Below are 254819 nucleotides of genomic sequence, written 5' to 3'. Positions count from 1 at the left end.
GGGCTACTAGGATCATCCAAGAAATGGAAAACCTACCTTATGAGAGGAGATTCAAAGAGCTTGGCATGTTTAGCCTAGCCACAAGAAGGCTGAGGAGAGATATGATTGGTCTCTCTAAATACATCAGAGGGATAAATGCCAGGGAGGGAGAGGAGTTATTTAAGTTTAGCTCCAATGCGGACACAAGAACAAATGGATATAAACTGGCCATCAACAAGTTTAGGCTTGAAATTAGGCAAAGGTTTCTAGCCATCAGAGCAGTGAAGTTCTGAAACAGCCTTCGAAGGGGAGCAGTGGGGGCAAAAAACCTAACTGGCTTCAAGGCTGATCTTGATGATAACATAAGTGTATGGAGGGGATGGTATATTGAGACTGCCTGCAATGGCATGTAGCCAATCTGCAACTGCTACCAGCAAATATCTCCAATCGTCAGTGATGGGACACTAGATGGGGAGGGCTCTGAGTGACTACAGAGAATTCTTTCCCAGGTGTTTGGCTGGTGGCTGTTGCCCACATGCTCAGGGTCCAACTGATCACCATATTTGGGCTTGGGAAGCAATTTTCCCCAGGATCAGATTGGCAGAGACTCTGGGGGGGTTTCACCTTCTTCTGCAGCATGAGACAGGTGTTACTTGCAGATTTAAACTAGTGTAAATGGTGGATTCTCTGTAACTTTAAGTTTTTAGATAAGCTATTACCAGCAGGAGAGTGGGGTGGGAGAAGGTATTGTTTCATGGTCTCTGTGTATATAATGTCTTCTGCAGTTTCCACAGTATGCATCTGATGAAGTGAGCTGTAGCTCACGAAAGCATGCTCAAATAAATTGGTTAGTCTCTAAGGTGCCACAAGTACTCCTTTTCTTTTTGAAGTTTTTAAATCATGATTTGTGGACTTCAGTAACTCAGCCAGAGGTGAGGGGTCTATTACAGGAGTGGGTGGGTGAGGGTCTATGGCCTGCAATGTGCAGGAAGTAAGACTAGATGATCATGATGGTCCCTTCTGACCTTAAAGTCTATGGGTCTGAGTCCTGACCTAGTGCTGCTCTGGAGCAGTATATGCTGAACTTCTTGTTCATCTGGGAGTCAAACGGGTCCCAAGATGGCATTCCCCACTGAGTGAAGATTTCATTTAACACAATTCAGTGCATCTCCCACTCATGGTCATGGAGAAGTGCCTCCTGAGATTTGTCCACTGGTGAGTTTTGTGCACTTGGGAAGTATGTTGCTGAGAGAGTGATGTCGTCCGGGTTACACCGGTTCCACAAGTGCACCACTTCTACACAGAGAGGAAGAGATTTCATTCCGCCTTATTTGCTTAAACAGAAGACGGTCGTTATGTCGTCCAACATTATCCGGATATGTCAGGGCCTTTTAAGTAGGAGGTGTGCATTGCAGGCCCATCTGACTGCTCTTAGTACCAGGAAATTGATATTCATCCATGTAGCTTGTATCGTGTGGTTGCCTACGTGTGCACCTCAGCCTATGAGGGGTGTGTCTGTGATTATGGTTGTGTCAGGCATGGGAGGAAGGGAAAGGACTCCTGTGCACACTTGCTCCAGTTTCATCCTCCAGGCAAGGGAAGCCCTGATGTTGGTGGGGACTGTCACTTTTTGGTATTCATGCTGTCCCTGTGAGTATACAGGGTGGAAAACAGCATTACACAAGTACAAGAAGCCATCTGGCCTAGTAGGGAAAGACAGACCTTGACTGTAGTTCAAGGTCTGTGAGTGACTTGTCTTATCAGGCTGCTCATGGTCTAGAATCTATCCATAGGCAGGTTTGCCCTTGCTGAGGTTGAGTGTAGGGTTGCTCCCATAAAGTCTATTATCTGTGTGAGAGCCAGAGTAGACTTCTCCATGTTTACACAGATTATCATAGGTGACAGGAGGCAGAGCGAAGATAAGACTGTCACCTGAACTTCCTGGCTAGATCTGCCTATTAGAAGCCATTTGTCCAAGTACAGGAAAATGGGGTTGCTGTTTTGTCTTATCTGTGCTACTACCACTGAGAAGACCTTTCTGAAGACTCCGGGTGCTGTTGCCAGACAGAACAGGAGTGCTCAGAAACGGAAGTGTCCCTGTGCTATCAGAAACCTGAGGAATCTCCTGTGGGAATGGAAACCAACACATTTCCTGAATCATATTTCTTTTTCCAGGGAGGGAATTACTGATACCAATTTAGCCATGGGGAATTTTAATTTGCAAATAAAAGTATTTAGCTGATGCAAGTCAAGAATGGGCAGCCATCCTCCCTTTTTCTTGGGAACTGAGAAATATTGGGAACAGAATCTTTACCTTGATGCTGCGATGGCACTCGCTCGATAGCCCCTCATTCAAGCAGGGAGTACCCCTCTTATTGGAGGATCTCCTCGTGAAAGTGGTTGCTGAAGAGAGGCTGGGAGGAGTGGTTGTGGGGAGGTGGGAAAGAAACTTGATGGTACAGCCCAAGTGGATAATATCTAGTACCTACTTGTCCATTGTTGTAGCCCTCCAGCTGTGCGTGAAGTATGCTAGGTGGCCACCAAAGGTTTGGGAAATAGGTGGGGAGTGATTTGGTTTGCAACTCTCAAATGTCCTTTCAGAAGTAAACTTTAGCTGGTGGATGAGGTTGGATGGCTGACATCGAGATTGATGGGTTTGCATACGTTGGTCTTTGCAACTTCTGATGCTTGCATAGCGCTTCGTATGGTCATTGGCTGCAAAAAAAACTGTGGAAGAAGCCTGGGTTTATATATCTGTTTATGATGTTTCCTCTTTGGGGCTACGGTATAAATGCCCAGGGAACAGAGGATTGTCCTTGAGTCTTTTAATGAGTGCAAGCCCTCAATGGTGTTCTGAATCTCTCAGAGGAATCCTCAAGAGAGAAGCCACAATTCATGCCACATTACCATTGCAATTGCTATGGTTCTAGATATGGGATCAGCCATGTCAACTGCAGCTTGGAGTGAAGTTTGTGGCATGAGTATACCCTGTCCTCCTGAGTAAGTTTATCTGTATAGTCCAAGAACTTGGAATCATTCATAAAATCATACTTCACTAACAGGGCCTGGTAGTTAGCAACTCTAAACTGGAGGCTGATGGATGCGAACACCTTCCGCCTCAGAATGTCAAAACATTTAGCACCCTTCTCTGCAAGGGTAGTCTTGGGGTGTTGTTGCCTAGATCCTTCCATGGCTGCTCGTACAACTAGAGAGTTAGAGGCAGGACGGGTGAAGGAAAAATTCTGACCCTTTCACAGGGACAAAGTATCATCACTCAGCTCTTTTGGGGGTAAAAGAGCATGATGTAGGTGTGTGCCATCCCAACCTGGTAGGTTCCATGATAGCCTCATTTACTGGGAGACCTACCCGATTGGGTCCCCTGGGCTGTACGATGAACAAGAGCTTATGCTGTGTGTCATGAACTTCCTCAAGTGGGATCTGAAGTTCAGTTGGCACCCTCTGCAAGAGTTCTGGGTAGTGCTTGTGGTTATCCGGCAGGGATAATGAAGATGGGGCAATTGCCTCATTGGGCAAGGAGGATGATTCACCTGTCTGTACCAGTAGATCCAGCTCAACGTCTTCCTCCTCTGTTTACTTCAGAGGCGCCAACTGCTATTGCCTAAGGGAAGAGGACTGGTGAGACTCTCACACGGATCCAGGATACCACATATAGGGATCCCATGGACCCCAATAAGGCCAGTTCAAAGGCTGGTGGGGGGAGGATCCCCAAGGCATTGGGCCAGGGCCAATCACAGGGAGGGCCAGGAGGGCCATTTGGCCTGGGCCTCAAGCTCAAAGGGGGCCTCAAATTTAGACATTTCTTTTTTTTTTTTGGCATTTGATAAATTTCGCAACTTGTTTTTATGCGCATCCCTATCGGACCAAAATGTGACACACTCTCTCGGCTTAGAGCTTCAAATTTAAGCAAATAAGAGATGTGATTTGGTAAAAAACCATTGTTTTGCACAGAAAAAGGCTAGAAAAGCATTTGTTAAATAAAAAAATATTCAAATTATTTCTCACTCTTTTTTTGGTGCCTTATTTTGTTTTCATGTCGTCATTTTTTATTTTTATTATGGCTAGGGGCCTCTAAAGCTGGAAGGTGGCACAGGCCTCTCTGGACCTCTGAAAGGGCCTGCATTGGGCACCAGTGGTCTCTGGGAGGGTAATCTTGTCTGGTTGGAGGATGGCTCCAGGACAGTCTAGAAGCTCTGTCTGGGCTAACCTCCCTTTGTGGAGGTGATGGTTCCCCCTGGACATCAACTTCAACCCATGTAAAGGTCAGATCCAGTTCCATCACTAGTACTCTGTGCTGATAGATGGAGCAGGGGAGTAGCTCTTTCTCCTTGAAGTGGATTCATTCCTCTTCTGATGTCAGAACAGTCCCACCTGGAGCTTTTGATCAGTGCCAGAAAATGCCAGTTCTTCAGCTTACTAGCAGGTACCTGAGTCGGTACCACTGGATCCTTGTCCTTGGCCCCTTGCTCTCATGATCAGGAGGCTTAAGCAGCCCTTAAGTCTGAAGCACCTGAACATAAGGACTCACCTGAGTTGGAAGGAGTCGGGGAGGGATCCTTTCTTTTTGGAGCAGATGTGGAAGGAGATATGTTCTTGTGCCCATGAGGCTGCCCTTACTCCTGTGAGAAGCCTAAGACAACCAGTCTTTGGCTATATCAGATCTGGCCTCCGCTCCAGTGCTCATGGTTGGAGGGGCACTACTCAAGGGCTGAGGCTGATGTGCAGGGAGGTGTGAAACTGCACCCCATAGTCTTCAGAGTGATATGACATAATTAAAATGAATTTTATGCAAGATAAGTCATGTGAAATGTCACTGGAAAGGTTATGATTTGCTGAATATGATTATCCTATTTGTATGCATGTATCATTTTTGTATCTGAAGTTATGAATATTGACTGTCTCTGAATTTCAAATGTAGTTACACCTGGGGAACGCCTGCTAGGCAAGATGATTTCATTCTAGACAGTGGGTGGGGAATGGGTCATTAGGAAAACAATAGGCCTTAGGAGAAGCTTATCTCCCACCTGGGGAGCCTTCTTGAGAATGCTACAGACAGCCTCAGAGTAATGGCTGCTAGGACTTTGCAAGGACATGTGATGAGACCACGTGTCTCTAGACTCTATCTTGGGATGTCAGTGTTTTTCCACAGTCCAGTCTGGGAACCAAGAGTTGAAACAAACTGTTCCCACCATATGCAAAAGCTATATAAGGCAGGGAGTGACATCATCTGTTGTTCTTTGTGCCCCACTCAAGAAGACTCCTGGAAACACCTGAGGAACAAGGACTGAACTGTGGGAACTGCTGGACCCAGGCCAAAGGGATTTCTAGCTTGTGAATGGAACACTTGGGGATTCCAAGCTGTAAGCAAGTGCAGCTTGCCTCTTAAGAATCTGGAGCTTGCTTGTATCATCTCTTAGGGTGAAAATCTGCTATGCATATCCAATCTATATTAAGTTTAGTTTGTGTTTTTATTTGCTAAGTAATCTGCTTTGATTTGTCTGCTATCACTTATAATCACTTTACCTCTATCTTTTGTGGTTAATAAACTTATTTTTGCTTTATCTAAACCAGTGTATGGTAATCATAATTCAAGGGCAAAAGGCTGTTGCATATTCCTCTTCACATTGATGGAGGGGGCAAATTTTATGAGCTTAAGCTGTACGGTTCTCTGTGCAGCGCAAAGATGGCATAATTTTGGGTTTATACTCCAGAGGGGGTGCTTGCCTGAGAACCTGGTAGTTGCCCTAGCTGTAGCCTTCCCATGCAGGGGCTGGTAAAAAAGCCTGCATGTACTGCAGCTGGGTGTGTCCCTACCTGTATGTATGCTGGTGAAAGTACAAGCTGGAGAGGGCTTTGCAGCTTGTCACAGCAGTACAGTGTAAAAGGGAGCCCAGGCTGGTGGGTATGTATGCTGGTGGGTCGGGGGGGTTCAGTGGTACCCCAGTTCCAGGTGGCACCCTAGAAAGAACCATCATAGGAGGAATCTCCCTAGCCTGGATCTGATTGGGGTCTCATGGCTTTCTCCATGAGGTACTTCTTTAGCTGAAGTGCTCATCCCTCTCAGGAGAGGGAAGGAGGAGCAGATCCTGCACCTGCAGAGATATATGCCTCCCTAAGGCAGTAAAGACAGTGGTTGTTGTCATTGCTGACCGAGGAGCAAGGACAGGAGATATGATTCTTAAACCTCAGAAATCTCTGCAAAGCCCTTCTCCCAAGGGTGCGGAAAACTAATCTACACTAACTCTAAAGAGACTATTAAAAACACTAAGAACCATCTACAGTTATAGTTACAGATAAGAAATCTGGTGCTAAGACAGCTTCAGGCTCAGAGGATTTCAACTCAGGCCATGAGGCATTAAGGATGAACTTGGAGAGGTGAACAGTCCGCACTTCCCCTTATACTCTTCGTGTTGACCTAAAGGATCTTCAGGGAGCAGTTGTGGACCAATGGACCCTACTTGCAAGGTTTTCCAGTCTCAGGCACATGGGTACCCATGTGTGGAATACACATACTGACCAGCACTCAAAGAAATAATAGCTACAGCACTGCTCCTTCACAGATGTTATAGATTCATAGATACTAAGGTCAGAAGGGACCATTATGATCATCTAGTCTGACCTCCTGCACAACGCAGGCCACAGAATCTCACCCACCCACTCCTGCGAAAAACCTCACCTATGTCTGAGCTACTGAAGTCCTCAAATCATGGTTTAAAGACTTCAAGGAGCAGAGAATCCCCCAGCAAGTGACCCATGCCCCATGCTACAGAGGAAGACGAAAAACCTCCAGGGCCTCTTCCAATCTGCCCTGGAGGAAAATTCCTTCCCGACCCCAAATATGGTATCTCACAAAGGAGGATAAGTTCCTATGCCCCTTTTGCAGACTTGACAGAGAGTTTGTGCCCTGGTCTATACTAGGACTTTAGGTTGAATTTAGCAGCGTTAAATCAATGTAAACCTGCACCCGTCCACACGATGAAGCCCTTTATTTCGACTTAAAGGGCTCTTAAAATCGATTTCCTTACTCCACCCAACAAGTGGATTAGCGCTTAAATCGGCCTTGCCGGGTCGAATTTGGGGTACTGTGGACACAATTCGACGGTATTGGCCTCCGGGAGCTATCCCAGAGTGCTCCATTGTGACCGCTCTGGACAGCACTCTCAACTCAGATGCACTGGCCAGGTAGACAGGAAAAGAACCGCGAACTTTTGAATCTCATTTCCTGTTTGGCCAGCGTGGCAAGCTGCAGGTGACCATGCAGAGCTCAGCAGCAGAGGTGACCATGCAGAGCTCAGCAGCAGAGGTGACCATGATGGAGTCCCAGAATCGCAAAAGAGCTCCAGCATGGACTGAACGGGAGGTACGGGATCTGATCGCTGTATGGGGAGAGGAATCTGTGCTATCAGAACTCCGTTCCAGTTTTCGAAATTCCAAAACCTTTGTCAAAATCTCCCAGGGCATGAAGGACAGAGGCCATAACAGGGACCCGAAGCAGTGCCGCGTGAAACTTAAGGAGCTGAGGCAAGCCTACCAGAAAACCAGAGAGGCAAACGGCCGCTCCGGGTCAGAGCCCCAAACATGCCGCTTCTATGGTGAGCTGCATGCCATTTTAGGGGGTTCAGCCACCACTACCCCAGCCGTGTTGTTTGACTCCTTCAATGGAGATGGAGGCAACACGGAAGCAGGTTTTGGGGACAAAGAAGATGATAGCTCACAGCAAGCAAGCGGAGAAACTGGTTTTCCCGACAGCCAGGAACTGTTTCTCACCTGGACCTGGAGCCAGTACCCCCCGAACCCACCCAAGGCTGCCGCCTAGACCCGGCAGGCGGAGAAGGGACCTCCGGTGAGTGTACCTTTTAAAATACTATACATAATTTAAAAGCAAGCATGTGAAAGATTAATTTGCCCTGGCATTCGCGGCTCTCCTGGATGTACTCCCAAAGCCTTTGCAAAAGGTTTCTGGGGAGGGCAGCCTTATTGCGTGCTCCGTGGTAGGACACTTTACCACTCCAGGCCAGTAACACGTACTCGGGAATCATTGTACAACAAAGCATTGCAGTGTATGTTTGCTGGCGTTTAAACAACATCCGTTCTTTATCTCTCTGTGTTATCCTCAGGAGAGTGAGATATCATTCATGGTCACCTGGTTGAAATAGGGTGCTTTTCTTCAGAGGACACTCAGAGGAGCCCGTTCCTGCTGGGCTGTTTGCCTGTTCCCCGCTGTTAGCCACGGGGAGGGGGGAGGGTTGAGGGGATAGCCACGCCGTGGGGGGAGGCAAAATGCAACCTTGTAACGAAAGCACATGTGCTATGTATGTAATGTTAACAGCAAGGTTTACCCTGAAAGAGTGTAGCCACTGTTTTATAAAATGTGTCTTTTTAAATACCGCTGTCCCTTTTTTTTTCTCCACCAGCTGCATGTGTTTCAATGATCACAGGATCTTCTCCTTCCCAGAGGCTAGTGAAGATTAGAAAGAAAAAAAAACGCACTCCTGATGAAATGTTCTCTGAGCTCATGCTGTCCTCCCACACTGACAGAGCACAGACAAATGCATGGAGGCAAATAATGTCAGACTGCAGGAAAGCACAAAATGACCGGGAGGAGAGGTGGCAGGCTGAAGAGAGTAAGTGGCGGGCTGAAGACAGGGCTGAAGCTCAAATGTGGCGGCAGCGTGATGAGAGGAGGCAGGATTCAATGCTGAGGCTGCTGGAGGATCAAACCAGTATGCTCCAGTGTATGGTTGAGCTGCAGCAAAGGCAGCTAGAGCACAGACTGCTGCTACAGCCCCGTGTAACCTCCTCCCCAAGTTCCATAGCCTCCACACCCAGACGCCCAAGAACACAGTGGGGGGGCCTCCGGCCAACCAGCCACTCAACCACGGAGGATTGCCCAAAAAACAGAAGGCTGGCATTCAATAAATTTTAAAGTTGTAAACTTTTAAAGTGCTTTGTGGCATTTTCCTTCCCTCCTCCACCACCCCTCCTGGGCTACCTTGGTAGTCATCCCCCTATTTGTGTGATGAATGAATAAAGAATGCATGAATGTGAAGCAACAATGACTTTATTGCCTCTGCAAGCGGTGATCGAAGGGAGGAGGGGAGGGTGGTGAGCTTACAGGGAAGAAGAGTGAACCAAGGGGCGGGGGGTTTCATCAAGGAGAAACAAAGAAAACTTTCACACCGTAGCCTGGCCAGTCATGAAACTGGTTTTCAAAGCTTCTCTGATGCGTACCGCACCCTCCTGTGCTCTTCTAACCGCCCTGGTGTCTGGCTGCGCGTAACCAGCAGCCAGGCGATTTGCCTCAACCTCCCACCCCGCCATAAACGTCTCCCCCTTACTCTCACAGATATTGTGGAGCGCACAGCAAGCAGTAATAACAGTGGGAATATTGGTTTCGCTGAGGTCTAAGCGAGTCAGTAAACTGCGCCAGCGCACCTTTAAACGTCCAAATGCACATTCTACCACCATTCTGCACTTGCTCAGCCTGTAGTTGAACAGCTCCTGAGTACTGTCCAGGCTGCCTGTGTATGGCTTCATAAGCCATGGCATTAAGGGGTAGGCTGGGTCCCCAAGGATAACTATAGACATTTCAACATCCCCAACAGTTATTTTCTGGTCTGGGAATAAAGTCCCTTCCTGCAGCTTTTGAAACAGACCAGAGTTCCTGAAGATGCGAGCGTCATTACCTTTCCCGGCCATCCCACGTTGATGTTGGTGAAACGTCCCTTGTGATCCACCAGAGCTTGCAGCACTATTGAAAAGTATCCCTTGCGGTTTATGTAGTCGCCGGCTTGGTGCTCTGGTGCCAAGATAGGGATATGGGTTCTGTCTATGGCCCCTCCACAGTTAGGGAATCCCATTGCAGCAAAGCCATCCACTATGACCTGCACATTTCCCAGGGTCACTACCCTTGATATCAGCAGATCTTTGATTGCGTGGGCTACTTGCATCACAGCAGCCCCCACAGTAGATTTGTCCACTCCAAATTCACTTCAGGGCAGGGGAAAGCAAGTCACAAAGTTCCATGAAAGTGCCCTTACGCATGCGTAAGTTTCGCAGCCACTGGGAATCATCCCAGACCTGCAACACTATGCGGTCCCACCAGTCTGTGCTTGTTTCCCGAGCCCAGAATCGGCGTTCCACAGCATAAACCTGCCCCATTAGCACCATGATGCATGCATTGCCAGGGCCCATGCTTTCAGAGAAATCTGTGTCCATGTCCTGATCACTCACACGACCGCACTGATGTCGCCTCCTCGCCCGGTATCGCTCTGCCAGGTTCTGGTGCTGCATATACTGCTGGATAATGCGTGTGGTGTTTAATGCGCTCCTAATTGCCAAAGTGAGCTGAGCGGCCTCCATGCTTGCCTTGGTATGGCGTCCGCACAGAAAAAAGGCGCGGAACGATTGTCTGCCGTTGCTCTGACGGAGAGAGGGGCGACTGACGACATGGCTTACAGGGTTGGCTTACAGGGAATTAAAATCAACAAAGGGGGTGGCTTTACATCAAGGAGTATTTCAGGCAGGACTTCACGGAGGGTTCCAATAAGAAATGGTGCACCTAAGTTATTGTTCTTATTGGAACAAGCAGGTTGGTCTGGCCTCTGATTGATACATGGCTAGATTTACCTCGCTGCACCTTCTCTGTGAGTGACTGCAGTGTGACCTAGAGGAATGAGTCCCCTAGACGGGGGGAAGAGGGGAAGCAAATGAGTACAAAACAAATCTGGTCTATTTCTTGTTTTGATCCACTCCGTCTATCTTTTACATCTTTGGCTGGCAGCAGACGGTGCAGAAGGACTGCAAGCCATCCACATCTCATGGCTGCTTGGCAGAAGATGGTTCAGTAGGACAGCTACCCATCCTCATCTCTTGTCTGCCTGGCAGAAGATGGTACAGTAGGACTGCTAGCAATCCATATCGCCTGCCTGCTCACCATAAGATGGTATAATAGGACTGACTGCAGGACTAAAGAGAATGACCTGGTCAAGTCACTCCAAATTTAGTCCCTGCACCCATGTCTGCCCAGGCGCTCCTGATTCAGAGGCGACCAGGAGCACCTCGGACATGACTATGACGGCTAGCAGTCCTACTATACTGTCTGCTGCCACAAGGCAATGGGTTGCTGCTGCTGTGTAGCAATGCAGTACCACGTCTGCCAGTACCCAGGAGACATACGGTGACGGTTACCTGAGCAGGCTCCATGCTTGCCGTGGTATGGCGTCTGCACAGGTAACTCAAGAAAAAAGGCATGAAACGATTGTCTGCTGCTGCTTTCACAGAGGGAGGGAAGGAATGGGGGCCTGACGATATGTACCCAGAACCACCCGCGACAATGTTTTAGCCCCATCAGGCATTGGGATCTCAACCCAAAATTCCAATGGGCAGCGGAGACTGCGGGAACTGTGGGATAGCTACCCACAGTGCAACACGCCGGAAGTCGACGCTTGCCTCGGTATTGTGGAAGCACTCCGCCGAGTTAATGCACTTAATGCACTTAGAGCATTGGGGGGACACACACTCGAATATATAAAAACGATTTCTAAAAAACCAACTTCTATAAATTCGACCTAATTTCGTAGTGTAGACATACCCTGTGACTCATACAAGGCCACTGAACAATTCAGTAGATAAGCTAGTAACAAATTCCATGTCTCTGGCTGCCCAGTCACATGCCTGTATGTAGAGAGGAAAATACCTCGCTTTCCACTAAACTATTCCTCACAGCTATTGACTGGCGCCAATCTAGCCACAAAACAGCCTGTTTGAGTCCAAAGATTTCTACAAAGCCTCCCTTCTGCATATGACTGCCTCTGAGGTTCCAGGGCTGGATTTTTAATGGCATTTAGGCATCTGGTGGGAAAATCACACCAGGTGCCTTTCTGCATCGTTAGCTTTAACACAAACTACTGAAAAGAATGCACTGTAGACAGGACAGTTTCCACCCAGCCCCAGGGAGCAGCGCTATCGGAGCCTCATTGTGAAGTGGACCTGTTCTGCCTCTAATTTCTAATAATAATATTTAACTCTTGTTTAGACTTTTCACCCATGGCTCTCAGATGTACCTTACAAAGGGAAGGCAAGCATCATCCAAATTTTACAGATGGAGAAATTCAGGCACAAAGAAGTGAAGTGACTTGCCCAAGGAGCCTCCTCATTCATTGCTGGTTTGTGTCATTGTTCTCATTCTTTGACTGCAGTTTGTGAATAACTCATGGAAGATACTATGTTCTTACAGGACTGATTAGATGGTGCCTCCCCAAGCCCATTGCCTCATAGAACAAAGCTCTGGAAGCTAGGTAAGCAGAGGGCAGTTAAGGCACAAGCACAGGGACTTAAAGAATGTTTTATTTTGTGGGAGAATGAAAATTTTCAGAAAAAGGAAAAATATTTTTTCCATCAACGCTGATACCAGTTTCACAGGATTGGCCTCATGGTGACGAAGTCAAAGTTGTAGAATTCTGGCAGACCCTGATGCTTGGTCCCATTGAATTGTTTCCAGCTGAAAACAGGAAGCCCATCCTCTACAGGTGGGCCACTGACAGCATAGGCTGCAAACACTGAAGCCATATGGAAATCTGCCACCTGTGAAGGACAGGGCAGGATTTTATAGCTAGAGGATACGTTGTTCTATTGCATTTGAAGAGTTTAAACACTATGGAGAGGGAGGGCATTGCTCAGGTTGGTCCAAGCGGGTATATGCAGGAGTAAGGGAAAGAAACTGAGTAGAGGAAAACTTATGCTAGTTCAAGCAACATCCCCCCAAACAGAAAGGTTTATTAAACCAAGCATTGCCCACACCTTAAGACACCAAGGACCCAAGTGGCTTATGGCCCCAATGATGTAAAGGTAGCCCCCTGGGGAATACCCCCAGCATAAGGGTCTCCCCAGCTGGTGGGGAGGGGACATGGCCAAAACAGTGCTGTGCTCCAGCTGTTCTTGGCTACTGCAACAGCCACTTGGGAGATTTATTGAGAAAATACAGGGAGGTATAAAGCCACTTTAGCCACCTTCCCATTCACATTTCTGCACCCAGTGTAACTGCCAGAACGAGGCCCCTGGGTCCCTGCTGACCCCTCCTATCTGACACAAGTCAGGCAAGCCAGGGAAGAGCGGAAATCCTCAGAACTGGGTCTGCCAAAAATTTCTGATGCTGCCTATCCTTGCAGCCTCACACACAATCCCTGAAACAGGCTAGCCCTGACAGGGTAAAACACCTTAGACCTTGCCAGTGTTTTAAGGGTTATTATTAATTTGCCTAGCATTTGTACTAGGAACAAAGCTGCCATAAATTCTGTCTGTAAAAATCATTCCTTTTTATTGAATCATGGGTTAAAACTAAAAGTTACTTGACCTTTGCCAACTTTGTGCTGAGAATAATTATACAGGTTAAGTCTAGAGCAAAATGACTCACTGAAGAGTAAGGCATTAGCAAACACAGAGGTCACTGGAGGTCAGGAGGAAGAAACATTCCTGCATGGTCCCCGTTAATGAGAGCAGACAGCTGCGTGGCAAATTCCCATTCCCTCTGTGCCACCCTGAAAATAAGATAACTTTGAGGGCCTTTGAGTCACTAGTACACTCCTGAGCCCTACTTACTGCCAGGCTTTAATAGAATTTGGGTATTAACCCTTAGACCCCTAAGGGTAAGCAGTCTCACCCCAGCATTCTGCACCTGGATACGCAGGACAAGTATGTACCCACGTACCTTGGGTCCAGCATCCATCCATCCATCCCACAAAATGTACAGCTCAACTCCGAATGCCATCTGGTTCCAGCCCTCTTGCTCCCTGTGTTTAAGTGAGACTGACCTCACCCCAGCTAGTCGTGACCCTGGCTCTCCCAGTGCCACCTTGAGGAGAAGGACCAGAATGCAGCTGCAGGGAGGAGATGGGGCCAAGCAAGACTCACGGCAGGCAGAAGCCCTATCCTGTGTGGCCCAGGTGCTTCCCCTCCACCCCACAGCACTCCCTTGTGGCCTCAGGAAACCCTGGCAATTAGCTAATCCTTTGGAAAGCAGCTAATTCCCAGATGGTGCAGAGGATCAGCGATCCTAGAAATCACATAACACTGTACAGAGCGGTCAGTTAGGCTGGCAGGGCCCTGGCTAAGTAGGCAAATACAGCAGCCAGTCGCCCCTAACCCTGCCCTACAGATGCTTTTCTTTAATCGCTGGTAAGAAGTGTTGGCCAGGATAGTGTTTTATTCCTGACTCTCCCACACTGTCGCAGTTTGGGGGACAGAAGGGGCAGACAGGGAACCTCCTTCTGCAGAGTACAAAGACTTGGTTGGCAGGTCCAGAGCAGGCGCCCTACTTTCACTCAGACAGTATGTAAGGCAGGCCATGGGCTTTAGGGGTCTTTACCTTTGAGTCATAGCAGCCTGCTGGCACTGGGAGAGAAGGGTTCAGGTCTTCGCGGCAGCAGATAGTGTTGCACGGATTGTGCCTGGCATAGGGCTCCTTCAGATAGTCTGGGAAATAAATGGGGAAGAGAAAAGAAATAAAGCCAGTCTACTCACACGACCATCCCCAGCAGGGGCTAAGGGCTCCTCCTATACAGTCCCAAATGGAATACTCTGCAAGCTGATGCAACACTACCTGGGAGGTTGTAATGAGAGAAAGTCAACTCGTACAAGAGAATGGGGGAGGGATCAGGAGAGAGAAGGTAGTGAGCAGCTCTGGCCTTAATATTTTAGTCTAGAACAGAAGAAAAAAGATTACAAAAACAAGAAACTAAAAATGAAGATGGCAAGGAGCAAGGTCTATCAATGCCCCCTGCAATAGTAGGAAATTGGGGAGTGGGGGACAACTATGCCCGTCTGATTGCAGTAGTGTATTGCTACTCAGTGAATCAAAGAAAGGCAGTCCCCAGGCCCTTTCCCTCAGATTACTGCCAGTTCACCATGGGGGAAAGCCCTTCCAAACTTCACATGTGGCAAACAAATGTTATATGCAAAAGAGAATACAAATAAAGCAGCTATGGTCATCTGTACCTAGAGATGGTGTTTATTCAGACCACTTTTTTCCCATTAATCCCAGTAAGGCGGATCCTGACAGCACCAAGACAGAGGATTGTGCATTGAAGGACATTCCTTCTGAGAGGGGAAAGTTAAAGGAGTCTTTTAAAATGATTTTATGCTAAATCCTCTATATTAGTTTTATAGACACATTGCCTAGTACTTAAGGCTTTGCAAGACCCTTTCCTTGCTCCAGCTGTGCTCAAGAACAGTTCTCCCCAGAGAGCCCTAACAAGTCTCCTAATTCTGTTGGTGTTTCAGATGTTCTCTGGAACGGTTAGCTAGAATAGACCTCAATGGCATGTGCACTCAGAAATGAAAACCTCCCTTGTTCCTGCATGGGGTTTAAAAAACAAAAAGATTTTCAAGTCTTATTTCAGACATCGATTGTAAGCGCCTCAGGGCAGGGACTGTCTCTTTGTCCTGTGTTTGTACAGCGCTGAGCACAATGTGGTCCTGAGCCATGACTGGGGCTGCTAGGCAACAACATAATACAAAAAATAAATAAGTAATAAAAAAATCAGATCAATGGAAAACAAATGAGCTTCTTACTGTTATATCTCATTATATACTTCATGGTCTCCAAGTCAGTCACTTTCCCCTGGTCCCGTCGGAAGATTTTTGCTCTGGGGGCCAGTTCATAAGAAAACTCCAAGCCATATTTCTCAACGTACTTTGCATACCCACTGAGGTTGTAGATTGTTTCATGGAAAGGGATGTTGTATGAAGGCCAGTATCCTGCAAGGGAGATAACCCATTCTGTTGTTTAATTATTTAAACAAACTATGCACTCATTTAAAAAAATGTTTAATTGCTGTGTTGCCTTAACAGTGCCAGCTAGGGAACAGGATCTAGACCCAGTCTGACAGCAGCAGAACATATCAGTCGCCATTGGAAGCAGATGAGTTAATTCATAAGTAATTCCACTGGAGAGACGGTGCTAACAGAGTCTCAGGCCTCCGGTTTCCACTTTGAAGGCTTATTCCACAAAGCAAGTTTGAGCCAGTTCCAAGTTAGACTTACAGGAGTATCTTGTGGTGCTTTGAAGGGAGGTCTGAGAGGTTCAGGTCTAGATAGTGCCCACAGGAAGAGCTGACCACCTGTGCGCCCTCATGATTTGATGAAGCAGAGGATGCAGCAATAGTGCTCATCCACAGTAACACATGCCTCCTGCAAGCACATCTGGAAGCCACTGAGCTTCTTTCTTGAAAGAAAAAATGATTCCTAAAATGAAAAGCACATCAACCTCACACACCAAATATATGCATCAAAGCAGCTTGCTGAAAAGTTGAGAAATGTGCCAAAGCACCAAACAAATGCAGAAGTGAGGAAAAAATTGTGTGCCAAGGCACTGAACAAACAGGCACCCAAGACATCAGGGATACAATTAAGGCCCTGAAACAACAAGCAGAAAGAGAGGTCACAGCAAAACAAACCATGAAACCAAAGAGGCCAGCAGCCTTCAACTCAAGTAACCCAGAAAGGAGCCACAGTGAAGTAAGCTTATGCTCAAATAAATTTGTTAGTCTCCAAGGTGCCACAAGTACTCCTTTTCTTTTTGCAAATACAGACTAACACGGCTGCTACTCTGAAACAGAACTAACTGTTATTATAGACCTGATCGGAAAGCAGATCAACACAAAAGAATCCCCAGAGAAACAGGCGACAGGCTAGTGAGAGCCAGAGTGGAGAAGGCTGGAAGGTTGTGGTAGCTGATGGCACATATTGACCAATAAGGGAGAGAAAGAGAATCTTGTGCTTGCCACCGCCATCACTGCCTCAGCAAGCCCAAAGACTTCGAACTAGGAGAGTTTTGTCCTATCTCACATAAGACAACGGTCAAGACAATCCTGTCATGAAAGTACCTGTAAAGAATACTGTATCCAACTGAAATTACAGGGAGATTATTCGGAAGGCAGAATGCAATTGTTTATAGTACAAATAAGTTAGGAAGCTCCTAAGTTTGCAAAAAATACAAAAATGACATGGGATCATTCAGGACCATAAATAGGACCTGGCTCTGAAGTGAAATCCTAGAAGAATTAAAATGTGATCCTTTTCTGCCAATTAAAAATGTACAGTAATGTAGTCTTTTCCCCCGTGGGGGAATGAGGTGGTAATGGGATGGCATATATTGAAACATGGCACCTAGAGCTACACAGCCATCTTCATCCCCAGCCTAGGGCATTGGTTTGCTACTGACAAAGGGAGATTGCCACCTACTGAGTCTCAACACCAGGGTTTTGCTAGGTCTCCCACCTCAATACCGACTGATGTAACACCCCTTGTTCTGAGGAGTTGGAGTGGGGGAATCTGATTGGTTGATGCTCAAATAATAAGTTGGGGCTCATTAGGCAACTGTTACAAAAATACAAACCAAGCGTTTAGACATATAAAGTTTTGAACTAGTAGCCAATACGTGGGAGCCATGCACTTCTCTGAGTAGGTGGCTTGCAGTCTTATGTCTCAATACATACGTGGCACAGAAGTGGGTGTCCTGTATAACTGCACAGCCTGCATTGTCTGACATGACACACAACCTAGTTGAAGGGAACATCCAGTGTCACATGTTTCTCTGAACAGTAAAAGAGAGGTCCTCCATAGATTAATGCACTTGAGCCATCCTCCAAAGAAGTAGCTGGCAAGGTGTGGGCAGGACAGCTTTCAGGAACATTCATTTCCAAACAGAAGGGGGTTAATTATTATTTAGCAATAAGTTCTACAGTTGTACTGTCTCAAAGGAAGGCAAAGAATGCAGATGCCTCCCTACCCCCACCTGGAAAGCAATATATTTAAAAACTACAGCAAAGTAACCCACGTTAAGTTCTCCTCAAGTAAAGCCTCTCCCTCACCGTTCCCTGCTTCTGCAAGGCTGTAAATCCCACCTACATAGTGCAGTGCCCTCATGTAACAACTCCTGGGTGAGTTTCTGCTCCAGATAGAGGCATGCCGTTGCTGCAGGTTAGGCCATGCAGAGTGCACAATGAGCAGTACGTAAAGCTGGGAGTATGGGGGGCGGCTGGCCCATGCATACAGCAGGGACTCTCCTGGGTCTCTAGGAGGAACTTTCTTTTTTACTCTTCCTGATTGTGAAGCAGCAAGGGACTGTACTGAGTGCTGTGTGGGGAATCAAGGACTGTCTTGTGGTTAATGCACAAGACTTAAGAGTCCAGAAATCTTGACTCTATTCCTGGCTCTAATATAGGCATGTTTTCTGACTGTAGGCAAACAACCTCTTGGGACTCTGTTTTCCCATCTATAAAATGGGGATAATACTTGCCAACCTCGCACAGGGGCTGGAAGGCTTAATTCATTACTATTTGCAAAGTGCTGTGAGATCTTTGGACGGAAGGGGCTATGTAGATGCAAAGTAAGAGGTTCACAATCTCGGTGTCTTACCTGACTCACCTCTGCTCCAGAGGCCAAAGACAGATGCAGTGGCCAGCAAGTCTTCTGCATTTAAGGCTGGCTAAGAAATTGCATCCTTTTCTCTCAGATATGGACCTCGCCTCAACAATCCATGTCTTTGTCACCTTAAGGTCTCCATTGCTGCTACCTGCTGTACCTAGGGCTCCCCATGAAGGCCACCTAGACGCTTAAGCCAGTACAAATGCAGGTGCCTGACTTTTCAGTAGAACAGGGAGGTTAGAGCATATTGCTCCTGCTCTGAGCTCTGCACTGGCTGCCAGTTCACTTACAACTAAAACTCAAGGTGCTTGTCTCTATCTGGATCCTGGCTTTCAGAGACCTCCTCTCCACCTTTACTCTGCAGCATCACCTGTGTTTTGCGGGAGCACATCGGCTGCCTGTCTCATACGTGAAGCTCAAAGGAGACAAAGATATATCCTTGGTTGCAGTGGAGAAACACACTTAGAAATGTTACCTAAGCCCAAGCCTGGACAACTTTAATGAACACTGCAAGATTCTCCTCTTTGCTCCAGCTTTCCCTTAAAGTAAGTCTTGAGTCCCTTGTCATTCAGCTCACTTGCTCCGCAAGAATGCTTTAAGGGCTATTATTTTGATGCTGCAGCGTATATATTCTTCTCTTGACACCATCTTTAGTTGCTGAGACTCTTCTTTCCAGAACTTTTGCTTGTGCAATCTTTGTGATTTCGTCACTGCTTTGGGCAACTGCAGCACTTTTATTTCTTCCACTTTCCCAGCAGTCTTGGCTTGTTTACACTTTTCCTGTAATGTTCTTGTTTCATTGCATGTCCAGCTTTCCCTTGTTTGCTTACACCTTCCAATAACTTCCTCCACTGTATTTTGTCACTTCCTTGAATATTTCCCATCCAGTCTGTAGTGAGATTTCTTCATCAAACACAAATTAATGAAACACCTTTCAAGCATCAACTTGTACACCTCCCTCACATAGCTAGCCTTATCAAGATCAAATTTGGCTCCAGTTACACCCCTCTGTTTCTTGGACTTTAACTTAATATTAATTTTTCCCATTCGTCATTCATGATCACTGCCACAGCCTCTATAGCTAACATCCAAAAGTGCCCTTCTATGCTTTTCACTAATAATAATGTGGTCAATCTGTTTTTTAGTTTGACTGTCTGCTGAACTGCACATAATCTTGTGCATATCTTCATGAAGAAACCAAGCTCCACCAATAATCAGATTGTGTATCTCACAGCAAGTTCATTTGCCATCCTGATACCATGTTGTCCCAACTTCATTCATTTGCTTACCATATCCGCTACCAACCTTTGCATTCATATTTCCCATTATAAAAATCATATCATGATCAGGAATCTCATCTACAATGCTATCCACCTGTTGTTACAATCCACCCTTCTCTTCCACTTCTGCTACTTCTGGTGGTCCATAACAACGGGTCACAGTCATGCACAGTTTACTGCAGGCAGTAGTAAACCTTGCTATGACAATCTGCTCAGACACTGGTTTCCAGCAGTTATTTGAAGTAACTATTCTCTTGTCCATTGCTATAGCAACCCCATCCCTATGCTTCGCTTGTCCACCTGAGTGTCCTGAGTAAAAGAAAGTATAATGTCCAATTGTGAACTCTCCTGTACTCAGCCAATGTGTCTTCTGTTTGGCAGCAAAGGTAATGTGTAACTTCCTTAACTCCCCCACTACTAGCTCAGTCTGGCCTGACACAAACAGTTCTAACATTCCGCTTGCAATATGTGTAATATGTTTAGCTGTTAATCAAAATCCATGACCATTTCCATTTGTTAGGCCATATAAATCAGTCTGGCTTGCTGTATTGTTTCTATAACAAATCAATTTCAGATGTAATGGCTTGTTAGCACATTCTACCCTATCCAGCTCATGGGAACGCGATGTCATAGCCTGCTGGCCTGCTAGGAACAGGCACGATCAGCAGTTCCACCTTACTTGCCCTTCAAGGCTAACAAGCTTGGACTGCTTGGATTTGAAATCAGTTTTCCTTCTCCTAGACAGACTTGCCTAAAGAGGTGAAACAAGCCCTATCTGCCCTGGTTTGAAATCAGAGTTCCCATCTATATACAAAAAGGTTAAATTGTACAGAAACACAATCAAGTCAACAATGCAAGTGGTAAGAAATGCTACCAGTGAACCAACAACAAATATCGAAGAGTTCCTGGAAGTATGGAAGGAGCATTTTGACAAAGAGCTGAACTGTGTAATTTTTCCAGATGCAAGCATTCTAGACATGCCAGATGAACAGGGCAGAATGGATATAAGCACTGAACCACCATCTGAAAAAGAAACAGAAAGAGCAATGAAGCAGTTAAAAAATGGGAAAGCTGTAGGAATGGATAATATAACAGCTGAGCTGCTAAAAGCTGGTGGAATAAGTGCTATCAAAGCATTAGAAAAATATATAAGGTCTGGGAGCAAGAGAAAGTACCTGATGACTGGGTAAAGGCAATAGTTGTACCAATCCTGAAGAAAGGAGATCCTGCCAATTTGAATGATTGAAGAGGTAAAAGCTTATTATCAGTACTGGAAAAATCATGATGAAAGTAATTGTCAACTGATTATGGCCAGTTTTAGAAGTAGCAGTAGGCAAGGGACAGTGCAGCTTCATACCAGGCCAAAGTTGAACTGATCTGACACACACTCCAACATCTGATGGAAAAAAAGCGAGAATGGGGATTAAAGATGTTTGCTCTTTTCGTCGACTTCATGAAGAAATTTGATTTGGTTTGGAGAAAAGCATTATGGAAAGTAGTAAAATCATATGCAGTTCCAGACAGAATAACTGCAATTATAAAAGTTATGTACAAAGATTCCTGTGGTGCCGTAAGAACTGGTGGAAAATTAAGCAACTGGTTCAAGTCAAAGTTTGGTGTAAGACAAGGGGGCATGGAATCACCATCACTTTTCATCATGTTCTTAAATTGGACATTAAAAATGGTATATGAGTTGGAGGGCGTGACGCTGGGTGATCTAACGTTAAGCTCTTTGGCTCATACAAACGACACTGTACAACTAACAGACATGTTTGAATTGATGATGACGCTCTTCACTACCTTGGAAAATTGGTGTAGTCGACTTGGACTTACAATAAATGCCAAGATGATGAAGTGGTTGCATCTTGGAAAAGGGACAATATATAAAGTGTTGAAATGCAGCAGTGGTGAAGTCATAGAACAAGTAAAACCTTACACGTACCTAGGAAGATTGATCAGAACCAACAGTTCCACCAAGGATGAGGTTAAAAGGACATGTGCTTTAGCTACAACAGCTACACAGAAGTTGATGAAATTATGGACTGACAAAAACATTGTCTGGCATCAAAATGAAAATGAATCAAACCAATGTACCAGCAGTATTATTCTGTGGTCTGGAAGCAGCTGCGTTAAATGAAACAGACATCAGAAAGCAGCTGGAGATAACAGAGATGAGAGTTCTTTGGAAGATGGAAGTGTACACACTGTGGAATGACATTATGACAACTGACGAAGTTAGAAGGAGCAGGATGTGAAGTGACGGTATAGGACTGGCTGAAATCAAAAAGATTATAATAATTACAACACCTTAGAAGGCAAACAGGATGCAGAGGAAAATAATGCAAACACAACCACGGTCAGTCAGACCTGAAGGCTGACCACCAACTACATGGCAGGAGATTGTATGCAGGGACTTGACCAGGCTGGGCTTAATGGAGGGACAAGCCACAGACAGGAATGAGTGCCGGTGCTGTAGTGCTCCTCATGCTTTGGGATGAGAAGAAGAAGTGTATGTATTTCAGACTTTGGGGAAATGGTTGATTTGTACTGTGCTTGATCCAACATATGCAAAACATGTCCAGAAACTTGGGAAATGGCCATGTTATCAAAGCACGTAATGTAAAATGTTATTTTTTTCTAACATTTAACACACACAAAGATTTTCCCAAAGCAGTAAGTTGTTTAAGCCTCACAATTCATTTCATTTTCCACTCCTGCATATTCTCTTCTCTAAAGCCTCCAATCCTTTAAAACTTAGCCATACACAACAGCTAAAAAACTTCTTTTAAAAAATTACATGCTTTTAGTTTTCCCAGGTGCTTCTGAATTGCACCTTTTGGCTCTGCCTTTACCCTTCCCTAAAATCTTCTATATGTGGTACAAGAAACATTCAAATACAGAGTTGATCTTTCTGGTTTTTGCCAAAATTTCAGTTTGTGGGTTGTTTTTGTAAATGCCCCAGCCGTGACTTGTTCCTCTTCCTGCTCTGATTTCCTTTAACTCTTTAGTCCTCACTGCACATTTTCTATCTTCCTCTCTCACACCTGCTGGGTGGCCACTCATGGACCACCAGCTTGGAAGACACCAGGACTTCCCCAATGACTTCTGATGTTACCCCCATCACTTTTCAGGCCCTTAATTGACCAGAGCCATTGCTAGCCCTGACAACCTGAGGGAAGGAGCCAACTGGCAGCACCGGACCCACCGTCTCTCAGTTGCTCTTTCTGGTGGGCAGGAAGATAGCCACTGAGATCAGCTGCCTGAAGTTGCTGAACAGAGGGATTCCGGGTTCTGCTCATCTGGAGACAAGGGACAGACCGTGAGTCTATTTGCTTGGCTCTCAGGCAAACGTTTAGGCCTTAAAAAGGAGCTCCTGGCTTAGGGCAGAACATTCTATACAAACTATGGGGAGGAGTGACTGCAGATCCTGGGGTGAGGGGTAGGTCAGGGCCAAATACAGCCTGACTATAGACAGGCTCTAGGAAGTAGCTATAGCTGGGGGACGAGGCCAGCAGCTTCCCTGACTGTAGCCCAAATGCATAAGTCAGGAAGACTTAGGGTTTGGAAACACATAGAATAGCTTAAACCACACCCAGCCAGCAGACGACCTGAATCAGACTTCCCCATGTTCTCTTGAACTGAACACATGGTGCAAGTGAATGGCCAGGCCAGGGGGCCTGGAGACAGAAGCATAGTCAGAGAACACACCTTAATCTGGTCCAGAGACAGAGGGACTTGACTAGGAAAAACACAGATCATCAACAAAATGGGTTAGAAGGATAATACTAGGCAGGAAACTGGCCTCACAAATGAGGACTTGGCAGAAGCAGGCAAAAATGACCGTGCCAAGCACAAGACCAAAATGAAACTGCACAACAGCAGTTCCAGCTCAGTCTAAGAAAGGCTTGGCCCAATCACGCAGGGCAGATGGTCTGGTCCCAGTCACTGATGCATCCTCTGCCATCACCAGCTGGCACTGCACTCAGGTATCTGTCACAATCCCAGAGCAATGGGAAGGAGGAACCACCTCTCTAAAGACCTCTCTCCTGCTACCCCACTTGAGATCAGCTATTAGGCTCCTTCATTTCTAGCCCCTCGGAAGAGCCACCAGAGTAGCGATGCTAAGCCCACCCACTCAGCAGCAGGAACAACCAACTGCCATATAAGTAGCCATGTTTCAGATCCTCAGTGAGAATCTGGGAGAAGCATGTGTCCACAATGGCCAACATCAGATTCTCTAGGTTTGCAGGTAGTGAAGTGTGCCATGAGCTCCCCCAGTCAGAGGGGATTAATGAGGCCTCAATTTGTTAGTCTGTCCCCAATTAAGCCATTTCAAAAAGTGAGAAACAGAAGGAGAAAAACCACTTATTTCTGCATCTTCAGCAGATTAGAGGTACACAAAACATAAAGCGGATGAAGAAAATTTATAGATTATTCATGATAAGCACCCCCCCCCAAAAGCGTTATTTATATTGCGATAGCACCAAAAATCTTCTAGACGCTTCCACGGAATTAGAGAGGGCAGAAAGCCAAAACAAACCCACCACAGTTATGACTGATGCATCTTCCTGAATGTTAGTGTATGTGGGTCAATTCTGAAACTCATCACATCTTCTGCTGTGCAACTGCACAATAGAACAGTGGAAACAAAACAATGAAGTCTGTGGACAGAGCTCAGACACAAGTGCCTGGAAAATGCTTGTGAATGTGCCCTGATTGCTGATGCTGGCTGCTAGCATGATTTCTTACAATGCCTTTGGGTTATATTTTCAGTCAACCTGTCACTAGCTTTGCTGTGGGCTTAAGACATCTTCTGGAGAGCAAATATTTGCTAGATAACATAGCCCCATGAAAGCTCAGCTCAGAGACTGAGTCTATCGGAGTCCTTTTTTTTCTTTTAAACCCATTTCCCTCTGGGGTGACAATCACAAAAAGGTTCAAGTGACTCTCAATGTCAAAATAATTCAGCACTAATTAAAAATGCTTCTTCCTGCCTCTGAGAAAAAATAAAGGCACTCCAGTATAGAGGAAAACCATGCAGGAGAAAGCCAAGTCAGCGAAAGAAGAACAAGTCACCAATTCTTACCTTCAGCACATCCAAAAAAGATGTTCATGGTGGCCATTTGCATTCAGATGCAGCAGGTGGGAGCCAGTTTCATATGGAACACCAAGGTGCACACAAGAAATTACTGCCATTGGATCTCGGTGACATTTACACAAAAAGCTTCCCAACTTGGAGTCCCAGAAGTAAAATAACACTCCCATCAGCTTGCACAAATGGTTGAATTTTCCTAACCCTAAAGCTATCAAAGCAGTGATTACCTTTACGGAGAACACTTGTCTGATCAGAATACTCCACGAGTGTTGGGATCTGCTCAACGATATAGAGTGCTCCGTCCTCCAGGCTTCCTTCCAGCTTAACCTTCTTCATATCCAGGACCATGTACTGATTGTTATAGGTTCCTAGGGGGCAAGTAGGAGGAGGTTAGATCTTTCACTACTGCCTGGAGAAGCTGGGTGGGGAAAAAAAGTAGGGAGTGCTTTCTTTATTCAGAAGTTCATATAAACTTACTTACCGGAGTTGCATCTTAAAAAAGTTTGTGCCCAGGTTTTGCCACTGTCTGCCATCATGTTGGCAATACGGACTCTCTGCCAGGCAAAGAGAGATTCGGGCACCACTTGTTTAAGTAAAGTTTGGTTAAACACACTGTTTGTGGTCTGCAACATTACCAAGCCACTGCCAAGTAAGTAAAAGTCATCCAGAGACATCAAAAAACCTTAAACAAAACAGAAGAGTTCCTGTTATCTTTGTGGGCTCTTAACATGGAATAGACTCCAGCTCTGCCTCACAGTCCTATGCTTTAACCAAAAGATGTTCCTTTCTCAAACAAAAAAGGCATATAACTTGTATCAGGCATATGTGCTACAATAGAGCCAGAGCGACTTTGAAGGCTCAAGCCATTATCCTCTCTCATAAATCAGGATTCCATGGCTTTTCTCAGATTGGAGTACACCTAGAAGAGAATTACTCTACAAATAATTGTTCTCTGAACATACAGCAGTAACAGGTTTCTGCAAGCACAAAACAGGCAGGGAACACTCATAGCTTGAAGTTCTGAGTAGTTAGTTCCAAAAAACAAAATGCAGCAACAAATAAAACCTATCCCAAGCACAGCTTTAGAATCATAGACTATCAGGGTTGGAAGGGACCTCAGGAGGTCATCTAGTCCAACCCCCTGCTCAAAGCAGGACCAATCCCCAACTAAATCATCCCAGCCAGGGCTTTGTCAAGCCTGACCTTAAAAACTTCTAAGGAAGGAGATTCCACCACCTCGCTAGGTAACGCATTCCAGTGTTCCACCACCCTCCTAGTGAAAAAGTTTTTCCTAATATCCAACCTAAACCTCCCCCACTGCAATTTGAGACCATTACTCCTTGTTCTGTCATCTGCTACCACTGAGGACAGTCTAGATCCATCCTCTTGGGAACCCCCTTTCAGGTAGTTGAAAGCAGCTATCAAATCCCCCCCTTATTTTTCTCTTCCGCAGACTAAACAATCCCAGTTCCCTCAGCCTCTCCTTGTAAGTCATGTGTTCCTGTCCCCTAATCATTTTTGTTGCCCTCCCCTGGACGCTTTCCAATTTTTCCACATCCTTCTTGTAGTGTGGGGCCCAAAACTGGACACAGTACTCCAGATGAGGCCTCACCAATGTTGAATAGAGGGGAACGATCACGTCCCTCGATCTGCTGGCAATGCCCCTACTTATACATCCCAAAATGCCATTGGCCTTCTTGGCAACAAGGGCACACTGTTGACTTATATCCAGCTTCTCGTCCATGGTAACCCCTAGGTCCTTTTCTGCAGAACTGCTGCCGAGCCATTCGGTCCCTAGTCCACAGCGGTGCATGGGATTCTTCCGTCCTAAGTGCAGGACTCTGCACTTGTCCTTATTGAACCTCTCAGATTTCTTTTGGCCCAATCCTCTAATTTGTCTAGGGCCCTCTGTATCCTATCCCTACCCTCCAGCATATCTACCTCTCCTCCCAGTATAGTGTCATCTGCAAACTTGCTGAGGGTGCAATCCACACCATCCTCCAGATCATTTATGAAGATATTGAACAAAACCGGCCCCAGGACCGACCCTTGGGGCACTCCACTTGATACCGGCTGCCAGCTAGACATGGAGCCATTGATCACTACCCGTTGAGCCCGACAATCTAGCCAACTTTCTATCCACCTTATAGTCCATTCATCCAGCCCATACTTCTTTAACTTGCTGGCAAGAATACTGTGGGAGACCGTGTCAAAAACTTTGCTAAAGTCAAGGAACAACACGTCCACTGCTTTCCCCTCATCCACAGAGCCAGTTATCTCGTCATAGAAGGCAATTAGATTAGTCAGGCATGACTTGCCCTTGGTGAATCCATGCTGACTGTTCCTGATCACTTTCCTCTCCTCTAAGTGCTACAGAATTGATTCCTTGAGGACCTGCTCCATGTTTTTTCCAGGGACTGAGGTGAGGCTGACTGGCCTGTAGTTCCCAGGATCCTCCTCCTTCCCTTTTTTAAAGATGGGCACTACATTAGCCTTTTTCCAGTCGTCCGGGACATCCCCCAATCGCCATGAGTTTTCAAAGATAATGGCCAATGGCTCTGCAATCACATCCGCCAACTCCTTTAGCACTCTCCTTTAGTTTTCTATCATCAGATATGGGAGAAGAGCTAGAGATGCCAAGAAGGTCAGAAGACTCTTCTCTATTGCTAGTCTATTTTACACACTCGGATACTCCAGTGATGAGTGGCAGTACAAAATGCTTAGGACTTGTCTGTAGTTGTAGTTAACACCTTGAGTTATTTGGGAGCAAACCTGTGTGTGGACGCTCATTCGGAATAAAAGTAGATTTTACCAATTTAAATTATATTGGAATAGGCCATTCTTACTCTGAAATAAGTGTCCACACACAGGCTTGCACCAAAATAACTCAAGCTGTTAATTACAAACCAGTTTAGTTATATTGGTTTCAATTTCCATGTAGACAAGCCTTAGATATCCATATACAGGCCCTGTAATGGAGTAATAGCCCCTACCATGTGACTGCAAAGGCCAATTCCTGTTCCTCCTTGAAGATATAGTGGTCTGATGGACCTGACTCAAACAAGCCATCTTTTAGAATACCATGTCTTTCAAGGATCTTAAGAGTAGACATTTCCAGGAGATTGTGTGTGGTTGTTTGTAGTGTGTGGTCTAGCTGGCTGGGTCCCCCCTCCCGGGCAGGTCACATCTTCTGTTGTTTGTGATTTTTTTCTTAATTTATACAATAAATTGTTATTTAAAAGTGGAATTTTTAATTACAAAAACATCAAAATCCAGGTAAGCTAGAAAGGATTATTTCTTCCTGGGTTTTCATATTCACTGATTTTTATCCTCAATTCTTTTTCAATAAAATATCACCTGTCATCCTTTCCCAGCCTAATAACATACGTGCAAATATGCCAGTGTGGCCTGGAATATATCAATATTCGGAGAAAGGAAAAAGTTAAATGCATGCTACAAGTTCAACAAGGGGAAAAATCCCTCAGAAATAAGCACAAGTGGAAACTAGAGATATCAGCAGATGGCTGGAGTTCCATTCATTCATCTTTGTCTTTTGTGCTATGTTTAAGGATGCATGAGAGCTTGATGTAACTGAAATTGCCTTTTTTTGGTCAATTGTTGCCTCTCTGTACAATTCATCTAACCTATCTGTAAACCAGTCTCCCATCGTTATCAGCATCTCTCAAACAAACTTCTCAAATGAACCCTGTCACTCCTGTATCAAAGCCAACACAAGCAATCTGACTACATCTTCTGGATCAGAGCCATTTACCTTATCTCCAAACAATGTAGGAAACTGAAGTTTCCAGGACCTGGAGCCTCATTCATCATGGCACTATTAACTGCTGAGTAAAGTGGGCCCTACACTTAACTTGATGGCATTTCTCGGTTTGTCTGCATGTAACGCAATAACTTTTGACCACTGCATCCATAAATTCCAAAATTACAGGAATGTTCTAGACATCACTTAGAATACAAAAGTGAGGCAGTGACCTTTAAAAAAAAGCCTGTAACAGGGCAGCAGAGTCACTCTGGATACAGGGGTGAGGAAGAGATCTCAAGGTTAGGGAAAGGGTAAGAATTGGGTATGAGTTAGTGGCCCCCTCACTCTATTCCAGCCAGACTCTTCACCCCAACTCCAGCCTGCCCCCCAACCGGCACGCTTGTTCCCACTTCAGCCAGAACCCTCCACCCCCAGCAGGGCCACTCACATCCCTGCTCCTTCCAGGCCCCTCACCCTTCATGTTCCAGGCAGAACCTATTGGTTTTGGTGATGTGACTAATGCTTCTCTGCTCCATGTCCTGGCAGAAGCCTGACCAGGAAGCGTCCAGGATTATTGTCGGTAGACAGGTGTAGTTGGAGGTGGCTCTCAATTAGTTTGCTTAAATGGAAGGTTAGATATCAATAAGTAACTCGCTCAATCCACAGGGTCCAGAGATGGCTACTCGACAGCTGGCTAATGTATTGTGTTCTTTAGTTTGGAGGTACATTTTCTTCTTCAAAAATGGCTATAATTATCTCTTTCAGGAGGGGGGCCCAAGTGATTCTGAGTGGGGATCCCATTAGTGGGAGTCTTTCCAAAGGAAGCAGGCATATTATGCAAGTCTTCTTCATCAAGAAAGCAATCTCTGTTTTGCTCCTTCACACTGAAGGCCTTCTCTGAATTCTTGAACAGAGCTGCACACAGCAAACACATTGGAGAGTCCATGATGAAGCCACTTCTTGCCTGGCTTTCTTTGCTCTTTTGCTAGACATGCTGGGAACCACACCCAATGGAACATCATAGTGCTAGGGCCAGGGCTGGCTCCAGCATTTTTGCCACCCCAAGAGGCAAAAAAAAAAACCCAAAAACTTGCCACCGAACGGGGAGGCAGAATCCTTCCCGCCGAACATGGAGGCGGAGTGATGGTGCGGCTGCCAAATTGCCGCTGGTGACTGAAGAAGAGTCATGTCCCCGCCGCCGAATTGCCACCAAGCGCGAAACGTGCTGTGACAGAGCGTCCACCGAATTCCCGCCGCCACTGCGGGCAAATTGCCGCCCCAGAGCGCGACGTCCTGCCGCCCCTTTACATTTGCCGCCCCAGGCACCTGCTTGGTTCGCTGGTGCCTGGAGCCGGCCCTGGCTAGGAGCATCAGGCTCTGGTTCCTGCCTGAGGCTTGGCTCCATGGTCCATGCAGCATGGCTTCCCACAGCAGCTGCAGAAATCAGGTCCTGACCTGTGCAATTTTGTATTTTATCTGCTGTATTTAGATTCATGTGGTATTCTCTATAGGGGTAACCCAGTGGCTAAAGCATCATTTATTTCAGCCTGGTTTTGAAATCTTAATTGGCTGAGCAAAGCCAGGCCTTACACTCAACTCAATGGCATTTCTCTTTGTGTCTGTTGTCACAATGCTCCTCTGTGTGCAGCATCACATGGGCAATGTCCAGGGGAGAGATGACCAATGCAGGCAGCAAGGTTAGGGTTAAGGTCGCTGAAGGGAGTGAGTGATAACTGTCTGAGTTACCTCTGTTGTCACAATGCTACTGCTCAGGCTCCTCTGCCTGCAGCACCAAATGGGCACCATCAAGGAGAACTTGTTGTTGATAGGAAACAGATAAACCAACAAAGAGACGAAGAGGAGCGGCTGAGACAAACTGACAATAAAATGTAGGTTTTGTGGCAGTATCCTGTAAAATTGCTGCAGTTTCAGAGATGGAGAGTGCATTGCTACCTCCCTCCACCCCTATTTGTCAGCTCGACCGACATAAGCAATGAAGTGTATGACCCTCTAGTTGTATCTATTAACTACAAAATAAAGGATGCTTAATCAAAAACATAATATGTGCTGTGACCCAATGTTAACTAACTAACAACCTATTTACCAGACTGCAAAAGATAGGGTGCTATAATAAAAAAACAGTATTTATTGCGACACAATGTGGAGGATCTGCTATCTGGGGCAACGTGACTCGTGTTGGGGTAACACAGTACACTGACTGGAGAGGAGGTATATTTTTTTTCTGGGAGGACATGTCACTTCTTACAGGGGATGTGAAGCAGCTTTGGAAAGTAGAAGAGCCAAGACTTTTCTGTCATGAGGTAGGCCAGATATAATTTAGAATTACTTTTTGTAAACTAATTATCAGGGATGGCTTGGAGGGATGGCTGTCTCTGTTTTATGCCTTTCATACCGTCTCTATCTGTGAAATGTCAATTAATACTTATATTTACACTAAGCTGATTTGCGTTTCCAATTACAGTAGATTCCGCTTATTGCTATTATCCAGCATTTGCTAATAAGTGGAAGTGAAGCAACAGCCAGAGAAGGAAGCGCTGGGACGTGCCTTCCATGGATGCAGCCCTGCAAACTTGTCTGGGGGCAGGGCAGCAGCAGGGAGGGGAGCTGCAGCCTGGATGCTGGGGCTTTCTGTGGGGAGTGGGAGCACTGGGGCCCACGGAGCTACATGGCACCTTTCCCTGCACTTTCCAGGGGTCAGAGCTCAGCATGTCCAAGCGCTTCCTTCTGTATGTGCAGTCCCCCAGAGAGCACAGAGAGGTACCGTGCAGGTCCGGGATCTGGGCTGCAGTCCCCCGGCCTGCAGCCCTTTATCTCCTGTGGTCCCTGTGTGCAGGCCAGTTTGCTGGGATATAGCCCCAGAAGGAAGTGGCTGGGACATGCGAAGCACTGGCCTCAGGCAGGTTTGCACATCCCAGTGCTTCCTTCCGGGGCTGCAGCCTTGCAAACATGCCTGCAGGTGGCCCTTTCTTCCAAAAAAAAAAGCTGTTAATAAGAAGCATGCTGTTGCTAATATCCAAATCCCATTAACACTGAAGTTAATGAGATGGGACTGGTTCCCAACAATATGTTGCCATTAACCAGAAGTTGCTAATAGCACGATTGCAACCAGGCAGAATATAGCGTATTTTATCAAGACAGTTTGCTGGCTGGCTCTGTCAGATCAAACTTCTCTTGGCTCAGGGGAAAAAGTGATAGCCTGGTGTGGGTCATGTACATGGAAAAGGCTGCAGTCTTCATTTGGAGCTGTGACATGGGACCTGTGGGTTCCACTGTAGACCCCAGAGGGCTAAATGACCGAAAGGTACAAGACTCCATCACATTACTGCAACTTACAGCAGAAGAATTTGGAAGTTTTCCTTATTGCAGGATGTCCCTAGACTGACACCAAGCTTGCGTCTCAGTTGTTGTCCATCATTTGGAAAAGTGCAAGAGTCTGTGAGCCATACTGTCAGCTAGTGCCAACTGATGAGGTCACTGGATCTGGCTCTCCTAATGGCATGTGATACTACACCATAATTCAGAGTCTGCTGAATTTCTCTCATGTAGACACATACCCTGGGTGCCAGGAACCTCACTGTGGCCATGACACCTAACTTTTGTAGCATGGTCTTTGCTGAAATTTGCAGGTAATGGCAAATTCTACCATATCATTGTATCAGAGTCTGTCCTGGCACAAGAAAGCTTTAAGATGAGCCACGTCTACATTTCTGGGCTATTCTGACTGTCTCTGGGGAACAAGTTGAGACTTTGGGTCTTCTAGAATGAACCCTAGTTATACCAGCACCTCAGTGGCTGATTCTTTGATATCTTCCAAGGTGAAGTGCTTGACAAGCCAATTGGTCAAATCAGGGAAGACTCAGATTTTTGTCTTGTGTGACGAGGCCACAAAGATTGCAAAGCATTTTGTAACACTTGGCACATATGCCAGCCCAAATGGCAACACTTTAAATTGGTAGTTCTGGTTCCATATCTGAAGCACAGAGAGTATGTCTGTACACATGTAAGCTCCATCTCCCTTTCTAAAGGGTGCAATGGTTCTCAACAGCATCTTTTCAGAGAGATCTCAGATCCAGGTTGGCCCTTAGCCTTCTGTCTGTTTAGGTACCTAGACAGTACCTTTCCTTCTCAACAGGTGACAGAGACTGAGTGGCATTCCTTGCCAGTGGGGATTGGAATTACTATAGAGACTTTCTTCCTAATACTGCTAGAGTGCACTACTGAAAGGAGATAATTTGGTGGAAATTTTCTAATCTGACTTCAGTAGCCTCTCAAAGATGAGAGCCCAAATCTCTAAGAGAAGGTGGTGCCTAAGGACCATTGCGGAGAGAGAGGATGCACAAGACAAGCAGTCCCTCAACCTCAATTTCATTCAAATGTCATTCAAAAAAACACTACCACCCTGGGGTTATTGCTGTTTGTAGGTAGAGACACTGAGGACCCTTCAGCTTCTGTTGCAAGGGAAACACACCAACTAACTGGAGTACTGAAATCCTCAGCTAAACAAATTGATGACCACAGTTCTATCAGAATTAGCCTCTGCCTGCATACCCATCTCAACTATTTTTTTAAAAAAATGATTTTAAGTTTTGAATTTCAGCTTCAAACGTGTGTGATGCAAACACAAACAGCTTTTCATTTTGCTTACTTTTTCAAGTCCTGAAGTTTAGAATAATTTCCGCCACCCATCCATCTGAACTCCCACCCATTTTTTTAAAACCAAGAGTCCACATTTTAACATTAACTACTGGCACTTTCTAACATTGCTCTAGGATGAGGAGAATGAGATGTGCTGCCAAGTCTGTCTGTGGCAGTTTATAAGTAGTTTTGGCTACATAACTAAAACATGAAGCATACATAAAGAACAAGAAAAAAAGACCATCCTCTGAAGGGAGAGTAAGTCTAAAGTTCACTGGTCAGGTAGAATCACCCTCCCCCAACACGTACCCCCACCTTCACAAATCAAAAAGGAGATTGAAAAATCAATTTGAGGACTGGCAACCAAATGTCAAAGATGATGTAAATTTGATACTCCCTAGTAATCCCATTAGTATCAGTCACACCACTAAAGTGAAGTGTTCAGAACTGTATTATCACCAGAGACACGCTAGCACTGTAGGGCTACTCTTGGGCAGGGTGGGGAAAAGATCAGCAACGCAGGCGAACATGTACCAAGCAAGCAGAATTCAAACTCTTTCAAAAGGAACGACATTTGCGCCAGGGGGTTGCAGAATATTTAACAAGTACTCTTCAGAACACAATTTCAGACAATTTTTTAAAAAAAGGACACATTCAAAACAATAAATCTGGAAGAAATTTTCCTCTATTGGCTTCTAAGGGTATTAAGGTAGGTCAGCCTTGGTGCCTACAGTAACAGTGTCCTGTCTATAAGGCTTTTATAGAAGACTCCACAAGAGTCAGTGAGCTGTGGAGAAGGCACATACAGACATGGATGCATTTATGAAAGCTGAGTATGAGGTTTCCTATTCTCACCCCAGTTACCTGGGTAACTGCTGAATGAGATCCGACCAGTAACAGTCTTTGGATCAGTGATGTTGAAGTCCCAATGTTTATATATTCTCAGCGTAGCTGCATATGTAAACCAACTGGAATGAGCAAAATAGATGTTCTCATATCCGGGGAGAACCTAGAAAACAGAAGCAGAACAGTGAGTAATCCTGATCATTGTAACACTCTACTCTACACCAGTAGACCTGGAAGAACAATTTGTTGCAAAAAACCCATCTGATGGATTTTGCCTTTGTTCAAGAATTATCAGACTATCAAGTCTGAATCTCTTGTTATAATGGGAGATTATAATCTTTATAAGATTTAATAATCTTTAAAGCCAGAGAGGGGATGCCTGGGAGACCAGGAATTCTGGAGCAGATATAAGGGCCTAAGAAATGACAGCTGCAGGTGCTGGGAGAGAAGAAGTGGTCTGAAGGTGACAGTGTCTGGGGAAACCCAGGGTACTGTTTCTTTAAGGGCCTGGGATTAGGAGCTTTGCAGTGTGGTGTGGGACAAGGCTCCTCTCTCTGTCTGCCATCCAGAATAAGTTCTGGGAAAAAGCATGGCATACAACCTGACTCTTGCCTTACTCTGAGAGAGATGTGAGCAGGGGAAGCACTGGTTGCCTGCTGACCTCTCCCAGCCCACAGGAGAAAAGACTGAGGTGGTGTGACCTGGCCTCCAAGTTGGGGAGGAAGGCTAACGCCTTCACCCCAGACAAGGCACCTGGGAGGAAAGGATTTTTGTTATGAAGGTTTGTTTTGTGTTCTGTTTGCTTTTTTTAAAAAAAGAACATGTTGCCAACCTGGGTGGAACCGGTTAAGGGAAATTTACAGAGGTCAGCTTGGAGAAGCTGCCCTATGGTGGCAGCTGGCTATAGCTGTTAAAAATTAGTCACTGACATTTCTGGGAATAATCCTTGGTCAGTTCACTGTTTACAAGCAATTAGTAGTAATTATTTGAAATTAGTTAGTTTAGTTTTTATTGGACACATGTATTATGATATGTTTCAGTTCCCTGAGTGCTACTTAGAATCAAGTTTCCTGCTTAAATACTCATATTTACAAATGCAAAATTTGCTTTCTACAATATTCTTCAATATGAGCTGAAAATATGCTGGTTTTGTGTATGTTCCTCTTGGTGACCTGGTTAAACAGAAAGTACAGAAGGCAAAGACAAGGGACCTTGTCAGTAAAAGCAAATTTGTTTAAAATTTTAAATGTATATTGACAGAACATTTTTAAGTATTCACTCAGCTCTAATATCCAGGAGCCAGTTACAGTACATAAATATCGGACTCTTTTCAAGGTTAAGCTAAGGTTCCTGAGATGCGACATTCCCCACACCAAAAGGGAGTGTCCCAGAAGTCTTCAGATCCCATCTGGAACCCTGAGAATTCCCCATTTTGTCACCTTCATCTTTGAAGCACCATGTTGCGGCCACCATCTGCAGTGAGATTCTTTCCGAAGCCCAATAACAAAACCTCTCTCAAAAAAAATTTTTTAAATCAAACCAAGACTGCCTGTTGATCTAGGTGGCACTCCCTCCTCAGAGCACTGTGCCCACACCTGCAGTGTTCCAACCCTGTACCAGCACAGGGAAGGAGACCACCCCTAGAAATGAAAAACCAATTTCTAACCATTTTTATATCACATCGATTGCCATAGGACCATAGTGCTTCTCCTGGATGATCGTGAAAATCACCAGTTGCACAGCCTCCTATAGCATCTTTAACTCCCCAAATTTACACAAAGAGGTTACCTCTAAATCAGATACAGGTATCTCCCATTCCTCCCCCCAGAAAGCTAAAATGCTGCCTCAACAGTCTTCCTGATCACTGCCAGACCAAGGGACAGAGACTGGCTCTGGAAAATCAGATGCTGACCTTTTCAAAGGTAGCACGCTGCAGAGTCACATGATCGGCCATTCTGAGATGTTTTGTACCCCTTAAAAAATGCATGGGAACTTCTTATCTATCTCTCCAACATGGCTTTTAGCCATCTTCAGATCTTAAACAACTTCAATTTAGAGACAAATGAAAGACCAAATACAAGAGTAACATGATACAAAAGCAAGAACTAGAATGATTTGTTAGAAAAATTATCTATGTACAGTATCAGTTAAAACAAAATGGAATCAAGATTGATGGGGCCCTGACGCCTGATTGAGGCTCCTATGTGCTCCTGAAATATAAATAATAACGAGGGTTACATCAACATGATCATGATACAAGTCTACTCAGGGGTTAGAAGCTATGAGAAATTTTGTTGCCCTCACCTTGATAAGAGCAGAGCAGTGACCCATGTCCCACTGATATCTCCCAAAGCCTGCTGGGTCATCCTTATACCAACCCACTACTGAATACGTGAATAATGCAGGAATAAGGTCCAGTAGATCTCCAACTGCATTCAGGAAGTGGACATCAAAGACACTCAGGGGCTGGGAGGCAAAGAGACCAAAACAAAATTATTTTCAGATGGAGAAGTGACTAAGTGAGCAACTTCAGCTGTTAATACAAGTTGGTTTTTCTTTCACCCCCAAAGGAATCATTAAGTTGTTCCCTTTACATAAAACATTTGTTCATATAATGCCATAATTACACTATATTGATACTGGAATACTGCTACAGAGAAAACAACTAAGGAAGAAAAGGAGAAGTTAACAAGAATTATTAAAACCTGTTGTATCTGTACAGAAAGCCCAGAGTCAGCAGCTACTGTACTGTTAGGATTGAAAACTTAGTCAGTTGTACATTTATCTAAATGTCTTTATTAATGACCAGATGAGCACTAAGGTCTCACAAAGACTTTGGGCTTGTCTACATGAGATAAAAAAGCCCACAATAGCTAATGTGTTTAGCTATTCATACTAACTTCCCTGTGTATGCAAACTCTTTGATTAGACACATCCTGAGGTTGGAGAGATTGGAGATAAATGATGCATGGGGAGCTAGTTAAGCTTAGTGATACTAGCCAAATGTGAAACTACTTACTCAGATTGGTTAATAGAGAAAGCCAATCACCAGGAACTAGACTAAGGACTTTCAAAAATCCCATCCTGGCCTTAGGAGACCAGAGTGATCTAATTCACAGTTCATTTGTAACCTATCATTTGGTAGTCTCTCCCCTGGCCTCTTCCAGATAAACATATAAATAGAATTCTAATCTTAAGCCTTCTTGACACCAGGGTAATTTTTAGAAAATTCTCCATGGTTGTTAACACCATACCCTTTGTGTAGACAAGGCTCAATAGGGTGACAGAGTGCTTGTGGCTGGAAGAATAAGACTGGTTGATCTGCAAGGGGAAACAACCAGGTAGGAAAGAAGTACAGTGCTTCCATGAAGCCTTGTTCCTAACCATGAAGCTGGCCTCTCTTAAGAGAGACTACTGGGGAGAGGTGGAAGAGAAGAGAATGGTGTTCTCTCAATTGCTACCTATTTTAACGTGGAAGTAAAATGGAGAACTGTATTGTCCACGAGCTATTCAAACTATTCTGCTTTTCAAGTGGAAGTAATCAGCAGAAAGAATGTAATACACTGCTTTGTGCACATGTGCACAAAGGGGAAGGGAAAAACCTTCCAAAAATAAAGCATTTGCCAAAAGTTCCAATAATAAGCAAAATTTCCCCACTAAGCTAAGATCTTGTATAGCAGGTGACCCTAATATTGGCTGTGATTTAGAGGCGGAAGGCTGAGACATACATTTAACTTTTATTATATTGCTTTATACTCTCACATTTTTAGTGAAAAGATATGGCAGGGGAGGGGCAGGCAAGGTACCTCAGGTCTATAAACAGCGGGATGACTCAAGTTTTGAGTTTTTTTTAAACAATAGTGTGATGTACCCAGAAGAGGGTCCTGGGAGTCGGTATATAGGACAACTTTAGTTTCTATATTAAATTACACATGAGAAACCACTTTCAAAAATAATCAAGAGTTGGACTGAGAAATTGCAGGGGAGAAGGCCTGACAAGCTGAGTAGGAAGAAGCCCATGGAGGTAGCAGCAAGAAGTGAGATGGAGCAGTCTTTGGCTGCTGGTTATAGGTTCCCTGGGCTAGGAAGCGGTGTAGTGTGTGTGCCTGGGTTCCCATACTAGCCACTGGTATGGTGGCACAAGGCCAGAGAAGGGGAAAGGACCACAGGGCCCAGCATTGGAGCCAGACACCAGATATAAGGACTGGATTTTTATTTTGTTCGACTGTATGTCACCCTGGAATGGGTGGACTTAAATCATGACCTGGCTGTAGGATTATCCCAGGAAGAGGCTGACCTCCAGAGGACCAGAGCATCGGTCGGCAGGGGGTGCCAGACAGGGTGAGAGCTGCCATGCCCGACCACCAGGAGCAACTCCAGAGGTGAGCTGAGCCCTTCACAGTGACCTACTTAAAAGGGCCATGTTTTTTGGCACGGTGTACAAGGTAAGTGATTGTGATGATGCATACACCATTGCTGACTGGATCAGCACAATACTTTGTATACTATCTACATGGGATTTTCAAAAGCGCTCAGTGCTGGTCTAACTCTTTCCCCCACTGAAATCAGTGGTAAAATTCCAAATGACTTCAATGGGAGCAGGACTAGGCCAATGCTGAGTGCTTTTGAACATCCCGCATCTGGCTTTAAGTCGTGACCACCCAGAACCTGGAACAAGCATCCCCCTAGGGAAAAGTGGGAGAGGTGAGATGGAGAAAAGGGGACATCACAAGCATACTCCTACATGTGTAAAGTCTTCCAATGAATCCATTTGCTCAGGAATTAGCATCTCGTTTTCAGGATTCTGGGAGAGCCTCAAGACACTGATCGATTCCTGCAACAAATCCTTTGAAGTCCAAAGGATGCTGTGTAGTCAGGGCCCTACCAAATTCACCATAGGTGCCGACTTCCCCTCTATCCAGGGGGTGCTTGGCCCCCACTCCCCCCCCGGCCCCACCCCCACTCCACCCCTTTCCGCCCCACCCCTTCCCCCAAACCCCTGCCCCATCTCTTCCGTCCCCTGCTCCGCCCCAGGCCCTGCCTGCACTCCACCCCTTCCCCCAAGCTCCCACCCCGCCTCGCCCCACCCCGCTCCGCCTCGCCCCGCTCCCACCCTTACTTCTGCACTGCTGCTGGCAGGGCACTGTCTTCAGAGCTGGGTGCCCGGCTAACAGCTGCTCCTCTCCAGCCACCCAGATCTGAAGGCAGCACAGAAGTAGGGGTGGCAATACTGAGACCCCCCTAAAATAACTTTGTGACCCTCCTGCAACTCCCTTTTGGGTCAGGACCCCCAATTTGAGAAATGCTGGTCTCCCCCGTGAAATCTGTAAAATATAGGATAAAAGCACACAAAAGACCAGATTTCACGGTCCGTGACGTGTTTTTCGTGGCCGTGAATTTGGTAGGGCCCTAGTTATGAAAGCTTGTGCAGTCTTGTCCGAGAGTCAAGCTTTCTTAACAGAATCTCAACAATTCTGGCCTATAGAGAAGTCTCTCTCCATTATTCTGAACGGACCCTGTCTCTTTCTCTTTCACTGTCCGGCCTCTCCCTGCAATAAAGGCCCAAAGCAAATTCTACAGAAAAAAAAAAAGGGCTTTGCTATTTTAAATATTTCTGCCTTGCAGTTCACCACTCCCAACCTTCCCTCTTCCTTGCAGTCCTAGGCAAAGATTGAAAGGTCAGTTACTGAAGTCCTTACTTTCACTGTGTGAAATGCATTAGACATTTTGGGACAGATCCTTAGCCGTTGTAAATTACTGTAGTTCTATTGAAGTTCATGGAGCTACACTGTTTTACACCAGCTGATGATCTGGATCTTTGAAATGATACTTCCAATACAAATTCTAATATGAATCACAAACAACTCTGCCATAATACTGTCACACACACTCTAAAATGAAAGACTAATTTTTTTAAAAAAATCCAGGGCTTTAAAGTTACCTTTGAAAATAAAGGTGAAAGCTTTAGTGACCTCCCAGTTTTTTATTCACAATATTCTTGCCACTTTGAACACCCAAGAATTATTTGCCCAGAAACCAATTAAGAGTGCAATCTTCCAATCTGAATGTGCATTATAAAATCATTCCCCACCAGCATTCAAGAAGACAGTTGCAAATTAGTTTTAGGGAAAATTTCTCTGATCTGCACTGAAGATTTTTTACATCATCCATACCGAACATCCACTAATGTTAATGAAAGCTTTGTTTGCTGAATAGGTCAGCAGAGACCCTTGTCTTTAAATATCTTCTACATCTTTGACTTTGAATTACCCTATCCTTCCCTCCTCCCCCTAGAATCACTTAGAGAGCTTCATCATTCTTACTCTTTGCTTGTGGTGCTTAGCCCATTCTTGGGCTCCCATGTACAGCCCATCCAGCTGTGCAATAACATAGCCAGCATGCCTCCAGAAGGGGTCATCCTTATTATTTTTGATTTGTTGTCTGGTCCATTGATCCTGTTTCCTGCAAAGGAAAAAATTTGGTTTTACAGAGCACTCTTTATATTCCATGTATCCTACAAAGAACAACACTTTACACCATAATTAACTAAATAATAGAGTGGATTAACCATGGACAAATGTAGTTGTGATAATGCTGCTCAGCCATAGCTGTCTCTCCCCTTCCCTCCCCCCTCCACCTCCCAGACAGAGCTTAGAATATAAAACACCATGTTTTGTTAAAATAGGCCAGACCAAATTCTGGCCCCTGCTCCGGCCCCTTTACCCAAGTCTGGTAAGCATACAGGAGTGTAAAATGACTGCAACCGAATTCCCTTGGTGCTGTCGCAAGGTAGGGCTGACATAAACGGCTCTGTGATGCCCCCATTCCCGCCCTCCACAGGCTCAGGAATAGTGTGCATCCTGGGAACATTTGGGGGCATGGTCATAGCTCTCAGGCCTACAGGTTTTCTGTACTGTATAGCAGCTTATAGGCAGCCCAGCAAAGGTTGCTGTAAAGCAGATCAATCCCCACAGCAATCCATAGTCTGGGCCATGCAATGGTGGGTATAAAGCCACTTTCACCCCCATCCACCTCCCTGAGCTGCACCTGCTGTGCAGCGTCTCTTTGGAGATGCAGCATAGAACTTTGCCTGGAATGTTTACCAGGGCATAGTGATTGCCTGCTATTTTTTTCATTGAGGAAAGGCTGGTGGTTAGAGGGGTATAAGGAAGCATTGGGATCCTTAACTTCTGCTTCAACAGGCCAAAAAAATGCCTTTAATGTAGTACCTTATGAGAGGGATCACTACTTATATGTGCAGCAATAACAGCATGAGCCACAAGCACAAGTCCTAGTGTGGGATCCAGAACTACTGAAAGCATGCTACCCATGGAGCCATCGCTTCCTAGCATAAAGATGGGCAAAAGGCACAGCTTACAGAAATGGCTGAGGTTTTGCAGAAATATTTGTAGTCGAAGAAAGAAAATAGAAATTATATCAACACATGAACCTAAGGAAATAAATAAGGTAGGCCAAATGCTGAGCCACCCAATTTAGAGCCTGGTTCTCTTCTCATGTGCACCAGTTTTAAACTAGTGTAACTCCATTGACTTGAACAAAGTCACTCCTGATTCTCACAGGTGTAAGTGAAAGATTCCAGCACTTAGTAACTAACATACAATGTACTTGACCTTATAGAATATACACTATACAAATGTCTACAGTGGGAATTATATAGGAAAAATTACAGGTGCCAAGAGATAGTCCAATGTGGTATTCAGTACACAAGCTTGTCCATAAAGTAACTGAATACAGTAAGCTTGTGAATTAGTTGGCATCAATTAAACCTGTTTGTGCAAGTTCAAATGCCTCTTTGAAGGAACAGAATAGGGAACAGGGCATATTCCCTTCTTAATATATGTTTGCACTTCTTATTCTTGTTAGGTATATAATAATAACAGAAGGAGCCTCTACTTCCTCTTTAGCACACAAACAAGATCAACAAACTCTGCTGAAAGACCTGAGGATTCCATCATTCTTTTATTTCTAAGCCATGAATGCAAGAATCACATTTCTAGTAACTCAGTACATACCCCATAAACTCCTGAATGCTGCTTAGAATGGTGGGATTCTTAATTAGTTGTGGATACAGGTTTGAAGTATGGTCATACATACGCCTGAAAGAATAAGTGTCAAAAGTTATTTTCTGCCATTTTTCCTTCATTTCTTTCAATTCTGGTTTCATGAATAGTAACAGATAAGCAGCATAGTTTGCAAGTCAGCTGTTTCTTTATCACAGTATTAGCTTTGCATCTCTGGTGCAAGACAAACTATGATGCATGTAATAAGAAGAGACTTTTCAGAGTATAAATGGCATAGCTCACCAACCACTCAAACTGTCTTACAATGGAAAAAGATGAGAGAGTGAGATTAAAGTATCTCTATAATGAAACTTCTGTTTTCCAGCATGCTTTAGGTCAGTAGCATCTTGGATGTCCTCACATGTTAACTGAAAGTATGACACATATGGTTTACTGGAAGATGATCCCATTTGGGATCAAGAAAGCATTCAGGTGGATGCTGATTTGATAGCTTGTGAAAAACTCAACTGATATCTAACAGTGTTTTACTTACCAATTAACCAAGTGTTTCTTCCTCAACGGATTAGCTAAATATCTATGCAAAAAATGTATATTTAAAGAGGGAAAAAGGGGTCCTGCACACTTCCAGAGCACTAAAGACTCTCTCTGGCCTTACTGTTTTGAGGAAGAGAAAGAGGAATGGATGGGAATTGCCAGGAGCTTTGCTGGGATCCAGAGTGAGCAGAACTAAGCCACTCATCTGTGTAGGGAGCTCCCGCCTAGCATTGAGAGCAATACATCAGGACCAACCTGGGTTGCATATGATCATGCTGAGCACTTGTCACAAGGCCAGACTTCTTTCTGTTAAAGTCTGCAACAATCCTAGGTCATTTCACCGTAAGGGCAACCCTCATTGGGACGAATAGGTTTGCAAGATCCGCAGGCCTTATTCCCAGTTCCTATCTGAGGGTGAAATGCATTCCTCTGCAGAGGGCCTATGTACCACTTAAGTCCCATGTAAGCAGAAAACTCTCATCTCTGCTTTGCTCCCACTGTACCACTCAGGCAGCACAAAGGAAGGAGAGACTCACCATGACTCCCCTTCTGGGGATTCCCACAGCAGGCACAGAACCTGCAGAGTGGGCCCCTACATAGTCCTCCCCCTCAGACCCCAGCAGAGGGGGCACGCTGGGGACAGGGAAGGGGAATGGCCAGAGTGCAGTACACTCCATCTGGCAGATGCTCCCTTGGGGATGATAGCCAGATAAGCAAGTTAGAGAAGCTCCCAGGTTGTTCTAATAAGTGCTTGGGCCAAGGCAGGCAATCAAGGAGTTGTAACCAGCCCCCCGACAAACACTTCTATCTGCCACACCCAGTGAATGTCCAGCAACAGAGGGCACACTTTACACCAGTGGCATCTCTAGGCTGCTCACTGACCAAGCCAGTGCAGAATCAGGGACTTGTAGCTTCTTGAGAGGCCCCGCTTCCTTGTACAAATCAGAGATCAGACAGAAGGGAGGAAGGAGTTCAGGGACTCAAGTGATTTTTTTTTTAATTGCCTTGTGATATTAAATGAAACGTTTAAGTCCTTCATGCTTTATAATGGTGTCATACTCAAGCAGTAATCAGCTCATTAGATTAAGTTTAAGCTTTTCTGTTCTACCTAGGACAAAATGTAAGGCAGTTATGAAACCGGACTGAGAATCTCAAGGTACACGCCAAAGGAGAATTTCAGTTTACCTCTTTAAATCAAGAGGAGCATCACTGACAGGATGCAGGCTGGGTGAGATCATACCAGAGTGATGTTTGACCAATGATATTTCAAGTTTAAAGTTAGCTCTCTGGGACCTATCATGTTCCATTGAAGTACATGAGAAACGAAGGGGCTCAGTGTGATGGATTTGGAGTTGCTCTGTAATTGGCTGAGCAAAATGAGGCCTAGTACTCCTTTCAATTTTATTTCTGTCTGCCACTGAAAGGAAGTACGACGAGACCCAAACCCAGTCAGGTCTGCAGGGGTAAGTGCAGCTGATCCACAGATACTGTAACCCAGGGCCCCATCTAAGTGAGCATTGCAGGATTCCACCCTGGAAAAGGTAAGGACATGAGGGCTATTACCTGTGGGGGTGCACTCAGAGACCAGAGAAGGGATCCGAGGTGCAGCCAGCCCTGTAACTGTGACACTCAGTGCCTCTGAAAGTCAGGACATTGATTTAGCTGCCTAAACATGGATTTAGGTGCCTAGCTTCAGGCACCTGCTTTTGAAAATCTGGGCCAATAATTCTCAGTTCATGTATAAAACAAGGGTACTTGAAAGAACTGAGAGCCATTTCTAGTACAAGCAATACAGATTGCATCCCAGTCTGAATACAACTAGTTAGTATTAAGGAATTTAACAGGTAGTGTCTACCAGATTTGAACTGTGAATTTTGAAAATCCAAAAGCAATTATAAAATAAACTATTTTCCCCCTCCCTCCTTATAGTACCAGGCAATGCAGTTTTTGGGAGCAATGCTAAAAAAAAATTGTCCTCATTTTAATCAGTGTCCAGGGTACTAAATGAACACAGGAATAGCCAAATTATTTCCTTTTAAGAGTGGAGGGGTGTGTGGGGGATAGGGGGGATGAAGTGGTGATTTTCCTTTATTTGCAAGTCATTTTGTTTTTACAAGTTAAAAAAAAAAGCACAACAGGACACATACTTTCTTAGTCTATGTGGTAAAGGATAAGATCTAGTAGAAGAGCATCAGCACCTCTTAATTTATTTCATCATACATTTTTTTCATAAGTTTTCTGAAACATAGGGAAGTTCTATGTGCTCCTTAGTGAAATAGAGCATGCCAGTCTATTTAGATAGCTTTGCTGTAGCCTGATGCCTGACAGCTGAGCAGTTGTTGATGCAAGTAAAGCCTTCAGCATCTTGGAACAGACTGTTATGCTTTCCACTTGCTGTTATCAGACGAGGAGAGTCTTTAAAGCGATACTTAAGCTGGATGGTCACAGCTGTGTGCAAAAGGAGAGAACAAGGGCATAAAGAGACTTACTTATCTCTTATGGGAGAAAATTCAGACAATGCTGGCTCTTGGAGAACAGACCTTCCAAATGCACAGAGATGAATGTGGCAGGCAGTTAGATGGGGAAGCTTGAGATGCCCCCATTTGTTTCCAGATTTCAACATGGAAGACTTATGCACGTGTCCCAAGGGAGAACAACTGCCTTATGTTAACTCGGGTTCTTTCAGCATTTGAGCAAGGAAAGGAAGGGAAGATGTACGTATCCCTCCATAAGAGCTATTTTTCAAGAATGACTAATTCATCCATTTGTGATCTACTTGGGGGAAATGTGAGACAGGACTCCGGGCTTGCATTCCAATTGTTGAATTTTAGAAAAGTTACTTAATCTCTGTGGTTCAATTCCTCATCAGTAAAATGGGTTTAATACTCATCTCTCTCTCCAGGCTGTTGTGAGACTCTCTGTTAAAAAACAAACTTTGAAATCTTTGAATGAAAGGTGATAAGTATTATATTGTAACAAATATTTGAACTGCCACACTTATAGTTAACTTATATGCATCAAAATAGAGAGGGAGAAAAGAGACCTGAAGAAATAGCTGGCAGTATCATGCACTGAAATTAGGTACTTACAGAGTAAGCTAACTTGAAAGGTACTTACGGAGCTGTGAGATAGCCCTCCAAAAAGCCAGCTGCATACATGAGGCGTTCATTGCCTATGGACTGACTCCCATAGCCTGCTCTGATCTCCAGAATCCCCCACCCTGTTGATTGTATGGTGTCATTGTAAAAGCCATAGGCATCTCCATTTCTGTCCAATATATCTTTGACCTGGATTGTTTTCTCAGTTTTCATCCAATATACAGTTGCATAGCGGATTTCTGCAAGCAAAAGCCAAGGAGGAGAAAGTTAGAAGGTTGTATTACATATCTCCAGCTATAAGACGTGTGGGGACCTCATTCCACTGCAATATCCTATCCCTCATAGAGAACTAGATGGATGAGACAATTGGTAGTGAAGTTTATGCAGCCAACCAATTCTAGGTCACTAGTTTCAATCTATAATTAATGACCTAGAATAATCATCATCAGATGCCTGTTTGCTCACTTAAGTAACAGACAACTGGACAGACTGGTTGGTTCACCATATCTGATACTTCTGTTCACAATCTTAAAGGGTGAAAAAAATGAAAAGCTACAAAAACCAGACTACCTACTCAGGCCTCGAGATGGCCCCTGAGGAACAGAGCTAAGGTCCAGTTCATTGGCAGGGCAGAGACGTGGAAAAGCACGTAGAGCCACTTCCTGTCTCACATTGGACCTGTGGACATCCTCAGTTTCCAGGACTGAAATTCTGGCACATTTCAAAACAATTATACTGACTTTTTTTTTTTAAACAAAACGCTCCACCCAGTACTCGCTCAATTAAAGTTAACACATTTTACACTACAGCAAACTCTCCTACTGCCTTTCCAAAGATAGAAACATACTACATTAGCTGCACACACTGTGACTGTATTAAGACTAACCTCTAAAAAGCTAGTGACCATGTGCTATATCACTTGCAGGAAACTATGTCCACAATCTTTTCAACACATAGCATCAGCCACAGTTGAGTCCTGATATAGAAAAGAAGATGCTCCCATACCTGACCCAGAAGAAATTCTACAAAGAGAGGTTTCAGAGTAACAGCCATGTTAGTCTGTATTCGCAAAAAGAAAAGGCGTACTTGTGGCACCTTAGAGACTAACCAATTTATCTGAGCATAAGCTTTCATGAGCTACAGCTCACTTCATCGGATGCATACTGTGGAAAGTGTAGAAGATCTTTTATACACACAAAGCATGAAAAAATACCTCCCCCGACCCCACTCTCCTGCTGGCAATAGCTTATCTAAAGTGATCACTCTCCTTACAATGTATATGATAATCAAGTTGGGCCATTTCCAGCACAAATCCAGGGTTTAACAAGAACGTCTGGGGGGTTGGGGGGGGGTAGGAAAAAACAAGGGGAAATATTTCCCCTATTTCCCCTTGTTTTTTCCTAACACCCCCCCCCCCCCCGACGTTCTTGTTAAACCCTGGATTTGTGCTGGAAATGGCCCACCTTGATTATGACACTGGCTCCCTAGAACTTGAGATTTCATCTTGCTTTTCTAGAGAATCCTGACAAAAACACAAGCTTATTTCCTTTAGCATTTTGAAAATCACATTAAGTAAAACAGCAATCTTGCTAAAACAGCAATGCACTTAAGTTAGACTGATGGTCTCCTCAAATTTCAACATCAAGTTCAGTCTTGTCTTGTATACAAATACATGGATGTTTCTCAGTACAATTTCTTCAAGGCACAAGACTGAAAGGAGGATGATGGTTACATCCAGCTTCCCACAAAACTTATATAATCAATGCACTTTCCCACTGATGAAGATGTGCCCCCAGCAATCCATGTATTCGTCACCTAGAGACTGGCCTATTCTAAATCGCTGGATCAGAGGCTGAAGGTGAAGGCAGCACAGAAACTCAACTGTACAGAATACAGGAAAAGATGCCAAGAGCACATCACTCTGCTGTTCCATGACCTGTCCCTATTCACTTATTCTACCAATTCAAAATCCTAGTCCTCAGCTGGCATTTTGAAAAAGTGCTCAGTTAGCCTAACTCTGCTCTGGTAGGAAGTCAATGGCAAAAGACCAATGCTGAATACTTTTGAAAATCCCAACCTTCATCTTTCAGCCCTCAGTGACATGGGACCTGGTAACATCAGGTCTCCATTCACAACCCATCAAGACACCTGCATAGTACTGCAAACACCAAAAGTTAAAAAATCAGGAGTCAGAACCCCCAAAATTATGAGATTGTCTCAAATTGTAAGGTGGTGGTGGTTGTTTTTTTTTTAATTTTAACGATTACTGAGCTGTCTTCTGACTTTAACTTCCCCTGTCTGCCTCCAATACATGTGTCAATTCACATTGCCAATTTACAGTGAGAAATACAATTTTGGCCATCACAAGTAATTTTATGTCCCAGCCCGCACATCAACGTTGCATTCCCAACCCCAAAACAACTTATTTTGTGACAAATCCCCAGCCCTCACACTTATCCCAGTTACACATCAACTCCACACACCCAGCCACACAACAATTCTGCGCACCTCTTGCCTCGCAACCCTATATGTGCCCCTTACTCCCAGCACACCTCTGCTCCTCCTGTGTAGGTTCTTCATCCCCATCTAGACCTAGTCGGAGGAAAAGCTCCAGAGGGAGAGAGAGAGAGGCGCGCAAACACACACACCTGGGAGGAGGGGCAGCTCCATTGGATCTTCACAACACACCGGGCCTAGGCAGCTTCAGAAGATCTTCACAAACACCCCTCTCACAGGCCTTGGGAGAGGGCAGCTCCAAGAGGGCCTTCTCCTCCTCCTCCATCCCAGGCCTGGTATGGCAGCATTATAGAAGAGGAAAGGGGAGGATAGAGGAGCAGAGAGAAGACTGACCCATTTTTCGAAAGAAGGGTGGGACAGGGACACCCTGAGCTGCTGGGTAATTTTTGTTCTCTCCTCCCCTTCCTCTCTTGAGAAAATAGTATTGGCTGCTCTCTTTCCCTCCTCCAAAACCTTCTTGGCTCTTGAGGAGAGAAGAAGTGTTCTGCAAGTCTCCTACCGCAGTTGTGATTGAGTGACTATACAAACAAACAAACTCCCCAGGAGGTGAGGACATGGGGGAAGGCAACCTATCAAACGGGATTTTCTCCAGACAGCCTGAAAAAAATCACTTGAAGGATGAGCCTCTCACGTCATGGGTAAGACTGGCTCCAGCAAGGGCCAAATTTGTGTTTCTTATGATAAATATGTGAGAGTGGGCAACACTGCCTACATTCCTCTAGGACAATACAGCTAATGGTGCCAAGGACAAAACTTGCAAGAGCTAGAGACAAGGCATATTTGGTTAAAGGCTACTGACCATGGAACTTTATTCTAGAAGAGATAAGACTAAGCCCAAGGCTGAATTTTCAGAACAAAATACATGACTCACCTTTGTGCAAAAGGTTTCCTGCAAGAACTGAAGACAAGGAAAAACAGAGGAGAGAAAAATAAAAGAAACACACTAAGGAAACCTGCCAAGCAGAGAGCTGAATGCAGCATGGACAACCATGAGAATCTCACCATATTTAGCTTTCATACTATGACGACTGGCACCATATAAACAGCTAAGATATGAGTATCAGCACAATATCTAATGCTTTGCAAAGGCAGTATGTAATGGCATTCATGATTGGATACCTAGCTTGATTTCAAATAAAATGCACCCATTTTGCTCAGTGCCCTAAAATACCCTGTTAAGAAGTAATTTTTTTCCATCATAAGCTATGAAGTTTTTCAATTAAAAAAAACTATTTTCTGAGTTGCTAAGCTCTTGCTCAAGCACTTCTGATACGGTGGTAACTCAGTTGCTTTAAGGCAGTTTTCATTCTTTTTATTTCAGTGTTTATTACTTTGAAAGGTGGTAACTTTACAGTCAGAAACACTTTATTGGCTAGTCTAGTGTTCAGAGGCAGAGCAGTAACTGTTTCTAATCATGTCAGTGTTCATAATACTCAGCTACATAAGAGGTACAGCTCTCTTGAATCAAAATTTAAAGTCTAGCTCTGGTTATTATTTACCAGTGAACTACATTTCTCTTTTTCCAGACTCAGTGTTATAGGAGTTCTGTGGATATCAGGTACTTTGAGTGTAACACAAACAAAATGCAAACATGTATATTTGGGAAGGGAACCACTCCAGTACTCCCTCCCAAATGGCAGTTGGAGCAGATGTTTTAAAAGGTGTTGCTTGACTAGTGTGGATGGAAGCTAAATAAAGGGTGCTTTGAGACATGAAAGACTTGACATTTCTTCAAGCACATATGGCAGAGAAGAAAGGTTAAACCTCCTTAGTTATCATCCAGTAATGCATAATGTATCTGTACTGCTCTAGGTTTAGGAGAAACTGAAATCCCATTGTCATGTGAGACTCACTCGGGCTGAACGACCAAAAGCTGAACAAATAAGAGCTGGTTTCATCAGGCTGGTAAGCAGGTAGTGCTGAAAAGAGTTACAAACAATCCCTGCAAGCCAGGGTGGATTTGATTTAAATCAAATTGATTTAAATCATTATTTAAATCACTAGTTGGGAAGACTCAATTTAATCATGGATTTCTACATAAAAGTGCTTTCTTGTTGGTTGTTATAACCTTAATACATATTCTTCACAACTCAGAGGTAGATGTAGGTTTCATTTTTAGAAGGTACATTTTTAAAGTGATTTATTTTGAAAACTTTTCATATTCGTTTTACAGCTATATCAGAAAATGAATGATTGGTTATTTCATTTACCAAAGGTAATTGAAGCAGATATTTATGAAATCAGTGGGAGGTGAACTATCTCCAATTCAACAGGTTAATCATTAATATTTGGCAGATTTTCTTGACATGCTGTATTAGGAGGAGAACATCACCAGACAGACATTTAAATTATTTTATTTAACTAAAACAACAACATTATGTATTCTAGATGGTTTTCTTCAACAGCAAACATATAATATTTTAACAAAACAAGCATATGATTTTTTTAATTTAGTTAAACATTCAAGTTTTTTAAAATCAGGTTTGTTTTTGTTAAACTTGTTTTTAACTAAAATAATAAAATGAAATATATTTTTTAAAAAATCAAAAATTAAATTGATTCTGTCAGCCAGGTCAACATGAGAAACTTAAAATATTGGCTTCTGCAGCTAACCCAGTCGTTTTCACCTTCATTTTCCTGTTTGTTCATAATCTGGAAAAGAAAAATAAGCTTTCCTGCTTTTTCAGGTCCCAAACGATTTCTCAATTTGGAATGAATTAGTCCAAAGGAAGAAAATATTCTTTCTACACCAGCAGAAGAAGCTACTGCTGTTAAAAGTGAGATTATCACTTCAACAGTCTCTGAATCCAAGTGCTTCAGTGACTTCCACCAGTTCACTAGTGTGACTTTCTTTAAAATATCAGCAGCAAACATATTTCTTGAGTGGTTCACCCTGAGCTCTGAAGTTTATTATAGTTGGCATTATGTAGGGATGACTGCTGGATGTCCATGTCATAGCCAACTCCTCTTCTTCAGCGGTTAAGGTTTGACCCTGGTACCAAGTACTGAGAATATTTGTAAGAAAATGAGCTGGAAGTAGTGCTTGTCCCATTCATTTTTTAATGCTTGTAATTTAACTTCATCATTGCATATTTCTCTTTTTAAGATCTCACTCAGTTCCTTCCAAATTTCAACAGCGTCTTCAATAAAACAGCTATTGCCCTGCATTTTGTTCAAGGCTACAGAAATAGGCTTCAAGGTATTCAGCATGTGTTCCACATTTCTCTTAAGCCCAATGTTAAGAACTTTGGCTGTGACAGTGCCATCTATTTTTTCATGTTTTTGTTCGCAAACTGTCATCAGATTAGGCCAGTTCTTGATATAGTGCTCAAAACAGTCCACTACTGAGTTCCATCACACATCTTGTGGAAGAGTTAGCTTGGTTCCTCCCACTTTTTTCAGAGCAGCTGCTGAAAAGTGGTTGTTACGGAAATATTTTGCAATTTCAACAACATTAGCCTTTATTTCTGGAACACTGAAGTCTTTGGCTAGGAGGTTCACCAAATGAGCACTGCAACCGTATGTTATTAGCTTGGGACTTTCCTCACTCTCTTCTAAATAATTTCTTCTCATCTTGGATACATTTGCAGCATTGTCTGTGACCAAGCTGCATACTAGACATTTGAATTTTTTTCCACAGTTTATAGCTTTTACTGCTACTTCTTGTAAGTATTCTGTTGTGTGTGCATTTCCTGATGTATCAATTGTTTCTGTAAGGAAGACATTCCCTTCTTCTGTTGTCACACAAGCACATACAACAGGATCATTGTGGACATTGCTCTCCACCCCTCAAGACTCAGGTTAACAATTTCACCCTCTAGACCTTTTGCACACTGCTCACTTCCTTTTTCATACACTTTATCCAGCAATTTGCCTGCGACATCTGCTCTGTTGGGTGGACTGTATCCTGGTCTTAATGACTGAACCATGTTAATAAAGTGTGGGTTGTCAATCATACAGAAAGGAGAGTTGGTTGCATAAACAAACCAGGCAATTTTTTCATCAATTACCTCTTTCTGTAATCTGCTGGTTCTTATCACAAATTTATATGTGGTTGTTTCTGGATGATGGAGATTTTCTTTTCTTTTTGCTGCAGGTGATATACTGTGGCTATGTGACATACATGATGTGACTGAAAGACTATCATTGGCAGATAACTCTGAAACTATAGAAAATGATGGTGATCTTGAAGGTGGACAGTCTTCAGAATCCTGTATGTTGAGGATGGGTTCTCCTAAACAAAATAAGTCAGTGCTGTTATTTAATTATTATTACCATACTGCTCATTTAGTATTACTCATTGCATTCACAGAGACTCAGTACTACTTTAAAGGTGAAATTGTAAAAGGAAGATCTGCCTATTTCAACTATTTATTTTTTATCACAACTGCATCTAAAATGATAATACCATAGAGTAACAACTATATTTTTTGCTCAAACGTGAGAATTCAAGAATAGTCCAGAAGGAAGACAGGCAGTCCTTAAGAAAGAAGTATGAAATAAAAAAGTTTACCAACGTGAAGATCCTGCATGTTCAGACATGTTTCTTTCATCATCTTCAACGCAGCTTCCTCCTGAGAAGGAACACTTCTCATGATGTTGTTTCATTCGGGCAACTGGGCCTTGCATTTCTTTGTTGCACTGTTTGCATTTTGCACGCATGCCTGTCTTACCCACAGGTAGAGGAACTTCATTAAAATATTCCCAAACTGGGTCTCTTTTACGGCCTGCTGCCATTATAGGTTTTCCCTTCTAGTGAGAGAATGGTATGATAGATCTCAAATCAGTGAAGGCTACAGTCAGAAAGACCTCAAGACTTCTGGAATATGCTGCTCAAACAGTTTCACTTTTGTTTCTACTGACTGTCCCTCCCTTCTCACATTTATCTCCAGACTTATTCTCCTTGTCCAGATCTATTCCGCCCCCAATAATCTTCTATTCATTGAACTTTTTGAAACTTTGCACTTTTAGAGAGAGGTAAGGGATTGACTCTGTGTACACAAATTTGCAGAGGGACAGGGTTGAGGTCTGTTATTTCTCATCTCTACATATTATTTATTTAAAAACATTTTAGCTGTTAACAAGCATGTTATCTCTGGAGACACAAATCCAGTTTGAGAACTGCAAAACTAAGCATCTCTGATGGTATCTTCTAGACTGAACACTGAGTCCCATTGAGCAGATAGAAAGATTAACCTAAATCTATACAGAAGCCCCTGGAACCTCATAAAATCGGGTGCCTAATCCATGAACTATTGGAACTCATTTACAAAACTTTTCTTAAACATTACATTAATATATTGTCTCATACTATAGAATTTGAATTTATAATCTTTATTCCATGATGAGATATCTTTGAGCTATAATATATCTTTATCTTTAGATAGGTTTTTTCCTCAAAAATCATTTTATCAAAAAATCCTACTTAAATAAAAATCCGATTTTTAAATTTTTTTTTTAAAAATCATTGATTTTTATCCATCCTGCTGCAAGCTGAGTTCACAAAAACTGACCATGTAGGAGTGAAGGGTAAGGAAGGGGGAGAGAACAAGAGTTAATAAATAGTGGTACAATCCAGATTCCCCTGAAAACAGATGGTGCAACAGGTCCACTACAGAGCAGCACTAGCATCTCCATCACTAAGGTAGAAGCTAGCTTCCAATTATAAGTCTGACTTCCAGCCTGCTCCGCAAAGCTCATCTTACTCAAAGAAGCTAATACCCGGAATGTCACAACCCAGAACCATTTTTACCCAGGGATGAGAAATTTTTCAAAACTGTTTTGACTCATCATATCTCCAAAATGAGTTGGCCAACAAACTCCAAATGTATATATGTATTTTGTTGGCCTTGCTGAAGAGTAGAATCTTTCAGTGTTTGAGTTTGTTTTTTGTTTGTTTTTTCCAGGGATAGAGAGGAAGAGTTAGAGGAGAACTTGTAAAGATTTATAATATAAAGAGCTTATGTGATGGGGTCTGTGCTCTGTGCTTCAGTAGGGAGGACAGGCATTAACGAGGAGCGTATAAGAACAGGGATACAAAGAGGAGGAATTGGAAAACTGGGAGGAGAGGACAGCAAGTACTCTATTCCTCCTTAACCTAGTGAATAAATGGGAAGCAACTAAGAACAAGTAGAGAAGTTAATTATTGTTCTTACACAGAAGGATTAATTTAGTAATATAAGGATTTGCATGTTGCAAGGTGTTCTCTTCCTTGAAGCGAGCCAACTGTTTGCTGTTTTGCCTTTAAAAAAAAAAAAAAAAAAAAAAAAACACGTTGAAGTAAAACCTGATCCTGACTCACGACCAGTTAAACTAAGGTGGAGAAACAGTCTGTGCAGAGGTGCTTCAAAATTGCAAGATGCATTATTTTACTTTACGCCCTCCCTTCTTGTAATCCATGGCTCCATTCTGGGCCACACTGGTACAAAGGTTTCAGAGTAACAGCCGTGTTAGTCTGTATTCGCAAAAAGAAAAGGAGTACTTGTGGCACCTTAGAGACTAACCAATTTATTTGAGCATGAGCTTTCGTGAGCTACAGCTCACTTCATCGGATGCATACTGTGGAAATTGCAGAATACATTATTATATACACAGACACCATGAAACAATACCTCTTCCCACCCCACTCTCCTGCTGGTAATAGCTTATCTAAAGTGATCATCAAGATGGGCCATTTCCAGCACAAATCCAGGTTTTCTCACCCTCCGCCCCCCCACAGACAAACTCACTCTCTTGCTGGTAATAGCCCATCCAAAGTGAGCACTCTCTTCACAATGTGTATGATAATCAAGGTGGGCCATTTCCTGCAGGAATCCAGGTTCTCACCCCCTCACCCCCCTCCAAAAACCACACACACAAACTCTCCTTACAACGTGCATGAAAATCAAGGTGGGCCATTTCCAGCACAAATCCAGGTTTTCTCACCACCCCCCCCCAAAAAACCCACACACACAAACTCACTCTCCTGCTGGTAATAGCCTATCCAAAGTGACCACTCTCCTTACAACGTGCATGAAAATCAAGGTGGGCCATTTCCAGCACAAATCCAGGTTTTCTCACCCCCCCCCCCAAAAAAAAACCCAGTCACTTTGGATAGGCTATTACTAGCAGGAGAGTGAGTTTGTGTGTGGGGGGGGGGTTTGGGGGGGGGGGGGGTGAGAGAACCTGGATTTGTGCTGGAAATGGCCCACCTTGATTTTCATGCACGTTGTAAGGAGAGTGGTCACTTTGGATAGGCTATTACCAGCAGGAGAGTGAGTTTGTGTGTGTGTGTATGGGGGTGGGGGGGTGAGAAAACCTGTATTTGTGCTGGAAATGGCCCACCTTGATTTTCATGCACGTTGTAAGGAGAGTTTGTGTGTGTGGTTTTTGGAGGGGGGTGAGGGGGTGAGAGAACCTGGATTCCTGCAGGAAATGGCCCACCTTGATTATCATACACATTGTGAAGAGAGTGCTCACTTTGGATGGGCTATTACCAGCAAGAGAGTGAGTTTGTCTGTGGGGAGGCGGAGGGTGAGAAAACCTGGATTTGTGCTGGAAATGGCCCATCTTGATGATCACTTTAGATAAGCTATTACCAGCAGGAGAGTGGGGTGGGAGGAGGTATTGTTTCATGGTGTCTGTGTATATAATAATGTATTCTGCAATTTCCACAGTATGCATCCGATGAAGTGAGCTGTAGCTCACGAAAGCTCATGCTCAAATAAATTGGTTAGTCTCTAAGGTGCCACAAGTACTCCTTTTCTTTTTACTGGTACAAAGCTGTCTTTATGAGGCTATTATAGTAGGCTTTCAATTTATTTTTAAATGTTTATAAGTATAATCTGACCTGCTGCTGACTGCATGGTTTCCTGGGCCTAAACTAGGGGATGCTTGGATAGGTTGAGGGCAGGAGACCATGGGAAGCATTAAAGGGTAGGATTTGTGGGAGCCACGGAGAGCTGTACTCCCTGGTCTAAAAATGGGGGCAAGGGGCAATGAGGGAGGCAAGAGGCTTTGTGAAGAACTGCTTTAAAACTACGGATGAAAAGAGCTAATTAACTGTTCAATCTTATTATTAAAGGGAGAAGGTATGCATGTATGTGTGGGCATGTGTGTAGAATCTGGGAGCACAAAAAAGGGACATCAAAAGTAAGTATGGAATGGGGAACGCTGGAGGTTTTTATCCACATTTAAAAACTAGACACTAACATTTTCTAAATATAAAAATCTGTTAAGTGCATAAAGTTTTTGGTGTGAATAGAAGACTCTCCCCCTCTGTCATCCACTATTCTCACATCCCAAGCGGGTATAATTCTCTTCCTCCATCCCCAACTCACTCCTCCCCTTCTATGACTTACTACAATCTGCCGAAGGGGAGACAAGCTTTGATGTGCTCACAAGAACTGCCAGAAAAGTACTCTCCTCTCACAAGCCTTACAAGCCAACCCAATTTAAACTTTTGCTGTTCGTTTTCTTTCTTTGATTTTTTTTTTAAATGAAGGAAATCCCCAACAAAAATATCCATTCAAAACGAAGTTAAGTTTGTTTCAGTAGAGTCCAGCTAACTTCCAAAAACATTTTATACTTTTTTAAAAACTCAAACACTACTACTAGAGTCTGAAAAAGTACATTTAAGGGATCCATCCAGTCCTTCTTAACTCATTCCACCTGGCTTGCAGTCAACCTATTCAGCCTTAGCGCTGCCCTGTAACACTTCTAAACACATGAAACCGCAAACTAGCAAGGTCTGAATGCACTTACATAAATTTACATCACAATATAATCCAAACTTTTTCAACACACAGACCATTTCAGTTTTTCTATTCTACTAGCATTTCACTCTGTAAGCAAACACACAGAACTGACATATGGTGATGGACCTTGCGATTATAGTTCTTCTGAACTTTTGTCACATTAATAAACCTTCTATAAAAATCAATAGCATACACAGGACTTGAGAAAACTTGTCTGGAATCTTTCCCAGGTGAATAATATCAACTTCTGCAGAGTCTAAAGTGTCTTAAAAATAAATAAAAAAATTAAAATTTCTACCCCTGGTATTTGCAAAGATAAAGAGGAACCAAGTGTAAGTGATTCAAACAGTTTCAGTGCCACAGCTGCTCACAGATTTGCTAAACTGCAGCAGAGTGAAAGCTGGCCACTGTCTTATCAGTTTCCACTGCAGTCCACAGGGATTCTGAATAACAGCAGTACCACTGATAATAATTGGGTCAGTTTCTGTTCTGCTGCTGCTTGGGAAGGTCTGAGTAGCAACCAGAGGTGAACATTGGAGCTATTCACTGAGGATGAGTCAAAAAAAAAAAAAAAAAAAACCCTGTGGACAGGGTAGTTTGTGGAGACACCTACTACCACACCCTACAGCAGCCAAGACACCATAGGGGTGGGAAAGCAAATGAAACAAGAATACTCCTCCTCCCTTCCAGTAGTCATTGAGGGTTACGGGGGGAATTCAAATTTAGCAAATACATACTGGCTGGGGGCTGATAGGAAAGATTGACTTCCTCAAGGAAAGATCTAGAGACAGCACTCTAGTATTAATCCTAGCACCCTCCTCTTCCCCAAAAGCTAAGTGGTGTTTGCTTTCAACTAATGATATCCTAGACAGTGGAAGCCACTACCCATCTTTTATCAGTCTGTGTCTGGTAGATGGTGGTCCTCCGTTATCAGGTGCTGGTAAAATTCCCAAGCCCTATGTCTGCATGTGTGGGTAGGTATGGGAGAGAGGGAGAGACTAATGGGATATGCTAAAAATGAGGTGCTCTTTTATTTGGTGGTGTAGAAAAAAGAAGAGATATACAATGCATGGTAGACAGTGGAGCACACAATGAAGAGAAATAAGCAGAGAACAGATTGAGGGAGAATGGAGGAAAAGAGGAGACAGACACTGCTGATGATGTCCAGAAAAAAAATCACAATCTACTATAAGAAATAAGAGAAAGTAGAGAGAAAAGCAAAGAAAGCAGGTTCAACAGTATTCAGTATATGTTATTTGACAAATGTAATTAATATTAATCAAATAAGTTAAAGACTGTTCCCCCCCAGCATTCAACCAGCTCCACAGCTACTCAAATACCATTTGGCACATCTCATAACACCAGTAAAATTCTTCAAGTGTTGCTTAATTACTATTTTTTTCCTTGCTGCTCGGCCAGTCCTAGGTTAGATTTACATATTTTAAAAAGCTTATTAAATGATGGACCTTATCTTAAAATTAGACATCTTAAACAACTGAGGGGGGATAGCTCAGCGGTTTGAGCATTGGTCTTCTAAACCCAGGGTTGTGAGCTCAATCCTTGAGGGAGCCATTTAGGGATTTAGGGCTTGGCCCTGCTTTGACCAGGGGGTTGGACTAGATGAGGTCCCTTCCAACCCTGATATTTTATGACTTATTCCTTAAAACTGCAGGAGTTGCAACTTTGGGGGAGTGATAGCACCAGTATTTTTTGCCCAAGTTTGCAAGCTTAGTCCTCAGTGGTGTTTGGGTGTATTCGTCAAGTGCTTTGAATGTACTAAATAACATATTTTAATTACAAAAAGTATGCACAATTAAGTTTGATGGACAGTATAAATTACGTGGGGTAATGCAAAGGATTAATTGTACAACACCATACCTACCATCTCCGTGAAAGTGATTTCTGCAGAACTTGGCAACCACAAATGCAGAACTTGTACAAATTTGTACCTCTTTCACTTTCAGCCCACAAACACATTGCTCAATAGTTAGATGTCAAACCTCAGTTCAATATTTCAGTTCAACCACAGTGAGGAACTTATGGTGTTTTTCCAGTTTTATTTTTATTTTGATACTGCTTGTACTATCTGCTTAATAAGATTTCAGAAACCCCCGCCCCAAAAATAGGAAGTTTACACTCTTTCAAAGTACATTTAAGACTGAAATATGTATCAAATGTTAAATCTCTAGTACTTGTTCATAGATTTCCTTATACTGCACATATATTAGAGAAGAAACCTAATCCTTTCCAAATTAAGAAACAAATCTAAGGACAATACCTTCTATTTTATTTGGATATACACTACTTGGGTTTTCCTTCTTCCAGTAGGGAGACTTAATTACTGGTCCAAACTCATGTTTATTCCCCCCATACTATCAAGTCAAAGCAAGATATTTCATCTCACCACACTTACCATTATATAAAACTAGTTACTTGATATGCGCAAATGGTGGGAAGGTGTGAGGGGGGAACATTCAAACCCTATGTGAATTATGTATTGCATTTTTAATCTTCCATGCATGATTTTCACAAACATACATACAAGCATAAGCTCCGGAGCCTCACCACTTTTTTAGCCAGGCCAAACCTAAGTGGTACTACAATCCCACGCACCAGGTCTCAAGTCCACTCACTCAAATTTGGAGGGGAGGGCATAGGGGTTCATTGGCCAAGTGAATCAGGCTCTTGGGGGACAGGGGAATGCCTAAGTACAAAGCTGTTGAGGCAGTTAGATACTGGCTATAACACTTTCTCCATATCTCAAGTTTCTTTTTGAGTTTCCTTACCTTTCCACTGACTCCTGAATCACACAAATGATTCATGTTCTTTGAAAAATAGGTCTTTGAGATAAGGTAGAACAGCTTTACGTCTCTTCCTATCACCACCCCTCCCACAAAATTAGACTCTCATCCATTTTATAGCAAAAGTTTCTTGATTTTTTTCACTGTTCTGTGGTAAGAAAAAAGAAAAGGAGTTCTTGTGGCACCTTAGAGACTAACCAGTTTATTTGAGCATAAGCTTTCGTGAGCTACAGCTCACTTCATCGGATGCATACTGTGGAAAATACAGAAGATGTTTTTATACACACAAACCATGAAAAAATGGGTGTTTATCACTACAAAAGGTTTTCTCTCCCCCCCCCCCCCACTCTCCTGCTGCTAATAGCTTATCTAAAGTGATCACTCTCCTTACAATGTGTATGATAATCAAGGTGGGCCATTTCCAGCACAAATCCAGGGTTTAACAAGAACGTCTGAGGAACGGGGGGTGGGGGGGAGAGGAATAAACAAGGGGAAATAGGTTACTTTTTATAATGACTCAACCATTCCCAGTCTCTATTCAAGCCTAAGTTAATTGTATCCAATTTGCAAATTAATTCCAATTCAGCAGTCTCTCGTTGGAGTCTGTTTTTGAAGTTTTTTTGTTGAAGGATAGTCACTTTGAGATCAGAAATCGAGTGACCAGAGAGATTGAAGTGTTCTCCGACTGGTTTTTGAATGTTATAATTCTTGACATCTGATTTGTGTCCATTTATTCTTTTACGTAGAGACTGTCCAGTTTGCCCAATGTACATGGCAGAGGGGCATTGCTGGCACATGATGGCATATATCACATTGGTGGATGTGCAGGTGAGCGAGCCTCTGATAGTGTGGCTGATGTGATTAGGCCCTGTGATGGTGTCCCCTGAATAGATATGTGGGCACAGTTGGCAACGGGCTTTGTTGCAAGGATAGGTTCCTGGGTTAGTGGTTCTGTTGTGTGGTATGTGGTTGCTGGTGAGTATTCGCTTCAGGTTGGGGGGCTGTCTGTAAGCAAGGACTGGCCTCTCTCCCAAGATTTGTGAGAGTGTTGGGTCATCCTTCAGGATAGGTTATAGATCCTTGATAATGCGTTGGAGGGGTTTTAGTTGGGGGCTGAAGGTGACGGCTAGTGGCGTTCTGTTATTTTCTTTGTTAGGCCTGTCCTGTAGTAGGTGACTTCTGGGAACTCTTCTGGCTCTATCAATCTGTTTCTTCACTTCCGCAGGTGGGTATTGTAGTCGTAAGAATGCTTGATAGAGATCTTGTAGGTGTTTGTCTCTGTCTGAGGGGTTGGAGCAAATGCGGTTGTATCGCAGAGCTTGGCTGTAGACAATGGATCGTGTGGTGTGGTCAGGGTGAAAGCTGGAGGCATGTAGGTAGGAATAGCGGTCAGTAGGTTTCCGGTATAGGGTGGTGTTTATGTGACCATCATTTATTAGCACTGTAGTGTCCAGGAAGTGGATCTCTTGTGTGGACTGGACCAGGCTGAGGTTGATGGTGGCATGGAAATTGTTGAAATCATGGTGCAATTCCTCAAGGGCTTCTTTTCCATGGGTCCAGATGATGAAGATGTCATCAATATAGCGCAAGTAGAGTAGGGGCGTTAGGGGACAAGAGCTGAGGAAGAGTTGTTCTAAGTCGGCCATAAAAATGTTGGCATACTGTGGGGCCATGCGGGTACCCATAGCAGTGCCGCTGATTTGAAGGTATACATTGTCCCCAAGTGTAAAATAGTTATGGGTAAGGACAAAGTCACAAAGTTCAGCCACCAGGTTAACCGTGACATTATCGGGGATAGTGTTCTTGACGGCTTGTAGTCCATCTTTGTGTGGAATGTTGGTGTAAAGGGCTTCTGCATCCATAGTGGCCAGGGTGGTGTCATCAGGAAGATCACCGATGGATTGTAGTTTCCTGAGGAAGTCAGTGGTGTCTCGAAGGTAGCTGGGAGTGCTGGTAGCGTAGGGCCTGAGGAGGGAGTCTACATAGCCAGACAATCCTGCTGTCAGGTACCCTATCAAAGGCTCGTTCACCTGCACATCCACCAATGTGATATATGCCATCATGTGCCAGCAATGCCCCTCTGCCATGTACATTGGGCAAACTGGACAGTCTCTACGTAAAAGAATAAATGGACACAAATCAGATGTCAAGAATTATAACATTCAAAAACCAGTCGGAGAACACTTCAATCTCTCTGGTCACTCGATTTCTGATCTCAAAGTGACTATCCTTCAACAAAAAAACTTCAAAAACAGACTCCAACGAGAGACTGCTGAATTGGAATTAATTTGCAAATTGGATACAATTAACTTAGGCTTGAATAGAGACTGGGAATGGTTGAGTCATTATAAAAAGTAACCTATTTCCCCTTGTTTATTCCTCTCCCCCCCACCCCCCGTTCCTCAGACGTTCTTGTTAAACCCTGGATTTGCGCTGGAAATGGCCCACCTTGATTATCATACACATTGTAAGGAGAGTGATCACTTTAGATAAGCTATTAGCAGCAGGAGAGTGGGGGGGGGGAGAGAAAACCTTTTGTAGTGATAAACACCCATTTTTTCATGGTTTGTGTGTATAAAAACATCTTCTGTATTTTCCACAGTATGCATCCGATGAAGTGAGCTGTAGCTCACGAAAGCTTATGCTCAAATAAATTGGTTAGTCTCTAGGGTGCCACAAGTACTCCTTTTCTTTTTGCGAATACAGACTAACATGGCTGTTACTCTGAAACCTGTGGTAAGAAAGAAACTAATTTAGTTCCTGCCTCCTACTCTGATATATTTCTATTGTTCCTGTGCTGGGGGAGATGTCAGACTACTTCTTGCAAATTTGAACTCTGGATAGTATTTTCTATACCATGGGCTATTGCCTTAACTTCCTCCTCCTCCTCTCCTCAAAAAGAACAGGAGTACTTGTGGCACCTTAGAGACTAACAAATTTATTTGAGCATAAGCTTTCGTGGGCTACAGCCCACTTCAGATGCATAGAATGGAACATATAGTAAGAAGATATATATACATACAGAGAACCTGAAAAGGTGGAAGTTGCCATACCAACTCTAAGAGGCTAATTAAGATGAGCTATTAGCAGCAGTAGAAAAAAAACTTTTGTAGTGATAATCAAGATGGCCCATTTCAGACAGCTGACAAGAAGGTGTGAGAATACTTAACATGGGGAAATAGATTCAATTTGTGTAATGACCCAGCCACTCCCAATCTCTATTCAAGCCCAAGTTAATGGTATCGAGTTTGCAAATTAATTCTAGTTCAGCAGTTTCTTGTTGGAGTCTGTTCTTGAAGTTTCTTTGTTGCAAAATTGCCACCTTTAAGTCTGTTACTGAGTGACCAGACTTTTCCTTTTAGTTTCTCTTTCCTCCTTCCTTCCAGTTACTGAATAATCCCTTCTGTTCTCATCACGACGTTTCATATTTCCATTGAGGTTAATAGGACTGTTCACACTTCTCAGGGGCTATTTTTTTCTAGCTGCATACAATTAGACCCATGGCATTCATTCATATCTGCAAGGTTTCTCAAATGAAATAGGTGGGAAATTAATTTTTAAAATAGAAGCTCCAGTTCTACAGAAAATTGCAGGGCTACCAAAAATGTACATCTCAATTAAATCCAACCCTTGGCTTTGAAGTCACCAGGGTGTGGGATAATAGACAGAATAAACAAGAGGCAGAAAAATCAAAGCAATCCATGAAGGAGTTTGAAAGTGCTACAGCAGTTTTACAAAAAGAAAAGGAGTACATGTGGCACCTTAGAGACTAACTAATTTATCTGAGCATAAGCTTTCGTGAGCTATAGCTCACATCAGTTTTAGTTATTAAATTAACCTAATTTTAACCTTACAACTTTGGCTACAAATATCTTATGCAGATATAAAATGAAAAGCAGCTCTGTGCAGGATCCCTTCTCGTCTTTGTAATATAGACAAGAAACTTTTTTTAAATAACCTGATATTTTCCCACTGATCACAGTAAAAGCAACAAATTAATATACAGACACAAAACACCAGATCTTTAATTTATGTAGCACTTCTCGGGCTAAAAGGACAATATTTATTATACACCCACAAATCAGAACATTAAAGTTACAAATTGTAACATTGTATCACAGGGTCCCCACCGCGGTGCCCGCGGGTGCAATGGCATCTGCCAGGGTAGTTGTGTGCACCCGCAGGACACCACGCTGCCGAAATGCCGCCGAGAAGCATTGCCATTTCTCGGTGGCATTTCAGCGCCGGAGTGTCTGGCACCCACCATAGTCTTCTGGGAATAGGAATATGCTATTCCCACAGAAAGGTTGGGGACCACTGTAATGTATCATATTCTTTACTATAATATTTCGTGCCTACAGACACTATTCTCCACTGGGTATGTTAGCTATACACAAGGAAATATGGGCACCTAAATAAACTTTTTTGTACTGACTACCCTCTGGACTGCAGGGCATGATCTGCTCTGGAAGTAGTGCTGCATCTATTCTTGCCTACCAATCGGCTATCGTTAATTCCTATCAGAACTGAAGGACTTGACCGAGGGGACGTTTGCTTTAAATCCCTTTATAATGTGTCCTGGCTGCCTCAAACATCCCTATCATGGCTAGACCCTCGACTTCATGCCAGTTCAGCTACACTGATCCTTCTGGGCAGCAAGGGGCACAGTTATCGGCTCACTAGGGAATGGACCTGGAGGTGCACAACACAATCACTGAATTTGCACCTGCTTCCACTTTGAAGGGTTTATTATAGAAAATAAGATTAAGAAGAGTAACTCCACAAGCAGCAAGAAAGGTTTGTAGCTATGGGCGTCAGTGGCAGACAAAACCAGCTCCAGCTGCCTTTCTGATACAACGTGGGTATCTTTCTGAGAAGACCCAGAGGGACGAGCTCAGGCAGGCAGAGCCATGGAACTGGTCAGCCCTTTGCCCGGCGAGGCCGCGCTGCGCTCAGGGTGTGGAGGGGGAGCCCTGCGGGGGTCTGTCTGTCTGCCACTGCGCTGGGAAGCCACCCTGGGTGCCTGGCACAGACTCTAAGGCAGCCCCCGACAGGCTGTGGGGGCTGCAGTATCTGTCTGGCCCCCAGACGGCCCCCGTGTCTGTCCCTCTCTCTCCATCCCGCTGAAGGGGCTGTGTACTGTCTCTCTCCATCCCCTGCCGGAGGGGGGGGTCAGTCTGTCCGTCCCCCGGGGCAGTGGCGGTGTCTGTCTATCGCCAGGGGGCCGCTCTCACCTGCTCGGGCCGCCGCCCACAGGAGGATGAGCCCCCAGCAGCAGCAGCAGCAGGCTGCGTGGCGGAGTCGGGCCATGCTGCTCCCCGCGTCTCCCGGCTGCGGGACTTGGGGAAGTTCGGAACAGCTCAGGGCAGGTCCCGCCGCTGCCCCCGCCTCCTCCCGGGGCCGGCTCACGCCCCGTCCGCTGAGCCCTGTGCTGGGGGAGAGGCTGCGGCTACACAGGACAGACTCCCCGGGCACTCGCTGCCCGGGGGCCGCCCTCCCGCCCGGGCTGTGCCTTGGCCGGGGGCTTGTCCCGGGGGACACGGCACCGCCGTAGAGGGGGCGGGCGGCAGCGGCACCTGGACGCTCCCGGGCCCGCCTCGCCAGCATTTCCCGCCAAACACGGGGGCGGGGCAGGCCCTGCCGACCCGCCTGGCTCGCTCCACTCATGCTCCACAAAACCCACCCACACAAGCCCCTCAGCGCGGCAGCAGCCCCAGGGCTGTGCCACCTACCAGCCCTTGCTCACACTTGTGTCTCTCTATCTAGGTGCCTGTGTATTCCTCAGCCCTGACGCTCAGCAAGGGACTTATGGGCGGAGGGAGGGGAGAGAACTGCTCCTATTTTACAGGTGTGTTGGGGACACTGGGCACTATACTAGGTAACTGGGGAGGGTGGAAGACTACGAGTGTCGATGAAGCCCTCCTGCTCTAGGCCCGGATAAACCAAGGCCCCTTTGCTTCTTGAACCCTCTGTGATGCTGCATAACACTGAGGAAGCTAGCACACAAACAGACAGGTTTGCACACGGCTCGCCAGCCAAGGCCAGCCTCGGCCTGGGAAACAGAGAGATAAGGCAGAAATGGTTAGCAAAAACTAGTAACAAATAGGACCAAATAAGGCAAGGCTCGGGCAATGCTACTGAGGAAAAACACAACTGGCTGCTTTCGCCGATTGGCTACAGTATTGTACGGGGCAACAGGTAATAGGTTGCATAAGCTTGTGTAGTGAAGTAGAAAAAGGTATAAAATGTATACTGGACTCTGTTACACTGCTGCAGGATTTGAGACAGCTCAGTCTCCCTGCGCCCTATTTGGAGCTCCAAATAAATTTCTCTGCTTCTCCACCCCGTTGTGGTCATTGGCGCAACGCACACCAGGCAACGAACCCAGCTGTTGCTTGCCTCTGGCTCTCTGTGCCAGTGTTGGGGACACTGGGGCATGGCCACTAGGTAACTCGAGGGGATGGAAGACCACGAGTGTCGATGAAGCCCCCTCGCACTAGGCCCAGATGTCCTTGGCGCCCCCCCCCCCCCCGACCTGGAGGCACTCGCAGCAGCTCTGCGTACGAGGCCCAAGTGTCCTTGGCCCCTCCCCGCCCCACCTGCAGGCACTCACAGCAGTTATGCTGAGGATCTGCAACAATATGTTGCAGAGTCAGACTGTCTGAAACTAAGCAAGGCCGAACAGGGCAGATATGGAAGAACAATGCTGAATAAAGCAGCTTTATGTATGGTTTAACAAATGATACAGAGAACAAGGGAACTAGCTGGGAACTGGATTGGCTGGCTATATGGATACTTAGGGCAGCTTGCTATTGGATAAGTATGCTGGGAAAACGGATGTATAAAAGCCTGTGTAACTTCCTGCTCTGGGTGCAGGATTTGAGATTCTATTCTCCCTGTACCTTTTTGCAGCTGCAAATAAACTTTTCTGCTTCTCCACCCCATTGTGATTATTGGGTGTAGCGCACCGGGTAGCGAACCAACCCCAGCTGTTTTTTAACCCCCCCCGCACTGGGTGCCGGCAACACCGGCAACAGGTGGGAGCTCGTTACAGGGTGAATCGACTTGCGCAAGGTCACAGGGGAAGCCTCTGACCTGGGAAATGAACCAAGATCAACTGTCTTTAGTGTCTCATGCCCTATTGTCTACTCAATACCAGTGATTCACCATCTGGGGTCTGATGCCCCTGTGGGGGCCATCAAAATAAACCAGAGAGGAGGACTAGCATTGGAAACGCTGGGGCTTAGGGCAGGAAGCTGAAGCCTGAGCCCCACCGCGCAGGGTTGACGCCACAGTCTGAGCAACAAAACTTCACTGGGCCCCCTATGGTATGGGGCTCCAGGCGGTTGCCCTGCTTGCTATCCCCTAATGCTGACCCTGGCTTTTAAGCTACTAGATATGCAGAAAAACAGTTGTGGCACAGACGGGCCAAGGAATTTTAATAGCATTTGAGGGGGGCCTCAGGAAGAAAAAGGTTGAAAACCCCTTCTCTATACCATTCTTCCCACTGCTGGGATCAGGGCTGGCCTCTCTTCAGCTTCCCCTATGGATGCTTGTCTTCCACTCCTAAATCCTTGCTCTTCCTGCCAGAGGCAGATTCATCACAGCAGCAATTTCCTATATGTTGCGTGGGTCATGCTGTTATGCCTCTGACTTGCTGCTTCATCCAATGGCCCATAGCACCTAGTTCCAATAGGTGCCATTTTAACCCATTGCTTCCAGGTACGTTCAAGAATCACAAAGTGGCTGTCAGAAAAGCACGCAATATAACAATGTATTTATTACAAGAATGAGGCCATGCCCTGTGAGACCACACATTTTCCATCAAAGAAAGACCAGTTCCTTATGCTGCTAAAAAAATATGTCCAACATGGTCATGTCTCAGAAGGCGAGATGATAAAGCAGCAGCATCCCTGCTCTGCCCCCTGCAATCCAGATTACTTGTAGATCCTGTAGACTTTCTTGTCCTATTTTGGGTATTCCTCCTGATGTTCTAAAGCAGCTGTTAATACATGCCCAAACCTTGAATACTGCATGCAAAAAAAGATATATTAGAATTGGAAAAACTACAGAGAAAAGCAACGTAAATTATCAGGGATATGGAGCAGCTTCCATGTGAGGATTAAAGAGACTGGAACTGTTCATCTTAGAAAAGAGATGAGTGAGGGACATATGATACAGGTCTATAAAATCATAAACGGTGTGGAGAATGTGAATAAGGAAGTGTTATTTACTCCTTTGCATAACACACAAACCAGAGGTCACCCCATGAAATTAAGAGGCAGCAGGTTTAAAGTCAACTTGTGGAACTCATTGCCAGGGGATGTTATGACAGTCTAAAGTATAACTGAGTTTAAAAAAGAGAGAAGTTCATGGAGGATAGGTCCATCAACGGCTATTAGTCAAAACGGTCAGGGACTCAACCCCATATTCTGGGAGTCCCTAAACCTCTAACTGCTAGAGGCTGGCACTGGAATGTCAGGAGATGGATCACATCATAAATTGCCCTGTTCTGTTCACTCTGTCTGAAGCATCTGGCACTGACCACTAGATAGTCCATTGGTCTGAACTAGTATTGCCATTCTTACCAGGACTCTTTTAAAGGTTGTCACTGTAGTTTGTGTGGTAGCTCTTTCATATCTGGGTCAGATGAGCTCTCGTTCAAGTCACACACCAAGGCTTGGGCTCATGCCCAAAGCTCATATTGCAGTGCTGTAGCAGTAGCAGGGATGCAGCACTACTAAATATACCATCCTTGTGCAAAACTGTTTTGTCCTTGTTGCTATTCTAGTTGAAAGGTAAAGGTCCCAGAGTACTTCTTAAAAAGAGGTGAGGATAAACCCCCAGTGCGGTGGCTAACTATTCCTCCTTCAATAAAATTAGTTCTAATGTCTAAGGCTGAATGCATAAGTGCTAGGTTTGCCTGAAAACAAATATTTCATGATTTTTCGTTTATGAAACATGCTTCATAAAATGAAAAATTCACTTTTATCACATGCTCTCTCCATTTGACATTACTGGCAAGGAAGGAATATTTAAATGAGTTAAATATATATCTATATTTAGCTCCAATACGTGATTTACAGCTGATTGTCATAGCAGAAAAGTTTTAAAACATGGTTGGAACTATCGTCAGGGTGATAAAGGACGCGCTGCGTCTAACTGCTCTTTCCTTTCAACACCTCTCTCTGCATTCCTCTCAGATCATCATACAGGAGGTTACTGCAATTCTATTAGCAAGGAAAACATTTCAGGTTTTAGTCTTTCCTTTGGTTTCCCTATATTTTCTAGGATCTCCAAGTGAAGGGCCTGTAGTGCTGTGTTGGGTGCAGAATATTCATTTGTTCCTCATTTACTTTAATCAAACCCATAGCAAGGTATTATGTTTAAGAAGCCACTGTGTTCTAATGTTAGTTGTGCTGAGATAGGTTTGGAATCAATTACCTATAGAGCTACATAACACCACCACAGACTATCTTCAATCCGTGAAGATATGCAATAACACAGAATGTATGCAGAGATGAACATGGCCAGCGGGATTGCAGGCGATGCACAAATGGAAAGGGAATACAGACAAGCAATGCTGTTATGAACATGAAGTGCAGATGTACAAACTCATAGAAGGAAATGTAGATGCTCATTAACCAAAACACAAGGCTCTCACGCTGATCAAAGACAGCTGTAGGTGGTATTTGGTGAGATGACTTCAAATGAGCAAGTGAAAGGTGCAACCAAAATCTTCTCCAGTTGTGGAGCAGAAGAATGTCTCACTAAGCCATTTGGAATGCAATGCCTTGCAGTTTGTTTTTAAAACAAGCAGGGAGAAATTTGGGGTTGAAATAGCAGAAGGGGAAAAAATTTCTGATAGTAGAAGGCACTTTGATCTAGCAAACAAAGACATATCAAGATCCAATGGTTGGAAGTTGAAGCTAGACAAATTCAAATTAGAAACAGTGCATATTTTTAAGTGAGGGTAAATGAATATGAATTTGCCTTGATATATGTGGAAAGGAAATGCACAGGACTGGAATATGTGGACAGGAGACACACAATAACACATTCCAACTGATTCATCAGTGGTGTAACTATTTAAATCAAAGGACTTATGCAGGAATTAATGACCCCAACCGTGCATGAGAGGAGAGGTCTAATAAAAACTGCATTTAGGGACTGTAAATGTAATACATTGGTGGCTGCAAATATGGGGTCTGTGTTAACCTGTACATGAAAGGCATCGGGGATGGAACCCATAATATTTATCTCCAAAAACATAGTCCATTGCCACTTGAGTTAAGGGAGAATCTCTGTTTAGTATAATAACATTAGACCTTTTCTGTCCTGAGTGATCTAGTCACCAGAGTGTGATTTGGTTATGCAGACTTAAACAGGTCAGATATTCCACCAAGTAGAGTGGTGTCAGATAGCCAGTATATTATACCAGCTTGCAGAAATTTTTGGCCATTCAGGGAGTGCAGACATGCACATGAAGATTTGTGAATAGGCAGCAAAATTGGGACAGGGGATAGAGGATGTGTTGTAATTATCTTTGTTAATATTTCAAGACTGAAAAAGATCCATCTTAGAAAGACAGGGCATTTAAACTACTACTTTAAAGTAAGGGAGCGTACCCTTTTGCTCACCCACTTAAAACTAATTTAATAAGGAGCCAAACAGAAGTGCAGGGCAACGGTTCTCAATTTTTATTTTTATTATTTTGGAACTATGGACAAGCCATCTTTTGGACCTCCTACCTTCTTCCATTTTCATCCAAGTCCTCCCCATTCCCTGTAGCAACTATAATGCTATAATACAGGGAAGAAAAGTAATTTAAAAATAGTAGTCAGAATACAATATTACAATTTAGTTCAATCTGGTCCATATGTTTGCTTGGTTATATACCCAAGTTGTTTCTGTGGTGTGTATTTCTTCTTCCTGAGTGTAGGATTTTACATTAATATGATCCCTTGATGCCTGCAGCCCTGGCTACTGCTCTCATTTTTCCAGAAAACTTAGCACTTCAATTCTGTCCTGATGTATGTTCGCGCCTCCTTCAATTTTTATGTTTAAAAAAAAATCACTGTTGGATTTAAATCAAAGAAATACATGATCAAGAAAGACACAAAGCAGCTGCTCAAGGAACAAGTTTGGGGTTTGTGTTATTGTTTTATAAAGCATTTCCTTAGTCAAAGAAGTTTCTGGAAACCATAATGTTGCCGGCACCCAGTGCCAGAGGCAAACAACAGCAGGGGTTTGTTGCCCGGTATGTGTCACCCAATGAACACAACGGGGTGGAGAAGCAGAAAGTTTATTTGCAGCTGCAGACAAGGTACAGGGAGAATAGAATCTCAAATCCTGCACATTAGAGCAGGTTATTACACACACTTTTATATTTTTTAATGCTACTGCACTACCCATTAGCCAATTAAAACTTTGCATAAATACTTTGCTTTTTTTATATGGGTTATAATACTGTTTATTTTTTGCAACGTTTAATAAGCATTTTTAGTAACTTAAACAACCAGCACATTTTGTTTGGCTTTGTAGCTGGTTTTTTTTGTTATTTTTAATTTGGCGTTAGCAAACTTTATATTATGAGGCATTATTTGCGGCTGCAACATTATTTTAAGAGCAAAAGAGCTTACTTAAACCAGCTAGGCCTGAGTTTTATTAAGGGGGGTTGAAAAGAAGCCCTTAGGCCTACAGCAGGGAGACGTTTTTGATTTTTATGGCCTTTTATTTTTTTGACTTAACTAGTGGCCATGCCCTGGGGTTTTTAATAAATTTTTTTTTGAGAATACTTATTTTTGTTACTTGAGTTTTTTTATTTTTATTTGCTTACTAGCGGGCTATGCATAAAATTAAAATTTTTAAAGCTATGCAAAATAAGCATTTTTACACAGGATTACATACAACACAGTAAACATAATATGATTAATACAGGAAAAAAAGCTTAAATAATAGGCTAAACATTTACTTAATTACAAGGAAAGGCTTTAACCAGAAAATAAAGAGCCTAGCCAATTTTTTTTAGTTTGTTGATGAATGCTTTTTTATTTATTTTTTTGCTTTCCCGGCGGGCTGCCGTTTGAATAGTAATTTTAGTTTAAGATTTTTAGTGGAGGGGGCTGAATGCACGGTTTACCTTTCAGCCGGGGGGGGTGGGGTTGACACCGCTTTTAGCCGGGTATAATTAATTTAATTTTTGTGTTTTTTGACTTTTGTTGCCATGTGGGAGACTAGTAGGACGGTATAGGGGTTTTTTTACTTTTTTTTGGAGGGGCTTGTTTTTTTAGGTACATACGAGCACTGAATTACCAGGCTGCAGGGAGTGGATGGGTGAGTTTAAGGGTAGAGGCTGGGAATTTTTAGTATACCTGTGAAGAGACAAAAGAACAGCAGACAGGGAATATATATACTGAGACAGAAACCCATTTTTTAATTTTTATTTTGATGCAACCGGTGTATTATTTATAAGCCATGTTTTTTTAAATATAGTTTTAAAGGGACTGAGCCCTAATTTATTTTTTGGGAGAGCACAGATGCGGAGCAGAACTAGGGGCAGGGCATTAGGCCACCGTAGGGAGGCTTTTTGGCATACTTTTGAGAGATGTTGCTTAAGGGTCTGGTTGGTTTGTTTTACTACTTTACTGGCTTGCGGCTTTTAGGGTGTATGGAGTTTTTAGGGAATTTGTAAGGCGTCTGAGATGCTTTGGACGATTTTTGACGTGAAGTGTGTTTTATTGTTAGATTTTATTTACTGGGTAAGTCTAAAGCGAGGAATGATTTTTTTAACAAACTTGAGAGCCACTGTTTTGGCAGTGCAATTGCGACATGGAAAGGTTTTTGGCCATTTGCTGAATTTATTTACTATGACAAGGAGATATTTGAACGCTTGGGTCCGGGGAAACTTAGTAAAGTTTATTTGCTACACCCGTCTGGGGCCTGGAGTGGGTTCCAGGGCCGCTGGTGGCACTGGGAGTTTTGGTCGGGGGTTATTTTTTTGACAGACTAGGCATTTTGCCTGTACCTGGGCAGCCAGGGGTCTGAGTCTGGAGGTTATAAAGTACTTTTTTATTAGTTGGATAAGTGCCTTTTTGCCAGCATGAGTGGTTTAATGTAATTTTTGTAATATTGGCAGGATTAGGCCTTTTGGTAAGAGGACTTTTTTTTCTGGGGAATGAAGCCATTTTTTTTTGGAGATTAAGTTTGTTAGCTAGCAGTTTGTTTGTTTTTTTAGAATACTGAGCGGTTGGGAGCTCCCTTACTGATGGGATAAGGGCATGCATATAGGTGTTTTTCGTTTGAGGGGACATCAGGGTGGCAGCATGCTTTGTCTTTTTATATGCCCTGGCATTACTCCTGGTTATATTTTGATTTTTTTTTTTTTGATGGGCCTTACAGTGTACTACTGCCACTTCCAAGGGGAGTTGCACCGCCTTTAGAAGCTGGAGAATTTGGGGCCCGTACTTTACTGGGGAGCCTTGGGCTGTTAGCATGTTTTTTTGTTTTTACAGGCCAGCATGAGCATGCAGCACACCAAAAGCATATTTGGAATTAGTGAAAATATTGACCCTTTTTTTTTTGGACAGTTTGAGTTCACGGGCCAGGGCCACTAGCTTAGCCAACTGGGCAGAGGTCTTAGCAGGCAAACTTTTAGCTTTTATGGTGTTATTGAGGGTTATAATAGCATAACCCGCTTTTTTTTGCTTATTTATTACTATGCTGCTACTATTAGTGTACCACTTATAATTTGCATTTGGGAGGGGCACATTTTTTAAGTTTGGGGGGCTAGAATATTGGGCATTTATGATTTTTAAATAGTTATGTTTTTGTTTTTTAGTTTTTGGTAAGAGGGTGGCAGGGTTAAGGGATGGACAAGGCTGCAGCGTGACCTCGGGGTTTTTTAAGAGCTTTGCTTGGTATTTTAGCCTGTGGCGCCCATCACAGTGAGGGAGTCTGCTACTGGCAACTGAAAGGGTTGATTTATAGCAGTTTGTGCTGCTTTAGAGTTTACTAGAAAATTAAGTTTTTTATTTTTTACCCGCATTTTTACTTGGGGTTTTGGGGGTAGGATGATTTGGTTTTCTTTGATATTTTTATTTTTGGTTTTTTATTGTTATTATAGAGGTACTGCGTTTTTTCTGAGGCCCCCGATGAACTCACTGGTGCGCGCTGGGCGTCGGTTGTCGCTGCAATCCTTGACCGCCGGAAGGGATTCGGGCAAGGCTAAATTGCAGCCTTACGCCAACCCAGGGAAGCCAAAAGCTGTTGCTGGCACCCAGTGCCAGAGGCAAACAACAGCAGGGGTTTGTTGCCCGGTATGCGTCACCCAATAAACACAACGGGGTGGAGAAGCAGAAAGTTTATTTGCAGCTGCAAACAAGGTACAGGGAGAATAAAATCTCAAATCCTGCACATTAGAGCAGGTTATTACAAACACTTTTATATTTTTTAATGCTACTGCACTACACATTAGCCATTTAAAACTTTGCATAAATACTTTGCCTTTTTTATATGGGTTATAATAATGTTTATTTTTTGCAACCTTTAATAAGCATTTTTAGCAACTTAAACAACCAGCACATTTTGTTTGGCTTTGTAGCTGGTTTTTTTTTTGTTATTTTTAATTTGGCGTTAGCAAACTTTATATTATGAGGCATTATTTGCGGCTGCAACATTATTTTAAGAGCAAAAGAGCTTACTTAAACCAGCCAGGCCTGAGTTTTATCAAGGGGGGTTGAAAAGAAGCCCTTAGGCCTACAGCAGGGAGACTTCCTTGACCCTTATGGCCTTTTATTTTTTTGACTCAACTAGTGGCCATGCCCTGGGGTCTCCAACAATAAGAGTGCTAGACTGAATGACAGCTCAAGCAGTAAGCTTCATTGTGTATGATAATCAAGGTACCAGCAGGAGAGTGAGTTTGTGTGTGTATGGGGGTGGGGGGGTGAGAAAACCTAGCTTTGTGCTGGAACTGGCCCACCTTGATTATCATGCACATTGTAGGGAGAGTGGTCACTTTGGATAAGCTATTACCAGCAGGAGAGTGAGTTTGTGTGTGTGGTTTTTGAAAAAAAAGGGGGGGGGGTGAGAAAACCTGGATTTGTGCTGGAAATGGCCCAACTTGATTATCATACACATTGTAAGGAGAGTGATCACTTTAGATAAGCTATTACCAGCAGGAGAGTGGGGTGGGAGGAGGTATTGTTTCATGGTCTCTGTGTACATAATGTCTTCTGCAGTTTCCACAGTATGCATCCGATGAAGTGAGCTGTAGCGCACGAAAGCTTATGCTCAATTAAATTGGTTAGTCTCTAAGGTGCCACAAGTACTCCTTTTCTTCATTGTTTGAATACTGACTAATGCTTCACCACTGTTACAGAAGCAACCCTGCAGACAACCATTTGCATACAGGTCATTTACAAGTCCATGGACCACAGTTTGAAAGCCACTTATGTAGAGAAAGTCATTTGCCAAAATCTTGCTTGCTAGTGATTATTTCTTCAGTGAAATGCCAGTTGTCTCCTCTGTTACACATCTGTATTTTGTCTCTTTGCTAAAGTGGATAATTAATATCAAGTGTTGATTTTAGCATATGGTTGAGCCAGCTCAGATAAAATCCAAACAAAATGCTCACCCATGAAACTTCACCCAAAAGTTGAAATGAAACTCTTTAACTTATGTTATGTTTCGTTATGTTTTATTTTTAATGTTTGCAGTGGTTTATGTGTTTCTGGTTTTGGGGCCAGAAGCAGAAGTAGTGAAATACTATGACAGAGCCAGTTTTTGCAAGATTTCCAACTTAATTCTGTAGACCCAAGAGATTCAGATATGCTTCAGAAATCATCCAAACTTTGGAATAATCTCCTTAGAGAAACATTTTTTGAGCTAGATTAATTTGACTAAACAAAACACTTGAATAAACAGTGGGGAAATTACAAAAGAAACAAAATTGCAAAATATCCAGGTCCATATCTACATACATTTTAAATATTTTCAAAAATATATACATGCACTTTTTTCCAAATAAAAAATTGACAGTTAAACACAAAGTTTTAAATCATGATAAATTAAGACTCTACAGAGAAGACTTTGGGAAATGGAAAATGGGAAATTGAACAGCCGATCACATTTAAAAAAAATATTAGACAATTATCTTTCAGTCTCAAATGGATATTTTCTCTTTCCCCAGATCAGGGTGGATGTGCATGGGTGAAGCAGTCAGGTGATTGGGAAGATGCAGCAAGCATGGAGGCAACTACATTTTGGCACAACACAAAGAGTCTATCTGATTCGCTGATAAAAAGTCAAGTGGTAGAGACATTTCCCAAAGAGAGAACAGTTTTGTTTTTTCCCCCAGCTCTCCCTGAGAGTGCCAGTCTCCAGCCTCTGTGTAGTATCTTCCATAGCCTGTACATGGTTTTTATGTCACACTAGACATCCAGTTTTACAGATAGGTGCTGGAATTTTCTGTGGTGGCCAACTGCAGGTACTCTAGGGTGCCTTTTCGGTAGCTGCCCACCCGGGAAGGCTCACGGACCAGGACCCCTTCAGATTGCCTTTTCCCCAGAGACTCTGTTATCATCCCTGCTAAGTCATCTTGCAGCCGCTGCTGATTCTCCCTGGAAATAGCAGGAGAGGAAAGATTTCAGTGACCCATGCAATACAGGTACTATGATCCTCAGTTCCCAAGCCATTTTTAGACAATTCTATCCTACCATCTTTCCAGAAGCCCTCAATATACTAATGAGATAGATTGTGGGCAGAATCAATTTCAAGTAGACATAGAAATCCAATTCAGGATCTACTTGTGACTGTTCCTGACAATATGGGTTACTGTCTCTGCCAAGGAAGTTTGCTTTAGCATCACAATCTCCCACCTGTAGAGTCTGTGAAATTACTTGGAATGAAGAGGAGAAAAACCTGAACTGGATTCACAAACCTAGTTGAAATGGACTATGGCTCTGACTCTGTGACCAGACCCAGTTTTAAGTACCTGTAATATTCAGATGCAGGTGTCTAAGAATTGCCACTATGCCAGAAATTCATGGGACACGTATGATTTTCACAGGTATGTCCCATGCAGAACAATTAAAAAATTCCCATATATATCATACTGGTGCCATATCACAGAGTGAAGACATAAACATCACAGATAGCAACGGGTAGGGTCTGAAGGATACCTTCAAACACACCTTCAGAGGGAGTGCTAAAACCCTAAAGACAATCCTCTCTACTGCTCTTTTTAAAATTTCTTTAGGTTAAAAAAGTGCCTAGTTAGAAAATAAATGTACTGAAGAAAGTAGGCCAGGAATATCACTTCCTAAGCCCACAAATGAAGGTGTGTACAACAAATCCCTCAAGAGTGCATGGGATTTTAAACTATCCAGAAAACTTGATGCTCTCTGGTCTGGAAAGACCCTGACAAAAATCACCTCTTATCCTTAGAGAAGGGCAGTCTCTTCTGCTTTAGCTAGATATGAACGAATGGTCAGAGTGTTGAACTTGTGCAATGGGACATGACCTAATTCTCAAAAAACTTTTGCAATAAAAATAATAATTAATAGTATCATATTTATTTAGTGCCTTTCACCCTAAAAGATCCCAATGTGTTTTACAAACTACCGTATACAGTATGTAAAGGAATTACTTCAATCTGTATTGAAACACAGTCACTCCTGAGGTGGATCACAACAGCTGCATAAATAGTACACAGCAACACTACACAATGGGTTAGGATAGGAAGTGAAGAAGAACTCCATATCTCACTGAAACTATTTGGAAAAATGTAATCAGCCAGACTTGAATTTGATCATGTCACTGGAACTAATGCCCTTTGTACTGAGCAAAGTACATCTTAAATTACCACAAGTGGTCAGGAACTCAGTTTTATGTCACTTCTGAAAGGCAGCACTTCAGTGTCACCACACCCCTTTACTTTGGAAACTGAGTGTTAATTCAAAAGGAAGACTGTTACCTACCTGGGTCTGATTAAACCAGGACATCAACCTAGTATTTTTTCCTGGTAACTCATCTCTTATGCTCCAGAAACTGAAGTTTTGTTTAGAAGTTTTTAAAAATTAAGTCTCTAGACCTTATGCCTGTGAAGGTAATCTTCAAAATGAGAACCCAATATCAACAAAGAGGTGCCTGAGTCTGCAGACAACCTAAAATGGTAACTAAGAGGTGTGAACTGCTCTCATTCATCTCATTTTGGTATTGAGTCTGAAGCTTCATGATGACAGTTTAATGTTAATGTTATTAACTGTTTCACTACTGATCAAATCATACAAGAAAAAAGAAGGGAAATTACATAATGAAATCTGCATACATTCTATTGTGATTGGCATCTCATTTTAGTGTTACAAGTGATTGGAGCTTGGACTGGCGGTAAAGCTTGGGAGAGTATCACCACTCTTTTTCCCCAATCTGAACCTGCACCTACTAAGTCAACACCCCTTTCTGGTGAGTTTTCCTTGAATGTCTCCCATCCAAGGCCCTGATCCAGTAAAGCATGTAAGCCTATTAGCAATCCCAGAACTAATGCTATTATGTATACTTGCATGTGTTCATATGCACATACACTGCTGTGTCCTTGACATGAGCCCAAGGAATACCAAAAAGTATAGTAAGTTAAAAATTCTGAGGGGAGAAGTGCACTTCAGCACTTTTGGTGAAGGCTGAAGTGCAAGGCCTGAAAGTTTCGTTTCTCCTTTCCCACAAATAAAGAACATCTTACACAGAAGGAGGTGTTGGGAGATTATACTGCTGGTCCTTCACCCCTGTCAGCCAGTAGGTAATCTCAGTTCCTTTGCCCTAATATGTCAGAGAAGAGAGAAGCACAATTTAGGGATTAGATAGGCACAATATATGATTTATATGCTTTATGTTGCACTGTATTATATGATTGTTCCATTATGTTTGCTTACTGTATTTAACAGGCACCCAGAGCATAGGATGGGCACCTATCATATTTTATAAACTGAAACAAATAAATGTAACAAAGCAAAGGTGAGCAAATTAATAGGCCTCTCCCACCATACCCATTCACCACTGCCTCCTCTCCAAATTTTTATTACCAATGATATGTTTCACCTACAGTACTTCCCAGACATCTGTGTTGCCTTGACTTATGTCTCAGATGCTTTTTCAATGGCTATATTAACTCTAAAGGGGTGTCTCCATCACCCTGTGGCTGTGTTACCAACAGATACATCTCTCTTGCTCTCCTGCTCTGTATCCCTGGTGTAGCCTCTCTCCACTATGCCCTGTGCAATTTTGGCATATATATTACAATTTTTTCTTTTTGATCAGAGTTCTGCCTGCACAGATTCTTCTCCCCATACAGCAATCAGATCCAGTGTCTCCAGTTCGCTCCATGCTGGAGCTCGTTTGCTTTTCTGGGACTGCATAGTCACCTGTGCTGCTGAGCTCGCCATGCTGAACAAACAGGAAATGAAATTCAAAAGTTCCTAGGGCTTTTCCTGTGTACCTGGCTAGTGTATCAGAGTCGAAAGTGCTGTCCAGAGTGGTCGCATTGGAGCACTCTGGGATAGCTCCCAGAGGCCAATTCTATCAAATTGCACAACGCTGCATCTGCACTACCCCAAATTTGACCCAGCAAGATTGATTTTAGCACTACTCCCCTCGTCGGGGAGGAGTACAGCAGTCAATTTTAAGAGCCCTTTAGGTCGATGGAATGGGGTTGGTTGTGTAGCCACATTGCTTATAAAATCGACCTAACGCAGCTAAATTCGACCTAACCTCGTACTGTAGACCAGGGCCAAGATAGGTGAACATCTCAGGTGTGTGATACCTTTAGATAAATTTCATTCCTGTGTGTTTGTAGGCATGGTCTATGTTACCTTCAAGTAAGTCTTTCCTCTCACTTTATACTGGAAATGGCAGTCTGTCCTCTTCAGGATGGCGATAGTAGACGCACTTACATGAATCCGTAAAGCTAAAAATAAACAAACAAGCAACGAATGTTTGATTCAGAAACAACGCATGAACATGTTCATTTTCTGTGAAAACCTGTGCTATGGCAGAGGTGTATCTAATTGTCATTGATGTCCTAGGACTAATTCTGTGCGCAAATGACATTAATGCTACCCATATATTGTTGAACCCAAAAATAACTCCTCCGTCACATAACATTATATACAAAGAAAGACTAAAACCACTAAATAATTATAGCTAGACCAACCAATGCCAGGGGCAGGGTAAATATCAAGAAGGGGAAGGAATGGGAAGAAACTGAGCAAAGGGAAGAAAATTTAGGCTGGCTCTCAGGAAACATTTCTAGTTGCAAAATTATTAGATTGTGGGATATTTATTTATTTATATTTATATAATAAAGATGCCTATCCAAGTCACCAGGTGGCCAAACATAATCAATTAAATTAAATCTCAGCAGCATTAAAATCACCAGTTCCACAGGAACTGAGCCAGCCAGGCACCTACCCCCTTCATCAACTAGGAAGCAAAAGAACTAGGAATAGGCCTGTATTTTCCAGGGTGTAGTGGAGGAATGGAAAATTTGATCTTCTATCTTTAAACGTCTATGCTTTGATGATAAAGTTGTTCTTGGCCGGAGAAGGAACTCTAGATTTGAACGCACAACTAGCCTAGTGTCAGATTACACAGAGAGGTGAGGTTCAATTCTTACGTAAACCTGTGGATTCCATCCTTGAAGCTGTGTTAACCGTGTCTCCAAATAAACAGTAACGAGGCATCTTAATCCCAACCACACCAGCAGCACATGGACCTGAAAGCAGAGGACAGGGCAAGGAAAGAGGAAGACAGAGAGGCTGTTATTCCATGGGGATTCAGAGAAGCCCTTGAGGTCTCAGACATGGCTGAAAGAAATTGAAACTTAGGAATTAGCATGATGCCATCATAACTATGGGAGTTATCTGTTAGTGTCCTGGAGTGGGTGAGTGGTCTCATCTCGAAGATGGCACTTCTAGCAGCAGAGCAGGGGCACTGGGGTCAGCACTGATTGAAAGCACTATCTACATCACCTTGTACAGTGTCTGGAGGTCTCACATCCAACTGTAGACCAGGCCTGTCTCTGTTCAGCTTGTAAAATATATTAAATATATTAAAAGACTATTCATACTATTTGAATATATTTCTAAACAGACAAAAATGCAGAAGTATTAGCATAATTCCTAAGTGTCAGCTCTGGAAGCAGGGGATGGAAAGAATTAACTTAATTATGGAAAAGTTTCTGTTGGTGTCTTTAGGGCCTTCCCGAATAACTGAATTGTTATATTCCTTCTCTTGTGATGGACATAAACAACAGAGTACTGAAACAAGCAAAAATAAAAAGAACGTTTCCCCAAGTACTTGGCTTCTTTGGATTATCCACAATGCCATTCTAATAAAGTAAATCAAAAACTGATTCTCAAGTGGGCCTGGTGAGAACATTTGCCTCAAAAGCATTTAATGTAAGTCTGCTTTTCAGTGCGGGAGGAAAGGTCTCTAAGGACTCAGGTGGGTATAATGTCACCAACTCAATCTCAAAAAGAAAAGGAGTACTTGTGGCACCTTAGAGACTAACAAATTTATTTGAACATAGGTGCCACAAGTACTCCTTTTCTTTTTGCAAATACAGACTAACACAGCTGCTACTCTGAAATAAATCTCATAAGGAACTACAGAGGTTGATTTGCTCAGCTACCAACCTCACAGAGATGGAGTTCTTAAATGGAATGGGAGCCAGCCAATGGTCTATTTAAGTCCACCGCCTTTCCTCTAACAACGGTCTTTTATACCTGACGCTTTTGAGGAAGGCAACTGACAGTGCTTCTGGCCAGTTGTGTCATGCTATACCACAGTCTTCACAGAGAATCAATTTATGAACAATGAGGCATGAGCACTTTTAACCATTGTTTACTTTTTGATCTAGATAGAATAGCTATGCCATTCGTATTTACATGCCATGACCCCATACCAGAGTGAATCCCTATGCGAATCCAAACAGGCAGGCCAGGAAGATGTCGTAATTCAAAGGATCCCATGAAACTAAGGATATCCAGTGCCATCATAGAGATGTCCACTGCGTGGCGGTTGCCATTTCTCTTTGGTAAGCCACTCACCACCATGTACGCATCACCAATGGTCTCCACCTGTGGAAACACGATTAACAGTTACCATTCCTGTTTACTAGAAGATGCATATAAATTGCAGATGGAAATGGCCTGTTAGAGTCATCTTGTTGATCTCTTCTTTGGCAGTGCAGGGTTGCCAAATTCCTTCCAGTTAGATGACATCTTTCTGGTAGTGAAGTGCTTAGTACACAGCATTCTAGGTAATGAACCTGTGACCACTTGGTATCAAATCCATTTACAGAGAGCTATGTGAAGCACATTAGAGAGACGTAATCTTGGCCTGTACTTCTCTCATTTGTCTTTACTTTGTGTACTGGTTTTGAGCCTTTGTTACCACATTCTATTCCCAATTACTCTGACTGCGATGTTTTATGTATCCTGATTATTATTTAAGTGTAAGTGAGGCTCTGTTCACCTTGTAAACATCATGATGGTCGAGAATGTGGTCAAAGTTCTTATAGATGTCATTGAGCATGTCCACCACTTCCATGGGGGTGCTGTATTGGCATAGCGTGGTGAAGCCGACAATGTCGCTGAAATAGATGGTGACTGCTTCGAACAGCTCTGGCTCTACCCGCCCAGTTTCCTTCAAAGATTTTACCACTGGCCTGTGAAGAAAGGTGGAAGGGAAATGGAGATAAATATACCTTCTGCTTTAGAGGACAACTCAACCTCCTAGACCTGACGGCCGTAAGTGTTCCAGAAATAGAAGTAAACAAACCAATATTCTGGCAATGAGTTCAACGGGCACTTGGAAAGTCAGACACGCTAGCATTTCTGGCTACTAGAGCCTTCTAGATTATAAACTCTTATTTAGATTGTAAACTCCTTGGGAAAGAGACTTTTCTTACATTTTTGTAAAACGCTATGCATCCCTATGCTTCCGTATACATAATAACTGAGAAAATCCAGAGACAAGACTGTATCAGGCAGGCAGTCTCCTCCGAAGATTTGCTTTCAAGTTTCTAGCGTGGAATTGTGCATACTAAAGCCAAGGAGACACAGGGCTTGTCTACACAGCCCCAGAGTTTTGACTATGGGCCATAGTCGAATTGCAGCACACACTTGTGTGCTATGCTATAACTCCCCTGTGTGGCTGCTGTGGATGCAATCTAAAAGGTACCTAGTTTGTACTAATTTAGTCCTGTTTAAAGAGGACTATGTTAATGTGAAGTAGTTAGTTCACGCCCGCAGCATCCATATGGAGAAGTTACAGCAGAACACACTAGAGTGTGCTTCAATTCACACCCTCATCGTGCAAACTGCAGGGCTGTGTGGACATAGCCATACTGCTTTCTGCTTAATTCCAATCTGTCTGGTGAGCATCTGACAGCTTTGGAAGTTGAATCCAGTTTTCAATTTCCTTTTGCACACATACACTTTCTCTGTACATCTTGTTCTTGACAAGACTGGGGGTGTTTGGCTTGGTGTCCTGGCCAAATTCCACGTTGGTTAATTACATTCTGCCTCCCTGAAGTCCCACTCCTGTTTCAGTTGTCAGTGGCAGTCTGTCATTCTTCACATCCTAGGGCTTTGGAAGTATATTAAGCTAAAGCACATAAAGACCATTTTAGTGCAAACAAGAGTGTCTACACGGGGAGCAAAATAGATAGTGTGCTTTAAATTCACACCCTAGTTTACTCTACACTAACTTCCCTATGTAAGACAAGACCTTAGCGTTGTTGTTTGCTGTTGAAACTACTGCTGTATGCCACCACAGAGGTGGCTGCATTTCTGCAGAAGGTGAATTGATTCTCATATATATCATTTGTAAGGCTTGTAAAAAAATTCAGGATCCTTGAGTATGAAAGAAGCTAAAGATATGTAAACATTACATTCAAAATTCACTGGTTAGGTCACCTAATTAACTGAAAAGTCATCTTAAAAATAGGTGTTAATTCATTTTGTGAAATGTTTGTTCACTGTACTCCCAAGGACCTCATTCCTTCCTCAAGCTAGTTTTTAAATCAGTCAGTCTGAATGTCCATCATCGTGTATAATGATTACATGAAGTCTGGGAATCCATGATGTTTCAAATTGTCTTCAGACTGTTTAGCCCTCTGTTCGCACATGGCACCTACAGGTCTCCCTCTAGCATCCTCCTGTAAATCTTTCAGATGTGACACCTAGATATACTGAGGAGGACTGGTTTAGCCAGTTCTAGGCAAACAACCCTCTTAAACATCATTAGCATTCAAATAGATCAGTCATTTTATTGGTCATGGTGAGACATGCATAAGATAGAAAGTGCTCATCTATTGCAAGACAAATGTAAATATTTCAGTTACAAATCTTAACTACAAGTGAATCAGAAAGGGCCTGCCATAATACTACCCTTTTTCACTCAACCACACTTTACAGAAAACAAACTGGGGTACGACTACACTACAGAGACTATACTGGCATAGTTAAATAGCCATAGCTATGCTGGCATAACCCTGTAGCGTAGACGCAGCCTCCACCAACTGAAGGGGATTTTCTGTTGGTGTAGGAATACCAGTTCCCTAAACAATGGTATTCTTCCATCAGCATAGCTGTGTCAACACTGAGGATTAGGTCATCACAGCTATGTGTGTGTGGGGGGGGGGGTTGCTTTTTTCACACCCCTGACTGATGTAGCTATGTCAACCTAACTTTTAAGTAGACCTTGGATTTTTTTCTCCCATCTTTTAAATCATTAAATAGTATTTTAATTCTAGATCAGATCTGGGGTTTTTTGAGCATCTGCAGGTACCTCCTCGTTAAGGCTCTGATTTAGCAAATAATTTTAACTTTAAGCACGTGCTTAAGTGATGTGCTGAATTGGAGCCTTAGACAGGGACTTCCTGGGCACTGGCAGGTCAGAGCAGTTCCTAGGTAGCTGACAAACTCTGTTGAAACTTTGAATCTCTGTCTGTGCAAACAATGTCACATTTTCCCTCTCTGCTGTACATTTTCCCCAAAGATCTTGTATGGGGAATCAGAAAGAGTAGAGTGCAGAGGGAACTGGGAGCCCTGCAAATTTACCATCTGCTGAGCTGGGTAGATGAGGGAAATAGAACAGAGGAGAGGTGGAAGCAGCCTTTGATTCTCTGATTCAAAGAAATACAGGATGAGTGTTAGAGAATATCTGTAAATAAACTGCAAGTGAGAACTTTCAAAATGGTAGATGCCTTTTATGATAATAATTTTATGTTTCTCTAGAATCATTCATCTTGGAGGATCCCAAAGCACTTTACACATTGTGGGTATAAGGATTATTTCATCCACTACTGAAATACAATAATTTCTGGGATAGAATACGGCAACTCGTTAGTAGCACATAACAAAAACAATGCTTCCATTTTAGAAAGAACCAAGACTTTCTCCAAATGAAACTTCAGGCTGATTTTAGGTTAGCAGAATATAATTCTCCAAGTTGGAATTTGTTAGGACCAGCAACACTGACCCCCACCCCCATTCATGTAAACAGTGACATTCAGTTATGTTTATGAATTTACTTTGATTTATAACTCTAATACCAACAGACACACATTTAAAGCTCCGAGTGTCCTCACAACAAATAAAAATCGCAATATCAAATACAAGCATAAATTACATTGCTCTCATTTTTTCCATCCACCTCATCTACAAATGGACCCTGTAGCATGTGATGGGGGATACCAGGCCTTTCCTGCCCCCATGCTGGAGATATCCCCACCCTGAAAAATTTGCTCAAAGGCAGAGTGTTGCCTGGGAAAGAGGGGCCATGAGCAGTGGTGAGCTGGAGCCGGTTCGCACCGGTTCACTAGAACCGGTTGTTAAATTTAGAAGCCCTTTTAGAACCGGTTGTTCCGCGAGGGACAACCAGTTCTAAAAGGGCTTCTAAATTTAACCGGCCAAAAGTGGCACCTTAGGCACCGACTCCAGGGGTGCTCCAGGCTGGAGCACCCAAGGGGAAAATTTGTGGGTGCCGCCGGCTTCCCATGAATCAGCTGTTCGCGCGGGAAGCCGGGGGGCTGAGAAGCAAGCCGTGGCTTCCCGCTCAGGTGCAGGGAGGCGGAGGTGAGCTGGGGCGGGGGGGCGCGAGGAGGGCCGCCCGCACTGCAGCAGGTAACCTGGGGGGGGGGGGCGCAGGGGAACCGCTCCCCACCACAGCTCATCTCCGCCACCCTCAGCCTGAGTGGGAAGCCGCGGCCTGCTTCTCAGTCCTCCCCGGCTTCCTGCCGAACAGCTGATTCGCGGGAAGCCGGGGGGGGGGGCGCGCGGAGAAGCAGAGCGGGGCGGTGCGTTCAGGGGAGGAGGCAGAGCGGAGGTGAGCTGGGGACGGGTGTGGGGTGGGGAGCTGCCGGTGGGTGCTCTGCACCCACCAAATTTTCCCCATGGGTGCTCCAGCCCCGGAGCACCCGGGGAGTCGGTGCCTAAGGCGCCACTTTTGATGTGATCAGTGGGGGGAGCGGCCGCTCTCCCTGCTCCCCCCATAGCTACGCTCTCCCACCCCTAGGAGCCAGAGGGACCTGCCGGATGCTTCCTGGGAGCTGCCCCAGGTAAGCACCACAGGGACTCCCCACCTTGCCCCCCAGCAGGTTTCTCTGGCTCTTAGGGGTGGGGTGGGCACCCACTACGGTAGCCCACAAGACCCTCCTGCCCGGTTCTGGGGGCAGTCAGGGGAGGGGGGTGGATGGGGCAGGGGTCCTGGGGGGGGCATCAAGGAACGTGGGGGGGTTGGATGGGGCAGGAGTCCCGGGGGGCGGGGGTGGGCAACGACCCCCTCGTGGGGTGAGGAGGGAACCTGTTAAGATTTCGGCAGCTCGTCACTGGCCATGAGTATAGAAGCCACTCAGGCTTTGGTACTGGCAGAACCAATAAAACTTGGTCCTTCAGCAGCTAGAAGAGCCCTGAGGAGGCAGGAGGCAATCAGCCTCACCTGTCTGCTTCTGCTAAGAGGGGGGGAAGCTGGGGCAGGAGAGCAGCTCCCCAGTGTTAACTCACAGCATCCACACCCAGGTCAGGGGCTCACAATTTGACTTCACCTTCAGTTTAAGCATGCAACAAACTCTTCATTTTTATTGAGAGTTTAAAAGTCCAGATGGCCATTTTTTAGATTAATTTCAACTAACTGTGACTCGTCTAGCAAAGGGCATATGGCACAAGTTGCCTTGCTCCTGACAAGCTGTGATGTAGCTTCTCTGGAAAGCTAGCTAATCTGGCAGACCAGGTGAGAAGCATGATCCAGAGCAGATCAAGCTTCACAGAGAACGACCTGTTGACAGCCCCATTTCTTCTGTATCAAGGTCTTCTGTTGAACACAATTGCAGCAGTATAGTTTGGGGAGAGAGGTGGTCTCATGGGCAACCAAGTCCCAAACTATTTAGTACTTTATAGGTGAAACCCAACCCTTAACTCCACTTGGATACCAACAGGCAGTCAGTGCAGATCCCAGAGCACCAGCATTATAGGCTCTTAGTGTGACATTTCACTCAATAAGCAGGCAGCTGCATTCTGCACCAGCTTCAGTTTCCAAATGATCTCATCTCATTAAAGTAGTCTAGGCTAAAGGTGACAGAAGCATGAACAACAGTGGTGAGGTCTGCCTGCATCTGAAAGAAACTGTCTCATTCATATCACCAGATACAAGACTCTTGGCTATAGCTTCTATCAAAGCACCCTGGAGCAGTCGTCAGTCTAACAAAACACCCATATTACCAACATGTTCCATAAATGGCTATCCCTCCATCTGGGGATCTGATATAATCTTTGCAAGTTCTTTTGATACTTTCCCTCAACCCGCTAACATAACCTCAATCTTATGTCTATGATGCTTCAGCCAGCTAGCTCTCAGCTAGCTTTCCACAAACAAATTTTTCTTTGCCTCCTGCACAGCCATGGCATAAAACTGTAAAAGTTCTTAATGTCCCAGTTAGTCTAATTAGCACAAAACTTCCTCCTCAAGTGCTCTAGCAGTCACTCCCACTTGCCCCCCTCTTGCAAGTCATCTGTAAACCATGGCGTCTTAGGAGATGAAAAAACTGTAAGAAAGAGCATGCTGGAGATACTGTATTAATAGCTGTGGACAAAAAATCATTATAAAGTTCAACCAGGCCATGAATATTATAGTCTGAGGGCAAAACAGTATTTTCAATCAGAGCCCTGCAGAATCAAACCAAATCCATCACCTCAAGAGGAGAGGAGTGTCCTAATGTGCATTAACAGTCAGTAAAGGCTAAATGATAAAAACATGGGATCTTTAATCACCTTACAAGTTCAGGACCTCAGTTCTACAGCTCATTTGAAAGGTGATAATGCCAATCATAGGGAAAAAAAGAAAGAAAATGGGCCAAATTCTGCTTTTAGTCACTTGTTATAACTGACAGAATAATTTAGCCCATTTTGTCTGACCTGGATCTCCGGAGGCAAGCACTGTGAACTGTTACAATTTATTCTGTGGAGCAAGTATTATTCACGCCTTCATGCTCACTGTGATTGGAGCCTCCCACAATGATTCTGATGCATTACACACCAGTGGGCTTCACAGTCAATATTGAACGCTTCCTACTGCATGGAAACCCCTGCTGGTCAACACTCACCGTGGGAGCAGCATGAAGTTAAGCCTGTCCGCTCTGTCCCTTTCTGCCTTGTATAGCTCCGTCCTCTCCTCTACCAGGTGCTCTAGGTTCCGGGAATACAGCTGCAGACGCCGGATCAAGGTATCCATGTAGCTTTCATTGGTCTGACTATGGTAGTTACTGGGAACAGTGGTTGGGAAAAGGATGAAGAAAGCACATTGGCAGGACAAGGGTAAAAGTGAGCTACCAAAGATTATTTTAGTGTGTGGCTTCCTTGCAATTAGAATGGAAATTGCTCAAAGCTCATAATTTCACCTCTTAGCAAAGGGCTTAGTCTTAAGGCATAAAGGCCTGAGGCCCACCCAGGTCACCCTGTCTTGCTAATTTTCTGAGCCCCAGTGCTCCTGGCCCTCCTAATCTCCACAGTTTCAGGTCACTTAAAATAACCTGTTTCAGAGTAGCAGCCGTGTTAGTCTGTATTCGCAAAAAGAAAAGGAGTACTTGTGGCACCTTAGAGACTAACCAATTTATTTGAGCATAAGCTTTCGTGAGCTACAGCTCACTTCATCGGATGCATCCGATGAAGTGAGCTGTAGCTCACGAAAGCTTATGCTCAAATAAATTGGTTAGTCTCTAAGGTGCCACAAGTACTCCTTTTCTTTTTTTAAAATAACCTGAGACACAAATATTCAATGGGAGAGAGTACCGTGGAAAGCGAGAATCCTGAGAAGGAGCAAGAGGTGATAGGAGGCAGCAAATTAGACATGAGTTTGCAGTGGGAAAGAGCACCAAAAAAAGCCATGCAATTTTGTGCTGCCTTTGCAATGGCATCTTATCACCAAAAGGGGAAGTAAACAGGCTGTGGGTCACATTCACGCATTGAGATCTACAGGTTTCCACTGGTGGGACCTGGACTGAAGACTCCCATCAGTGGACCATCTGCCAGAAGCAAAGATGATATAGCACAAGCCAGTCGTAATCTCTGCTTCACTGGAGGTCCTGAGCTATCAGATGCAGCCCATGAAGTGGATGGGGCCAAGATGACTGGAAGATCCAATAATTCGGATTCTGATTTTAAAATCTGGCTGGATTTTAAAACTGCCTTTTCCCCCAAGCAAAACATTCATGTTAAGGTGGCAGTGGAACCAACTGCCCCCTCCCTAAGGTAAGCCTCCCTCTAATGCAACTGCCGCTGCAGTTGTAGGGCGTGAATTGTGTGTTCCTCCATGCCCCTGGAGGCGAATCTAACTATTTTCCTGCACTTCTTTGGTGTGGCCTCATCTGGAATGTTGTGTTCAGTTACAGACACCACATTGTCAGAACAATAATGACAATCTAGAAGAAGTTCAGAGAAGAGCAATAAAAATATAAGCAAGCGGCTGGTGGGACAGACTTATGGGGATAGGTTTAAAAGTTGTGAAATAGGCTCTGAAGGGAAGTGGCTGAAAACCCATTGCTTGGGACTTTTAAATAACTAGATTATAAAAGGTATGGCAGGGAAGTCATTTCACTCAAACCCTATAATTATCTTACTCTGGGTAACCTGATCTTTTCAATCATCTCACTTTGTGGTCACTTTGAATCCATTAATCTCACCAAAACAAGTCACCTAAACTTTCTAATCATCTCATCCCCAGAATGTCCAACTTCATTAAATTTCCTGAAACCTGGATATCTGACCCACTATCGGACACTTGGGTAGTCCCTATTTACAAAATGTAATAATTTGGGCTCTGGGTGATCATCTCTCTCACGCACCCACACCTCCCATTTTGTCAAAGGATGAGGAAAGGCCCAGTCAGTGAGCCCTGTTTTTCCACTGATTGAATCATGTTGCCTCAGACTACACCTATAACTATCAGCTTCCAGGTAGCTGGGAGTTTGGAACACAGTGCTTACCTGAATATTTTAGCCAGAGTGCTCTCAATTTTCTTAAAGTCAGGTCTTTTCTCTGGATCTTCCTCCCAGCAACTTTTTACAAGCATAAACACCTGAGAATGTACAAACCAGTGGAAGTTCAGGTGAGCAGTTACAAAGAATGGTAATAGGGTTAAACAGCAAGACCAGGATCTGTTCACTAGTCAGTATGGAATTCCGCTCCCATCCCTCTTGGCCAGTAACTTATTAAAATGTGACCAGTTGTTATTAATCGGTGACGAGGGAATTCATTATAGGCACCTTACAGCAACGCTCTCTTCACATTAGCCACTGATCAGCAGACAGATGATACTGACATTCAGTAATGACTACCAACCTGAATAGAATTTGAATCAGTGGTCCATAAATGAAAGCCAAGTGAAAGGATCCAATCCCCCAACCTGGTACCAGACTGTAATTATTGACCTAGAAGTGAAAGCCTTAGTAATTCCATCCCCAATTCTCTGAGCTTGGGTTCTGGCTGGAACTGGTGACTCAGAGATAAAAGGTCATGCTATTACCAGTCCCTTGAGATATCCACTCTAGTGTTTAATGATTATTGTGGTTTAATAATATCAACATTTTAAAAGACATGCTACTGTAATATAGAAATTAATACTGTAATACTGTTTGAAAGTGTTGTCAAAAGATAATAGTAGTCCTTTCCCAAATAGTTACATAGACCCCATAAATCACTCCATTTAAGAATATAGGATTTGCCACACTGGATCAGACGATACATTAATGAAGTCCAGTATCTGGGCTCTTGTCATGTGGAATCAGATGACTAATCACTTAGCCCAGTTATCCCACATGCAGAATTGGCTAATAGTTGATGCTTCAGACAAGGTAAAACACCCTCCCCATGATGCATCTGGTCAAGATGAACAGACACTGCGCCATACTAAACATACATGTGTTCCTTAAAATGAAACAGGGGTCTTCTTTGTCCCATATGTCCCATCAAAAAATTAATGCAATTTTAAAAAAATAATTCTAAAAGTGGGGAAAATATCCTCTGATCTGTGTGCTTTTTTTTTCTTTTCCAGTGGATTGGCAAACGCCTCCCACTGGACACCATGTGAATTCAGAAAGAGCCACCCTTAACACATGTAGTTATTAGAAGTCACCAGGTGCAGAATAAGGAAATGCTGCGTTGTGGGCACTGGAGTGAGGAGGAAAGAAGTCCGGTGAATTACATTTCACTGCACTGATGTTAATTATGGGACATTTTTTCTTCCTGAAAGGCCACAGCATTGGAATGTATAGTGTGTATAGCCTTCATCCTCCCACACCAGCCATCTCTGGCCTGGCTAGAAGCATTTCCTCTTTTCCTTTAGAGTAGGCTTACTTCCAGCTCTCTTTCTCCTGCAGTCTCTAGGATCAGGTCTGGGCGGAAGGGTCTCACTCCTTTGCCACTCTCCACTCTGTAAAGTTTCTCTAATGAAAAAAAAAGTGCAATATTTAAACAATAAAGTGGCAGTGCATCTACAAAAAGTTTTTTTCTCCTTCTGATAATAGCTCACCTTAATTGATCACTCTCATTATAGCGTGTATGACAACACCCATTTTTTCATGTTCTCTGTGTGTATATATGTATCTTCCTACTGTATTTTCCACTGCATGCATCCGATGAAGTGGGTTTTAGCCCATGAAAGCTTATGCTCAAATAAATTTGTTAGCCTCTAAGGTGCCACAAGTACTCCTCGTTCTTTTTGCTGATACAGACTAACACGGCTACCACTCTGAAACCTGAGTGAATTCAGTATGCCAAGGTAGTTTTATAAATAGAGAGGGGCCCAAAGCAAAAGCATGGCTCTGGACACCCATGTTTTTTTAATCTGGATCTGAACTTTGGGGGGTTTCTAGTTATAAGGCTGAAGGCCAGAACAGAGTGTCTTGAAGCCACCTGAGAAATGAAAGGAACAGAAATGTATACATGCATGTATTGGGCATGATAGACATGGACACGACAACTTCCCAAGTGGGCAGTAGCCATATTAGTGCCTTTCTCAGGATGGGGTGTAGCCATAGTAAAAGGCAATGTGAGAAGCCCTTTAGGATATTATGGCCTGATTTTCAGAAGTGCAGAGCACAATCTCACAAAGGGAATTGGAGCTGCAGATGCTCAGACCCTTTAAAAATCAGAGCATTAATATATATGAATATAATTTTGAAACACAGCAGTTTGTTGCCTTATTTGTACCCATAAGCAGGAAGACACTGTCCCATCCTAGCAAAACTCTCTGACTCCTGAACACGTCAGAAGCCAGGTCATGTTTTCAAAACTCATTCATACTGTGCCATCAACAAACCATTAGTTTGCTTCCTAACTTGCAGTAATGAATGTTCTGCTAGTCCAACCATGTAAAGGGCTTCTGTAAGAGATATCACAAATGATTCTACACATTCAGCAGGCAAAATAATTTTTGCCTATTATGGTCCTTCTATGTGTCTAGTTTCTATCTACCTACCTACCTACCTAAGGTATTTACAGCATGTCAATCATCATAGTATCTTGGTGCTTCATTTCAGAAGCAGAATATGACTCCAGCATATTCAAAAAATTCTTCATTTGTTACCTGTCCTCTCTCTGATCCTAGCTAACGAATTAGGCCAAACATTTACAAATGAGGAGCTGTTGAGGGCCTTGAAAACCTTCCTAATAGTGAGTCCCAATCCCCACTGATTCTTGGCAATAAAAACTTAACCCCTCAGCTGTCTGAATGTATGCTGAACTTATTTAACCAACTTCTGAAATCAGAATCAATATCAGAACCCATTACATCAACCACTCATATATCCCTAAGACTAAAATAAAGGGAAAAGCTCCGTGGAGTGTGGATGTAATCTCGTTGCTAAAGAGAAATTTTAAAATCTTAACAAAAGATTGGCCCACAGATTTTAAAAAAATTACTCGGTGAATCCAGAGTGGCCAAAGAGGCATCAGGCCCAGTAGATTTAACCACTACTAATATTAGGAGACTATTAAATGTCCTGTCACCTGTGAGCTGGCTCCAGCAAGAGGCATGGATTGCATCCCATCATGCTGACAAAACTGTCAGTAAGTTGGTCTAAGTCTACAGGATGGAAACACTACAGTGATTTGGAATGGACCAAACTTTTCTAAAATGGTGAAGCTTCATGAAAAAACATAGGTCAAAGCCAACACAGAGACAGATTATGACCCTAACACCACTAGCTAAGTGGGGGTGGCAGGCAGTGAGGACCTAGGAACATTGTGCCTGAGCTGGCATAATGCCTCCAGCACAGCAGGGAGAACATGGCCACTGAATCACTTTTTTGAAAGAGTGCAACTTGCTCCCTCACCCTCACATGCAGCAAGCCCTGCTGGCTGAAGTATGGAAGGGAGAATATATCCCTTTCCCCTCTCCGCCCATTTGGGGAGTCTTTTGCCAGTAGTGACACTACACTTATAAAATCCTTGTGTTCACTGGGATTGTGCCTACCCCCTGCAAAAGGAGGAATAAGACCTCTTATACTCTGCTCCCAGTTGTACTCCCACACAGAACCAGGCATCATTTGACACACAGTATGCTCTTGGGCAGACAGGGCTATAAAGATGACGAATATGCCATGAATATAGTATGTTTAGCTAATGATTCCCTATCTTCTAACTAAGTAGAGCACTGTAAACTTTGCTTGTTTGTTTTTTAGACAAATGGAAACCCAAAAGTAAATCTGAAATGTCCCCTCCCCCCAAAACGAGCTCTCTCAAATGTTCATTTGTATTGAGTTAGCAATTTGAAAGGCTGTGTTTCCCAGAGTATAAACATTACGTGTCTGGGCAGGGCGCATGCTGAGGTTACCCCAGAAATTCTTTGAACATGTTTAGAGGGAAAGAGCTAATTGGGAGGCTGAGGTGCTGCTGTACTACCTGTTTAAACAAACACAGGGAGGGTTTGCAGGATGACTCAGAGGTAGAAGAGGCGTCTGAACTCATTATCAATATGCAGTCTGGGGAATTCTAAACTCTTACATTCTTGTGGTTATTCTAATTTATAAAATGATAGATGGATTCTGGTGCTGTGGCATTATTGGATTTACATCATATAAACAAAATTTGTCCATTTCAGGAACAATACACAGTTGGCTTCCCAATAAAAGAAACTTCTTCGATATCTGCAAACAAGAAGCTTCATAGTTAAGTTTGTCCATTGTGGGTCTTTTATTAGCATAGCCTTCTATCTGTGTAAACCTAACACAGTTATCTCACTGGCCTACAAAGCTTTGGGCAAAGTCTTTTGCAAATCAGGCAGATAGAGACCTAAAAGTTATGTTCATAATATGAGGAAGGGTCATGCATTGTCCACAATAGGATGAAAACTAGACTAAAGGTAAAATTTTCAGAACTGCCTAAGTGACTAAGAAACCCACTAGGACTTAAGTTTACGTCACTGAGGCAGTTTTGAAAATGTTGCGTTTAATTCCCACTGAAGATGAAGCCCCAGCTGGCCTCAAACAGAACTTTAATGGAGTTCTGCTTTAATAGTTGTATAGACTTACTGTTTCATCATTTACACAGTGTATACAAAATTCACTCCTAAAACTCCAGCTACCTGACAAAAATATGGGCAGAGAAGACTTAACTGTATCCACATGGTCTGGAACTATCCATCTTCTGGATCAAAGGATTCAAAACCTCCCTGCTTGCTTTTACTAGCCATGAGAGGTATAGGTCCATAACTCAAAAATCACAAACTGATGTTCACCCAGTAATTCCAGAACCTCATGTAGCAAAACTTCCTAGAATGCCCCTCAAGGCATGGATCTGCTCTCTAAAATAGCAGTCAATTTGGCACAAATATAATTAATCTTCTCCCTGAAGTATGTGGAAAATTCCCTGCAGCACAAAAGATCTGATTAGGTTTCTGAGCCAAGGAACCAGAATTTACCAGGCTGTCAACTATTTCGAACAGTACCATGAAATGTGATTTCATGGATGCAGTGGAGAAGAAAATGTTCTTCTCCTGAAGCATTATTGGTGAGATCTGCAAAATGCCATAGTGAATGCCTAACGAGCCCACCCATAAATGCCAAGCACTCTTATTTCATGTCATTGGGTTTCTTTTGCCCTTTTGGTGTCCATGTGGGTTTGTTGTTGATGTTTGGTATTACTGAACTGTAACATGTTGGAATATGTAGTGTTGCAAGGTGGAAGGATGGAAGGAAAAACAATACAAATCTTAAGTTAAAAAAATCACAGCAATTATGTTGCTGTGTCACTACTATTAGACTCTTCATTCATTGCCCAGTGAGAAAAGTAGCAGCTCAAGTACTTAACAGAGACAATGTTTTTCACTAAAATTGTGGAAAATGTGACAGTCACCGCCACAACATCCAAACGTTACGTTTGTAGTGTAAGATAGATGTGGGTTTTTAGTCTCTTACCTTTATGGTCCCGGCAGAAGTTAGTGTAGAAGGTCTCCCTGCGCAAGATGATCTCCTGTGCAACGATTCCATAGCTGTACACATCACCTTTCTGAGACACATCAGCATGACGAAGGTGTTCAGGAGCTGTCCACAGATCTGAGCAGCCAGAAGAGGTAGATATATATATATAGAGAGAGAGAGAGATGAAACTGATTTTTGTGAGCTTCTTCAGAACCTCATCCCCTTCGTGTTGTTTTAATTTTATCTTTTTTACTATTGTTATCCCCATCCCCACTAGAGCTTGGTATTGTTTAGATATTTGTTCAGCTGTTGTGTGGAAGGGCCAACTTCAATACACACTGGATAACTGACTACCAGATATGCTTAGGTTCAAACACAAGATGTTGAGCTGGATGCAGGAATTACTGGGTGAGGTTCTATGGCCTGTGTTTTGCAGAAGGTCAGATTGGATGGTCATAAGGTCTTTGCTGGCCTTAAATTCCATGAACCTATGAAAATAATCCCCAAATGTTTTTGAGGCTGACAACATCATTGTGTCATAACATCTGTGGCTGTATAACAATATACATATGTATTTCCTGTACACCAGTCACCATGATATCTAGACATTGTAGTGTTATTCTGTTGTGGCAACCTACCATGACATGTTGATATTGTATCATAATGTAAAGCAAAATCATTCTATTAGCTGCAACACAGCCGTCAAAATGCAAACACCACCCTGTTGTGATGAAATAACTTTGTTTCAAGGGATGAATTCTAACACCCAGGAATTCTCAGTTTGCTTGTAACAACATTTCCCCCTGAGCTACCAGAGAAAGAAGAGAAACTTGTTACTAATAAAAAAATAAGAACATAAGAACGACCATACTAGGTCAGACCAAAGGTCCATCTAGCCCAGTATCCTGTCTTCCAACAGTGGCCAATGACAGATGCCCCAGAGGGAATGAACAGAACAGGTAATCACCAAGTGATCCATCCCCTGTCGCCCATTCCCAGCTTCTGGCAAACAGAGACTAGGGACACCATCCCTGCCTACCCTGGCTAATAGCCATTGATGGACCTATCCTCCATGAATTTATCTAGTTCTTTTTTAAACCCTCTTATAGTCTTGGCCTTCACAATATCCTCTTGCATGGAGTTCCACAGGTTGACTGTGTGTTGTGTGAAAAAATCCTTCCTTTTTTTGTTTTAAACCAGCTGCCTATTAATTTCATTTGGTGATCCCTAGTTCTTGTGTTATGAGGAGGAGTAAATAACACTTCCTTATTTACATTCTCCACACCAGTCATGATTTTATACACCTCTATCATATCCCCTCTTAAGTCCTCTCTTTTCCAAGCTGAAAAGTCCCAGTCTTATTAATTGCTCTTCATATGGAAGCTGTTCCATATCCCTAATCATTTTTGTTGCCAATAATTTCAATAAAATGAATATAAATATGAAATGTGACAATGAGAAAAACCTGAGCAGGAGGAGTGTAACATTTACATTCAATGCACTTTTCCTAGCCACGAATTTTCCATATTCCTACCTCTATTACTACAAATGTTTGTGTGTGAATCTAAGAACTTTCTCTTGCCATTCCAGCCCCAGGTTCTCTTCTGTCCACATATCACAGAGATGATACAATATGTGTTTATGACATTCCAGCTGGTAATCATACAAAATGATTCCAGAGTCACAATTTCAGGTTTATATCTTCACTCAAAAATCAAGTGGGAGGAGAAGATAGGTGGGGAGAAGAGAGGAATGGTTATTTATACAGAAATACCCCATGATGATTAGCAGAAATAGAAAAAAGGTGATGAAAAAATCAGTGAAAGCTATAATTTACTGGCACTCCATCTAAGGAATATAATATATTAAGAATCTCTTTAGAGAATTATATAAAATTGTAAAAATTATGTAAATTTATGTAAAATGACATGTTAATATTTGAATTACATCATAGTACATCACAAGATATTGTGATATTTCATGCAGACACTGCACTGTTTTGTGATCAATAATATCATGGTGTACCTAGCCTCTTTTCTGCCCTGTCACACAATCTCATTGCTATTGGTATGTCAGAATGACTGTCTCCTTTGAGAGGGAGCAGGGTCCAGTGCACTGTAACTGATCAGCTGCTTCCATATTGGGTTTCAGAGGGGGCAGCAAGGCTCTAGGGAAAGAGAAAAAGGGCAGGTGTGAGCTGCCTGAGAAAGAAAGGAGAGACTAAGAAACAGATAGGAGCAGCAAAGGAGAGTTGTTGGAGACAGAGAGCAGCAGAGGAGAGCTGGCAAGAGTTACTGGGAGAGAGCTACAGGAGACTTGGCGGGTGGGGGGAAAGATGCTGATACCGAGCTGGTACCGAGGGCTGTTGGGAAGACCTGAAGTTGAAGAAAGTTGTTAGTGAGCCTCAGCTAGAGCTAGGGAGCCCTGCCAAGTTGCAGGAGCGCTCTTGCAAAAGCTCCAGGGCAAAAAGGAAAAATCAACTTGGTCAGGGAAAGCTGAGAACGAAACAAAAGGGCTGATGCTAATGTGATGCCAATTTTTAAAAAGGGCTCCAGAGGTGACCCTGACAACTACAGGCCAGTAAGCTTCACTTCAGAACCTGGCACATTGGATGAAACTTTCGTAAAGAACAAAATTGTCAGACACATAGATTAACATAATTTGTTGGGAAATAGTCAACATGTTTTTTGTAAAGGGAAATCATGCCTCACCAATCGACTAGAATTCTTTGAGCGGGTCAACAAGCATGTGGACAAAGGAGATCCAGTGGATATAGTTTATTTAGATTTTCAGAAAGCCTTTGACAAGATCCCTCACCAAAGGCTCTTAAGCAAAATAAGCAGTCATGGGATAAGAGGTAAGGTTGTCTCATGGATAGGTAACTGGTTAAAAGATAGGAAACAAAGGGTAGGAATAAATGGTCAGTTTTCAGAATGGAGAGAGATAAACAGTGGTGTCCCCCAGGGATCTGTACTGGGCCCAGTCCTATTTAACATATTCACAAATGATCTGGAAAAAGGTAAACAGTTAGGTGGCAAAATCTGCAGATGATACAAAACTACTCAAGATAGTTAAGTCCCAGGCAGACTGCAAAGAGCAGCAAAAGGATCTCACAAAACTGGGTGACTGGGGAACAAAATGGCAGATGAAATTTAATGTTGATAAATGCAAAGTAATGCACATTGGAAAACATAATCCTAACTATACATATACAATGATGGGGTCTAAATTAGCTGTTACCACTCAAGAAAGAGATCTTGGAGTCATTGTGGATAGGTCTCTGAAATCATCCACTCAATGTGCAGCGGCAGTCAAAAAAGCGAACAGAATGTTGGGAATCATCAAGAAAGGGATAGATAATAAGACAGAAAATATCTTATTGCCTCTGTATAAATCCATGGTATGCCCACACCTTGAATACTGGGTGCAGATGTGGTTGCCCCATCTCAAAAAGATATATTGGAATGGGAAAAGGTTCAGAAAAGGGCAACCAAAAATGATTTGGCATATAGAACGGCTTCCGTATGAGGAGAAATTAATAAGACTGGGACTTTTCAGTTTGGAAAAGAGGCGACTAAGGGGGGATATGACAGAGGTCTATAAAATCATGAATGGTATAGAGAGAGTAAATAAGGAAGTGTTATTTACTCCTTCTTATAATACAAGAACAAGGGGCCACCAAAAGAAATTAATAGGTAGCAGGTTTAAAACAAACACAAGAAAGTATTTTTTCATGCAACACACTGTCAACCTCTGGAACTCCTTGCCAGAGGGTGTTGTGAAGGCCAGTACTATAACGGGGTTCAAAAGGGAGCTAGATAGATTCATGGAAGATACGTCCATCAATGGCGATTAGCCAGGGTTTGTTTTTTAAATTAACACTGTAGTTAATCTTTCTTTCAATGGCTATTAGTCAGGATGGGCAGGAATAGTGTCCCTAGCCTCTGTTTGCCAGAAGCCGGGATTGGGTGACAAGGCATGGATCACTTGATGATAACCTGTCTGTTCATTCCCTTTGGGGCACCTGCCATTGGACACTGTCAGAGGACAGGATACTGGGCTTGATGGACATTTGGTCTGACCCAGTATGGCCGTTCTTATGTTCTTATGCTGGAGTGTGGATCTCAGGAGCAGAGGTAGGACTCACAAACAAGGAGGCCTGGGGAACTGGAACATTGTGGGGAGCCCTCTTGTACCAGGCCTGAATGGAGGGCTGCAGGAAGCTGAGCCCAGAAACAAGAGGGTTGAACCTGGAGGGAAGTTCCTTAAGCAGGATAGGACTTACAGGCAGGAAGGCCTGGGAAGTAGAACACTGCAGTGAGCTCTCTTGAGGAAGACCTGACTTGGGAAACTCTGGTACCAGAGTTATGGGAGAAAAGCAACTCTGATAACTCTCCAGGATATGGCCTGGAGAGTGGGCCCTGGAACAAGGGCAAAGGAACTGTGAACAGAGTGGTGACTGACTCTTGGGTGGGTGACCTGGAAATGACATCACTGAAGAGCACATGAAAAACTGTTTCGTTTATACCTGCTGTACCTTTGGATTTGGAGAGAATGGTTTTATCAGGAGGGTTATGTAGATTACTGAATGTGTACACGAATACATTATTCCTACACGTGGGCTTTTGAATTGGACATTGAGAGAGACTGTGTTGTTTTTTTTTATGGCTGGACCAGGGAACTAGTGCTGCAGTCTGCCACAGGGGGACACTTTAGCTGGGGCCGCCCTGCACATGCTGTAAGAGAGAGCCCTTTCCCTGCAGTCCCTGCCAACCTTCCTGTCTTTCCCTCTCACAAACTCCCTGTGCTTTTCAAATATCAGTTGAAAATATCTTTTTTCTCTCTCTTCTTTTTACCACTTGCTTCCTCTTTCCTTCTTCCATGACTGCTCTCTATGATTGTATTATTTAACTCAGTAAAATGTTTTCAGACACAGTTTGTATAAAAGATGCTATACAAAATAAAGTTGTTTTGCATGTCATGCATTCATTTCTCTGTGCTCAGTACATCTAATGCATAATAGATCACAGGATATCATGTAGCTTTTTAGAGAGTAAACATTAAAAAGTCTCCATGGACTAAGAAAATCTAACTTTCCTCAACATTATAGTGAATATGTGTTAGACAAACCAGTAAGTGTACTTTTGCATAGAAACATACATATTGCTTTCACTTAAGCCTATTTTCCCACATGCTGTATTTTGGCCTAATAGTCCCACAATCTTATTCCAGGGCTGGGAAGAAGATGAGAAGAGTTGGGATTGTGACTATTTTTGCATACCTTTCCTTGGAGGAAGAATGGAATTGCAGCCAAAATCAGTGATCTTTACCACCATGCGGCTGTCCACTACACAGTTTGTGGACTTGAGGCGGCCATGGACCTCAGTTTTGCTTGAGTGTAGGTAGGACATTCCCTGTGAGAAAAAGAGAGAGAGACTGTATGTGACTTGATTGCTACCAAAATTAGTAAGAATTTGAAGGTTCATCATAAAATATATTTAGGTACTTACATGGCCCTCATCAGCATAGTATGTGAGCATGTCACAATTATTAAAGAATTTTATCCTCACTACACCCCTATGAGGTAGGGAATTATTTTACCAAAGGGGATTTTCCAAGGTCAAATTAGATGTCTGTGGTGGAGCTCAGAAATGAAGCTAGGTCTCTAGAATTCCAGGCCAGTGCCTTAACCAGACTATCCTTCTTTCCAGCTCACACTGTGTGATACTGTGATGTGCTTCTTGACAGTGCTAAATCGCAACAACTGCTTTTACGGTGTTTTCAGTAAAGATTACAGATTTGTATGAGTATTTTACAACCCTAAAAATGTGGCTGGGGAAATGCTCCAGTTTTTTATTTAGTAAAGAATGAGCACCTTAGCTAAATGAAAAATCCCCATTAACTGACAAAAGTATTAGGGTTGTATCCTTTCTGTAAGACATCAATCTACAACTGGGACTCGTAATCAGCCGCACTTGAGCAGGTTTGAGTCTCTGAAGCAGAGGGCAGCTGAAGGATCAATGCAGAGATTGCAGGATGACATTCTGTGGCCTACGTAATGCAGGAGGTGATTTTCAGAAGGTCCTTTCTGATCTTACGATTTATGAATCTACATACACTAGTCAATACATAATACCTGCAGCCTGTGGGCTAACTTCAGAGGTGAATCTTCCAGTTCCCTCAGCATGCAGGTTATGCTAATTCAGATATTTTTAGACTCCGGCTTCCTGAACTCTCTGTCTCTGACACACACACTTGCAGACGTGTAATCTGCACCCCTTTACTCATCACTTCTGAATTTGGCCCACTTAGTCTAGGGGAGTCAAGGATGGCATATCTGATATGTCAAGGAGCTGGAAGAGCGATGTAGCAGGAGAAACAACTGGTAGGTAGGTGTAAGTTTAAGTAGGGGGTGTACAATTTACACCTATTTACAGTCTCCTATTAGTTGTTTTTCCTTCTACACTTCTCTCTTCCAGCCCTTTGATATGTAAAATGCAATCTGTATGCTGAGGAGGCTAGCAGGTCTATATGACACCAGTTTGGAACCCCTCTGAATTTGGCCCCATAACTTTAAACACACATATGCAAATGTTATCGATAATCATGAATCTGGATTATACAAATTGAGTGATCATAATCATAGGGTGTGACATGCCGCTCTTTCACAAGAGAGAACTGTGCTTTGCTTATAGTAGGGGAAGAGTCAGATAGTGTTGTGAGACCGCTGAGACAGGAACAGCAGAGGTATATTTGAACCCCAACCCTAGGGGGATACAAGCATCCCTAAAAATGTGATTGGAAATGGTTATCTTGTGCATACATATATCATGCTGGAACCTGTGGACACTATGTAATAATGTGTGTCCAAAGGAAACACTTCTTAACACTGCTGCTACTCCCATGGAACCCTGCTGCTACCACCTAGTGTAGAGAGCCTACAACAGCAGGCCCTTCTGCAAGCTTCAGGGCTCACTTTCTGCTGCTACATCTCGTGTGCACTCCTGCTGACACCAACCCAGGGAGCAAACCCACTAGAGCAGAAACTCCTCACCAGTTTTGGCCTCCTACGAGATGATTCAATGATACTGTGGTCTACATGTGACAGAATTCCCTCATCTTCAAGTGGAGGAGTTGGTGTGTCTGAGAAGGCTTTCTCCTCCACTGCCATCCTTTTTACTGGGGAAGCGGGGTTTGGAAGCAGAAAGCCTGGTAAGCACCCAGGTGAAAATTTCAAAATTGCCTAAGTGAGTTAGGATCACAAATCCCATTGACTTCCAGTGAGGTTTGTGCTCCTGTATCTCTTAAGGACAAATCAATGGGAGTTAGATGGCTTGGCGCTTTTGAAAATCCCAGTAGGTGCCTCTCTGCATCTTTAGGCAACTAAATAACTTTTAAAATAGAGCCCCAAGGCACTTTTGAAAATCTCATCCTTCAGTTTTAATTCTGACCAAGCCCTTTCAACAGGGCCATTTTTCTGATATGGTACAAAAACATTGTATTCAGATGTACAATTTCCTTCAACTTATTTAACAATGCCCTCTTGTTTAACAAGCAACAGCAACATGGGCCCTTGTGCCCATAAGGCTCAATTACTGTAATTCCTTTGTATCATGGCAGTTGTCAGGTCTTTTCTGTCACTTGCACCTAGTACAGAATACAGATATGCCAGTCCTGGGGTCCTGATATGTGTGCTGAAGAAGGTGCCAGTCCTTGGACGTGTCAGCAGGCACTGGCTCAAAACTACCTCTGCTGCTGGAGCCTGCACTGTCTCCTCCACATTGCCAGGGGCTGCTACAGTGGCAGCAGCTGCTTCCTGCTCTCTTTCTGGCTGCAGCTAGCAGGAAATCGATGAAGATAGCACCAGCTGCCCTGCACAGAAACAATGAGCTGCACCAGCTCTCAGGGTCAGCTGAGGAGCATGGGAAGCAGAAGGCAGAATTCATAGGTTGGGTAGCAGTCAGGGAGGCAGCAATTGGGGTGCAGCGGAACAAGAGGTGGTGATGGAGGGTGCACGGCTGCAAGAACTGGGTGTTGGATTATTGAACTGCAGGAAGTAGCAGTTGGGTCTGAGGGATGCAGGAGCTGGGTATTGAGGGAAATGGGAGCTGGAAGGCAGTGAAGCAGGAGATGGATATAAGCAGAGAAAGAGTTGTTGGGATAAAAGTAGGGAATTGTGTGTGTGCATGAGGGTCAGGTAAGGTGATGACAGCAGAGTGGTGTATGGTAATCACTAGGCCACACCATAGGCCGCCATTACAATACCATTTCCAAATTGCAAATAACCAAGTACTCATGTGTTTAGGAGGACTCCTCAGAGAACTTTTCTGAATCATCTTGACTGGTTCAAATAACATCAGGTGATATGCCACAGAAAGGGCCTCGTACCCCTTTTATTCTTGGCTCCCATATCCATTTACAAATAGTACAGTGGCTAGCAGGTAGTCTGTGAAATCCTGGCCCCATTGAAGTCAACAAGAATTTTGCCAGTGACTTCATTGAAGCCGGTATTCGCCCTCTATCTCAGTGTATGATCTCATCAGATCTAATACTCTCATCAGGGCCAGGCTTGGTCAGTGCCTGGAAGGGAGTCCTATGAAGATTAACTGCAAAGGATTAAGAAAACTTGTTTGTAAGATTCCCGAAGAGAGGGAAGCATGTCCACAGTTGTTATTTAAAAGAACTCTTAATGCTGAAGGTTAACTGAATGTGAAATAGTCATTAACAGGACCAACAAACTGTGACAATTTGGATTAAGGAGATTTTAATAAAGAGTGCGATTTTCATTATCACATTGAAACAGACATAGCAGAATCATTCATCACAGAGACCACATGTGAGCTGAGGCATGTAGGGAAATGGGAGGACTGGCCAGGAATGGTGGTAGGATTTTCTAAATCTGTGTGTGAAATTCTTGGGCCCCATTTCACTAAAAATAAAACAAATACATATTTAATTTAAAAAACCCTTGTTTTACTACCCATCTCAACTCTCCACCTTCCAAAAATGCAAATACAGTAAAAGCTTTGTTATCCGGCATGTTAGGGGAATGGGGGGGTGCTGGTAAGTCAAAAATTCCAGTTAACTAAGAGGGAGGGAGTTTGGGTGCAGGAGGGCGTCCAGGGCTGGGGGTTGGGATGCAGGAGGGGGTGCAGGGCGCAGGCTCTGGGAGGGAGCTTGGGTGTGGGAGGGGGCTCTAGCATAGGTGCCAACTCCATGGGTGCTCAAGGGTTGAAACACCCATGGAGAAAAAATTAGCGGGTGTTTAGCATCCACCAGCAAAGCTCCATCCCTCCCCCCCACTCCTGCTGGCGGCCCCCACCAATCAACTCCTCCCCCATCCTCCCAGCACCTCCTGAATGCTGCGGATCAGCTGTTCAGTGGCAATGGTGTGCAGGAGGCACCAGGAGGGTGGGGGAGGAGCAGGGATGGGGCACGCTCGGGAGCGGGGGGTGGAAAGAGGCAGGATGGGGTGGAGCGGGGCATGAAGGGGTGGAAGTGGGAGCATGGCAGGGGCAGAGCGGGGGCGGGAAGAGGTGGGACAGGGGTGGGCCAATGAGAGCTGTGGAGCCAGTGGGCGGGGCGGGGGCAGCGCACAGAGCCGCCTTGCCGTTCCTCTGCCTAGGAGGAGCAGGGACGTGTCACTGCTTCCAGGGAGCCACACGGAGCCAGGTAGGGAGCCTGCTGGCCCCATACCAACCGGACTATAAACCGGACTTTCAATGAAAATCAGAAATGCCAGTTTATAAAGCTTTCCGGCTGGTAAAGTGCCGGATAACACAGCTTTTACTGTACGTAGTGAAGGTTACTTAAAATCAGCCTTGATTTCACTGCAGGATTAATTTCTTCCCATGCTAATTTGCCCTAACTTCCTGAAATGGTTACACCTAGTACTAGTAGTGAGTTTTACCATGAACATAACATTGGCCATACTGGGTCAGACCCAAGGTCCATATAGCCCAATATCCTGTCTTTCGACAGTGGCCAATGCCAGGTGCCCCAGAGGGATTGAACAGAACAGGTAATCAAGTGACCCATCCCCTGTCGCCCATTCTCAGCTTCTGGCCAACAGAGGCTAGGGACACCATCCCTGCCCATCCTGGCTAATAGCCATTGAAAGATTTACATTTAAAAGATTAACTACAGTGTTCATTTAAAAAACAAACCCTATTCTATTGTTTTTGATACAAGATGGTGCGAGTCTACCATTTTGAACAAACGCTGGAGTTTTCCTTTAAGCAGCTTGCCCAACCCCACACACCGTAAATCAGCAGAAGAGCTAGGAATAGAACCTAGGGCTCCAAGTGCCTAAATCCCTTCTCTAGCTGCTGAACCACACCTTTTCTCGTGGTAGCCTAAAGCATATATTATGTTAGGCCCTGTCACCTATAGCTACCCACTATGTAAGTTTCATAGCATGTGGACAGGTTTATAAATGCTTCAGTGCCACCGATTCACTTACCTTGGCAATATCATACATGACAGAGATTTTAAACTCCCAGTCCATGAAGGTGCCATCTGGGTAGGAGATCTTATCATTTAAGACATCCTGGGAGGACAAGAAGGAGACAAAGGGGCTAACCTATAGCAAGGAAACAGCCAGGGAAGGCAAGGCATCTCTGTGTAATGTTAACAAAGCTCTGAATCACGCAGCCTTTTGGCCAATGACTAAAAAGGGGTTCCTCTCTGTTTTACTTAAGAAGTACATAAATTATGACAGACACTGGGTTACTTGGAGGCTAGGGAATGGAATATAAATTTATCCTACACAGCAACTACAAAAAGGTGAGAACATAACTTCTAGCCACTGTAACAAGGAGTCCGGTGGCACCTTAAAGACTAACAGATTTATTTGGACATAAGCTTTCATGGGTTAAAAACCCACTTCTTCAGATGCATGGAGTGAAAATTACAGATGCAGGCATTGTATGCTGACACATGAAGAGAAGGGAGTTACCTCACAAGTGGAAGATGATGTTTGTCTGTATCTGTGCGAGTTTTTTGTTAAGGTTGATGGATTTCCACTCCATACAGCTAAGTATATAATGCCTGCATCTGTAATTTTCACTCCATGCATCTGAAGTGGGTTTTTTACCCATGAAAGCTTATGCCCAAATAAATCTGTTAGTCTTTAAGGTGCCACCGGACTCCTTGTTGTTTTTGTGGATACAGACTAACATGGCTACCCCCTGATACTTTCTAGTCACTGTGGTTTCCAGAGGCAAAAAATGAGCCTCTATGAATATGTTTGCCTATATGAACACTGCAAAGCCTAGCAAGACATTCTGACTTGTCTGTCACTGCAACCTTTAATTATGAGAGTGATCTAAAGCCCGCTGAAGTCAGTGAGAGTCTTTCCACTGACTCAGGAGCAATGTCAGTTTACACCTGCTGAGGATCGACTCCAAGCAGGAGAAGGGAGAGGAGCAGAAGAGAAGTCAGTGATATTACTTCATAGAAGTACTGAAGTAATATTACTGACTTGACTTCTGCTCCTCTCCCTTCTCCTGCCCTAGGACCCAGCCATCTGGCAGGTTAGCTTTTCCTTTTACAAACTGGTAAGAGGGGCTTGCACAGTTATTTACCCTCAATGATCCTCTCTCACAGTATTCAATCACCCCAAAGATCATCGTGTCCATCTTCACTGTGCCATAGAATTTTGTCAGGTTGTAATAGTCCATCTGGAAGAGCTAGAGCAAAAATAATGTATCCATTAAAAACGTTGTGGGAGCCAAAATTAAGTCTGATAGTGTGAAGGGGCTCTCAATCCCAGACCCTGATATGATGTGTCGGTTCTCTGTGTGCAGGTGTGTGGAGAACCAAAGTGAGTGATCAGAGCCTTCTGATCTAGGAGATAAGGGTGGGGAGTGACTGTTGACTGTATTCCAAACTCCGCTGTCTCCATTATTGCTTCTGCAGTAGAACCTCACAGTTTCACACTCTGGACACGGATACCCATTATAAATGACTGAATGTTGCAAATTAGTTAGTAAATGAACAAATAATAGAAATATGAGGATCCTGCATGATAGTATGTACTTTGTTCATTTACTTAGGCTATTGCAGTTTCATTAAAATTATTTATAATACTTTACAATGTATCTGTCCCTAATGTAAAAATGTACTTACTTAATAATTTTTTACAAAATATACTATTAAAGCCAAATTATGTAGGACATAACTCTGTGGAAGTTAATGGAGATGTATTTGTATACACCAGAGATGCATTTAGCCCTTAATAATAGGAGATTTGACGACAACACTCCGCTATTAAATGATTGGTATGAAGTGAGGAAAGAGAAAGCATCAGTTTTCCCACTAATTACAAAAATGTGGATTAATAAGGTTCTATCAGGTTCATGAGAGATCTCAGTCATCCTCAACGTCCAAGGCTTACAGTCCAGAATCAGAACTGTGCATAAGACCCCCCCATAACACACACAGAGGGACCCTCAGGCTGCAGTAGCCTGTGGGATGGACACACACATGGATTTGGTGGAATGAGTTCACTAATTAGTTTCATTCACTCTGTAGTGTCTAGCTGCTACATGAAACAGTTACCTTGTTCAGTTCTATCTTTTGTTTCTCTGTGAAATTCCCATCATGTCTGAGATCTTTCAGGATCACCACCTGGAAAGAAAAAAACAACTGGGAGGAAACCATAGCAGCAGAACAACAACAATCCGTGCTCCCCTAAACTACTTCTGGTATGTGAGTATATCCTTATCCACTAATAAGTAATGGAGTTATATTATTTTTACAAGATTTACCAAGTTGATAGTTCTGTTGTTCTGGAACAGACTCAGTGGCTGATCTTTCAAACCCTTCATTCACATGAGTGACCTTACTCAGGCAAAAAGTTCAACTGACATTCAGGGGACTTCACACATAAATAAGAGACCTCCTTTGCCCATCTAGTCCACTAATTTACCTCATGCCACATCAAATCAGACCAGTGGTCTATTGTGTCCTGGATCCTGCCTTTTGCCATTCGGGACCAGGCCAGTGGTTCACTGAGTCCAACATTCTGCCTCTGGCAGTTGCTAATAAAAGGGGGCCTCAAAGGAAAATGAACGCCTCACCCCTTCCATTAACTTACCAGTTTAGCAAGGTTGGATGAGAATGGGGGTGGCATTGCTTCCTGATCTCTGAAGAGAATCAACTGCCTTTCACAGAAGCCTCTCACTAAAGAAGGGAAGGGGAGCAGAGATGCTGTGGTCATTTTACCTTCTTGTCATATTTGGCTTGGCGCTGTCTCTGGATTGTGTCACGCCTCTTGTCTTCATCAATCTGGGGAACAAAGAAGACTCATTAGCCAGCAATTATAAAATACCCCACCCTGGCAGGCACCAGACTGCACAGAGAAAAATAATGCCAAACTATGCCACTGTCTTTCTTTTTAGAGCTCAACTAAATCCCAGAGCATTCAATCACCATTCATGCGACTCCCATATGCCGTCAGGGTCTCTTCCTCTGATCAATACTATTGGCCTGTGTTTTACAGACAAATCAAGGATCAACTCCTTCTTGAAAAGGGATGTCATTTGTGATATGAATGGTGTGGGAATCCAATGGAAGAGCCTGGAAAGAAATACCCTGCCTGTTTCACAGTTGTGCAAAGAACTTGTATTTGCTGTATTAAGTGGGGAAGTTACTGGGGATTAATCTCATTCCTCTTCTGCATAGTGCATAGAAGGTGAAAAGACAGTGAACCAGTTTTAACAGATACTTCTACCACTGTCAGAGCCCAAGCAGTAGTCTTGATAGTGCAGAGACTCTGAACCCCCCAACCCTCCCTCCATGGGGATATCTTGTCTCTCCTACCTTCAGACTGACGTGGCTTGTCTCATTGGTCTCCAGAGGCAGGATCTTGTCAGGTGGTATGTGAGACCATTTCTTCTGCCGAAGTGCAATATCTCTCCTGTATTTCCTGTGAAATAAGTGAACCTGTTTAAGATCATCCTATCAAACAACTGGAATCCATACTGCTGAGTGCAGTGGGGAATCTTGGAGTACTAGAGAGAATCCTGCGCACCAGCTCCTGTACTCTCTTCTTCATGCGTTCCTGGAGAGCTTGCTCCTACAGATCCCAGCTTTGAGGCCTGGAAGGGAGAAATACCCTCTCCATCACATACTCCTTTTTCCCCTGACCCTAGGGAAATCTGGGCTCTCTGAGGTTTCAGCACTACAGATTTGAAGGGGTCAATGCAGAAGATGAATTGCTGGCAGGTTGCTGCCTAATTCTTCACATTCACACACAGGGGAACACAATGCAACTTACTGCAGAATGAATCTGCGATAGTTTATACTGTTTACTTTTCTGTGCTATTGACCATGCTCTGAGGGCAATCCCAGAGGCAAATATGGATCAGATGAGCCCCTGGCAGCAAGGCTCTTGCAGAAATAAGTTGTACTATCCAGGAAAAGCAGGAAACCAGTGAGGAGGCAGCAGAATGAAGTAACGTGACTTCTTGTAGAAGGCCTTTGCCTCTGGCAGATTTCCTGATTATATCAGGGAATAATCCTTGGAATTGAGGCATGGAATCCCCTGTCTTTTCTGCAGGAATGTCCTCCCTCAACAGAAGAATGATAAGAAAACTGTGAAACAGGAAAACAATTCATTGGAATTTCTACTCTTCGATGCAGGTTACTCCTGTATAAAAAACATGGGCACCACAGATTGGTTAGTGGAATGCTGGCGAATCCTGGACAGTGATTGACTGCTGGAGAATGCTCTGGAACACTGAAGATCCTAGAATGCTGACTGACATAAATATTTTATGTTTCTAACATATTTTAACTACCATTGCTAAGGGGAAAGGGAGGAAGTGTCCATTTTTAGATGTAAATGTTTTTTCTGATTTTAGTCTGAAATGTTTAGTTGCATTTGAACCATCATAATTTGCCAGTAGGAGCACCAGTTAAAGTGCTAGACAGTTAGGAGATCATGGGGCTCTAGTTATATGGGTCTCCCTGTATCTCTCCTGAATTCCCCACATGAAGCTCTAATAGCATTCAAGAACAGAGAGATATCATAAGGGAGAAATTTCAAGATGGTTAGGAAAACATTAAATTGTGGAAAATTCCCATTTCATAATCTTAACTAGAAAATTCTATAAACTATCAATAAATAAGACAAATAATCCCAATAGAAAAGAAATCAATTTTACTTGTTAGTACCTAAGCACTTATTGGACTGGAATGACATTTCCAATGTCTAATACTGGTTTTGTGTTTTTTGAGGACTCTGGATTGATTTGTTTACTTGGAAGTCAGAACTACCCAGAAAAGTGTGGGATAGTTTAGGAACTCCACACACTGGGTGATATGTAAGGAATGATTTGAGCTCTTGTTCATTTTCTTGCCTAATGGATTCTTAGGAGTATTATTATCATCTATCAAGAGATAAGACTTACTAGAGCAGGAAATCACTGCACAATTGAAACTCGGGTCAGAAGACCTCAGTTTAGGTAAGCTGCTTGTGGAGCTTGGCTATATTGATGGGAAGAGCAAAATTGGTATCAGGTGTAAACAGTTATTAATCAGGTCATTAACTGGCTGACAAAAGAGAATGGCATTGTCAGGTCTCTCTTCTTCCTTGAGAATTATAAGGTGATCCACTGCATCATCTGAATTAGCTAGGACTGTGAAGTTTGGTAACATTTCTACATGCAAAGTGTAAATTTTTTGGAAAAAATAGCAAGAATTGATTCTGAGGAATCCCCAAGAATTTCTTCTGCATTGGAGGCTCTCGGAGACCACAGTGATGGGTGTGGCATAAAACTCTAAATAGAATTCAATGATTAATATCTTTGCCATCAGTAGATTCATTGGAATAGATTCAGGAGGGGTAACAGCACCTTTGGCAGAAGTACAAAGTGTCTGGAAATAGCCTTTTGTCAAATTTCTGCTAGCTCTTCAACAAATAAACAAATACAGATTAACTTTGTCTGTCAGTCTGTTGACATGTTTGTCCTTAGGTTTGGGAACAATGAGCTCTTCTGTTTCTTGGGTACAGCTGGGCATCCAAGTGTGGACTGACTACATCAACTTGGATTCTTACCTCATGGAGAGTAACTAGCAAAGAGAACACATCAGGTCAAAATGACAATGGTTAAAGTGTGTTACAAATCAGGTGTTCAAAGACAACAAGAAAATTGGATTCTATGAAGTCCTTTGATCTGTGGAAAAGGAGTCATCTGAGCTACTAAAGGTGGAAGGTCCAGGTAAAATATACATCTCTGAAACCGCTGAAAACGACGGTTCTGAGTCTTGTGAATATGAGAGATATATAGATGCACTGGAAATGGGTTGAATTTTTTCTCTGAGAGGATCCTAGAGTGGGTTTCAGTTTCTATTTATCTGATTTTTTCCATTATGATAGAAGCTTTACCACGATCTAGTCAGAAAATTTTAGCCATAGAAAAAGCGAGTGAACTAGCTGCAATGAAGCAGGACAAGTCTGGGAAAATAGTAAGAGACAAAGTGGATCTAGACACTGTGGTGCCAAAACTTTCTGGTATTTTTATTTGTGCAGTGACACAAGATTGAGTCATCCTTCCAGAATGAACTGTTGGAAGTCACCAAAAGGGTAAAGAAACATAGTAGAGTAATAGAAAGGACTAAGTGTGAGCAATAAGTGAGAAAAAATCTGAAGGTTGGCCTTGTCCTCACAAAGACACTTGCTAAGTTTGTGTGTGTATGCAAAGCAGTGCTTTCTAGGGGGTGGAATAGGCCTGACCATCTGTCACGTCTACCACCTGAACAACTGGATCATTTCTCAAAGCAGGGAGTACTGAATGCAGGTGCCATGCGTGGTGTCTACAATAGAGTGGCACACACAGAGAGAGAGAAGCCAGCAAGAGCCTTGCCAATGGGCAGGAGATAATTGGACATATTTTCAAGGAGCTATCAAACAACCCATGCCCAGAAGTACCAAATGGAGGAGAAAAGAAACATGAGGCTGATACCTCAACACCAGCAGAGCGATGATCACAACCAACACCACGGTCCCTGTGAGTGTAAAGACAGCGATAGTCAGGATGTGCGGGCCTGCAAAGGAGAGAAATTGGAAAATATACAACCTTAGTGAGAACACTGAACACATTGTATTAAAAAATACATACCCAGGCCTGATGCAAAGCCCCTTGAAATCAGTGGAAGATTGCCTCCAGTTAGGAAGGCAGGACATCAGGTCACCAATAAATAAATCAGTCAAGCAGATATGCATGAGGAGTCATGAGGTGTCTCCCTGCCAACCCCCTGAAACATGTGTCTCACTTGTTGAAGACTGCACGATTCCAAACTCACATTTTAATAATGTGACTGGGTGATGTTTGAAATGGGAGTATTAGAGCACCAGTTCTGTTCTTGAGGCTCTGCTACCCTCTTGTGGCTACTGACACTATAGCATGCTAAACAGTATTCCACCACGAATTAATATTGTGTATTCTTCCTAAAGAACCAGAATAAAATTTATGTTGGAGTGTATAGACCCATCCAGGGATTGGTAGGGTGGGCATTAACACTCTGAGCAATAGAAAAATCAAAGGTAAAAGCCCTAATTTCAAGGAATGTCATGGGAAGAGTAGCAGAATTGGATCAGCAGTTGCAAATTACATGCTATAAAAGGGTTGTGTTCTAGCTATTGAGTTTGGTTAGCTTGCTAGAGGAAAGAGCACATAGCTAGCTAAAACAGTTTTGATAGGAGGTGGATGGTAACAGTGACTTAAACTTTGGCTATCTAAAGCGATTTTCTGTTTGAATATATTTGTTTGGAAACTGGCTGGAGGAAGCCTTTTTAAATTCTTGGCTTTGGAAAGTGTTTTTGTTTGTTTGTTTTGCCTAAGCTGCAAAAAATCTAGTTATATCGGAAGTTGGACTTCTAGATTTGCAAGTATTGGTCCCCTGCTTTACTATAGCCTGCTTGGCTGCTACAAATTGAAAATGGTAGTTCAGGATTAAGCATATACTAAGCTTAATAGCTTTGCATTTGTGTTTTCATAGACTTTTGGATGGTTCAGGCAGCCTATTTATGGGGCTAAAACATATGATCTGGTCTCATTACACTGTTTCTACTATAGAGGAAACTAAACTGTGTAAAAACATCAGGTTTCCTACTTTGGGGCTATAAATGACTCCCTGAGGCATTTTCTTAAGGAGTTTGAGGGTGGTGGAAGAATGTAAATGAAAATACTACACTCCATGTAACATTTTACTGCAAATGGACTCAAGATTGGGGGGAAACAAATGAGTGGTACCTCATCTTAGCTACATTTGCACCATAACACTTGTCAACATAGACAGGTAGGACTTTAGCTTAATGTGCTAAGTAACTCCCATGCTAAATAATCAAAGTGCTCATTTGCTCTCTACTGGGCTTTTGGTGCCACTGTGTTCCACAAAACTCTAAATTCTAGTAGTCTAGATTTAAAATCTGATTGAATACAGAAGGAAATTCTGGTCACCAAGAGAAAGTGATATGTCATGGTTCTGTGGTCCGGACTTGTCTTGGGTCACACAGAGGGTCAGTAGAAAGCTATCAAGAACTGAAACACAGTCTGGGTCAAGCCAGTGGGAGCTAGGTTGAGCTGACTTTTACTGGGAGCCTCCCCTTGCTTGTTTCATTCGCAAAGAGTGAAACTGAATGCAGGTTAAGTTGAACAAGTGGAATTTCATTAAATGCTGTGCACTGCTCTCTCCCTGAGGCTGGAAGCAACTCAGACAAACTCCACCCATTCCCTGTCCCCTCCTGTGCTGTCAATAACAGTCCCCATCCCTTCAGGGAACATGAGCCTCTGGCTCCAGTTCCACTGATCACACTATACTGATGGCTGAGTTAGAGTCTCCATCACAGGCTGATACTATCTCAACAGGACAAGGGAGAAGGGGTTAAAGTGGTTAGCTGGGCCAATTAACTGCCCAGGCTGCACCTGGAGGAGGAGCCAGAAAGCACGGATTAATTAGAATCAAGGCTTAGCTTGACAGGAACAGGAGCGGTCTGTATAAAGCCCAGAAGATGACAGCAGCTGGGGGCTGCAGGGAAGTAGTCTGCAGTCACTCCCTGGGAGAAGGGAGATATGTTTAGGACTGGAGGGTAGTCTACAGCTACTCCCTGGGAGGATGGAGTTTGGGCTGGCAAACCCATAGAGCCAGAAAGGTGGGAAAAGCAGCAAGGTATGGGATAGAGAAAACCCTAGCAGCTGATCGAAGGGCCCCTGATCTGGAACCCAGAGTAGAGGGCAGGACCAGTTTCCCCTGGCAGCCACTGGGGAAGTAGCGCAGACCAGGAGGCAGGGAGCAGACTGCCTGGGACAATTTGTGTTAAAAGATTTTGATACCCTGGAAGGGGAAAACACTGAGTAACCTAGCTGGAGGGAAGCAGGAGCTCATGAAGCAAGAGGGGGACTGTTGACAGATTGATGGGGTAGAACCAGTGGTGAGCTGGAGCCAGTTCGCACTGGTTCACGCGAACTGGTTGTTAAATTTTGAAGCAGTTTTAGAACCAGTTGTTAACCTGCTTCCCTGCAGGGGGCGCTGAGGCTTTGATGGGCTCTGGCTGGGAAGTGATGTAATTCCTCCTCCGGCCGCCGGGGGTGCTGCGCTGCAGGAACCATGTGGGCTGCCGCCTGGCCATGGACACGAGCCCTGTTGCTGCTGCTGCTCCCCTGGCCCTGGGGCTCCCGCTGCTGCCTGGTGGGTCCCCGGCTGCTCTGCTGGGCCTGGGCTGCGTCCTGCTGCTCTCCCCATGAGTACCCACCACCCTGCCCGCAGCCAGCCCCTGCCTCCAGCCGCCCCCGCACCCCCTGCCCGCAGCCAGCCCCTGCCTCCAGCCACCCCCTGCCCTGCCTCCAGCCACCCCCACACCCCCTGCCCGCAGCCAGCCCCCGTCTCCAGCCACCCCCTGCCCTGCCTCCAGCCACCCCCGCACCCGCTACCTGCAGCCAGCCTCCGCCTCCAGCCACCCCCTGCCGCACCCCCCGCCTGCAGCCAGCCCCTGCCTCCAGCCACCCCCTGCCCTGCCTCCAGCCACCCCCGCACCCCCTGCCTGCAGCCAGCCCCCGTCTCCAGCCACCCCCTGCCCTGCCTCCAGCCACCCCCGCACCCCCTGCCTGCAGCCAGCCCCCGTCTCCAGCCACCCCCTGCCCTGCCTCCAGCCACCCCCGCACCCCCTGCCTGCAGCCAGCCCCCGTCTCCAGCCACCCCCTGCCCTGCCTGCAGCCAGCCCCCGTCTCCAGCCACCCCCTGCCCCGCCCGCAGCCAGCCCCCGTCTCCAGCCGCCCCCCCGCCTGCAGCCAGCCCCCGTCTCCAGCCCCTGCCGCACCCCCCGCCCTGCCCGCAGCCAGCCCCTGCCGCACCCCCCGCCCTGACCGCACCAGCCCCTGCCGCACCCCCCGCCCTGTCTGCAGCCAGCCCCTTGCCTCCAGCCAACCCCGCACCCTCCTGTCTCCAGCTAACCCCGCACCCCCTGCCCTGCTCGTAGCCAGCCCTGCACCCCCTGCCTCCAGCTAGCCCTGCCCCACCCCCCTGTCTGCAGCTGGCCCCACATCTACTGGTGCCCTGCAGTTCCCAGGGCAGTAACCCTGCACACCTGCTTCAATGAGGGGGGCAGGGAGCAGCTGGGACCCACACATGTGCACATCCTAGGGTGACCAGGCAGCAAGTGTGAAAAATCAGGACAGGAGGTGGGGGGTAATAGGAGCCTATATAAGAAAAAGACCCCAAAATCGGGACTGTCCCTATAAAATCAGGACATCTGGTCACCCTAGCACACCCCCAGGGAGTGGCGGGGACCCACACATGTGAAACGGAGCTCCTTTCTTGTTCAGGCCCATCTTTTTAAAAAAGAACTTTAGGCAGGGTTAACATACATCTGTATTTTCCCGGACAGGTCAAGCTTTTTGGTTCTTAAATCGCCGTCCAGGAGAAATTTTTAAATTTTAAAAAAATTTTAAATTTTAAAAATTCCTCCCGGGAAAATACAGACGTATGATAACCCTGTTGGTACAAAAAATACATACTGGGGCACATCCCTTAAATCAGAACTTTTTATAGGGAACCAGTTGTTAAGATTTTGGCAGCTCATCACTGGGTAGAACTGCAAGAAGGGGTGTTGCCCTGGCAGAGCTAATCCCCAGAACAGCCAGAGGAGGCACCATCTAGTAGTGAGTGAAGTATAGCCATACTGAACTGTCCTCTACCTGAAGCTTTTTGTACACCTTGCAGCTATTTGCATACAAGACACTTTGTTAATATGGAGTTAAGCTTTCTGGCTCTCCACACTGCCCTAGGCTCTTCATGCTCATCCACAACATAAGAGTTTGTGTCCAAAAATCCAAATGTTAGAAAACCAGAAAATGAGCAGTTCAGGTTCCAGGATTATGGAGGTACTATTGCATGGGGCAGGGAAGCACAAATCTTACAAATGTAGGAAATGCAAAGTTAGGGAGACACCTGCCATGCAACATTAACTCTGCCCTTTTGGTCCATCACAGTGCCATTGCACTTCAGTAAAGGTTTTATTGTCCAATGTGATCTCTTCCAGCCACCATCATGTACACCACAGATCAACTGTGTTGCATAGAGAACAGCAAGGCTCCTAGCAGTATATGAACAGAAATGAACATTTGAAGTTGTATTGGGTACACAGAAAATGACAGGTTTAGTTAGGGTAGGATAAGGTACTGTTATATTCTCAGCTTCTATTGACATCTCTATGGCAGTTAAGATTGGGTGGCCACATTGCTTAGTAAGTGTTATCTTAACCGTGCATGAGCCCCCTCCATTAGGAACCAGTTTTAGTAGGTATCTCACCAGCACTTGGAATGTCATTAGGCAGCTTCCGGTTCTTCCACCTGAAAGATGGGCTGGTAGTCATTGATTCTGTCTTATTCTGATGAGTGTCATACTGCAGGAGTGGCTGGAACTGTGAGAGAGTATAGAAATGAACTTTGTTAATAGCTGTCACACTCAGTCCCTTTCCTTTGCTTCATCCTCCCATAATGCACTACAAACTCTCAGAAAAATAGACTCATGCCCTCTACTGCAGTGCTGTGTCCCCTCCAGCCTGGTTCATGTTTCTGTTTTTCATATTCTGCCTGTACTACTACTCTGTCCTTCCCAGAAGTGCAGCAGTCTACTAAGTCATCAGGGTGACTTCTTTCCCCACTTGCCTCATTGTGCTGCTGTGAAGGGGCATGCCCTCAAAATAGCAGAGAGGGGATAAACAAGGAAGGGGCAATGAAAAGGATGAAGGCTGCCCTGCCTCAGAAAGCCAAGATAGGCTCATTGAGAGACAGCAACAAGCTTCACTTCTCCCAAAGCTGCATAACTGAGCCTCAAAACAACATGCCTCATGAGGAGGGGCTGGAGATTAGACCCCCGCATCTAGATTAAGCCCAAAGAGCTGACCCAGGAAGACTGCCTGAGTCCCAGGTCACCCTTACTTTTCTTTAATTTCCCTTGGACTCCCCTTGCCCAGAAGGGAAGAAAGAGAGAAGACTTTTAATTTGTTTGCTTGCTCCAAGAACCCCTTGGGCAGCTGCCAGCAGGGTGAGAAAGACAGTACAAGGACCTGAAGTGGGGTCTGGGGGGGGGGACTTGGAGGGACCCCTCCCCTACACCAACAGCTCTAGTACACCTCCATTTCAGCTCTCTCTCTTGTCATAGTCACACCCTAACCTAGGGCCTCTAGTTTCCCTCTCACAGATCACCACAGGATACCTTCTTAATGGAATTACATACTTGATTGGTATCTACTGATGTATACAATAGGGACAAATTGACATCAAGATCTCCAAATTCATCCAGGGTCACTGGACCCAATGCACCTGTGGACACAAGGAACAGATCAGTGAAGGAGCCTGGCACTTTCCCAAGAAGCATGAACATGTGACAAGAAGAGAGGTGTAAATTAAGAGACTTCTGATGTTAGGATTTTTCTTCCCATTAACCTTCTGCATCTGCACTAGAGCACCCTTAGCACGCACCTCAGCTTATTCAGCCTCTGCTTCTCCCTTATTTGCATACTATTTTTTGCTTTAAAATATGAGTTTGACATTGGTAAAAGGAGTAGATCTAACAATACTGAAGAATGAAGCCCTCCCTAACCACAGAAAAGATACAACTCATGTAGCAACCAGTCTGTTTTATTTCCATACACTGATCCGGCCAATGTGCCTTTAAGGGACCATCTCTAGAGGTGAGAGGGAAACTCTGATTCTATCCTTGGTCTCAAAGTCGGTCAACAAGGAGGGAAATACAGAGATAATTTATGTTCTTTTCTGCTGGCTTCACTTGGGCTAGATTTTCATCTTTTGAGGGATATCTGTTTGGGTCTAATAACCTTGTGTACCTTGCCATTTTAACCATACTTTTTCTTACCCTGCTGCTTGTTTTCTTATGGTGGGGAATGCATACATTCCATAACTCAGGATATGTTAATGTTACAGACTAAGGATTTTAGGGTGGAATCTTCAAAAGCACTTAGTGTTGGCCTAATTCTGCTCCCTCTGAAGTCATTGGTGAAATTGATGCTGATGCTTTCTTGGCCAATGTTAGCTGTGGCTGAATATTTTCTACTATACATACTCCCCACTCTGCCATCCAGGAGAATGACAAAAGAAGAACTTGTTACATTTCTGGGGATGAAGATGAGAGATGGATTTGGTTCAATGTTATGTATACTTCATCCTCATCCAACCTTGTGTTTAGCCTAAAATAAAACCTGGATGCCAGTCAGATGATAGGAAAGAGTCTAATGGACTCTGCAACCCACTTGGATGCCTCACTATTACACATCCTTTGGTCCACCCAGGCAATAGTTCCCATGTAGGCAAGTCAGTACTCTATACCTACATCAGAAAAGCACAGTGTAATAAGGCCAGGGAGCTTAACATATGTCATCCTATTCTGTGCTGACCAGGGAGTGCCCCTCCCACTATACAGGAATATTCCTCCTTCGTCGTTTCTGTACCCTTTACACCGCCAGATCAGTATGAAGAGCCTGCAGCCCAGGAGAGATTCTGGCCCCCAAACACTTTGGTCCTCATTGAAATTTATAAAATGTTTCACCTCTTTTTTGTATGTGATGTATACGGAAGGGGATTCTCTGTGTATGGATATTACTTAGTCTGTTTCTTCAGTGCTGATTATCATAGTATATTTGGGAAAATCAATTGAACAGAAAAAGAGGGAAGACAACTCATTGCGGAGTCTGAACCCATTCAGCAATAAGGGGACTTCCCCTCATGCCCACCTGGAATATGAACTCCCTCTCCCCACAGTCCACTCAGTGAGCTGTTGCTCAGAATTGTACTTTATTACCTTTAAATGTGATGTTCCGAAAATGTTCAATGAAATCAGCGGGACTCCCAACTGACTGTTGGGAGAGCAGAAGTTTCTTCAGAACGTGTCCAAAGAGCAAGACTCCATCCAAATAGCCAACAATATAGTCATTATTCAGCTAGAATAGGGGGAAAAAAGAAGTTGGCAACACAGCCTGTTTATACCTCCATCCAAAACTGCAGCATCGTTTGGAGTATCAGCTCAGGAGAAACTTCAGAAATGGAACAGCAGAAGCTGCTGCAGGTCAGAGTCAGGTGCATTGGCAGTGGCGTGTGGGGGCTCAGGCTTGGGAAAATAGGATGCTGCAAGATGGGATTGAGGTGCATAAGCGGAGTGAGGTGACGAAGCCACCAGCCTGTAGTAAGAGGATATTGTGGGTCAAGATTAAGGTGCAGTGGCAGAACTGGGGAGGTCCTAGGACTGGAATAGCAAGAGGTGCTGTGGGTCAAAAGTATTTTCCAGTCGACACCTCCTGACAACTGTTAGTTTCTGCATCTTCCATGCCTTGGGTTTAGTTCACGAGTCTATAATACTTGATGGTGCCTCAAAGGTTTCTAGAAGCCTGCAGGGGAGACTTGGTGATATTAAAGGCACATAAGGCACTAGTCCTGCCTGACTTTTTTCTGATGCAACCCAGGTAGCAGAAAGTTGACCCAGAAAAGAAATGCAGCGGCACAAGCTTCAAACAACCCTGGATCTGCTGTGACATTGTAGATGACAGGTCCCAAATGGACAGAGTCAGGGCACCCATAAAAAAACAAAAATCACTGAATTACCTTTCATCAGAGTTTAAAGCTGTTGTTCTGTACCAGAGGGCAGTAGCGATACCATTACACTTATCCCCAGGGGCACAAGGGAAGGCAACTAAGCCCTGTAGCTGTACTGCTCAGCTAGAAACCTGTTACAAGAGACTCTCCCACTTATTCTCCTTTGGGAGCAAGGTGCTTCATCTCTGTCTTCCCACAACTCCCGCAAATCACAATTCCAGACCCTTCCTTTTTCCCTGGCTTCCTCTGTACTGTAGCGGAGTTTCTGTCTCTGAAGCCTTGTTTTCCCCACAGTCTATGTCTCTGAAACCTGGCCACCGCTCCTTTTCCCCCCACAGACCCAACACATCTATAAATCCTGCCTGAATTGTGTAGTATAGCTACTCTAGAATGCATCTGATAGACTTTACAGTCACCCCAAAACTTGAGATACAGTCCATATTTTCTATTCCTGAGGGCATTCTGTGCCAAAAAAATAAAAAATTCTGTGCACAATATTCTAAAATTCTGCAAATTTTATTTGTCAAATAAATGTGGAGGCTCCAGCATGGCATTGGGGAGCACAGGCCACTGGCTGCATAGAGGTGAGAGATCACTGTATAGCTCCACCTTCCCTCCCCTCCCCTGGGACACGAACTCAGTGGTGAGGCTGCACCCAACCCTGACACAGCGCAAGAACCAGGCCTGCCCCAGAAACACCCCAGAGCCCTGCCCCTCCATGCCAGGTGCACCAGGTGTGGGCAGGCAGGCCCAGCAAGGCAGGATCCAAGTGTGAAGGGGCTTAGGATGGGGAGATCCAGGTGTGGGTTTAGAGGGTTCTGTATGGGGCAATCTGGGTGTGGGTGGCTCAGTGTGGGATCTGGGTGCGGGGGGATCTAGATGCACAAGGTCTTGTTGTGGGGTTCTGGGTGCAACACTAATGGGACTCTCCTGGGGGGTCCAGGTGAAGGCGGTTGGTGCTCAGCAGCGGGGGGTCTGAGTGTGTGTGTGGGGGATAGAGCTCAGCAGGGAGGGTCTGGATGTGGGGACTCAGTGTGGGGGTTCAGGTGCAGGTGGTTGGGGCTCAGTAGGATGGGGATCCGAGTGTGGGTGGCTCGTCGGGGTGGTCCAGGTGCAGAGAGAGTGGGAATCATCGGCTGGTTCTGAGTGCAGGGTGTAGGGTGAGGCTCAGCGGGAGAGTCTGGGTATGAGGGGGTCTGGAAACACGGGAGTTGGATGGATGGGGGAGCAGCTCCCTGTACAGTGAACCCTCACCCTGCAGCTGAGGAGCTATGGGTGTAGGAAGTTCTTTGGGGGAGGGAGGCATTGCAGAATTTCCTACAGCCAGGGGAGAAGTCTGGGGGTGGGTCTGACCTGGCCCCAGATGCCATGCTGGAGAAGAGAAAATCCCATCCTCCTCAGCTCAGACGGGACTAGCAGCTGAGCCCAGTGCAGGGTAGGAGCCACCAGCCATGTCTTCCCCAGTCCTGCCCCCACCCCACAGTGATTTACCACTCTGCTGGCTGCCCTGGGCACCTGAAACATACTGCTGGGGAAGGTCACATGACCGCTTTTGTGGCTTCCCTTTGCTTCCCCGTCAGAAAGTCATTTTTCTGTGGGGAAACAAAGAAATCTATGGGGGACATAAATTCTGTACATGTGCAGTGGCACAGAATTCCCCCAGGAGTAAAAATTTTCACAGTTCTCTCCCAAGTCCCATGAACTAGACATTTGCAGGCCAATTAAAAGCTTTGAACCTAGTTTGGGCCTCATAATGTAGCACAACTATCTTGCACCTTTGCTTTGTGATGCTGTAACTCTACATCATGATGTCAGATTACAAGCAGGAGGATGAGAGGTCATCCTGCATCGTCACATTGTCATGACATGAAGAGTTAAACATTGCTATACAATGCTGCTGTGTTGCAATGTGATTAATTTGTTTTGTGGGATGAGTACAGTCAGTAGCAGCCATTTTTTCTGGAACACGGTTGTGTGAACACAGGTGAACTGGATGAAATGATCAGATATGAAATAGTGTGGTTACCAGGTATTCGTCCGTGGAATTTGGTATGTAACTGGGTGGTGGCAGCGTCAGGACAAGGACATTCCGCATATAATCGCCTGATTTAGAGGTGTTCTGAAAGTACATGTTACTGCAAAGAAAAACACAAGTGCTTCAGGGACAATGATAGCAGGAGCAGGGGAGACCTACAGCTCTTCATACCTAGAGAGACCTTCCCCCTCTCCCCAAAAGGAACTGTTGATTAACAGGTTCACATGGTGGTTCTCAAACTTGACATTGTAAATCACTTTTCACTGTGGTAGATATATCTCTTTCCATTGTTCACACTATCCCTGTGGCAGCTATAGTGTTTAGCTACACAAAATGGTAATATTGAGACAAATCTGAAGAGACCAGATAAAAATAAACACATATGCCTAAGTAGATTCTATTGCCCTGCTTTGTTTCTGTGCTGTTTATTTTCTCTCCCTGCTTGCAGCACTTTACACATAGAGAGACTGAGTCCCAAATCCAAAATGCTATCTAGGCTCCTAACTTCTATTAAAATCAGTGGAAGTTAGGAGCTTAAATACCTGGGCCCGAGTCTCTTCTTGGTGTCTGAAGTCTCCATGACTACAATCTCTCCAGATCACTGGTCAATTTGTTTTCGACCTCTGATGCATTTACTATCCCTCTAATTTTGGTGTCCTTTACAAACTTGACCACAGCACAATTTACACTAAAGAAACACTTGGCCAAGAAGGATATGAAATAGCTAAAAGAGTCTGTGGAAACCATCAAAGTCTGGTGATGAGCTACGGTAGCAGGATGGGTCACTGCTTGAAGTTGGCTGCTACTTCACTCCATGACAGAAGCAGCTCTGCAGACCATCTGGAAGTGCTCCACAAACCACAGTCTGAGAACCACTTGCTGAAAGCATCACTGAGAGGAGACTGACTATAAGTATCAATGGGAAGGGGCAGTATTTGTATTTGATACAGTTGGATTGCTAAAAACTCCTTTTGTGAATCTCATCCCATAACTCACATTTGATTGCTCATTCTTGTCTTTTTAATTTTCAGAATGAATTTGGTGCTAGAATAAGAGCTTTGGAGACCAAAGTCCTCTCTTTAGCCCAAGCACAGGCAGCAGCAGCAGCAGCTTCCCCACCCCCAAACACACTGCCCCTGCCCTTAATAATACCCTCAGACATTCACTCTGCACCTTTCACCCTGAAGGGATCTCAAAGTGCTTTACAATCAGGCTTGGACTGACCAATAGGGAAAATTCCCTGGAGCCCACAGGATTTAGTAGCTCTGCAAGATCCCTCCTAGCAGTGGCTGACTTAGTTCTACAGATCAACATGATCTATGCTTGAGTCCTGGCTGGCAGAGGGCTCTTGGCCCAATAGAATTTAAATCCACAGAGGTATCTGGGGAACTCCAGCACTGGAGAAAAGTGGGGCCTGACCCAGTTACCCTTTTTGGATTTAGCATACTTCTGTGTTTGTGTATGAGAAGGCCTGATCCCATAAACTACAGGGTTATTCTAAAATCAAACACAAGCAGCAGTGAATGGCAGCAGGGCGCCACGGCACTGAGGCAGCTGGCCCTGTCAGAAGACCACATGCTGCAACTGCAGTGGTGGCTCCCATCCTCCTATTGAAGGGAGAAAAAATCATCTCATCCTCCCCATCCTGGGCAGAGTGGAGATTTAGTCTGTGCTATCACTGCACAGACCACCCTATCTGTAAATATTTATATGCAAGGTGGTGATGCAGGGCCATGTATAAATGAATTTATCTTCAAAACACTTCTGTAGAGGTTGTCTATTTGGCATCAGCAAAGCACATTAGAAGGGTGTGATTTGTAAAATGCTTTAACTGCCCCATGTTGACCTTGCTGGCATGAACTAAAAGGTACATAGATTGTGTTAATATAATCCTTTTAGCTTGTTCCAGCAAGATCTACACAGGACAGTAGGAGCACAGTTCATTGAAGCACTCTATCAGTTACACCCCTCTAACGTGCTTTGCCAGTGCCATGTAGACTAACCCTTAGTGACGTGCCCAAGGTCTGTGGCAGAGCCAGGAATGAAGCCCAAGTGTCCGAGTCCAAGGAGCTTGCCTTAACCAGGAGCACATCTTCCTCCCCAGTCTGCTCTTTACAACTATATCAACACAGCACCACTGAAATATAGGCAGCTGGGTGTGGGAGAGAGACAACCAGTTTCAGACACCACTCTGCATGCTAGTGAAGGCAGGGAAATTGTGGCTAAGGACACCAAGGCACCCCCCTGATCTTATGGCAAGATCTTATATCATAGAATCCTTGATGTCAACACAACGCTTATAGGACTCCACATTTTAAAGGTGCCATCTGAAAAACACAGACACTGAGTGAACTGCAGGCTACTTCATGTATTCCCTTTGGAGGAGGAAAGATTGAGCTGAGCCTGCTGGAACTTTAACCTGTGATTCCAAGAGGTGTTTGAACCTAGATCTCAGATTACTAAACTATTCCTTCAGTGCCTCAATCCTGAGCCAGAGAGGCCAGCTCTAGGATTGAGAGGCATTCAGACTCCATGGTCCTGGGGATTCTTGGCCTCTCTGAGGCTACCACTACTGGAACCAGTTAGTATAAATGGTGAAAACACCTACTGTCCTAGTGATATTGAACTGAGATAACCATTTCACATAGACCTGTAACCAGTGAAAGGCTCCATAACCCATTCCTAATCTGAGTTTTCCAATTTCTTTGCCTGCCAGCCATAGCATGGATCTGATTGGAACTGCTGATTTATAGTCACAGGATATTTAGAGTACCATGAATAGTACCCTGTTTTGTGATATTTTCAATAGCTCTTACATCATTCTAACATCCATCATAAAAAATTGTCCTATACATACTAACAAAGAGATGGTCAATATACTACTGCTATCTGATTTCCTTCAGATTTATATACTTGCTCATGTCCGAGTTTAGTATGTTTCAAAGAGAGATTCAATCCTAGGGCAAATCTGAAAGATCATTTCTCTCAATGCCATCAATACTTATTGACAACAATTCCCTTTCCTGTTATGGCAGATATGTGTTTGAGTGAAAACTTCTAAGGCCTCCAGCTTCTGTTCCATCCTGTAATGAAGTCAGAATCTTGTATTTGTGAAATCCCATTGAGATCACTGCCGTGGAGGTCATTGCAATAACCGGCCTGGTAATAGCCTCTCTCTCTCTCACTTTTATATATGTGTGACAAACTGGAAGATCAGAATAGCAAGAAAACACTCAAGGGGCTAGAGGAAATGGTAAATGTAGGGAGATTTTTTAAAAATCCCGTATGTCATTTGGCCAAATTATGCAACTAAGTAGAACTGTGTAGGAAACAGTTTTCCTGTCCTGTGAGAAATTTCATGATTTTGAAAAGCTTCGCATGCTACAGTGGAACAAAACTGAGACCTTTGAAATTTGTTTTGTGAAAAATCAGAATGACCAACTATAGAATAATCAATGGCCTACTGGTTACAGCACTCACCTAAGATGGAGGAGACATGAAAGAGCTAGGTTTAAGTCACTGCTCTGCCTAATTTAGAGCAAAGACTTGAACTGTGGTCATCTACATCCCAGCTGAGTGCATTAGCCACCCAGCTATTCTAAGGTGGATCTCTTCTGTTGGAGCTGTTCCACTTTGTGTAAGTTAAATATTCATTGGATCAGAAGGAAAGACTGACTCTATAGCCCCATGATTAGGGCACTCACCTGGGATGAGGTAGACCTGTGTTCAGGTCTCTGCTCTGAATTAGGCAGAGCAGGCCCATGAACCTAGACATCTTATGGCTCCTGCATCCTAAGAGAGTGCCATAACCAGCAGGCTTCCAGGGTCTCTTGTTCTTTTATTTTGAGTAGAAATTTCAACTCCGAGCTGAGGAAAATTTTAATCAAAACTGCCCTTTTCACAGGATTTGACAAATCAACATTTTTGGATGAAAAACTTTGTCAAAAAATTCCTGACCAGCTCGACAGCTAAGGGCGATATGAGAAATGTCTACAATTACATTAAGGGCATAAACACCAAGGGGCAGACCTTCACAGGTATTTAGGTGCCTAGTGGGATTTTCAAAAGCACCTAAGCAGGTTAGGTCCCTAACTTCTATTGATTTGAATGAGTTAGGTGCCTAACTCACTTAGATGTTTTTGAAAATCCCACCAGGTGCCTCTCTGCCTCTTTAGGTGCCTCTATACCTTTGAAAATTCTAGCCTTCTGGCCAGATTTTCAAAGGAACCTAAGGTAGTTAGATGCCCAAATCCTAACTGAGTATCTAACTACCTTAGGCTCCTTTGAAGATCCCATCTTAAAGAAGGAGAGAAATCATGTAAGGTGATCTGAAGAGGCTGTAATTAGGAATACTAAGATGAGATCAAGCAAGTGACTATTTAGGGTGAATATCAGGAAATACATCCTAGTAGGGAGATCCATTTGGCTATGGAATAGTCTCTCAGTGGAAGTGGCGGAAGCCCCACTGCGTATGTCATTTAAAATTGGACAAGACAAAGCCCTGGAGAATATCTTTTAGGGTGCATTCCTGTGTTTTCTGGTGGGGTAGTTGGGAGGAAGATAGAAAAGACATTATGTTCTAACTTGATTTCTATTATTCTATAATTTCATCCTGCAGTGAGGTCATGACTCTATGATTATGACATCACAGTCCAAAATTTAGATGCCTTGGAAAAAATCTAACATGGATTGGATAAGTGATGTGGAGGATGCGTCCTGGTTCAAACACCAAAAAGCTTTGATAATTGGCTAAAAGGGGGCCAAGAAGACTATGAAAAGGAGGTGACAGGGAAATGTTTCATGGTAAAATGCCTCCTCAGCATGAGAGTTCCTCTTGGACTATTTCCATTAGCTCCATCCTGCAGGAAATGGGAGTGGGGACAGAAGGAAAACCAGCGGCGATACTTTACTTGTGAAGATCCACCAGGATGATGACTATGTCCTCATCTACTTTCTCTTCCCCTAGGATTGTCTTGACCTCAGCTGGAGAGCCACACATGATGATCACTACAGACCAGGCAAAGACAGATGGAGCGAAGGTGAGAGGCATACAAATGAGGAGGAGGAGGAGGACAAATAGAGTTTTACATACTGTTCTTAGAATATAAACTCTAGAATAGCAGGGCTACAGCAGGTCAGGGCTGAGAGGTATTGCCAGAAATGAAAGAACAGATAGTTGTGGGTCAGGACTGAACTACACAGTGGGAGGAGAAAGCTTGCTCAGCACCTGCCCACGTTATCCCTGACCCAGTTATAATCAGCACCTTGCTTTCATGAGCATTAAAATCGCACATAGATGGAGTGCAACATAAACTACAATCAGTAACATGGTATAGAAGGTTCTAAGGCAAAGGGCATTAGAAGAATAAACCATTAATCTGTCACTGGCTTCCTTATTCTCATGCTCCCCCTCTCCAATGATGTCAGGGATTAGCATTAGCATAAGCACTTGTTAATAGAACTGAGGCATCACCACCATGGCCAGGGTTTCCAGTAGGGATTGGTCATTCCCCCATGTTTGAAATGAGCCCCCTTGTTGCACAAAAGGGGTGTGTGTGTGAGAGAGAAACAGACACAGAGAAAGAAGCTGGGCATTCTAGTAACACAGGAATCCAAACTATGACCAGGGGCTGCTGGGTTATGAATGCTCCACTGGTCAGGGCTTGTAGGAAGACAGTGTCATGTCTGCAGAAGATAATCTACCCCAAGAGGCATCTACAAGGACAATATGCCCATATGCTTTATCAGGACAGTGTGGGAATTGAGTTCTGTGCCATCTTCCCACATTCACAAAAATGGAAAAGAGTATCTGTGCTCTTTCTGTCATAAGTGGAAAGATTTTCCCCAGAACATAACCCAGGCAGTAGTGCATAGACAGAGATCAACAGCATGCATGCAAGGGAAAGAGAACTCTCATCTCCCCTTACCATTGCTTTTCCGGGTCTGATCCGTCACAATTTGCTTTAATTTTTCTGGTGTCCTTAAAACCTCTTTGAACGTCAGCTTTAAAGAGAAGTATGAGATTCCAGCGTCTAGTGCATTGAGGTACCTGATGCAGGGTAGGAAGTGTGGGTTATAGATCAGCTGAAAATATTCTAATGCCTTACTTTTATATAGCACCTTCCCGCATTAATAATCCTAAAATGTCTAATAGACTGTTTACAGCACATAAGGATCACTTCACCTACTACAGAAATGTAGCCACTTCTGGGTTGGAACGCAGCAGCCATTCTGCATCAATAAAGTTAAACAACAGAATTTGGGAGGGAAAGCAGTACAGAGAATGTGAGCATAAAAAGGAAAACCTTGAACCTGAGCAAGAACCACTTAAATCTGGTATTATAAAGGATTGGTTCAGATAATGCATTAGTGTAGTAAGATAATTTTCAAAACAGAAAACTTTGAGGAATTACAAAATCTAGTGCAGGTTTCAGAGTAGCAGCCGTGTTAGTCTGTATCCGCAAAAAGAAAAGGAGTACTTGTGGCACCTTAGAGACTAACAATTAAAGTGCAAAGGAGCAAATGTGGTTTTCCAAGGGACTGCTTAAAGACCTGAGGTTTTAAAAAAAAGTAATTAAAAAAAGATAGGAGGCAACAAAATAAAAATGCAAAGTCAAGTAAGACTCGCTGGAAAGAGATAAGGAGAGGAAAAAAGCAGAATGAGTAAATGCTAGGTAAAAGCAATAAAGGGACACTGTCAATTTGAAAATCCTATTTCTATCTGAAAATTTTGTACCTCCTATAGTTACAAAAGAGACTTTGGGTCACTGTAGCTGAAAAATTAGTGGTGGAAGAAGAAATAATTTTCTCTATTTTTCCTCCCCTGGTTTGCTTACTTTGTGATCTAACAGCACTTGGGGCACCATCCTTTGAGGTGCTCAACACCTTTTTCTCCCATTGTCTTCAGTAAGAAAAGAGGGTGCTCTGCACCGCACCAGGTTCATACCCTTAGTGAGTAAGGCTCCAGTCTTGCACACATTCAGGTATCTTAACAACTTTACACACATGAATAGTCCCACTGAAGATACTCATGCCTCTAAATATTTGTGGGGGGTGGGAAATAATCAGGCCATATTATTTAATAGGTGCTTTATCAGAAACTGGATTTTTTAAAAGAAAATAGTCAATTTAAAACACTTCAAGTTAACCACAACACTTTACACAAAATAAGTCCTTCCTGAATATCACAACAAAAGAAAAAAAGTTTGAACAATTAGGAAGTAAAAAGACCATGAAAAGTAGTATTGATAAAGGAAATACAAGAAAATACTTGGAAAATATGAAAATTCACAAATCAGCAGCTCTGAATGGTAGGAAACCTAAGGTATTAAAGGAATCTAGCTAAAGAATGTATGGTACCATGGACATTTATTTTTGGAAAGTTATGGAGAACTGGGGATATAGCAGATTAGATAAAAAATACTAATTTTCAAAACATGAAAGAAAAATGATCCTGGCAATTACCATCCTATAAGTCAAGTTTCTATCCTTAATAAAAGGACAAATACTAAGAGAAAATGGTCATTAAACACCTATGAGATAATAGAACTGCAATTGTATTTTAGTTCCCAGTGCTTAAATCACACTGAAGTCAGTAGGGTTTAAGCTGATCCATAAAGTTCAGCAGATACTTATGTGTTTTCCTGACAGAGGGCATTAAAAAATAAATCTTTCCACAGAAACTTGATTGCTTTTTTAGTTTAATTTCTGAATCAGTGGAAGAGTGGAGTGCACTAAATGTAATATTTGGATGTTAATAAAGCAATTGACTCAATCTTACATGAAAAATTAATTCAAACTGGGATAGGAACACACTCAAACTGACAATTGGCTGATTGATGGACATAAACAAAGGGTAATGATAAATAGCAATATATTGTGTGGGAAAATGTCTATTGGACTATCACAGAGATTGATATTAAGTCTGCACTAACATCTTCATTTCTGGAAGAAGGAGTGAAATATACTCATGAAATTCCAATATGATATGAAATTAGGAGGAATTGTATATACCAGTGAGGACAACGAAAAAATCAACCAAGGGACTTAGAAAGATTAAAGTCTGGGCAAAAAGTAACTAAATAAGATTGATTCAACTTGGGAAAAGGGAATATACTGTAACTAAAGGGAAAAAAATCAGAATAATTGATTGAAATCCAGTGGTAATGAAGAAGACTCTAAAAAGCTGAATAAGGCCTAAGGGTGATAGCAGACAGCAGATTAGACATGATTTTACAATGCTATGACAGAAAGAGCAGCCCCTGTAGTTGCATATACTGAAGTATCATGTCATAGAGCAGAAAAGTAATAATATCCCTCTATGGCCATGGTCTGGTGAGACCATACCTAGGCTACTGCTTTCATTTTTGGTAATTTCATTCAGAGAAGAACATTGATCAGAGTTTGAAAGGCATTCAGTGTAACAAAAATAACCAGTGACTGGAGGAACTGAGGTGAGAAAGAATTAAAGGAGCTAACTCAGGCCCTGAACTTGCAAACTTTTATGCACATCAGTAGTGCTAAATGGGACCTCTCGTGTGTTAAGCCAGATGTATAACCATTTATGTCAGGGATTTAAAAAGTCTACAAATGTTTGAATGGTGTAAAACCAAGAGCTTGATTTTTTTCCTCCCCTCCACAACCACCAGATACACCCTTTTCCCCTAGCAAGATACAAGTAACAACCAAACTGATTTGTATCCTGGCATCAAGGAGGAAGGAGAGGAATTACTCAGGATGATACAGAAGGTCATTACTAGGAGTGATGGGATGAAATTGAAAGAGGAAAAATTTAATTTAGACGCCAAGAAATATGGCAGTGAAATCTATTAGCCTGTGAAATATTCTCCCAATAGACATGATGAAAGTCTGTAGCTTGGGAACATTTGCAAGCAGACTGGACATAACATTGGTAAATGTAGTGTAGAGAATATTGCTGTTCTGGAAAGGAGAGGGATTGGATGGTCTAATTGGTCTTTTCCAACTCTCTGTTCTATGAGAGCAACAGAGAGAGTTAGAGAGAGAGAGGGACAGATCTAAGGACAGCCTAAAGAAATCATGCCAGAGGTGAGTCCAAGTTTTCTAGGACAGTAGCTGGGAGAGACTTGGGAATGCTCTTACCAGAAGCAGTCTTCTGGGATGTCATTTGTCTTATAGAGGTAGGTGGATTCCCAAGAGCTGGTTTTGAATGGCAAGTTGGACTCTTTCCAGAAATCAACGAAGAAGTAGATCAGTTTTCTGGCTGGAGTCAGGATTCGAGTTAGGTTGTCTTTGTAGTCACATGACAGCCCAAAGCTCCCTGCGGATATCAGAGGGAGGCCCAATATTGTGTCAACGCTAAGGGGGAAGAGAAGAGGGGAAAAAAAACAACATGGCTGATACATGAATTGATGTCACATCAAGATAGCTACCATGTGATTCACATGGCCAGTACTTTCTCACTTTGTGTCCTGACTTAGTTTTACAACAAACTAAATTTGAAATAATACCCCACCCCATCCCACCAAAGAACAGGTGAAATCTTTAATTAAAATGTCATTACAGCGTAATGGTGCTCGACTGACAATTTAACTAGCCTCAGTATAGGTACACTGCATGACTCCACTACACACTACCCTTCCAAATGATTATGACATAATTATAATGTATTTTATGCAAGGTAAGTCATGTGAGGTGTCATTGGAAAAGTTATGATTTGCTGAATATGATTATCCTATTTGTATGCATGTATCATGTTTGTATCTGAAGTTATAAATATTGACTATGTATCTGTATTTCAAATGTAGTAACGCACTGATAGATGGGTAATGCACACTAGACAGGATGCTTTCAGTCTAGATAGTGGGTGGGGAAGGGCCTATTCAGGGCAATGGGCCATTAAGAAAAAACAATAGGCCTTAGGAGAAGCTTATCTCCCAGCTGGGGAGCCTTCCTGAAAATGCTACAGACAGCCTCCAAGTGATGGCTGCTATGACTCTACAAGGACATATAATGAGACCACATGTCTCTAGGCTCCATCTTGGGATATCAGTATTTTTCCACAGACTGGTCTGGGAACCAAGCTTTGGGAACAATGGGTTCCCGCCATATGCAAAAGCTATATAAGGCAGGGAGTGACATCATCTGGTGTTCTTCACTCCCTACCCAAGAAGACTCCTGGAAACACCTGAGGAACAAAGACGGGACTGGAGGAAGTGCTGGACCCAGAATAAAGGGATTTCTAACCTGTTAATGAAACATCTGGGGATTCCGAGCTGTAAAGCAAGTGCAGCTTGCCCCTTAAGAATCTGCAGCCTGCTTGTATCATCTCTTAGGGTGAGAATCTGCTATTCATATCAAATCTATCTAGCATATCAAATTTAGTTTGCATTTTTTGTTTATTTGATTGGTAATCTGCTTTGATCTGTTTGCTATCACTTATAATCTATCTTTTGTCATTAATAAACTTGTTTTTGTTTTATCTAACCAGTGAGTTGGAGTGAAGTGTATGGGAATCATAGCTTGGGGCAAAGGCTGTTGCATATTCCTCTCCACATTGAGGGAGGGGGTGAATTTTATGAGCTTACACTATACAGTTCCATGTGCAGTGCAAGATGATATGGTTTTGGGTTTATACTCCAGAGGGGATATGTGCCTGAGGAGCTGGGAGTTGCCTTAACTGTAGCCTTCCAATGCAGGGGCTGGTCAGAAAGCCTGCATATAACTGCAGCTGGGCATGTCCCTACCTGTATGTATGCTGGTGAAAGTGCAGGCTAGAGGGCTTTTCAGCTTGTCACAGCAGTACAGTGTGAGAGGGAGCCCAGGCTGGTGGGTCAGGGGGCCAAGTGGTACCCCATTTCTGGGTGGCACCCTGGGGGGAACCTGCCACAGTTGTTGTGATGCCATCTTCTGCTGCTAGAGGTGGGTCTGAAACCTATCAGCTTATTTTAAACAGTTCATGGAACAGCTATCAGATGGTGATGATTGTCATTTTCTTGAGGCCAGAGGGGAACTAGAAACAAGCTACCTGTCTGCTGACCGATCCCTTGTATAATCTTTCTCTCAACCTGTAGGTGTGATATAAGAACCTCCAGAACCAGTTATCATATTCCATCTCATGTAGAGGGGTAAAATTATTGTACAGTGCCAGCCTATGCACTAAGGAAATCAAAAATAGCTTAGTGAAGTCTTGTTATTTCCATCAAGCCAGTTTTGGATGAACTGTGGGTTGACATCCTTTGCCAGGTGAACGATATCAGATGAATCACAGGCCATTAATAGCCACTCTTCTTAAATGGGTTTTAGCACTTCACAGAGCAGGGCTGGAGGAGAGATTCTCAGAGCTATTGACAAATCTTACTTCTACAACCAGATTTCTTAGTGTATTATGGGGAAGGGGAAATAGTAGTGGTTATGGAGACAAATATGGCAAACCTGGGGTGAATTTATGAAAACACCACTATTTTTTCTCCATAGAGAGGTTGTAATGGGTGAAAGCATTTTCTGCAATGTTGCGCTGTTATCACATTACACTAGAAAAATTCTGCAATTCTTTTAGGAGAATCTTTTACACTTCATAGGGAATATTGTACTGAACAATATGGCAATTACAATTATCTGGCACTGGTATGATAGAACTACTGTCTAACTTTATGTCCAGGTAAAGGTCATTATTATTATTATTATGAAGCAATGTAGCTTATGTTTGATGCAGTAGAAAAGGGGGAGCCAGTGGAGGGATGTACAGTGCTCGGGAGGACAACTGATGCAATGAGCCAGGAACATGATTTCATTATTAAAATGGAAATTTACCAGGCTGGTTTAGAGTACTGCCAGGTAAAGAACCTGCTTTTGGTTCCCAAATCTGTTCATTTTACCCTGGGTCAACCTGGTTGCCTAATGGTTAGTGCTCTTCATTGCCATGCAGTAGCTTCAACTCCTCATAAACCTTCTGAATTAACTAGGGGAAGGGGGGGAGAAGACTTGGGAATTATGGTAAACAACTCAGTGAAGCTCTTTGATCAAGGTACAGCAGGAGTCCAAAAAAGTGATGCTTAAGGAATGGTATGGAGTGTAATACAGAAAATATTATAATACTGCTATATATAAAGCAGGTAATATTACTGTATAATATAAATCAATCATACACCCTCACCAGGAATAATATGTTCAGTTCTGATCATCCCACATCAAAAAGGATATAGGAGAAACAGAATAGGGTCAGAGGTGGTCAGTCAGAATCAGTAGGGACATGGAAAAATTTGTGTATGAGGGAAACTGAAAAGTCTGGGATGCTTTACCTTTAGAGAGGAGGCAAATACTAGACAGCATGATTAAAAACATACAAAACAGTGAGTGGAAAAGAGAAGGTGGATTTCTATTCATGCTGACTCAGTAAAAGAGCAAAGAAACATTCAAGGCAATTGAAAGAAGGTAAATTCAAAACTGATTAAAGAAAATATTTCTTTCACACAACACACAAATAGCCTACAGAATGCCTTGCAACACAACATCATTTTGGCCTGGGGCTCAGCAGGATTCAAAAAAGGGTCAGACCATAATTTTATGGATAACAATATCTGCACTTATATATACACACAAAATTTTACTCTTGTATTGTTTATGTATATAACAGTAAATATATTTTTAAAAACAGGAATTTTGGAAGGCATATAATCACTCATAATTCAGGGAATGAGCAACCCTCTAAATATTGGGGGTTAGGAGGAAACCGTCTCTTAGTGCACGTTATCCCAGCACTGTCTTCTGCAAGGTTTCTTGCACCTTCCCCTGAAGCATCTACTACAGTCCAATGCCAGTGACAAGATACTTGTCTAGATGGACCACTTGTCTGAGCCAATATGGAGATTCCTCTGTTCAAGATAATATCTGTCTCCTGCTGGGAGTGTTGAAGAGGTAGCTTGCTGAGACCTTGAGTGATCAGACTACCTTCTGTCAATCATTATCGCTCCTCTCCTGAGTCCTACCTAGTAAAGCAGTTGCATTAATAAGCCCTTTAGGGGGCATTCTGTCCCTGCCAGAGGTAGTGGCCAGGTATAGGAGCTCTGTAGGACTCTGATTGTGAAGCACAGTATGCCCCACACACAAGTTCAGTGTCTATGCTAGTCTGAGTAGGAAACAATTTTGTTGAGTATTTTACTTCCTTGGAACACAGTAATGTTTTTTTTCTGATACTTACGAGAACATCTGGTACGTGGCATAAGTACAAGTGGGTCCCAGGACAACACAGCCAAGTGTGCCGCTATTCTGCAAGAGATAAAAGAGCATTTGCAACAGAGAGTGCAAAGTGAGGGAAGGTGCTACTGATATGGGAAATGCAGAATGTGGAGCAAGGCACAGGCAAGGGGGATGGGGGGAGACTGTGAAATGTGAGAAGACACAGCACCAAGATTAACTGCCACTGAGCAAGTACAGAGTGGTGAGAGAAGGAGCTGTGGAATGAGGGAACAGATAAGAGGATGAATCTGGAGCAAGAGAAGAAGGGAGGTGACAGAATGATGCATGGCAGTGTGTGGTCTGCACAGAGGTGTATGACAAAGCTGGGTGGGAGCTCAGGTCTGGAACAGCAGGGGGACTACATGTCAGAATTAAAATGCATCGTCAGAGCTGTGTTGGAGTTGCAGGTGAGGAGTGAAGTGGCTCAAGAGAGGCTAGCTGTACGTATGTATGGGGCAGACAGTAGGAATTAGGGGGTGCTATAAATTGGAAATGAGGTGAACTGAGTGTCTGTGTAGGAAGCCTGTACTTTGCTGCCAGCACACACTATACCTGCCTCTAGCCAACACTCAACACACTTTCACAAACAGAAAAGAAGGATTTCTGTAGAAATGCCTAGTACTCACATAGAGCTGCTTGATGACCTCCACACCCTCACAGGTGGTAGTGCGACAGCCCTGTGAGACATACAGTGATGTGTTGAAGTCATGGTAGGTGGCATTGATTCTCACATTTTTTCCTATAGAAGGAGAAATGGGAAATAGCATTAAAAGACACATCTACTCACTGATGCACTGAGGGTCCCTCTCTGTTCATTCGTGACAGAGAGCAGTACAGTCTCATACTAACAGGGCCAGATTAAGAACATTCTAGGTCCTGGAGACAGAATATCCCAGTATATTGCTCTATAGTATACTGCTATACTCTCTGCTCCCGGGGGCCTCCCTTCAGTGTTTTTAATTGTTTGGAAGGGTGGGAGGGCCTCAGTTTCAAAAACCTCTGTGCAGCCTACACTTACCCTGCAGCAGTGGTTCCAGTCCCATGGGGCTGGGGCTGGCTCCCTGCTCTGGGCATTGTGACCTAGCACTTGGGGTCACAGCACTCCTCAGGTTTGTCCCAGTCACTCCTTGGTCATGATGCAGCAGTGGCTGGGCCAAATTTGAGTGCCATTGCAAGTGAGTGCAGATACAGCAGTACTTACTGCAATTCCATGGGTTTGGTGAGGGTGTAGTCTTCTGAGGGGCCTGGGCTATGGCCCCATTAGCCCATCCATTAATATGGGCCTGCATACTAAGATGCCTCCATTCCCAAAATTCACTGGGAAGCAATTCCCCCTACCCTCCATTCCACTGGATAAGATTGCAGAATTAGCTCCACTATAGAGGGCTGACATCTTTCTCTGAAACATCAGGTATTGGGCATGATCAGAGACAGAATATCAGATGATTTTTAAAGCTACAGGAAAAAAAATCAGAGGGCATCAAATTCAAATGAAACAAAAAGACAAAACATTAAAAATGGGGAGGAAAAGGAGATAGTTTTCTTAGAACACTTTAATCTCTCTGGTCACTCGATTACAGACCTAAAAGTCGCAATATTACAACAAAAAGACTTCAAAAACAGACTCCAACGAGAGACTGCTGAATTGGAATTAATTTGCAAACTGGAAACAATTAACTTAGGCTTGAATAGAGACTGGGAGTGGATGGGTCATTACACAAAGTAAAACTATTTCTCCATGTTTATTCCTCCTTCCCCCCCCCCCCGCCCCGCTCTCCTGCTGGTATTAGCTCATCTTAAGTGATCACTCTCCTTACAGTGTGTATGATAACACCCATTGTTTCATGTTCTCTGTGTATATTAATCTCCCCACTGTATTTTCCACTGAATGCATCCGATGAAGTGAGTTGTAGCTCACGAAAGCTTATGCTCAAATAAATTGGTTAGTCTCTAAGGTGCCACAAGTACTCCTTTTCTTTTTGCGAATACAGACTAACACGGCTGCTACTCTGAAACCTGTCATTAGAACTTGCTGTAATAGGACATTATGGAGGCAAATAGTTTAGTGCAGAGGTTCTCAAAATGTGATCCATGGACCACCAGTGGTCCGCGACCTCCATCCAGGTGGTCCACAGATAGTTCCCTGTAAGGTGCGCGCCTGGGTGGCCACACACGAGAGAATGAAGGGCCACCCACCTAATTAGTGGAGCAGTGCAGTCGTGGCTCCACTAATTAGGTGCCTGGACCCTGGAGAAGATGTGCATGTAAGGTGAGGTGGTGGCCTTGGGGGGAATAGGGTAGGTGGGGGGGCAGTGGGGTGAGAAGAGGGGGTGGAGGGAATTTGAGATGTGCAGGGTTATGGCGGCCAGAGAAAGAGGCAACTTTCCGCAGCTCCAGGGCTGTGGCTGCCAGGGAGAGACCCCCCTCCCTCCCAGCCTCAGCTCTGTGGCTGGTGTGGTGGGGGAGAGAACCCTCTCCTTCCCAGCCCCAGCTCAGGGGGCTGCTACGGTGGGGGAGAGAGGGCACATCCATTGCATTAGAAAGGTAAAACTACTGATATAAAAATATGAGTTGTGTGCTTTTATTTGTAGAACAAAAATGTTAATTTTTTTTATATAGCGCTTTTATCCAAAGCACTTTACAATAGCTAATGGTACAAACAACATTTGGAAAGATCATTAAATGGCCTTCCGAGACCCTCAGCAATTTTCAAGTGGTCTGCGGAAAAAAAGTTTGAGAACCACTGGTTTAGTGATATTGAAAAGAGGGGTTAGATATGAAAATGAGTAAGAATAGCATCTGCAGTGATGCTACCTAAATTAAAATTATAAGGGCTGCTGATCCCCACACTTCAGGGAATAATCTGAGCAGCAGCTGGGGTCAGGATGAAATTTCTTTATCATAATGTTACAAAGTTATGTGCATCACTGGGGGAGTGGGCTGACACATCTGTTATTATCTAACATAGAAGTTACCAGAATAGATGGATCACTGATCTGTTCTGCTAGAGGAGAAGCCAGGATACTGGACTCAATGGACCCTTGATCTGGTCTGATTTGGTTCAGCAGTTTCTATGTTCTCAATCCCAACCTAACATCTTCAGAAATTAACTCAGGGAATGGTTTGCATCAACTTGCACACAAACATCCCTGGTTCAGTCCTTGCACTGTGGCTCCACTGCTTTGAAAGAAGGGGAGAGTTATTGTCTGATCTACATGGTGACTGGACAGCCCAAAAACAGCCTTGAGGGGCAGTTTGTAGAAGCACTGACTGAGGGAGGGCCAGGGCTCAGAGTCTGACCCAAAAAGTCTAAAGGGGAAAAGAACACACAGCATCACGCCCTTACCTGCACTCTTCAGCTCCTCTTCTACCATACTTAGTCCCAGCTGGACAGCTGGTTTTATTTTATCGAAGGTCCATGGAAGGTCTGTGTGATTCAGCTGCATCACATTGATTACATAATTGTCCTTGACACACTTGCCCTCACCAACCTGCCACAGCAGCTGGAGACAGAGGAGCGTTGGCCAGAGGTCTGGACCCAGCATTCGTTGCCTCATTATTTCTCTCAGTTTAGACCCATTGCCCAATGCTCACATATACACGCACTACATTGTTGTTGTTCCTGGATAGGCTGAAACAAAGATTCATGTTGTATATCCACCGATCAGCTATACCGTATCTCTTTCACCCCTTTATTCTCTCCCCTTTTCTGCCTCCACCTCCACCCCACACCCATCTACCCTAACTGGCACGTCTGCTTGTGAAGAATTAAAAGCAACAGAACTTAGGAAAGGAGAGAGGCCAAAGGTTGCTTTGTGTGTTTGCTCATGAAAAGGTTGAGGCTATAAAAGAGAGATAGTACTGGCACTTTGTCTGATAAGGAAACTTTAACTCTGCATCACAGTGAATTGATGGGTAGGGAAGAGAAAGAAGGAGGGGCCAGCTGGGTTGTAAAAGGAGGCCAGGTAAATGGATATAAAGTAAAAGATCCATTAAAGCCCCAGAGAAACACAGATGGTTGCTTTGTGTTTGTTTTGCCCTTCCAGGTCACCCCTTTTGGCTGTGCCCCTAAGTTTGGGGGTTATTATATTATTCTATATAATTTTTATGTCTTTAAGATACTATTTTCATTCCTTTAGTTTTTCCAATCAAAATGATTTTTAGTGCTGCCAAAAAATGTCTGACTGAAAACCTCCAGAATCAGCACAGAATCAATGTTTTAGGAATCCCCCAATATCACCCTGGGCAATGTACCCCAATTTTGCTATAGAGACAACACTTCTAGGGAATGCAAGTTTTCATAGTCTATTGAGGCTTTGGCCTGTCTCCTGAGACTACCAATGAGGGGGCCAATTGTGTTAATTGTTTTTGTGATGTGACTGCTAATAGTCATGCAGGGACCCAATTCCTGCAGGTCACAGATTTGACATGTGGGACCTCAAATCATTCAGAGATAACAAGGCAGTATTCTTGAGTGGATCCTCTCAAGGACACATCCTGAGAATGTTCTCAAATCAGGGGGTAAGAAAAGGTAAAAAAAATCTACCCATCCCCTCGCTATTCTGACAAGGGAAAAAAGGAAATAGAAAGGTAGAGGGAGCCAACAGCTCTTAAGGCAGATAAATATTGAATCCATATTTTACTGAATGTGATGGATCTTGCATTTTGGGACTAATGGACATCCATAGCAGCTACTACCTGTCCACCAGAACCTGGACTGAAGCCCCACTGAAGACTAAATAAACTTTTATAACTTTCCAGAGATTATTTTAAAACAAAACAAGGAAATTAAACACCAACTGTGCAAATACAGTGTTTGTGGCACAGACCAACTGAACTGAAACCAGAATTTTCTCGGTTTATCTCATTATAAAAGTCTGTATTTAAAGGAGCATTATATATTTTATACATGTTTACAAAGCCCATGTAATATTGTATATGAGCTTACCCCTACTGCCAAATAAATACTTCACTGTTCTTTATCTTTGGAGGGAGGGGGAGATAACTCAATGTCAGCTGCCAGGTTTATGAGCAAACCACATTACTCTATCCAGCACTTAAATGTGAGCCTAGAATTGCAGACCAGCACATTCAACCCTGTTCTTATAAACTGTAATGTAGGAACTCTAAAATAACAAGCTGGTATAGAGGTATGAGCATAGGAGTGGATGGATGGACCATCAGATTGGGAATGGATGATGGAGCCTTTCATGTCTAGTTTATTGGCTTATCTCTGGCTGTTCTGGGGTAATTACTCATGGAGGGCCTGAGCTTTCTCCCACTTAAGTCAATGGGAATCTTGTCAATGGGAGCAGGCTTTGGGCCTAAATGCTCTTCTTAGTCTGCCTACTGGAAGCAGTCAGCAAATACTAGTAAAGTTACTGGAATTAAGTATGTTACATTTGCATGTCATTATAACTATGGGAATTGTGTAATGTACTGGGCTATATCTACTATTTATTTGGATTTAACTGCAGCTTAAAACTGCCCTCTAAAAACACGATGCAAAAATAACTAAAGTATCAAAACAGCAGCACATTTCTCCCCTCTTTGCCACAAAACTGACTTCCCACGCAGCACCCTATTATAAATCAGTAGCTCCCATCCCTCAAGGCCTCACCAAGCAAAAACAGAAATCCTGGTTTTTTATATCTGTTGCTTTCCTCTTCTGCATGGAATGTGTCATCTGCTCATGTCAAGTGTTTATCAGTTTGATTGCATTGTCCTCAAGTGGCTAGAGGCCTTGAAAGCAGGTACAAGCCCTAGTATTACTAACGGCTAATGAAGATCTTCCTTTAGATCACCTAGTCATGAGTGCTACGTCATGAGTACTCGTCCCTGATGCTTTAGGCCATATTCTGCCTTCAGATATATATATGAACAACTCACATTCAAATCAATGAAAGCTACACTTTGTTTAGGGGGTAAACTTGGTCCCTTGCCAACAAGTATAATATCTGGGTATGTGTTATGCGGCCACAGACTGTTGTAAATATCCAAAACACTGAGAAAGAGAGAGATTCCTGAATTTCAGTGTTATATTTGAAATCTTGGCTCTATTGAAATCAATGGGAGTTTTACACTGACTTTAGTTGAGCTAGGATTTCATCCCGACTCAAGGACACTACCTGTTTGCTCAGCTTGCTGTTCCACTGGATAATAAACAACTGGATTTCATTCAATCTAGTTTAAACAGATAATACTGCATTAACTTCCTGTTCCAAAACTACTCTGAGTGCTCCTCTCTTATTCTTCTGGAACATTCATAGACACATAGAATAACAGAAATCAGAGCAGAATACCTACTGAGCTGTTCTGTCAGCTCCCTCAGCCCATCAAGATTGGTCCCTGTAATATGTTCTCCAGTGCTTTGTCCAGTCCAGTTTTAAATTACTCAAATGATGGGGCTTTCAACACCTCTCTTCAGAGACTAATTTTATTATAAACATTATTAGAAGTACAGGAACACTGTGCAGTGGTTAGAATATGGCTGACATGGTGCAATAAGGTCCCTTAGCCTAGAGAGCTCACATTCTAAAGGAGGAACTGGGAACAGAGTGGGCCAGAGTCATATTTCCACAACTTAATAGAGCTCATTGTTAACATTTTTTCTGATATCCATCCTAATCTTCCTTTTCTTAATTGCATCCCACTACATCAATTTGTACCTCCTTAGGCTACTCATAATAATTCCTCTACGTCCATGGAAGGTGGAGACCAGAGAAGTAATGGCCACAAGCAAGTAACTGAGGATTCCTGAAAACTTATAGCCTAGGAATCAGTAGATGATGTGAAAATATCAGATGAATGTAGCAGCAATCAATCACACAAACATGGATGTTGACATCAGTTCTGTGGCCCTAATAGTTCTGCGGGGTGTATGAACTCACATCCTGCATTTTAAGGGACATCTCTTATTTGCTGCCTAATGTCCCACATTCTGACTGAGCTACTAAGGAATATTCAATCAGCTAAATGGTATGTTTTCAAACAACAGTCATACTGAGAATCATATACTGCTACACAAATATCTGATTTTATACTGTGAATGAAACATTGTGGTATAGTGTCCTATAAAATTATTTTTTCACTGAATGTTTCTTACAATTGTTTATTTCTTCAATGTTACCAACTTTTGTGATTCTATTGTGTCTTGAATTTGTAGTGTTTTTTTTCCTGAAAGCTCCAGATACTGATATCGTGCAGCTTTCATTTTTAAAAAAGTAAGTTTCTTGCTCTCCTAGATGCAGAGGCAAAACTTGAACATGTGAAGCAAGTGCACCAAAAGGCTCAAAAGTCAGAAGGCAAATAAAAAGAACCAAACATTTGTTGGATCATATTAAAGAAGTTCTGTATTAAAATCAAAAATGAGTTTGATTCCCCATAGTTTAAATTCCAGGGTATTACTAATTAAGAGGTCTCTTGGTTTTTGGTACTGTTTCTCTCCCTCTATGTGTGAAACTTGCAAGCTGCTAATTGTGGTAGTACATTCTAAGACAGAGTCTGTTCTCAAAGCAATTCACACAGAGAGAGACTCAAAGCAATACTCTAACAACAGAAACAGCACCCAGAGACTCCCCGCCCTTTTGTTGTATTAACAATTGTGATTAAAATAGAGATAGAGGATGTATGTGGATGGATGCTTGGTGTGGATAATAACTGAATGATCAGGGAGGTGCCAGCCTAAGAATCCAGTGTCCATCGGCTGAAGAAGGCGTCAAGTGGAAATAACCAGAGGACCCCCGGAGGGCAGACTGGAATCCACCCAACAGCCTCAAGAATGGGAGAACCAAAGAACAAGATAACATCTAGCAGCACGGAGCCGTCAGGAATGTGCCATCTGCTGATTGATTCAGCAACAGCATGATGAAGCAATTCCCACAGACTGGCCTAGGAAGAAATTCCTATAAAAAGAGACTCTAAAAAGTGAGAACTTTGGGGTCTGATTCTGCAAACCAACTTCCAGGAGCATCAGATGAGCATCTGACAAGGCCCTGCTCCCTCCTCATGTCCAGGCCAGCTGGCCAGTGGCTTGGCATGAGCAACTCTAAGGCTGATAACTATGATAACTACCTTGCAGAACCTGTGTGTGTGTGTGTGTATGAATGAATGTATGAATAAATATGAGATTGAATGGAATGTTATAGCTATAACTAACTGCTTACTATGATTCTTTCTATATTCACAATAAATGTGGTATTTTGCCTTTTCCCCTTTAATAAGATCCTGCTGGTTTTTATTTTATTGGTATAACACATTTATTTTTTTAAATCTCTTTATTTTTAAGCCAATCATAATTCTTGGGAAGCTGGACTCATGATTTGTATATGTTTGGATTGGCAGTACTGTTTCCTTCCTTATGGATGGCTATGTTACATAGAATTTGTTTAGGAAATTTCATGTTTTGGTGGTATTTAACCCCTCCAGCTTTGGCATAGGGCAGCGGTTCTCAACCTATTTACCATTTTGGGCTCTATATGTTATGTGGGCCACTTCCACACAAAATATATGCTACCTGTATGACCCTGAGGATGTCACACAGGCTGCAGCTGTGTACTGATTGAGCCGCAAGCAGACCACGGGTTGAGAACCACTGGCCTAGGGGGTGTACGATGTAGCAAGATCTCACACACACCTTTTTTTCTGCATTCTGTCCTCATATGACAACAGCTGGGATTCTTTTCAAACGTCCTTGATCTTCTTCACTCCAGTGACTTTTTCCCATATGTAGTATGTTTAAAAATAAACAGTCGCATTTGCAGGTAAGTCAATAACAAATGCTTCTGTTTTAGTTTATTTATTCAGCGTTGTTAGATGCTAGAATCAAAATGTCACTACAGTCTTAAAAAGCAAACCTGTGACAATAATGTAGTGTCCAAGTTTATTTGCTCTCAGTGGTGTCCTGATCCAATATGGCTAGTTAGAAGATGATTTTTCTAACTGCCAACATTCCAAAATCCATCTGGGATCTGAAATTCAAACTTTTTCTGCCTCTTAAATCATCAGTGGTAATAAGGATTCTACTATCCAGATCTGGCAGACAGCATTGCTGATGATAAGCAAGGCATAATAGAAACTGCACTGGCTTTTCAGAGCTAACTTTATTTCTAATTAAAGTTGGCTGATAGATTATAGGGAAAAGGTTTGTGGAGACAGGTGTCATTATTACACAGCAATGTTTCTGTCCATAGCCATGTTTCGCTTGTTGGAACCTGACATACTGAGAATAAAGGTTCTGATTCTCCCACATGGAGCTCTTTGAACCCTTATTGAAACCTGTGACCAGGCCAATGTTACACAGAAAAGAGAACAGGGAGAGAGTTCTCAGCTCAAAGTGATGGTCAGAGATTTTTTAAAAATCAATACACAATTCAAGCTCATCCAGTGTCCTAAAATCCATAATGAATCAAACAGCTGAATAATCTAAATGGTATGAAAAAAATGTAAAGACTGGTAATTTCTCTTCTCTTCCATCTTTCTAGCTTACAGCCAAGACCCATCTTTCCTTTGGCCAGAAGGAGTCACCCTTACTTAAAAAAAAAAAATTACTGCAGTTTTCAGACTATGTATCCCTCCTGTAAGATGTGTTTGGGACCAATACTGTAGATAAAACAACTCGCTCAGTATATGACTTTGGCTTCCTTTCTTTGTACATGTGTCTAAGCAAGGCATCAGACAGGCAAAGGCTATAGGATACTGGCCCCAAAACTGCACGTTTTTCAGAAAGCCTATAGGATTCTCACCCTGACTCCTGCACTGCTTTCAGTGTTTGCCAAACTGACACTGGCACTGTCTTTGTGAACAATGTTTAATGCTGTCAGGATGCACTCCACTTCCTGACTTTCTTTTCTCTCCCTTTCTTCTTTTCTCTTTCCCTTCTTTCTCTTTTTTCCTTATTCTCGATCCTTACTCTCTACTCTTTGTTTTTTAATTTAAACTCTTATTGTGTTCCCACACTTATCTCTATGTTTAGCCCCAGTTGCAGGACTTCCCCTTTTGCTGCTATCAGTGCACATAAATTCACTGTCTCCCAGCAATTCTGTGTGGGAATAAACAAGATCATCAGTCACACTAAAAGTACACAGCCTGGGAGATAATGCAGGTGATTCATACACTGTTGTTGCAGCAGTGTGCCATCATTATTAATAAAGAAGCCAGATTTCTCAATCTGGCACGACATTTTAAAAAACGTTTGTTGGCATTTAATATGGGGAACAAGACTACTACAGCTACCTCCTTTGATCTGACTTTCCATAGTATTTTCTACATTTAGTTTTCCTAATTTTTAAAAAAGTGAATTTGGTGCTGATAAAACATGCTGGATTAAATAATAATATGACTTTGAAGATGAAGTCCTGTATTTGGGCCTGATCCAAAGCCAAATGAAGTTAATGAAAAGACGCCCATTGACTTAAATGGGTTTTGGATCCAGTCCTTTATGCATGGAACCCTTACCCCACCAACTGCAGTAGTACAATCTACCAGCTATCTGCCACCTGCTTATGTCCCTCAGCCTTGACATGAAGGGAACATCTCAGGGTGTTAAGAGAGGAATTCACTCTCCATGGTCCATTCAGTCCTTGGCCTTTCTGCTGCGATGGGCAATAAGAATGTCAATAAGCCCTATTTGTGATGGCAGTTTTTCTGATTTGAACAACTGACTGCTAATTGTAACTGAGAAACCACCAGCTTATTATTAATGAAAGAAAGGATACAATACCTATTTTACTCTAAGCAAATTTGTTCTAAATGGTGATGTGAATGCCTGTGCACTGCTGGAAGTAACTTTCCATGTGGACATATGCTGTGTTACAACATGTTAAGAGTAACACCAGCACTCCCAGCTATCTTCGAGACACCACTGACTTCCTGAGGAAACTACAATCCATCGGTGATCTTCCTGATAACACCATCCTGGCCACTATGGATGTAGAAGCCCTCTACACCAACATTCCACACAAAGATGGACTACAAGCCGTCAGGAACAGTATCCCCGATAATGTCACGGCAAACCTGGTGGCTGAACTCTGTGACTTTGTCCTCACCCATAACTATTTCACATTTGGGGACAATGTATACCTTCAAATCAGCGGCACTGCTATGGGTACCCGCATGGCCCCACAGTATGCCAACGTTTTTATGGCTGACTTAGAACAGCGCTTCCTCAGCTCTCTAATGCCCCTACTCTACTTGTGCTACATTGATGACATCTTCATCATCTGGACCCATGGAAAAGAAGCCCTTGAGGAATTCCACCACGATTTCAACAATTTCCATCCCACAATCAACCTCAGCCTGGACCAGTCCACACAAGAGATCCACTTCCTGGACACTACGGTGCTAATAAGCGATGGTCACATAAACACCACCCTATACCGGAAACCTACTGACCGTTATTCCTACCTACATGCCTCCAGCTTTCATCCAGATCACACCACACGATCCATTGTCTACAGCCAAGCTCTGCGATACAACCGCATTTGCTCCAACCCCTCAGACAGAGACAAACACCTACAAGATCTCTATCAAGCATTCTTACGACTACAATACCCACCTGCGGAAGTGAAGAAACAGATTGATAGAGCCAGAAGAGTTCCCAGAAGTCACCTACTACAGGACAGGCCTAACAAAGAAAATAACAGAACGCCACTAGCCGTCACCTTCAGCCCCCAACTAAAACCCCTCCAACGCATTATCAAGGATCTACAACCTATCCTGAAGGATGACCCAACACTCTCACAAATCTTGGGAGAGAGGCCAGTCCTTGCTTACAGACAGCCCCCCAACCTGAAGCAAATACTCACCAGCAACCACACACCACACAACAGAACCACTAACCCAGGAACCTATCCTTGCAACAAAGCCCGTTGCCCACTGTGTCCACATATCTATTCAGGGGACACCATCATAGGGCCTAATCACATCAGCCACAATATCAGAGGCTCATTCACCTGCACATCTACCAATGTGATATATGTCATCATGTGTCAGCAATGCCCCTCTGCCATGTACATCGGTCAAACTGGACAGTCTCTACATAAAAGAATAAATGGACACAAATCAGACGTCAAGAATTATAACATTCAAAAACCAGTCGGAGAACACTTCAGTCTCTCTGGTCACTAGATAACAGACCTAAAAGTGGCAATACTTGAACAAAAAAACTTCAAAAACAGACTCCAACGAGAGACTGCTGAATTGGAATTAATTTGCAAACTGGATACAATTAACTTAGGCTTGAATAGAGACTGGGAGTGGATGGGTCATTACACAAAGTAAAACTATTTCCCCCCCCCCCCACCCACTGTTCCTCAGACGTTCTTGTCAACTGCTGGAACTGGCCCACCTTGATTATCTCTACAAAAGTTCCCCCCCCCCCGGCTCTCCTGCCGGTAATAGCTCACCTTAAGTGATCACTCTGGTTACAGTGTGTATGGTAACACCCATTGTTTCATGTTCTCTATGTAAATAAATCTCTCCACTGTATTTTCCACTGAATGCATCCGATGAAGTGAGCTGTAGCTCACGAAAGCTTATGCTCAAATAAATTTGTTAGTCTCCAAGATGCCACAAGTACTCCTTTTCTTTTTGCGAATACAGACTAACACGGCTACTACTCTGAAACCTGATATCTCTGAGTTACTGCCTGATCATTAACTGATCTGATGTCCAAGACTATATTTCTCCATGAGCCCTTTGGTAATTCTACTAGAGTAAATGGTGCAGGTGTTATTTATTTCTGAACTTTGTCACTTTGACCATAATTTTCATATTTAGGTGCATAAATCATATGTAAGTTCTTAAATAAAAGTGCTCTTGTAATTCAGCAGATATCTGTTGATATGCAGATGATAATTCCAATTAAGTATCTTTCAGGTTGTTCAACATTTCATTTATTTTTGTAAGGGATGGCAATGCACTCTTTACAAAAGTTCAAGTCTCTCATATCTGTGTACATTTATATTTATCCACTGGATTTTTGTGCTACTACTCTTGGAGATATCCACTCAATCAATGGTTTCATGTATGTTATCAAACAGAGCTTGATCTAAGTGATTTCACTGGAACATCATGGGAACACAAAGCCCCTTTCAGGATCAGACCCATGGTCTCTGTGTTTCCATAATTAACTATCCTCTTTTTGAAAGTGGAGTATTTCTTACTTTGGGCACAGAGATTGCAGACTTTTTACAGTAACTCCACGCCTATCGTTGTAGTTATGTTCCTGAAAAATGTGACTTTAAGAGAAATGATATTAAGCTAATCCAATTTCTCCATAAGAATTAATGTAAAGTGGGGGGGGGTTAGGTTCCAGGGAAATTTTTTTCACCAGAAAAAAAACTGTATTTTATATAATATATATATATACACACACACACACACAGTATAAATTTTAAACAAACAATTTAATACTGTACACAGCAATGATGATTGTAAAGCTTGGTTTAGGTGGTGAAGTTAGAGGGTGGAAGACGGTGGGATATTTCCCAGAGAATGCCTTACTGCTAAATGATGAACTAAAATTCGGCTGAGCCCTCAAGGGTTAACACATTGTTGTTAATGTAGCCTCACACTCTACAAGGCAGCACAAATGGAGGGAGGAGAGACAGCATGGCAGACAGAGACAGAGACACACAACTTGTGCGTAGGAGAGAGAGATGCGCATTGCCCCTTTAAGTACGCTGACACCACATTCTAAGTACATTGCCTTTAAAAAGATCAGGAAGTTGAGACAGCAGCTGCGGCCAGCTCTCTCTGTCCTGAGCCTTGTTGTGTCTCCCCCCTGCTCTATATGGAGAAGGGGTAAGCAAGGGATAGGAGTAGGGGGCAGGGGGACACTCTGACATTAGTACCCCTCTTCCCCCCTCCCCTGCACAGCAAGCAGGAGACTCTTGGGAGCAGCTCCAAGGCAAAGGGCAGGAGCAGCACATGGCAGTGGTGGAGGGACAGATGAACTGCCGGCAATTGGTAGCCTGCTGCACAGGAACTTAGGGGAGTGGGGTGCTGATGGGGGCGCTGCCGATCCACCCTGGTTCCAAGCCCCCACTAGCTAGCTACAATGGGCTGCTCTTCCTGCAAGCAGTGGACAAAGCAGGCAGCTGCCAAACAACGTTATAAGGGAGCACTGTGCAACTTTAAACAAGCATGTTCCCTAATTGATCAGCAATGTAACAATGAAACAACATTAAGTAGTTACTGTATTACTGTATGTACATGAAAAGAAATCTCTAGCCCCTTTGTTTGCAAAATTAGCCATCTAAATTAAAATTGATGTGGTGTTCTCTTTCCGAGTCTGCAGGCAGACAGGCCGAAACAGTAGTTCTAAGAGAAATGTGAACTGCCCCATTCACTTCAATGGGGTGTTAACTCTGAAGCCTAATTATTACCATTTAAATTTCAACAGTGTTAACCATTTCACTACTGATCATTTTAGAGAAATATGCAGCAACTGTGCTTATCCATTATTGCTGAATTGTTGCACTGACCGATAGAGCGGGACAGCAGAGATATTTTTCTCTCCCTAAGAGTTTTCAAAAGAGCATTTCCATAAGTGAGGGAGTCAAGTGCTATACTTGCTCTATGACTCTCAGTGTTTGAGGTTTCCATCCAGTTTCAACACCCTTGTCAAGAAAAAGAGGGGTTGAAGATGAAATGAACTGCTTCTCCACTTCCAGCCCAGGAAAGGTAAGGCAAGACCAAAAAAGAGCCATCTGTGGATTTTCCGGCCCCCGGCAGGAGAGAGGGGGTGGGGCTAAGCATAGGCACCGATTTCTGCTGGCACCGGTGGGTGCTCGGCCCCCCCTCTGGCCCCAGCCCTGCTCCACCTCCGCCTCTGCCCTGCCCCCATTCCAACCCCTTCCCCAAAGTCCCCGCCCCAACTCCGCCCCCTCCCTGCCCCTATTCCAACCCCTTCCCCAAATCCCCACCCTGGCCCCGCCTCTTCTCAACCTCCTCCCCTGAGTGAACCACGTTCCCGCTCCTCCGTCCTGGAGCTTGTTACGCCGTGAAACAGCTGTTTTGCAGCGGCAAGCGCTGGGAGGGAGGCGGAGAAGTGTGGATGCGGCGTGCTCAGGAGAGGAGGCGGAGGTAAGGTGGGGCGGGGGGGAGCTTGGCTGCCGGTGGGTGCAAAGCACCCACCAATTTTTCCCCATGGGTGCTCCAGCCCCGGAGCACCCACGGAGTTGGTGCCTATGGGGCTGAGGGAATATCTCCGACCTGTGTTCTGCCCTCCAAAAAAGGGATTATTTTTCTGGTGCTTGATTTCACAAGGCCCTCAATCTCACCCCAATTCACTTCAAAATGTATTATCTGCCAGAATAAGCATTATACAGATGAGTGAGGCTTTGCCCGTGGACTTGCATGGAGGTGGATGTGCCAAACTCAGGCTAGAATTGGACCAGTCTCACTGGTTCAGTGACCCAGCACTTTTTCTTTTTGTTCTCCAAAATCTCAGCTTTCATTAAAAAAAAAGTCTCTGACTCTTATGGTTGCAAAGAAAGCCTTGAAAACGTGAAATGAGTGTATAAACTGATGCAGTGATGACCAGATGATCGATTGCATCTGCAGAGAACATAAAACAATAATTCTGAGAGATATGAACTGCCCATTCATCTCAATTATGTGTTGGCTCAGTTTACCAATGATGATGATTTAATTGTCAACATGGTTAACTTGCTGCTTCAAAACAAGTAAGAAGAGAGACGAGGGATCACAGACCTGCACAATTTACTGTGAACGGTTTCTCCTTTGATTCCATGAGCAGATTAGTGGAAGCAAAAGGCCAGAGCGACAGTGGCACATTCAGATGCATGTGAGCCCAACCAGTGGAGAGCCAATGCCACAGGCACCAGCATGGCACACAAGCACCACTCAATGGGGTGAGCCAATATTGGAGAGCTTGTAAGGCATCAAAGCTTGGCAATCCAGCCAACCTTCACTTCCAGAAAAGTGGGGACCAGGTCTGCTCTGGTTGTGAGTGTGGCCAGGTGGTTTCCTCCCTGGCTCTAATGGCTTCAGCTCCTCCCTTTGCTACATGTTGTCTGCAGATTTGGCAGAAGTCATGTACACCTCATACATGATAGGTTGCAGGGCTGCTACTGACAGGTCAAACTTCTATGTCATTTATTTAGTTTCCTTCTCAGAGAGATATACCAGAGATGCATCTTCCATAAGATCCTTTAATGCTCTGCCCTGTAAGGCTGAGGTTAGCTGAAATAAGGTATGTTGCACACTGTGACACCTCATGGCTTAACAGCATAATACAGTTTAGCATTCCATTACATCTCCCCCTTTAATACGTTCCTAGCATTTACAAAATGTACCTACATGTATCTTTGAAGTTCAGTATAAATTATTCTGTTAAATGTCTCTGAATCATACTGGCTTTCGAATGACACAACCTGAAAGCGTAACAACTTGGTCATCTGGGTGTCCATTAGTTGCAACAACTGGATGTGGTCAGTTTGGAATCCACTGTCTGTAGAGTTTTCTCTGCTGATTGTTCTCTCTGAGGAACAAACTTTAGATGCCAATGGTTTCAGTTGAACTCTCCACTGTTGGTCTCAATCACATATCTGGGCTCTAAGTTATTTCTCTTTATGACAGCTGAAGTTGTCCATCCTTTCTCTCTGTCCAATTTGACATGAACATGGTCACCAGGTTCTAGACACAGCAGTTCTCTGAGTATTGTGTGATGTAAAAGTGTTTATAAGCTCATTTTACTTTTTTATCTGATTTAGTTACTTTCTTCATGTCTGGCCACTTTGGAAATAGATTCTTTCCAAAAGTTGGAGCAGTAGTTTTGAGTTGTCTTCCCATCAGAAGTCATGTTGGACTATATCCTGTAGCTGCTATTAACCTGTAGCTCAGATAAAAAGGAACGTATCTTCCTGTTGTAGGGTCTTCTTGGCTGTCTGTACAGCTCTCTCAGCCTCTCCATTCGCTTCTGGGTAACATGGGCTGCTAGTAATATAATCAAAATCATATTTTGTTCAGAATGACTTAAATTCTGCTGCAGTGAATTGTGGTCCATTGTCCATCCCTTGTTGTTCTGGAATGCCAAAATGAGCAAACGTGCACTTCAGTTTCTTGATAACACTGTGACATGTTATGTCTTTCAAGTACATTATTTCTCTATACATGGAAAAATAGTCCACTACAACCAAGCAATGATATCCTTTGTATTCGCAGAAATCTGAAGCTAGTCTCTTCCAACGTCTGTTTCGTAGATGTGATGTTATTAAAGGTTCTTTGTGTTGTGTTGGTCTATTAGTTCTGCAATGTTCACATGCAGATACTTTATTGTTTTTATCCTTGCTGATGCCAAGCCACTGCACTGGCTGGTTGGCCCATTTATGGCATTTAGTTAATCCTTGATGTCCTTCATGGATGAGGTTTAATATTTCTTCTGTCATTTCATTTGGAATTACAATGCAGTCATCTTAATCTTGAGTCCCTTCGATTTACTTAATTGTCTATGTACCACAGAGCAGTTTCTTATTACTTCCTTAGTATCCTTTATAGTTGAGCCAGCCAGCCCTAATGTAATTTAGAACCTATTGCAGTTGCATGTCTGTTGAGGTTGCTTTTTTGTAGCTGGTGTAGCCTCTTTTCTGACACTGATCTGTGTGCATCGCCGTATGCCTTTACATCATCTTTGAGATCACAGGTAGCTGAGAGTGTGACAGTCTATACAATCATGTTCATCACTTTTATAAGACTGTGGTAAATTTTGTACAAAGTATGCCTTGTGAGGTATCATTTGAAAAGTCATAATCTACTGAACATTATTACCCCATTGATATATATGTAGCAACACTGTATGTGAAGTTATGATATTCTACTGTATGATTGTTACTGAAATGTGTTGTAATACTGTGTAAAGCCCACAAACCAGTTTTTCAGAGACAAAGACACACTGGCCCCAGCGAGGTGTTAAAAAAACTAACAGCTGCTTAAGTGACCATTCTTCAGCAGGAGAAAGGTATGAATAAGAAATTTACATTGCATCACAGGAAGTCCAAAAGAGGCCGCTTGTCGCCTACACCCAGCTGGGGGTAATCCTCAAAGAAGGGAGAGGGATATAAGAATGAGAGACAGTGACCTCCAAATCACCTCTCCTCCTCCCATCTCTATGCTCATGACATCAATGAATACCAGAGAGACTCTGAACCAAGGCGGAAGGGGGCAAGAGAGAAGTTCCAGGCTGAAAAGAGGATCCAGCTGTGAAACTTACTGCAGCTTATGGTGAGACAAAATCTTTTGCTTTTAAGTTCACTTGTTAAATTAGGTATTAACTTGAGTTTTACTCTTTTTTTTTGTAGCCAATCCTGACTTTTATGCATCATCACTTGTAATCACTTAAAATCTATCTTTCTGTAGGTATTAAGCATATCTTATTGTTTTGTCTTAACCAGTGTTTGAATTAAAGGGTGTGGGATAACAAGCCTGGCGGATTATCATTTTCCTTTGATGAAATGATGGACTTTCTATGAACTTGTATTATACAGGAGGGTGCTGAGGAGCACAAGATGCACATTTCAGGGAACAAGGCTGGGACTAAGAATTTGCGAGTATTGCCCTATATGTAAAGTGAATGCTCAGAGTGCTCATGTATTTAGCTGGGAGTGAATTTACATGCTGAAGATTGTGTGAGCAGGCCAGGAATGGCTGTTTATACAGCAAAATAGTGTAAAGGGCATCCCAGGCTAGAGAACTGAAGGGGCTCAGCTATTCAACAGTCCAAACTGTACCCTGGGTAACGTCACAGTGTGATGTGGGGTTCCATGACAGAGTGTTTGCTACTACCAGATTTTTCTCAGGAACATATTTAGAAGTTGGTTTAAATCACATTAACCTTATCAATACACACTAACATCTCAGCAGTGCTTGATCCAAGCCTTTTCCATTGATGAGGGTTTTATGGTCTTTTATCATTGTAAATGAATCCTATCCACACAGATATCTGTAAAAGTTTTCATATGCCCACACACTTGCCAGGCCCTTGTTTTCATTCACTCTGTATAACTTTTCTGCTTCTGTGAGTGTGCAAGAGCAAAACACAACTGGCTTCCACACAGATTTGTGTTGTTGCAACAGTATACCACCTAGGCCATAGCGGTGTTTGCATCCACACTGACCATTGTGGGTTTGTTTGCATCATAGTACTTGAAACTGGAGCCGCTGAAATAATTTATTTTGCCTTTTAGAAGGCAATGTCTTGATTTAGCCCCAATAGCCAAGATGCACTTGACAGTTCATGCAGTGATTTTGTCACTGTAGAAAGGTCTTGTAGGTGTTGACCAAGGTAATTTACCATGCCCAGTACGCTCTCAGTTCTGGTACATTTGTTGGTGCATTCCATTCTCAGATTCCTTTTACTTTCTCAGATGGACTGATTCCATCTTTGTTTATTGACTGTCCCAAAAGCTCAATTTGGGGTAGGCGGAAAACACACTTTTCTTTGTTTAACTTCAATCTGGACTGACTGATTAGGCCTAGGGCTTTGTTGAGGGTTTTGGTGTGTTCTTCCATTGAAGATCCATATATCAAAACATTGTCCATGAAAACTACAACTCCATTTGTGTTCGTTAACAGTTCTGCCATCTTTTTTTTGGAAAATTTCAGGTGCACTGGTAATCCCAAATGGTAATCTTCGAAAGTGAAATCTCCCAAAGGGTTTGATAAATGTAGTCAGTTTAGCTTTGGCTAGAGGAATTTGCCAGAGTTGGCTCAAGGCATTCAGCCTGGGAGAACAGTTTAGTTCCTTTCAATTTGGGAAGGAAATCATCCAGAGTTGGGATAATATATTTTTCTCTAACAATTGCTTCATTAAGTCTTTTAAATTCCACACAGATTCATATTTTTCCACTTTTCTTTATAACTACTACCACTGGGGCACGCGATACTGTTGGTCTTTGTAAGTTGCGTCTCTGGCCCATTTGTTCAGAGTACTTTCAGGGCTAGTCAAGGCTGTGTCAGGTGACTTCCGTTCTGGGAGGTGTTGAAGTTTAGATGTCTGCTTCTGGATTATTTAAAAGTCATTAGTGTTTCCATGAATATTCAGTTTCACTCTCCAGGCAGGCTCTGTGTCATGAGATGTGATAGACGACAGAAACAATGGGTTTTCACTGTCAATGAGTTAACACCCTGACTGCTTTGGTGCAACAAACAACTGCAAAATGTCCATATTTTGTAGAGTGTTGGAGAAGCCATATTGGTCCCAGGATATTAGATGTACAAGGTGGGTGAGGTATTATCTTTTATTGGACCAAATTCTGTTGGTGAGAGAGACAAGGTTTTGAGTTTATGCAGAGCTCTTCTTCAGGTCTGGGAAACTTATTCAGAGTGTCACAGCTAAAGACAAGATGGAACAGATTGTTTAGCACATATTTCAAGGGACTGTTCAAGGTGAAGAGGCCCATTAACAGTTCACTTACACAGTTTTAATAAGCCATAAAGCCAATGTCTATTCATTTCAGACCATGCTTTTTAGTGTCTAGCAAAGTTAAGAAGTTAAGCTCCCAGACTTGTCTTTTGAAAGTTTTATGCAGGTTTCCTTTGAGGACGAGGACAACAATCTATAACCCACTAACAACCCCTTCAGCTGCTCTCCCACTTCCTTTCTTCCCTCTGACTTGAAGAATGTTAATGGGCCATTTGGGGGAGGAACTCATCTATTGAGTTGTCTGTAAAGGCCCCTGCACACTGATGGCACTGAAGAGAACAGTGATGACATCACATAGCACATGCTGATACGTCATGACATCACCACTGCATCATTTGTTCCCTGGGACAAAATTCAGTAGTTCCCTGTTCCGATTTTCATAATTTAGTGTCATATCCTATGTAGAGCCCCTAAGCATGTTGTCAAAAGACGGTACTATGGTCTCGCCTGACAAAAGCACTGGTGTTGTACCACAGCACCAAGTTTTCTGCTGCACAATCACACTATTACCCCACCCCAGGCACTGAAAAAGCATGAGTTGGACACCAAAAATCTGTTCTCTTCGCTTTCTTGATTGATGAGCCCTTTGGGGGGCAGGGATAGCTCAGTGGTTTGAGCATTGGCCTGCTATACCCAGGGTTATGAGTTCAATCCTTGAGGGGGCCGTTTAGGGATCTGGGGCAAAAATGGGGGATTGGTTCTGCTTTGAGCAGGGGGTTGGACTAGATGACCGCCTGAGGTCCCTTTCAACCCTGATAGTCTATGATTCAAGCGTACCTGGGTCCTGTTTTCAAGCTTGTCTCTGTACCCCTGAAGGCTGGGTTTTGTATTATAAATGAAAACTCACGGTTTCATCTCAACCGCTTCCCCATGAGCTGGGACATTAACCCAAAAAACCCCAAATATTGTGACACTGCGGCGACAAAATTAGCTCCTTGGGTTGCTATGGTGATAACCGCGCGCCACAGCGGAAATGGCCCCTTGTCAAACTCTTCCCGGAGAATCGAGCGGCTCCTCTTCTGCGTTAGCCGCGGGGTCGGAACTGTGAGCGGGGACGTGAGTTCCAGCCGGGCCCTATTCGGTGTCTCACTTAGTCATTCTTCCTCCCCCCCGCCGCGGGGTTACCAGGGTAACGGAGTCGTTGGAGAAGCGAGGAGCAAGATGGTGAGGGACAGGGCGGGGAAGTGGTCGCCGCCGCCGCCGCCGCCTCTGGCGAGTCGCCGCTTGGGGGATCCAGGAGCGGGGAGGTCTGGCGCCCCCCAGCGCCTCCCCGCTCTCAGCCCGTCTCCCGTCTTCTTTCTGCCCCCTCCAGATGCTCTCCCGGGCCAAGCCGGCCGTGGGGGGCGCCCCGCCCCAGGGTGACAAACGGAAGAAGAAAGGCAAGAAAGTCCTGCAGCTAGAGGAGCTGCTGGCCCAGAGGGACTTCACCGGCGCCATCGCCCTGCTGGAGGTAACGGGGGCGGGGGCGGGGTCAGTGCAGGGCTCGGCCTACGGGGCTCTGCGCTTCCGCAGCTAACGAGCTAACTCCGCCAGTCTCCCAGACAACGGGGGTGCGAATGGGAGGGGCCGCAGGTCACCGGGTCCACTCCCCCCATCCCCCGCCAGTGCAGGGTTGATGCCCAGAGCACAGCCCCCGGGGCCTTGCCCAGATCCTTCTCCCAATGGCTGGGGTGATGAGGCTCCTTCTAGCAGATTGTTCCCAATTGCAGCAGAGCTTCCTGTTTGGGAAAAGTTCCAGCTCTTCCAACTAATTTGTCTTTTCTGTTCTTTCTCACACCCTAGTTATGCCCCTTTCACCAGCCTGAATAACTGCTTGCCCTCCTTTACGTTTACAGCTTTTAAATATTTGTACAGAGACTGTGTGACTGGATAGAATGCCTCTCCTTGAAAATGTGATATTGATACGGCTTGACTTCAGTGTCCAGGGTTGTAAAGCCAGCAGAAATCATCCTAATATTAATTTTATAAATGGATTTGTTTCACATGAGACAATCTGACAAAACTTGACAGCTGGTGTCATTTTTGCATCCCTTTTTCTTTGAAGTTTAAACGGCATGCAGGGGAACAAGATGAGGACACTGACCTCTGGATTGGATACTGTGCCTTTCACCTGGGGGACTACAAGAGAGCATTGGAGGTGAGATGAAGAAATCCTCCTTCCTGCTGGAGAGAATCAGGATGTTGTCCTAAAGTGATGGCAGCAGGCATGAGAGATGGTTTTTGGTGGTGCGGAAGAAATGGGCCAGGCCATTTGTCTATAAATCCAGCAACAATAGAGCAAACTAATACAGAAAGGCAGTTTGGATTAGGGAAATAGGAGTTTCTACACTGAAACAGTCTATTGGTCCAGCATTCTAGTTAATCTTTGTCCCAAAGCCTAAATTGTCCTTTTCTTAATTTCATGACAGTTGTTCTAACATTCTTTTCCCTATTTGGTGTGTACACCTTCAGAAACTAATTTGTGGAAAGTTATTCTTTGAGCTGGGTGGAACCTTGTTAAGGGTTGAGTTAAAACCTTGTTGTAATTGATGGGTGTGAATACACTCTTCAGTTGGCATAACTGTAAGGATAAATTAACCACAGCCCTCCATCTAAAAGTAAAGGGTTATGTGAACCCACCGAAGAGGTTTGGACTATATGGGCATGGGGTGTGTGCGCGCGCCCGCTAAGTATTATTTTTGGTGGGGTGGTGGCAGAACCCGTGTGTGCATAAATGCACAGGACCAGAGAGAAACAGAGACTACCTGGAAAAATCCAAGCAGAAGCCTATAACCAAAGTGAGATTCCGAAAGAAACTTAGAGAGAGGTTCTGGTTCTGGGATGCTGGCTGAAAAGAAGCTTGGACCTGTAAGCTAAGAAACTCCTCCTTTTGCCTTTGGCTAATCCTGTATTTGGAAAAGGAGGACTTTGATGCAATCTTGTTTATTTACAAGGAAAGTACAAAGGAAATATGAGATTCTATCTTCAATACTTCCAGCAGGAATATCCGCAGGGCCCTGAACTTTGAATACCCATTCAGGTCAAAAAGGGGCAACACAATCATATCCCCACCTTCACTATTTAGCCAAGCAGTAGTATTACATATTTAATTATTTTTAATCTTTTTTTCTCAGTCCCTCTAGCCCCTTAATTGATTTTGTTGCTCTTCTATGAATTTTCTGATGTCTGCATAAAACCTCCCTTTTACCCCAAAGAGTTTTCAAGGTTATTAGAAAATATGTTTATTCAAATAATCTATAGATTATCAAGTTGCTTGCATCATATAGTGCCTATTATACTCCTTTTGGGTAAGAAGGTGCCCCTGTGGGATTCTGCCTTCTCCCCACTATCGTTCCCATGACCCTTCTGCCTCTCCTGCTGTGAAATAGAATTTGCTGCCAGTCCTGGGTCACTGAGCCCATACTCTGTTCTCAGGTGTGCCCAACACATCACTCTCTCTTGACATCTAGCAAAACCTAAGTCTGTTTCTGTTGACTATCTTGCCTTGTGCCATTCTGAAACGAGCCTTCACAGCCTATTAATTTGTTTCTATGCTTTCCCATTTTCACACCTTCCTTTAGCCCTGGGAAAAATATTAATGTGAATTCATAGAACTAGGGATCCCAGGGGAAAAAACATTCCTCTATAGTTTTAGAGAATTATGCTGGGGAACTGTGATGACTTTTTCCCTTATAGAATTAGGTGGAGATTTCTGCTCAAACGTACAGGGTTAAATGGGTTTCCAGACTTGGGTTGGAGATGGAATATCCCTTCCCAACCAGCCCTGAATATGTCTGCAAGATTTTTGAGAATATTTCATTTTATCCTTATTCTAGAACAATGAGCAGGGTATAGGTTAGGAGCAGCTGGAAATATCTCACTTGGTTAATTCTCTTCTCTACAATTGCCAGGGATGCTTGGAATTGGTAGACCTCAACCTTTTCCATCACCTTAAATGTTAGAACTGGGTAGGCTAAAGGGCATGAGTTGGCAGTACTGAAACTTTCTTTAGTTGCATTTGGTAATATCTGCTTGTAGAGATGGAGAGACATTCTGTAAAAAAAAATTGTTAAGTTTATCCTGTTGCTTTGAATACTTTGTAAGGGCTTACATTACTAGAAGGAAATCCAGGATGGATTTTAAATTTCGAACACTCTCTTGGATGTAAGAGTAAAAGAGGACCTGACACATCAGTCAATAAAATAATGCAGTCCGTCTAAATCTGTTTCATCACCAGGTGGTGATATTGATCCAGGTTTTTAGAAAGTGCAAGTATTTGTATTCATCTCTTCTGCTGTCTGCTAACAGAGGCATTAGGAGCTGGTCTGTGTGTATACACACATACATATATACACGGACCAGCTTTTAACTTAAAATGGAAAGTGGCTTGGAATTTTTTTATGCATATATAGAGAGGTCTCAATTTTTTTAACTGAGTATCTCTCCATCCCCACAAGCAGATAGTTTCCGGATGTAACTAAAGACGATTTCAGTGATTTTTATCCTCACAGCTGTCTTTCACAAGGCACAAAGTTGCTTGATATTTAAAAAAAAAAAAAATAGAATAAAAAATTTAATCTGTTAAAGACGCTGAGCATAATGTGCTTTGTTCTACACAAATGACTGATGAAATTAAATGGCGTACATGGCAACATTCAAGCATATGGAATGAACATAAATGTAGAAGGAAGTTAGAGGTGAGGTATTACATATTCAGTACCTTTGCATAACTGTGGCTGATTATTTTAAAATCTTAAATTGGGACCCCGTGTCCAACAGTGGTGTTGTAATACTTAATGTGGATTTTATTTTATTTATTGTTGCTATTATGGAATTCCCGATACAGTCTTTTTATGTCCATATTTTAGTCTGTGCTAAACCATGACTTACAGTTATTTAAACAGGTATATACCGGAATCCACAATAGATGAGTTCCATTATCGAGTGGGGTTTCCTGGCGGATATGATGTCACCAGAACAGTGCATGCTAGGGTGTGACATGGAACAGGGAACTTCAAAGCATCAGAAAAGATTAGAAAAAAGTTGTTTGTTATCTGGGACACCGAATATATTATATAGCCCCGCAGTTAACTTTTATACTGTTACTGGTCCCCCATTGTCCATTCAATTGACTTATTCTATAATGTGGACAGGGAGGGACCAGTAGCACACATTCTATGTCAGAATCTAATATGAAATAAAGGTAATAGAGTTTGAGGCCAGAAGGGACCACCAGATAATCTAGTCTGACCTCCTGTATGTGACAGGCCACCAAAAGCACCTGTCCCAACACTAAACCCAGCCACTGACACTAGACCAAAGTATTCCAGCACAAAAGAGACCCAACTATTATGTGGCACAGGCAGAGAACAGGAGGAACTGCAGTGTATGAGTGGCAGGGTGGTGAAACACTGGAATGCGTTACCTAGGGAGGTGGTGGAATCTCCTTCCTTAGAAGTTTTTAAGGTCAGGCTTGACAAACCCCTGGCTGGGATGATTTAGTTGGGGATTGGTCCTGCTTTGAGCAGGGGCTTGGACTAGATGCCCTGCTGAGGTCCCTTCCAACCCTGATATTCTATGATTAAGTGAGATCTAGCTAGACAGTCCTGGTAAGGGACCTGTATCTCTTGCTGCAGAAAAATTCCTAAGGTTCCTGCCAATCTGACCTGGGGAAAAATCCCTTCCCAAACCTGCATATGATCAGTTAGACTGAGCATGTGAGCAAGAACCTGCCAGCTATGCCAGTGAGGGAGAGAATGCTCAGTCCTGCCTTTAGAACACTGGCTCACTCTGTCCAGCGTTCCTCTCCATCTGTGGTCATCTCTGATCCTTCAGAGGAGGGGCACAAAAGCAGACAAACAAATATAAACTCAGAATAGATTGGGGGATGAGAAAAATCCCTTCCTGACCCCTCCAGGGGACTGGCTGAACTCTGAAACATGAGCTTTTGGAAACATAAATTGGAAGGAACTCCCAGGGCTGCCAAGCCTTGCCCCCTACCATCACCATCATACAATCCCACACAAATTTTTCCAGCTGTCTCTCAAAACTATTTATAAGTTGTTTCCCCCTTCCCCAAGTTCTATTGGGATGTTGTTCCAGAACCCCACTTCTCTGATTATTAGAAACCGACTTCTAATTTCCAGCCTGAATTTGCTCACGGCCAGTTTATACCCATTTGTGCCTGTGCCATCATTGTCATCCAACTTAAACAGCTCTTCACCCTCCCTAGTGTTCACCCCCCTGATATATTTATAGAGAGCAATCATATCCTCTCTCAGCCTTCTTTTTGCTAGTCTAAACAAGCCAAACTCTTCCAATCTCATCTTATAAGGTAGGCCCTCCATTCCCCTGATTATCCTGGTAACTGTTCTCTACACACCTGTTCCAGTTTGAATTCATCTTTCTTGAGCAGGGGTGACCAGAATTGTATACAATATTCTGAAAGAGGTATTCTCAGTGCCTTGTATAGTGGCATTAATACTTCTCTTTCTCTACTGGAAATCCTGTGCTTGTTGGGAATCAGGGTCTGCAACAGCTAGTCTGGAAGCAGTGCCTGCCGCAGAACCAGTCTCTGGGCAATCTGATGAGCACAGCTGGCCTGTAGTAGACTGCCTGAGTGGCTACACTGCCTGATTGATTGGAAGGGTCAGAAGACTGGATCTTAGACCCAGCAGTAGCCGCAATTCAGCGGCTGCTCAAAGCATTTGCCCATGGCTGTGATAGCTCCTGCCTTGTTCCAGCCCTGCTCCTGCCTCACTCCAGATAACCTGGTTCTGACCCTGGACTTGTACTCATGGCTCCTGACTCCAGCTGTGACCTTGGGCTTGGGCACCTGGCTTCCGATTCCTGGATATTGATTCCTGCTCTGACCACTAGGCGGGACTCCTGCTTCAACTGCCCACATCCTGGCCACTGACATAATCTGATATATCCTAGTATTTTTCTTTTTCGCAGTTACATCACATTGGTGGCTCAGAGTCATCCTATGATCTACCAGCACACCCAGGTCTCCCACCTCAGTTCCAACTGATGAGGCCACAGCTTGTGGCAGAAATACTTAGACCCTAAGTGCATGACCTTGTATTTTGTACTATTGAATTTCATACCACTTCTATTACGCCAGTCTTCAAGGTCATCTAGATCTTCCTGTATAACATGCCGATCCACCTCTGCATTGACGATGCCTCCCAACTTTGTATCATCAGCAAATTTCATTAACACACTCCTACTTTTTGTGCCACGGCCCCAGCATTGGATAAGATTGATCCAAAGAGCAGTCCTTGAGGAACTCCACTAGTAACTGCACTCCAGTCTGATAATTTCAGCACAACTTGTTGCCTTCTCCCCTTTAGTCAGTTCCTTATCCATTTTACATTTCTTGTACTAATCCCCATCTTCTGTAATTTAACTAATAATTTCCTATGTGGTATCATGTCAGAGCTTTACTGAAGTCCTAGTATATTGGATCTACTCCATTTCCCTTATCTAAAAAATCAGTTTTCTTCTCAAAGAAGGAAAAGTGGGTTAATCTGGCATCATCGGCCTTTGGTAAACCCATGTTAAATTACAGCTTCCATTTACCTCCATGAATTTAATTATTCTTGCCTTCACAGTTTGTTCTAAAGCCTTGTGTACTATTGAACTTAGACTAACAGGTCTGTAGTAGTCTGGATCATGTTTTTAACTTTCTTAAATATAGGTACGTCATTAGCTATTCTCCAGTCATACAAAACTACCCCAAATAGATTTATTAAAAATCCTTGATACCGTATTACTTATCTCATATGTCAGTTCTTTCAGTATTCAGAGTTGGAAATTATCCAGTCTCTTCCATTTGAGCGTATTAAGCTGTTTAAGTTTTTCTTCCACCTGTGGTAATCTGTATTTCTGTACACTCACTTCCATCAGCCGTCATGCCTATGTTCCATTTTATCATCCATATTGAAAATGTAGCAAAGCATTTGTTTTAATCTTTGGGCCATTCCTAGATTATCTTTAATCTTGTCTCTATTCACATTGCATAGCAGCCCAACCTCATCCTCTTTTTAATTATATAACTAAAAACCCTCTGATTTATTTTAATTTCCTCGGGAAGAGCTAATCCATGTTGACTTTTAGCAATTCTCACTTTATTACTACATTTTCTAACCTCCAAGATGTAGTCTTCTTTGCTGATCAGTCCCTTTTTGAATTACCTATAGGCTCTCTGCTTACTCCTAAAAACCTTTTAGAGGTGATTATTCATCCAACTGAGTCTGAGCCTTTCCCAACAAGGTTTTTTTCTCCCCATCCCCATTCCCCTAGCTTGGGATGCAAATTGCTGATAATTTCATTAGATCAGCTATACAAAAACTCAAAGCCTCCTACACATTTAAGTCAGTGATACTCAGTAGGCAGCCTGTGGGCCAAATGTGACCCACCAGCTCACTTGAAAAAAATGTTTATTATTAAATTCATGAACTGTGATGCTCTGCCAATCATTTGCCTATGACTGCCTTAGTGAGTAACTTACCAGCAGTACTTAATTTGTAATGAAAGAGGTACCGGGGCACAGCCCTGGCAAGCCCCAGCACAAACTGAGCATTGGCTGGGCTGCCGGAGAGCAGCAGCTGCTGGCTGGGTGCCAAGCTCTGAAGGCAGAACTGGTGCAAGCAGCAGCACAAAGTAAGGGTGGCATGGTGTGTTGTATTGTTACCCTTGCTTCTGGACGGCCGCTGCCAGCAGTGCTGCCTTCAGAGCTGGGTGGCCAGAGAGTGGCAGGTGCTGGCCGGGCACCTAGCTCTGAAGGCAGTGCGACCGCCAGCAGCAGAGCAGAAGTAAGAGTGGCAATAGCTGTGGCTCTGCCTTCAGAGCTGGGAGGCCAGAGAACAGCGGTTGCTGGTCAGAGTCCAGAGGTGCCCGGGCTATCAACTGCCAAGCCTAGAGGTGCTGTGGCTCAGCCCTAGCAAGCCCTGGCACAAATTAAGCACTGCTTACTGGATCTTAAGTTCTTCTTCGAGTGCTTGTTCATGTCCATTCCAATCAGGTGTGTGCGCGCCACGTGTATGCCAGCTGGAAGATTTTTCCCTTAGCTGTGTCTGTAGGGTCGGCCTGTGTGCCCCCTGGGGTCGTGCCTTCATGGTGCCCAATATAGTGCCCTGCCGACCCCCCATCCCCTGAGTTCCTTCTTACCGCTAGTGATGGCTAGCTGGAACATCGCTCGCTCTTGCTTGCAAGCGCTTTGGCAGTGTCCTCTTTAGTTAATTGTACAATAGTGTAAATAGTTAGTTAGAATTAGTTGTAATTGAGTTTTGTTTGGGAGGTTCCTTCCCCCCCCCCCCCACCAACAACATCTTCCCCACCTCTGGGATATGCGCGGTTCCCCCGGGTTCAAACTCTGTGAGGAGTGTGGCAAGTTTTTGCCCAAGAGGGACCCACACTCTTCTTGTCTGCGGTGCCTTGAGGAGAGCCACCAAAAGGACAAATGGAAGATCTGCAAGGGTTTTTGACCTAGGACCCTTAAAGACGGGGAGCAGAGACTTAAGATCCTGCTGATGGACGCGGCACTCTGGCCACATTCCAACCCTGGGTCTGCAGAACCCACGCCGAGTACTTGATTGTTGGTCTGCAGTGCTCCGGCACCGAACAAGGACCCTAAGGCCCCTCAGCACCACCACGGCTCCGCCAATAAAAAGCCGTCTTCAGTGTGGCACCACTTTCAGTCCCCAGTGCCACTAAAGAAGAAAAGGCCAGAGAGGGGTCAGTCTCCCCCTCTAAAGTCCAAGAGACCTGTGGCATCAATGAGCACCTCGAACCAGACTGCCTTGTCCCTCCAGCCCTCTAGGGTTTCACGGACTCCTGCCCTGTCTGGGGTTTAGTTGAGTCCGAACCCCTCACGGTCCCCGGAACATCAAGGTGAACACTTCCAGCTCCCATCCACACCGGAGGCATTTGAAGTGGCTAAGGACCTTATGTGCCTCATGGTGCTGTCCTCCCTGCAGAGAAGGGACAAGTCTCCGGTGACTGCACAGCCCCACTTTCAGTCAAGGGGCAAACCAGCACTGATGGTGCGCCAATCCACATTCCCGGCACCCCTCTCCCCGGCACGGCCCACCCATGCAGGGGAGCTGCACCGATCCCCGGCCTCGCAGCACCGCTCTCCAGCAGCCCAGGGCACCGCTCCTCCCTGGTTCTCCTACTCGGAGACCTCAGACGCGGAGGCGGACTCTTATCGTTCTGATAGGACCAGGAGCAGGAGGTCCAGATCCCGTCGTAGCCATCATCCCTACCCGGTACCGCGGCCTCCGTCATCGCAGCCTTTGTCACAGTGGCCCTTTTGGACACCCTGGGCCTATCACCAGGGACAGGTCCAGGGCCCAAGGTCCAGGTCGGCGTTGGTGTCCTCAGCGTCCTTCGCTCCCCCACAGGCAACGCCGGCACTGCTAGCAGTGGCATCACTGACGGAAACACCAGCACCGCTGTTACACCCTCCCATCAGCAGCACTGCCAACGGCTTCGGCTCCAACTCCCCGGCACCACAAACCGTGGAATACCGAGTGCCACAAGATCCACGGAACATTGAAGGCAGTGAGCAAGGTCCGCTGCCAGGTCTTTCCTCCTCATCCTCCCCAAATGAAGCGGTCGCGGAGACATTGACGGCCCTGGCCCTGGAGGATAACAGGGCACTCCAACAGCTCTTCCACTGTGCTGCCCAGAACCTGGGCATACAGGCGGAGGAGGTGGTGGAGGTATCGGACACAGTTGTGGAGATCCTCGCATCCTCCGGTCCCTCGTGGGTTGCCTTAACTTTGATAAAGATGATCGTTGAGGTGACCAAAACCCTGTGGCAGACCCCTGCTTCTCTGACCCCTATGGCCAAGTGGAATGAAAGGCGGTACTTTGTCCCTTCTAAGGGATATGAACATTTATATACCCACCCATGCCCCGACTCACTGATGGTTGATGTGGCCAATCAGCGAGAGCACCAGGGCTTCCAGGGCCCCTCCCCTAAGAATAGGGAGGCAAAAAGACTCTATCTGTTTGGCAGGAAGGTCTATTCTACTGGGGGACTACAGCTCCGCATCACGAACCAACATACCATTGTGAACACACACACGTTTGCAAAGCTCCTGCCACAGGACGTTCGTACTGAATTCTCTGCATTAGTGGAGGAGGGAAAGCTGATCTCCCGAGCTTCCCTACAGGCGGCATTGGACGCAGCAGATGCGGCCTCACATACAATGGCTATGGGGATTGTAATGAGAAGGGGCTCCTGGTTGCAGGTCTCTGGTCTGCCCCACGAGGTCCAGCAAACGATCCAGGACTCCCCTTCGAGGGTTCGGCCCTCTTTTGCAACAAAACAGATAAGTGACTCTATAGTCTGAAGGACTCAAGGGCCACCCTAAGATCTTCGGGGCTCCATACACCAGCCCCTCAGTGTAAGCATCTCCAGCCACAGCCTCCCTCCAAGTTCTACCAACCCCAGAACTGCCAGGGCGCGCCTCATAGGAGGAATAGGAGTGGTAGAAGGAGGCAGCAGTCCTCGGGGCAGAGCTCCAACCAGCCCAAGCCTCTGCCGGGCCCCAGACCCCCCTTTTGTAGGTGCGGTTGAGGACAGCACATCAGTACCACGACTGGATCCATCCCTTCTTACCTTCTCGTCCCGTCTATCCCCTTTCTACCGTGCTTGGTCCCTTATCACCTCAAACTGCTGGGTGCTCTGCATGGTAGAGAGGGGATATTCCATCCAATTCTGTGCCCTCCTGCCTTTCCCCGTCCCTCTTCAGGGACCCCTCTCATGAGCAACTTCTAATACAGGAAGCAATAGACAAGGTTCTTCAGGGGCAAAGGCTTCTACTCCTGGTATTTCCTAATACCGAAAGCCAAGGGTGGCCTCAGACCCATCCTGGACCTGCAGGAGCTCAACAAGTTTGTCAAGAAACAGGTTCTGCATGGTCTCCCTGACCTCCATTATCCCCTCATTGGATCCAGGAGACTGGTACACTGCCCTCGACTTGAAGGATGCGTATTTTCACATAGTGATAGTTCCATGTCGCAGACGATACCTCAGGTTTGTGGTGAACAACAGCCACTATCAGTTTACTGTCCGCCCTTTTGGCCTGTCAGCAGCATCTCGAGATTTCACGAAGTGCATGGCAGTTGTCGCGGCATTCCTGTGCAAGCAGTAGATACAGGTTTTTCTGTCTGTCGACGAGTGGCTGATCAAAGGCCACTCCAGATCTCAAGTGGAGGAGCAGGTCAGCTTCATAAGAATGACCTTCCTCGAACTAGGTCTCCTTCTCAACGAGGCCAAATCCACACTGTCCCTGGTGCAGAGAACAGACTTTATAGGCGCAGTGCTAGACTCAACTCAAGCAAGGGCATACCTCCCAGAAGCCAGATTTCAGTCTCTGGGTGACGTCATACGGGGTCTCAGACAGTTCCCCACGATCACGGTAAGGAGCTGCCTGAAACTGCTGGGGCATATGGCTGCTTGTACCTACGTAGTACAGCATGCCAGACTCAGACTTCGCCTGCTCCAGGCATGGCTAGTGTCAGTTCATCAACCAGCTCGAGATGCTTTGGACAGCGTTGTAACCCTGCTTGCCCAATGTTAGACTCCCTCCTGCGGTGGCTCAACCCTCAGGTAGTTTGTGCAGGAGTGCCCTTCGCCATTCCTCTTGTTAGTGACAGATGCCTTGGATCTGGGATGGGGAGCACATTTGGGAGACCTCAGCACACAAGGTCTCTGGTCTCAGGTGGACGTAGCTCAGCATATCAGTGTCAGAGAACTGAGAGCGGTGCACCTGGTGTGCCAGGTTTTCAGAGCCCTCATATCAGGCAGATGTGTATCAGTCCTTACGGACAACACCACGGCGATGTTTTATATCAACAAACGGGGGAGTGGGTGCACGCTCATCTCCCCTGTGCCAGGAAGCCCTCATGCTGTGGGACTTCTGTGTAGAGCACTCGATATACCTGCAAGCATCATACCTCCCTGGGATACAGAACAAGCTGGTGGACAGTCTCAGCCAATTTTTTCATGGCCATGAGTGGTCCCTTTGGCTGGACATAGTGAGCTCAATTTTCCATCTCTGGGGCTTTCCCCAAATAGACCTGTTCGTCTCGTGCAGCAACAGGAAGTGTCAGCTATTTTGCTCCTTCATGAATCACAGCCCGGGTTCCATTGCGGATGCCTTCCTTCTTCCATGGTGGGCCGTCTCCTTTACGCCTTCCTGCTGGTTCTGTTGGTCCACAAGGTGCTCCTTAAGATCCACAGGGACTGAGCCCTAGTGATATTGATAGCTCCGGCCTGGCCATGCCAGCACTGGTTCACATCGCTCCTGGAAATGTCCGTGGCAACTCCGGTCACCCTACCACTTGTCCCAGACCTAATCATGCAGGATCACGGCCGCCTCCGGCACCCGAACCTTGAGTCGCTCCACTTCATAGCATGGATGCTCCATGGCTAAACACGGTGGAGCTGTCCTGTTCTGATCAAGTCAGACAAGTTCTCCTTGGCAGTAGAAAGCCCTCCACAAGGGCAACGTACCTTGCCAAGTGGAAGAGGTTTTCTCTCTGGTTGGAGCAACACCATCAGTCACCAACGCTCGCCTCGGTGCCATTTATACTGGACTACCTCCTCCATTTTAAGCAACAGGCTCTGTCTATGTTGTCAATAAGGGTCCACTTGGCCACCATCTCCACCTTCCATCCAGGCGCAGATGGTCACTCAGTCTTTGCAAACCCTACGGTTAGTCATTTCCTTAAAGGTCTCCTCAAGCTCTACCCGCACACGCAACAGCCTATCCCAGCTTGGGACCTTAATCTGGTCCTTTCCAGACGTACGGGTCCACCATTTGAGCTACTGGTGACGTGCTCCCTGCTTTATCTCTCATACAAGGTGGCCTTGCTGGTGGCAATAACCTCAGCTAGGAGAGTGTCGGAGGTCAGGGCCCTTACATCTGAGCTCCCTTACATGGTATTCCATAAGGACAAGGTTCAGCTCAGGCCTCACCCTGCTTTTCTCCCTAAGGTTGTCTTCCAGTTTCACACCAACCATGACATCTTCCTCCCAGTGTTCTATCCTAAGCCACATTCCTGCGGCAGGGAACAAAGGCTTCACTCGATGGTTGTCCGCAGAGCGCTGGCCTTCTATATAGAGAGAACTAAGCCATTCCGAAAGTCTGTTCAGTTATTCGTAGTGGTGGCAGACAGGATGAAAGGCCTCCAGGTCTCAACCCAACGCACCTCGTCATGCATTCGGGAGTGTTACGACCTGGCGAAGGTGCCCGCTTCGCCGATCACTGCACGCTCCACCAGGGCTCAAGCCTCCTCAGCAGCATTCCTGGCACAGGTCCCCACACAGGAAATCTGCAGAGCAGCAACGTGGTCCTCGATACACAATTTCACGATGCACTGTGTGATCACACAACAGGCCAGAGATGATGCGGCCTTCGGGCGAGCCGTGCCCCAATCAGCGGTTGACTCCGACCCCACCTCCTGAACTTTGACTTGTGAGTCACCTGATTCGAATGGACATGAACAAGCACTCGAAGAAGAAAAAATGGTTACTCACCTTTTTGTAACTGTTGTTCTTTGAGATGTGTTATTCATGTCCATTCCAATACCCACCTTCCTACCCCTCGATCAGAGCAGCCAGCAAGAAGGAACTAATGGGGAGGGGGGTCGGCAGGTCGCTATATTGGGCGCCATGAAGGCGCGACTCCAGGAGGGGCCCAGGCTGACCCTATGGATGCTGCTAAGGGGAAAATCATCTGGTTGGCGTGCACACGGTGCGCACAAACCTGATTGGAATGGACATGAACAACCCATCTTGAAGAACAACAGTTGCAAGAAGGTGAGTAACTCTTTTTTTCATGTGATAGCATCGGCTGTGATTGAACTAGGACGCCACTCATTTTTTCATTAGTGATGGAAATGGAGCCAAAAATAAATGTGAGTAGGAGTAAATGTCACAGTCAACAGTGAAAACTGAACTTTTAACCTAAACTGGACAGCGGATTTTCTTTCTATTATGCCACCTCATTTAAAAGCAAAACATTTGTGTTTAATATGCCAAACCACTGTATCTGTCTGTAAGGTCACTGATGTGAGGCACCACTTTGAATCAAAACACAGTAATTTCAACATGTCCTATCCTCCTGGCAGTGTTGCAAGATGTGACAAAATTGAAAATCTGAAGTCTTCATATCACACTTCAGATGTCATTCGCACAACATCAGTGACTGAACAGGAAAAAAATCAATGGCTGCTTCTCTTCATAGATGTTGGTACCAGCTAAAAAGAAAGTCTTTCCTAGCTGCCAAGTTTGTGAAGAAGTACACAGAAATGGTGGAGGAGCTTTTTGTCAGAGATAAAAACAAAGATGACATTGTGAACCATGTGAAGCAAGTTTCTCTCTCTGATTCCACAGTAGTGTAAAGATTGGAGGTAATTTATAAGGATTGTCTGTCAGGACTGCTTTCCGATTTAAAAAAACATGTCTCTTGCGGGGAATGAATCAAGCATTTTAAGTGATACTGCCCAGCTATCACTGTTTGTTAGATTTTTATGATAGTGAAATTTTCAAGGAAGAATTTTTGTGCTTAATACCGATAGAAATCTACACCACAAGAGAGACCATTTTTGAAAAGTAAAAGGCTTTTTTTGAAAAAAAAAATTGTTTGAATCTGCAGAAAGTAAACTTGCTTGTTATAGATGGAGGTCCCTCTATGACAGGGAAAGAGAAGGGTTTTGCTTGACATTTGGAAGCGATACACCCTTAATTAAATACACTTCACTGCATCATTCACCAGACTGTCCTATGTGTGCCTTTCAGAGGAATCTTGAAATCTTTCTGACAGACTTAACAGGAAAGATATTGACCTTTCCCACTTTGCGTGTTCTTGCTACAGATGAAACTTTTACTCCTGAGGGCATTCTGCGCCAAAAAATTAAAATTCTGCAAGTTTTATTTGTCATAAATAAATGCAGAGGTTCCAGCGTGGCAGTGGGAGCACAGGCCACTGGTTGCACGAAGGTGGGAGATCACCCTGCAGCCACCCCCCCCCCCCCCCGGGACATGGACTCAGCGGTGCGGCTGCCCCCGACCCTGACACAGCACCAGGTCTGGGCCTGCCCCAGAAACACCCTGGGACTCTGTGCCAGGCGCACCAGGTGTGGGGCTGGCAGGCTCAACCAAGCAGGATCCAAGTGTGGAGGGGCTCAGTGTGGGGGGATCCAGGTGTGGAGTGGGAGGATTCTGTGTGGGACACTTTGGTTGCAGGCAGCTCAGTGGGGGAATCTAGGTGTGGGGGGATCTGGATGCAGAGAGGCTTGTCGGGTGTTCCAGGTGCAGGGGCAATGGGACTCAGCAGGGGCTTCTGGGTGAAGGTGGATGTGGCTCAGTGGAGGGAGATCTGGTGTGGGGGTCTCAGCAGGGGTGTGTGTCTGGGTGCTGGAGGCGTGGGGCTTGGTGGGGTGGGGGTCTGGGTCAAGCTAGTTGGGGGCTCAGTGGCATGGGGGCTCAGGGTGGTGCAGAGGATGGGGCATCAGGATGGGAGTTTGAGTGCAGGGAGCTCAGTGGGGATGCAGGGGTGGGGTCTGGGTACAGGGGGGCTCCAGATGCAGGGATTGAGGTTCAGTGTGGTGGGGTTCGGGTATGGAGGGCTAGGGGGGTTCTGGATGTACCAGGTGAGACTTGGCAGAGGTGTCTGGGTATGGGAGGTCTGGATGCATGAGGGTTGAGTGGATGGGAGAGCAGCTCCCCATACAGTGATCCCTCCCCCCACAGCTAAGGAGCAATGGGGGCAGGAAGCAGGGAGGTTGCTGAGCTTCCTGCAGCTGGGAGAGGTTTCTGAGGGTGGGTCTGACCCAGACCCAGCCACTCCTTGCAGGGGAAGAGGAAGTCCTATCCTCTCCTGCCTCTAGCCCAGCCAGGACTAGCAGCTGATCCCGGCTCAGGGTAGGAGCCACTGGCTGGGGTGTCCCTAGCCCCGTCGTGATTTATCTCTCTACCGGCTGCTCTGGGTGCCTGAAACGATGTACCTGTGCTGCTAGGGAGTAGTGCGTGACTGTTGTTGCAACTTCCCTGTCAGAAAGTCATTTTTCTGTGGGGAAGCAAAGAAATCTGCAGGGGATATGAATTCTGCGCACATGCAGTGGTGCAACATTCCCCCAGGAGTAAACTTGGATGAAAACGATGCAAGAATTCCTAAACTATCTGATTAAAAGTTTTAAAATGCAGTTTTATAACTTTAAATTCCAAAGGATTTGCTTTTGTTTATTCGTGATCCATTTGTTATCTCTGTCCATGGACCTTGCCCTTCTGAAGCAAAGAACATTCTTGATTCATTGATGAAGGTGCCTTTAAATTAGAAATTGTAAGGCTCCAGAGCTCAGATGTCCTGAAGGCAAAATTCAGAGAAGTGGGACTTAGTGAATTCTGGAGTCAGTATGCTGACCAGTTTCAGAATAGCCAGAATCTAGCCATCTATCTTTTAACAATGTTCGGATTAATGTACCTCTGCAAATCTGGGTTTTCTACCATGAATGTAATAAAAAACCAACACCACAATCGCCTGACAGATGAGCATCTTCACGTAATTCAACTGAGTATCAGTAAAGTTCAGTGACTTATTTAACTAATTCCCTAGTCTTCCCTTTTTGAAATAAAAATCCATAGTTGACCACTTGATTTTGATTATCTTTCCATAAAACAACTGTGATCACTCAATCCAAGGTTACTTCCTATGACCAGCTCTTTTAGAATGTCCTCATCACTTACCAAAACCAAGTCTAAAATTGCATCACCTCTTGTTAATTCAGTTATTACAAGATGAAGAAAACTGTCATCTATCACATCCAGGAATATCTGGGCTCTGCCAATATTAGTAGTATTTATTCTCCATTTTATATCCAGGAAGTTAATCTCCCATTATGACACTGTTCCTTGTAGTATTTATCTTTCCTAATAATATTAGAGATCTCTATCCATATCTCAGTCCAATCCTGGTGGTCTATAAGCAGACCACGAACACTGTCCCAATAGAACCTCTTTGACAATCCTTCCCCAAAGTGATTTTGACCCAAACAGACTCTGTTCTGTTCATGCTATCACATCCTAATTCTGTAGAGTTTACTGCATCACTGATGTACAGTGCTACTCCACCACCTTTACCTTTATGCCTGTCTTTCCTAAACAGCACATACTCTTCTATACCTGTATTCAAATCATGATTACTATTCCACCATGTTTCTGTAATCCCGATAATATCCAGTTTGACCTCATCCACCAGTATTTCCAGTTCTTCTATTTTATTGCCCAGATTCCTTCTATTCTTGTACAACCATGTCAGTCATTTCTCTCAGACCTCCCACGTTTTTCTAGCCAGATTAGGTACAGTCCTTTCACTAACATACGACAGTCAATATTTGTACTTTTCTTCTTGCTGTCCATACTCTTACCTTCTGGTGTTTTTTTTATCCCTTACTGTATCTTCAATTAACTGATTTTCCTCCTCCTGCATAGTGAAGCCAGGCATGGAAATTTCACAAGTCTTTCTCAACTTTCTCCCAACTTCTCCTAATTTTAAGCCTGTCTTATCAATTGTGGCAGCCTTGATCTCAGAAGGTTAATACCCCCAGCTGCTCAAGAGAAGTTCATCAGTCAAGAAAAGTCTCCTTTCTGTAAATGCCTCCCAATGGTCGATCATCCCCAAACCTTCCTCATTCCACCAATCCTTGAGTTATTTGCTGATCTTCTTTATCTTGTCACTCCTACATGCTTCTCTAGAGACAAGTATTCCACTGAAGATCACCTGAGCTTCTTTAAGTGACTTACCCAGCCTAGCATAGTCATCGTTGATCCATTCACAGTCCCTGATCACATAGATCTGTCTCTTCCTGGTGTTGGTATGAATCTGTCTTATGTTCTCTCTCATAGTCCGCTCTAAATTATCCTCATTTTTCCTGGGTCTGCATCTGCATCATCTCTTCCTCTCTTCTGCAGGGACTGGCTTCCTTTCTTTTCTTCCTTGCCACCCTAGCTTCTGCCTGTTTTCTCCTCTTTGTTCCCCAGTGTTGCAAACCTGTTAACTCAATTTCACCACCACTAGCCAATCTCTTCCTCTGCCTTGTCCTTGTGGTTACATTCTTCCATGGATCATCCTCCTCTTCTGCCAGTCCACCATCCAGGTCCTTTTTGTTTGGCAAGTGTCTGCAAATCTTGAATTGTCTATACCACCTCCTCTCTCCTTTCCTGCATTTCCTTCAAATTCCTGTCCCAAAGGTAGTTCATACCACTCACTTACCTTTTTGTATTTTGGAACAAATTGGCTGATCTGTATCATCTGGTAACACTTTGTCCGGTATCAGAAAGGGAGAGTAATATTGTCTACATCAGCGGTTCCCAAACTGTGGTACGCGTACCCCTGGTGGTACGCGAGACATCTCTGGGGGATACATGGGAGAAATTGTGTAATGGTGGATTTTATTTATTATTTTATTTATTGCATTTTTATAATAGGCTACTCAGACAAAGCTTTAAAACTCTGTGGGAATTTGTTATATAAAATACGGTAGTTAATTTACTTCAAGATGTACAAATGAGAACACAGATACACAGAAACACTGTTGAATAGAGCCCTCACTTCCAATCACTGTACAGTGTGGGTTCAGTTGCCTAGCAAGTGTTCAGTCTAACTGAGCTCAGAACTTAGGTTTTTTCAGTTGTATACATCGCACTGTAACTGTATCTGTATGCAACAGTGAAATATGGACAGATGGCTAAAGACAGGTAGCGTTAAGAAGAACACATAAAGTATCAGTGCTGAGAAGGGATGGGATGGGGTGGGGTATGTGGGCAGCTGGTAGATTTGGAAGGGGTATGCAATAAGAAAAGTTTGGAAACCTCTGGTCTACATAATGCTTGTCTTGCTGTCAAATGTCTGGGTCATCACAGAGAAAGTGTCTCTCAAACCTTCTGTCTTTCAGGAGTATGAGGCTTTGACCAAGCAACCAGGTTGCAACCCTGATGTCTGGGTGAACCTAGCGTGCACTTACTTTCTCTTGGGGATGTATACACAAGCTGAACAGGCAGGCTTGAAAGGTGAGGTGTGTCTCTTGGATTGACTGTGGTGGGAGTTTTGGTGACTTAAAAACCCTTACAATACATCCTACAGAAAGTATTTTATGCTTTTGGAAAGTAAGCTCTGAAACAAGAACGCAAGAAACTGATTTATCCTACATCTTGGCAGGGGGTTAAACTAGATGACTTTTGTGGTCCCTTCCAACCCTGTGATTCTGTTATTCTAAGCTTGTGTTCAAAGCTGTTTCTATTTAACAAGAGGATTGTAATGTCTCTTGCTCTGTAAGAAAGTCTTGGGCAGGTGGAACATCTGGAATTGAAATGGTCTATTAGAAATAAATTTCTCCTGATTATGTAGTGACTTGGATAATGGAGTGGAGAGTATGCTTATAAAATTTGCAGATGACACTGAGATGGAGGAGTTGCAAGCACTTTAGTTACAGAATTAGAATACAAAATGATAAATTTTGATAAATTGGGGAACTGGTCTGAGATCAACAAGATGAAATTCAATAAAGACGGGCACGAAGTACTACACTTAACAAGGAAAAATCAGATGCATAAATACAAAATTGGGAATAACTGACTACATAGTAGTACTGCAGAAAAGGGTCTAGGAATTATGGTGGATTATAAATTGAACATGAGCCAACAATATGATACAGTTGCGAAAAAGGCAAATATTCTGGTGTGTATTAACAGGAATACTGTATGGAGGCACAGGAGGTGATTGTCCTGCTCTACTTGGCACTGGTAGAAACTTCAGCTTGAGTATTGTTTCCAGTTTTTGGGTGCCACACTGTAAGAAAAATACGGACAAACTGGAGAGGGACTAGAGGAGAGCAACAGAACTGATAAAAGGTTTAGAAATCCTGACTTATGAGGAAAGGTTAAAAAAAACTGGTCATGTTTAATCTTGAGAAAAGAAGACTTGGGGGTGGGAGTGGTCGGGGGGAGAACCTGATAACAGCCTTCAAATATGTTAAGGGCTGTTATAAATGATCAGTTGTTCTCCATGTCCACTGAAGGTAGGACAAGAAGTAATAGCTTAATCTGCAGCAAGGGAGATTGTTAGATTTTAGGAAAACTTCCTAACCCATAAGGGTAGTTGAGTACTGGAATACGTTACCAAGGGAGGCTGTAGAATCCCCATCATTGAAGGTTTTTAAGAGTAAGTTGAACAAACACCTTTCAGGGATGGTCCTGCCTCAAGTGTGGTGGGATGGACTATATCAACGCTCAATGTCCTTTCCAGCCTTACATTTTTGTTATTTAAAGATCTAAAACTCAGTTTGTGATGTAGTTGTAGCGGCAGGGAGTTACTGTTCTGTTGATTTTTTCCATATCTGTGAGCCAGTGCTACTGAAGCTAACTAGAGCAGCACAACTGACAGAAAATGAAATGTAGGCAACAGTACAGTTGTTCTCCCTGACATGGGTAGGGCCCTATATAGACTTGGAGTGATTCAATAGATGATGTGCTGGTTTATGAGTCAGTGCTGAACCAAATCAGTTTAGACATTTGGGGGCTAATATGTGCAAGGTGCTGAGTTCACTTACCTATTGTCAACTTCTGTTGGAGTTGGGGATGCTCAATATCTTGCAGGAGGACTTGGCTGTTGCAAGAAAGGGTCCTAAAGTTCCCATGGCACTGTCTGAAAGAGGAGGGGTGAGAACCCAATTCCAATCCCATTCTGCCCGTCTAAAATTCTCACTGAAGTTTTACTTTGAGAAGTTACCCATCACTTTCTGTCTTATCTCAGTGTAGTATTTGAATAAAATCAAATTCCATTTAAAATCAATATTGGTAGTGAAGTGCCTAGTGGACTTCATGGAGTCTCTGACTCTTCTCCCTTTTCAGGATAAAAGCCCTGCTTGGAGTTGGGTGTTTTGTCTCTTGATTTATTGTTTAGGTTCGTTGATTTGTTTTGGGGAGGAGGGGTTGAGTGGGGAGGGTGGGATTGTTCATGTAGTTGTGGGGTGTCAGTGTTGCAAGTGTCATTCTTGCTTTGGTAGAAAGGCTTTCTCAAAGAGGAAGGTTTCACAGCATTTTCTAAAAATGATCAAACCTGATTCACTAAACTGAGTTAATCCAGTTTGAATATGCTTGTGTACAGATAGTACAGTTCATTATAGCACACTAACTCCTCATTTATCATGAATTTTGGAGTCCTCTTTCAAAGTGAACTAAGTTTGATGCGAATTGAGTTAGTTCATTTTTGTGTGCACGCAGTTGCTGTGCACTGCTTTGGCAGTCCAACTGCTATCCTACACTGCTTTGTGGGCAACTGTTAAAATGACCTGTCTGTTTACTTGTGTGCACTGCTCTGGGGTCAAGTTGACCAGATGTCTCCTCCCCTGTTTAAAAACTGGCGCAGGGTTAGAATTTGCCCGTTTGCTCATGGATTTGAGTATATCAGCCTTGCTGCAATATTAATCCAGAAGCCTTACCACATGCCTTTAATAGCCACTTAAAGCCATGCTGGGACCCTAGATCTCATTGCCATCTGGGGAGAAGCATCAATGCAGGAAGCTCTTGTGAACAACCACTGGAATAAAGATGGTTTTGTGGACATTGCTAAGCACATGTCTGCAAAGGGGCATAATAACTGAGATGCCTACTGATGCAAACAGCTCAGGAGAATGTACATTAAACCGAGGATACCAGGAAAAGCTCTGGCAGTGGAAATGTGACCTGTTGATCTTTTGAGGAGCTGGACAGGATTTTGATCAATTACAATTACACTACTGAACCTCCCACCCCCCAAACCCCTGAGGACAAGAAGCAAGAGTCATCCGAGGATAAACACAAGGAAGCCAGTGAAGAGCTGTTACCAGAAAGCCAGGATCTCTTTGGGACTCAGGACTCTGATGCTGGCCAGGTAGGAAGTGCACCCAACTCCCAGCCAGAAACCCAGCCTGGATCTGAGATCCAACTGAGGAAATCTTGTCATGTAAGAGTCTATCTTTACAATTTACTATTATTATTTTATTAATTATGCTCTAATACCGTGCTAGCTTCTGTTCTGAGTGCCTAACAGCTGCAGCCATTTTAGGCAGATGTGAACATTTTAGGCAGAGGAGAGCCTTTATGAGTCTCCAGCCCCTGCCTCCCTCCCTTCCTTTGGCCCACGCTGTCCATTTGGCCCACCTGTACACATTTTCAAAATGGTGGCTGCTTCAGCTGAGCAGTAGGCCTCTGTCTCATGATAAAGCCCCAACTTTCAACCATTTTGAAGTGAACACCCTGGACAGCATGTGCCTATCTATCTATTTTCCTTCCCCTCCCCACATCTTTCCTACCTGGCAAATGTCACCCTCCCCCAACTCTGTTTGCCAGCTCAAAATGGCATCTGGCATCATGGCACAGCCATAGTCTGTACACCACCTCCTGTCCCTCAGCAGATCTGAATACTGAAAACATTCAGTTGTCAGAAATTCAACAGCTCATTGAGACAGTGCTTACAGAAGAAAAAGTTTGGTTAGTATTCTCACTTTACATGAGGTAATTATGAACATTGCATGCCCATAAAGGTACAAAGACCACAGCTCCCTGCTGAGGTATAAGTGTCCTGTAACGTGCATTCTTACAGGAAAAGAGCTTTACCTTAGGCATTGCAAAGCTCTTAACTGCTTTACACAGGGTTTCATAGAAGGACTGGGAATATGAATGCTTCAGGCAGGCAGTGCAGAACACTGTTTTTGTTTGCAGAGGCTAAGACTGAGAAATTGCTTTATTTTGGTCCAGATGTTACGCAGAATAGCTGCACAGTATAGTCCGCAATTTCCTTCTTCTCCTGTAACACTTCTTGGTGAATAACTTCACAGTGTAAATCGCTGGCGTATCCTTTTCTTTCTTGAATAAGGCAATTCTTTGCCTCCTGGTCACCTGTCTCAGTGTAATATCATCAAGAGTCAGGACAGCCTAAAGGGGATGCAGTGGGGATTACTGTCCAGTTCACCCCCAGATGTCGCCCATTAACCTCTCTGACAACATATAAACGCCTCCAAGGCACAGCAAAACTGCAAACCCTAACCAGGATCATAATTTCCAACGAACACACCCAGACTCCAAGGCACAACACAAATTTAAACATCATATACAAAAATCCCAATACAGTTCCCCTCATGCACACGCCACTTAATATCTCTGAGATTACCCCAAGACTGGGAAGACTGTCAGGGAGGGAAAGCAGAACTATATATAAAAATAATGCTAGAATAGCCTATCTGGAATTTGACCAATAACTGCTTGTGGTTTTTTTGTAGTTTTTTTACTCCCACAACCGTGGCACCTGCAGCAGCCAGACCCTCAAGGTCAGGACCTTTATCAACAGCTGAGCAGCTTGCTAACCGGGGTAGGGGAGACAGAGAACTCAGGATTAAATGTTCACAGACCTTATTGCAGACTCCCCAAGACCCCCCAGATCAATGAAGAGGTGGCTGTTGTACCTGAGGTCGGAGAGGGAAAAAGAAATGGAGCTCTCCAGAGAAGTAGTTGGATTGGCCAAAGACAGCATCACAGTCACCAGGGACAGTGTTACCATGGCAAAAGACACTGTGGAGAAAGGCAGAGATGCAGAGACAGTACAAAGCCAGAATGCTTTGCTGCAGCATGTGCTGCTGTTGGGGCAGCAGGCAATGCAGTGCTCTAAACCAGGACCCAGCCATGTCCTGTAGCCCCTGGGCAACATAGGGTACTGGGAACATCAGCATCTGCTCCCTGCATCAGCATCTGCTCCCTGCAGAGGCCTTTCGCTTCACAGACCCATGCTCAGAAAAGTGAGAACAGTTGCTCCCGGGAGCCGAGCTCTTTTGAGCTACGTAGCACCCCTGATAACTTCGAGCCTCACTACTTAACACTGGAAGGCCCAAGAACAAGAAGTGGCAGAGGCCAGGCATATACTCGCTTGTGGCTTACGCCCCTCCCCTTGTGTTCTGCCCTTCACTGCATTGTGTCACTTTGAATTTTGTTTTATTATTGTTTTAATTAAAGGTTTATTTCTGGTGTTATATAATAGACTGTTTAATAATGAAATCTCTAAAAGATTCATTCATAAAAGAGTCATCAATGCATTTTGGAAGAAGGACTTTCCCAGCAGAGCTTAGTAGCTCTGTAGGATAAGCAACTTCAGTTGTGGAGCTCTTAAGGTGTACATCTTAAGAGCTCCACAGCTGGGGATGTGTGCCCTATGGAGTTCCCAATCTTGGCAGAGCAGGGTTGGCTGCAGTGAAGTTTAGGAGCTCCACAAAGGAGGTGCTTTCTGTAAACTCCCCTCCTCTTGATTTGAATATGAACAGCTCCCTGTATGCAATCTCCTTCTCAAAACTCCCTGTTCTTCCTGCCAACTGCTGCCACATACACTTTTACACAGAGAAGGAAGAGAGATTTGTTGTGATAATTGGGCTTACAAATTTACTCTGAACTGTGAGCTCAATTGTAAAAAGAGAGTATTAGTTCATAAGATGTCACAATAACCGTCCTATATCAACAAATGTTGATGAGAAAAGATGCAAAAGTGAGACAGACTGAATTAGTCCAAACAGAAAGGGCTATAGATATAACTTAAGGGCTGTGTTAAGATCATGCTTGGTAAACTAGAAGAATGTAGATCCAGAAATCAATGAACCAAAGTTGGTGTGCTGGATATTATGCCTAATGGTGGAAAAAATAATGAGGAAATGGGCTGTTCTACCCATCACTCCATTTTGGGGGACTTAAAAAAGAGACTTGGGAGAAAAATTGGCTACTGGAGCAAGCTTTACCATCGTGGCTGCCACTTCCACCATCTCCTGGGACCTCGCGCCTTTGTCGTCCTGATCCTGAAAGATGTCCTGACAAAACCATGCCAGAGAGAGGGAGCCAGATGACATCTCTTCCTCCATCAGGTTTGGCTGAAACCTGAACACACCTGGGAGGAGAGACTTTGTCTCTCTCTTGCACCATTCCCATGTGTTCTTTTTCCTTCCCTGCCTTATATCTTCTCTCTTCTATCCCTCTCCTTTTTCCTTCTGTATAATAAAAGTCTGGCTTACCCACCCAAGACTGCATATTTTGCAACACTGCTAAGCCTGTGACCAGTAAGAAGCAACTAAAAGGGATGCCCTACAAAGCCCAGTGCTGGTGCAAGTTTGCCAGATCTCAGAGTGGCTGATAAGATTGTGTGCTGGGCCTGTGTTTCTCCAGCAATGAAGTTGCAAGTAAAAGTCAGCACCAGAGACAGAAGCTACATTTTCTGTTTCCACCCCCCACTCCTCACCCACACCTTTTGTGTGGTTTTTTTCTTGTTTTGTCTTCTTAGAAATGAGATCAAATTTTAACAGCAGCAGCAATAACAACTCCAGCCCATCTTAACTAATTTATAGAATCATAGAATGGTAGAACTGCAAGGGACCTCAAGAGTTTTTTAGTCCAGTCTCCTGCACTCAAGGCAGGACTAAGTATTGAGTGGAGGGGACTCTTTTATATTTTTCCCCAAAAGGACAACAGATATCTTTAATACCATCTAAGAGGCTGGCGGTCTAAAAATTCTCTCCAGCTAAAGGAACAAGGGCTGTTGTTAAAAAGAAAGCCTTATTTACTATTTTACATTTCAAATGCTTTAACTGTTTTTTCCTTTTCTGTATCTTTATTAAAAGGTTAAAACGATTTTAATGGTGTATTTGCCGTGGTACTCAGCAGACAAAAGTCTCTGTATACCAAACCCTGAAATTTGTTTAAAACTCTTTAATGTTGGACAGTGACTGGGTTATAATACCTTCAACACTTTCGGGCCCATTTATTCCATCTAAATTGATACAATAAGTTAGAGCTGATTTGTGTTAGCAGGCCTAAATAGATAGTGTTGTAGGAGGGTGGCGTAGTGCCTGGGTTCTCTGCTGTGCAAGGCCTTGCCTCATAATTCCAGGAATATTGCCGTGTAATTTTTAAGGGTCTTGCAACATAATTTATATCAATTGTGGCACATGGTACTTGAAGCCTTGATTAAGGGTTGGTTGCCAGTATTTCTTTTGAGATGCATTGTGCTCAGCGTGCTTTGTATAGCATCTTTCATACAAACTCTTATCAAATGTACTAAATGTTTTAGAGAGAAGTAATAAAGCCATGGAGTTAAGGAAGACAAGAGGCAAAGGCATGGGAAAAATGTGTGTTCAGCAGAGAATTAAAAAGAGCTGTAGAGCTGATGAAGATGAGAAATACAGGAAGACACCTAAACGGTGGCAAGATTGTGAGAAATTGCGAAGAAGTTCAGCTATAGGCTATGTGGGGTGGGTGGGTCAGTGCGGTGTGCTTGGGCAAGCTAGTAGTGTTTATGAGGGTGTCTTACAAACAGTGAGGGAAAACTTGAATTAGAAATGTTCCTTGTGTTAGTACCAGGGCTCTGAAAAGTACTGTTGGATTTTTCTTTCAGCACCGAAAAGTCGACTCCAGAATCGTCTGCTGTTTCACCTAGCACATAAGGTATGTATGTCTCTTTGCTCACACTTCATGTTTCTTTCTGAATTTTGAACTGTAATTGGTGCTGGATTGACAACCTTCCAGAATGTGTCCGCAGGATAGGTACATCAATGGGTAGCAGCAGAACAAACCTTCCCAACCACTAACACAACTGCATTAATCTGACATAGAGAAATCATCTGTAGGTGTAAGAGGGGAACTCAGAGGAGACACCGGTCTGCCAGGAACTAGAATGAGACCCACCAGTTGACTTCACATAGGCCTAATAGAAACAGTCTGATAGTATTTTTTGGCTGTTGCCACCCTAGGACCAGCTACTTCCACTTCCTTTCTTCTAAGATCATCTAGTTTTTCCTAGGTGGGCGCATTTTGGAACTAACAATTTAAGTAGGGCTGTTGATTAATTGCAGTTAACTCAGGCGATTAATTAATGTTTTTAACCGCGAATAATTTTTTTTTAATCACGATTAATTGCACTGTTAAACAATAGATTACCAATTGAAATTTATTAAATATTTTTTGATGTTTTTCTACATTTTCAAATACATTGATTTCAATTACAACACAGAATACAAAATATATAGTGCTCACTTTATATTATTATTTTTTATTACAAATATTTGCACTGTAAAAATGATAAACAAAACAAATAGTATTTTTCAGTTCACCTCATATAAGTACTGTAGTGCAATCTCTTTATTGTGAAAGTGCAACTTACAAATGTAGATTTTTTTTTTTGTTACTGTGACAGGGTCAGGCCAGATGGCTACAGGAGAGTGTTCCTATTGGGATCCAGGAAGTGGGCGGGCAAAGCTCGCCCACTGCTAAAGGATCCCCCCCCAGCCTAAGGGGGGGATCCACAGGACCTAGAAACCAAATGATTACGTGGGACAACTAATGAAGAACAGGAACGGGAGTGTGGTCAAAGGGTCAAAAAAAGGGAACCGGACGGGGACACCGAGCAGAGGACCCCGGACAGCGCCCACCGTTCCTCAAAGGCGTCAAGGGAGTCGGTGGACGCCGCCCAGAGGAACTCTGCCCGGAGGCGTGAACGGACTGAGGATCGGAAATAGGCCCCGCAGTCGCAGGAGACTCCATCGGCCAACCTCCTCACCCTGGTTTTATAGATGGCCACTTTAGCCAGGGCCAGGAGGAGGTTGACCAGGAGGTCCCGCGACTTAGTGGGGCCATGGACAGGGAGTGCGTAAATAAGAAGGTGAGGAGAAAAGTGCAGCCAAAACTTTAATAAAATATTGGTGAGGAGCCGGAATAGGGGCTGCAACCTGGCGCACTCCAGGTAGACGTGCGCCAGGGTTTCCCTCACGCCGCAAAAGGGGCAGGTGTCCGGGATTGGGGTAAACCGCGCCAAGTACACGCCCGTGCTCACAGCCCCGTGTAGGAGCCGCCAACTGATATCCCCGGCGGGCCTCGGGACTAAGGTGGAATAGAGGCTGGCCCACCGGGGCTCCTCACCCTCTAGAGGTGGCAGGAGATCCCGCCACTTTGTGTCAGGGCGGGACGCGAGGGTGAGGACATGAAGGGTGTGGAGCACGAGCGTGTAGAGATGTTGTTTTGGCGCGGTCTGGAACCGGACCGGCTGCAGATCGTGCAGCTGGCTCACGGTGAAGGGGCGGGGGGGTCGGTCGGGTCCACGGGGCAGGGGCCCGATGAAAAGGTCTGGAGGGCCTGGGGTGGAGGGTGGGCGGGGCGCGCCCTCTCGCAGGACCCGGTCGAGGTAAACCCGAGCAGCGGGCGGCAAAGCGGCCCTCACCTCCTGAAGTACGCGCAGGGCAGTACGAGGTCTGGAGAGCCCCATGCGCTGAGCGAGCGTCAGGGGATCCAGCCAGTCTCCCCGGTCGTAGTCCAGGAGGTCTCCGACTTTGGTGACTTCTGCCAGGACCAACCTCTGGCGCACCGAGGGGGACTCCGCCGCCTGCACACGCAGGTAGGGGTTGTGTAGCAGGGGCTCCGCGAGGAGGTCTTCCCCCACGGAGGCCGCCACGGACCTGGTCGCTGCAAAGAATTTCCAGGTCCGGAGGAGGTCCTGTTAGAAGACCGGCAGCCCGGAGAGGTCTTGCGGAAGACCCCTCGGATGGAGATAAAGGAGCTGCCGGTCATATCGGAGCCCTCGGAGGCGGTGCAGGAAGGCGTGCGCCAATATGCTCCATGCCGGACTACCTGCACCATAAAGGAGCCTCTGCAGGGCCTGGAGGCGGAAGACATGGACCTGAGTGCGGAGACACTTCAGGCCCTGCCCTCCCTCCTCCAGGCTACAGGAGAGTGTTAGAAGGCAGATATATTAGTCCCAGATTAAGCAGGTCCATTTTCCCTGAGTAAGGTAACAGGGGCAGTTCCAGAACAAGAAGGAACTTGCTGGAACAAATTCAGGCAGGCAGGCAGGCTAATTGGGACAGCTGGAGCCAATTAAGAAGCTGCTAGAATCAATTAGGGCAGGCTGGCTAATCAAGGCACCTGAGATTAAAAAGGACCTCACTTCAGTCTGTGGCGTGCATGCGAGGAGCTGGGAGCAAGAGGCACTAGGAGCTGAGAATGAGAAGGCGGACTGCTGGAGGACTGAGGAGTACAAGCATTATCAGACACCAGGAGGAAGATCCTGTGGTGAGGATAAAAAAGGTGTTGGGGAAGTAGCCCAGGGAGTTGTAGCTGTCGCGCAGCTGTTCCAGGAGGCACTCTAGACAGCTGCAGTCCACAGGGCCCTGGACTGGAACCCAGAGTAGAGGGCGGGCCCAGGTTCCCCCCAAACCTCCCAACTCCTGATCAGACACAGGAGGACTTGACCTGGACTGTGGGTTCCACCAGAGGGGAAAGTCTCTGGGCTTTTCCCTGACCCACATGGTGGATCAGCAGAGAGTGCGGAGATTGTTCTCCTTCCTTTTTCCCATGCTGGCCAGTGATGAGGTTAGCTGTGTGAACAGCAGGTTTGAGCCACTAGCAAAAGTGGCCAAACTGAGGGCTGCCGTGAATCTCTGAGGCAAGCAAATCTGCCAATAAGCACAGGACCTACCAAGGCATAGGAGGAACTTTGTCACATTATATAACTGCACTCAAAAACAAAACAGTGTAAAACTTTAGAGCCTACAAGTCCACTCAGTCCTACTTCTTGTGCAGCCAATCACTAGGACAAACACGTTTGTTTACATTTATGGGAGATATTGCTGCCTGCTTCTTATTTATAATGTCACCTGAAAGTGAGAACAGGCATTCGCATAGCACTTTTGTAGCTGCGTTGCAAGGTATTTATGTGCCAGATATGCTAAACATTTGTCTGCCTCTTCATGCTTCGACCACCATTCCAGAGGACATTTCCATGCTGATGATGCTTGTTAAAAAAAATAATGCGTTAATTAAATTTGCGACTGAACTCCTTGGGGGAGAATTATATGTCTCCTGTTCTGTTTAACCCATGTTCTGCCATATATTTCATGTTATAGCAGTCTCAGATGATGACCCAGCACAAGTTGTTCATTTTAAGAACACTTTCACAGCACATTTGACAAAAAGCAAAGAAGGTACCAATGTGAAATTTCTAAAAATAGCTGCAGCACTTGACCCAAGGTTTAAGAATCTGAAGTGCTGTCCAAAATCTCAGAGGGATGAGGTGTGGCGCATGTGTTCAGAAGTCTTAAAAGAGCAACACTTTGATGCAGAAACTAGAGAACCCAAACGACCAAAAAGAAAATCAACCTTCTGCTGGTGGCATCTGACTCAGATGATGAAAATGAACATGTGTCCGTCGGTCTGCTCTGCTTTGGACTGTTATCAAGCAGAACCTGTCATCAACATGGACACGTGTCCTCTGGAATGGTGGTTGAAGCATGAAGGGAAATATGAATGTTTAGCGGATCTGGCATGAAAATATTTTGTGACGCCAGCTACAACAGTAGCATGTGAATGCCTGTTCTCACTTTCAGGTGATGTAAAGAAGTGGGCAGCATTATCTCCTGCAAACTTGTTTGTCTGAGTGATTGGCTGAAGTAGGACTGAGTGGATTTGAGGGCTCTAAAGTTTTACAATTGTTTTATTTTTGAATGCAGTTATTTTTTTCTACATAATTCTACATTTGTAAGTTCAACTTTCATGCTAAAGAGATTGCACTACAGTACTTGTATAAGGTGAATTGAAAAATACTATGTCTTTTGTTTTTACAATGCAAATATTTGCAATCCAAAATAAATGTAAAGTGAGCACTGTACACTTCGTATTCTATGTTGTAATTGAAATCAATATATTTGAAAATGTAGAAAACATCCAAAAATATTTAAATAAATGGTATTCTATTTTTTAACAGCGTGATTAATTGTGATTAATTGCGATTAATTTTTTTAATCGCTTGACAGACCTAATTTTAAGTAAAAAGACTGTTAAAAAATATAAAAATCTCCTGAGCTATTAAGTTCCCCCAAAACACAATCTTGTTTATAGCAGGGAGATTTCGTTTCATTTCAACAATGATTGAGGCACAACCTTCACTTTGTTTCATCTTGGTATGTTCAAGAATAATTAAACAGATTTTAGAGGAGTTGGTCCAGTCTTATCCTAGCCCACTCATGAGAGCTCCTTCACTTCTAGCCTGCAAATTGGATTGCTTTTTTTCTATAAATAGATCAGTTTATTACTAACAAGGGAACTTTTATCTCCATGGCATGAACCACTTGTGAATAAATGGCTATGTCAATTTAGAAACATCAAAGGTTAAAAAGACAACCACAGCAAGATGTGCTTTTTTCAGAGTACATGTGTTGATAAAATTGGATTGTCTTTCACAGTGGCCTTTTAAACTTGACAAAAATACAGATAAAATGCTACTATTCTAAGCCCTCCACTTCCCAACAAAAGTCTTTATTATGTATTATAAAGCTGCTGTGAATTTTGTGAGACCTTATAACCTAAGCAAGGTCACAGAAATCCCAAGTGCTGCAAGGAGTGGTATTTGTTATTCAAGCCCCAAATCTAGCAAAGCGGGTAAGCATATGCTTAACTTTAAGGATATGAATATGGTTAAAGTTAAGAATTTGCTTAAGTGCTTTGCTGGATTGGGTCCTCATTAGATGTTTGGGCATCAGTAGATAGTGCATTATTCCCTCTGACTCATTTTTGTGCCATGCTCCAACATGCAGCAAAAGGGCATTACTTCTAGAGAAGCTGTGTTTTGGGTGAGAGATAAAACCCAGATATTGGCACTTTCTGCAAAAACTCCTGTTAACCCTGTTGTCCCAGCTAAATTCTAATTTGGATAGTTGCATTCTGTCTACCTAAGTCTCTCTGCAGGTTTATTTGAAAACATAACTTTCATTTCCTTGCCTAAAATCTGTTGTGTAGTGGCATTGGCACAAATTGACTAACACCCAAAGGTGTTTACACTCGAATGGTGGTTGAACAATCGCTATGAATATAGTCTGCAAAGTACAGTAGATCCTCAGAGTTACAAACACCTTGGGAATGGAGGTTGTTCCTAACTCTGAAATGTTTACTTGTGGCACCTTAGAGACTAACAAATTTATTTGAGCATAAGCTTTCGTGAGCTACAGCTCACTTCATCGGTTGCATTCAGTGGAAAATACAGTGGGGAGATTTATATACATAGAGAACATGAAAAAATGGGTGTTACCATACACGCTGTAACCAGAGTGATCACTTAAGGTGAGCTATTACCAGCAGGAGAGTGGGGTGGGGGGGACCTTTTGTAGTGATAATCAAGGTGGGCCAGTTCCAGCAGTTGACAAGAACGTCTGAGGAACAGGATGGGTGGGGGAGAATAAACATAGAGAAATAGTTTTACTTTGTGTAATGACCCATCCACTCCCAGTCTCTATTCAAGCCTAAGTTAATTGTATCCAGTTTGCAAATTAATTCCAATTCAGCAGTCTCTTGTTGGAGTCTGTTTTTGAAGTTTTTTTGTTGAAGTATTGCCACTTTTAGGTCTGGAATGGAGTGACCTGAGAGATTGAAGTGTTCTCCGACTGGTTTTTGAATGTTATAATTCTTGACGTCTGATTTGAGTCCTATTCTTTTACGTAGAGACTGTCCAGTTTGCCCAATGTACATGGCAGAGGGCATTGCTGGCACATGATGGCATATATCACATTGGTAGATGTGTAGGTGAACGAGCCTCTGATAGTGTGGCTGATGGGATTAGGCCCTATGATGGTGTCCCCTGAATAGATATGTGGCCACAGTTGGCAACGGGCTTCGTTGCAAAAAACACCCCTGGAACCCCGACCTGGGGTATTCTATCTGCTACCCAAGATCCATAAACCTGGAAATCCTGGACACCCCATCATCTCAGGCATTGGCACCCTGACAGCAGGATTGTCTGGCTATGTAGACTCCCTCCTCAGGCCCTACGTTACCAGCACTCCCAGCTATCTTCGGGACATCACTGACTTCCTGAGGAAACTACAATCCATCAGTGATCTTCCTGAAAACACCATCCTGGCCACTATGGATGTAGAAGCCCTCTACACCAACATTCCACACGAAGATGGACTACAAGCCGTCAGGAACACTGTCCCCGATAATGTCACGGCAAACCTGGTGGCTGAACTTTGTGACTTTGTCCTCACCCATAACTGTTTCACATTTGGGGACAATGTATACCTTCAAATCAGCGGCACTGCTATGGGTACCCGCATGGCCCCACAGTATGCCAACATTTTTATGGCTGACTTAGAACAACGCTTCCTCAGCTCTCGTCCCCTAATGCCCCTACTCTACTTGCGCTACATTGATGACATCTTCATCATCTGGACCCATGGAAAAGAAGCCCTTGAGGAATTCCACCATGATTTCAACAATTTCCATCCCACCCCCCCCCCACCGCACTGTTCCTCAGACGTTCTTGTCAACTGCTGGAAATGGCCCACCTTGATTATCACTACCAAAGGTCCCCCCCTTAGCCCCCTGCCCCCGCTCTCCTGCTGGTAATAGCTCACCTTAAGTGATCACTCTGGTTACAGTGTGTATGGTAACACCCATTCTTTCATGTTCTCTATGTATATAAATCTCCCCACTGTATTTTCCACTGAATGCATCTGATGAAGTGAGCTGTAGCTCACAAAAGCTTATGCTCAAATAACTTGGTTAGTCTCTAAGGTGCCACAAGTACTCCTTTTCTTTTTGCGAATACAGACTAACACAGCTGCTACTCTGAAATCTGAAATGTTTCCAAAAAGAAAAAGAGTACTTGTGGCACCTTAGAGACTAACCAATTTATTTGAGCATAAGCTTTCATGAGCTACAGCTCACTTCATCGGCTGCATACTGTGGAAACTGCAGAAGACATTATATACACAGAGACCATGAAACAATACCTCCTCCCACTCCACTCTCCTGCTGGTAATAGCTTATCTAAAGTGATCACTCTCCTTACAATGTGTATGATAATCAAGTTGGGCCATTTCCAGCACAAATCCAGGTTTTCTCACCCCCCCCCCCCGCCCTCCAAAAACCACACACACAAACTCACTCTCCTGCTGGTAATAGCTCATCCAAAGTGACCACTCTCCCTACAATGTGTATGATAATCAAGGTGGGCCATTTCCAGCATAAATCCAAGTTTAACCAGAACGTCTGGGGGGGAGGGAGGGGGTAGGAAAAAACAAGGGGAAATAGGCTACCTTGCATAATGACTTAGCCACTCCCAGTCTCTATTTAAGCCTAAATTAATAGTATCCAATTTGCAAATGAATTCCAATTCAGCAGTTTAAACAGTAATTCAGCAGTAATAAACAATGGTCACATAAACACCACCCTATACCGGAAACCTACTGACCGCTATTCCTACCTACATGCCTCCAGCTTTCACCCTGACCACACCACACGATCCATCGTCTACAGCCAAGCTCTGCGATACAACCGCATTTGCTCCAACCCCTCAGACAGAGACAAACACCTACAAGATCTCTATCAAGCATTCTTACAACTACAATACCCACCTGCGGAAGTGAAGAAACAGATTGATAGAGCCAGAAGAGTTCCCAGAAGTCACCTACTACAGGACAGGCCTAACAAAGAAAATAACAACGCCACTAGCCGTCACCTTCAGCCCCCAACTAAAACCCCTCCAACGCATTATTAAGGATCTACAGCCTATCCTGAAGGATGACCCAACGCTTTCACAAATCTTGGGAGACAGGCCAGTCCTTGCCTACAGGCAGCCCCCCAACCTGAAGCAAATACTCACCAACAACCACATACCACACAACAGAACCACTAACCCAGGAACCTATCCTTGCAACAAAGCCCGTTACCAACTGTGTCCACATATCTATTCAGGGGACACCATCACAGGGCCTAATAACATCAGCCACACTATCAGAGGCTCGTTCACCTGCACATCCACCAATGTGATATATGCCATCATGTGCCAGCAATGCCCCTCTGCCATGTACATTGGTCAAACTGGACAGTCTCTACGTAAAAGAATAAATGGACACAAATCAGATGTCAAGAATGATAACATTCATAAACTAGTTGGAGAACACTTCAATCTCTCTGGTCACGCAATTACAGACATGAAGGTCGCTATCTTACAACAAAAAAACTTCAAATCCAGACTCCAGTGAGAAACTGCTGAATTGGAATTCATTTGCAAATTGGATACTATTAATTTAGGCTTAAATAGAGACTGGGAGTGGCTAAGTCATTATGCAAGGTAGCCTATTTCCCCTTGTTTTTTCCTACCCCCACCCCCACCCCCCCCAGGCGTTCTGGTTAAACTTGGATTTATGCTGGAAATGGCCCACCTTGATTATCATACACATTGTAAGGAGAGTGGTCACTTTGGATGAGCTATTACCAGCAGGAGAGTGGGGTGGGGGGAGATATTTTTTCATGGTCTCTGTGTATATAATGTCTTCTGCAGTTTCCACAGTATGCATCCGATGAAGTGAGCTGTAGCTCACGAAAGCTTATGCTCAAATAAATTGGTTAGTCTCTAAGGTGCCACAAGTACTCCTTTTCTTTTTGCGAATACAGACTAACACGGCTGTTACTCTGAAATCTGAAATGTTTGTAACTCTGACCAAAACATTATGGTTGTTCTTTCAAAAGTTTATGGCTGAACATTGACTTAATACAGCTTTGAAGCTTTATTATGCAGAAGTAAAATGTTGCTTTTAATCCTCTTAATGTAAATGAAACAAGCACAGGAAACCGTTTCCTTACCTTTTTAAACTTTCCCTTTATTTTTTTAGTAGTTTACATTTAACACTGTACTGTACTTTCTTGTCTTGTGTTTTCTTGTCTCTGCTGCTGCCTGGTTGCATACTTCCGGTTCCAAATAAGGTGTGTGGTTGACCGGTTAGTTCGTAACTCTGGTGTTCATAACTCTGAGGTTCCACTGTACTTTAGGAGGTTTTGGAATGAAAGATACTATGAAGATATAAAATTACTGTTTCTGAGCACTGTTGGCTGTGCTGGAGTGTTATTGTGTGACCAGCACAAGCACGAAGGAAAGAGATATGCAGCAAAGATGAGCAGCTAGATATTTTAAATGTGGGAGACTTATCAATTTTTTAAAAAACAAGTAAAAAAATCCCTAATGTAAAAAACAGCAATAACAGCAATAGAATGGGTTCACAATTACCATTGCTAGCAGCAACGTACATAAGAAGGGGAAGCATCAGAATTGTAAGTGACTTGAGTGGTCCGATTTAATGGGCATTCTTGGCTAGTTTATAATGTTGATGCAATTGCAAAATTGTTTGTAAACCATGCTCTCTCCATTTTACATTTGCACATTTGTTATGTAAAATGCAACAATTCTTTTAAATGGAAACTATTACATTACACTGTATGGAATCACAGAAATTGGATATGTGAGGTCTGGAGAAAGAGAACTAGTTAGTGCCACAAAGTAGTGTTATGGGAAATGTCTTTGCAATAGGCTTTTGCTCAGTGAGAGTTGTGGGTTTTTTTGTTTTATTTTTGGTGAAGAGGGATGGGAACTTAGTTTCTGAGAATTAAGCTTTGGATCCAAACCCAACAAATCTTTCTCTTAGCTCAAATTATAGTAGTAAATTTTTATATTACAAATTTATTTTGAGTATGGAGTATCTAATCCATCTCTCTGCTGTTACCCCCTACATCATGGCATATCAGATTTAATTATGCCTGAATCGGACTTGATAGTTGTGTGTTTAGCCTCAAGCTCAGTTATTTCCAGTGATGGCTTCCCTCAACAGATTTCGCCATTGGCAAAACAAGTCTTAAACTTAGAAAGCAACTCCTAATGTCTAACCTGAATCTTCTCTGCTGCAGTTCAATCTCACTTAATATTGTTGTATGCCCTTCCTGATTAATATGACTAATTGCTCTTGTTTTCCTTGCTGAACTCTTTTGGAGGTTGTCTGTCTCTTTCTCTTTAGTTCAGTGATGAAAAGAAATTGATGAGCTTCCATCAGAATTTGCAGGACATCACAGAAGATCAGCTCAGTCTGGCATCTATCCACTATATGCGGTCCCACTACCAAGAGGCTATTGATATCTACAAACGCATACTGCTTGATAACCGGTTTGTGTCTCTCTTTCTCCTCCCCTCCATTCTCAGCCTCACTGCAGTATCTCTGATGAATTTGTGTTTCCATTCCATGTAGTTGCTTGGCTTCCAGAAACTTATTTGTGGTGGTATCAATACTTTTGTGTCTTTCCCTCTGTGAGAAGGGGACAATGCAGCCATCTCCATTTTGTCACTGGAATCAGAACTGTTACACCAATAAGGCACAAGGAGAATGTGTCCACCCTAATCCCCCTTTTTTAACGTACTTTGTTCTGTGACCCATCCTGGGATCCCCACTCCTGTTTCTTATGAAATGCTACAGAATTACAAGCAGAGCAGAAAAAGTTCTGAGTGTGTCCTACCCACAATACAAAGCATGTACCTGTCTCTTTTGTTTTGTTTGGCTGATTGCCTGTCTGAACCTAATTTTTAGTTACTGAACTCTCTTCCACCTCAGTCTTCATAAGAAATCCTCAGTCTTGTTGTTTTTATTCAAGGATCCTGTGTGTCCTTTTGAGCTCTGAGTATTCTTTCCATTCCCATTTTCCCGTTATAACCCCTGTCCCAGGATTCCACATTATAGCCACCAACCTCAGCCAGGAAGTGGATAAGGAACCAAACCTTTGGAGATGTTGCTGTTGAGAACCACAAGGCATGTGTTTTCCCCCGACCACATCTTCACAGACAATTTTTAGTGTGCTGCCTATGTAATATTTTCTAGATGCTGCTGGCCTGGGAAGCAGGGTCCAGAGTCAAAGGAAGGCTTGGCAATGTATAAACTGCTATTCTGGAACAGGTCAATGGTCTTTTGTCTCTGATAGTGTATAATGCTGAATGCTTCAAAGAAAGCTGAAACACCTCCATAATGCATATCATTGTGTAATTCTGTGCTTTGGGAGGAAATTTCAGCCTGACAGTCCCTAGGCTATGATCAGCTTATGCCCTGAAAAATCAATAACCTTTGTGAGACAAGGTGGGTGAGGTAATATCTTTTATTGGACCAACTTTTGTTGGTGTGAGACACAAACTTTTGAGCTTGCACAGACTTCTTCAGGTCAGACGAACAGAAGTCAGTCCAATAAAAGATATTACCTTATCCACCTTGTCTCTCTGATATACTAGAACTGACATGGCTACCACAACACTGCATACAGTAACCTTTGTAACAGTTATCCTACAAATTGTTGTTACTGCAAATGTTTTTCTTATTCCTGTAAATGTCTAGTCCTTTTTGGCTTGATATTGTGCAGTAGTGAATTTCACAGTTACTTATACATGACATAAAAGTAACTACTGACATTAAAGAAATCTTTTTGGAGTTTTGTATGCATGCAATATACTTGGCAAAGGAAAACAGTCAAATTGCCTTGTATACATTATGTGGATGAACCTTAGTTCATCAGTCCAAATAAAATGATTGCATTCTCTTACATTCCTTCACATGGGGTTATCACCATTTCCTAAAATAACAAGCCCCAAATTTTCCAGGTCATTCTTGTATGCACTAGTGCTTGGAAGAAACTAGCTCTTGTTTCACCCTCATGATGCTGGGATAATGTGTTGTAACATTGACTCAATACATGTTGAATTATGGTTTCCGTGCGTGACAGAGTAATGTCTTCATATATGCAAATGTCACAATACAATTACTTCCTCCTGTGGGACAAATGCAGTTGGCATCCCTGCAGACGCAACCCCGAATAGTTTTGTGCTTGTCTGCTGAATCCAGAAATTCACATATAAGGCTGTTCTCAGGAACTCAATATTTGTTGTATTTCTAAATGGTACATGGGGAGGTGAGGGAAAGTCATAACAGATTTTAATATTCCTTTTCAGCACAATTTTCTGGTAGGAAATGAATGCTTCTGTGAACTCTTCCTCTTTTGCCCTTCAGGGAATACCTGGCTCTCAACGTATATGTGGCTTTATGTTACTACAAACTGGATTACTATGATGTGTCACAAGAGGTGCTGGCTGTTTATCTTCAGCAAGTTCCTGACAGCACCATAGCTCTTAACCTCAAGGCTTGTAACCACTTCCGACTTTACAATGGCAAGGCTGCTGAGGTATCTATTGTAAAGCCCTTCTGGCTTGTCAGTCTCATTTGAAGTCCCATGCAAGTTTCTTTTCCCTGTTGTGTTATCTGCCTTATACTTAATCACAATTATTGACAAATGACCATTTATAATGTCAGTATCCTCCCCCAAAGGATATCACCTATCCATAGTCCTCACATTGTTGGGCACTTAAGTTTTCTGTTTCCATGCTGGCCTTTCCATTTTCCCAATGCAAGTTTTGCTTTACATTTGTATGAATTATCCATTTGCAACAGTCATCACAGTGAAGGGGGGGGTGTTTGTTTTCCTCCACCAACCCAGCTCATCACAGCTGGAGTTGCCTTCCTATCAGTTTCAGATGTGGTGTGGATCTGCACTTGTGGGTGTATTTTTGCTAAACTTTTTATAGGTATAATATTTAATTTCAGGCAGAACTCAAGAGCCTGATGGACAATGCCTCATCGTCTTTTGAGTTTGCTAAGGAGCTCATTAAGCACAATCTGGTGAGTAATGGATTCATCTGAGCTGTGGATCTCAAACTGTGGTCTACAGAGCTTTTCTTGATGTACCACCATTGAAAATTGGGAATTAAGCAGTAGGAGGTGGGGTGTTAGGAGGTGGGGTGAATCCATAAGAGTCACCATGTAAGCAATGGAGGCAATCTGATCAATACGCTTCCCGCTTTTACTTAATCAGTTTCATTTTCTGATGCTTTCCTTGTCTCTGTGCCATGTTCAAGACAAGAACCTGCATTCTTACCCCCTCTTTATACTTTGTCTTCTGGGACAAAGTTGTTGCATTACACCATTCTGGTATTTTTCTCTATTGTCATGGCTTGTTTTACCATGTCATGAAAAAATGTTGCTTTATCCTTAGGGATATGTTAGGATGCTTTAAATGTTCTGTGAGCCTGTCCTTGCAAGATACTTGGGATTAGGCTTGGCAAGCCAGTCAATTGACTGCCTATTATTTGATCATGGTCAAATATTCCAGCAAGAATGCCCTGATATAGAGGGCAGCCTATCTTTTTGATTGCATCATGGTGCCATTCTTTAGAACTTCATTTAATTGTGTTTCACTTTTTTTGAGTTAAAATAACTATCTAAGGCTAAGCCTGTTGGAGACCATAAAGTCTTACTTGTTTTGTTATCATTCTAATAAATCATTGCTTTAAAATATTTGACCATTTTTAATGTAGTCTGACCAATTATTTTTGGACTGGTCAAATCCCCAACACTACCCGAACAGCCCTGTCAAAATCAGGACTTTAGTGCAAAAATCAGAATGGGTGAGGATCCCGAACAATGTTGTCTAACCATGGTACAATGTCAGTGGAATTAAAATGTCTCAAGATAATAGTCTCTATTTGCAAAGTTAATGACTAGGAACTAATGGTGGGCAGATACTGAGGCAAAGTCAAAATATTTGTGTTTGAAATAGGAGATATACTGATCATCTGGCAACATTCTACTCCAGTGATTTTATTGCTACTCTGTTGAATGACTGGTTGTAGTAGTTTGCTTTTATTTGATGTTGGCGTGTTGCTCAGTTTGGTGTGCTCACTGGATGGAAGAAGGCAAGGACATCGTGGCCTGGTTAAAACCCATACCAAACTTTATTCGTCAAATTACATCCAAAGGTCGCATTGGAGGACAGCCCAGCATGGTCTCTTCACCCCATTGACCCTTTGCCAATTCTTAGGGGCTCCCTCTGCAGGGGATGCCAGTCATCATACTAGGAGGTTCTCTGCATGTCTCCAATTGCCTGCTAGCATCCCTCCTCCTTTCCGGGGTTGAGGCAAGAGGGGGCCTCGACCCCATAGCCAGCACCACCGTCAAGTGCATTGGTGGGGTGGTTCCCCAGGATAAAGTCCTGACCCCTGGTTCTCATTTTTCCCCTACGGGTTAGACGTCATGCCCTAAGGATACCCACTATGTTACCTTTTTGTATCTGAAGCCTAAATCAGCAAGTTCCTGTACCCAGTGCCTGCCACAAGGAGGTGCCCACCTTAGCTTGGCTGCCTCAAGCCCACTACCTAGAAGTTCGGCCAACCCAATACCAAGATCATCCAGAAACAAATTGTATCAGAATGGTACATTCAATCCTCAGTAAAGCTCAGCTGCACTCTGGGCTATGTGGCCATGTCTGATAACTGAAGCACCCCTGGACCCCAGCCATGTTGCAATTTTCTGGTTGGCCTTCCTCCAGGCCCTATCCACCTTTTGTGGGTATGCTGCAGTCCCGTATCTGTGGTGATACTGTCCCCATGTCGAGAAACATATTTGCCAGCAGTCCAATATCCCATTTGGACTTCAAAATCAGTTTGAGGCCAGGGCACGTTCTAAGGTAGTTTTCCCCTAAATGGATAATGATGATGTCCAGTGTGTCCTTTCGGTGTGCCAGCCCATGCAAGAGGGACACAAGTTAGTCCCAGGTCATGCCCCGGCTGCCGTGCCAAGACAAAGTCATGTCCCTCCTGAGGCCCAGCTGCAAGCTTCTTGCCCAAATTACATGCTCTCTTATAAGCCCAGTGCACAATGCCATGCCCTCAATCCATATTCTCAGCTGTGTGTGTGCTGTGTGATCATTTAGTGTGATCAGCATGGGGAAGGAAGCAGACATGGTTAAAACCTGTGGCACTTACAGCCCACACCCTGTGTTGGCTTCCCCTCAGGCAGCTGCATGTAGGATTGTAGATTGCCAGCATCCTTTAGCTTGGTGCGCTTAAAATGTGGGTAGCCTGAAGATATGTGACCACCTCCACAATGCCCATGTTCGTGCCAAAACCTACAGTATGCATGACAACGCTTCCCTGTCTCATTGTAGTTTCAGCACGAAAACCTCGGCTGGTCAGGCATGTAGTGTCTTGAGACCAGCTCCATTGCTCCCTTCACACACCAGCTTTTCCAGTACGTAGCCACAATTGGTGTGGGGTTCTGTTCACAAGTGCCCCGAACCGTGCACTCCAACCATAGTTCCTGATCAATTTTGTCTCAGCACAGGGAGGGGTTCAGGATTACCCTCATTCTAAAGTGCTCATCATACAAGACCAATGAGGTGCTTGAAAATATGTTATATGCTCTATGTATAATGTCCAAATACATCAGCATGGGCCCATATATTGCTGCGTATAGCTGTCCTGTCACCCCTGTATAGGTAATGTAGGTCACAAGCCAGTTGTCCCAATTCCTATGTATCTTGGATGCTTTATCCCAGGGGTCGGCAACCTTTTAGAAGTGGTGTGCCGAATCTTCATTTATTCACTTTAATTTAAGGTTTCGCATGCCAGTAATACATTTTAAAGTTTTTTAGAAGGTCTCTCTCTATAAGTCTACATATTATATAACTAAACTATTGTCATATGTAAAATAAACAAGGTTTTCAAAATGTTTAGGAAGCTTCATTTAAAATTCAATTAAAATGCTGATCTTATGCTGCGGGCCGGCTCAGCGTGCTGCCAGCGTGGGGTTCTGTTCACCTAGGCCAGCAGCAGGCTGAGCAGGGCCTGCGGCCAGGACCTCGGCTGGCAAGGGGCCAGCAGTCAGAACCCCAGACTGGCAGCGGGCTGAGTGGCAGCCAGGGTCCCAGCTGCTGGCCCCGTTCAGCCCGCTGCCAGTCTGGGATCCTGCCCCTGCCCACATAGAGTGGTTACGTACCTACCTTCTCCCTGGTTCTAGCCCATTCTCTTCCTCTCTCTGCACTGAGCTGAGGGTGGGAGTGCACTGAGCACATGGCTGGGGGTGAAGGAGCAGGTTGGGGTTTGGGGTGTAGGGTCTGGCCAGGAGCTAGAATGAGGGAGGGGGCTTAGGGTTGGGGCAGGAGGTTTAGGTGTGGAGTGCTTACCTGGGCAGCTCCCATTTGGTGCGAGGGTGCAGCTAGGAATGGGGGGGGGCGTGCAGGAGCTCCCGTTTGGTGCTCAGGGTGGGGATGGGAATGTGGGGGGTGCAAGAGTCAGGGCATAGGGTGTGGGGGGGCTGGGTATGTGTGGGGGGTGCAGGAGTCAGGGCAGGGGGCTGGGGGCATGTGAGGGAGGTGCAGGAGTCAGGGCTGGGGTCATGGGGGGATGTAGGGGTCAGGGCAGGAGGCTGGGGTGTGTGTGAGGGAGGTGCAGGGGGTTGGGGGTGCTCCCAGCCCTCTGCCCAGAGCAGCTCACGGCAGGGGGCTGGAGGGGATATGCCCTGATTCCACCCCCCCTTCCCCAAGGCCCCATCCCCACCTCTTTCCCGGAGCAGCAAGCGCGCTGCGGCTCTGCTTCTTCCCCTCCCGCGCAAGTGCCATCAGCTGATCAGTGGCAGGGAGGGAGAGGAGGAGGGGCAGGAACCCAGCACGTTGGGGGAAGAGGCAGGGGAGGAGGGAGCTTGCTTGCCCTGCAGCAGAAGCCGGCAGGACCAAGCTTCTTCACCCTGCCCCCACGAGGGGGTCTGGGGGGGTGGAGAAGAGCGGGCCGGGGCAGGCAGGATTTTTAATGGCACTCTGTTGCCTGCCGGGGTCCCGGCCGCCGGCCCCGCTCAGCCCGCTGCCGGCCTGGGTTTGACAGCGGGCTGAGTGGGGCCAGCGGCTGGGAACCGGCAGGCAGCAGCATGCCATTAAAAATCAGCTTGCATGTCATCTTTGGCACGCAAGCCATAGGTTGCCGACCCCTGCTTTATCCTATCTCTCTTTCTCTTCTCTCCACCTAATATAGGTTCCCTGAACAGCAGGGAATATATGTCCATATACGCCACCCACCATATTTTCTCACGTGTTAACTGGAGAAAATGGGTCCCCAGCTGATGAGAAGCAGCTGCCTACAAGCCACATTCAAACACACATTGATAGACCTGTTGGACAGCTGCTGTAAAGGCTGTGGGGTGGGGAGTGGGGGCCTGAGGCTGTAGTGCCATGAGCTGTGTGACCAGTGGCTGTGATGCCGGAATCTGTAAGGCTACTGTCTGAGGAGCTGGCAGCTGGAGGGCCAGTTGCTGGGGGTAGGCCTGGGCATTTGGGGCCCCACTATGCCACACTATGGTGTGTTCTATAACCTCCCATTCATGTCCCCCATGTGGTCCCCTGCAGGCCTAACCATTAAACCACCTGGAGCCCTACCCATTGCTCCCACCAGAACTGCCTGTCTGAGACAATATGGTCACCCACTGAGGGTGCCATACCACTGGGGCATATCCCCTGCTCTTCTAGTGGGCCCCAACTGTTTGTGAACTCACTCTGTAAATGACTATTATTTTCCAGGGCTCCAATCTGATCTGAAAAGGACTGCATCATCTCCATGAGGTGCCCTATTTTTGGCCACTTAGGACGTAGTTCCCTTCCTGGCCTCTTGCTCTTTTCTCTCTCCTTCCTGATGTTTTTGGTTGCCTCCTGGTCTGGGATAGGCAACACACGTCCCCCTGTACTAAGTGGCTAAATGGGTCTGTTAGCCTATCCTGCTGCCTCACTGGCTCTTGGTTCCAGCCCTGCAGACGCCCAGCCACATGCCTTGCATAATCAAGCAGGTATTGGTCATTGCCAGACTGCTGTTTATGATCCATGTGTTCTGTGTGCTCTGTTCCTATTTTGGCTGCTGGAAACCAGCAAACAGGAAGTGTGGCTCTGAGCATATGACTCTTATCGTGGCTCCAAATCTCATGCCAAATCCCACCAGATTATGGCTCCAAATCATGGGCCAAATTCCATAAAACTCAAGATTACCCTGAAAGTCTGGTTGGAGCTGGAAATCTCTCAGGGCCTGTCCTTTTGTCCTCTCCCATCGTAGGAGCCACCAAAGCAAGCCCCTTGCTAGACTCAGGGCCCTCTTCTTTTTGTTCAGTAGCTGCATTGTGATTTGCAAATTTATCCAAATGTAGGATTACCAACCCTCCAGTAAAAAGAATGAGGAGTACTTTTGGGGCACCTTAGAGACTAACAAATTTATATGAGCATAAGCTTTTGTGGGCTAAAGCCCAATTCATCAGATGCATGCAGTGGAAAATACAGTAGGAAGATATATATACAGAGAACATGAAAAAATGGGGGTTGCCATACCAACTGTAACGAGACTCATCAATTAAGGTGGGCTATTATCAGCAGGAGAAAAAAAAAACTTTTGTAGTGATAATCAGGATGGCCCATTTCAAACAGTTGATAAGAAGGTGTGAGTAACAGTAGGGGGAAAATTAGCATGGGGAAATAGTTTTTAGTTAGTGTAATGACTCGTCCACTCCCAGTCTTTATTCAAACCTAATTTAATGCTGTCCAGTTTGCAAATTAATTCCAGTTCTGCAGTTACTTGTTGGAGTCTGTTTTTGAATTTTTTTGTTGAATAATTGCGACTTTTAGGTCTGTAATTGAATGTCCAGGGAGGTTGAAGTGTTCTCCAACTGGTTTTTGAATGTTATAATTCTTGACGTCTGATTTGTGTCCATTTAGTCTTTTGTGTAGAGACTGTCCGGTTTGGCCAATGTACATGGCAGAAGGGCATTGCTGGCACATGATGACATATATCACATTGGTAGATGTGCAGGTGAATGAGCCTCTGATAGTATGGTTGATGTGATTAGGTCCTATAATGGTGTCCCTTGAATAGATATGTGGATGTGGACAGAGTTGGCAACGGGCTTTGTTGCAAGGATAGGTTCCTGGGTTAGTGTTTTTGTTATGTGGTGTGTGGTTGCTGGTGAGTATTTGCTTCAGGTTGGGAAGCTGTCTGTAAGCGAGGACTGGCCTGTCTCCCAAGATCTGTGAGAGTGAGGCATCATCCTTCAGGATAGGTTGTAGATCCCTCCAGTATTGTCCTGGAGTCTCCAGGAATTAAAGATTAATTTTTAATTAAATATTATATCATGTGATGAAACCTCCAGGAATATGTCCAACTAAAATTGGCAACCCTATCCAAATGGCACATTGACTGAACCACAAATCAAGTCGCAACAAGCTTGTCCATAATTTTTTTCTAACATATTATGCATTCAAGAGTTAAAGCTGTTTTCTGATGTCAGTGGTGGAATTATGTTTTGATCCTTTTACCAATGATTCAGCAGGTGGTAAGCTTCCTTCCCAAGTCACACCTGAACCAATGTCCCATATGATGATGTTGGAAGAGGGAATTGTTATGTGAAACTGAAGACTTGACTATTTTTGGTCATTTAAAGATCACGTGACACTTTTCACATGTCTAGGATTATTAGCCCTAATATTTTGGTATAATTATAATTAAAGCAAATTGTAATTTTCCATCTATATTCCCCTTGCAGTTTCAGTTCAGTTCATAGTCTACCTAACTTGTTCGACACTGTTATGTGTTGTTGCTTTGAACTGTTGTATAGCTGATGTGTTCTGCTCCAAGAATAGTTACTTAACCCATCAGTAAATGGTATTTTTGTAAAGTGTTTAGAGATTTCTCAGGATAAAGACACTATAAAATGTGAGATGTTTATAATTATTAATAAACTAGGGGTCCAGTTGATGCCGAATCCGTTGCCTATAACATGTCATTACTGTGGAAATTTCAAGGATGATTGTGAGACCACAGACTGGAACACTCTATAGGACTAACAAGATAGGTGCTTTCTTTTCTGCAGGTTGTATTCCGAGGAGGGGAAGGGGCTCTGCAGGTTCTGCCACCCCTGGTTGATGTTATTCCTGAAGCCAGATTGAACCTGGTGATTTACTATCTCCGGCAAGGTAATGAAATCTCCCTCTGGCTCTCTCTTAGCTGCAGGGATTAGAAACTTTTTCTTTTCTGTGACATCTGTTCATCATCTCACAACTACCTTCTTCAAATGGGCCACACCATTCTTTGCACTGTTTCATCTGTGGTCCTATGGTAAATAAGCTAATGTCTTACATACTTTCATGACTTCTGAAGGAAGACGATTTGCAAAAGGTTGAACAAATCCACTTCAGCAGAAGATCAGAGACTTTTTTTTACAGTAGTGAAACACTTCCCCTTAAGCTTGCTAAAATGCTAAAAATGTACACAGGATTGCCACCCAGGCATTGAAAATTATTTCTGTAAATGTGGCACAGAGAGGCTGTAAAAAAAAGGGACCAGAAACAAGGCTGCAGTCTGCAAACAAGACAATCCATTCCACACACATTTGCCAACTGTTGAAAAATGTAGGTAGATTTCCTGGGCAGCAAGACTTTCTTGTGTTTCCAAGTCATTTCTGTCTTTGCTTTGGGTTCCTTTTGTATTTTTTATTGATTACAATGCCTCCCTCTCCCCTCATGCTCATCACCACTGTATTTCTCCATTCAGAAGTGGATTGACTGATGATTTGGTGGTAACTGCAAGAACCTGTGTAATGGGATATGTTGATCACTTTTCCACTCATTGACTTCTTTATTCATGGTATTTCATCACCTCTGCATGACTAGTTATTTAGAGCAGTGTTCTTAAAAGCAGTAGATGTTATCTCCTTTGTCTTTATGGTTTAGTCCCATGCATTCTGTTTTATTGTATTTCAGAGGAGGTTGCAGTAACGTTGACTGCTTCAGCTTGTAACCTTTGCCACTTTGTCATCTAGCTGTCTAGAGTTTGGGCTGGTCTACAATGAAAAGTTATATCTGCATAGCTGTCTCTCAAGGGTGTAAAAAATCAACCCCCCCCCCCATAGCAATGTAGTTAAGCCAGCCTAACTCTAGTGTAGGCAGTGCTAGTTGATGGAAGAATTCTTCCATCAACCTAGCTACAACCTCTTGGGGAGGTGAATTAACTACAGGGATGGAGAACCCATCCTGTTGCTGTAGTAAGTGTCTTCACTGAAGCGCTACAAGTGCCATAGCCTTGGTCAAGTTGGTTCTTTTTAGATGAAAGAAATAAAACTGTGATATCCCCACAAAACTCAAAATAATCCGAAAAACTTTGGACTTCTTACCTAAGAAGCAGAAATAAACCACACCCTAAACTTTACATACCAATAAGTGCATCAAGGCGTTTGAGTGGCTATAAAAGTATTAAAAGAGAAAGCTCTATGGGCCTTCTGTAGCTTAATTATATTAATCCTGAAGCTTGATGTGCCAATTTTTAGCAACATATTTATGCCATGCCAATAAGGTTATTGAAATTGAATCCCTTTGTCAGAGGCCTTGTCTCAAATGAGTTTTCTGCTTGCTACTCATCTGCATCCTAGACTGTCTCTATATCTGCACATCCAATTGGTACTCAGCTTCATTACTTGAGCTGTGACAAATTTTAGTACATAGATGTGCTCTCTTTTCCTATTGCCATAAATGGATATAGCTCACTTATGGTACATACTGTACAGAAGAACCTCACTAATATCATTTTGCTAATCCACAAGCCCTTTAATTCTCACAAAAATGGCAATTTCACCTGATTTCTCATCAAAGATTTAATACCAGAGATCTGCAGTAAGATCGCATATTAAGACTTCATTACTTTTACAAATTGTACTAAAATGCATCTACTAGTGAACCAATAATACTTGGTATTTAAGAGCAAAGTTTTTAAAAAAATTATTGGCCTCATATGTACCTAAGTACCTCATGAGCATGTGAGGTTTGATTTATTTTATAGTGTTTTGAAGATGTAAAATGATGTATAAATATTATACAATGAAGTATAATTTAAGTTAAACTGTACTTGTCAAAATACGTGAACAAAATATGTTGTTCTATAGTACCTTAGTTTAAAAAAACAAAACAAATTTATTAGCTTAATAATTATCAACACCTGGTAATTTGCGATGGATTTCCTGGTTATTAGTGTGAATTAACTTTGCTGGGTAATTTTGTGACAGAGAAGAACCCTGGGCTAATATATACAAGTGAAGGGGATGGAGTTAAGATATTCTAAGACTGGATCCTTTTTTTTAGAATGTACTTTTTTTAGAACTTTTTTGTGTGAGTTAAATTCTTGAATTAACTTCTGCACTAACAGTGCTTTTTACATGGGAGAATTAGGATCAGATACACTAATTTGCCAAATGTTGAGGTATTAATAATGAAACTGTAAAGTCTGTATTCAGAAGCATCTAACCCAGTCTTGCCCTGAGGGAGAAATAAATGTGTCAGGGGAGACAGGAGTATGAGGGATACAAGGGATGACCTTGTACTATTGAGAAGTCATCCACTGGACTATGAACAAGGGGCCAAGTGATCTCTGTACTAGGGAAAATGTAGTAATAAAGAAGCTATTTCTCAAACCATGTTTGTTAGACAGGCTCAAAAAAGCCACCACTAGCAAGGTATAAATTTACACAGATTTATAGTCCCCTTACTCCTCCCCTTCAAATGCTTTATCTATCTATGGCTGGGTAAAGGAATCTTGTAGAGGATGAGTGGTCTGTCTGAATACGGTTCACTGTGGTTTGTCATGCATGTAACTTCTGGTATTTCAGATGATGTGCAGGAGGCTTATAACCTGATTAAGGACCTGGAACCAACAACTCCACAGGTAATTTGAGATTTATGGCATGGTTACTTAAAGAGAGAGTTTGTAAGTTGGGGTAGAATCTGCCATGTCCAAGCCAGTACCTGAGGATTCATCCCCTTTAACACCCTGCATTCGTCCTTCCACTGCCTTTCACCAGTGCTGAAGCTTTGTATGTGTGAAATGTATACATATATACATACATGTATTATTTTATTTATCATGTTTATTATGGTAGTGTGTAGGGGCCAGTGGAAAACAGGGCCCCGTTGTGCAAATGTAAATGCACTGTACAAATGTAGAATAAGAGAAAATCCCTAACCTGAAGAGCTTACAGTCTAAATAGACAAGACAGACACAGGGTAGGGGAAAAGGATAGAATGCGCAAACAGAGTGAACAATGCAGCAGTGGTAAATGTAATGTTAGTTTTGCGATTTTGTTATTTAAATCCTTTCAGTTGGGTTATCTTAAGCATATTAGCTAGGTGGGAAGAGTGACCGTGGGAGGTGTTGGAGGAACAGCCAATCAGCACAGGGCAAGGAATGTTCAGAGTGAAAACTGCTGTGTCCTTGGCTCCTGCTTGAACTGCTCTCTGCAGCTCCTGGGCTGACTTATGTCTCATGCTGACTCTTCCCTGCAGTTTTTTTCTCAAAGGTCACATGGCTGGGAAGGAGAGGGAAGACTTTATGAGTCCTTGTGAGGGGATGGGGTTGTACTTTGCATAGGTCTGGGTCTGGGAGGTGCTAGGGGGAAGAGGTGGTCCCAGCTAGGCCTCATTTTATCCCCTCATCCCAGTTCAACACTGTGTATTTGAACTGCTTTTTGCAGCTGCTGGGCCAGCTTCATTCTCTTGCTCCTCCCTGCATTTTCCTTCTCAAAGCCCACATATATATATATATACATATATATACACACACATGCACTGAACAAGAGAAAATGTCTAAAAGAGACACTGAGGAAGGCGTACTCTGAAAGATGATATGATACAGTGACCAAAACGCCTGAGATCTGTGTACCCTAGAACTTCCACTGTTGCTGATGGTGGAGTGGCACCAGCAGTGAATTACGAGTCCTAGTTTTGGCAGCATTGGAGCAGCTACTGATGGCTTTGCCACTCAAATTATGCAAGTCATCCCAAACTCATGCTGATAAAACCTTTTGTCCACTCCACTCCTTCATGTGTTAGCTGTTTGTGTTCATGTTCTGTATCTACTTATTGGTAATGGCCGTGTGCTGTAAATGTTACATGAACATGAGTTGAGAATGGCAAAACTACAGGCAAATTATGCAGATCATCTTAGATGTGTACCAATAAATATTTTATACCACACAACAGCCATTGTGAATTGTGCATATGCCATATATGTTACAGAAAAAAAGTTTTACAATGTTTATTGGTACTGTTTTATGATCTCTCTCTACCTGCAAAGCCAGGCGCCCATAGTTATCACGAGTCCCACTGTGCCGGCTTTTTAAAAGGGAGAAATTATATTGAATAAATGTTAGAAAGATTTAATATTACCTAAAAGAGCTTTTTCAAAAATAATGTAATATTTAACATCTGACATTTTAGGATCTTCCACAGCTCAAATCAAATGCTGGTTCCCACTGGCAAAATGGAAATCTTTCTATAGCAATGGTATAAATTCCTTTATTTAGCCCTGCAGAGACCTTCTACAATTGTAAATCTGTCACTGATTCTAGATTGAATGTTATCAAGTCCTGCTCCTCAGTGTTTGTCAGGAAATTCATATTTCAGGAAAAAGAGGAAACATTTCTCTGGTAGGCTTTTTTGAAAAGGTGACTGGAGCTCCTTGGGTTAAGAATGATAGATCCATCTCCACATGAAGGACTTCTATGTGTGTGTCTGATTTAGAAATACTTTTCTTCACATACATGCTGGTACTCGCCACAAGACTGATAATAGACAGTATGTTAATATGCATAATAAGGGCCAGATTGGATCATACCAATGGTTCATCTAGCCCAGTGTACTGTCTTCCAAGAAGAAAAGGAGTACTTGTGGCACCTTAGAGACTAACAAATTTATTTGAGCATAAGCTTTTGTGAGCTACAGCTCACTTCATCGGATGCATTCAGTGGAAAATGCAGTGTGGCGTTCTGTATTTTCCACTGAATGCATCCAATGAAGTGAGCTGTAGCTCACGAAAGCTTGTGCTCAAATAAATTTGTTAGTCTCTAAGGTGCCACAAGTATGCCTTTTCTTTTTGCGAATACGGACTAACACGGCCGCTACTCTGAAACATGTCTTCCAAGAGTGGCTGGTGCCAGATGCTTCAGAGGGAATGAACAGAACCGGGCAAATGAGTGATCCATCCCCTGTTGTCCAGTCCCAGCTTCTTGCAGTAAGAGGTTTAAAACATTCAGAGCATGGGGTTGTGTCCCTGGCTATCTTGGCTAATAGCCAATCCCAGCAGTTCTCAACCAGAGGTCCGGGGCTTCCTGGGGGGCCACAAGCAGGTTTCAGATGGTCTGCCAAAATAAACCAGAGAGCAGGGCCGAAGTTAGACTCACTGGGACTCAGATCAGAAAGCCGAAGCCCAAGCTGCATGGCGCTGAAGCCAAAGCCTTAGCTTTGCGAGGCCCTCTGTGGTGTGGGGCCACAGGCAGTTGCCCTGCTTGGTACCCCTAATGCCAGCCCTGGCTTTTAATCTATTGTATATGCAGAAAATCAGTTGTTGCGGAGGTGGGATATGCAGGTTTTTACAGCATGTTGGCTGGTGCTCAGAAAGAAAAAGGTTGAGAACCCCTGGCCTATCCTGCATGAACTTATCTGGCTGCATTCTGGCTGAATCGTCCAGTGACCTGTGTAAAATGCAGTGAGTTTCTCAGTCCAGCTCCTCTTATTTACTACTGGTAACATTCCATTGTTGTGCTAATGAACAAGTTGCACCAAAAACCATAATCACAATTGGCATTAATTTTCCCCCTCTTTGCCATCTCAGCAGAGGGGTTCAAGAACTGCAGAGGCTTCAGAGGTGCCTCTCTCCAGGGCAGGGTGGAGGAACTAAATATACATATGTGGGAAAACTTGCAATGCTTCTGCCCTTGCTGTACCTGACTTATGGGCAGAGGACTTCGTTCTCCAGCACTGTCAATCTAATACCTTTTTACCGGCACCGGATTTACTTTTTCATGCTGGTTGAAAGATATCAGTCTGTTTGACAACACTGGAGACTCAAGTTCTCTTTACTCATAGGGTAGATGTAATACTGGCAGAGTCAATGCAAACTTCCATACCCTGAGGCAGACACACATATCCTCCTCCCTGGAGTGACCACTTAGAGGCCTGAAAGGGGAGTTCAGTCTACTCGGGCCCCTCTGCTGTGACTGACAACAGCAGGACAATTCCTGGCAATTTTGATGGTGTTTTTATAATGTTGCTGTCTTTACACAGGACCTTGATTCAGAACCCTAGCTCAATTCACATAAACAACTGGCTCATATGCAGGATTGATTTTTTTTTTTTGGTTATTATTTATTACACACTGCTGGAGTGCAGACTACTAATAAAATGACGTTTGAATAGAGTTGGCATGGGCAGGAACAAAATAATTTCTAAGTTGCCTGCAGCTGTTTTTTATGTCTTCTGAATTCTTTAACTTGTCTTCTCTGATCCTCTTGTTTGTTGCAGGAGTACATACTCAAGGGAGTGGTGAATGCAGCCCTTGGACAGGAAATGAGCTCAGTGAGTAAAACCCCTCTGCTGCTCCAGCATTTACATCAGTACTAGGGGAGAAAGAAATGTGGTATCTGGAATGCAGCTAATGGGAAAGAGGTGGTAGTTTCACACCAGATCCCATGCTTTCTGAGTTCCTTCATTTATTCTCTCTCCATAATTCACAGTCCAGAGTGAGTGAATTGTGAGTTTCTGTTACTAGCCCTGAGACTCATCCAAACTGAACTGAGCCTCTCTATCCTGCTTACAAAAGCCTTGCTTCTTTTTGCAATGATTCTGTGTATATAGGTCCATGCAATAAGATTCCTTCCTTCCTTGTTTATTGTACCTCTGTCCCCATCTTTCCCCTCACCCCACAATATGTGTATTCACTTTGCTTTACTTCACCCTACTCACCCCCCTTGGAGCATGCGTTCATTCGGTCCCATGGCACCACTCAATGCTCTGGATCTCATGTCATTTGTTTCTCTCCAAGAGGGATCATCTGAAAATTGCTCAACAGTTCTTCCAGCTGGTGGGAGGATCAGCCAGTGAATGTGGTACGTTTGAATTTTTCTTTCTCCATTATGTATATGTTCTTCTACTGATACTACAGTATATACCAGGGGTTCTCAACCTTTTTCTTTCTGCAGCCCACCTAAACATGCTATAAAAACTCCACGGCCCACATGTGCCACAACTGTTTTTCTGCATGGTAAAGCCAGGCTTTTTAGGGGGTAGCGAATAGAGCAACTGCACAGGACCCCAAGCCACAGGGGCCCCCACGAAGCTAAGCTGCTCAGGCTTCACCTTGAGGCCCAGTTGCCAGGGCTGGGCCGGTGGGGCTTTGGCTTTCTGCCCTGGGCCCCAGTAAGTCTAATGCTTGGCGGACCCCCTGAAACCTGCTTGTGGCCCCCCAGGGGGCCTTGGACCCCTGGTTGAGAACTGCTGGTATATACTGTCTTATAATAGTGCTTATGCAATTGCTGACTCTCAGCATGTCTAGTGTCAGGCATTGTGTTGCTGTAGTTATGCTGGTAACAGCATAATGTTTCCACACAGTGCATCTGCTGTCATACAAAACTGAGGATCTGCTCTGACACACATGTGCACACAGTTTTGAACGTTATAGACACCTACATGGTTCCAGTTAGAGAAATAGGTTTGTAATAAAACAGCATCTCTATCAATGTAAAATGGTGCTTCTATCATAAACAGTCACATTAATAGCAGCATTTGGGCTGGAGATGGGCCCAGTGATTTACCAAATACACAATACAGTAAAAGCTGTATTATCCGGCATTTCCCCAACCGGAAAGCTCTATAAACTGGCATTTCTGATCTTTATTGAAATTCCAGTTTATAGTCTGGTTGCCACGGGGCTGGCAGGGGGTTGGGGCGCCGGAGGGAGTGTGGAGAGTGGGCTCTGGGAGGGAGTTTCGGTGTGGGAGAGGGCTCAGGGCAGCAGGTTGAGGCGCGGAAGGAGGTGCGGGGTGCCAGATCCGGGGGGCGCTCACCTCAGGTAGCTCCCTGCAAGTGGCAACCTGTCCCAACTGCTCCAACGCAGAGGCACAGCAGGCGGCTCTGCATGATGCCTCCGCCCATAGGCGCTGCCCGCGCAGCTCCCACTGGCCGTGGATCCCAGCCCATGGGAGCTGTGGAGCTAGCTCTCGGGGCAGGGCGGAGCCGCTTGCTGAGCCTCCTCCTAGGAGCAGCTGGGACAGGTCGCTGCTTGCGGGGAGCTGCCCGAGGTGAGCGCCCCCTGGATCTGGCACCCCGCAGCCCATCCTGCGCCCCCTCCCACGCCCAAACTCCCTCCCTCTTAGTTAACCAGCATTTTTCACTTACCGGCAACCCCCATTCCCCCAAAATGCCAGATAAAACAGCTTTTACTGTATTATCTTCATGTAGCATATTTTTGTCTAAATTAGACTGTAAGCTCCTTGAGGCAGAGACAATATTTTATATGTTTTTTGTTCAGGGCAGCACATGCTAATGGCATTTAATAAAGAGGAATAATAAGAACTCTCAGTGCAGTGTTCCAAAATGTACTGTACTTATATATATTATAATACACCAGCCATTCTATTGCCTGCTTAAGGTCATTCTGCTGACCTTGGACTTTGCATTTGCTTCCCTAGATTTAGGATGGGGATTATAGTTTTGCTGCCTTTGTATGAGAGCCCTTGCTAACATAGTTGGCCTAGAAGTCAAAATCTAGCACTTCCTTCTATTGCCAGTTCTTGGTGGTCTCCCAGGAGTAAAGAGCTAGTACCACCAGATTGTCTGTCTGTTTAAAGTCTCATATAGTGCCCTGCATCAACATATCTAACTGTTTCACAAAACTAGAAAGGAATGATGGTTTGTGTTTCTTAAAGTGAGGAAAATCCTGCTTTAGTGTTTTGGGGTTTGTGTTTTTTGTTTTTGTTTTTGTTTTTGGAAGGGGGCCAGAGAAGTGATTGATAGCACCTTCACAAGCCTGTTAACTTACTGGGAATTTTCAAAGATCAATGGACAAACAGAAAAAGCAGAGCACTTTCTCTGCTCTGATTCTGGTCTTTCTACATCTCTCACTCTCTACAGAGATCCCAGGACCAGACATGGAGACGGAAAATGTTTAAAAAACTGTTGACAACAGGGTAGTTTATGAGAACGATGTCACACATTCAGCAAAGACTTACAGGGGTCAGTGGTTAGATCTCTGTTGTTTCTGGTTAGGTTACTGACTTAAAAAATTAAAAAACATACAATGAGCAGAGCTAGTGTATGAGTCCTTCCATTCAGGAGCTATGTAAGTCTAGACTTTTAATTATTGTGTGTTTTCAGAAAAAACGAAGAAGCATCCATTCTGTAGCAACCATAAATTGCTTTCTTCCACAATAAAACCTGCCCAAAATCAACAGCTGTACACTGCATTTCAGCTAGGAAAAAAGATGGGTAAAAATATTGGTCACCAGTGGCTTATAAACTGGAATTGACATTGCAGATGAGAGCACTAGAGGTTGCTTTTTTGTTTGTTTTTTTTAATTGTTCCCTATACTCCTGGCAGTTAATGCCAGTACTCTGAGTGATCTTTCTCAATAGCTCACCTTTCTTTAGCCTCATGGTGGAAAATGAAATAAGGATCAGATTCCTTGGAGAGAGTAAAAGAAGAACTGAAGGTGGGAAACGCAGTGAATTGTCACATTTTTAACACTTTCACTTAATAAATGGTGTATCATTTCTGTGGCTGAGCATAACTCTTCGTAAGTATCCAGTTCTCATTAGACAAACTTAATTCTCAATATGAATGGACCCTGTAGCCCACTCAGGTGGCTGCTGCTGGCACACCTATAGCTGGTAGCTCTACCGCCTAGAACACAAGGATTGCACACTATGCCAAAATAATGGGAAGTAAGCACTCCCTCTTCATCTTCAGTAGTTTTAAGACCAAATCTGGCATTTGGTAAAGGAAAAACATCAGATCACTGGGAGGGAAAACTCTTTTTTGGACTTCATATTACCTTCCTTTTGAGTCACTTTAAGTTACACAAAGTATAGAGCTTTTCAAAATGAGTGTTTTTTCCTCTTTCTATGTGACTCACATGGGATGGATTAGGTCTATAAAATCCCAACTTTCCTATTTTACTTCCATTTCATTGTTCAAAATGGAACAGAGCTAAGGCAAAGTCACCCATTCACCTCCTGCCATAACAAGTAGTATCCATGGTAAACCAGGGTTGGTGATAGTGGCACCAATCCATGACTGTTTTGTGTTCTTTTTATTATCTTTTTAATACCATATTTTATATAGTCATCATCCCAAAGCATTCTATGAACAATAGTTATTCAGAAAATATTTCATCCAGCACTGGTACTGTACCAGCACAATACTGGTCAGATATTTAACAAAGCACAATAATGCTATTTATACCTAAGAACAAAGAGTGAAGAATAATATTCTGTTAAAGTGAAATCATAGATAATTGCATTTTGCCTACATAAAATTATCCTCTAACGGGGAATTTGGGCAGAACACTGGAGCAAACAGACTTTCAAAGTGTGCCATTGAATTTTTGTATGACCACAGGTAGTCAGGGACCCAGCTTGTCTTTTCCCAAGATAGCGTTTATCTAGCAGCACAATATCCTCAAAACAGTGCTGGGGCTTTAGTTTATTACTGACTCCAGAAAAGAGTATGTTATACTGAATTATAGACACTGCTTCCTGTAGGTTTTCCTCTGGGTGTTTCCCCAAGTACTGATCAGGACCAATTACTTTTCTTAGATGTGATCAGATCATAACCTGAAGTCTTCCTACTTGTTATGGAATTTGTGCCTCTTAATAATGGTGAAAATCTCAGTTCAGTTTTGGACTCTTTTTCCTACTTCAACTGCTACCAAAGAACAATGAGGATAATGAACAGGAATGACAAAACTTTCTTGGCAGCTGGCCATGACTGTGGAACTTGCTGCAGGAGATCAGAATGACCGTAAACCTTGCCACCATCAGTGCGGAATGCAAAACTTACATCTTCCACTTAGCTTTTCCACAATAACAAAAACTGTGTGAGGGAGAGAAACAGATTCTTCTTTAGAATTTGTAAGGCGCTCAGATCCTATAGTGATGGGTGAAGTATTAATTGCCTGAAATAATATGAGTTAGTCAGGTCTGTAATCTTTATGGGAAAAGTGAACTAAGTCTAGTGGAGTATTCAGCCCATCACATAATGATGGATGGGGACATGATGGTATCTCTGGCACATGCATATGGAAATAACATACAGGATGTTATGGTTTGTAGCCATTAATGGGAAAATAGTCCAGGTCTCCAGCCATTTTGTGTTGTGTGTTTGGAGTTCATAAACCAGTGTATAGAATTTTCTAGGGGATAGTTTGCAGGAAGGGAAAAAGGGTGTCTGTGTCTATATTCTGAAAGTTCATTGGGAGGCTGTATTTTACAAATATGGGAATATAGGTATTATGAAGAGGAAAAACTAGAACTCTAAGATTAATGCCCCTGTTGACTGTGTCTTGGAAATGTGTAGTATTAGCCTGAGTTGTATGAGATGTATGGATATTACTTTAATAAAATGCAATTTTTTAAAAATAATATGTGGAGGGGAATGTGCTGGGATAAGGTGATCTCCAACTAGAAAGTAGAAGATGAGTGGGAATGTGGGGGGAAAGAATAAATCTCAAGAATTTCTTGACCTTTGAACATTCTGATTTTTATAAATTAATTTTCCATTACCTTGATTAATTTATGAAGAAAATATATTCTTAACTTTTACTCTCCTTAAATATTTATTTATATTTTGTTTGGATCTTGTATAATATAAATTGCTATGGATTTATGAACTTAAATATCTTGGTAGGTGTGTGTGGGGGTCTCTTTTGGGGTCTCTTTGAGCCCTTCATTGCCTTGAGGAGGCATGAAAGAACACTGAGGTTTATATAACTTATTGCCCTGACACATGAAGATGCACATCGTGATGGGCATACACGTAAGCAAGGGGAAAATTAAACACATAAGCCAATTTCTGTTCTCAAGTAGGTACTAGGCTATAATACATAGTGAAGTGACCTGGGAAGCCAGAGTATAGAGCAGTGGTCCCCAAACTGTGGGGTGTAATCTCCCCCAGGGGGACCCAGAGGAACATGCAGGGGGAGGGGCTGGCCAGCCCCCACAAGGGTTGGGGAGGGAGCACCACCTAGCTCTGAGCTCAGTCCCACAGCTCCACTCCGCCCCCAGACCAGCTCTACCTCCAGTGGCAGCTGCACTCTGCCCCCTGCTCTGTCCCCAGCCTAGCTCCAGCCCCAACCACAGCTCCACTCTATCTGCCAGTCCAGCTCTGGTTCCGGTCCCTCCTCTGGCTGTGGATAGAGAAGGGGAGCAAAACCTTTTCAATTGGTTTCTTACATTCCCCATAAATGGACTCTATGTAAACACTCAAGTTGTTGTTTCGTTTTGTTTTTACATTCAACCAAAGTGTGTGTGTGTTTTATACAAAGACATCACACCTAGAGGTGATATTAAGGTGTTAAATTGCAGAGTCATGTGATAACACTTTTGATTGCCTCCTAATCCTCTGTCCGCTAATCCATATCCCAGGGGAATTTATTCTAATTTTTCAGGGCCCCCAAACAACTTCAAACTGCTGCTTCGTTAAAAAAGCAAAAACAAAACTTTTTTCTCTCAAATGGGGAATATTCCATTCCATAACTCCTGCCCAAGGCCCAGATAAAACCTTCAGATAGGGATGGATTTTCTGTGTTTGAAAACTGTCATAATATTGGGGTTAACTATACATCTGCCCCCTTCATGACTTCCTCAAGGGCATACCCTTAGGTCTCAAGCCTCTAGCTCAGGGGCGGACAAATTTTTTGGCCTGAGGGCCACATCAGGTTTCCAAAATTGTATGGAGGGCTGGTTAGGGGAGGCTGTGTCTCCCCAAACAGCCAGGCATGGCCAGGCCCCTGCCTCATATCCAACTCCCCCCCGCTTCTCGCCCCCTGATGGCTCCCCTGGCACTCCTGCCCCATCCAAACCCTATCCCCTGAGGCCCCCCGGAACTCCTGCCCCATCCACCACCCCCTGCTCCCTCTCCCCTGACCACCCCTGGACCCCGCACTCCTGACTGCCCCCTGCTGCCCCATCCAACCCCCCCCCCAATTCCTGACTGTCCCCCTGGGACCCCTGCCCCATCCAACCCCCCTGTTCCCTGCCCTCTGACCGCCCCGACCTCTATCCACACCCCTGACCACAGCCCCCCAGCTCCGCTGCCATCTATCCAACCCCCCATCCCCTTACTGTGCTGCCTGGAGCACCGGTGGCTGGTGGTGCACCGGGTCAGGCCGGGGCTCTGCAACTGCGCTGCTCGGCCGCCCAGAGCGTTGCTCCGATGGTGCGGCACGCTGAGGCTGCAGGGGAGGGGGAACAGCAGGGGAGGTGCCAGGGACTAGCCTCCCGGGGCAGGAGCTCAGGGGCTGGGCAGGAGGGTCCTGCGGGCCGGATGTGGCCCGCGGGCCATAGTTTGTCCACCTCTGCTCTAGCTGTACCCTTTTTCAGGGCAGGAACCGGTGTTCCTCTCTCTCCAGATCCGAATTTTAGAGCTGCAGTCCCTTACAATTCACTATGATTATTATCCCAGCCAGTCTGACTTTATTTCAGCACCTGCAGTTCTGCTGTTTCTCAGGGACAATAACAGTTAATCAGGGACCAGTCAGCTTTCACAAAACATAGTACAATTATTTATGACAAAAGCATTACAGAGAAAACACATCATAAAACAATAAACAGCCTACGTACGTGCTAAACTTACCAGCTATTTCCATCATCCACATGAAATCCTGGTAGGTCCATATACAAATTTGTCAGTTCTTTGTTGCAGAATGGGTCTGTCCTGAGTAAAATCAGACTGACGCTCTACAGTTTGGGACCTTTGTCTTTCAGACCTCCTGAATCAGATAAATTAAGTTAATGCTACTTCTCCTGGGGGGTGTAGCTTCACCGGTGTGAATATCTGCATAACCAGCATTGAGAACTTGCATTAATTATTAACATCCCTCCTCTAAGTGATTCCAGATTACACAGAAATCCCATCCAGTGAGCCAGGAACACAGAGATACACATAACGCTTATTGATACAATAGTCAATGAATATCCCCTCGGTCTATAACCTTTGGCTCATCTCAATACTTGAGATTTTGAGGTTTCCACACTTCCAGGGTCTCACATCTGTCACAAAAATGCCACAGTTTCCAATCCTGTTATCGCTTGACCCTGCAGGACAAGAAATGGAAGCTGTATACCCATATACTAAGTAGTGTTGCATGGTGGATAGAGTACTGGACTGGGATTCAAGAGATGTGGGTTCTATTTGTGGCTCTGCCACTGACTGTCTGAGTGACCTTGAGCAAATCACCTCACCTCTCTTTGCCTAATTATTCCCCATCTGTAAAATGGGAATAATGATACTGACCTTCCTTTGTAAAGTGCTTTGAGATCTACTGATGAAAAGTGCCGTATAAGAGTATTGTATTGTTAGACCATTGCAAAGGGAGATTAACAGTTTTCCAATGGGACATGGCAACGCCTGGTATGGAGTCCAATATAAAGGACTTAATATATGTGAATTTTTTAGGTTTAGAAAAGTTATTTTAGGAAACAATCTTGCATTATCTGTGGAGCAGGATAGGAAGGATGACCAGATGAACTAATAGCTCTTCTCCATCTGTAGTGTAGCCCCTTGTCTGAAAGAGGCAGGTTATACTATTTTCTAGGACTTCGTTGGCAATTTGGGAGGCAGATATCCAAGTTAATTTTCCACCACCACCACCCAATTTTAAATATCTGCCTTTTCCTCTCTTGCCTTAGATACAATCCCAGGGAGACAGTGCATGGCCTCCTGCTTCTTTCTGCTCAGACAATTTGATGATGTCCTGATTTACCTCAACTCAGTCAAGGTCAGTAGAGCACCTTAACTACTGTTGTGTTTACCAGCTTTTTCTGGTAAGAGCTTTTTCTCTCAGGCCTGTGAGTGCATAATTCCCATTGAGAGAAGAAGAGATCTTACTTATGTGGGATGGGAAACTTTCATTGGGTGCCTGATCTTTTTTTCTATCTTTTCTATCTTTTTCTTGTCGGAGAAGTGAAAACAATGATGCATTCTTGTATATAATATTGATATACATAACATCAAGAGGTTTATCTTCAGCTGCAAACCAGCGTTCTCTACTTGCGTGACTTGAGTGTCACTTGAGTGACAGGAGCTGCCTGCCTTTCAAACTCAACCAACAGAGGGAACTAATATATTCATGGGAAAGCCTGACCTTGTAGCCTTTGATTAATTTAGCATGCAAATTGCACAAGTCACTAATAACAGGTTATTTTGCTCAAGTGGCTACAAAAATTCATTAAAGGAGATGAGATTGGTGAGTCACACACAGAGACACGAGGACTTTATTTAGTATTTAAATACATACAGATATAATAGCAATAATAGAAAAGCAAAATAAGTATAGCGGAACAATCCCCTGCATTATGCAGTCTCACAACCATATGGAGACAATCAGAAGTATCAGAGGATGGAAGGAAAAGTAAGTGGAGAGCATCAGAAGTGAGGTGTGTCAATCCAAACTTCCACATCCTGTCATGATGATGTGCTCACTGATGTAACCATATTTAGATTGTCTATCAGCTCCTGTCCATGTGTGGCTTTCAGGGAAACCATAATTGGGGTTCTGATTGCTGACATAAGCTATTTGTGTCAATACATTTCCCAATATTTCCAACACATTAATGTGATTAACCTGATGGTTACATATACCAAAAATCCCCTAAAAATCTGTTGTTTCAAGATTAAACTCCTCTTTTGTGGTTTATTTGTTTATCACAAGATGCATATTACTAAATCTTATAACTTTAGGTCAAGCACTTTAGGCTAACTATCTAGGCCTCCTACTTTTGCAGAGCCTATAACACACATTTTTACATTTGTTTTCCCTAATTGCATTACAGCTTTAATTATTTTTATCATCAACATCTTTACACATTTTAACTTTCCCTAACGTATAGGCTATAATTTGATTTTAAACGTAAACCTTCTAAGAGCAAATTGGGTCAAGGGTGAATAACCTATCCCATCCAGCACAGTGCAATATACACGTGTTTGTCATTTGCATGCCTGAAGGAGCAGCTTCCTGAGCTCAGCTAGTGAAGAGATTCTGATTTGCACTAGAGCAGATCTTTCCTGAGCCACCCACTAGAGGACACTAGTGTATGCAGGCGCACACACACACCCTCCCTTGTTCCTTTGTTCAATTCACTTGGAATATGTACAAACAGTTCCTGTAGTTTATTTGATATTATTTATATTATCTCAGTATAATATAGCAGAGTTCAAAGTAACTGTGGAAATGGGAAGTAGATGAGAAGGAAAGCAGATTAGAAATTAAACATGCAGATGAGATGGCTAAAATAAAGCACTAGGACATGAAGCTGACAAACAATGACTGTTGGATTAAAGGGCAGCTAAGGAGTGCCAGAGAAATAGGGTGCTGTACAAAGGCAGTTCCAGAAGTCTGATAACCCAGCCTATGAGTGCTTGAACATTCCCTGCTGACTAAGGCCTGGTGCCAGTTGGCACCAGGCCCCTCCATGCATTCCAGATCAAGGGTGTTTATGTTAACCCCTTGTATACCATGCATTGCCAGTGCTTTCAAGCATAAAGAGCTCACAAAAGAGTCTAATATGTCCATACCTACAGATGAAAGATGCGTCCCTACGCATGGCTAAACATTAACAAGGGTGGGTAAGGGAATTGTACTTTGATGCTCCCAAACAAAGCAGCCAATGATCTTTTAGGCCATCTCAGCCCTACAGCTTTTATCCATGATTTTGTAAACACTTAGAGGCCAGAGCAGTTTAACTGGATACATATAACAGGGCAATTTTTTTGCCCAAAGAGCCTTGTTTGTACATCTGCACTTACTATGCTGTCTAACCATGTTTATCAGTGCATTCTGGGAAAATCTGGGCAACTACCCTGTAGTGCCTACACAGGTAATAGACTGGGCTGAGGGCATGCAAACAAAGAAGCTTCAGCAGCATGTGGAACAATGCACTCTGGGATGTCATATCAGAGAGCCTGGAGGAAGGAGGGCAGGTTAAACTGGTTATATGAATATAACTAGAGCATCCACTTCACTCTGTAAAAAGAAGTGCTGAACTGGATAAAGGAGGCCAACCATTTGCCAGCCTAGAACTCTGAGACTTGGTCTACTCCAGAAAAATGTGGTATGCTAATAACCACTTGCCCTTCCCACCTTCTCATTGTCCCCCAAGAATGCATGGAACACATCACATGTCTGCAAATGTACATGTTTCCAATGGCATGCAAGTGATCATAATGCTGTTTTGATTAGACATGCTTCAAGCAAAATTAACCAACATGTGGTCCACCTCTGTCAGTCTCCTCTAGTGCAGTGCCAATGTGCTCATCAAGAGCAAATAAAATTAGGATGCATAAGGAATGGGATACAGATTAATACAGAAAAGATGGTGCCAATATATACATTGGTGGTGCGCCCTCAGTTGAAATACTGTTCAGTTCTGGTCACTCCAGGGGGACATCAGAATTAGAGAGGGTTCAGAGAAAAGTAATTAGAATGATTAGGGACATGAAAAAATTCTAATATGAAGAGAGATTGAAAAAATTTGAGACTGTAGGCTTTAGAGAAGAAAAGAATAAAAGGAGACAGGAGAAAAGTGTACAAAATAATGATACAAAGAAGGTAGATCGCGAACTTCTATTCGCTCTTTCCTAGGACAAGAACAAGGAGAGTCAGTGGAATTGTGGCAAATTCAAAATGGATCATTTTGAAGGAAATATATTTTTCAGATAAGCCACAGTTAACCTGTGGAATTTATTGCCACAAGATTATATTGAGGCCAACATCTTAGCAGGATTCAAAAAGATTGGACATTTTATATACCCAACTAGACTATCCAGAGTTATAACAATAAGTATTTAAAAAATCTTTTTGAAGGGATACACACCCTTATATTTGAGAGCGTATGGTGACTTCTAAAGAGTGGGGATTGAAATGAACTGTTCCCTGGGAGTAGGCTATCCCATACTGCCTTTTTCATGGTTTTTTGCACCTTCCTCTGAAGCAGCTGATACTGGCCACTCTCTGAACCAGGATACAGGCTAGATGGACCACAGGTCTAAGCCAGGCTGGCAACTCCTATATTCCTATAGCCCTAATGGTACAAATAGTTCTCCCACTACAAATAGTTCCTACCAGTCAGGTCTTAGATGGCCTGCCCAGTATGGTTTGTGCTTTGTAGCACAGGGGCCAATTTTGCTGGAAGCCACTTAGCTTTACAAGTAGAGCTGAGCACACTATGGAACTCATTTGCATTATATTTCCTCAGTAATCCCCTTTATCGGTGATTGAGTTAAAACTGCATGTCTCAAAGGACGCCTTGCTATGAGTGTGCCAGCCGGTCTGAGGGCAACATGCTGGCACTGATGACCATCTGGGGAGATGAGATAATCCAGGCCAAAATGAGTCCTGGGCATAAGGAACACATTAGTGTACAACTGAGTGTCTGAGCAGCTAGCTGAGATATACATTACTCAGAACAGCAAGCAGTGTTATGAAAAGATCAAGGGACTTAAGATCCAGTTCTACAAGACCCAAGATAACAATAGTGAGTCTAGTGCAGGGTAGAAAATGAGCCTGTTCTGCAACCAGAAGGACATGGCTACTGTGAATTCACAGCAGCATTAGTACTTACACAAGGTCTGTTTCCCCCCAACTTATGTTCACTTCTGTAGTGCAGATACACCCTAAATGGGGTGAAATGGTGTTAGCTGACCTTAGTTGCTGTCAGAGTTTTTAATCATGTTTATAGCTGACCATGTCAATAGCTGATAACAGACTCTCTTAAAAGTTGTAGAATGGACGTGGCCTTATTTGTGCTGATTCCCACAGCATAAAGAATTCTGAGGTGTAAAGTCACAGGAAGGGTAGCATTGAAATTCTCTGGCATCCAGTGCTGAAGGACTTAGAAGTGAACTTTGAGCGAGAAGGCTGGCTGTATCTGTACAAAAGGAAGTGGTGATGCAGAGAAGCTAGCTTCTTGCTTACCAAGTTTCGCTAACCCTGGGACTTTTTTCTAACCCTGACAAAACCATTGTTGAGGGAGAATGTCACCTAAATAGCCTCACAAAGCAAGAGAGCCCCACTGATCACTCTTTTAAACCACTGGAGAGTCAGGGCTACCTGTTCACCAGCCCGGATTTTAACGTGTAGGGGATATATGAGGGGTCATGGAGGAAGTGGCCACAGCCTCATAGCAGGTCTTAGCATGCCCAGAATGAAAGCCAAACCCAACAAAAGCTGCCACACTGTAATTTTTGGCTTGGAACATTCTCCAAACCAACCATGGTTAATACCCAGGAATGTTTCAGTTTTTATTGTAATCACAGACTCAGGATGGAAAGCCCCTCCATAATTCTTTAGCCACTGTTTGTAAATGCCTAATGTTTACAGTGTATCGTTTAGGTTTTTTCCAATTGTCTGCAATAGGCTGACTCAGATTTTTGGTCTTTATTTTTAATGTTGTACACCATGGTTTTCTGTCGGTCTGGCTTATTTTCCAGAGTTATTTCTACAATGATGACACTTTTAACTTTAACTACGCCCAAGCCAAAGCTGCCACTGGCAATACCAGCGAGGGTGAGGAGGTATGTACATGCTTTCTTAAAAAACAACAACAATGGAATTCTTTCCTACATCCTGTCCCCCGCCCCCAGCACACACACACACACACACACACACACACTTTCATCCCCACACCTTTCTGATTCTGCATATTGTGTGGAAATGGATCTGCTGCTTCCTGCAGGAATTGAGATATATATCTTGCTTTCAGTGAACCTTATTCAGAGGAGTCAGAGTCCTGCTAACCTCATATGGTTGGGTGTGTGGGGATCATGCTTTGAGTGCAGAACTCCAATCTATCTCTAACTGATCAAGGAATGCTCTCTTGATCAGTGTTCTGTGTACTCTGCCTGAGATCACAGGCATACTTAGGGCTTGTTCAGGTGGAGTATGGATCACTGAGCAACAGAGACCAGATAGATGAGAGCTTTAGGTGTCCCCCTTGGAGGTGCGTGAGAAACAAACTTTCTTCCCCTGGGACGAGGAAAGAAAGAGGAAATGCTCCCCATCCTATTCAGTAGCATCCAGTAGTGCTTAAGGAGGTTCATTTCTCCCCACACATAGCTTTTTTGTGTGTGTGCATCTGATGTTGAATTATCTCTGAAATGCACAAAAGCAATTGGCTGCTGGGAAGAAGGAAGAGAGATTTCCCACAAGGGTATAAAAAAACCAGAGGACAGACCAAAAACCCCCCCAAACCCATGTGATTTTATTTTAAGCAAATTGTGTGATTTTTGAAGACCAAAAAAACCCGAAATGGTTTTATTTTGAGTTTTAAATTTGAGTCCCAGGAGCAATATGGTGACAGCTTTTTCCTGAAAGACTGCTAGAGTTGATGCAGGTAATGCACTGTCTATTCTAGCACTATGTTGATGGAAGAACATAGACTTTAGCTTTGGGTTGTTGCGGGGTTGTTATTGCAATGATGTTTGTGGGTACCTGCGTCAGGTGTGGTGTGGATAGATGCAAAACAAGTCAACTTAGGTCAACCTAACGTTCTAGTGTAGACCTCAGGAACTCAACAAGATCACCCCCAGCCTTCCTTAGATGTGGAATGACTGTAACTCCACTATATGTTGTAAAAATCTAGTATTTTGACACACAGGCTTGATAAAACTAATGGTTAAGGACTGTTATTGCTAGTCCAGGAATGCTCTGTTACATACAATATGTGGCAGAGTGGTGGGAAGGGATCATCATTACAGTGAGACTTCTGGTATTTCAGAAAGACACTGATTTCATTCTTTGCACTAAAAGAAAAGGAGTACTTGTGGCACCTTAGAGACTAACCAATTTATTTGAGCATGAGCTTTCGTGAGCTACAGCTCACTTCATCGGATGCATACTGTGGACATTGCAGAAGACATTATATACACAGACACCATGAAACAATACCTCCTCCCACCCCACTCTCCTGCTGGTAATAGCTTATCTAAAGTGATCATCAAGTTGGGCCATTTCCAGCACAAATCCAGGTTTTCTCACCCTCCGCCCCCCCGCAGACAAACTCACTCTCTTGCTGGTAGTAGTCCATCCAAAGTGACCACTCTCTTCACTCTGAAACCATTCTTTGCACTGCATTCTAAATTAATGCATTCTCAATTGCTGCCTATGCAAACTAGTCTCTTCTCTCAGCCCCTGTCTTCCTTTATGGCTGGCTTGCTATGTACCAACACCCGCTGGCAGCTGTTCAAGTGAGGCCACGCCATAGTTTGGCATTTTAGAGCTCCAGCTAATCCCATGATAAATGTTGTACTGTTTGAATTCCCCACTTACCAGATACACAGAGATGCCCCTGTGGATTACAATTTCACACCCTAACTCTTCTCATCAAGCTGTTGTTGAGTATTCTCTGGCCTGGGACTTGGCTACATATTGCAACAAGGACATGTCTACTATGTATATGGGAGAGCAGATGCACATAATTTTCTTTTTCCTTCTTTCCTGCAGGTGTTTCTCTTGATCCAGAGTGAGAAGATAAAGAATGATTATGTTTACCTTAGCTGGCTGGCTCGTTGCTGTGAGTCACTTTACTTGCAAGATTGCAGGATGTGGATCCTCCTGTTTTGCATTAGTGTTGCCAATCCACCTTCCCTAATAGTTTTTATTGTTGTGTGTGGATTTAATACTTATGAAAGTGAAGTGCAAATAGCACTGGCTCTAGCCAGCTGTAGTGCGAGCAAGTATTGTGCAAGCAGTATATCTTTGGCTGCATAACCACTCCTATTTCAGTTCTGGCCCAACACAGCTCTGCCAATGCACCTCCTTCCTGACCTGCAGGACCTCATTCTTCCAAGCCCAGGACATTGTCTGAGCAGAGATTGCCAATTATAATAGATTACATGAATTGCTATTACATTAATATTGGTTCGCTCCAGTTTTTACAAAATCCCTTTCATGAAAAGGTGCTAATATACAAATGATGTACAGTATAAAACCTTAGAGGAATAGGAAGAGGTGAGTGGAAGGGAAAGATAGTCTAGTGGATAGGGTACCAAGCTAGCAGTCAGGGCCCTGGGTTCAATTCTACAGACTTCCTCTGTGATCTTGCATAAGTCACTTACACTTGTGCCTCAGTTCCCCATCTATAAAATGGGGACAGTAGTTCCCTAACTCAAAGGGATGCTGTGAAGATGAAATCCATTAGTGATTGTGCAATGCTCAACTACTTTGGTGAAGAAGACCATAGAATATCTAGATAAATAAAGAACATGGTGGCTGTTACTATGATGATTGCTCGCCAATGTCACTTACTTTAGGTGGCATTTTGCCAATTTGAGAGCACATGGGCAGTACCACTGTTTCAGAGCAGAGTACCACAGAGGTGGCCTTTGCTACAGGCCTGTGCGGCTCAAATATGGAGACTTTTCCTGAGGCAACTCTTTCCTTGTAGCCTCAGCACAACAGTAAGAGTGTTCTTTAGACTGCCCTTTTCCCACCCCAATGACTTTCAGAGCAGCAACAGTAGCTTCATTATACTGTGTTGGAGATAGGGTCACCATCTATGTTATACCTTTCCTAGACAGGTAACTGTAGACTTCTACACCACAAACATTGACCAACCATCCCTGATTCTGCTTGGGGACCTCACAGTTTCTTACTTCATGAATCCATAAATCTAGACTATTTGGTTTATTGTGAATTTTATGTTTTGACATTTACCCATTGTGACCGGGGTCCCAGGGGAGCGACACTGAGGTTACTCAGTTAGGGCAAACTGTAAAGAATGGGGCAGACAATCCCCAAAGCTGGTGGATATTCCAATACCAAGCCAACACAAAACAGCTTCTAAAATACCTTACGGGTTACCAAGAAGCCAAAACACACTTCCCTTAAAGCAACCCAGCCTTGGGCTTCCAGCCAGACACCCAAGACAGATATGAGAATTACTGAAAATCTTATTCATCATAGAAGAAAGTTCTACCAATCCCAAAGGATCGGACTCATTACCTCCCAGGTTAAGGAATATCTCAGATCTTACCAAAATACACACAGCCAATTCTGATTAACTAAATTAAAATTTATTTAAAAAGAAAAGAGAGAGAGTATTAGTTAAAAGATCAGTATACATACAGACTTGAGTACAGTTCTGAGATCAGTTTTATAGTAGAGATGGTAAGCTTTGTAGTTGCAAAGAGTTCTTTCAGAATTAGTCCATAGGTTATAGTCCAACATTCATATTCAGGGTGATCCAGGTGGGACTGGAGATCTCAGTCTTAAAATTGAAGCTTCCCCTGTGTAAAGCATCAAGCAGATCTTAGATAAAAAGGATCAGGACCCAAGGGTTTTTTATGCAGTTCCATGTCTTCTCTTGACAGCTCGGAGTTCTTAGGCGAACAATAGGCAATCATCGAGACTTTGAAGTAGACTTATTTCCTAAGCATCATTGGTAATTAGCTACAGGGATTAACATAAGGCAATTACCTGTTTTCCACTATTCGCAGGTGATTTGCTATACATTTCGAAGAGAGATCAATACAGTGATATCACTATATTTACAGTTCATTTAAATGTTAAGATCTCCTTTTGATCTCAATTAATAGAATACAGCAAAGACAAGAACCGTTTGGTTACATTGTTAACCTCTAAAGTATATATGTAAACACACAAAAACACAAACATTATCTACCAATATGTCCCTAAAGGTTGAATTTGGGTCATTTATCCTGCAGGATGCTTAACCCTTTCTGGCCATGTGTCATACCCATGAATAAAGTTTCACCTGATGGGAGAACCCAAGATGCAGAATTAAATGGTGGTGCTGATTCAGTAGGTGATGCGCTTCCATTTAATTCTATACTAAAGCAATTCCCTACTACAGTGGTAGGGATGCTATAAGATCCTTGTGGTCATTAAAAGATCCCATGGAACTTTCATAAGAAAAGTTAATTATTCTTGGGTACATTAGGTAATTGTAGCATTAGAAATCATTTTCTTCATGCTAAGTTTCCACTGAAGTTTCATTAGAGTTGCTGTATTCTTCCATATCTCTTAAAATGTTGAGGTGTGCTTCTAAACAGTTACCACAACTTATTACATGGGCAGCTGCTTTCAGTGGTGGATGAAATTATCCCTTCATGTGTAAAGTATATATATTACTTTGGGATCCTGCTGAATGAAAGATGCTATAGAAATATAAAATATTCTGGCATATTCATTTCTGAGTATGAGCAGATATTGTAGGAACATAAGAATGACCATACTGGCTCAGATCAGTGATCCATCTAGCCCAATATCCTGTCTTCTGCCAATGCCAGATGCTTCTGTGGGGATGAACAGAATGGGGCAATTATCGAGTAATCCATCCCTGTCCTCCAGTCCCAGAATCTGGCAGTCAGAGGCTTAGCCATCTTGGCTAATAGCCACTGATGGACCTATCCTCCATGAATTTATCTAATTCTTTTTTTAACCAAGTTATATTTTTGGCCTTCAGATCACTCCTTGGATATTTCTGTCCTCAAATATTTGCAGGAGGCTAGAGATGCTGGAAATGCAACTCATTCAGGGCTATATGTAATAAGTGTGGTCTCAAGCTATTGTACCAATTATTTAGACCTTATCTCAAAGAGGAGGTGAAAAGCCATTACTGTTTCGATTCCCAGCATGGCACACTGTTTCTCTATATGCTGTGACGGGGCAAGGCCAGATGGCTATAGAAAAGTAGTGGGAGATAGATATATTAGCTTCAGGCTAAACAAATTCCTGGTACCAGGATAAGTGAAATGGCAGCTGCTCCAGGTCAATTAAGACACCGGGGGCCAATTAAGAACTTTCCAGAAGGCAGGGAGAACGCTAGGTTGATTGGGACACCTGAAGCCAATCAGGGGCTGGCTGAAACTAGTTAAAAGCCTCCCAGTTAGTCAGGTGGGTGTGCATGTCAGGAGCTGTGGGAGGAAGTTGTGCTGATGGAGAGACTGAGTAGTACACACCATATCAGGCACAAGGAAGGAGGCCCTGAGGTAAGGGTGAAGTGGAGCTTGAGGAAGTGAGGGCTGCTGTGGGGGAAGTAGCCCAGGGAATTGTACATGTCATGTTTCTAAAAGGTCAGCTACCATAGCTGACACTAATAGGGTCCCTGGGCTGGAGCCTGGAGTAGAGGGTGGGCCCGGGCTCCCCTCCCCCCGCCCTTTGCCCCCTGATTAATCACTGAGACTGGGAGACAACAGAGACTGTACAAGGAAGGATAACTTCTCCTCACTCCCTCGCTAGCTTATGATGAAAATGGCTCAGTAGAATATGTCCCTTCTCTCTAGAGAGAGAAGGGTTATGTGGAGGGTCACAGTGAGCCTCTGAGGCTAGCGAAATCCAGCAGGAAACGTGGGACCCATGGAGGCAAGGACAGAGCTTTGTCATAATGCACAAATTGCTAGTTGTTACTAAATTATAACGACATTTTGTCCCCATAAGGAATCATGGTTTGTGAGGTTTTCAGTGCTCAGACATCTGGTCATCATATGTGCAGCTAAGACCTGTGTCCTCTCTGCTGAGTGTGCTACTACCGAAGCTGAAGAAAGAAAAATCTAGTCTGGTGTCTCAGTTTCTGCCATACCAGGAGAGTCCAATAATTACCTGTTCTTATGTACTATCTCCAATGGTGGCCATTTCAGGATATTTCAGAACAGGATGTAACTTCCCCATAATGCACCTACTTGTACAATACTATACCATGTAGGTTGTGAAGGAAGGGTGGATTTCTTCCTGACTCCAGTTGGTGGACAGTTTGTGCCCGGACATATGAGAAGTTATTGTAATTTTTAATGTAGTTATCCCTAGATTATAGTTTTTCTTAGAATCAGATAGAGAGAGGTTGGTTGTGCAGAGTATGTTTCTAGTGCAGTGTGAGGGATTTATATTGGTATCTCTGATAAATGTCAGAAATTATTGTTATTCCACTTGACTTCTGTATACATAATGCCAAGCATTCCCTCACCTTGAAGAGCACAAGAATTTTTCCCCATATTAATGACCAGTGCACAGAATGAATATCTGGTGGAACTCCGAGAGGACATAGACACCTGATCCAAGGGGATTTTTTTCCCTTCATAATAAGAAAACATTGGGATATGCCTGGAATTAACAAGCCAAACTTTAGGTTAAATACTTTCTTACCTTCAGAGGGTCTGTTTGTGGAATTTTCTGTCTCTAAAAGTATTGGGTGAAACTCTGTTACTGGGATTCATGAAAACGTCTATTCTGGCACTTGTGACTAGTTGTGTTATACCAGAGATGTTTCAGGTTAGTGGCTGGTGGCAGTTCTTGCTCACATATGCACTGTTAAAATGACCACAAGATCTATGGAATATGGAAAGAATTTCCTCATAGGGTGCACAATGGCAAGGATTTTGTGGATATTTTTATCTTTCTTTGGAGCAATGAAATGGAACTTAGAGCTATTGGTAGTATCTGAAACTAAAGAGGTTCGTGTGTTGAGCTGTAGATAATCTTTTGAGTCTAAAACTCTGCAGACTTAGGTGGCTAGGACTTCTTTACTTTTGTAGTTAGTGTGTGCAAACTAAGATAATGAGAGCAATATAAACTTCAGCTTCAAAGCATAAAATGGGGATCAGGAATTGTTTCTTTCATGTATAGCATTATATAACTAGCTATGTGTTATGGGATTTCTCTTGGGTTTTATTTCCATCCCCCTTTCCCTCGTCCTGTTAAGCATTTGGTATTGTCTGTAGTCAGGGGCAGAATACCAGACTAGCTAGAGCAATGGACTGATCTGATGTGTCACCAGGCTGGATGCCACCAGATGGACCTTTGAGTTCCAGCATAGTAAGTGCTGTATCTGTGAAATATAAATCTGACGTGGTGTAGATTTCATAACTCTTCTTTCTTATGTTTACAAACTGTAGCACTTTACCACCATCATTGATGTGGCTGAGGGGATGGTTAGCTTTCATTCAAACCCCATGTCTTTCAGTAGGGAGCAGGCACTTTGATGAAGTGGGTGATAAGATTATGAACATTTTAGTCCTGTTGTCACTATGGCATTTCTTCACCTTCTCCAACTTTCTATTCTCATTGTAGATATCATGAATAAGAAGCCTCGACTGGCCTGGGAGCTCTACTTGAAGATGGAAACCTCAGGGGAGTCCTTCAGTCTCTTGCAACTCATTGCAAATGACTGCTACAAGGTGAGTCTTCACTTTGAGGCCTGGTATCTAGTTTGTTAATTCTGTGGCCTTGCCTACACTCAGATGCCTTGTCTACAGCAGGCTCCTCTTCTTAAAATTCCTCACTATTGCTACCTTTAGTGAAGCTCCATAATGTATAGAGGCTGATAGAGATCTGTCAACATTTAAACAGCATGTCTTCTAGTTAGACTGGTGATTGGGCTACAGTAGGGCTAATCACAATTTTTATCTCTAGCAGAGTTTCAATGGTGGGAGAAATGGGAAATTTTAAGAGAAAAATCTAATATAGACACAACAAGAGGCTATACATTTGAGTTCTTTCTGGGACAGCAGATTCTGCCCTTCCAGCCCAGACTGTGAATCTTACAACCTCATCCCCCACAAACCCACTGCAGGGACCTGCTACAAGCTTCCCAAGTTACACAAACAAGGGAACCCAAGCAGATCCATCATACCTGACCACAGGACTTTTACTGAAGGAATATTAGGTCTCTCAGAAACCATCCTCAAACCACTCACTGCACAAAGGCCCACCTTCCTCCAAGATGTTACTGACTTCCTCCAGAAACTCCATCATCAGCATCCTCCCCGAGAACACCATCCTTGCCACCATGGATGTCACGTTCCCTATACACCAACATTCCTCACCATGGCAGCATTGCTGCCTGTCTCAAATACTTACAAGATAATATATAACACTCAAAAATCCACCTAAACACATCACCAAACTCATCAAATTCATCCTCACACATAGCAACTTCACATTTAACAAACACTTTCTCCAAATATTGGGAACAGCCGTGAGTACTGAGATGGCCCCCCCAGTATGCCAACCTCTTCATGGGCCACCTCGAGGAAAATTTTTGGAAAAATGCACCACAAAACCAATGACATACATGAGGTACATCAGTGATGTTTTCTTCCTCTGGACAGATGACCTCAGTTCCCTCAGATTTCCACCACAACTTCAACCACAACTGCCCATCCATCATACTCCCTAGAAAACACTTACACCAGTATCAACTTCCTGGATACCACAGTCAGCTTCAGCAATGAGACCCTACAAATGACTGTATGCAAGAAATCCACAGATCACTACACTTACTTCCTCAGCTCTTGCAACCACCCCAGACACACGAAGAAATTTGTTATCAACAGCCAGGCATTTAATCACACTCAAAACTGCATTCACTAAACAAGGACACTCCACCAGAGAAATAGATCACATTGTGGAATGGGCCATTTAGATATCCCAGGAGAACCTGCTTCCTGGGAAAACCCACATACGGGGTGTCATAAAACAATTATAACCCATACATGATGGGGACCACATCCTGAAAGAAATCTTTCCTGAACCCCCTATTCTGGCTTTCAAATAACCCCCCAGCCTCACTAAGCTCATCATCAGAAGGAAGCTTCCCAAAGACCAGGACCCCACCAATTTAAAGTGGCACCAGGTCCTGCCAGAACAACAGATGCAAAACCTGCAGACATACCTCCATTGCTACATTGATCAGTATCCCCACTCAACAAACCTTTCAAGATCCATGGGTCCTACAGATGCCTAGCACAACATGTGTACCTCATCTAGGGCATCATATGCCGCACTAACAACTATGTGGGTGAAACCAATCACTGCACTTTTAAGTGAGCTCACACAGGAAAATGATATAAGACAAAAACATCATCACCCCTGGCAAACACTTTTCACGCAATGATCACTCCATATCTGACGTCACAATCCTCATCCTCAAAGGAAACCTTCACAACAGCTTCAAAAGAGGAGCTTGGGAATTTAAATTAAATAACTCTGCTAGACACTACAAATCATGGGCTAAACTGAGACAGTGGTTTTATGGCTCATTATGATTTCCTATGCACCCTGCTGTCTGCTAACCCTTAATTGTCCACTTCCTTCTAAGAGGTCTCCTACAGCATGTGTAACCCCTTAATGCTTAACAGTCTGTCCCAACTTGTATTGAGTTCATATGGTTCACTTACTTTCCACAGACCAGAAGAAGAGCTCTGTGAAGTTCAAAAGTTTGTCCCTTCCATCAACAGAAGTTGGTTCAGTAAAAGGTTTTACCTAATCTACCTTGTCAGTCTGAGCACAGATGCTCTGGTGTTTGTTTTTCCACCTTCAAAAGTAGGTACAATAAACTAAGAGATGAGATCAACATCTTCAGCCTCTAGCACTGGGATTCTTGCTCACTCCCTTAGATTGAGAAACGGGCCATGAAAGATTTCAAAAGCACATTGATAATTGTCCTGTGATAATGTAGCAATGCATTGCTGGAAATTGTCTTTCTCCCAGGACGGTGTGCACATGTGTTTAAACTTTTTTCACTCTTCTTATGAGAACAAATATGAAGCTAAATGCTTCTGTGATTAGATACCCTTTGAGGGAATTGAGGCTATGTTTCCTGATTAATTTCCCACGGGTCCTCCCCACTACAATCAAGGCCGTGTCTAGACCAAGATTTAAAGGTAGGTTGTTAGCATGTGTTTGCTAACACAGGCTAACTAATATGTTTTAGAAGTCTAGTGTAGACAAGGCAGCATATACTTGAATGTGTGCTAAACTGCCCTAGGCTTTAACTTGACCAACTAGCACATATTAAAATATACACTGCCTTATGTACCGTAGACTTTTAAAACACGTTAGCACATTACACCTTTTAAACCCCACCTAAGAAAAGGCCCAAGAGAAGAAATGAGTGTTCCCCATCTGTACTTATCCAGGTGCCCCATGACCTATCCTGCAAGTGGATAACTAAGGTGGACTAGTTGGGTGTACACATGATATTCCCGTAGGTTCAGGAAAGCTCTGAATTGCAACTCTACTGCATTTGATTTTTCTTCTACTTTTATAGAGAGGGGTAAAAATTAGTTCTGAATTAATACCCCAGCAGCCTTCAGAGCTGTCTTTATGACCATATCTAGACTAGGAAAATCCATCATGTTTTAAAACGTGGATAAACTTATTTTAACTAACATGCTTTTAAACAGGACTTTGCACCTAGGGTATACAGGGAAAGTCATGCATAAAGATTAGGGCTGGTTGAAAAAAAAATTGAAATTGACAAAAATAAGGGGATTAGAGACAAAGTGGGTGAGGTAATGTCTTTCATTGGACCAACTTCTGTTGGTGAGAGAGACAAACTTTTGAATTTACACAGAACTCTTCTTCAGGTCGACGACGCTGTGTAAGCCTTAAAGTTTCTCTCTCACCAACAGAAGTTGGTCCAATAAAATATATTACTTCATCCCCCTTATCTCTCTAATATCCTGGAATCAACATGGCTACAACATTACATACAAAAATAAAGGGATGTCATTTTTGACTAGCTCTATTAACTCATGTTAGTTGAATGTGGTTTACCTAGTGGGGAGTCTAGAGTTGATCATGACCAGTTAATAAAGGCCACAACTTGGCCTGTCTATACTAGATTCAAAGTCCTGTTTAAAATCACGCTAGATAAAACATCATCTATTTTCCTAGTCTGTACATCGCCTATGTGGAATTGGAATGTACCTGTTCTAGTTACAGACTACCTGGGAAGAACAGGAAAATGCATGCTATTCCTATGACTTGTTCACACCAGACAAACAGCATCAGAACCAGCCCGTAACTTTGGATCCCATTCTGTATGGGCAGTCTTGTGACCTGAAATGTGTAATGTTTTTTTTTTCTTCCTACACAGATGGGCCAGTTTTACTATTCAGCCAAAGCCTTTGATGTTCTGGAGAGACTGGACCCTAATCCTGAATACTGGGAAGGCAAGAGGGGTGCCTGTGTGGGCATCTTCCAAATGATCTTAGCTGGCCGAGAACCCAAGTATGTACCGTTGCTGTGTATGAACTTCTCTCGTTAGTCTTCCGTTCCCAGCTAGCTGCAGCTAGAACCACAGTGACAGCTGCTTTTGTGAAGAGATGCATGACATCAGGAACAGATGTCCCCTAACCCTCCATTTTTTTTTGTCTTTTGAAAGAGACCTGTGCTGCCCCAGTAGCTGCACACTCAATAACCATTTTTGGTCTCTATCTTCCAGCCCAACAGGGACAGGATATGTTGTGGAGGATAGTCCATCAGCTAGTGCTCTGCACTGCAGGGATCCCAAATAGATTGCTGGTCATTATTCTTATAGTAGCTAAACTACAGACGCAGCATGCTTATTCACTAAAGGCAGGGAGGGAGGACCTCATTTCACTGATAAGGGAGAGGTACTGATGGCTTGTGGATGGAAGTCTATCCACTCCTCCTTGGTCTTGGAATTTCAAGGATGGCAGAACTAAAATAGGTGGATGGTTACTCACAACTCCAGAAAGGACGAAGAACATGTTTCTGAATGATAAATGAATGTTTTTAGTGAAGGCCCAATCTCTATTTCTACAAATTTTGTTCAATCCAAGCTTAGCTTGGATATTGGTTTGATTAAACCTCCAAGAGAAAATAGGAAATGGTCTTTCCCATTGATTTTATAGATTGTTTTGCTTTTGGTCTACCTCACTGGATAGGGGAATGGGGGAGGATAGAGGGGATGCCTTCTGTTCCTGTTCTGCAGTAAAAAGTCTGCTGTGCTGCTGGGTGACCAAGCTCTGCAAGCAGTGGCATTAACTAATGCACCCTCCAATTTTCCCTCTGGCAGAGTTCCTCTACGTTTCGGTTAAGATTCACATAATCTCTAGAATTCTTATTTTTCCCCCCATTTGGGGCCACACAGAAGAGGAGTTGCAGTTGCTTTCTTAAATGCATACCTTTCAAGAAAACAGGAGCACCCATAGCCCTCACATCTGTTACTGTCTCCCTTGTCTGCCCTCCATTTTCTAACAGTGCCCCTTACTAAGGTAGTGCAGATACATTAGTCCACCTCAGTCTCTGAACTGGAATTGAGTTAATCCTTCCACAAAATCTGAATTCTGCATGGAGATGGCAGACATCTGAGAAACAAACTGATTTACTGGTTATGTCAGGTCTTGTTCCCCCTAAATGCAAACCACCTCAACCTATGAATTAATTCATCAGATATCTCTAGCTAAACAAGATTTAATCTGGTTAGTAGTTGAATGGGAACCCTCCAAGGAAAACATAGGGTATTTCAGGGAGTGATGCTTCTGAAGGAAGCACTCTTCTTTCTTAGTAATCAAAAATACATAATGCTTCATGTGGTCAAAACGCATTGACTAATTAGTGCTGAGCGGTGCTCCAGTGTTGAAATAGGGGTTGCTGTGCTGTTGAAGTTGTCTGTCAGATGGCCTGAAAAACTGAAGCTCTAACAATTTGCCGTTAAATGTCTTGTGGCATTTTTTGCAAGAGTAGGAATGTTAATTTTTATATCCTGGCAAGCTACGATATGAATAATAATTTTTTGCTGATTTGGAATTTCCCTTCTAGTTGCAACTAGATACAGTATTCTTTATTTCTTGACTCATACAATTGTGTAGGTTTACTGTGGTGTTTATTAGCTGTCACCTTCCTCCTCAGTTGTAGGTGAAGTAGATTGCATACCTAGAGTCTGTGCTTTGCAATCCTTCAAATGTAAAGATGCATCAAAATTTCAGCTGTTTCTAGCCAAGTGATCATCACCCTGCTTTAAACCTTTGTCTTCTGTCTTCTCAGAGAGACACTGCGGGAAGTGCTACATCTCCTAAGGAGCACTGGTAACCCTCAGGTAGAGTATATCATCCGCATCATGAAGAAGTGGGCCAAAGAGAACAGAGTGGCTGTCTAAGACAGTACCACCAAGAAAACCAGGTCAGATGTCATCTTTTTGTGCATAGCTGGAGGGCATGGAACCTAGCCCCTCCCCTTCATTCACCCTCCCACCCCCCACACACATCTTCCTTGTAGTCTTCGTTTGTGGCTGGCCTATCATCAAACATTAAAGAGACTGCCAAACTCTCAAATGGAGCAAAAAGAGTCCTGCAGTTGGACTGCACAAAATTTCCATGATTTTGATATGAAGGATTTCTTTTGGACAGAAGGGATTTGAATTCCATGCTCTTCCCACCCAGATCCGAGTGGCATTTTTTATGTTCTACATCAATCCCAGTGTCTAGTTCAAGGGTTCTCAACCTTTTTCATACTTTGATTCCAATGTTCAGCAACTCAAACTGCCCCTCACAGGCACTCCAGACTCCTTTGCACCAGCTCCCACAGTACTGCATAAGATGTACTGTGGCAATTTGAGAGGTTTATATTTTAAAATAGTTCTTCTGGCCTCCAAAGAAGAATCATCTTTAAAGTAACTCAGCAAATCTGCTTCAGCACAAGAGTGGTGATGGTGATGGCAAATGGAAGAAGGATTGTGTTATCTGAGTGATTAACTTACCATTAACAGTTAACATGTTTTTAATATTCCTGGCCTACTTCAGGGTGGAACACACCACATCCTGAGCAACATCCATTTTGAGATGGATCCTGCTGATCAATTTATAACCTCTTTATCTCTTTCCTTTTTGTCCAAAAGGATTTGCTATCCCTTGGCCAAAGTCAGATTAATTCTGAACATGAAGCTAATCAACCATGAATGCAGGGCCCCAGAATTGCTTACTTATTTTCAAGGAAGATAGTTACAAGATATGGGGGATTGCTTTTCAAAGCATGAGGTTCTCATTGGCTGAGCTCTTTCTTGCTATAGAGCCTGATCCTGCAAATATTTGTGCATGTTAGTAAATTTGCTTATGTGCGTTGTCCCACCAGTTTACCTCTCGCATCAATAAAGTTATTCATGTATTTTTACAGGATCAGGCCCTTCGCCAGTCACTACCTTAGACAGCAATGTATCATGTGTTTGCTCGACAGTTTTGCCCAGCAAATACTCTGCTGTGTTTCAAGATGGTCTGGAAAGGGAACTGGGGAGAATCCTTTTCAAAATAGACCACTTAATCCTAAAGGAGATGAAATTCTAAGAAAATGCACAATGGATATGATATAGAAATTAATTGTAGGGCTTACAGTACATAATATCTGTACATTATTTGTGAAGGAAAAATTACTTAACTTACAAAGTATTTTTGTACCTTGTGACAAGATATTTCATTGAACACTATGATGTCTGTACCTTGATTAAAGCTTATATTTGGATTTTCAGTCTAACTTCTTGCTTGGCTTTGTTGCCTCATTATGATGAGGCTGGCAATTGAGATGGCAAATTTATTTCACTGCAGCGGTGGGTGGATGTGTTATTGACTGACTGCCAAATCAGCATTTCATGGTCAGATGAAGATGAACCATGTTAAAGCAGACTGGCCCAATGGCCTATGTACTGACCTTTGATGTTAGATCCTGAAATGAAGGTGGCTGGATAACCCTTATATTTGTAAGTGGTTTTGTTTTGTTTTTCTTACTCCAGAAGAGATTCTGAATTCTCCCCAGCTTCTAAGGAGTAGGTGCCTAACTCTGGGGAAATCACTAGGCCTCTCTGCTGGAGCTCAGGAACTTCAGTTACCTTTTATTATCTCACTGCAGCAGAGACAAAGGTGTTCCTCTAGCATGGCCAAGTCTTCAAACAAGAACTTCCACCTCTATCACTTCCACTTCCACCAATGTGATGTCTGGCATGATTTGATAGGCTGTAGGCCACTTGTTTTATATGAAATAAAGGAAAGATTCCATTTTAAGGAGCCCACCATGATAGTGATGGGAATAAGGTCCTCAAACCGTGACAGGAATAAGGGTAGGGTCACCATGTTGCAAAAAGAGACCACATAATGGGTCATAAATGCTGTCATTAAAGGCAGTTACATAAAACATTCCATTTGTAAGAGGCATTTTTATTTTCCTTTCCAGTTTAATTAACTTGGAAACAGATTGGAATGGCTGCTGTGAGCCTTGGTTAAAGCTACAGAAAAATCAATGTGGTGGCTTTGTGACAGATGTTAAATGCAGCTAATTATTCTAGTCACTGATGCTTAACCAGCAGGAAAGCCTGATAGCCTCTAGATCCATTGCAAATCATGTAACATGGTGGGGGAATCTTCCCCAGCAATAAATTTTAAGGCACTGCAGGCTGGTAGACAACAATCATAAAATCGTAGGACTGAAAGAGACCTTGAGAGGTCTTCTAGTCTACACCCTACATTCAGGTCAGGACTAAGTATTATCTAGACCATCCCTGACAGGTGTTTGCCTAAATCTCCAATGATGGAGATGCCACAACCTCCTCAGGCAATTTATTCCAGTGCTTAACTATCCTGACAGGAAGTTTTTCCTAACGTCCAACCTAAACCTCCCGTGCTGCAATTTAACTCCATTGCTTCTTGTCCTGTCCTCAGAAGTTAACAAGAACAATTTTTCTCCCTCTTCCTTGTAACAACCTTTTATGTACTTGAAAACTATATCATGTCTCCCCTCAGTCTTCTATTCTCCAGACTAAACAAACCCAATTTTTTCAACCTTTCCACATAGATCAAGTTTTCTAGCCCTTTAATCATTTTTGTTGCTCTCCTCTGGACTTTCTCCAGTTTGTCCACATTTTTCCTGCAATGTAGCACCTAGAACTGGATGCAATACTCCAGCTGAGGCCTTATGAGCGAGGAGTAGAGTGGAAGAATTACTTCTCATGTCTTGCCTACAACACTCCTGCTAATACATCCTAGAATGATGTTTGCTTTTTTGGCAACAGCGTTACACTGTTGACTCATATTTAGCTTATGGTCCACTATGACCCCCAGATTCCTTTCAGCAGTACTCCTTCCTCGGCAGTCATTTTCTATATCGTAGGTGTGCAGTTGATTGATGCTTCCTAAGTCGAGTACTTTGTATTTGTCCTTATTGAATTTCATCCTATTTACTTCAGACCACTTCTCCCGTTTGTCCAGATTGTTTTGAATTTTAATCCTATCCTCCAAAGCACTTGCAGTGCTCCTAGCTTGGTATTGTCCACAAACTTTATAATTCTGCTCTCTATGCCATTATCTAAATAATTGATGAAGATATTGAACAGAACTGGACCCAGGACTGATCCTTGCTGGACCCACCTTGATATGCCCTTCCAGCTTGACTGTGAACCACTCATAATTACTCTCTGGGAACAGTTTGCTGTCATTATATTGCACTGCACAGGCATGCCCTCAGTTCCTTCTCAATCGCCTCAGCCTAAGATGGAGCCTTTGCAGTTGTCCGCATTGAGTTTTACCTCAACTGTGTCCCCTTAGTTAGTTTATTATAGTTGTTCTTAGTAGTAGTAGTTCAGTTTAGCTACTGTGACGTGATCACTGGGGCACAACCTAGAACTGTGGGATAACTGTTCCCCCATAACTCTCCAGCCTGGGCTGTCTCTCACAATGCTTTGTTAGTGACAAGCAGCAAACCCCTCCAGGTGCTGTTATCACTCAGCCACCAGCATACAGAGACACACCCAGCTAAATTGCATGAATGCTGTCTAAGCCACTCATGAATGATACAGAGGGAGACACCAGCAAATCCCCCCAGCTTTGCACCCCAGAAATGTACCATCTTACACTGCTCGAGACTTTCTCTTGAACAATGCAAGCTCATCATTTCACCACTTTGTCAAGGGATAGTAGACATGAATCAGCTTTTGTAATCGGAGCAGATTCCCCAAGCACTTTAAAAAAACTCACTAATAAAGACAAAACATTAAAATAAGTTTATTAACTATAGAAAGACAGATTTTAAGTGATTATAAGTGGTGGGCATAAAGGTCAGAGATAGTTACCTTAAACAGGTTTCAGAGTAGCAGCTGTGTTAGTCTGTATCCGCAAAAAGAACAGGAGTACTTGTGGCACCTTAGAGACTAACAAATTTATTTGAGCATAAGCTTTCGTGGGCTACAGCCCACTTCATCAGATGCATGCAGTGGAAAATACAGTAGGATGATTTTATTTACACAGAGAACATGAAACAGTGGGTGTTACCATGCACACTATAACAAGAGTGATCACTTAAGGTGAGCTATTACCAGCAGGAAAGAAAAAAAACCTTTTGTAGTGATAATCAAGATGGGCCATTTCCAGCAGTTGATAAGAATGTGTGAGGAACAGTAGGGGGAAAAAATAAACATGGGGAAATAGTTTTACTTTGTGTACTGACACATCCACTCTCAGTCTTTATTCAAGCCTAATTTAATGGTGTCCAGTTTGCAAATTAATTCCAATTCAGCAGTCTCTCGTTGGAGTCTGTTTTTGAAGTCTTTTTGTTGTAATATTGCGACTTTTAGGTCTGTAATCGAGTGACCAGAGAGATTGAAGTGTTCTCTGACTGGTTTTTGAATGTTATAATTCTTGTCGTCTGATTTGTGTCCATTTATTCTTTTACGTAGAGACTGTCCAATTTTGCCAATGTACATGGCAGAGGGGCATTGCTGGCACATGATGGCATATATCACATTGGTAGATGTGTAGGTGAACGACCCTCTGATAGTGTGGCTGATGAGATTAGGCCCTATGATGGTGTCCCCTGAATAGATATGTGGACACAGTTGGCAACGGGCTTTGTTGCAAGGATAGGTTCCTGGGTTAGTGGTTCTGTTGTATGGTGTGTGGCTGCTGGTGAGTATTTGCTTCAGATTGGGGGGCTGTCTGTAGGCAAGGACTGGCCTGTCTCCCAAGATCTGCAAGAGTGGTGGGTCGTCCTTCAGGGTAGGTTGTAGATCCTTGATGATGCGCTAGAGAGGTTTTAGTTGGGGGCTGAAGGTGACGGCTTGTGGCATTCTGTTACTTTCTTTGTTGGGCCTGTCCTGTAGTAGGTGACTTCTGGGTACTCTTCTGGCTCTGTCAATCTGTTTCTTCACTTCAGCAGGTGGGTATTGTAGTTGTAAGAATGCTTGATAGAGATCTTGTAGGTGTTTGTCTGAGGGGTTGGAGCAAATGTGGTTGTATGGTAGAGCTTGGCTGTAGACAATGGATCTTGTGGTGTGGTCTGGATGAAAGCTGGAGGCATGTAGGTAAGTATAGCGGTCAGCAGGTTTCCGGTATAGGGTGGTGTTTATGTGACCATCGCTTATTAGCACTGTAGTGTCCAGGAAGTGGATCTCTTGTGTGGACTGGTCCAGGCTGAGGTTGATGGTGGGATGTAAATTGTTGAAATCATGGTGGAATTCCACAAGGGCTTCTTTTCCATGGGTCCAGATGATGAAGATGTCATCAATGTAGCACAAGTAGAGTAGAGGCATTAGGGGACGAGAGCTGAGGAAGCGTTGTTCTAAGTCAGCCATAAAAATGTTGGCATACTGTGGGGCCACGCAGGTACCCATAGCAGTGCCATTGACTTCAAGGTATACATTGTCCCCAAATGTGAAACAGTTATGGGTGAGGACAAAGTCACAAAGTTCAGCCACCAGATTTGCCGTGACATTATTGGGGCTACTGTTCCTGATGGCTTGTAGTCCATCTTTGTGTGGAATGTTGGTGTAGAGGGCTTCTACATCCATAGTGGCTCGGATGGTGTTTTCAGGAAGATCACCGCTGGATTGTAGTTTCCTCAGGAAGTCAGTGGTGTCTCGAAGATAGCTAGGAGTGCTGGTAGCATAGGGCCTGAGGAGGGAGTCTACATAGCCAGACAATCCTGCCGTCAGGGTGCCAATGCCTGAGTTGATGGGGCGTCCGGATTTCCACACAACAAAAACACTAACCCAGGAACCTATCCTTGCAACAAAGCCCGTTGCCAACTGTGTCCACATACCTATTCAGGGGCCACCATCATAGGGCCTAATCACCTCAGCCACAATATCAGAGGCTCGTTCACCTGCACATCTACCAATGTGATATATGCCATCATGTGCCAGCAATGCCCCTCTGCCATGTACATTGGCCAGTCTCTACATAAAAGAATAAATGGACACAAATCAGACGTCAAGAATTATAACATTCAAAAAGCAGTCGGAGAACACTTCAATCTCTCTGGTCACTCGATTACAGACCTAAAAGTCGCAATATTACAACAAAAAAACTTCAGAAACAGACTCCAACGAGAGACTGCTGAATTGGAATTAATTTGCAAACTGGACACCATTAAATTAGGCTTGAATAAAGACTGGGAATGGATGTGTCAGTACACAAAGTAAAACTATTTCCCCATGTTTATTTTTCCCCCTTACTGTTCCTCACACGTTCTTGTCAACTGCTGGAAATGGCCCATCTTGATTATCACTACAAAAGGTTTTTTTTCTCTCCTGCTGGTAATAGCTCACCTTAACTGATCACTCTTGTTATAGTGTGCATGGTAACACCCATTGTTTCATGTTATCTGTGTATATAAAATCTTCCTACTGTATTTTCCACTGCATGCATCCGATGAAGTGGGCTGTAGCCCACGAAAGCTTATGCTCAAATAAATTTGTAACTCTAAGCTGCCACAAGTACTCTTGTTCTTTTTACCTTAAAGACTCATTCTAAATCCTAACCTTTCAGACTAAGCAAAATTTGAATCAAATAGTTTTTCTCACCCCACTGGATGTCACAGGCAGGTTACAGTTCCTAATACACAGGCTGAATTTTCTTCTCAGTCTTGGACCAATCTCCCCTGTTCAAAGTCTTTGTGTTCCCAGCATTCTTCTTGCCTTCAGAGTAGGTGGGGGAGGAAAGAGATGGTCTCATGGTGCCACTGGCCCTTATTTTATACTCTCGATTCATGTCCCAGGAAAGATACTGGCCCAGACATGTCCTGGTGTGTCTTGCTGAGTCACAGAGTTGAGCAACTTTCATTGTGTGGTGCTTATGCAACTGTCTCTTACAGAATTGTAAATATCTTGTTTACAATTCTCCTGCTGTTCAATGGCTCGTGATGGTTGCTTAACTCCCATTTGGGGGTGGGTCACCCCCTTGTTGCCACTGGAGAGCCAGCTGTGGTCATGTCCCAGACTCACAACATATTTCAGTAACAACTGAATATATAGCAAAATCTCATAACTTCATACACAATTATATATATATATACACACACACACACAGAGAACAATGAGTTTTAGCAGATCATGACCTGTCATATGATGTCTTACAAGGCATGCTTTGTATGCAATATCACAACCATATACAGATGATGAATACAGAAGTTACTGGGTGCTGCTTTGAGGTACAGTGCATCACAGCCATAGTAGTTTTAAAAAAACCTTTACAAAATATTTTTATAGATAGTTTCTTCTGTCCCGGAGTCTTACTTTATTGGAAGGATCTGCCCGGTTCTCTGGGTTTCAAACATTGCCTGTCATGCTAGGAGGCAATACAGGTGAGTGCCTTGGGGAATATCATATTTCCTAAAAGTGCAACTTCTGTCATTAAAATCTAGAGACAGAAAAAACAAGGAGATCAAACGTTGACCCCTTATGATGGAGACCTCACTGCATCCAGCGTTTGACCCAGGCCAGGAGACCACCCCCCACTCCCTGTATGCCAGTTTCTGAGTAAGTCCACTGAATCCAAGCCTCATTCCTCAAGGGTATTTAAGAGGAAGGTCCAAGATTCCTCTTGCATGACTCCCAAAGACCATCCTTTGAGTTCTCCAGGTAGGAATTCTACCTCGAAGAAGTCATGGTCTCCAATGACTCATCTATTTCAGCACTCATTGCTCTCCGACCTGGTTCCCACGAGACTGCTTGTTCCTCAAATACCAAGGGTGCTACTGTCAGACCTAAAGACAGGCTCCGAGAGGTCATTGGTACTGTCAGTGGAGCCGAGGTAGCAAGAAGAGCTCTACTTCTTCTCGGTATCAAAAAAGCCCACTTGAGATCTGTCTGGACTCCTCTCGGAGCAGTTGAGATTCATGGTACTGTCAACTTCCTCAGCCACTATCGCTTCAGCGCAGGCCATGGATGCAGTACTGACAACACTCTTGGTACGCAGAAGCTTCACTTTCCCCAAGAGTGCTGCGTTCACTTGCTGCGTTCAAGACGCCTGACTCACCACTGCTCTGCTCTGACATATTCTCGGTACCACAGACTTCCAGATCTCTGGACATTTGCTTGGTACTGATGGTTTCATCTCATGCTTCTTCCAGTGCTCCACCGGTACAGAGTGATTTGGAAGAGGTGAATTTTGAAGATCTTGCCTCAGTCTTCCAAATATCTGTGCAGGGCTCTCCTCTCCATTCTTATAAAGACCCCTTTCCTGAGGTCTCTGAAGAGACTGGTGCCACTCGTGAGAGATGGCCACAACCACCATCTTGCTGGTATGAACACCCATGGCTATTTCCACCCATGTCATATGCACCATCTCCTTGGCCTCCTTGGTCATACTGACCCTTGTGTGGCCTATCATCAGCAGTTTTCTAGCCCTCTAGCACCACCTGTCACAGTGATAGACAGCCTTCATCACCTTCCCTCTCTAGGAGACTGGAACCTCAGGAAGAAACCTTTGTGGAACAGAAAGCTAGAGCTGATGAAGATGTCTCTCCACTAGCCAACATCTCTTTTTCATCCCTGGATGAAGCAGTTATGCCAACTCCTCCATCCTTGGTAGATCATTTTAAACAGTTTCAGGAACTAGTCAAGAGAATTGTGGACTCTTTGCAGATCCCTCTTGAGGAGGTTAAAGAACCACATCATAAGCAGCTTGACGTCTTCCATACAGCTTAATCTACCCGCATTACCTGACCTGTTAACCTTTGCAAGGTCCAGCAGGGCCTTGTTATCTGGCACACCCTAGCCACAATTCTGCCCACATGGAAGAGAGTGGATAAGAAATACTATGTTCCATCTAAGGACTCAGAATTTGTATTTTCTCATCCCTCTCCTAACTCTTTGGTGGTTGATGTAGTTAACAAACATGGAAGGCACATCTTGGATACTCATGCTAATTCTACACCCTCTCACAAGGACCATAAGTGTCTTGACCTCTTTGGTAGACATTTGTATTTATAGCTACTTTACAATTCAGAAACAGGCATTAATGGTGACAATACAATCATACAAGTTATACCTAGTTGAACTCTTTTATTGAGTACCTACCAGCTGAACATAGAGCGCAATTTCAGGCAATTATTGCAGAAGGACAGCTTCTCACTGGAACATCCTTGCAGGCTTCTCTAGACACTGCTGATGTTGCTGCCCATTCAGTCTCTACAGCAGTAGTTATGAGGAGGGACTCCTGGCTCCAGCTCTCAGGATTTACAAAGGAGGTCCAAAATATGGTTAAAAATCTACCTTTTGATAGTACTAAACTGTTCATAGACAGCACAGACAAATCTCTGTGCGTGTTAAAGGACACTAGGGCCACTTTGTGTTCTCTCGGGGTCTATACACCTGCCCACAAGGGAAAGTTCAGTAAGTTCCAGACAGAGCAGAGATCCTGTCCTGCCCAATTGTCGAGCTCCCAGAGATCATGTGATCCTCAACATAAGAGACAGAGGTTTCAGAGAAGAAAACCACCCACTTCTCAACCTTCGACCTCGCAGCCTTCCATCTCCAAGCACCAATTTTGATGGGTTGGTTGAGGTCTTGAGTTACCATCCCCATTCTTACTAGCTGCATCGATTCACCTGCCTTCCTCCCTTTGGCAACTGCCTTTACCACTTCTGGCAGGCTTGTGAGTCCATCACTATTGGCAAGTGAGTTTTGGAGATAATCTCCACAGGGTACTCCATCCATTCAACTTCTCTTCTGCCTGTGAGCCTCCCTACCCCATCCCTTTTCAGGGACCCCTCTCATGAGAACCTGCTACAACAAGAAATATATTCTCTCCTACTCTTGGTACTGTAGAATCAGTTCCATGCAGCACAGAAGAAAGGGATTTTATTCCAAAATAAGAACGGCAGTTGGAGACCTATCCTAGATTTAAGTATACTCAACACCTTTGTGAAGGCACAAAAATTCAAAATGGTGACACTTGCAGCAATAATTCTGTCACTAGACCAAGGAGATATATATTTCCATATAGTGATCCACCCATCTCACACAAACAATTCCTACATTTTACTGTCTGTCAGGATCATTTTCAGTACAGGGTGCTCCCTTTTGGCCTATCACCTGCTCCAAGGATCTTTTGGAAGGTTATGTGAGTGATAGTGGCACATCCCCTCAGAAAAGGAATTCTGGTGTTCCGTTATCTAGATGATTGGCTTCTGAAAGGTTGCTTCCTGGACATAACGTCTGGGCAACTTCAGACGCCACAGACCTCTCTTTCAAATTGGGCCTACAATTAAACATTCAAAAATCCATGTTGACCCTTCAATCCCTCCCAGTTCAAAAGTTATAATTCACAAGAGCTCATCTCAGTTCAGTACCTCCCAATGCACAGATTCGTGGGTATATCCAACATAGCCAAATCAGCCCTCAAACTCTGGCCAAGAACTGTCTTCAGCCATTGGGGTACATGGCAGCTGGTATTTTCATTGTAGATCATGCAAAATTCTAAATGTGTTGCCTTCAGGGGTGGCTCAGGACTGTTTACCAAACAGACGCAGTCTAAGTACACTACTTTCCATACCCACCTTCATAAAGGAATCTCTCAGTTGGTGGAAAGATCCCCACAATGTTCGTGCAGGAGTACCTTTCGCCTACCTTTCACCAATGGTTATTGTAACAATGGATGCACCTGTGCTGGGGTGGGGAATACCTCTGGACACTCACACGGCCCAGGGCAGGTGGATGCCTCAAGAGACCACTCTGCACATCAACCTCCTGGAACTCAGGGCTGTCAGATATGCCTGTTTCCAGTTTCTGTGACTAATCAGGGGCAAACACATAAAGGTCATAACATGTCCTTCATGTTCTACATCAAACAACAAAGAGGGGCAAAATCCCCCTCTCTCTGCATTGAGGCTATCAAGCTTGGATTGGTGCATACGCAATCAGATTGTCATCACAACATCTTACCTTCCAGGAGTTCAGAATGTGATTGCAGTTACAGTCAATAGGCACTTTTTTCAAGACCACGAGTTGGAAATAGATTCCATCATACTGCACCACATATTCCAGCAATGGGGCATCCCTCAAATAGAGCTGTACGCCATGGTGATAAACAAGAAATGCATCTGGTTCTGCTCCAGAGGTGGGCTGGGTCATCGATCCTTGGGGGATGCCTTTCACCTTTAGTGGCTGTCGGGTCTATTATACACATTCCCCCAACTTTTCTAATATCCAGAGTTCTCCTCAAAATAAAAAAGGACAAGGCCGAGTTATTCTAATAGTTCTGATCTGGCCCAGACAGGCGTAGTTTCCTTACGTGATACAGCTGGCTGTTTACTCACCAATCACTTTCCAGGCCATTCCTCATCTCCTCTCCCAGAAAGGCGGGAAGATCCTTCACCCTAATCTCAGACTTCTTCCTCTCAAAGCATTGCTGCTCGATGGTTCATGGGATTAAAAATAAACTGCTCAGAGGAAGTAAAAAGAGTGCTATTACACAGCAGAAAACAGTCTACATGCTACACTTACTTCCAAAAATGGACAAAATATGTCTGCTGGTGTGACTTCAAACACATTCTACTAACAACCTCATCGCTGCCAGATATACTGGATTACACCCTAGAACTCAGGGCTCTTGTTGAGATCTGTTAGAGTCTACCTAACAGCCATCATGGCTTTCCATTCTCCAAAGGAAGATTATTCTGTATTTGCCCATCTAATGACAATGAGGTTTCTTAGGGGCTCTGGAAGTCTCTTTCCACCAGTCAAGTGTCCTACTCCAGTTTGGGACCTCAGTCTGGTTCTTAAATTCACTACAAGATCACCATTTGACCAGAAGGCTTCCTGCTCACACACTCCATGTATGAAATGATGAAAATAGCATTTCTCGTAGTCATCACGTCGGCTCGATGAGTTGGGGAAATAGGGAACCTTATGGCATATCTCCCTTTCACAATATTTTTGAAGGACAAGGTCACATTATGACCATATTCCAAGTTTTTACCAAAAATATTTTCCAAGTTCCATATTAACCAACCAATTCACGTTCCGATCTTCCACCCTAAACCTTGTGTAGGCAAAGAAGAGGTGCTGTTATATACACTTGATGTCAGGAGAGCCCTGGCCTTCTATCTTGACAAGACTAAGCCTTTCAGAAAGACTCCCAAATTATTTGGCTCAATCGCAGATAGATCAAATGGGTCTGCAATCTCTAAACAGACTTTCCAAGTAGATATCTGACTGCATTTGTTCTTGCTACCAATCTTGTAATATTCAAGCATCCTTGTTCATATGAATTCACTCTGAGGTTTGTTTCCACCTCTGCAGCCTTTCTCAAAAATATTCCCATCTCTGAAATATGGAGAGCTGTGACTTGTACTTCTATACATATGTTTGCTGAGCATTATGCAGTAACTCACAATTCTGCTTCTGATTCTGCATTTGGCTTGGTTATATTTTCTTTTATACTGGACTCAACTCCGAAGTCCACTCCTCCTTAGAGGAAACCGCTCAGTAGTCACCTAGAGTGGAGCACCCATAGGGACACTACTTGAAGAAGAAATGATTACTCACCCTGTGCAGAAACTGTGGTTCTTTCAGATGTATGTTCCTATGGGTGCTCCACTATCCACCCTTCTTACCCTCTGCTTCGGAGTTCTCTGATGGAGCTTCACTGTAGAGAAGGAACTGAGGGCAGTTCACCTGCACAATGCTATATAACAGCATTACGGAGCATAAGACCGAGTAACACATATGCACAGGCCGAATGGACACTGCTATGAGAAATCTCCAATCAAAGGTGCAGAGGGCATAAGTGCACCTAGAGTGGAACACCCATAGGGATACACATCTCGAAGAACCACAGTTGCTCTACAGGGTGAGTAAACATTTCTTTGCTGCTGTTTGGGTGTTTAATATTTCTAAGATTAAAAAAAAACAAAGGAAGTGGAGGGGTGTAGAGAGGGAAAGAGCAGGGATATGAGGAATGGAGGAACAAAGAATGGGATGTAGGAGGGAAAAGCGGATAAGTCAAACACAAAATGGAAACTGATAGCTACAAAACACAGCCTAAACACTGAGAGGAGTTATTGTACAGCTAATGTAAAAGAGGAGAGACTGAAGCAGAAACACTTTCTTCTCCAATATCCAAAATACAAGAAAGTTCAAAAAAGATCTTTCAGATTATCAGGAGTCATAAATGACTTCATCAAACAGTGATGAGGCAAAACTGGAGAAAATGATGAATCACCTGAGGTATGGCTTCCGTCCCATTCCATTAATATCGATGGGAAATCCATCAAGACAGAGCTTAAATCATCCTTATTGCACCCAGCTGGCTGAGACAGTTCTGGTTTACAGACCTAATGAAGCTTTCATCTCAACCGCCCATTAATACCTGCCCATTTCTGGACCTTCTAACACATCACAAGGACACTTTCAGACACCCCAATCTGGCACTATTGCAGCTCAGAGCCCTGTATTTGGATGGGCCTCAGATGTAGAGCACTTATGTTCCAGAGTGGTGCAATCCACCCTTAACCAAAGCAGGAAAGACTCTACTAGAAGATGTTATTCAGGTAAATGGAGGAATTTCTCCTCTTGGGCTCAGCAAGGCCAGCTATCTCCAGAATCTGCTGGGATCCCTGCTGTCCTGGAATACCTATTTACCCTTAGCCTTCAAGTCTCTCTTTTAGTTCTCTTTGGGTTCATTTAGCAGAAATCAATGCTTTTCATCTTCCTGTTGATAATTGCACAATCTTCTCTCATCCTGTCACAACTACATTTTTAAAGGGGGTCCTTAGATCCTTTCAACCATGGGTGGAGTTTGCGTCCCAGTGAGACCTCAATTTTGTTCTTTCATCTCTCACCAGACCTTCCTTCAATCCTCTAGCCACAAACTATATGGCCCATCTGTCTATGAAAATGGCCTTTCTGATCACCATAGCATCAGCCAGAAGAGCCAGCAAGCTGAGAGCACTCATGGTGGGCCCACAATATACTACCTTCCATAATGAAAAGTCTCACTGTGCCCCCACCCAAAATTCATCCCTGAAGTAGTTTCCAAGTTTCATATGAATCAAACCATCAGCTTACAAGTATTTTTTCCACGTGCCTTGGATGAAGAGATTCTCTGGATGTCTGAAGGGCACTGGCCTTTTATCTACAAAGAATACAAGTTATTAGAAAGACACCTAAATTATTTGTTACCATAGCTAGATCCCTTGAACTCTCTGCTGCCTCTGTGCAGAGACTTTCAAAATGGATCTCTGGTTGTATTATCCTGTGCTACCAACTAGCTCACATCCCTCCCCCAAAGGATTGTGGGATCATTCCTCCAGAGCACAAGGAACCTCTGTTGCATCTCTGAGAGACGTACATCTACTAGAGATATGTAGGACAGCTACCTGGAGCTCTGTGCACACCTTCACAAGATATTATGCTTTGGTCTAATCTTCAACTACAGATACAGCTGTGGGGACAGCAGTATTACCGTCAGCTATCACCTCTGTGTCCTCGCAGCCACCTCGTTTGACCACTGTTTGTTAATCTCCCACGTGTGGAACACACATAGGGACCATCACAGGAAGAATAAAGGGAAGTTACTTACCTGTAACTTGAAGTTCTTGGAGATGTGTGGTCCCTATCTGTATTTCACTACCAGCCTTTCGTCCCTTCTGCTGAGGATTATCTGAATTTGTGGTAAAAGAAGGAACTGGAGAGGTGTCAGCCTACACTGTCCCTTATACCCTTGATCTGGAACATAAAGAGAGCTACGATGCATGTGTGGACCAATGAACTCTGCCTACTAAAAATTCCAGATTAAGGCACATGGTGCACATGCGTATCCTATATGTGGAATACAGATAGAGACCACACATCTCAAAGAACCTCTATTTACAGGTAAGTAATCTCCACTTTCTACTCTTTCTTTCTCTTCCCTCTCTGTTCTCTTCTGATTCTCTTTCTCTACCTCATATTTTTTTTCTTGTCTCTGCGCTTCCTTCCTTGCATCAACTCCAAGTTCCACCCTCCTAGGCTTCACTTCAAGCCCCTTCCCCATTTCATCCATTAAAATTATCAGCTGTTATGTAGCTAATATTGGCATTAAAGTATCATCAAGAGGCTTTAGAATTAACATTTATAGAGTTTAAGGCCAGAAGGAACCATTAGATAATCTAGTATGACCTCTTATATGTCACACACCATTAAATTTCACCCAGTTACCCTTCTGCTGAGCTCAATAACTTGTTAAAGCAAAACTTGTTTAGCTAGAGCATAGAAAGGCATCCAGTCTTGATGTGAAGACAGCAATAGATGGAGAAACCACCATTTCTCTTGGTGCTTTGTTCCACTGTTAATATCCCTCACTGTTAAAAATTTAAGCCTAATTTCTAATTTGCATTTGTCTGGCTTCAGCTTCCAGACATTGTTTTTTGTTATGCTTTTTTCTGATAAAGAGCCCTTTAATACCCAGTATTTTCTCCCTGTAAAGGTACTTACACACACTTATTAATTATTTTTTGATAAGAGAAATAGATCAAGCTCCTTAAGCCTGTCACTGTCAGGCATTTTCTCCAGCCCCTGAATCATTTTTGTGACTCTTTTCTGCACTCTCTCCAACTTCTCCCATCCTTTTAAAAATGTGGACACCAGTTTCATGCAGTATTGGTCTCGCCAATGCTGTGTACAGAGGTAAAACTACCTCCCTACTCCTACTCACTAGTCTCGTTTATACATCTAAGGATTGCATTAGTCTTTTTTGCCACAGCCTAGCACTGGAAGCTCATAGTTGCTCCACTTTGATCCCTAAATCCTTTCCAGAATACGGTCCCCTATTCTGTAGGTATGGCTTGCATTCCTTGTTCCTAGATGAATGACCTTGCATTTGACTGTATTAAAATACATTTTGTTTGAATGGGCCTGGTTTATCATATGATTCGGATTACTCTGTATGACTGTCCTGTTCTCATCGTTATTTACCAATCTGCCAAACTCTGTATCATCTGCAAATTTTATCAGCAGTAATTTTATATTTACTCCAAATCATTGATGAAAATGTTAAATAGCGTCTGTCCTATTATCAGTTCCTGTGGAACCCCTTTATAAACCCCTCTAGTCAGTGATCCCAATTAACAACTACTTTTTGAGATCTGTCAGTTAGCCAGTTCTTAATCTACTTAATGTGTGCTTTTGCTGATATTATGTACGGTAATTTTGTATCACAATGCCATGTGGTACGAAGTCAACACCTTACAAAAGTCTGTATTACCTCTATGCAATTACCTTGATCAAGCAAGCTTGTTTATCTCTTCAAAGAATAAAATTAGATTTGCTTGGCAAGACTTGTTCTCCATAAAACCATGCTGACTGGCTTTAATTTTATTGCTATCCTTTAATTCTTTTCTTGATTGGGATGAAACAGGATTCAGTAAGATTAGTAGAGATGGAGGAGTTTGTACCTCTCAGTCATTGTTTCAGATTGTTTGCAGACTCAGGAAGACAGTGTATTGGTTTGCATTCAGATCACATTTGGAAAGTTCCCTTTATAACCAAAAGGGCTAGAAACTAACTTTTTGTTTGTGCAAAATCTAAGCTTTCATTTTCAATTTGAACATACCATGTAAGCACATCAAGTAGGCCAGGTGTCTGACATCTCTGACCAGTGAGGCAATTACTGACATTCTTAGAGGGCTTATTTTTAATTTTAATTCAAAAGCTATATTAATATTTACTTATACATTTTCAGAAAATTCATTCTATATTAGTAAGTGTTGTAAATTTAGGGAAGACACATACATAAGGAGGCTGAATCACCGTTTTAAGTGGAAAAAAATCAACTCAACTCTACATATAGTGTTGTGTCCAAGGGGTCTATAACATATTTATAATCCTGTAGGATACACAGTGCTGTATAAATACCTTGACATCTCTGTATACTGTTTCTTTTTTACGTGGATTTTAAAAAGATAAAAGGCCTTGAGCTATTAGATAGTCAAATACTGTATGCAAGTAGTTAATACATAACCATTTCATGTGTCAATCAAACCTAGCTGAAAAATGGGATAACTGATCCAGTGCAGTCTCTGGGTTGTGCTTCCCTGGATGTAGGAATTACATTACAAAGTCAGAATCTTCAAACCACATTTTAAACGGGCTGCAGGAGGGACAATGAGCCTCATCTTTTATCATCTGTTCCTTTAATACACTATCAGTCTCAAATGACCAATATTCTGTGGAACACCATGCACCATATAGTGCAAAGTAACTGCAGTAGAGAGATTTCTTGCTGTGTGGAAAAGCAACCTGACTTGTTATGTAAAACTTAAAGGTATATCTCATCTTGCAGGATTAACAAATTTATGCAAGTAGCACAAAGTGAATGGCTTTAAAATTAGTCCTTAACCTACTGCCACACACAAGCAAACTTTAGAAAAATTTTGTTACAAAACTCTGTCAAA

The 254819-nt window shown here is 43.7% G+C and overlaps 3 protein-coding genes and 1 pseudogene across 5 annotated transcripts; 1 reads left to right on the top strand and 3 right to left on the bottom strand.

The window, feature by feature from the left end:
• Positions 1–12357: 12357 nt before the first annotated feature.
• Positions 12358–65397, bottom strand: PLBD1 (phospholipase B domain containing 1). Its single transcript, XM_074950416.1, is given in 13 exon segments — positions 12358–12582; positions 14363–14469; positions 15568–15753; positions 25026–25166; positions 25280–25480; positions 34082–34226; positions 36368–36529; positions 40387–40525; positions 42097–42180; positions 45757–45976; positions 65025–65122; positions 65124–65229; positions 65232–65397. Coding segments are annotated over 13 exon segments (1923 nt in total). The 3' UTR covers positions 12358–12414.
• On the bottom strand, positions 28335–29554 carry LOC141986170 (myosin regulatory light chain RLC-A-like; annotated as a pseudogene).
• A 10668-nt stretch (positions 65398–76065) lies between the features above and the next one.
• Positions 76066–139677, bottom strand: GUCY2C (guanylate cyclase 2C). The gene is made up of 27 exons (XM_074950393.1): positions 139467–139677; positions 136747–136859; positions 136083–136150; positions 132026–132241; positions 128833–128954; positions 127816–127912; positions 122897–123005; positions 120083–120221; positions 118502–118587; positions 117572–117683; positions 112729–112810; positions 109583–109688; positions 108986–109048; positions 108320–108388; positions 107344–107448; positions 106221–106307; positions 101040–101172; positions 95756–95893; positions 91695–91783; positions 90326–90417; positions 88448–88606; positions 82318–82510; positions 81746–81920; positions 80456–80554; positions 79653–79747; positions 78527–78603; positions 76066–76409 (listed from the first exon to the last, which is right to left on the bottom strand). Exons 1-27 carry the CDS (start codon positions 139675–139677, stop codon positions 76235–76237), a joined length of 3210 nt encoding a protein of 1069 aa, XP_074806494.1. The 3' UTR covers positions 76066–76234.
• A 17859-nt stretch (positions 139678–157536) lies between these two features.
• IFT56 (intraflagellar transport 56) lies at positions 157537–238620 on the top strand. Of its 3 annotated transcripts, XM_074941751.1 has the most exons (18): positions 157537–157730; positions 157879–158016; positions 158611–158703; positions 176523–176637; positions 184028–184077; positions 194463–194608; positions 196488–196659; positions 197079–197153; positions 204204–204306; positions 206988–207043; positions 210676–210729; positions 211196–211259; positions 219058–219146; positions 223856–223939; positions 225867–225936; positions 231450–231556; positions 235261–235394; positions 237177–238620. In XM_074941751.1, exons 1-18 carry the CDS (start codon positions 157728–157730, stop codon positions 237286–237288), a joined length of 1665 nt encoding a protein of 554 aa, XP_074797852.1. In that variant the 5' UTR covers positions 157537–157727; the 3' UTR covers positions 237289–238620. The 3 variants fall into 3 exon arrangements, with proteins under 3 accessions (XP_074797852.1, XP_074797854.1, XP_074797853.1); XM_074941752.1 differs by lacking the exons at positions 157537–157730; positions 157879–158016; positions 176523–176637 and having other exon boundaries at positions 158647–158703; XM_074941753.1 differs by lacking the exons at positions 219058–219146; positions 223856–223939; positions 225867–225936; ... (1 more) ...; positions 235261–235394; positions 237177–238620 and adding an exon at positions 213283–213388.
• The last annotated feature ends 16199 nt before the right edge of the window (positions 238621–254819 follow it).

The sequence above is a fragment of the Natator depressus genome, chromosome 1 (genome assembly GCF_965152275.1).
Source record: "Natator depressus isolate rNatDep1 chromosome 1, rNatDep2.hap1, whole genome shotgun sequence".
Lineage (NCBI taxonomy): Eukaryota > Metazoa > Chordata > Testudines > Cheloniidae > Natator > Natator depressus.
The sequence above is the reverse complement of the archived record's forward strand: the minus strand, read 5'-3'. Positions and strand labels throughout refer to the sequence as shown.

Excerpts from the sequence above, each read along its gene's own strand:
- IFT56 (XM_074941751.1), top strand. Across the intron at positions 158,704-176,522 it reads ACTACAAGAGAGCATTGGAG|GAGTATGAGGCTTTGACCAA; the intron begins GTGAGATGAAGA and ends TCTGTCTTTCAG. Across the intron at positions 231,557-235,260 it reads TTGCAAATGACTGCTACAAG|ATGGGCCAGTTTTACTATTC; the intron begins GTGAGTCTTCAC and ends CTTCCTACACAG.
- GUCY2C (XM_074950393.1), bottom strand. The coding sequence starts at position 139,677 with ATGAGGCAACGAATGCTGGGTCCAGACCTCTGGCCAACGCTCCTCTGT. Across the intron at positions 79,748-80,455 it reads GATGGAATCCACAGGTTTAC|CTTTACGGATTCATGTAAGT; the intron begins GTAAGAATTGAA and ends GTTTATTTTTAG. Across the intron at positions 78,604-79,652 it reads GAGGAAAGACTTACTTGAAG|GGCAAAGGAACTGAGATTAC; the intron begins GTAACATAGACC and ends CTGACATATTAG.